We start from the raw sequence: 219910 nt of genomic DNA on the forward strand, positions 1-219910 counted from the left end.
CTGATCCGGTCCAGCTGGTCGGGGAGGACGCAGCGAGCGTTCTTAAAAGTAAATCTTCCTTCGTTCCGTTTCAAAATGTGGAAGATTCCCGACGCATACCGTGAGTAAAATGCTGCGGACGTTTTCAACAAAATTACGTCGTTTGAATTGAACAAGGGACTTCGAATAGTTTCCCTAAATCTGCCGTTTCTATGCTTCGTGTCGTTAGACTGCATTTGCACAGCGACGTGTTCGCACAGCGACGCACCGCTCGAGTAGATGATTCGGTCCCGCAAACGACCGGTTATACAGAATTCCAGGGAAACTTAAGTCACCACCGATGTTTTCCTGTAAATCTCGTGTGACTCGTGTGAGTTTGTTGCGCTCATGATGCGGTGTGAATAAACTAGGGCAAGATTTTCTACCTGCCCACAGATGCATGAACTGAGACCAATTTTTTACGTAGAGAACATAGTGGTTTTTCTTTACATTGGGAAGAGGCCCGAATGTGTCTCTTTTCCCTCTGGCACTGCCCCAAGTTTCAAGTTGCAGTTTCAGTAGACATACCTACTAACAGGTACAAACTGCTCTAAAGCAGGTAAAAGACTGGGAAGCCAGGACGGTGCGGACACCGTGTTTTGCGCTTCTCGCAAGGTGACTGATGCTTTTGCGAGGTATGCGGAATATGCAAACGATTTTGTTATGCCCTTCGTTTCCGTCTCCAGAAAAAAGAATAAGATTATTTACAAATTTAGGCGCAATCACAAGCCAAGATTTACGATAACAGTGCGTTCGCTTCGGTGGTCCGTGTAGTGGTATTATACGCTGCTTTCTGCAACACCGCGTCATGACGAAGAGCTGGAACGGTCACGGTCTGTGCTGGGCTAGCGGTTGACAGAAACCCGCATCGCCCGCATCGGCACCGAGTGCACTTGGGCTGTTGATGCTCGAGCCTTTCATACGCGGCTTGTCGCCAGCTGATCCTGCTGCTCGACGGTGAGGAAGCGGCGAGTGTGACCTCTGAAGTAAATGTAAATCCTCGTTCATCCAGTTATCCAGTGTCAAAGTGTGGAAGATGTCCAACGTGTACTGGGGGCGGGAACTACGAGCGTTTTGCCTTGCTTTTATAACCGAAACCAGAGCAGCGAGATAATTGCCTTGCGTACTCCAAAATGACGCAAGCAATAAGTTTCAAGAGGTCGAGTACGTCACCGCGGATGTAGGCGAGACTGTGCACTGTTTAAACGCTTGCAGCATCCACGAGTGCTACCAGAAAAACGACGTCAACAGAGAAGGAGCTCGCGATTTTAGCATAATGCAGTGCCACGGGCTCGTGAATTTTCAATGTGGCTATATAGAAATATTTAAAAAAAAAAAAAAAAAAAAACGCATCAGCGCCACATTAATGATCACGAATAACACCGGTCACAAACTCCCAAGCCTCACCGCTTCGCTCGACACCAACACGACATACGACAACAATCTGCATCAAAACGCCCCAAAAGTGAAGGCGTCTGCTCCCGTACACGTACAACAACTAGCGGAAGTGAAGTGTTGGGCGGATGTCCTTCGAAATAATATATATAAAAAATGCCTTGCGCAAGTATAATTTCCATTGATTATTGAATACGTACTGATAAAATCCCAATCATTTGTTTTTCTATCTGATTCAAGCGAGTCGGACTGCTCATAACACTGGTCGAGCATGAAAATAACAAAAATTTGAACTTTTTCATGGCCGGTTTAAGATTTATTGTTAGTACATCGTTGTTTTTCGCAAAGGACTAATTTTACAGATTTTGCCACCATACATTTTAAATGCAAACAGTTCTTACATACGGCTGTCCATTTTGCCGTGTTTTGTCTCTTCTATAAATCGGGAACGGTCAGCGACCAAAGAGCTCACCCGTACATGTCAAGCATATATACGCCGCGGGGAGAGTCCGTTGTTAGTAGGAAGTGTCGGGCGTAGTGTCGGTGTTGTGTTTGTGTATGTGTCGCTGCTGTGTCCTATGTGGTGCTCGTGTTGTCTGTGATGTATGTAGTGTAGTAGTCTACTCGTGATAGTTCCCAGCGTATTAACCGACTCCTGCTTTTTTTCATTGGTTGCTAGAAATCGCACTAGGTGGCGCAAGTTACCGCCCGATTACAAGAGTTTGGTTGAGCTATTTATCCATGTAAGTTCAATATTCTTTTTTTTGTTTTTGTTTTTGTCTAGCGGTTTTGTCGTAGCTGCCGACGCCACCGACCGCCGACGATGCACGTAGGTACCTTTGCACGTAGCTACGTCCGCCGCTCGGAGACTGTTTACTGTGCATAAAAGACATCGAACTAGAACGAACGCGTCCTGTATGCTTTCAGTTCGGCTGAAAGGCGCGGCTGGCTGGGCTCGTCCCTCGCCTGTTCTAGGCTGCTGGCCGCCATGTTTCATAAGGAACACGTTGAACCGTGCTTCTCGGAAGGCAAACGCGGTGTAGCGTGTTAACTTTACACAGCACCTCATGTGTAGACGAAAAACACAGATGGCTCCGTGTAAAACGAACACGTTTCGACGTGTCCGCTATGGGACAACGGTTTACACGTCTGGGCGTGTTATTTTTGCTAACAGTGTAGGTACCGCCCAATTCATGTTCTGCAAAAAATATATCTATTTACTCAGGCCAGCATTGCGATTCGGGATCTCCGGGACTTTCGGGAACCTCTACTATACGGACATAAAGACACCTTACGCATAGTACAAGCATACATTGAGCGCATACAGATACATTGCACTCACCAACATCAATACAGCGGCAAACTAACCCTAACACTTCAACCGAACTCTGCGTTTCCGTCTTTTATTAGCGGCGAGATGTTTTGGTGGCGCCCTCCTATGGTTCCCCCTTGTGACGTCATTACCTTACAAACAACAAGTTCGATGGTGTTTGTAAATAGCATGGTGGAAGCTTGAAGTCATTGCGCTCTCAAAGGAACACTGCCTACACCGTCAAAACTAAAGTTCTTTCATTCCTCTTATTTCCGTCGATGATAAATCCTTTTCTGACGTCATAGTCAGCGTTCGGCCAATCGCGGAAGGCCGACCACAGTGACGCTTTCGGTCGCGCACGTCGCCAATACTGGTCGTTTTGAACGTATGGAATTTCTCGGTCACTGTGTAAGCAATAAAAAAAATATTCCCAGCATGTTATTTATTTTTCCAGCAATGTCATACCCCTGAGAATATTTTGAATGGCTCAGGGGATGAATCTATTATTAAAACAAACGCTCGATCATGGCGTAATTACTTGAAAGACAATAAATCAAGCCGCTCCAATGCAGTTCGAAGCCATGAGTTTGTTTCCCCGCACGGCACGTCGTAGCCTGCATTTTTATTGTAGTGTTATTTTTTCTATTTGTGCTGTTCGTGCACGGCTGCAATTGCCGTCTTGAATTAATCTCTGTAGAGCGTATATTCACTTAGCTGGAAGTGATGCTTTACGGGCTGAGAAATCGCTTTTCGATCAACTTAATGCAGTCAAAGCCGCGATTCGCGGCAGGTGTGAAGTGTGAGGAGCTACGGCGTGGTGAGCTCGAAAACTTCTAACGCTCATCCCAGCGCGCCACTTGGAGGGCATTTTCTCCAGGAACCGCAGTATATTTAAACAAAAAAATAAAGGGTAGCTTTCTTTCTTCGATTTTACCTACTATTATTTTTAATGCTAAAATTTCAGGCTGTAAATATACGTACTTTCCGTCATAATTTCGTACTATTCAGTCCTTTCCCCAGAGCGCAATCGCTCTCGGGGAGGAGACAACCGACAGCCATATTGGCCACTGTACGATATGAGCTTACTGTTCAGACCAGCGTTCCACCGTGACTGCCGCAGGTCGATCGATTGCACCTAAACCCTCAAGTGGTCTTAAACGTTTTAATGTAAACCGGAATGTCAACCTGCGACACTCTGCCCCCTCCGATCACGGCCCGACCGGCGGCATCAATGCCCGACAGTTTACGTCACCTCATCTTGTTGTTACACCACTGATGCGCTAACACAAGGTCACATCGGCGATAATTACGGTCTTCTGTTCACAATGCACAACACTGCCATCACAATGTTGCTGCTATGTTGCTGACACGAAGAAATACAGAACCACATTGAACGCCGGTTGGCACTCGGCATCGGAAAACAGAAGCGAACTCAGCCCGCGGAAGGCACCCAGGCAGCCGGCAGCAAAACATGCCTGTCTTCGACGCAGTCCCTGCGATTTCCATAACGCTGAAAACGTCGACACAGTTCCGCGTGGTTCCGCCACTGTAGTTCCGCGGTGAGCGCCTATCCAGAGATCTGCCCGTGCGTAGATCTGGGGACAACGCCAGCGGAGGGAAAACCGCTCGTAGGGAAACCGTTCGCGTAGTGGTAATGATGATGATAATCATGTCAAATAACACCTAAGACTGTGGTGAAGAAATTGGAAACTTTTTAGTAGACGTAACAGACACAGAAAGGGACGTCTCAAACTCAGCTAACTTGTTTATTTCTCCACCATCCCATATCATGATAGCTTCACGTATGATTCTCTGATATGACTCGCCCACTGGCGCCACCCTGGCCTCGCTTTTTTCAACAGTTCTCAGTTTGAAATTCGAATCGTTAGTGGTTGCCCCGTAACTTTTGTGTATGCCAGTGATATAACGCCTTATCACTTCGTACAATCGCCGTCCCTATTTTTCCTTGTGCTCGCATAACCGCGTCGCGTGCCTTAATTTAGGTGCAGTGCGCTACCGGGGGGTGATAACCTAAATTTTAAGAAGTTAGGTCTGTTCGCATTCGTCTTTCCTTCCTATGGCCGAACGTGCGGAACCTGGAGGAAGCGGTGGTGTTTCTTCTAAAACCAACCCAGATAAGTACAAGTGCACGATTTGTGACAGGTGTTTCAAGAAAATCTACAACTTAAAGAGGCATTTAAAGGAGGTCCACAGGGTATCTGACCCGAGCTGGGTCACACTTCCCCTTGACCATTGCAGCCTTGCATGCGATCTGTGTCCAACGGCTTCTTTTGCGTTCCATGGGGGCTTGGTGCGCCACTTTGAAGCGAAACACGGGTTCGTCACGAGGCGTGAGAAGTTAGAGTCCAATCCGTTGAAAGGTAAGTGGCGATCGCTTTTCTCGATATGTTGTCGTATTGGAAATTAATCAAAAGTGTATTGTTGGGCCAGTGTGATCATCTCGAAAACATTGCAAAAATAGGATAAAAATAGAGACGCAACAAGCGTTACTATCGAGTATCGACTGACTATTTAACGCGTCCTTAGAGAAGAACGAGAAGAAAGTCGGTTTGTTAATTTTTTTAGTTCCGTTTCTGGTCTAGGGGGTTTGTTCATCTTTCTAGGGAATGTCATATTTTGACAAAAAATAGTACATCTCCTTACGTGTATTCAGATTAGTACAATGTCTCAATATGACGAGAAATGGTACATCTGCCTACTTGGATTAAAATTAGCACAATGTCTTATTTTGACCAAAAACAGTACATCTCCCTTCTTGGATTAAAATTCGCGCAATGTGTCAATTTTTCGCAAAACTAGTACATCTCCCTTCTTGGAATACAATTAGCTTAATGTTTTATTTTGACGAAAAATGGTACACCTTCCTACTGAAGTAAAATTAGCACAATGTCTCATTATGACGAAAAAAGTACATCTCCCTACTTGGAATAAATTAGCAGAATGTCTTAATTTGACAAAAAATAGTACATCTTCCTACTTGGAATAAAATTAGCGTAATGTATTATTTTGACCGAAAATAGTACATCTCCCTACTAGGATAAAAAATAGCGCAATGCCTTATTTTGACAAAATATAGTACAGCTCCCTCCTTGGATTAATATTAGCGAAATGTCTTTTTTTGGCAAAAAATAGTAAATCTCCCCACTTGGATTAAATTTAGGACAATCTCTTATATTGGCAAAAAATAAGACACCTCCCTACTTGGACTAAAATTAGCACAATATCTCCTTTTGACAAAAATAGTGCATCTCCCTAATTAGATTAACATTAGCATAATGTCTTAATTTGGTAAAAAATAGTATTTCATTCTACTTGTATTAAAATAAGCACAATGTCCTATTTTGACGAAAAATAGTACATCTTCCTACATGGATTCAAATTAGCACAATGTCTTATTTTGACCAAAAATAGTATTTCTTCCCTACTTAGATTAAAATTAGCACAATATCTTTTGTCAAAAAATAGTACATCTCCCTACTTGAATTAAAATTAGCACAATGTCTTAATTTGTTGAAGTTTCGTTCATAACTGATGGGGGACATGGCCTCGGAATTCAAAATTTCCAGAAAAAAAAAACGTTTTTTCGAAAATGATATGTTTATGCTTATTAACTTCCAAGGAATGGTTTCAGAAACTTTCATTTATAAACATGCAGGATTTATCTCAGAATAAAATATTTCCGACATGTTGGCAGCCCTCAGAGTCAGCAGGGAGCAAGTTTTTTGCGTTTTTTATTTACCGCTGCTTCATACTCGTTTAACCTAGCCAGAAGATCTCACCCTCATTGGAAGTGCCATTTACTCTATATTTAGCCCGTAGAAGCTTTCCAAGCTTGCAAATATCAATGGCCAGGAGAACCCAATGCATCCAAATAGAAAAAATTCTGAAAATTTGGTACGAGCAATCTTATTGGGTGAGACCTGAAACAGGGTTTACGATTGGTCCTTCCCGGTGATGTGATATTGTGTCATCTTCAATAACGCCCCTTTACAGTATCTTCCACTTGAGATCCTATTCCTGCTTTGCTGCTCTTCCTCAGTGTGATTTGCCTCTTACTTCTTGCCAGTTTATCTGTCAGTGAATGCCTGCTACAAACGTTAGCGTGCCTACAAACAACAGAAACTGGTAGCTATTGCCAGGGGATCAGGGAAGTCTCAAAGAGGGAGGTGCTAACAATGCGTCGGGTGAATTTTGCCTACCTCGGACTCACAGAAAAAAAAAAGAAACCTAGAGTTGAAACTTCAAATGCATTTTTCTCAGTTTCACTTTTTGGCAGGAAATGTGGTATGAGGAAATGTATCATCGGACATTTTGAAAGTGTAAAGATTTCATTCAGTGGTGTCCTGGACTGAAATTTTTCTGAGTAACAAGTTAACGTACTCATATTCTGAAAAAGCTAAATTTTTCATGACAAAAATTGAATATTTTAGAACGCAGAAATTTGTTAAAATAGTTTGCTCTTTTTGGGTGTGATTGTTTTTCTCTAGAATTGCATTTTCTACAATTAATTTTTACCTTAACTTGCACTATGGGTATTCTACTTCACATTAGACCAAACATTTTGTGGATTGCAATTATTATTTTTCTTTAATACATTTCCTAATAAAGTAACTTTTTTCTGGAGCTTGTTAAGCATAGTATGTTGTAGAATTGGCCTATAAGACTGCAACTTTGGGTGTCATCAATCCTAATGGGGTTCAATTCACCCTGAAAGTTTGAATCAATTTGAGACATTGCTTCAAAAGTTGACCCTCCCAGGCCATGTCCCCCCTTAACGAATATTGGGGCCTTTTTAATGAAATAACTATTCCATATGGCAATATTTAGGCCTCTGTACGTGACCAGCGACAAAACTTAGTAACTTTAGGGTATCCCCGGACAATCCTTTTAAGAGAACTGGGTATTAATTTTTGGCAGTCGCCCGTGAGTTCATTTTTTTCTGTTTTTTTTTTATATTTCAGCCTACCCCCCTCCTTGCTCGCGCTGGAGACGAGAGAGCTGAATGGACTTTCCGGCCGTTCTTGTCCTCTCAGTGAGTAAAGTGGAGGTGCGTTTCACGAATATTGCGCTCAACGTTACTAGATCGAAGTCAGTTGACAGGCCTCGTAGAACGCCTGGCGCCCTTTCGTGACAATTTTGCTCGGTGGCACTCTCTGCGTTCAGTTCCCCTTCCAACCGCCCCCCCCCCCCCCCCCCAGCCCCCTCCTATATAGGCAGAAACAGCGGAACCGGTGGAACGTTCGATGCACTTTGCCTGCCGTGGAAAGTGATTGCGATTTTTACGATAAACATAGAGATTGCTCAAAAGTTGATCAAACAAGCCGTCCTTCATAAAACGGCCCTTCTTCGCTGCTTGTGACGGGGTTGCTGCTGTTGGCGTTATGAACGCTAACCGCCCGCACCTACTCCCGGGAGGTAACATCGAAAAACTTTTTTCGAGCGACGCTCGTCTGTAAAGCTTACCAACTTACATATCTTAAGACGTTGACTACGCCTGAATGGCTGCTTGCAGTATTCGAATGCGCACAATTTTGTGTTGCGAAAGTTTTGAAACTAGCACCGCCCCTGGCATGCGTTTCTTACACCGAAAAAATGCGCCCCACCTCCCCGCCCTGAACGCATTCTTATGAAATAAAGCGCAAGTTTGGCGAGCTGCTGTTACAGCTGTTAAACATCCCGACTTCACACGTAGCCTATAAAGGTCGCGAATCTCCGTCATACGCGAATGGTGTAATATCATCATTCTCCTCTAAAAACAGCCGCGCTTCCTTTATCTGTGATTACTCAGCTTCAGAACTTTTCTCAGAACGTGGATGGGTTGGCCGAGCACTTAGATTGACGCCATAAACCGATGGCATTTTCCACTCATCACTATCGCAAAGAGGCAGGAACTTACGTGATACGTTAAGATAAAGCATTTTTTGAAGACGATTGAATATACCCCTGTTTGTCGCCAGCTCATGCTCAGTAACACTGCAACTGAACAAGAAAACGCAACCACCGCCAGTACGAAGAAACAAAAAGCCTTCTCAACGAAAGCTAGAGTCACAAACTTAGTTCGCAGAGTCTCCAGCAGTCACCTGCAAATCAACGCAAGTCGGAGATTGTGACAAGATCAGCGCGGGCTCGTCTTGTCCCCAGCCATCCCACCTGCACATCTTTTCGCCTCGAGATTTTGTCAAAGACGTCTGAAGCTCCCCGAGACAGTCAAGCAGTGCAATGGGTGCAGTGGTTCACGTGGCTGAGTATGTGGTTTTCGCAGTCCTGATGATTTTGAACCTCGCCGTCGGTTTGATATTCGCGTTCCGAGGTCGCGCCCTAAACTCGAACACAGACGAGACGTTTCTGGGAAGTCGGACTCTGGGCATCCTTCCGCTGTCCATGTCCATCCTCGCATCGTCGGTAACTGCAATCGGCCTAGTGGGCTTGACGGCGCACTTCTACACTCACGGACTGCACTTTCTCTGGGTAACCATACCCGCTTTATTCTTGATCCCGTTCATCTCCAGAGTGATTGTTCCGGTCATCTACAAACTTGGAGTAACTTCCGTATTTGAGGTGAGGCTTCGTCACTCTTTTTGACGCGATGATGTTACGTATCTTTGAGAGAAGGTGCATGATCTCTCGGGATCCCTTGCAATCATTCACTCCAGTTTAGTAGTCAAAGCATGTTTCCACAGTGCCGTGCAGTGAACAGGAGCTTATATTAACTATGGTGAAACGTATTAATTTGTTCATGCTTTAATTGGTGAGGTCAGTGCAAGAGTGAAATACTGAAATTTTCAGAATTCTAAATACAGGCAGCGAGCTTATTGCACGCATTAATACATTGGGCGAAAATTGGGAGTTTGAAAGGATCAGTCAAGCAGCAACTCTGATTTAGGTATAAAGGCTTTCTACATTTTATGTAAGATAGGCTCAGATAACTTTATATTTTAAGTTTTTATCTCATGGTGTCATAAAATTCATAAAATAGCGTAATTATCCATAGCCTCCTTTATACTGAAAATGCCTGCCCAATGGTTTCTTTGTCGTCGTCGCGCCTACTTCAGATATTTGCTACTAGGGGCGCCAAAACCCCATACAGAAAAGCAGACGACGCTTGTCCGCTGTCTGCTACTACAGTTCACTGTAGCTAGCGTAAGCTACGTTATCACGTTAAGCTATGTGATAACGCAAGTTTTCCATGTTAGGTTACGCGGTAACGTGACCTTACGTGTTCAAATAGGTCACGTGATCACGTAATGTTTTTGTGACACGAGTAACTTCTTTCGGTCGTCGTTCGACTCGCAGAGCTCTAGAACTCCTAGCCATAGCCGGCATAGCTCAATAGCACGAGGCTGTCTGCGGCTCCTGGCACGCACACCGTGACGCCACACGGCGTGCGTGTGGCGTCATCTAGTAGTAGGTGGATATTTGGCACGGGTGGTGAAGGAACATGTCAACTGCAGTGACTGCTTCCTACTGGTTATTACACATGCTTCTACGGCTCACAGTGATTCCCTCATCAGGCACCAGGACAGGGGAGGACTATACTATCCATCGGAGAAGCTAGTAGTGCGCTGAAGAACTCCGTAGAGGTTTTACTGAAAAAAACGAAATATGCTGAAAAAGCCTTTGCATGCAGCTGTTGAGACTGCGTTAGATACACTTATGCACCATGGGGCTCTGAAATGCGCAAAGGCAGATAAAGATGTCAACCATTACAAAGATTTCCTGCAAATTCTGTGTACTAAGTATTTCAGGCCAATTTTCACAAACTACTCTGCATCCGTGACTGACAAGCATGACCTAAAGAAGATCTTCAGCGAATCACTATCTAGGAAATCGTTAAAGCTCTAGAACTGCATCCGTGAAAAACAATGCAGACCAGAAGAAACCGGTCAAAAACATAAAAAAAAGCTTTGAGCTTAAAAAAAGTTAAAAAGAAAATTGAAAATGCATTTTAAGGTCCCCGGTCAGAGCGTTGCCGACGGGTGCGCCGGATTTCGATCAGCGAAAGCTCGTTCGCGGTCCTGAGAAAAATCCCTTGACTGCCGCATGTGGTCCGCAGGCCGTATGTTTTCCGGCTCTGCTCCAGAAGCAATAAAAACGCCAAGTGGTTGCTGTTGCAACGTCGTGAACGTTCGCCAGCCTGTCTGTCTCCTTTTTAATTTGGATTGACTATTACTGTAGTCGCTATGACAAGCACCAGAGGTCTGGTAACATTTCAGCATAGAAACAAAATCAAGAAGTGAAAGCTAAAAGAAAGCTTAAGACTCCTTTTATATATGAAAACTATAATGACGGTGCTTTGCGCTAGCTATGTAGCATGGGTTACGAATGTATTCAATTCACAAATGGCGTCACAGTGGACTGTAGCAGCGGGCAGCGGAGAAGCGTCGTCTGCATTTTTGTATGGGGTTTTGGCGCCTCTAGTAGCAAATATGTGAAACAGGCGCAACGACGACGAAGCATGGGGAAGCCAACCATTGGGCAGGCATTATCAGTATAAAGGAGGCTATGAATTATCTTATACATTGCCTTGAAGTTAGTGACACAATCGGCTACGTGTAACTGTTGCATATCAATCAAAATAGCATTAAAAAAAGACTACTATATTATATTCTTCTGACCGGTACATGTCTCTCAGACAAGAGTGGGGTTATTAATGTTTGGCCAAATAATAAATTTAAGAAGTGCGTTTTTACTACCGACTTTAAGTGTTACATAATTGTTTTCAGCAACCAAAGTTTTTTTAAAAAAATGCATACATTTTCCACTAAACTATTAGTTCGGGTCGGATCCCAGGTATATACCCGGCCATGTGCTTAAAATCAGTAACCTGGTTAAGCGAAAGGCAATCAATTACACTTAAAGATTAACTTTTGTTCTTGAATTCGATAGAATTTAGAGCGTCTCCTTTTATTCTTGGATCTATGTCTTGTTCAGCATAATTATTTTCTACTTTATGCAAGGGCGTGTTAAGCATTCTCTCAACGTAAAAAAAAAATATTAAATAAGATTAAATTAGATGATTTGGATTAAAATATGTTGTTTAGATAAAATCAGTCTTGCTTTGCAACCCATGCTCTGAACCAACAGCAAAGTGTGCTTACTGGTTATATATAGTATTTATTTACATTTTTTATAAAAGCAAATCGCTCCCATCATTTCATTTACTCTGCCATTCAATAAACAGTTTGGCTATTCTTTAAAATCTAGCAAAGATTATAGAAATATTTGGAAAGTGATACGACATCGAAAAATTTTAAAAACCTAAAAACACAATATATATCCGCCTGCCCTCATTTATCTACGCTGACGCTATCATTACCAAAGCTGCCTACTAGGGAAGTTCACATTCATAAAACCGTTGATTAGTGTCCCAAATGTGTTTGACTTTTACAAAATGTATGAACCGTAGTAAACAAATGTGTAATACACTTTTGGTCCAATAAACGCATATGATTAATTAATATCATATATTAACATATAAGAACCGTACGAGAGTTATAAGGATTTCCAAGAAACTGGTATGACGTTTCTTATAATTTATTATACACTCTTATTTTGTGCTGATATGTTCTTAAAAGGTTCCTTTAAGGTCCATTATGATCTTATTTTATTATTTACGTTTATTGTACCAGATATGTCTTATGCATTTAAAATATTTTACTAGTGAAATGCTATTGAATATGTATTCCAATGCTTTACAGCATGCGCTGCTGAACGGAATGGGTCAATAATTGCTCAGCTAATTTTAGAGCCTCGTTTATAAAACAGGATCGCTTTATCACATTTTTTATCCCGTGGTATTATTATTCTTTTTTGCTAAGCCCGGAGTGAAATATTCTCGCCAGGTTGCGAACAAGAAAATAATTTAAGGCGCTATTTTAGAAACACACAAGGAACCTCTTCCTTTCCTTTTGTCAATGTTTATTTTTATGACCCCATCCAACAGATATTTATTAATGAGAGTAAAAAAACACTAAACTTTAGCACTATGACGGATAATTTCGTATTGACGCCAATGAAAAAAAAAATAGATTACACTGACAATTGTTCTTGGATGAAAGTATTGAATTATATTGCTTAATTACTTGAAGAGAAAAGTAATTGACCATTGCTTGAAAAAGTTACCGTTACTTTTCGATTAGTTCACATTTTCAAAACGACGTATCTTTGTGCCGGTTTGAAAACAGGTCTTTCTCAATGTCCATTAGGGAGTTTTAAGGAACCATTTTCGTACATACGATACGGGACGACGGGCCCTCCTGCGCGAACTGCGCATACGCGAGTCTTCTGTGGCAGCGCATGCGCAATTCGTTCTGGAGGGCCCACCGTACCGTATCTGATGTGCAAAAACGGTTCCTTAAAACTCTCTATTATCGAATTAGAAAATACTTATCTTGTCAATCCACCATTTTCGGAGTAGTATACTTCTGTAAAAACTTGGTTTGAGAATTCCTTAGTAGGAAATTTGTACAAATAACAAAACGCGCGATTAGAAAGGAAAAAAAACAAGAACGGATACAAGTAATTTTAATAGTTGCAAAGGCAATCAGATTCAACTTGCGATTACTTTCTTATACATTTAATCAAAAGAATACAAAATTACTCCAACAAATTATCGGCTACGAGCAATTTTATTAATTGTAATGAGTATACCGTACAAGTTTGTGCCCAACCGTACTAAAGAAAACTGGGACTGTACAAACATCTCTATTTTGGGGGCTAGCCGAAGCCTTTCTAGTAGAACATTTCCGGAGAGTAGGCTTTACGATTACATTAATGACTGCACATTTCCTCTTAGCTTAATTATACAGGTACTATAAATGAAATGTTGAAAAACGATGCTAATTGGTATATGTTTTAGAATTAATGCATGGGAAAGTTTCAGACGATGTAAGGCGCGAGCGGTTTGTGAAATGTATACGTAGAAAGTCTGGAAAGTTAACGAGCGCCTCGGCTGCACTTGCTTATTTTGGTTTTGGGATTGTTTTTGTCGCTTTTCATAGTAACTTTTTTTTTTTCATTAGGTCTGAGGCTCCTCTCGTCCCCGCTACCAAACCTTAAAGATAAAAGGTATCGAGAGGAATAGCACTATATTTTATACTTGCCCAAGCGCTCAGTTATGGGTCTAAAACCTACACGTGTGTGGGACACTTAATTGTAGGTCTTATCTGTCCTCACTTTTTGCGCTGGAGCGTTTTGGCGTGGAGACGCTTCGTTTGTAGACCGTTTATGTCCTGATTTCATGGGCTAGAAAGTTTTGGGGTGCAGAGTCTTCGTTGTAGATCACTTATGGCTAGATTTTACGTGTTAGAACGGTTCTAGTGTGCGGGCGTTTCGTTGTAGGATATTTATGTACGAATTTTATGTGATAGAGCGTTTCGATGTGCAGACACGTTCCTACACTAGGGTGTAGGAACGTTTTGGTATACGTGTATTTCGATAAACGCGTCAAGCAGTTGTTTGTTACGTATTCCGGTATGTTCCACTGGCCAGCCGTTAAGGCCTGTTCACAAACTTACGACTTCTTAAACTGGGTGCCTTAAAAGCTCTTAAGGTTTGTTACGACCAGAGAACGCTGAAAAGCATAGATTGAAGAGGGGCTCCATCTCAAACCATGGAGAGAGTTTGAAATTTAGTGGCGGACACCTCCTCGCGGCAATCGGTCACAAATGCGCATGCGCTGCGTTTTCGCGTGGCGAGGAGGAAAACAGGAGGGAAGGCGGAGACGTTCGCTGACTATCGACGATTTCGCCACATCCTCCCAGCTCGTATTGCAAACGCGGCCTATAAATCTCCTGACCCCAATCGAGCAGTTGGAAACTCTACGTAACTCTATGAAGTACACTCTGGCATGCTTGCGTTATCTATGCGGTGACCCTGGAATTGCTTTTCACTAGAGCGAACTCTTGCGGTATTTGCGAGGTTAAATCTTTTTTCGTGAGAAACCCAACTTCTAACATTTTCTCATTATTTCTGCGTCGTTCTCGACCGCGGTTCTACGATTGATTGCATATTTCTTATTCTCTCTCTCTCTCTCTCTCAAAAAAAAAAATCTTTTGACAAGGTTTCTTACGTGCTGCTTCTTCATTAACATGGCAACCTCAACATTGATCCAGGCGTTCTCACTTCTCATTAACAAACCGATTACGATGTGTTCATACTAATGGGACTAATTCCTTATCCACACCTGTTAGCTCCCGCGTTGCACAGATTTCGGTGCTCAGTCCACTTCCATTTATTATTTCTTCTTCTTCTATCAGCCTTTTTGCTGACGACTGTGTTATTTACAAAGAAATTGCTATTGACTCCCAAATTTCTGCTCTTCAGGCTGATATCAACTACTTCAATCAATGGTGCGATGTCTACCATACGGAACTTAACACCACTAAATGTAAATCCATGAGAGTGTCTCGTCAAATTAGCACGTGTCCTTCCAACTTCATTAATAACTCTCTCCTCATTACTGTACCCTAGTATAAAAATATCGGTGTTCATATAACCGATGATCACTTCTCGAATATTCATGTCGACTACACTGCTAATAGTGCTAATTAATTGTTGGGTTATTTCAAACGAAATGTTTTGCTTCCCCTAATTTTAATCAACGTTCTTTATAAAACTCTAGTTCACACCGAACTTGAATATGCCACTTCTAACTGGGACCCAGGTATCACCCTCTCATCTGCAGTAGAATCAATTGAAAATCGTTCCACTCGATTTAATGTTCCCAACTATAATCGCACATCTAGCGTCACCAGCATTAAAGCATCCCTGTTGTTGCTTAATCTCTCACTTCGTAGAAAAAATATCTAGTTTAAGTTTGTTCCACAATATTTATCACTGTATCCTAACACTTCGTCATGCGCTATTCTCCGAACCATCCAACAAATCTTCACGTATTGATCACGAACCAAAATTTGAAATCCCCCGCTTTATTACGTCCCCTTGCAATGCTTATTTTTTTGCCGAAAACGTCCGTAGACTCGAATCGCCTTCCCAAAGCCATTGTGGCCATTGCTGACAGTGATGATTTTAGAGTTTCTATTACCAATTGTTTACATGATGTTTACTTACGTCTGCATATATTTTTTGCCCTGTTACTGTTTCTAACGTGTTGCTGTATATTAATCACACTGCTCCCTGCAATTTCCTTGGGCCCTGAGAGAAAAATAAATTAATTTAAAAATGAGATCAGAAAAATATCGTTTGTAACATTGACAAATGCTTTCCAAGCCAAGAAAGAAAATGTGCGAAAGAACTTGTAAATATACGGGACCACCACGTGTTCCACTGCTTTCTGATAGGGGCACTTTAAGAGGTTTCAAGGCAAAGTCATTGTTTCAACGTACTCGGTGCTAAGAAGTCGCAAATTTTTGAACGTGGCTTTAGCGTGACATAACACGTTCCATTGGAATAATTAATTGATTTCACGTTGTTTGCACGTTCCTATTTTTTATAATTACAAAGTAATATAATAGTTAAAAAAACACAGCAAGTGGTTATTCTTTCAGTGCTGAAATACTGAGAGGTAAAAAAAACAAGAAATCTCACTATTTAATACAAGGCGCGTTTGCTCGAAGCCGGTTAACTTTCACCCCGGTAAAAGGTTTACCGCATTTTCCTACGGGGAAAGGGGGGGGGGGGGGGGGGGGATTTAAGGTCACGTGACCGACAGAGAAAGGACGGTGGGGAAATTTGGCGGTCTCCCTACGAGCGAGAGTCACTCGTTTTGGAACTAATATGTCGTAGTAGCTGCAATATTGGGCGTGTTAATCAGTAATGAATGGTGCAGGAGGCTTTCGCTTTGACTTACTTCAGTTAAATCGCGAAGCACGAGCAATGACTTCCCCACATGTTTTAGATAGTATTTCGATTTTGGCCATTATTAAGCCTAAATGAACGTGTTAATTGTCGGCATGTCAACGTCTTTGAAATACTCTTGTGGATTACCTTGACTCAATCGGCCGGGTATTAATAGCACGCAGCAGCAGACAACGTCTCGATAAACATTTTGCTAAATTTCCCAACCACCAAGGTGCACGCTACGAGTCTAGTTACACGCGTTACATGTCTTGGCCTCTGCAGTAGCTTAGCTTTTTGTATATTCCCAAAACCTGGTAGTTCGACGACGGAGCAATAGAGTGCCCGGTCGCAGATGTGGAGCGCGAGGATCTGGCAGCACAGAGCTTTTCTCGAGGAACCTGGACGTCAGCGCGTAGTTTTTGCAGCGGCGAAGACTCGAAACATGGTTTTCAATCCCGACGAGAAAACAAGCGGTAGCGCGAGGAATGCTAGGGGCACGGGCCGAGATTCCACCGCTGTTGAGTTGAGTGTTTCAGCGTCTCGCCGCAGCGGGGTGCCTGTCCCGTGGCTATCCTCTCATGCATTGTCTGCCGCTTTACCTTTTCAATTTCGGCGGCCGCTTCTCATGGAGATCTGCCAGACTTTGTCAGTATTGGTGACGTGCACGATCGAAATTGTCGCTGTAGTCGGCCTCCCCCGATTGGCCGAATGCTGATAATGACGCCAGCAAAGGTTTTCCCAATGACAGAACAAAGAGTAATTTAAGAACTTCGATGTTGGCAGTGTTGGTGTCAGAGCGCAATAATTTCAAGCTTCCACCATGGTAATTACAAACACCATCGAACTTGTTCGCAAGGTAATGACGTCACGAGAGGAAACCATAGGAGGGCTTCACCAAAGCATCTCGCCGCTGATAGAGGAGGCTATGGCAGTAATAACTGTTCTAAAGCAAAATCCTAAAACAAATTTGCCTTGCACGCGCATTCGTGAAAACCTTAAAATGATTATTATTACGAATCTTTTATACGGGGAAGTACAGCGCGTACTGCGCGTAGAATAACACTTTCAGCATTCTACTAGATGCTTGGGTAATTTAGTAATGCCCGTGTCCCACTAGAGCGACAAACAGAGACAAAAGACAGCGACAAGCCTCAAACCCATGCAGCATGCTCGCGATGGTACCTTTGGAAGGCGTTTAGTCGTTAGGTGCTCTTGAAGTAAGCACGAGTGATTGCAAGCCTGCCAAAGCCACCCTCTCTCGTGCATGATGCTCGTGTTCGCGCATTGCCTCTTTTATTTTACAAAGCCTCTTAAATCGCGAAAGACTCTGGTTTGAGGCTTGTCGTTGTCTTTTGTTTCTGTATGTCGCTCTAGTGGGACACGGGCATAATAGGTATATTTTCACTGGAGCCGATTATACGGTTTTCAATTTATGGTGGTAGAATATACAGTTTTTACATGCTGACCAACTATGCTGCCGATGTACCGCCCGCCTTTCACTGGTCACTTGTTTCATCGTATCGAGGACTGAATTTCGTCGTCCTCTTTTGAACTTGAAAAAAATTTAATGAGGCTTGTCTTCACTTCAGACAGCCGACATTTAGAAATTTTTCAAACAAGGGTTAATTCAGTTTCATCTTACCCAAAATCTGTACCACGAGCAACAAGGAGTGTTTTATAGCGCAGCTCTTAGGCGCCCGTTTCCGGCTTGAGCGGCGTCGCCGTCGGCGTCGGCATAGCTGTCGACGTAACCGCGCGTTGCATGAAACGCGCGTTGCATGCAACTCGCATGCAACGCGCACGCAAAGCTTGTATGCAACGTGTAGCATGCAAGCGGCGAAACCGCCCGTTGTATGCAACGGCGTAACCGCGCGTTGCATTATGAGAGTTTCCCGTAATGACGTCACGAGGGTTACCTTCGTGAGGGTTACGAGGGTTACTCTCACGAGGGTCACGAGCGTTACCCTCACATGGGTTGCGAGGCTTAGTTACCCTAAACAGAGTAACCCTCAGCAGGGTTACTCTCACATGAGTCACGAGGGTTATGAGAGTTACCCTGAGATCACGTGACCCCCCTCCCCCCCCCCCCCCCCCCCCCCCCGGCCTGAGGTCACGTACCTCAGGGAGTCACCTATCCCTCAGTGCCTTTCCATCGTCCTCCTCAAGAGCTGCGCTCTAATCCGGCGTTACAGGGTTTTTATTTTTTAAGCTCAAATGTATGCCACGCTGCGTCGTGAAAACCCAGTAGCGCGCGTTGTTGGGTACCCCCGTCTCAGAAACTTTTCTACGAAAGCCACTTACATTCGCTACAAGCAGTAGGTGACGCCAGCTACCACCCTATAATAAAACACGGAGCTATCGCTCATCTAGCCCTCGGCAAACTAGGCTATAGTCGGATGCAGCCTAAGAACAATCTTTTAGCTCCACCCACAAGCGCATTGCGCCCATGTGAAGTGCCTCCGCCGTCGAGAAATTAGTTCGCTAGCAACGTTGCTTTTTCTTCCTCCAGGAAACCTGTCTTAAACTACTACAATATTTATTTAATTCATTCAGGACATTTAAATAAGTTAGAATACGTTTTTGTCAACGAAATAGCTGTTTAGTAAAGAAAGAAAGAAATTCATGTCCAATGTACCGTCTTCCCAATTCATTTTCTGTCCAAGATACTGTCTAACATACCGTCTAACATACCTCTCAGCAGTGCTATGCCTCGCGCCGGCTTCGAAATTTTCGTTGGCGATAGCGTCGCTGGATTCTCACGTTGTGGCGCAAAAACTGCTCCAAACGCAAGCCGATACCATCAAGATTTCGTGGCGTAACCTCGGGCACGTAAAACATGGTGCAAAAAAGCAGAATAATTGTCACGAGAAACTATAGCCTCGCGTTGCTAAGGCCAGCAGCCATGTTGAGCTTTTTTCTTTCAAAAGGATCGCGATTGGTCCACAGAATCGTGACGTCATGAAAACAATTGGCTGGCGTTTCTCGGCGTAGGATTACATTTTCCTCTGAGAGGCATTTCCGGTTTTTTTCTTAGCTTGCAACCGACTATAGGTACTTGTAGGTACCTAGTCGGAGGATCGGTGGCCGAGTGGTCTAGCGCACACCAGCTCGGAGCACGTGGAGCGAAAGCTCGCGCTGCAGAACCCAGGGATCCTGGGTTCGAGCCCCACCCCTGCCCGTTTCGATCTGGATGAGCATCGTACCGGCGTGCGGTCGTGTATAACTACTGCGTGATGCACGTTAAAGACCCCAGGCTAGTGGCTGTACCGCACTGGCTAAATTTCTCATCTACAGCTGGGAGACTCGTCGCCCCTGTGAGGCAGACCAAAGTTCTAGGCTGTATAAACGCACACACAACCCATTTTTTTTTTTAGGTACCTAGTAAGGGGGGTTGGGGGAGGGGAAGGGGCGGTTATCTTTTTACCGCGGTTAAAGTTAACCGAAGTGAAAACTTTCTCAACTCATTTTATGATTAAGCTCATATAGCGTGGTGCAGCCGAGTTAAATCAAGAAGGAACGCCGTCATTGAGATAGGTTTTGCATCTTCTTCGTCTTCTCACACAGGCTACTTCTTCTTTATTCTCTTTCGACACAACATTTCCCGCCCTTTTTTTTTCAAAAGGATATGCATATGTCAGGGGGGGATCGGTGGCCGAGTGGGCTAAAGCGCACACCCAGCTCGACGCGCGTGGAGCGAAAGCTCGCGCTGCAGAACCCAGGGATCCTGGGTTCGAGCCCCACCCCTGCCCGTTTCGATCTGGATGAGCACCGCACCGGCGTGCGGTCGCGTATCACTACTGCGTGGTGCACGTTAAAGACCCCAGGCTAGCGGTTGTACCGCACTGGCTAAATTGCTCATCTACAGCGGGTAACAATGTCGCCATGTTCTGGCAGACTAAACTCCTGCTGTATAAACAACTAACGACTAATTTTTTGCATATGTCATATAAAAAAGGCAAAAAGAAGTAGTAATAAAAGAAATTAAATTAATCACTTAACCAAAATCCTAGTTTGCTAATGGCACTGTTCATGTCACACTGTCGCCAAATCTTCCCGGCTATTGTCGCCGTCGGCAACTCCGACGAAGTGGTTGCAGTTCTTGTCGGTCGGTGTCAGGAACATTTGGCTGCGATGTCAGTCGCTGTTGTTCTCCCGCCGGAAGAGAATCGTGTGGCTGGAGTGCACCTTGTGACGGATTCCACGAGATCGCAGGTGATATCCCGTTGTCCTTCTCTGAGGTAAGCTGTGGCAAGACCTCCCATGGAACTTTAGAAAGCTTGCTTGCGTTCCATACCTTGCCATGGTCGAGTAGGAATGCGTTAGGTCCCCGACGATCTAGTATTTTCCTTGGTTTTGAATAACGCATGTTTCCTTTCGCATGATGTCCCGCAACTTTCACACGGACAAAGTCGCCTGGCTGAAAGGCCGGTACGCGTGCACCCCGCTTGTTGTCCGCGTACTCTTGTGAGGCGCACTGTCGCTTCTTGATTCGCTCTTTCAGCTCACTCATCGCGCTTGTCGGGTCCGTGAAGAAGTTTTCTGATGGCCCTCCGACGATGTTCAGCTTCGTTCTGGGGTGCCGATTGTGCAACAGAAATGCTGGTGACACACCCGTTGCTGAGTGTGGCGTTGCACGGTAAACACCGATGTATTCGGTAAGTGCCTCCTCGAGGTTTCGTTCTTCGAGAACTGCCAGCTGAATAAAACATTTCAAAACTCTGTTGAATCTTTCTATCATTCCGTTAGACTGTGGATAGTAAACCGATGAGAGGTTGTGACGAATGCCACGCTCCCGTAGAAAACCTTCAAACCTTCCGATATAAATTGGCGTTCGGGATCCGAGACAATCTCAGTCGGATAACCTTCACGGCTGAAAAGAGTCAGTAGGAAGCTGGTCACTGAGTTTGATGCTACCGTACTGGCAAAAGCAATTTCAGGCCAGCGACTGTAATAGTCCATGACTGTGATAATGAAGCGATGACGCTGTGAGGCTCTCTCAATTGGGCCCACAATGTCAATACCAAGCTTGTCCCAAGGATGTGCGGGAAGTGGTATTGGATGCGTACTTACCGTGCATCTTTTCCACTCATGAAGGTTATGCTTTCTCGACCTTTGATTGGCTATGTACGTTTGTTCACTTGGTTTTTCCTTTTTTACTGTGTGTACCAAAGTGAAGACCACTGTGGTTATTTTGAGGCATTGAATAAAGAGTTAATATTATATATTGTTATTATTATTGTTGATAAGGATATGGTTCAGGAATGCGCAAGAAAGCTGAGGCCTACCATGTCCTCATGTCACAACGGAAGTTCAGCAAAACTCGTAAAAGCATTTCATGAAATTTTCAAACCCATCATCTATAATATTTTTGACAACTCCTTAAGAGCAGGAGTGTTTTCCAACATTTGGAGGAAGTCAGTCGTTGTCCCAGTCTACAAGTCTGGAGGTCGTACCCTGCGTCAAACTACAGGCGAGTGTTTTTGCTATGTACATTTTTGAAGCTTTTTCAAAATGGCAGTTCACAAAACATTGTCATTTTGTTAAAAAATGTATTACGTTCCAACCAACACGGATTGGTATCAGGACGCTCGACAACAACAAATTTGATTTCATGTGTGTCCATTGCATCCAAAGCTGTGTGCTACAGAGGCCAGCTTGACGTAGTCTACTTTGATCTGAGTAAGGCCTTCGATGCGGTTGACCATGGCATTCTTTTTTCATAACTTCGTGCTACTGGTGTTCGTGGAGGGAAACACGACTGGTTTCAGAATTTTGTGTCTAACAGAACATATGTTGCTCGTGCGAACGGCGGGTATTCATTTACGTACACGGCACCGTCTGGGGTACCTCATGGATCAGTTCTGGGCCCGCTTCTTTTCCATTTTTGTGAATGATGTGTGTAAGCAAATTATAAGTTCTTCATTTTTGCAATATGCTAATGATATTAAGATGTTTAAGGAGATTAAAACTATCTCAGATTGCAAATATCTAAAAGAGGACATAAACTCATTCAACAAATGGTGTTCACTGAACGGTCTTCTACAAAACAGCTCGAAAAGCAAGGTCATGCCCTATAGTCGAAAAACGAATTCAACGTGTTTCCGCTACAGTGTTGGCTCAGACGTATTGCGCCGTGCTAGTGAAATGCGGGACTTGGAAGAACTTTCTGACTTCTCCTTGAAATTTGATAGCCGTGTGGCTCGTATAAGTACCTGCGCCTTGCGCGCGCTCGTTGTTTCTGTTGAACGATTAGAGTATTTGAAACCTTGCAATATTCGTAACCCTGTTCTACTCTTTAACAAGATCTCAACTCGAACGCACATCTCCTGTATGGAAAGGTAGTTGTAAAACTACCCTCCTAAAGCTGGAGCGAGTGCAAAACACATTTTTATATATTTATCGATATCGATATCTGCGCGATGAAAAATCTCTATTACAGAGTAACAGTGTATTGGATGTACTACCTAGATATATGAGCACCTAATACCACCGTCAAGAAAAGGCAGATCGGGTTTTGCTTTTACAGTTCTTTCCTGGCATGGTCGACTGTTCAGGACTACTCTCAAACATTTCGTTACGAGTTTTTCGGACAGCGACCCGTTTGACAACGTCTTTTAACTTTCCTCGGACGTTAAACATCTTAGACCCCATGTTTCGTATGCGTCGGGCATATAATAGCATTGCAAGTCATCTTGATATTTTATGTGACTGAACTTGTCAGATCTCTCAGAGTCTTGTATGAGTCTCGCTGAAACCGTCGTGATTGTGATGTTATTTTATAATATTTTAATAAGGTACATTTGTTTGCGTGCTTGTGTTCTACCCGGTGTTTGGACCCTGTGTTTTCTTTTTTGCTTGTTCTTTAAATCGTATCTTTGTGTCAGCATGCGCTGTATGTATCATGTCTTTTACTCCGTGCTATGAGTTTTTTTTTTTTCTCCCCACTTTTTTGTAGTGTGTAAATTTTGGTGTGCCAGTACCAAAACCGCATGGTTGTTTCTGGGCACCTAATAAAAATTATTTTTGATTCTTGATTATTATTATTATTATTATTATAACGGCCGTGCAAAAAGCAAATGCTTTAGCAGATAAACACTCACATAGAAAGTTTACAGTGGAACGGGTTACAATATTTTCCATTTAATATTTTTTTCTGAGATGCTTCAATTGGAAGCTCGAAATTGTTTTCTTCCCTATGAATTAGGGTAAAACAACAATAACCGGAAATTGAAAAAAAAAACAGGAAAACACGAAATAACTTAAAGTGGGTAACTGTTTTTAAAATAATTTTTCGAATACAATTTTTTTTTATGTCAATAGCTTCAGGTAGTTACTAAAGATAAAGACCAAAAAGTTGCCATAAGAAATGCATAGGATACCGGAGCTGTTTTTTCCTCTTAAGAGTTACAGGATTACACTATATTATAATTATATTACAAATTACATAATATATACTGGGTGTTCCCAAATATTTGCAAGGTTATTTTACCGCAAAAGTTAACTACGCATCCCGGAACGCGCATTCTCCGCCCAGATGTCAGTGTTACAGAAATAAGTATCTTATCCAGAGGATATAAGCCCTTTCTTAACATTTTTAATAGCTAAATGGCGGCCGACGAAACCTCGAATACATTGAGCTGAATGCTGCAAGTTACCGAAAACGGGAGAAAACTGAGCCAGTTTTTCCATTGAGAGTTTTAGGAAAGCACTTATAACGTTTTGAATGTGATAACGGTTAGTTCTGAAGCTTTGGTATCTGGTTCGGACCGCTCGCGCTACATATGGGTGAAGAATGAGCGTTCAACTATGCATTGTTTCTTTTTGGCGGTGATAAAAAAACACAACATTTTTAAGGACACGCTGTATGTTATTACAACTTCCTCCGTCTACCGTTGTTTTGAATATTTTTTATCGGCTAATACTGCAATCTCATTGACTGAGCAGGGATTCTTAGACGCTCGGTATTCTTCATGCCCTTTGTTAATTCGGTTGTCAGTGGAACGCTGAATGAACACCTTCCGCATTTTGCGACAGGCGCCATAGGTTTCGACAAATGTTCCGACTAGCGCCGAAAGCAACATATCAGTTAATTTACAATCGTCACTCGTATGGCTTCTTGAAAGCTTTTTGTTTATTATTTTAAATTTGAAAATAAATTTTCAAGAAACGCCTAGAGAATTCATGTTCGATGTTTTTTAAGTCGTAGGATAAAGTCGCTGGAAACTAGATGACCCTTAGCAGGTTAGAAAACGTAAAGGTCTTTGGCTGTTGTTTTATGAGAAAAAGCGCTATACAAAAGGAACCCAGAGCAACAAAATTCATGTGTGATTTTTTTCTGCCCCGTAAATTGTCAGATTTTAGCATGAATAGAGGTGAAGTTTGAGTGCCTTTACTTCGTGGCTTTCACGTTATTTACGCATCTAAGTGAGAAGTACACCCGTGAGCAATATGAAGGTCAACAGCCTTCTTCTTGTTTTTGGCGCTCCTGCAGGTTTTGGCACAAGCTCTGTTCCAGAAGAGGGCTAGAACGCAAAGTTTAGACCCCAAGCTACGTAGCATTTCAGACGTTGAGGCTTAATATAGCTCTAGGGAGCCGTGAAACAGGCAAAAAGCCAGGTAAGGTGTTCACCTTCATATTGCCGGCGGGTGCACACAGACATCCCGCAAAAGTCATTTTAGCAGACTACCCAAGCTCGCCTTATTTGCATAAAAGATTCGAAGTAAATAAGCAAAATAAGGCGTAAATAAACACGCGTGCAAAGTGCCATTTTGTTTTGGGATTTTGCTTTAGAACAGTCACTGCTTAAGACGCCAGCACGTGCAGCGCTTGTAACTTCACTCTTGCATGGCCCTTGGAGCTTGGGTACTTTAACAAGATGTCTATTAAAAATCACTTGCTCAGTAAAATTAGAAAAAAAAATGTTTATGCCTCATTGTCAATTTACAGCGTTTTACAAACACCGAGGCGCTCTACATTTAAAAAACGCATGCGAACTCGCCTGGACGTTATGAATGCAAGCATAGTCTCAGTTTAAAAATAAAAAAAAACAAGAGATCAATACGAGGAAAGTTTACCCGAAATAATTCAACCCACCGTGATAGCTAGAGATATTGGTGAGTTTTAGCAAGTCTGGTTTTCATAAAGTAATAATTGGATCGCAAACTCTAGCAATGCAATCAAACCTTGCTCTCAAGCTCACGGAAAAAGTGGTATCGAACGTTGTTACTGCTATTGTTGTGGTAATGATTAGAGCTGGAAAGCGAATACTACAGTGCGGGAATATAGTCTATCCGTAACAATGAAAAGTCTTACGCAGTCAAGGGGGAAGCGAAGAAAAAAAAAAGAAATAGGTGATAACAAGAAAAGCTTTACCATGAGATCTTATTAACGTTTCGCAGCCGATCAGATTGCGGCATTGATCCTAAGAACGCCGTAGTACAGTGTAGGTATTTAAGGGTGAGTTTAATTTTCGCAGAAATAAATATTGTGAACTTCTCGCATGTTGTTACTTCGTTCAGCAATATTTGTGATCGCGAACTTGCGCTTGGACTTCGAAGCATGCCCTGAAGAGCGCTCCCAGTCCTATGCGGAGAGCAAGTCGTCTGCTTCTTGCGCAGGGGTTGCAGTGATGTCAGAACGACACAGAGTTCTGATTGTCTTTGATTGTCGGATAGCAGATAGACCTTAGAGCAAGCTACCTTGAAATCTACCCACTATCCTTCAATCAGAGCCAATCAGAGCTCGGCATTCTGACGTCACTTCAACCTCCGCAGAGGAAGCAGACGAACTGGCGGTCCGCATACCAGAGCTTTTAAAAACAAATTTCCTAAGCTTTTCAAACAGGGCGTTTTGCTACACACCACAAGCATATCATACACATATAAAAAGCAGAAATCATGGTTGACTTACACGTTGGCATAGACCCTTTCCGAAGTTCAGTGTTATCTGGTGGCTAAAATAGCGCTTTAACATTTGCCGTACTAATGGCGGCAATAAACCTGTAGCCTGAAGTATTTTTATCGGGCATCGTCACTTTTTCAAGTCACCGGCAAACGAGAATGCGTTCTTCCCTGCACACTTCTTTCTCGATAATCTCTTTGAGTGTCGAAGGCCACAAAGATGCAACCAGTCGGAACGAAGCTCCAACCCAGATAGACGCCTTGATAAAGTTTTATATATCAAGAGGCTTTCAAGTGGATTCTCGGCTGCTAACAGATTGACTGGGCCCAAGTTATAGAGATGAACGCTTTCAAAACTCATGTCTGTAACTTGGACCCAGTCAGATTGACTGGGCCCAAGTTATAGAGATGAACGCTTTGGGGACTCATAGAGATGAACTGCTTCACAACGTACTAACGTCTGAAATGTATAGGCCTCGAATCTTCAACTTAGGAATATCTTGAACTAGTTCCTTCATCAGTAAAACGATGTGCCGCCATTAGTACAACACATATGCCATTTTTCCGATGATGATGAAAGTGATCAAAGTGGCCAGACTAAATTTGGGAAAGGTCTATTATTTGAAACATTAAAGGAGCCATGAAACAAACAGTGGCCTGGGAAAAATGATTTTAAATTGGGACCTGACTAATCGCACATCGTTTGGTTGGACAAAAGGAAGAGGGTAGAAAGTCGAAAGCCAGCTTTTCTGTACGAACATTTGAGAACTTAGCGGACTATGGTTTTCTTTTCACTATGATACATCCGCGGTTCCCAAAGCGCGTCAGCGGTGCCAACCTGACGTCAGCCGAGCCCAGATCACGCATTGGACACGAGAACTGCGTATGCGCTCGTCAACAATCGATCCGTCCACGAATATTTAGACTCGCGTTCGTGACCAATGAGTGCCCTGACGGAACTTATCGTCACTGGCGAACGACAAGTTCTATGGTGTGCATAAAAACACGGTTGAAGCTAGGAGTCATCGCACCGGTGCAGAAGAATGTCACGACGACGTGATTTCACAATTCGCATTTGAGTTCAGGATTAAAGCTAAGGAGGAAGAAGTACGAAAATCGTTTCATGACCCCTTTAACCGCTCATTCACACTGGAAGCGGATCCGCGTTCGCAAAGCAGTTGCGAACGCGGTTGTATAAAGATCTGGTGCAATTGCACGCGCACTTGATGTCATCGAGTGCGCGTGCAATTGTACTGGATCTTTCTAGACGCTTTGCAGCAGCTGTGCATAGGCGCCGTCATAAACGACCTTCAGTTTTTGTTTCCTCTTATTCCGTTCGCTGCACTTCGTCATTAAACTAGCGGGCCGGGTCCTTGCCATTTTAGATTCTACCTTGTCTTTCCCCCATCACTGGTTTTTCTGCAGACTCGTCAACGCCCGACTTTGATAACTCGGTATCTCGGTAAAACAAGAGGTCAGCAATAGCGGATGTAATTTGGCGCGTGTGTAAAGCGTCTATACAACTGCGTTCGTAACCGCTTCACGAACCCGGATCCGCTTCCAGTGTGAATGAGCCGATAAGGTCTGTTGATACATGCAGCTGAGTGCTACAAGCATAGCACTGACCTCGCGCTAAGCGCCTGCTGACGGGAGGGTTCAGCAGCTTTGTATCCACCGTCAAAACTGTTGCTCCTGGCAGACGATAAGTAACTGACGGCACGTGAGCAGCGCTACATCAGCGCTTCGCTGCATGTGAGGACCGGCCTTTAGTCTGGTTCTCACATGCCTAGGCATTTTTCTCAGGTGCTCCGCCAACATTATCCCAACGTGATGAAAGCCGTCATTTGGGCAAGTCATCTGCTGCGCCAGCCTCGCTTCATTCAATCTTTGGAGGTGGCCTTTTATACAGTATACGCTATCTTGGCTTCGTTTTTGTCTGTAATGTATATTTTGAACATTAGGAATAAGTTTATTTTCTTAACGTATGTTGCATGGTTCTCATACTTTTTATATTTTCACATAATTCTGTTCTTAAGCTTGATTACAACAGGATATTAGTATATAGTGCGACGTTTTGTGTCGATACATAATTCAAAATCCAAACAACTGCCTTTTTATTTAACCTCACCCCACACTTTATGAACTTCAATAATGGCGTCAAGAAGAGGACATGAAGGATCGGCGCACTTTTCTCAAACCCATTCCTTGGTTTCTTTTCCTCGTGGCATAAAGCGTTTTCTGACTCACTGATATACATAATGCAGCAAAAATTCCTAGCCTTGCGGTTTTCATCCCTGATACAAAACGATTTGATTCGTTCAGCAGCAGTAATTATGACTTCTGAAAGGTAGCGCTGTACACGCACATAGATCACTAGACGTACCTATATATACGAAAGAATCTTGAAACTTGTATCTTTTGGTCGCAGCCACGCACGAACACATTTGAGGAGGAAAAACATAAGATTGTACTACCATAAAGATCTGCAAGCTTATACCTCGTAGTTCCTTTGCCTGTTCTCTGTGGAGCTCTCTAAAAGAACATGCCGGATTATGGCAGCTCGGAATGAAAGTGGTTAATACAGATACAACTTATTTAATAAAAGCGGAAATAATACAGCGTAAACATCAAATTCAATTTAAGAAACCTTGGCTCCCAAGACCAATATGGTTGGCCGTGCGATAGAAACACTTCTTCGTACTAGCAATATTTTTCTCTATATATCTGCCTCCTCCAAACAATAACCGGCAAAGAAATATTCATAGCTTTTTAAAATAAATATCAAAACTCAAAATAACTAAACAATGAACAGCGAAACTTACTTCTCCAGATCTCCTTGCTCTAAAGTATCTGTCCTGGAGGACCAAATTTTTTTTTAGTAGTCTTTCATATTATGCTATAAATAGAGTGAAAATCAAGCTCAGGTCTTTTCTTTGATCTCCGTTGTTGAACTAGTCTCGGAGCTGCAAATTGAACTTATTCCTTCTGGGAGAATACAAAAATCGCACCTATTTTCTACCGATAGATGTGCATGTTGTACTTTGTACGTGCATTCTAAACCAAAAGCACAGTACCCTATGACGCTGTTATGGTGACGCATGGTTTGAAAGTGCTACACACTACCGCACTTTGCTTATCGGTAGTTGTCATGTTGTTGCTGCAATGTACCCCACGGCATAAAACCAAATTTATGTGTCACGCCTAAATATTAAAAGTATTGCTTATATTAAAGAAGACACGCTGTCATGAGCAGGGTGGTCTTTGTTCAAGCTGACAAAGGTCTCGCTGAATTGCTGAGGTTTGACAACGTCCTAATAGGAATGAAGGAAGACATTTCTTAACACATTTAAATTGAACTCGATGTATTTCAACCGTACGTACCACTTTGTTACTGCTTCCCGGCTTCGCAACCGGCTATCCATTAATTAATCGAGACTGCTTCCAAGCTGGAGGCGGTGGGTAAGAAGAGCCGCTCCTCTTATTTTCCTGGTATCTTCATTTTAACTTCGCAAATTTTACTTTAATTGTTCGAACTTTTCGAGACGCCTCAATTCCTGAAATAACATTACCAGAACAATTACTCTTTCTCATTATATTTATTTCCAAGCACACATCGTGCATATATTCATTCAAAACCTTACCTGATACCCTCAGTTCCCTGCCGATCAGCTCCAACCGATCATTTAACTGCGTGTCTTTGAAACCAGCGTCTCGCATGTCGAATAGAAAGGGTTGAGGTCGTATCAAATCAATTAGTCGCTCAAAATCCATGACTGTGCATCGTCTGCCCGACCGTTTGCCAGGGGAGCGGCTCTTTTAGCTCCTCGTCTCTGTCCACCAGGGAAAAACAACAAGAACGGAATCGCCGTGCACGTGCTATTCCGCAGCGGCAAGCCCGGCACAAGGAGGGTGAGAGCGCTTACGCTGCGCTGCTGAACCGCTAACCAAGCGCTACGTCATGTGCAAGTCGGTCCCACATGAGCGCTGCTTCCAGCCCTCATGAGGCGCTAATTTAGCGCTCCGCTGTACATGTGAAGTTGCATTAAAGGGGCCCTGCAAAGCATGTCTGGCCATTTTTTTTTATTATTTGCATTGCGTTCGCTCGAACTATACACTGTTTAATACTTAGCGTGCAACGCTGTCAAAGCTACTGGCGCGAGCACGTGGCTTCATCTATGGTTTTGTCTGCGTGAGGACGCGTGCAAATGATGAACGAGATCAAGCCCCATGTTCGCGCCAGTAGCTTTGACAATGTTGCTCACTAACTATGAAACAGAGTATACTGCCGGAAGTCTAGCTACAGATTAAAATATAATACAGAATAAATCTTATGTAAATTTAACATTGTAGGTGAAAGAATTGATGATATCATTGATGTGAACCAATAGAGAACCGAAACGATAAGTGTGCGCAACAAACATTCGCGATCTTCATATTTGTTGTAATTAACATCCAGTTATGAACGTGTGAACCGGTGTTCAGAGCAAACTTTTGAGCGAGAATTGCGCGCTTAAAGGGATCAGGGGGGTCAAGTGGACCTATTCAGTCAGTCCTACCTTTAGAATTCTATGTCGTCATTATCCAACGCTCTAGACCAATGTCGTCAATGAACGCTCGTATTTGACACTGATAGGCACGCCCTTCAAAGCAACATTTGGTTTTCTTCGTTCCTTTGCAGTGCCCCTTGAAGGTCAGAGTTTACCAACCTTTTTTTCCCTCCCTCCCTCCCGTTTTAGCGGCAATAGGAACGTAATATTGAACTTCCGCTTGACTGACATCATCTGAAAGTGCCCCCCCCCCCCCCCCCCCCTTCCCCCCACCACCACCACCAAGGACCGCTGCATCATTCGAGCTGACGTTTCACCGGGCCTGGAATAGGTCTTTTGCTAAATTACCCAAGCCCCAAGCAGCATGCTGCGAATGCGGTACACGCGCTGCACGTGCTTGCGTCTGCAGCAGTAACTGTACAAAAGTAAAAACCTAAAAACAGTGGCATCTGGCACGCGCGTTCATCAACGCCTTATTTTTGGTTATTACTTTGAATCCTTTATACGGGGAAGACGAGAGCGCATACGCGTAGATCTATAATCCCGGCATTCTCTTTTAATGCTTGGGTAATTTTGCACTAGGTATATTCCTGCAAACTCCATAACCCTTCGACATGCAACGACGTTCAGAGACTCCAACCTAAACTTCCCGTTCCAGTACTAGTTTTAACTGAAGTTATTAAACAGTTCGAAAAATGGGAAAGGGGGGAGGGGTGCCATTGCGGTTCGTATCACCGATGCAGTGACTTCAGTTTACCTTAAAAAGTTGAAAGTAAAATCTACAGTAGCGTAACGGGCAGCTCATATTCATAATATCTGCAATATTTTTCGTACCTGAGTGTAACACACACAAAAAAAAAACACTTCAGGCGCGTCAAATAAAACAGTTTTTTTTTCAACTTTATTTACGCAGCGTCATGAAGTAAGCATAAAATCCACCCGTTCGAACAAGGTGTATACAACGTGGGATTGCTCGTGTCAGCAGAAAGCTTTTGTTTATTGGTGCGTAAAAATGGGTAATTCCTGAGTTGGGAAAATTACTCTCCGTTGATCTTGAAATTGATGAACTGACCAAAAACGCCATGGCTTGTACCCTAGCCTCGTGTATACTGACAAAGCCTGGCAGATCGCCACGAGACGTGGCCGCCCAAAGTAAAAAGGAAGAGCGGCAGACAAGAGGCATGTAACGGGCGTCCCGCTGCGGCGAGACGCCTAAACACACTTGTCCCGCGCGATGGAATATCCGCTCGTGCTTCTCGCGTTCCTCGGGCTACACCTTCGTTTCTCGTCGGGTTGGAAGACCACGTTTCGGGTCCTCGCCGCTGCAAAAGCTGTGCGCTGACTACAGGCTCCCAAAGAAATGCTGTTTCCTACCAGATCCTCGCGCTCCGAATCTGCGACCGGGCACACTATGGCTCCCTCATCGAACTGCCAGGCTTTGTGGGTATGGAGGAGGCTAAGCTTGTACATATACTTCGTTCACTCTTGAAGGAACTGTGCATCAATTTCTGCGTTTTGCTTAAATAATTTAGGAGTTGGTGTCTCGACCTTTCTGAAATAAAAAAAAATAAAAAAAACAACAAAAAAATTGTTTTTGCCTTCATGTCCCGGTTTTTATTTTAAGAATGAACAAAGCTTGAAGTTTTTGGCACCTCTCAACTCCTTCACCTTCTTCCGAGTCACGTGCGCTGTGACGTCAATGGAAGTCGCGCGGGGTTCCGGTGAAGCTCTCTTTCTACAGCCATCAGTCAGCAGCAATAACTCATCCGCTCGCCACCGCGTGACCACGTGCTGGCGCAGCGCGAACAGTATGGTGAAAGGAGGAAAGTCTCATACGGGTCCGGCCATCCCCGTCCGGCTCTGCCCCCTGTCCCTTCCGGCTTCCGGTGGCTGTTGGCGGTAGCAGATAGAGCTGACGGTTTTGTGGACCTATGACAGATGGCGCCACTAGAACTCCCTCTAATAAAAGTTTTGTCGATGATACAACATTTTTGACGGATATATATTTATGTTTGCACGACAATATTCACAGAAAAAATACCCTTTTCTGGGTGGCCGCCGCTAGCGGCTGCAAGTCGGGGAATATTGTAATTTTTGCCTCGCGATTACGCGCCGGAATCGCGACATTTCGAAGCAAACAGGTGTGTTTTCTGTCCTTGCTGACAATATAAACAACGTCAAAAGTAGAAGATGCCAATCCTTTCAAGGTTTAAATCGTCGCATAGCTCCTTTTAAGCTGAGACTAAAAGCACCGCCTTCATGGCGAGCTCGCTGGCTTCCATAGGGCTTTGGTTGCGCGTGACTGCGCGTTCACACTTTGTTAGCAAGGGGAGAAAGCTCGCGCTGGAAGGCGGAGCTTCCAGCCGCAGCTTAAGGGTGAACGGAGTAGAGCTCTTCACTTTAGATGTTTTTCCTCAATAACTGCTAGAAATGAACGATGTCCTGTAGAACACACATCGTTGCTGTCCAGAGTTAGACTTGTACTTTTTTTCTTTTAGTAGAAAAAAATTGTAGTTATTAAAACATTGCTCTGTAAAAGAGGTAGGGTGTGATGTCGTACCGAGCTGTGACTGATGCCTGGTTCACACAGTAGCGCTGGCTGTGTTTAGAGCATTAGCGACGGAAACATCAGCAGAGGTACCGGGACCACTATTCGAGATGCACAACCTGGCAAGCAATGCACGAAGTAGCTTTGCATAGCAATCATAAGTCAGGGTTGTTCGCGGTGTCCAAGTCATTGTTCTTGTTTTGAATGCTCTGGATGAAACCGGCGCAAATGTATTCTCCAGACGTTACTGTTGTTATATGAGTTCCAGGCTTATTGTCAGAGAGAAAAACTGGAGATTAAGAACAGTTCACTAAGGCACCTCACCACTGAGAAAACTCAAACACTGCATCAGCGTCAGCGCTGAGTCAACACTAGTAGGTGCTGCATTTTGTGTGTAAGCAAGAAAAGGTTGGGTGACATCCGTCGAAGTGTCGTATTTTCCGGATTATAGTATGCACCCCCTGTACAGTCCGCAGAGGCCCACTTTGGTTGGAAAGAAAATTCCTTATATAGTCCGCCCCTGGTGCATATTCCGCACTTAGTGCCTAATCCGAACGAAAATATTATTATACATAGCACACATTGACAAATGAATGCTGTATTAGCTCACAAAGGAGCTTTTAACATACCTAAACTACCATTAATAAAATCTGCTATTCATAAAATTCCTCACGACCTGTCACAGTGAACGATTTAGAAAGGACTCAACTTTGTACAGTCCGCCCCTGTTGATAATCCGCACAGGGTAAAATTTCAAATTTTAAGCATGTACAGTCTGCGGGATATGCACCTAAAGATACGGTAGTAGTTTGGGGATATGGCGTAAATCGTGAGCTTTGTTAATATTGATGAATTGACTCTAAGCTGTACGCGCGACCGAGCCTTCATTGTTCTTTTTCCCGAGTTTAGAAACATCTGTTAGCATTATATAACGGCTGAAATGACATCTGAAGCTCAGTGAGGGTTGTCTCTTCCCAGAAGCAGGCAGATCTTGGAAAAAAAGTAAACATAATTCATAGATAGACAATGGTATCTAGTAGCTCTAAACGCGAGGCAATCCAACAGCTGGGGTCTTGACTTTTTATTTGTCTTTTGACTTCTACGTCTAAAAGTATATTTTCGGTTACGGGGCCGTAGAATAATTTTTGTGCTCTCAGTTAATACCGTTTAGAATGAATTCCTGATATTATACTGCGGTGTCATGTTTTCGATATATATTTATTTCAAATAATAATAATAATAATAATAATCTTTATTTTGGGGTGCCCAAAAACAACCACATTGGTCTTCTTATTGGTGCACCAACACAACAAGCAAAATGAGCATGCAAGTACATAGGCTCTAAACATTTACAAAAAAAAAAATAAAATAAAACATCCAAGACAAACATAATGCTAAGGGGCTAGAATAATATCATTTAAATCGCGACGGTACATAGAAATTGATGCAGATATATCAAGGTGGGGTGGAGCGAAGGTATTATATAATGACTGAATCCGTAAGAGAGGTGAGGTGTCACACGGCGAGCGAATATAAAAACAAAGTGTCTAGTTACTCGGAATGGAATATGAAAGTTCACTTTTGCAAGGAGTTGAGCCGAATCAACAGCACCATTCGCAACCTTGTGCAGAAAAATTAAATCACGAACAGTCCTCCTTTTAGACAATAGAGAAAGAGATAACATTTTCATTATATATTCATACCTATAATAAAAGCGCCGCTCAAAGTATCTATCATAAACGATCCGGACAAGTCTTTTCTGAACATTTTCTATGCTCATAGCCTGTGTGTTAGAAATCGGGTTTCATACGACAGAAGCAAACTCCAGTCGTGACATCAATAAAGAGTTAAAAAGGTTAACCATTGAATGAGGGTTTCTAAAATTACGCGTCAAACGAGAAATTACCCCTAACGCTCTAAAAGCATTGCCCACGATCAATGGCACATGATTTCTAAAAGATAAAGCACTGTCAAAACACACACCAAGGTCCTTTAAGATTGATACACGCTGTATACGCGATCCATCGAGATAATAAGTAGACTCAAAAACAGAATGCCTACGGCAAAAAGAAATCACTTTTGTTTTTTGGGGGTTTAACAGCAGTTGATTATTTTTACACCACTGAAGAACGCTGGTAACGTCACCTTGCAGGACATCGCAATCTTTAAGACTATTAATGCTTTTGAACAACTTAAGGTCATCAGCAAAAAGAAGTAGTTCGGAACTGTTTACGCAAGACATAATATCATTTATGAAGATCAAGAACAAAAGAGGGCCCAGTATTGATCCCTGGAGAACTCCGGACGATGAAAAACAAATTTTCAGAGAAACAGTCACCAATCCGAACAGAGTTTGGGCTCCCCGCAAATGATGCGGGGAGCAGCATGCCCACGCAGGAGGCGGTTAAATCAGGTGTGACAAACGACATGATAAATGTATGACATATACGCTTTCAACATGTAATGTCGTCAAGTAATTCTACTGTTCAATTGTGTTGGCAAAGAACGATTTCTCAAAAATAGTTTAATTCTGGTAAAATATGGTCGAATTAATTTAGAGTGATTTACTCTTGTTCGACCGCGAGCAGCGGGAAATATGTCAAGAATGACAATTGTCACGAATGAAAATTGATGAGGCGACAATAACTGAAGAAACAAAACGTGTAATGGCGTTTAATAAAGAAAGCAGAGCGTCGCGGGCGTCGTAGTCGGCGTGACAGCACAGTTGAACACTGAGGCGAAACCTGACTGCGGCTTGCCACGCGGAGCCTTTTCTGTACACGCGTAGGCTTTTGGAACATTCGACGTAGGAGGTTCGGTGCGGAAAACATTCTAACCTCGAATCAGCCAAGACGGTTCTCGAATTTACCAGAACATTACAGCGTCAACCCAAAAGCATAGACGCGGCCAGAAATCGAACCCCGGCTTTCTGCGTGGAATACAAGCGCGATAACCGTTATGCCACGGGCGCGCTGTCTACGTAGTTAGCTGCGCCCGGGGCAATATGTTGCAATAGATAAGCCAGATCTATTGTGAACGATAATGCCCACCAAAAAGTAACCCTCGAGCTGGTTTTACCAAAATTGGGGAAAACTGAAAAATCTCGAGTAGGAACTGTTCTTGGTTAGTGGAAACCTAAGGTTCACGAAAATATTTTATGTACAGCTTTATTTTGTGTTGTCCTCCCTTCCACATACATACATGCACAAAAGTAGACAAACACACTCACGGGCACACGAACTGTCCGCGAGCCTGCTTCTTTATTCGTGAACCCATTTTGTATCTGGTTTAGTTCTCGATCAAATACTTATATCACGACTACGTTCCCTGGAAGTATGGGAATGTCCCAGAACCCTGTCCTGATTTTTTTTCAGTATAAACTTTGATAAACGTCAATATGTGTACTACCCCTATCGAAAATTCCATCAAGCTACGTAATTTGGGACACTGACTGCCAGTCAGCATCCTTGGTGGAACGTGATGGACCATCAGACGTCATCTGATGGTCCATCAGATGACGTCTGACTGCCACTGCCAAGGGAATTTCATCATCAAGGGCAGCATTTATATAAGAGTAAAGCTATACGCACTCATAAATATCGCCAAATGCCTCGATAAAACAAAATGTTCGAGAAAAAGAAAAAAAATAGCAGGACCACCGCGGATCGAACCCGCGACAGCTTGCGTATAAATCGAACACCTTAACCGCGACGCTACGCCACCGCTGCTGAAACTCGATTTGACTATTCGTTTTATACGAGATGCTTCGGCTGCAAATGCAGTTAAGCCGTCAGCATGTTATGAAAGCACTCGTACATCACTCGCCGTACTTCAGTTCTACTCACCTGCCATGTAGAGTACTTTCGCGTCGTAGAATGATCCTTTTGTTCGCGCGTCATCGGCCCAGTAGACCTGGTACACCTTGTCGTCTTCAACTACACCGCTAAACTCCCTTACATCGTCGGAACTCACAACAGGCTGGGTCTTGTCGAGTAGAAATTCTACTAAAACATAAGACATTGTAGAGCCCGGGCAGGATCGACAGGTTGGAGCAAGCGGGCAAATAAAACGAGTCGAGAGCGATCGTTCATGAAAGCTCGGCGAAGCCTCTATGGGCGAAGCGAAGTGCAAAGTGTCGTGTTCGACACTTCGGCGGCTTCGGCGGGCTTCTGATCAAGGTTGTCGGTCGGTTGCGTGTCACATCTCTAACGTTAGCGGTTTTATGGGCTCACGTCCCGAAATCGTTTTCTCGTGCATAGATTACTTTTCGTATTCATTGATTTGACGAAATAGTGGTATCCGAACGAACTTTACGTCCTTTGACGGTACTTCTGTCTGCACGTCAAAGCTTTCTGACGTACAGTCAGAGACAATCGATGTACAGTCAGAATCACCACCAGGACATCCTGATGGCATTTCGCGGTGGCCGACTGCCACCATGATACCATCAGAAAGCCGACAAGCGGGGTCTGACTGGAGTTTGACTGTTGGTCAGAGTAACTTGTTGGCCAATCAGACATGCTTGACGTACAGTCAGGCACAGTCAGCGGTCCACTAGAAAACATTGACTGGCAAACAGCGTTACATTGATGGATTTTTCCTTCGGGACACAAAAAGTGGACAGCGAAAAATACCACAAACAAAACACCGAACTCCCGAATTCGAGGAAGATTAAATCCCGAAAACACGGATCCCTTTCCGTAACCTAAAAAAGAAGGATTTTTTTTTTTTAAATTTAATTACAGCGATAGCTGGTTGTGAGACATTTCGCGGTTCAGCGCCTTCGACCGCGCTCCATATCGACGCGGATCATTTTCGACATGATAATGTCGAAAATGACAAGATGACAAAATAACAATCAAGCTAGATAACATGCATGGTCACTAAAACAAACCCCACCGTGCGATCTGGCAGTGCAGGTGCCCATGGGACCCAAAATTAGCTTAAGCAGCAATTCTCGGGAAATACGCAGATAAAACTTCAGAATTTCCCGATGCATTCTTTATCAAAAAGCAAGAGAAAACTAGCGCGTTAGTTTCCCGTCAGAGTACCTGAGCGGTTCAGTTTTATTTTCTAATCGAATAGCCAGAAATATGATAGTAATAGTGTGTTTGTTTTACTACCTTCATTTTAGGGTGCACTTCGTCTTGTGCACATCCTTGTCCCTGTTCATTCGGCGTTTTTCGTTTAGCTTGTGTGTCTATTTGTACGGAATTGACGTACGGAAACACGCTTCCCTCTTACGCAGAGAGCTGAAATACTCTCTACTTAATACACCTTCATGGGCTCCAAAACGCTATAGAATTTCCGTCCGGGGTGTTACTCGGTTTAATACGAAACGCATATGCGGACTCTTTGGTGCGCGCTCGCACATTCACCGTCCGTTTGGTCCATCTTCTCCGAAATGACACGTTATCGGCTCCAACGCCGCACCTCAGCTATCGCTGTGTTGCGCCTTACGGGTTCCGTAAGTGTTTACATTATTTTTTTCGCCGTGTAATGGCAGAACTCGTAAATATATTTATGAAAAAAGAAAACTGCCCGAATTAATCTGATAAGCGTTGGAAGCACAAAGCGTGTCGTGCACACATTATGCGAGCGTTACGGCTTGCCGTACTTTGTATGTGTGTGTTCCAACTCAGTTGTAGTCGGAAGCACTCACCAGGAAACGTTTCTTCTGTAACCTCTCGTACGACTTCATTTCTAAAACGTTCTTAATGAAAGTGATATTGCGTTCGTTCAATTGTGTGAAAACATTGCGCATTGTTTTGTAATTTTAGTTGGAATTTGTTAATTTGAAGTTACACTGCCAGATTCATGAAATAGGTATACGGCATGATCCTGAGGACGCCTCGTAAGTAGAAATGACGCGTTAGTGTGACTATGCATACAATAAGCTTCAAATCTTTCAAGTTATTTGTGACACATCTTTTATACAGACAATAGAAACTTTTTCAAAGTACGTCAAACAGCATCGATGGTCGCCATTTCTTCTGCATTGAGGTTATGATTGGGTCCGAGTCCTTACCGAACGGCTACGCAGCCCTCGTGTCCAGTCTATGCCCTGAGTGCAATTTAGCAAGCAATGGCGTATAGGCGATGAAGCGCACTTTTGAAAAGGGTCTATTGTTTGAAGCAAGAAGCGCGTATGTCCGACACTTCGTGTATTTTAATATTTGATTCCGGACACTGGTTAATTCATTCTACGCTTTCCTTGTATCAATATTTAACACAGTGACATCGGAAAAATACTCGCTAGATTATGGACAGCTGTTTTACAATTATACGTCTTTTTCTTTTATTTCAGTATCTGCGAATGCGATTCGGGAACAAAGTCGGTATCACAGCTTGCTCCTTGTATTTCATCCTCAACGTAAGTAGTTCTGAAACAGTCGTAGATTCCTTAGTAATTTTATCGAAACGCCATTTTACAGCATAAAGGAAAAAAGCGATTTGTGATTTCACTACCTTCATAAAGTTTCCGTGGGAACTCATTGGTGTTTTTTAGGCCCATCGGCGTGCCGTTGGGCGCGGCTTCAAAAGTTAATAAAACCGGTTCGCTTCATTAAGCAGTTGATGCTTTCGCTTGAATCCATTTTTATACATAAAAGACTTCGTACGCTGCCGTGGCGGCGGCAGCTAATGCAACCAAAATATTCACCGCGAAAAGCATGCCGGGAGCGCTAGGTGCTTATCATCGTTGGCGCGCACCTTGTCATCCGCCACGTCGTTTTGACACTTTTGTGGTTTTCTTCTTGAAACAATCGTCAAAATTACATGCTAAATGACAAGGCGCACGCGAAAAGTGGTAAGGCGTACGTGATGGTTTTTCTGTCGACGGACATAAAAAAAACGACCTACAAGTCATATGCCGCTTAGCTGCAAACAAATTGAACCTAATAATAAAAACAAAAGCACGTGCTGGTGGTATTTTTCTTACAAAAAAAATAATTAGATCCCTTTTCATGGCAAACGCCGTCAGGTTGGTGCTCCAGTCGTTGACATCCCAGGAAACTTGTGGTTCACAAAAAAAATGAACAAATCCCATCTTAACATCGCTGGTTGAAATGTCGATGAAACATTTTACCACCAAGTCTCCAGGTGAACGCAAAAAGAACGAAGTATTAGATCAGTTAAAAATTTTCAAGTAATCTTTTAAATAAACTTGTCTCCTCCAAAACGTTAAAGGAACCATGGAATGACTTTTCAAGTTCTTCCCCTTAGCTTTCCTCCTCAACTCTAAAACGAAACGATAAATCACGCGGCCGTGAAGTGCTTGGGCACCGGAGGCGATGAGTCCAAGCTTCCACCGTGTTTTTTAAGCCTACTATGGACCTTGTCGGTCGCAAGTGATGGCAAGTGCCGTCACGGCACTCAATGGCCACGAACGCGATTTCAAATATTCGTCAACGGATTGACCGTTGACGAGCGTATACGTCCCTGTGACGCAGTGCTCGTGTCTAACGCGGCTCTATCACTCGGCTGGGAGAACTTCCATTTCCGATAGAGAGGCATACTTTACGTAACGGTCACGTGATTTCACATGTTGGTGGGTAAATCCGGTTGTGTCGAGGAGAAAAGCAGACGTGAGCTTTCATGATTTTTTGTGCAAAACGGGGGGCAATAAAACGAATACGTATTTGTGCTCTGGGTTCTACGTACTATCGAGGGAAAATGAAATGCGAACAGAGGAGCGCGTGGCTCGCGGTACAGGCTGCGTCGCCTGGTAGTGAGACTACGTGCGATGGTGCGTGGTCTACTCCGATGTGTTTACACCCTTCGCTCGGCGCTCCCCAAGCTTCGACGGTGCGCCTCTTAGTGCGCTGAAAGCTATCACCGCTATCTTTGCTCGCTCGGCTCGTGCGGCGCGAGGAAGCTCGCCGCTATATAGCAGCTAAAGCGCGCGCTGGCTGAGCGCGCGCTTTAGCTGCTACTATACTCTGTTTCACCTTATGATGTAACTCAGGAAAGGCTACAAGCGCGAGCTCCCTGCTCTGGCGGCACAAGCTCTCGTGCGTTAAGAGTAGCTCCCAACGCTATGAGCTCGTGCTTCTAGCGTTGTCTGTGGTACAACATAAGGTGAAACGGAGTATAGCGACGAGCATCCTCGCGCCGCACGCGCCGAGCGAGCAAAGATAGCAGCGATAGCTTTGACCGCACTAAAGCCTGGTTTACAAAGACCCGTTTTCTTACGTTACGTTATGTTACGTGACAAAAAGGTTACGGGAAATCTGTGCTTCGTATTAAGCGTGGCTAACAATTGAAAGATAGCCTGGCATGCGACATTCCCGACACGAATGTTTCGGTGACTTAAGGGAAACTCCGCTTCATTCTCGGTTGCTACCAAACACTGCGACTCTCTTTAGTGTCATCTAGAGAGACCGAATGTCAAATATTATAACGTAATACCGCCTAAAAGATCACTAAACAGGCTGACAAAAACTGAGACGCGCGAAGTCACCAAAATCCGCTAATTTAGCGGGCGACGTGCGGCGCAGCCAACGTTGTATTTCCGTTGTGGCTGACGTCTGTTGCATACGCAGTTTTTTTCTTGGTATTTTTTTTTCCAGGGAGAGCTAACCGGGCGGCGCTACGGACGCGCTCCACGTTTGAGCAAGCAAAGAGGCGAGCCTACTACAATAGAGACCAATGGGCGAGACAGGCACAAAAAAAAAAAAAAAAATGAACGAGAACAAGAGAAACAAAAAGAGGAAGAAAGAGTTGTACGGGGATGAGTTTCGCTGACACACCTGCCAACCGGTGCCAACCGACTAGCCGCCTGGGTTGCCGCCTACATAGCCTGCTTCGTTGCTGCTTGCGTTGCCTGTTCGCCGCCGCGGCTAGGCCTGCCCTCCCTCCTCCCTCCTCGCCCTTCCCCTCGCATCCGCGTCTTTCTTGGGTTACCGCTAGTAGATCACGTGACCCCTTGTATTCCACGTGGGTACGTATGCAACTGACGTTGAGAGTACAATGTTGCCCGGCTGTGCCGAAGTTTCAGTTTCGGTTTGCGATTGTGGTAAATAACAAGATCGCTCGAAAAATATTTTGCTTTTAATGAGACAAACGGTCTAGGGTTGTTTTGAAGTACTTTTCACGTTTATATCACCCACTATCTCGAAATTTCCGAAATCAAGCGGAGTTGCCCTTTAAGGTACGTTTATACTCAAACGTAACGTCGACGGGCGCGGCGTACCGCCGCGCGCACGGATACTGATTCGTCGCAGATATCGAGTTCCTGGTTGCCGGCCAATGAAAGGCGCACGTTCTGCGCTACGCTGCGTTCACTGCGTTCAACGTCGGAGTATAAACCGCCATTTAGACATAACGTAAGAAAACGGTGCTCTGTGAAAAGTTGAACCGAGCTCAAGTCCTTATGTTACGTTACAACGAGCCTTGTGTCCCTGGTTACTACGGTAACTCACCGTCCTAGCTCGTCGTCACCGGAACATTTGCGTTTATAATGTCGCGTGCCAGGCAACCTCCTTGAATCGGTAGGCACGCTTAATACGAAGCACAGATTCCCCGGTGACGGTTTGTAACGTAACGAAACAAACCGAGTCTGTGTCAACAAGTCTCAGGAGGCTCAATGCCGAAGCTTGGGGAGCGCCGACCAAAGGGCTTAAACACATCAGAGTAGTCCACCACACCCTCGCCTCTAGATTCACTTCCAGGCAGCGCAGCCTGTATTGCGAGTCTCGGGCTCCTTTGTTCGCATTTCATTTTCGCCCGATAGTACATTCAAAGATTAATTGCAGTCTTCATTCGTAAAAAGCTGGAAAATAATTTCATGATCCCTTCAAATTGTCGAGCACTCGTTAAATATCAAACTTTGTTGTCCGTTGAGCATGTATGCTTTCTAGCACTGCTGCACTGGTGACGTAAGCAAGCCCGACGGGCTTGCGAAGACGGAGCGACCGGAAGTCGCTTGGGACGCAAGCGGCGGTTTATGTTTGTAAACAGCAAAAGGGTCCATTTTCGTCGAGAAACTCGCGAGGGGCGCTTTGTTTTCCTCAGTTTTAGAGTGCCTTCATACACACGCGCGCTTTGAGTGCTGACATCTCAGTCATTTTTCTGCCCAATCGCTTTTTTATGCATTTTGAAGTGCGCGCGATCCGGTGTCACGCAGCTCGAGCGCGTAGCTTTGGCTAATGCATAGACGCCATTTTACCACCCAAGTCACGCACCGAGTGCGCGAGAGCGTCACGCGCTGGCACATTCAGGACAACAATGGATGTCGTCACCCTGAGACAGACAGACGTGTAGGCACCCTACTCACATTGAGTAGTGCACGAGCTACCCAAGCGGCAGCGTTTTAATCTTCATAGTGCACAGAAGCTCGGCACTGCGTGCGCTTGCACAAGCAAAAGATGTCGAAGTATCCTCACTCTGTGTTGGGATACCCAAACATCTCGCCGCGAATACGCTCGTACATATTGCATACAGATTCAGTAAATACCCGAGTTTTGCGAAAATGGCACAAAACAATGTTCATATTGGCGACGTGCGTGACCAAAAAATGTCGCTGTAATCACCTTTCTATGATTGATCTAACACCCGCTAGGACGTCTTGGGTAGGATTACTTTTTCCGCTCATCGACGGAACTAAGCCCAAGGTCGGACCTTTTGACGGTGTTGAGTACCGTCAGAAAGTCCGACCTGACGGTGTTGAGTACGCAACCTAATGAGTACGCAACGTAATGATTCCAGGCTTCCGTTGCGCTTTTTATGCACCACCAAACCTGTCGTTCGCTACTAAGAGTCTTGGTCGTGACGTCAGGCATGCGAAGCATAAAAGGGCGCCACCGTTACATATCATCGACATATTCCGCGCAATGTCTACTGGACTTTATTTTTTCTTTTACAAGCAATTTTGTTTTTTATTGTTCCATTTAACCCCGTGCTACCGAGCAGGGATAAGCATTTAGTGCAACCAATAGGTAGCTTCTTCGCCCGGCAAGTAATGCTATAAAACCCTTAATAATCGCGAGCTCCTAATTTTCGCGAATTGCACAAATTAAAAATTTCGTGCAATTTAAGGGCGCGCGAAAATTTCGGACCTTAAGAGTTTCAATGCAGGCGTCTGGATTTCGGGAAAGTTAGTGGGCACAATTAAGTCCTCTGACATTGATTCGCGAAAAGTAGAGGCCGCACAAATAAAGGGTTGTACATTGGGTCTTAAAGCCTGTTCACAAATACAGCGGCGCGGTAAGTTAGTGCTACGTGAGCGCTCCAATGAGCACTCATGTGGCGCTTCTTAGAACGTGACTTCGTTCTAATATAGCGCGGGATTAGCGCTTTTGTAGCGCCTTGTTAGCGCTCCAATTGGGTTGTGTGGTATGTTTATACAGCCTAGAACTTGGTCTGCCTCACTGGGGCGACGAGTCTCCCAGCTGTAGATGAGCAATTTAGCCAGTGCAGTACAACCGCTAGCCTGGGGTCTTTAACGTGCACCACGCAGTAGTGATACACGACCTCACGCCGGTACGATGCTCATCCAGATCGAAACGGGCAGGGGTGGGGCTTGAACCCAGGATCCCTGGGTTCTGCAGCGCGAGCTTTCGCTCCACGTGCTCCGAGCTGGTGTGCGCTAGCCCACTCGGCCACCGATCCCCCTTGTTAGCGCTCCAGCAGCGCCTTGTTAGCGCTTCAGTAGCGCCGTGCTAGCGCTTCAGTAGCGCCTTGTTAGCGCTTCTTGTGCCGCAGTGCTGCGGATGAGCGCGTGCACTGCGGTTCCGGTTCGTGTGCATCAACAGTACCATGGCGGACATGTGGAATGCTGAAGCAGAAATGCGACAAATGCTCTTACATACGCGATTAGTGCATATGTATGTGGACGGCTTAACAACAAGAAGAGCCTTCTGGGTGCGCGAAATCTTTCGCCACCGAGGTACCAACGGGTACCCGGCGAACCTTGTTCCTAGGCTGAAAGACCGAGACACAGAGCTCTTTCAAAGGCGATTATTTTTTACTGCGTGTCTTTGAAACCAGGTTCACGCATATCAAATAGAAAGTGATGAGGTCATGCCCAATCAGTTAGTCGCTCAAAGTCCATGAGTCTGAACAATTGGTCTGAATCACTGATCTCTATGACAATTGGTGGATCGCGCTTCCCTGCTTGTTCGCTGCAGCGCAAGTGAAGCCACCGGACTTCACTCGCTTGGGATACGATTTGCCGTTTTTGCTAGCCTTTGCTGCGGTTTTCCAGCGTGGTGTAGACACGTTTTCTACTCGTTCGTCGTCATTCGCCGAAGAAGTTTTTTGAAGACTCTGTGTATTGTTGAGACTTGCCGTTGTGAACACGTGGAAAATTTTACGAAAGTGCAGTGTCGCAGGAAAAAGGCACAACGCGTCGAAAGGAAGGGCTGGCGGCGTGTTCAAAGCTTCCTTGGCACGCCGAAGTGCCGTGTCTCTGTGCCGAAGTGCCGTGTCTCTGTGCCTTCGCACGCTTGGATACCGACCAAGAACCGACGCCGTGTGTATGTGTTTAGCGAGTGCAATGTGCGTGAAGCTGTTCGTGCCTCTGGATCAGCGTCTTTTCCCCTCGCGGTTTAGGAACGAGCTTAATCCAGCGTCCACTAGCGACGGAAGATGGGGGGAAGGTACGTCTTTTTTTCGTCCTTAGACGATTTACACAATACCGTGCACAACAGCTCCTCATCACTGATCAGTGCTGGCTTATTATCAACCTACTTAATTGCACTTGACGTTTGAGCGCGGCTCGCCTAATTGTAATTTGTCAACAGATTGCACAAGACCATATCGGCCGCGCTTCAAAGATTTTCATTCTCGCCGTCTTGTACTTTTGCTTTCGAGAACCCCCTGGCTCCACAACGTTGCCCTATTCGTGCTCCCACGGAATCTATTAGAGTAGATTTGGGATATAGCCATGGTTAATATAGTACATAAGAACACGTACAGATCTCCCCCTTTTATTGATAGCAACTCACCGGAACAGCTGGACGATCCAGAACTCCGTGGCCGATATATATAAATGATCTAAAGGCATCTACGCGCGACACACGTTCAGGACTTTGGCGCGGCGTCAATTCTTGACGGTATCCAAGCGTGCGAAGGCACAAAGATGCATCACTCGGCGTGCCAAGGAAGCTTTGATCACGCCGCGACACCGGCGACACGTTTTCGACGAGTTGTACCTTTTGATACGGCTTCACGCACATTGCACTCGCTGAACACATTCACACGGCGTCGGTTCTTGGTCGGTATCCAAGCGCGCGAAGGCACAGAGACACGGCACTTCGGCGTGCCAAGGACGCTTTGAACACGCCGCCAGCCCTTCCTTTCGACGCGTTGTGCCTTTTTCCTGCGACACTGCACTTTCGTAAAATTTTCCACGTGTTCACAACGGCAAGTCTCAACAATACACAGTCTCAAAAAACTTCTTCGGCGAATGACGACGAACGAGTAGAAAATGTGTCTACAGCACGCTGGAAAACCGCAGCAAAGGCTAGCAAAAACGGCAAATCGTATCCCAAGCGAGTGAAGTCCGGTGGCTTCACTTGCGGGAGCGGCAAGCGCGATCCAGCAATTGTCATTGAGATCAGTGGTCTGAATCGCCTTTCCGACCCTTTGCTTGGAGAGCGGCTGTTTTACTTCCTCTTCTTTCAACGCCAAAGGAAAAACAATAACAAATGAATCTCCGCGCACGCGCTATTCCGCAGAAGCAAGCACGGCACAAGGAGCGGGCAGTGCTGACATAGCGCTTCTGAAGCGCTAACAAAGCGCTTCTGGATCGCTAACAGAGCGCCGCTGAAGCGCTAACCGAGCGCTAAATCACGCGCTAAGAAGCGCCACATGAGCGCTCCTTCGAGCGCTCACATAGCGCTAACTTAGCGCTCCGCTGTATGTGTGAACCGGCCTTAACGCATTTTTCTCGCCTACGTTGACGAAGAAGCCTAAGAAATCAGGAGCGTCCTTTTTCTCGTATATCACCTGGAAGAGTCGATCGCTCAAATCCGCGAAGACAGCTCCGCGAATAAGGATGCGGCAGATGCGTGAAAAACCCTAAAATTTGGTCCGCGCCGTCACACAGATCACGACGTTTGATCATCCTCAATGTCCCAGCGTAGACTTTTTTGTGTTTTGGTCAGGTTGGCACTTAATATTAGCAGTGATTTTAACTTAAAACGTTAGAAACCTGCGATAGAAATCCCAATAGGAAACCACCGAAAACGTAAAGCTATAAGTGAAGGGAAAGAATTATTCTTTTTAGCACAATTTCTCTACCCCCCAAAAAACACAGTATAGCTTTTCACTATCTAGGTTATGGAACCGCGTAAATCTATCTGGTACTGTTTCTGCAAACTTTACATCGTGATTGCAGACAAAGAAATCATTTCTGAAAAACCTAAAATCCCAGATAGAATCCAGATAGATTCCCAATACCATAACCCCGATAGCAAAAAGATTTACTTTTTTTTGGTAGGGTTACAGATAGAATTAGTCTAATAGAGAATTCATAAATAAAGTAATTTAAACGAAAACTACGATTATTTGATACAGAATCACATCCATGCACAGAATTATTTCCATACTGCATGATCCTAATGTCACCAGGTGTTACTAGGTCTGTTGTCTTGCCGTACACCTTCATCGTCCCTATCTTTGATGCAAGATTTGAAACTCCATCGACAAAAGTTACACGCTTTTGTGAAGGTATCCAGGGTATCGCAATAGTCTAACGTCTCTTGGTACTTCCAGCAAGCAGTCTCGCTGTTTAGAATCCTATATCCCCCATGCTGCCTGAATTTGTGCGCATAGTTCACTGGGCCCATTTCGTCTTGACGAGTGCGACAAATAATGCATACATCCTCGCATAAATGAACTTAAAGCATTAGTTTTGACGTGTGCCCCTGTAATATCTCAATGGAGTCGCAAGTGTCACTCTTATTGACAAAAATTTGCTAACAGGAAGCAAAGATGACGACTATATGACTCTAACTTACCACAAAAATTTAAGTTATTTATGATTTATAAATAAAAACTCGGAAGCAATTTAAACCGCTAGAAGAAAAACGTTAACATAGTTTGAAAAGCGCACAAAATAACGCCACCCTTAAAACGGCAATTTTGCTAGCTAGTGGATTCAGAAAATCGCTAGATTTAGCGGGAAAACCTCTAAATTGGCAACATTTATTATCAGCCTCGTATTCTTTACTGCGATTGGATCTGCCATGCACTTCGCTGGAAAGTGGGCGCTTCAGATTTCTTTCAGGGAACACTCGGCTTCGGCTTTTTTGGATGCCTGCAAAAGCTCATCCAGATTATTTACACGAGGAACAAAGAGAGCGCACTTCGTCTAACAAAAAAACAGAAAACAATTTGACATTTGACGTAAACAGAGCTGCAGCGCTGCTAAAAGACAATGAACTTCGTCAAAAAAGAAAAAAATTGACATTTTACGTAGGCAGAGCCGCATTGCGGCTCGCCTTTTCTAATTCCAAATGCTATCTGTTGGAGAGCTTGTCAATACATGTACATCGTGTATGGTCTCAGCGAGGAATGCGTGTTGAACTCTGAACTTTAAGACAATATTGTCCCCACGGTATATCGGAGATGCTTTTTCCGATTCTACTGACTTTTTTGTTTGTTTCCTCTTCGTTTCGTTCCCAGTTATTTATACGTCAGATATTGAGAATGCGAAGAAAATATTTGAAAAAAGCTAGGCATTGCAACATTACAAAATAAAAAGCACAGTAAAAATTAGGCGCAGTCGCTGCTAAGATGTGAATACCTTCCAATGACGTGGCGAGAGCAAAACGATCTCTTCCCGCATACTTCAAAATCGGCCATTCGATAAGTGTCGCCCGCGTAGAAAAGGCCTGTACACGTTTACGGGCGGTCGCCTGTGGGAGCTGCTATTTTCCTATGGGCGCGAGAGTATTTAACCTTCTTCAAGTATTCTTAGGGCACAATAGGTGACAGATTGTCGCAGTTCTTTTTTCGCTTACGATGACAAGAGTAGTCCTAGGAGCGCGGTCACTGGCAAACCTGTGTACTTCGTTGATATTACGCGGTGCGCGTTGCAATTAAAAGAATATATCTAAACTGTTTTTTTTACTTCAAAACTCACAGCACGTGCAGACCATGTAGAAAAAAAAAGACAGAAAGAGAAGCGACACAGTTAGCACGAACATGTGATCCCTGATTTTTCTTGTTCTTCAAAAAAGTTAAAAAGTGCTAAAAAAAAACTAGTAGCCTGGAGTAAAGAGCTCACTCGGGAAACAGACCTAACCATTAAAACGTGTAGCCCGCCACTTAAATGCAAAATATTTAACTTCGGTCACCAGCGCTATTTATGAGTAAGGCTGTGCTAGGAACGGCAGCATCTCACAACGTATTATGTCAAAAAATTATGTTGCTTGAAATGTTGTTGTGTGTATTGCGATTTTGAAATCATCTTGTTAAGGAATACGATCCTGTGTTTGGTGCTTTGAAAATCAATTGCAGAAGAAAGACTGTGTCTTATAAAAAAAAAGAGCAAAAAAGTTTACGCTCGAAGTCGTATGGGATCTGAACAAGTGTCTAGAAATGACAATTGTTGTTGAATAAACTAGAATTATGCCTCTGTTTTCTTGACATTACGTACACCCTTCAAACCACACGCATTTAAAGTTAATAAGTGTTGAATTTATGCTGCGAAGCAGTATTTCTCTCTGGCATTTGGGTGATATCAACAAGCAATATGTACTACAACAGACGATGTGTGTAAGGCCCCTTGACAAGGAGTTTTTTTAAAAGTACCGCGAACCATTCTGTGTAAACGTTGAAGAAACGTCCCATGAGCGGGTGCTCCGCCACCATTCGCTTCCAAGGGCAGCTCATTTCAGTGGTACACCACCGTTTATTTTCAAAAGGCCGCTCGATACTCGAGCCTCGTGCACTCGCAATTGACGCTACTTGAAAGAAAAATTCAAACACATTGAGGGAATAAGCTATGCTTAGAGTTCCTCGATATGCTCCCCCGAAGGGAGAGCAGAGTTGTGCACTTCTTTTCTGCGAGCCAACACACCGCTGTTCGCCGAGATCGATCACGTGAGGAGCAAAGCATCCAGCGCCGTGCCGGAAAGCAGCCGCTGCGGTCGCTCCGCCGACGTTGCACGCGCCCCGGCGTATGTTCCCCCGCTTTGGCATCCTCCTCTTTTTCTGTTTCCCATGTGCGGCGACGGGCAAAGTGTCACTATTCACCGAATTCTGTCACGTGACGAGCGAAGCATCCAGGGCCACGCAGGAAAGCCGGCGCTACGGCCACCCACCGAAGATGAATACGCAAGTCTGCTACCGTAGGCCGCTATATATATAGAGAAACTCTGGATATGCGAAATGTAGAGCGCTATCTACTAGTTGGCCGAGAACTAGGTCCGCCGTCTCGGCAGCGACTAGAAAACTAATTTAGTGGTCCAACCGGCCGAAAATCCATATAAACATGCGACCGCGTTTTGTACGAGACATGCGATGCCAACGCGTTGCTGCGTTCTGCTGCGGAAGTAGCGATATACCTTCCACTTGTGCGTGACATGAACGCAAGCGTGAATAAGATTCACATTCTTTAATATCTTTGTTTGTGGTTCTACACGCAGCAGTTTCACCAAAAAATAAATAAACCTTCGGCCACAGCGTGAAAGAATACGCGGACGTTATAGCAGGGCGCGAACCTATTGGACAAATTGTTTTCTGAATTTGTGCCGTTTTTTCTTTTCCTTGTGCATGCTGTAGTGTCGGCCTCCATTTTTTTACGCGAAAGCAGTATAGTGTATGCGGAAGAGACCACATCTATGACTATAAAGCAAGAAAAATCCACTCCACCAACCATCATTGAATATGCGTATTATTAGCAGGGAACAACAAAAGCTGAAAACAGCACAAAGCCCTTCGTTTGAATGCCATGCATTAATAAAAAGGATTACTTTGGACACAGAGGCACAATCTTATTGCCTAACAGCCATTCGTATACGGCGACAAAGTGTGCTTAAATGTGTCTGGCGCATCGGTATGCGAAAAGGGGCACACCAATCAAAGGACACCACAGATAACAGATGACAAACGCGCAATGAAGAGGCAGTCAAGCTTCCGCCGTCATTGGCTAAGGTCGGGGGTAAACAAACGTATGTGGGCGCATTTGAGGGGTAAACGAAGGCACCAGGCACGTAAGGAGCAGATGAACCCACACGCCGCGTACACTTTATCTGGCGTCGAGAAACGAGGATTGTAAAGATCTCTTAAACTAAACTGTTTGCTCCAAAATCTCACAGAGACGGGATTTTCCTATGTTTTCCGTCGATCGCCACGTTCGATTGCATCACATGCTTAGGTTCATTGCTGTGGCTAAAACTTTGATGTCGGCGGCGGCAAAGAGCTTCGCCTTACACGTCGGGTGTAGGAACACCGGCGATGCCGACTTTATTTCATGGACTCTTTTTTTTTTTGCATCCGAGTTTAAAATTTTGTTTTGTACAAAGAAGCTCGGGGGGCGGGGGAGGGGGGGGGGGGAGTAGTTTTGGGAAAGTCCGTGTTGTTATTCTACCGCACTTGAACAAATCTTCACTAACCGGTGAGACATCCTACAACTCTGCTTAAGGTCGATGCTGTCTGAAACCAATGTGGGCGCATTTGAGGAGTGAACGAAAAAGAGAAATCTTGCCAAGGCACAGTTTTCTTCAGAAGGACTCGGAGATTTCCACCAAGTAAATCTTCGTTAAGAACAGTTTAAAAAAATGCGAGCATACTGCCCTGGACTACAGTTCTAGTGAACAAGCGCACCATCCAATGCATCGAGCTTGCTTTTATAGCCTTTTTGGTGCGCTCAAACCTTTAAAAACACAATTATAATCAATTCTATTATTTCAATTATTTTTATTAAGTGCGCCAGTGTGTATGTTTTTGTTGTTGTTGTTGTTGTTGTTTTTTGTCTTTTGCGTTTACGTGCCAGTTTCTTAGTTATATAATATTTTCCAGAAGTCCGACAACTATAGTCTGTTTCATAAGTAAGAACCGCATAATCAAAGATCTACAGAAAAAATGAAAGCCGTTTACAACTCCCTGTAACGCCGAACTAGAGCGCAGCTCTTGAGGAGGAGGAGGGAAGGGTACTGAGGTTCACGTGTTATTGGGGGGGGGAGGGGGGGTTACGTGACCTTGGAGGGGTCACACGACCCCCTCGCCAAGGTCACGTAGGGGTCACGTGACCTGGGGGTGTCACGTGACCTCGGGGGGTCACCTGACCTCAAGAGAAATTATTCCGCTAGATTTAGCGGGGAAATTTTTCCGCTAGATTTAGCGGGGAAATTTTTCCGCTAGATTTAGCGGGGAAATTATTCCGCTAGACAGCGGGGAAATTTTTTCGCTAGATTTAGCGGGGACGCTTTCCGCTAGATTTAGCGGGAAAATTTTTCCGCTAGAATTAGCGGGGAAATTTTTCCGCTAGATTTAGCGGGGAAATTATTCCGCTAGATTTAGCGGGGAAATTATTCCGCTAGATCTAGCGGGGGAAATTTGTCCGCTAGATTTAGCGGAGACATTTGTCCGCTAGATTTAGCGGGGAAATTTTTCCGCTAGATTTAGCGGGGAAATTTACCCATAATGCACCGCGCGGTTACGCCGACGGTGACTGCGACGGCGACGGCGACGCCGACGCCGCTCAAGCCGGAAACGGGCGCCTAAGAGCTGCGCTCTAAAAAGTGAAAGCCGTTCACAACTCCCTGTAAGCGCAGCTCTTGAGGAGGAGGAGGGAAGGGTACTAGGAGGGTAGACCCTCTCCCTCCTCCTCCTTCTCTCCTCCTCCTCCCCTCATTCTTTAATATGCTCCGGGGGGGGTCACGTGACCTCGGGGAGTGTCGCATGATTTCGGGGGGGGGGGGAGGGGGGTCACGTGACCTTTGGGGGTCACGTGACCTCGGGAGGGATCACGTGACCTGGGGGGTCGCGTGACCTTGGGGGGGTCATGTGACCTTGGGGGTTACGTGACCTTGGGGTGACCTTGTGAGGGGTCACGTGACCTTGGAGCCTGCGATTCTAGGAGCCTGCGAAGCCCTGCTCTGCTCAGTAAAGCCCGACAATAAAAGTTGCCAACTTTCAGATCTCAAAGAAATGTTTCAACGGGCGAGGTTGCTCGTGTGTATGTCAATAAGAAAAGTCTACTTCACACTAGCCCTTGGTCATATTCATTTATTAAATCATAACTGTAATTAACCTATACCTTTCCCCTCTCGTCAGCACGAGCGGGGCACTCCATAATCTCTGCCAATCAACAAGGGGTCCGCGAAACATCGATGTTTGAGAACCACTGCTCTAGCTGATACCTCGTACGTCGGCGGCGGCAGGCAAAATGCGAATTGGCAGCTTTCAAGTCACAGCAGAACGAACGGGAAGCTCGCAAGTCTGCTGTGTAATTATTCTAGCTTGAACTGCCCGTTTGCCCGAGTCTACGCCCCAACTTCATCTATGCCGCGAAAAATTCGCCATCTTCTGCTCATCAAACTTGGTCATCCGGGTCTTCCAGAGCAGTTGTGTACTGAAAAGAGAAACTAAAGGGGGGGGGGGGGGGGGGAGGGGCTGGTTTTCAAATGGTAAAAAGTTGGGGAAATGTCATTGTGAGAAAATGGCTGTGTTGATATTTAGCTACACCCACCCAGCTCTGTACAAAATATTATATTTTTTGTCTAATTCTCAAAAATGAAAAAAATGAAGTATTTTGTTTTTTATGAACATTCAGTAGAAATGCCCATACTTCAAGTGTTTTTAGAGCGAAGCTCTTAGGGGCCTGTTTCCAGCCTGAGCGGCGTCGGCGTCGGCATAACCGGGGGGGGGGGGGGGGGGGGGGGGTCACGTGACCCCCCCCCCCCCCCGAGGTCACGTGATCACCCCCCGAGGTCACGTGCCCCCTCCCCCCCCCCGAGGTCACGTGACCCCCCCCTCCCCCCAGATCACGTGACCCCCCGGGGTCACGTGACTACCCGCAGGTGACGTGACCCCCCTCAGTACCCTTCCCTGCTCCTCCTCAAGAGCTGCGCTCCGATTCGGCGTTACAGGGATTTGTAAACTGCTTTCATTTTTTCCCTCTTCACACTTCTTTCACTAGTACCAATGTCTTACCAGCGTTTTCTGAAGTTTGTCTTCGACAATATAAACACGTTTGGTGCCATTTTATTTGAGAAGAATGGAGGTGTCTTCGAACTTAAGAGTTCTATTCAATTAATTACTTTATCAACGACAAAGCATGTTTTTTACACTATAATTACAATCGTTTTTTTTTAGTAACATAAACCTCTCAGATGAGATCTAAGATAGAATCGCCGCACAAATTACACCTTTGTGAATGAAGGTGCATAAAATTGTTTGATAATTTACGAATAATTTTTTAACGACCCGTAACAAATTACCTAATAAAATTAAACAGATATCCCATAACTCGGGTTTTAGTGAAGGTATTCAGTAGAGAGTTTTAGGATAGGGGGGCCCCAACGTTTGAATTCCCCTAAGAAATCGGGGGACCCAAACGTAACAAGATTGGCCGCGACGGCTTATAGAAAAGGGATTTCGCAACGCAGCACAGAGCGCTTACGTTTCCCGCTTGCGGCGCCAATGCGGCTAACGAGCGTAATAATGAAAAAAAAAAGAAAAATATAAAAAAACACCTAAAACATGTGCGCTTAGCAAGTACTTTTTTTTCTTTTTTTTTACACAAATAATCGTTAAGGTGGAGCCGGCTAAAACAAGAGACAATCTAAAATCAGTATAAATGTTGTTGGCTTTATTCACAAAACAATCCAATCCGTAACGCGTTCTAATTTGGCGCTCTTTCCCAGATTTTCTGGGCGTTCGTGTGCGCTTTGACCTTCTGTCGCCATAGATTTAGGCCTTCAGCTATGCCGAAGCTGATATGAACGCAAGCTAGCATACTCTGCGAGCAGCTGCTCTACTTAGATCTGATCTTGCGCGACTTTGAAGCCTTGAAATGCTTGTTTTCAAGCTGCAGGTATCGTGCCACGAACGAAATCCACTCGGAGCCATGGAGTAGCAATACGCTGCCATGTCAGCGGTTACCGCGTCTCTTTAGGCTTAGGAACGACCTGAATCAGGGACGATCATTAAAATGGGGTGAGCCCACCGCTCATTCTTTGTTGTTTAAGCGAGATAAAGCAAAGCGAAAGCCGGTTGCACCGTTCATTGGCAATGAAATTGGCTAATACTGCAGCGACCATGACGAATTTGTTCCGAAGCGAGCGGAAAGGGCACCGCCATGTTTGCCGACGCAACCCGACCCCAAGCAAATGCGCGCCCCACGCTATTTCTCGAATTTTGCGTTGGAGGCGAGCGCCAACCTAAAACCCCAAACGGAGTTCGGGTTCTGGGCCTGCGCACTGGTGAGCCCCTATTAATTTGGGGCTCCCAAGCTTTGGAGCTCTCTGCTCTAAAAGTCTAATATCTGATTGCATATTTAGAATAGGTGGGGATTGTCTGATATGAATGTATAATATGATAAGTATTCTTCCATCAATAAGAAAATTGCTCTAAAGCCACACATCCCCTCTTAAGGCATGTTTGACAGCCAGAGGCCTGGTAATTCACCTTTAGGGTTCTTCGCGCGCTATGTCTATTGTTATTTATCTCACAAAAAGTCCTTAAATATGCAATTAAACTTTATATTGGCGGGAATACTTATTTTTTGCAAGAGATATTATGTGTTATTCCTTCATGTACTCGATACACGTAAATTAGAAACAAATGGTTTTCGAAAGAGCTGACAAAGTTTCGCAAACATCTTTAAAAGTAAATTTTATGTGGCGTGGATGCCATTTGCAATTGTTGCGTGAGAGGATGTAAAGCAATTTAACGCAATTTAAATTAACTGTTAAAAAAAAGTATGACGCTCACGACATATGTTTTTTTTCTCTTTTAATTTGAAGAACTGAATGGATTTGTCTTAATGTATTACCCATTTTCTCTCACAGCAAGTACAGGGAGCAGTGAGCATCTTTGCTGCGGGAGTTGCGATTGCGACATGTGAGTGATCAATCGGTAACCTCTCGCGTATTTTTTTAACACAAAACTGATTTTAAGCTCGTCACCAAGCCGTGCGAGATAGGTAATGCTGTAACAAACACTCTGCTAACATGGCCAGTTGTACTAACAAAACGCTGTGTTCATGGAAGGGAATTGAACTAAATTCCCTTGATACTTCTTTAACAAGTAAGGGCAACCAATCCAAATGACAAAGCACATTCGGCTGGCACAAAATGGCGGCATTCAGTTCCAACCTCTGCTGTGCGCCACCATTCGATTCCTAAAACCAGCACCGTAACGCAGTGGGCGCTTCAAAAACTGTCGCTACTTCTAGGAGGCTCTTACTTAGGGACTTTAAGTCGAACCACAAACATCTGGCTCATTTCTCTGAAACCCGATAGACCTTTCCAGCGCTTATCACTCCGGTGGAAAATGACGAGTTGCTGTGCTGGTCGACGCACGTACAGCGTCTGAACGCGATGATAATCTTATCATCCGCCTTCCGCACTGCTAGCCTTTCGCCTGCTTCATGAGTGGTAACTTTGGCGCGCCTTCGAGTTTCCCACGAGCTTCAAGTCGTCCTAAAAAGAGTTGAATTAGTGGTTTTCCATGCGGATCAGAAACTTTCTAATTGGAACCATATGTCAATTTTCACTGATTAAAAGTGAATCAACGAATTATAATTAATTAGCCAACTATCGCAAAAAATTAGCCATGCAGATAATGTCCCCTTGGCCGTATAACTTACCTGCACAAACCGCATAAGTGTGACTTTCACGGCATTTTTAAAACAAATCTGTAAATCTTTAAGAAAAAAAAAAACTGTCTAAGAAACAAAAAAAACCTTTGCGTTGGGTGATATAAGCATTTTTGTAAACGTTTAAAACATTTAGTACTGAACTGTCACAAAACGCCGACCATAAATTGGAAGTGGAGAACGTTTTTCCATTAACGCTTGACACAAATGTTTCTTTCAAACGCTAAACAACTATTGAGAAAAAACTTTAAAAAATACGCATCCGCAAGGAACTCCCGAAAGCAGAAACCTGCATGGATCAACGCCCATAGCTGTAATTGTCGTAAGTGGTCAATGTGACACGAGTCTTGTTTCGTCAAGTAGTAACAGAGACTGATGTCTCCTGTTTCCAAAAAAAAACAGGCTTGTAACAAGTTGTCGTAGAAATAATCAAGTCAGTCCTATTTTTCAAGAGTCAAGAAGGAAAAACATTATCCTGACATCCGTCCTCCCCCCCAAGAGGAACTACTCATTAAAAATGGCTAACATGCGTTAAAATTCCTGTATTCGTCGATGAACGCAATTTCGAACTTGATAACTTTCGATGCAAAAAAATACAGCACAGGCATTGTAGCCTTGGACAAGATAGAAAACTCTCGCCCTTTCCATGCATGGGCCTTACGTTTCAGAGCAAATAAGAGCCAGCACTCCCGTATTCCTAGAATGATGAAGAGACAGATCTGGCCAAATTACTTTAATTTTGAAATTAAATTACGTCACCAATTACTTTGCTTGAAACGGTTAAAAAGTAATAACATTACAAGTTACCACGGCACAAAAGTAAATATTTGAAATTACACAAAGTTCCTTTAAAAGTAAAAATATTAACTTCAGATTACTTTTTTATTTCTCTATACAAAAAGGAGTGATAGTTTCTTTCTATCAATAGTTTTATTTCCTTTATATACAGATAACAAAGGCAACCGGTATTCAAAACGTTTCCCTGCTTTCCGACATAGATCCAAGAAGATTACAAGAAAAAGAAATGGCAAACATCTCCCTCACCCTTCCCTTGGAAATAAAAATATAACGATCCTTCTAGCAAACTTTTGGCAGTAATTCCACAATTATGAATTGCTTCAGTTTTTTCTTAGAACTTGTTCTGCCCTCAGTTGATCCTTTCTTGAACATTCTGATCAGGGAAGATAATTTCGGGTGCTGTGCGTATATGTATAGTATCCCGAAAAATAACCCGCCCCAGGGCTAGTTAGTGCAAAGCTCTGGCAAAGCTTCTTCGATTTTTTGACGCCCTTCCACAACCAGAGATGCCTTCTAATTCTAGCTTTATTTTGTCGGCGTTTGACTCCGGAATTCTTCGCTTGTTTGCAACTTTTGATCACAAAGGGTCAATCACCTTGTTTTTATCGACACGACGCCTTTTCTGGAAACCCCGGCACGGCCGAAACGTGTGGGCTTGGTATAGGGTATCATCTGCAGAGGGGTGCTTTTATCTCGAGCCTTTACAAGACGCATGACTACGCAGAGCCTTGCCGCGAGTCTCATAACCATAATAATCTCAGAAGAAAAATTGAAAAAAAAATATCTAGAACCTTATTTTGTGCATGAATTTCGCGTTCACTTTTTTTTTAATATTTTTCATTTTAGAAGTACACTATCACAGTGTGTCGGAGTGCTCGCGCTCGATATATTGTACACTTCTCAAAATGTTCGTGGTCTTCGAGATGTGCCCCTTCATGAATCACCTAACGCATTTTTTCATCTTTCTTTTACTTTTTTTTAAACCCTTTGCCCGGAACTGTATTTTTTTAAAGGAGCCCCTCAGTTCTGCATATGTATAAAATATGCTTCAAGCTAAAAAGTAATTAAAAATGTATTTAAAAATAATAAACCAGAGTAATTTCTTACATTACCAAATTATGTAACAAAAAAGTGATTAGTTACATTATTAAACAGTGTCAAAGGTAATGAATTACTGTCATTACATTACATTAATTGAATTTGAGACACTTCTGGGTGATCGGTGACCGCGTGGGATAGCGCACACCAGCTCGGAGTACGTGGAGCAAAAACTCGCGCTGCAGAACCCTGGGATCCTGGGCTCAATCGCCACTCCTGCCCGTTTCGATCTGGATGAGCACCGTACCGGCGTGCGGCCCTGTATCACCACGGCGTGGTGCACGTTAGCGGTTGTACCGCACTGGCTAAATTGCTCATCTGTCGCAAGTGACTCGTGGCAACTTTGAAATGGCTGACCAACTACACGCCCTATAAATATCCACACAACCCCAATTATTCTATTTTTTACAGCCACCTCCGCCAAGAGGTGCACGGAAATGGAAAATTGGTGGTTGATTGCACTTTATTCCTGTAAATTTTTGTGGCGCTGTTCCTTACACGCCCAACCATAGCGGTTCAAGCCATCAGTATTGTTTTGGGCGCCCGTGAACGTGCAAAATCTTCTTGTTACACGAATTGCCTGTTCGATGCTTTCCTTGTTAGAACTTAGAACAAACAGACAAAGAAGGGCAACCTGGTGTTTTTTTTTTCGCTTGACGTGTTTATTTTTATTTTTTTTTTTGCATCGAAAATCTTAGTGATGATAATACGTTTCCCTTTGAGAATTCTTTTTTGTGTTTGTTACTGGAGCTTAATATGCTCTTAGGCAAGTTAATCATGACAGTTTCAAATACTGTTTAAAAATATATGGTGCAGGGGTTCTTGAATATTACAGGTGAATGGATGCGAAATTCAGGTACGTATTCAGGCGAGGTTAAAAACAAAACAAAAACCTTTCCTTATTTTACATGGCAGGGAGAGTCAACAAAGAGCCGTCAGGACAGGCAATGTACAGTGTGTCCCCCCCCCCCCCCCCCCCTCATCCCCAACCCAATAAAAGAACTAAAACAAAAAAAAACACAATTTGCATGTTTTTTTTACTGCTAAAATGAACTATGCATCGCCGTACGCTCGTCCTCCGTCAAAATGTACAGCTAGTGGTGTGAAACAATTGCTAAAGTCTTAGAACTTACCGTTTTCTTATTAAAAAGTTGCGTTGTTGTTTTTTTATCGATTGTTTCTTGTTTGTTTGTTTTTAATTATGGAACGAGTTCTTGTGATAAGTTTTTATGATTGAAAAGGAACGAATTTCTGTAGCACTTCTAAAAGTGGAACGTGTCGTTATGTTACCGCAGTTTTTTGGGTAGTTGAATAAAATATTCTGCCGAATAATCCGCGGATAACATAAGGCAAGAAAGCGAAAATACCCACATCCAACTACGTGTCGTGCCCACCATGATCACGTGTCTTCTAGTTCTTTTTTTCACAGCGCGGAGCTGTTTATGGCTGGGGCTCCGTGGATTTTCCGTGCGCAGTGACTGAAAATTCTATACTTGCACCGCCGCACGGGGACGCCTTCCCCGCATAAAAGATTCAAATCAAGTAACCGAAATAAGGCGCTGATGAACGCACGTGCAAGACGCAATTTACTTGTTTTGGGCTTTTGCTTTAGAACAGCTACTTCTGCAGACGCCGGCACGTATGGCGCGTGGAACGCCAGTCCGTGAATTCCCCTTGATGCTTGGATAAGTTAGCAATAGGTCTATTCAGTAGATAGTAGATTACTTAGTTATCAATAGGCAGCATTTTCAAGATCAGTGGACTCTCAGGTAGATCATAAAGGTTTCTCACAGATTTCCCGCTGTACAACGCACGGCCATGTCTACACTCGCACCGCCCTCTCTTTGTCGTCGTTTCAAGCGCTTGCGTGCCTAGTTTCCTTTCCTTCAAAGGGACCGCCGCCCCGCTCTTCAGGGGTGGCGGTCCCTTCGCGCGTTTCTACTTTCCGCCGGGTGACGGACCAGTCGCGCGTGTCCAGTCTCCTGCGGCTCTTCGGGGCGGGTCTGTGTCCTGTGCTAAACAGCTTCGCTGGTTACCCACCTCCACAGAGTGGAATGGCTTATGATTTTTTTACTGTCTTTCAGACAGTTTTCCTTCCCATGAAATCGGAAGTTGAAATAGTAGATAATCAAAAAACCTACATGCCTACAAAATTCGGGTAACAGTTCAGAAATATAGTAGACACAGAAAAAGGAACGCCGTTCCTTCTGCCGTTCTCTCGAAGACGTTCCACGTTCCCGTTTTAGTTTTGCACCCACACAAGATGGAAAGGCGTTCAGCCGTTCCTCCTAAGAAAGGAACGCGCTCCGGTGACGTCGTTCGTGTGATCGCTGTACCGTACAACGCGGGTTCTTGGTATAGCTGGCGCCATTCAGCTCCATGGCATTCGAGGGCCCCGTCGGCGGCTATTTTCTCATTGAAAATCTAAAAAAAATCACTTTTAACTTTTGATTAAAAGAACAGTTAGTACTGAAACTTGGGCATCTGGTTTGTACCGCTAGGGATTCATTTTGGGCGGCGAATGAGTGTGGGGCGATGGGTGGTTTATGTTTGCGATGAAGATAGAAAAGGAAAATGAAAGGCCGTTGACAACTCCCTGTAACGCCGAATTAGAGCGCAGCTCTTGAGGAGGAGGAGGGGAAGGGTACTGAGGGGAAAGTATATCCTTCCTCCCTCCTCCTCACCTCTTCATCCTCTCTGCTACTCCTCCCTCCGAGCGGTGCCGCCGTTGCCTCGCGAGGGTCACGTGACCTCAAGGGGGTCACGTGACCTCAGGCGGGTCACGTGACCTCACGGGGGTCAGGGACCCCTATGCAGTGTTGTACACGTTCCTCAAAAAAAAGGAACGAAAGCTCGTTCCACGTTCCTTCTGATTTTTGGAACGCGTTCCCGTTACAAGTTACATCTTTGAAAAAGGAACTCGTTCCCTTTACAGTTTAAAAAATGGAACGTATCGTTACATATGCGTTACATTTGTATTTCGCTAACTACTATATTTAGTTTAATCAAGCACAGTTTTTTTATCTATACATTAGTAGTCAACATACGAGTTTGTATGTCGTTATGGAAGGGCAACAGGAGAAGAAAACAAGCGGAAGCAGGGTTTCATTTGTTGATATATTCAAGTTAAAAACCTCAGCTTTCAGCCATATTCATGTTTGTAGTGGACATTTCAGACGAACCGAATGTACTTTTACCCAACATTGTACGAGCGTTTTACAGCAACCTCACACGTTTCAATTGAGCAAAGTCCCCTGTTCGAACTTAACAACACTTGCTTCTCGATGTTGCTGTCCGCAAGACGAGCAAGTCGAGGAGAGTGCAGGGCCTTTAGAAGGTCAGTCTTAAAAAAACTACAAATATTTCTTTGTAAGGTTGGCTTTGTTGTTCATTTTGAAGGTGTGTGTGTGTGTGTGGGGGGGGGGGGGGGACAAGAGAAGAAATAATGGTTATTTTTTGTGTGTATCTTTTAAGTGAACAATGTTCGGGATACAAGAGTGCGTTCGATGTCTGGCAGTCTGTGACCTTGTTGTAACTGTAGGTCTCGTTATGTAAGTTCACAAGTGGCTGTAGTCGGCCTTTGATTTCTGGGAGGATTCGTGGAAGCAAAGAAAGTAGCTGAGCTTGAAACAACCCTCTTTCTTTGTCTTTTCATACGACTGAAAGCCTTGCTTTTAGTACGCAATTTCGGGCACTCAAAAACGAATCAATGTCCACCACCTCTCCTGCACCCGAAACTGTTAGCAAGCGAGGACCACACAGAATAATTTACAAGATTAATAGCCCAAAAAGGTAACAAGATCCAGCACTTTGTAAAGATATTGTTTCTGTGCTGTCAAAATTTCCCTGTTATAAATAAAATAAAAATTGCCCCACTGGACGAAAAAAGGAACGCCGTTACTCTTTCCGTTCCAGTAAAAATGTAACGCGTTCCCGTTCCAGTTCCAGCGATGCAAAATGGAACGGCGGCGTTCCTTCGTTCCTCCTAAAAGGAACGCGTTCCAGGAACGCCGTTCCTTGGAACGCCGTTCCGTACAACACTGCCCCTATGCGACAACGTGACGATGACGATGACGTCATCAGTGACGATGACGTTGGCGATGCGGATACCGATGACGTCATCAGTGACGATGACGATGCCGATGCCGATGATGTCATTAGTGAAGATGACAATGTGGATGTCGAGTACGTCATCAGTGACGTCACTCATAACATCATCAGTGACGTCACGCGTGCCACAATGCACCGTGCGGTTACGCCGACGGCGACGGCGACGCCGACGCCGACGCCGCTCAAACCGGAAACGGGCCCCTAAGAGCTGCGCTCTAAAACCAAACTAATTTGTAAATCATTTTTGGGACTGCCTGTATAATGTGCCTTTTGGCAGAGTCCAGCACAGCTAGTCCACGAACGAGAAAACGCAAGCCAGAAAAGGTCTTGATAAATAAAAATCAAAACTACTTTTGTATGTCTTGGCAGCGAAAGCTAATGTTTCGCGGCGAATAACTAAATGATGCCGGTACTTCATCTAGCTGGAGTTACTAGTATCGCCCCTAAAGGTTACAAAACCACACACACAACCAACGCACAATCGCAATCAAAGATTACTGGAGCGCGCGGGCCCGGGTTGTATTTTTACTTTTTTTTGCATGGTGAGAGCCGGTAGTCAATCGGTGTAAATATATTTTGACGTGAAATAACTTCATTTGATGATGTGCGATTGTTCACCATATCTGTTGAAAAGAGATCAAACTGGTCGAGTACCAGCGAAGCAGTGTTGAGCAGCACAATGGCAAGCTTGCGCACGAGATCGGGGCCTGCGCTCGTGGACGGCGAGCGTGGAGCTCGTTCACTTTTTTTCTACTACCATTTCTTTTTTCGCATCGAACGCACTTCGGAATTAAAGCTCTTCATTTTTGTGAAGCTGTCGCTGTTCCTGGGTCTTCATATCAACAATTTGTGGTGCCGAAACCCGGGAGTCAAGGTCCGGGACATCACACGAAAAGACTCGGCAGCGCAGTGGATCCCCATGGAAAGGCTGAAGACTAAAAAAACGACCCGACGCGCGCAAAACACAAGTCTCATCAACGACGCAAGTGCTCTCTTACAAAATCAAGATTCAACGATTAGCCAGATTACCACCGTGCCCGAAAGATTGCGCGCCAGTAAAGATGAGCTCAGGAGGTTGAACGAAGAGTTTGAGGGACACATACCAGATGGTTCGTTCGAAACCGAATTTCAGGCAGTCGTCCAATACGAAGATGAAGCGACTGCTACCATCAGTGCCCTCCAATGCAGAAAAGATCTCCTAGATCAGATATCGTCTCGAGGGGCCTCTAGGGAACCTAGTCGTCACCCGAACGACACCCAAGGCAGCAGACAAGCTGGAACTAGGTTACCGAAGCTCACCATTACGCCATTCAAGGGTGAAATATCAAAGTGGTCAGCGTTCTGGGAACAGTTCGATGAAACAATTCACAAGAACGCCAGTCTGTCCACCAGCGAAAAGTTCGGCTACCTTCGAATGTACTTGGGCGGAGAAGCGGAAGCAGCTGTGGCTGGATTACCAAGGACAGAGACTTGCTACGCGGATGCAATTGAGATCCTCAATCGCCGTTTTGGAGACAAGAAACGATTGGAGCAGGAATATTTCTCCAGTCTGAGGCTGATTTCACCTGTCAAGTCAGCCAACGATACCTCAGGTCTACGAACTATGTTCGACCAGGTGCAAATCAATATACGAGGCCTCCAGACATTGGGTGTGAATAAGTCAAGTTTTTCATCGATGCTCTGCGATATTTTGATGCGAGCTCTTCCACGTGACATCGTCGTGAACTACCACAGAACCGCTCATTTGTCTGCGGCAACTGCCATGCCTGGCCCAAGCAGCCAGCCTGACCGCTCAGAACTGGATCGACTACTTGATTTTCTAGCTATCGAAGTCGAAAGTCGGGAGAAAAGCGAGTTTAAGATCACAGAAACGAAGAACACAAAGACCACAAGATATGAGGACAACATAGCTCGACGTGAATCGTCTAGACCGACCTCATCGGTGCTCTACAACAGACCCTCACCACATAAAACGAGATGCTGTTTCTGCAACGGAACAAGCCATAGTTCTGCAGACTGTTCTTCCTCTCTTCCCCTGGACCAGAAGAAACAGCGTTTGACAAAAGAGATGAGATGCTTCAGATGCACTTTCAGTGGCCATCGAGCAAGAGACTGCAGACGAAAGATCAGCTGTGCCACATGTGGCGGAAGACACGCTAAGTCCATGTGTGACCCGACACGGATCAAAGCTAAAGAAGGTAAATCGGACACACAAAACAGCATGACGGTTTGTACTACATAAATTCACCGAGAATTCAGAGAGTCCGGAGCGGTACTTCTGCAAACCTTCCGGGCATGGGCTGTCAGCGGTACATCATGTAGGTATGTTAGAGGTGTTATCGACGGAGGCAGCCAACAGACGTTTGTCACCGAGGATCTGTCAAGACACCTTCAGCTTAAGTGCGTTGGCTACACCAAGATGGCGCTCAACACGTTTGCTTAATTGTGCTTCAACTCAACAGTGCAAGAAGCGTCGTGTAGTGGAGCTTGAACTTAGAAGCCAATTCAACATGGACGGATGCAAGATCGAAGCGATCGAAATCCCAGTGATATGTCAAGACATAGCTACCTTAACGACGGATTCAGTCTTCGTAGCTGACATGGAGAAAAATGGAAAGTTTATTGCCGATCGCCTCATGTTTCCAGCGGTTGCCGCACAACCAGGCATCAGTATGTTGATTGGCTCTGACCAAATGTGGGGCTTTATGACTGGTGAAGTCACTCGGAGTAAGACCTGCAGCACCCTTGTTGCATTAAACACCAAGCTTGGTTGGACCTTCCAAGGACGGACATCCATCCTGAAGTCGCAAAAAACCCACTCGAACTTGGTCGTCTGTGTCCTGCAGATCACCGGTACAGAACAGGTTGAAGGCGCTCTCCGATCATTTTGGGAGTTAGAAAGCCTGGGAATCACAGATTCAGAAGACCAGATGTCCGAAACAGGCCAAGTGATGCGCCATTTCGAGCAGAACATTCGCCGGTCTGGCACACAGTACGAAGTGGCACTACCGTGGAAGGACAATATAGGTGTCCTTAAGGACAACAAGCAAGTAGCGATGACGAGACTGAGGAAACTAGTAGGTCGACTCTACAGCACTGACACTCTAGTACTTCATTACGACGAAGCAATCAGAGAGTATCTGATAGCGGGTCACGCTGAAGTGGTACCGAACGAGACAACTGGTGAAGAAGGCAGACTATTTTACATGCCACATCGCGAAGTCATCCGAGAAAATGCGCTGACGACACGACTTCGAGTTGTTTTCGATGCCTCCTCGCACGCAGCTGGGTGCAAGTCTCTAAACGAATGTTTAGAGAAAGGAGACAACCTGTATCAAGACCTTCTTGGAATATTGCTGCGATTTCGGGTGAGCCGCTTCGCCATAACCTCCGACATCCAGAAGGCATTTCTGCAAATATCTGTAGCAGAAAAGGACAGAGATGCATTGCGTTTTCTCTGGTTTCAAGATCTACCATCTTCGACCTTTAAAGATGAAGAGGTACAGACATGGAGGATGAAGAGGGTTCCTTTTGGTGCAACCTGTAGTCCATTTCTTCTTACGGCTACGATCCTCCAACACCTGACAAATCTGCCGACTGAAAAGGAGGAAGTGGCTGACGTACTTCGTAACTCCTTCTACGTGGACGACTTGGTTACTGGCACAGCTACCGAGGAGGAAGCCATCAAGTTGTACCATGACGCCAAATCTATTATGCAGAACTCAGGAATGACTCTCCGAAAGTGGACGACGATTTCACAAGCGCTGAGAGATGTGCTACTTCAAGAGGAGGCAAATCCAGAAAACACTACGCCTATCCTTGAACAAAGAACAATGAAGGTTTTGGGAATTGTCTGGGATCCAGAGAAGGATGTCTTGAAGTTTGCGTTGCCAATTTTACGAAAAATCCTAGAGCTGCATGATGGCACTAAGCGATTTGTTTTACAAGCAGCGTCTAGGATTTTCGATGCCCTTGGAGTCTTGTCGCCCTTCACAATCCGTGTGAAGACACTGTTTCAGAAACTATGGGCGAGAGGAATCACTTGGGACAGTGCTCTACCCGAGGATCTGAACAACGAATGGCACGAATGGTGTGGTGACCTGCCAAAGATGGATGCACTCGTCATCCCTAGATTCGTATTCCAAGCAGGACAGGGCAAGGACACCCGGATTCATATTTTTTGCGACGCAAGCCCAACTGCCTATGGAGCTACAGTGTACGTAACAACGAAGTCCTCGCCACCTGAACAACCTACACTTTTATTGGCAAAAGCACGGGTTGCTCCAATCAAGAAACAAGCTCTTCCTCGCCTGAAACTTATGGGAGCCGTCATCGCGTCGAGACTTCACAAATATCTTGAGAAGACCATGCATTCCGTATGACTATACGTTGTGGACGGATTCTCTCGTTACACTTGCATGGATCAAGAGCGACCCCAGCAAGTGGAAGACTTTCGTGTCCAACCGAGTTGCAGAAATACAAAGGGACACCGATCCTTCTCATTGGAGGTACTGTCCGGGAAGTGACAATCCAGTGGATTTGCTTACCCGTGGCATCACAGGTTCTCGACGGGGTCGAGTGATTTATGGTGGTCAGGACCAAAATGGTTGACTGAAAACGAAAATGAATGGCCTGATTTGAGGTCGAGTAACGAACCAGAGACTGACTTGTTGAAAAAAGAGAGAAAAGCAGTTCATGTGATATTGCAAACAACAGCACCTGAACCGCTATTGGATCTGACAAAGTACAGCGAACTCCATTGGGCTTTAAGAGTGACGGCGTGGTGCCTTCGATTTCTGAGGAACTGCCGAAATGGCAAACCGTCAAATGGACCACTGAGTGCCGAGGAAACCACTGTGGCCGAACTATACTGGATCAACAACGTTCAGAACAGTACTTAATCAGACGAGATAAAATGTCTCTCGAAGAAAGAAAATGTTCACAAACAATGGTCTCTAGCAGAGATGAGTCCATTTTTGGATAAAGACAATATCATCCGGGTTGGAGGCCGGCTTCAGATGCTGCCAGCATCGGACAATGTGGAACACCCAATCATATTGCCGAGTGAGCACTACTTCACAACCCTGGTCGTACAGAACGCCCACTCCAAGGTACTTCACGGAGGAGCACGAGACACGTTGGTGCAACTCCGAGAACGATTTTGGATTATAGGAGGGAGAAGATTGGTGAAGAAAGTGATCTTCAGCTGCTGTTTATGCAAGAGGTTCCGCCTCACGGCTGACACTGCCCCAACGGCTCCACTTCCCCTTGACCGACTGAAACAAGGCGCGCCCTTTGATGTTGTAGGCGTAGATTTTGCAGGTCCTTTGTATGTCAAGGCAGCAAGCGGCAGTGTGAAGTCCTACGTTGCACTTCTCACTTGTGCAGTGTCTCGCGCCGTTCATCTCGAACTTGTTTCTGCAATGTCTGCAGAAGCTTTTCTAATGGCCTTTCGACGTTTCACGGCACGGAGAGGGTTGCCAACAACGATCTATTCTGACAACGCACCAACATTCAAGAAGGCATCAAAGGACCTATATGCGTTGTTTAGAGCGATGCAAGAAGAAGATTTTACGTCTCATCTTGCCAAGAACCGAGTAACATGGAACTTCATTGTTCCCAGTGCCCCATGGTGGGGAGGCTGGTGGGAGAGGCTCGTGCGAACGGTAAAGACCACCCTACGGAAAGTGCTAGGGAGGGCATGCCTATCCTCTGAAGAATTATCCACTGTTTTGACCGAGGTTGAAGGAATAGTCAACTCAACTCCCGTCCTCTAACAATGGACAGCACAGGCGCCACGGAGCCCAGGCCGATAACCCCAGGAGATATATTGCTTGGGAAAAGATTGGCGTGCTTGCCCGCCCCAACAACGGAGACGGAGCACCAATCCAAAAGAACAGACCTACTCAAGAAGATCAAGTACCGACGGTGCTTAACGGACAACTTTTGGAAACGCTGGCAGCACGAATACTTGTTGCAGCTTCGATCGGCGCACCATATGCAACCAGCTTCTGCGTCAACCCTAAGTGTAGACGACGTTGTTCTCGTGCACGATAGTAATGCACCGAGACAATTTTGGCAATATACGGTCCTGTCAGGTAAAACTGCGAAATGGATCGATTACCGACCGACCAGTTCAACGCCTTTATCCCCTGGAGGTCAGCGCGTGACTCATTTCGCGGTCGGGATTGTGTTGAAAATAGATCAAACTGGTCGATTACCAGCGAAGCAGTGTTGAGCAGCACAATGGCAAGCTTGCACACGAGATCGGGGCCTGCGCTCCTGGGCGGCGAGCGTGGAGCTCGTTCACTTTTATTCTACTACCATTTCTTTTTTCGCATCGAACGCACGTCGGAATTAAAGCTCTTCATTTTCGTGAAGCTGTCGCTGTTCCTGGGTCTTCGTATCAACAATATCTATCTCATCATAATATCAATAATTAGCATAAATAATACAAACTCTTCATTACACCACTTGCTGGTTCACGCTAATCTGGTTTAAATTGCCTTCTGGTGCATAATAATATATATATATATATATATATATATTTTTTTTTAATTTATGCATAATTGTATTTTTTCAGTGTGTGTAAGTGCGTCAGAAACCAAAGTTCAAAGCTCAGTTGTTTTTGTTTTGTATATTTTAGAGACACTTCAAATAATTGCTGCAGTAATCTGAAGCTTTATCGACAATAACTGAACATATTAAATAGATAGAAGCAGCAATCAATTGAGAACAAAATGCAAAAAAAAAGTGTTCTCTTCAGTAAAAATGAGCATGGAATTAAAAAAAAATGCTGATGGACGTTCTTTTGTTGGAAATAATTAATACAAAATATCGTTTTTTTTCAATATGTTTTTACAGACGTGTACGGCTTTGTTTAACCGTAATAGCACTTACATGGTCGTTCTGTTGTGGTGATTAGTTGTTCAACGGTTCTTGTTTTTGTTTTGCTTTTTTTTTCTCGAAAAGAGCAATTCCGAGACAGCACATGAAGACTCTCAGTATTGCAAATAATCAAATGAATAATGAATTCTTCATGTTTCAGCCTTCCACGTGCCCTTGATATGGAGCAGCGTGGCAATTGGTCTGACTGGTACTTTCTACACCGCGCTGGTGAGTTTCAGCCTTGATTTGCACCGGACACCATCGCTGTATCGTGCATCCCCTGTGGTGGGGCTGCATCCAACTTTTGTCGAACCTTAGGTTCAACAAAGAGCTCCCGTTCGAAGGTCCGCCAAACATTTGTCGAATTTAATGATTGACTGGTGCGCCGAATATTAAAAGTTTTGGTATAGTTTGAAAAAAAAAGTGTTCGACTTTTCAACAATGTTGCCCTACACAAAGTAAAATTCAACCTTTCGGGATACAATAGCTTATGCGGCAGTCGCTTTATACTTTTACGCACTATAAAGAAAAACGCATTGCAGTTCTTTGTTGTTGTTTTTTTTATTCTGTTTTTTCGTTTATGTGAGACAATAACCGTTGTGAATTTAGGCGCGTTCGGACTTTGTTGAATGAATTCGATCAAACCTTCGTCAAACATAGCGCTGAAAGTTTGATGACGTCAAACCTGGCTCGAAGTGGAACTTCGGCTGGTCCGCGGCATCCTTATAGACCTTTTCCAGCTATATATCTCAAGGGTCAAAAATGCCGAGTCACAGAGCCATGGACGCACGCCACAGCGTCTGATCCATCGCATAACAGAGCTACGGCGCATGTTCAGAACGCCTTCCCCAGCCCAGTATATAAAGATGGCTGCCCAAAGAAGGCGGCTATATTGGAAAGGTCCGTAGTCACTGCCAGCGTAAGAATAGGCAGGACGAGGCGAGTCCCAGTTACCCTTTTACCGCTCCGTACCCAATGAGAAAGGAGTACTAGCCGACAAAAGAGAGCCGAATAACCAATCACGAAGCTGAAATCGTAAGCATAATGAGCTTTGTCCCCGAGTTCCTTAAGCCGCGTTCATACCGCTACACTCTAAGCAATACCTGCGCGTGTACTTACCCGCAAAACACTCGAAGAGCCAATATCTGCGATCTACGAAATCAGCTCGGTGAATGATGAGGCGGAAAATCCGTTTAGACCTAAAAATAAAGTCTGCGCTTTGGCATTACGCAATGCAAGCATGACGTTTTGCTCTGCTCTACGTAACGGCACAGCGCAGACTTCATTTTTAGGTCTAAACGGATGTTCCGCCTCATCATTCGCCAACCTGATTTCGTAGATCGCAGAGATTGGCCCTTCGAGTGTTTTGTGGGTAAGTAGACACGCAGGCATTTCTTGAAGCGTATAATACATTGTACAAAAGGCAGTCTGCTCACACTGTCTGAGGCGTGTTTCTTCCCTTTTTGGAAAGTCAAGTCATATCTGTCCTGCAAACACTGAATACGGACATGTCCGAAGCGCACCGTACGCGCTTGAACCTTGCCCTCAGAGATACCTGCAGTGAACGCCACGTCTTTTGTTCATGCGCGGCACAAGTTCGTCGACTTCTTGCAAAGGGTTTGCGATGATGTCAGAACGCCAATCACTTCTTGGCTGATTGATAAAAAAATAGTGCGTAGGCCCTAAGGCATCTAGTCATTGAGGTCTACCCGCCATCCTTCCAATCAGAGCCAATCGCAGCTTGGAGTCTTTCTGATGTAACTGCAACCCCTGCGCGAGAAGCAGACGAACTTCTGTTCCGCATAGTCACTGGTTCAGTCAATGACTGAAACAGAGTTGTGATCCACTATCTTCCAGGGCGGCCTCCGAGGCGTTGTCTGGACGGACACGCTGCAAGGCGTCACCATCCTCGTCTGTCCACTGACGATCCTCATCAAGATCGCCTACGATTCGACGTTCCAAGAAGGCCTCTATCTTCGTCCGATCGCCGACATCAACTTAAATCCGTACCTCTTTGAGTAGGTTAAAAAAGGAAAAGAGACCTAACGCGGGCCGAAAATAATAATCAAATTTGGTTAAGTAACCCGGTTTTCTGCTTCGAGACCTACCAATATGATGAGAGATTATTCTGTCAATGCTACGAGTAACAATAGATGTTCTTAATTTAGCTCACGAGTGTCTCTCTTTTGCACTCCAGAGTAGCCCAGACATTAAGTGATATTGGGTGATTTCAGATAAGATCGACCAAAGGGTGGCTGGTCGACATTTTTAAATCAACTGATGTTTTTATATGACATTGTCTAGTGTCTGGTATAAACGAATCCACACTTAGTTTTGATCAGAAAAAAAATTTGGAGACAACAAAAATCGTAAGGCAGGGAGAGGTGGACAGTTGCAATAACGCGCACTGATGGAGGGGGCAAGTTTGAAAGTGAATAATTAAAACAATAAAATTAGGAGAATTTTAAAACTTTTTAAAAACAAACTTGCTTGTAATATAAAGTAATAATATTTATTAAAAATTTATTTAGTTTTCTAAAAATTGCCAAACATGCCTGCTCGAACGACAAATGGCAAATTTTGGAAATCTGTATCTCATGAAATAATTTAATCATTATTACATAACTTGCAGACATTATTTTACTAATATATGGCTATTATTGAAAAAATAAATTAGGTATCTGAGTGACACAATAGTTACAATATATTTAGGCAAACATGGGAAAAAAATCAAACAAAGAAAAATTCCAATGCGAATAAAAAAAAAACACCACCTTCGATTTTTTTTAAATTTGGGTACCCTGTTATACTCTATTTCGGCATTCATTTCTATTAAAAACATGTTGCATCATTGCACTGTGAAAGAAGAAACTAGGGTCCTTTTTCAAAGCCTACACTTAGCAGTGTCCTATACAAGAAGTGACTCTGAGTTCCAGTTTCATGAAACTTGCACAAATCTTTTATATACATTTATTCAGATGAGGTCATTGATAAAAAGAGCGATCGGTCACACAGTAAAAGGGAGGAGAAACTATATACAGCATTTTACATAAGCGTACAAAGTGGTATCATATTAGAGACTAATGATTTGAGAAAAGATGATGCAGTGTGAAGTTGTACCTTCTGGTATATTTTACATCTAGAGTAAAATAAATAACTTTACTTCCACACACAAAAACAAAGATATAATAGTAAGATATTTAGGTTGGCTGTGTATTTACGATTACAAACAATTTCAGGTGACGGATGCCATAGTGCCTAACTGGAGCAGCTTCGATGCTCTCGGTGTATGAATGAATCGTGGCAAGCCGATATATTTTATCCTGCTCGAGGATAACATTTTGGGATTTTTTTTATAGTGATCAGATAAAAATTATTAGTAACCACCAACAAAAACAGTAGGTTAAATACCCCGTGAAGAAAAATGTGATAAATAAGATGTCCCTGCATTCAAAATGAGCAGTCCTTGGGAAATCAAATTCGGCACTTTACGCTAAGGTTTTCCTCGCTGTACCCATTTAATAAAGTTGCTTCCAAGCAGATCCGACTGTCCGTGCTACATATACGTCACAGGTCCCTTCTGTTGATGACTTGCTGAGCCGCCACGCGTGCCAAGACTGAATGCCAGGGAAGGCGCGCACCGTCAGCCACTTTCCTTTTTTTTGTTCACGATACCGAACAACCTCATTTTCGTCCAGATATACAAGATGCACGCCTTTCAGTTTCTTTGATAGAACGCTCACCATTGTCCTGGCCGTCTGAATTGCGCTTACTGAACGTTCTCTCAGGTTGTTCAGCGTGGCCTGGTGCTTCACGAGTCCGCCAACTCCGTCACATGCATTTTTCCCATGTCCAGATGCAGAAAATAACCACTGGGCTTGTGGGCAATCGTCCTTTGCAAATTGGTGAAGCTGGTAGCGATTCTTGAAATGACTGGCGTCGCCGTCACTTACGTACGTCACGTACGAGTATACCGCAACGTTGTCTTCAACCCACTCCTTCACTTTTTCTAGAGCCAAGCAAGCATGAGCGGCGTCGTGACACAGGTCCTCACTGATGATGGCAAAGCTGTTTGTAGATTTTCTTGTCGTCACTACACATGTAAATATCGAAACTTGTTTTTTTTTTTCCAGTGATATGCTTGCACTTCGTCAGGAAGCACGATGGTCCAGTTTTCAGCAAAGTCAAAATGAAAGACAATGCTCCCGCGTTGCATGCACTGTTTTTCATCGTAGATCGCTTTACCTTGCGTTTGCCGGATATGGTTGTGAAGTACCCAACTTCCAACCGTCACTTGGATGACTTTTAGGAAAGTCTCAGGTTCCAAAGTTTTTTTCACAAGGTCGCCGGACTCCCATGTTGCAAGCACAATCTCTTCATCCTCCGGGATATCAAGTTCCTGGAGTGTAAGAAACTGGCCTTTTGGGCAGTGATCACAGTCTCCTTGAAGGCACAGTTCTGTTGCTGGGTCGCACAGAAATGCCGAGTTCATTTCACCAGTGTTGAATGTTGAGCTTGTAACGTTCTCTAGATCGGCCATACAAAGATAATAATTGGCGCAGCGCACACAAACGCACACTTCCTGGTGTGGAATACATTGGACCCATCTAGGGCGCAACGAATAAAATTTCGTTAGCCCAACGCCGGAATCGGGATGCTTGTCTTTGTATATACGGAAGGCCTCTCGTATTGAGCGTGTCATGAAGCGCTTTGGCACGAACGTTTTCTCTCCGTTGAGCATGACAGAGATGACGTCCTTCTGGTTGGGACTTTGGCGCGAACATTGTAGCTCGTCTTTCGTGAAGTACTCTAGGGCAGCAGACAGGTTCTCAGGGCTCACCTTGCACCTCGTGTAAGGATCCGGCTCATACCACACGCCATGCTTTTCCTTGAGTTTTCGGGATTTACTGATGAGGTACATTGAGGCCTGTGGAATCATCTTTTGAACCTCATTCTTCGTCAGTGTTGACGGCAGGAGTGTAAGCAGTTGACAACGTTCCCGGAGAGAGGTGGCGGTTTCGAAGGCCTGCCGAAAGTTGTCCACCCACTCAGTGCATGTGGAGCATGTTGGTTCGGACGACCCCGATGGTGCGTCCCTGTCGTACGCAATACGTAGCCTTGAGCGTATATTCTTGACAGCAACCTGCTCCAGGTCTGTCTGCTTTCTCTTGACATAGGCAGGCCTGTCCCGACTTCTTACGACGCTTGGTTGTCTCAGCGGCGACACATCTGTAGCCTGTAGGTAGTATGCTGCGATTTAGATCTTCAATTGCTTCTTCAGCTGGCACAAATATGTCAGGGCACTGCTCTGAGCTTCGCATCGAGATCTCCTTAGTGATGTGCATGAAGCAATGGTAGCACAGGTAGTCCGTCGCACTCACTTTGGTGGAACAGTCAGGTGGAAGAATTTGCTTCAACGAGTTTATGTCCAACTCGCCAACACTTCGAAAATTCCGCTGCTTTGGTATAGTCTTTTTGTGTTTGCAAAAGTAATCTGCACAAAACACTCGTTCGGAGCTCCAGGACGTCTTCATAATGTATACATAAATAATAGAAATTAAACCCCAACTGATGGCATATAATTGCCAAGTGAAAGAACTACTGGGTGCACAAGTGACAAGTCCGAGGCTGAGGAGCTCACTCACTGCAAACGTACATTTGAAAAGAGAGGTCACAACTGAGGCTGTCGGCAAAGCTTGATCCACGTCAAAGGAAGAAAGAGGGAAAGTCTCCAGACAAAAAATTGTGGTCAGCGGCCTTCGAAAAAGACTTTCCGGAATCGCACTGTCGTCCCTCCACGCGCTGATATGAAAGCACCCGAGCTTCTACCACGTGGTTCATGACACAGCCTGAGCCATGTCGGCGACCGGTTCGCGAGGGGTTGGCAGTGGGGTTACGTTGATGGTCACTCGGATTAGCCCTTGCTGTACTGAGCTACCGCCTGCAGTGCCTTATCGCCGGCTGGTGTCAACAACGAGAACACACACACCCTGTCTACACCAAAACTACAAGCGTTCACCGCACACGCGTCGCCGCCGCTTTTAAGCTTTTGTGAAATTGCATTCTTTTGCCGCGGAGAACCGCCTTATCTTAACTACGCGCCTGAAATCCTTCCAGGCGGGCGTACACAATATCAAGCGTTTCGAGAAATGCCCGTGGAGTAGAACTATGGGAAAATTCGGAGCCCGCGATGTCGATATCGTCGCCGTTGTGTTAGTACGCCGTCGCGTACTGCAGTCCCCCGTTGGGGGAGGGGGGGGGGGGGGGCGGTCTTACTACGATAACATGGCGACAGCGTTTACACTCTATGTATTTACGCGAGGCTCGAGTATTTGGGGATAATGCTGCCGGTTGGTGTGCCCCTTTGTGCCTGATATTATCGCCCGTGACGCCAGCGAGTGAGATGGCGACAGGCATGACTGCTCAGTAAACAGGCGTCGGCGGACATGTTTTGCTGGTTGAAGCGAACCCCCTTGTCCTTGACAGCGAGCGGGGAAATGCGACAAAAAGATTGTATCGGCCGTTTTGCCAGAACTAGCGACGAGTGTCGTCTGCGGTTTCCGGCCACTATTTTGCCATAATCGTGAGCTTAGCGAGGAAATGATTTTTGCTAGCCACAGAACACTACCACGCAGAAAGGGAATGCTTGAACATGTTTTTGTTCTGGATATATATCAGGGATATATATGAGAGAGAGAGAGAGAGATGAAGGTAGAGCGGAAGAGGGAATAGCATATAGTGTCGCAGGAGAATAAAGTAAACAAAGTTCCTAGTGGCCGATGGCTGCATGATCTTTTCTCGGATCACTAGTCCGTAATATGATACCTCTTTGTACACAGTAGTTTCTCCTTAATTTAAGTGTGTGAACGATTTCTTTAGTTATCATTGGCCTCATCTGAATAAAAATATATAAAAGATGTGTGTTGGTTTCATGAAACTGGAACTCAGAGTCAGTTCTTGTATAAAACACTGCTAAGTGTAGGCTTTGAAAAAGGACCCTACTTTGGGGAGTTGTATTTTCTTTCTCAATAAAATGATGCAACATGTTTTTAATGGAAATGAATGCCGAAATAGAGTATAACAGGTTACCTAGATTTAAAAAAAATCAAGGGTGGTGTTTTTTTTTATTCGCATCGGAATTTTTCTTTGTTTGATTTTTTTTCCATGTTTGACTAAATATATCCTAACTATTGTATCACACAGATACATTAGTTATTTTTGAAATATTAGCTATATATTAGTAGAATAATATCTGCAAATTATATCATAATGATTAAATTATTTCATGAGATACAGACCTCCAAATTTTGCCATTTGTCGTTCGAGCAGGCATGTTTGTCAATTTTTAGAAAACTAAATAAATTTTAAATAAATATGATTACTTTATATTACAAGCAAGCTATACCCATAGTTTGCGTCTAAAACGTATTAGAGTTCTCCTAATGTTATCGCTTTAGTTATTCACTCTCAAACGGGCCCCCTCCATCAGTGCGCGTTAATGCAACTGTCCACCACTTCATGCCTTACGATTTTTCCTGTCCCCAAGTATTTTTTCTAGTCAAAACTAAGTTTGGATTCGTTCATACCAGACACTAGACAATAACATATAAAAACATCAGTTGATTTGAAAATGTCGACTAGCCATCCTTTGGTCGATCTTATCTGAAATCACCCTATTGCATTTTACACGGTGTCTAAGCCAGACAAATTTTTATTGTTTGTTTTGTAGTTTCGCTCAGTCTGTGTAGTGGATTTAGTTTTAATGAGCCAGGTCTCAGACTGTACTTTCGCGTAACGGACCTTACTCCCACGAAAAAACAAAACAAGAAAAGAACGCACTTATTTTATCAGGGTTATTTTAAAGTCTAAAAGTTAATGGAAGTGGAGACTTTGATTGAAAAGAGCAGACATAACTTAAGCCCCGACCAGGGCGCGTCTAGCGGGAAACATATAATTTTTTATCGGTAGGTCCTTTTTAGGCCACTGCACTCATATTGCGTTCGCTGAAGCTTCGCGCCAATGAAAAAGCTTGCGGAATTCGTGAGAACCTTAAATCGCGTCATTATAATGGCAGACACACTAGGCCTGCGCAATTCGTCACAATTACTTCCCGGTAAGTTGGCGGCGACAACCGCTAGGTGGCAGCGAACAATTAGAAAGCCTGTACTACAGAGAAGTTCCATTGCTTGATTGGTGTCACGGGATTTATTGACCGCGTTTGCAATACGAGCTACAGGTGACGAACGCGTTGGTCGTGCGTTAGCGTCTCCGCCCTTCCGCCTGCTTTCCTCCGGTAGATACGCGATAACGCAGCGCGTGCGCACTGGCGACTAATCTCTAATGGAGGCGTCCGCCATTAAAACTAAACACTTCCATGGTTTGCATTGGACCCTCTCTACAATACAGGCTATTTACAAACAATAGGCGACGGAGGCGACGCCGCCGGGGTGCTCCTTCAGTGTGTCGAACCGAAATTTTTATCGGTTCGATTCCTGTTCGGATTCACGGCTTTTGCTTCAGTTCCGGTTCAGTTCCGGGGAGCAAAAATAACCGGCTCGTACCGGTTCGAACCGGTTTGAACTGCTAATTTTAGAATATATTTTCCACGTTGTTTTGGCATTAGGCACTATTTCAAGCGTGAGACGAATAACCCTATAGCCTTTTCTAACTCGTATGATCCATTTTTATTTTCAAGTACTGAAAAAAAGATATTGCGTTATTTAATTTCAACGAAACAGTCAAAAAGCTAGATCAACATAAAAAAAAAACATCGTGTTTATACGAATCAATATCTATTTGTATACCTCAGTGGCATAAATTTTACCCGAATCGAAATGTTATCCATTTTGTAGGTTGCCTAAAAGAGCCGTGATTGGTACAACTTTGCGTTACAGTATTAGAAGTTGAATATTAGTTGCGCTCTTGACCTTAGGAAATAATTACAGTTCACTAGATCAATGAAGGGCATCTCCTCGCCATTTATATTGTGAAATCTTTTTTATAAAATACATTTCACAGTGTATATGATGAGTACGCAACTCATCCAAAAGCGGTATTTGCAAAAAAAATGTCCCAAATGTTTAAGGACGGGCCCCTTCGCCCTTTTTCGCTTGGCAACAAACTCAGTGGCGCCATCTACAGGGCAGCCCCGGCACACTCCCGATTCACGTATTTTTCCAAATATTCGACTCAGAATTCTTTCATCGTAAAGGTGAATTAAGTCTGACAGTGGTGTAACTGGTTATTTCCAGAAGATAACGTGTATACTTGATTTCGAACATGCTTTGAAACCCGCCGTCTAGTTCAAAACCGGAAGTGGTTGGGGGCTATTTGCACACTGACGCCAACGCGTTTCAATTCATGCGAGAATGAACTAATCGAAACTCTGTTCGGCAATCACAAGGCTCGCTTTCCTGACTAGCATTGTTTACACTCGGCACCGTGATGCAGGCGAATAATCATGCAGAAACGAGTGATGAAAATTACACACTCAAATCTATACGCACCTTCGTACTCTGACAAAATCTGGCCTAAAACAGCGCGTACGCAAGTGAACGTTTTCGAAATAGCTTGGCGTTTGGGTTTTGCTCTTGACAAGATGCCGGTCAATTCAATTTGCAACTACGCATCACCTTTTCGATATCGGGATTTCTTGATAAATAAAACAAAGCGGTATTTTATACTCCACCCGACATTGCCAATACTTGTCTGGTCACTTTCTCACGGTGTGCGTGCGTAATCTTCATAGTTCGCCACGCGCCCCTGTGTACTTTATTTTTGTCCAGGCCACAAACACATAAAATTATAGTTAATCACATAAAACAGGCAACATACCTCTAACATTTTTATACGTTAAATATCTGTAAGAAATCCATAGTTATTTAGATCGACTTCAATTGAAAAAAAAATGTTTATGGATCTCCCAAATCACTTATAAAAACGCCGGTCACTTTCCGGCGTTTTTATCGAGGATAAAAACGTAAGAAATGATTCGCAGAGCATATTTCAGATGATATGGGGGAGCATTTACTTATAGTGTAAATCTTTAAGATGATGTACCTTTATTTATGTTGTCAAATCTTCAGGCAGTAATTTAATTTATTTTCATTATCCTCAATAAATTTGACTGTGTGAAGTTTACGTAACCACTTGAGACTGACACGGAAGGACGATACTCCGAAATAATCCAGCTGCTGAGTCTCCGGAAATGTACTTTTTCTTCGCTGTTTGGCAGTGTGAAACACCGGGTCGGAGGGTATGCCAAAAAAAAAAAAAAGTGTGTCCTGACATAACAAATCTGAAGGCAAATACACGAAATGTGCAGAGAGATAATCAGTGGTATACTTCTAAATAATCTCATAAACAACGCCTTACTGCAAAAACAAATAGATGGAGATGCATATAGTGATATTCCTAATTACGTATAAATAGAGCGAAGGACAGACAATATATTTCTAATCGAAATCACGTTTGGACATCTGCTAGCACGGTTTCGAAACTGCGCAAAATACCGTCTTGGGAGGCTAATGTTTTGTTCGGTTATACGTGCACTTGTTTTGGGCTCTCAATTTAGTACTCCGTGCTTTATCAGTCATGCGCGTTCTAACATTGTATTAAGCTGCCGCGTATTATCGGGAGACTGCTTTATATGCTGCACACCTTTACAATTTGAACATCCCTTCTGGCTAGTGTTGAGAACATCGCATTTCCTATCTGTTCAACGTGATTCACACGTGGCATCTTCGCACTGTATGCTGGTAGTCATTGCAATTTGTTCTTGCTGAGAAAATCAAATCCGGTGGTGCGAAATCCACGCTGCAAGAGGTTCGCGCTCAGTGCAAGTCATATATTCGAGAGACAAAGATTTTTCTTGCTTGGTGCAGCGTTGTGAGGAAAGCACAACAAAAACCCGTCTTGCACAACAAAAACGCGTTTTCTGACAGAAGTGTTTTTGCAAACAAAGCAGTTTCATGGACCACGCTTTCTGGGCTGTGCCGAAGATGCGGAGCAGAGGAACCTTTACAACACAGTATGATTTACCCCCCCCCCCCCCCCCCCACCAACCCCCCCCTTTTCCCGTTTTCTTTTTTTGATGCTCCTCCAGAGAACAGTTTTTATTCCTGAGAAACTCCCACCTACATTTGGGGGTATTACTTTGAAAATTATATTTGTGACTTTTGTTGACACTAATCCTCAATTTCTTTCATTTTACACCCCGAAACTGTGAAGTTTGAACAAAAACGGAGGTGGTCAAAACTTGGGGGGAAATTGAGAACGACACTCCTGTGAGACTACAAGCGGCTGTCAACGTTCGGCTGTCCGTCTGAGACCACTAGGAGTTTTCTTTCTCGTATTCCTCTCGTACACACTTGTACATCGATTTATCGTGGGATGAACATGTCACATTTAGTCCTTTCAATGATTTTATTCTCGGGGACAACTTTCTGGGACAGTTCAGCAAGAACGAAAACATGTTTGAATGCCTCAATAATGTGTATATCTAAAATAGGTAGTGAAAAAAGTTTTGTATTTCCAGTAAATACCGTTGAGAGCTAATCCCCGACTTTGATAACTTCTATATACGCCCAATAGTTTTTCTCTCCGCTCAATGGAGGACGCCGGAAAGATAAAAGAAAGGTTTTCCCCTCCTCAACTCGGTATTAGAACGAGCGACCACGTGATCTGACACTAGTTAGTGTATACCGTCAGTGTTCATCACAGTCAGCGCTGGGGTAGGAAAAAAAGTAAGGATGGGTTAAGCTTTAGGCATGGATAGAGTTCAGCTATTCTCATATTTGATTGAGCACGAGCCATTACCCGAATGTTCGAAGATGTTGATTTTCATGAACCCGAGTACTGGACTCGCGCTAATGACAATTGAGTATGTCACGTTGTCATGTGACTCGCGGTGAGAATTCGTGATGCTTTGTGACGTCACGGTGTCAACATCTCAAATAAATCTAGTGATGTTCTCAATTTAAGTAGACCTGAAGCAGTGAGTCACGCAACTACGTCACAGGGCCACGTGGCGTGAGATTACTTGACAACATGCCTTGACACAATGACGTCAAGTGAGCACGTGACAGATGATTGATAATGGTGTAAATACAAAAGCGCCACGAAAACCTACAATTTCTCGCACATTACAATTTGATATGTGAAAATTTGATCCCTACGCAGGAATACTGCTGTCAATTTTTTTCTCAAAAATTTATTTTGTATTTATTTTGTAATACAAAAGAAAATGCAATGAACAGTTGTGAACCGGTTACCGTTAAATATTTTCCCGTTCAATTCCGGTTCAGTTTCAAGATGGTGGTGACAATTTCGGTTCGGTTCAGTTCCGATTCGACACTCTGTGCTCCTTTCCCATAGTCGCTGCCAGGATGAGAAAGACAGGGCGCATGTTTCAAATGCCCGGACCCAAGCACGCGCTCGTTGTCTTTCAAAATACCTTGCCTGCTGCTATCATCCCCTGAGCGACTGTATAGTCACTTAATATTATGACGAAAAAAGAAATTATCATAAACCTGATGATCCCTCCAAATTGGTGGAATACTTTGTACATGTTTGCAGAGATCAGCAGTTTGAAGGGTATTTGAAATGCTGCTCATCCCTGTATTTTAGTATTTGCGAGAACAGAGCAGTAAAGGATTTGTTTTGCAGGGCTAGCTTCGACCTGACCAATGACGAGAACGTCTGGGCCAACATGATTGGCCTGATCGCTACCCACATCTATCGCGTGGGCATGGATCAGATGGTCATTCAGCGCTACGCGGCAGCTAGGTCCCTCGCTGACGCCCAGAGGTAAGCCACGTGACTCTGCTGTGCTTTCTCTTATCCTCTGTTCATAGGAAAAAGGTGAATCGCTCCCCAAGTGTGTTAACGAACGTCAGCTTGGAGTACGTGGAGCGAAAGCTCGCGCTGCAAGATCCAGGGATCTGGAACTCGATTCCCAGCCCCACCCGTTTTAGTCTGGTTAGGCATCGTACCGATGCATGTTCGTGTGACCACTATTACGTTATGTACGTGCACGGCTACTCCTACTGCGTTACGCACCACTACTGTGTTATGCACGTGCACGGCGCTGTTATCCACGGCTAGCACTGGCGCTGCACTGGCAAAATTTCTCGCCGACAGCGTAGACACCTGCCCACGGTGGAACAACAAAGAACAAAGGGGCATCCAAACGAGGCCAGCCAACGAGGTAAAGGTTTAACTTCACGCATCTCCCGGCACCGGCACTATCAGTTTAGGACACCTCACGCAGGTGCAGTCGTGCACCTTGAGACACTGAAAACGTGTGCCAGAATAAAGAATGCCCCTCGATTGGCGCTCGTATAGGTCTCCTACTACGCTATACGTGCAGCGCCGTCTCACGGCGTTGGTCAGATATTTAAACGAAACTTCAACTCCAGTGTTCGATGGCGGGAAGCGCCGTTCAGGCACATCTTTATTCTTTTACCCTGCAAGCGACTCACATTGGGGCTGACCAAGCTACCGTTGTCTAAACGCACACATAACATAAATACACTTTCTGCTGTGAAGACCATTCAGTATTTCGTAAACCGAGTATTTGTCCAAACACAAGCAAACAAAGAATGGTTAGTTAGTAAGTATGCGTTTCACTATAACAGGTTAAATCAAATAAATATGTGAAACACCAAATAATAAAATATTTCGCCGAAATGAACAATCATAATATTGGCCGCAACTTAAAGAAAAAAAGTGACAACACAGCGTGCTCTAAAGAATCACGTTTATTTATTATATCAGCTGAGACGCGGACGACAACGAAAGTGAAGGCGGCCTGAATAGGTGTAAACTTAGGAACGATTCTTTCTTGACAACGTTTTCAAGTGCTTCATCTAGTGACTAAAAATACTACATAAAAAAAAAAAAAATACGTACAAAGTTGGCGTAGCTTAGAGTCAATGTGGCTTGATTATTTTTCCCAACACGGAGTTCGCCATAACTCACTGGTTTTGTTTCGCTTTAACAGAAATTGATCCAGTTTAACCAAGTTGGTTTTTGATAAAACAAGATACGTATGCGAAGACGTCTCTTAAAGGGGCATTGCAACGATTTTCAGACTTTGGCCAATTAACTGCGGAAATTGGTCTGCGTCACCTATGAAACGAAAAACCGAAAGCCGCATTTTTTTGCGAGCGCTAGTTCTTATTTAAAAAAAAAAAAAATGAAACAAATCGAAGGTCGAAGTGCCTCTCAACTCTCCACGCCGACTTTCGAGTGGTGTCTCTGGGGGTACACGTGGTTTCCCATTGGGCCCTCTCTTTAGAGACCCCAGCCGCTTCCTCCGCGATTGTCGACTTTCAAAGGATTAGCCTCGTCGAAGGTCGCGGCGAGCAATGGACACAAAGGACGGTTCGCCAAGGGGCTGACGGCGAGTGTAGCAGCGGAGGGGGACAGGGTTTGTTGTCTTCCGCGTATCCCCCAGAGACGCCGTCATTTTAGTTCCCGTAGCCGCCACCGGCGGCTGCAGATCGGCAAATAATTCGTTTTTTGCCCTGCGATTACGCAGCAGAAGAGTCGATGTTCGGGGAAAGGTGACGCGTGTTTGGTCGCTTGGGCTTGTATAAACAATACAAAAAATGCAAACTGGCGAATCTTTCAACATTAAAACCGTTGCACTGCCCCTTTAAAGGGGTACTCCGCCGATTTCTTCATGGTCCCCGATTTGCTTGAAATTTTGCTAAACTCGCCAGACAACATCGCCAAAATAGTATCCCAAATATTAGGTCAAAATAATTTTTTTTCACGAAGTTATTGAATTTACAATTTTAGTCTTCACCGTGTTTTTCAAACTGAAAGTCTCTACTGGCAACAATGAAAAAGTGACGTCATTGGAAGTGCAGCGGTTCACTCTTTGGACTGTAGAATTTGTTCCCAACTGATTCGAAGCAGTTTCATGGTGTCAAATGAATGCTTTGGAAGCTCGTTCCAGTCCCCGCGCTCCAGCATGGAACAAACGAGTGGCATATTCTATTTTTTAGACTGCTCGCCCGACTGGCAAGCTAAACTTCCAGTGACGTCACGGCCCTGAAAAGGGCGGGTATATTTGAATGTTTGTTTTTGCATCATTTTCATTTGCCGATTTCGCAATAACTATTATGAATTTCACGATACCAAATAGCATACCAGAAAGGGCAAAGGCCGGGGAGTCAGAAAATATAGTTAGTTGAGGTAGCTCAAAAATCGGCGGAGTACCCCTTTAACAAACCGGGATTCGTTGGAGCCTAGAAATTGTTAACGTCCTTCAACCGTACAAGTGCAAGTCGAGGAACATTACCAACAACCACAAGCATCAAGAAGAAACCTTGAAATTTCACGGTGTTAAATATATGAGACTTTTACGAATTTCCGTATTGCAAATTAGAGCGCGGCTCTTGAGGAGGAGGATGGGAGGGTACGAAGGGCGTGTATGCCCCTCCGTACCCTCACCTCTTCCTCCTTAACCCGCTAAACTTAGCGGGGAAATTTCCTGGCTAATTTTAGCCGGTTAGGTTTCCCCGCTAAATTCACCGGGGAAATTTACGGCACGTGACTTTGTCTCACGTCTCCCCTGAACAAATTCAGTTTCTCCTGTAGATTTAGCGGGAAAATTGATGTCACGTGACCTCTGTACCAATTCAATCTCCCGCTCGGGGCGGTTACGCCGACGGCAACGTCGACACGGACGGCGACGCCGCGAAACGCGGAAATGTGCGCGTAAGAGCAGTGCTCTAAAAATAAACAGCCGTGCCTACTCTTTCAGTGACGTGCCAGTTCCACCAACGTTCCCACGTTCTAAACTTGTAACGTCATATTATCATTCTTCCTAATCCAACAAGTCCCTTTTCTTTTAAATTGTGAAATGTTTTTTGGCTAGTTGCTCCGAATTTCGTAAAGCTGCGTTTTGTGAAGCCGTCGCCTGTCATTTCAGGATTGAAAGCGATAAAAAACGAGGACCACTAAAAGAAGACACACACAGTAGAACGCACTTGCAACAGAGGTTTAACCCCCACCCCCCATGTCATTCACAACGCTTACACACACACTGAGGTTTAATCTGACTTGAACCAAAGAAGAAACATATATGCCTTGTCAACAACCATTCACGTCATGCAAACACATTGTTCAATAATCTACATATAATCTTTCTAGCTTGAGCTAACAAAGGACTGGAGATATGCCACCTCCGAATCGTACAATGCTATCGATGGGGCGCTGATGCACGTGTCGCCGTCGCACTTCCTTATAGGAAATGCCTCCGAAATTTCCCTAGTCATTTTGTTACGATTCCTGCTCAGGATAACAGTTTCCTGAAGCTTTGTGCCACAATCGCGTCGGTTTCAGTGTATCGCAAGATTAACCGAGGGCGAAGATCTTACTGCGAGTGCGTGTTCCTTTAGTCTGTCGTTGATGCACCTTCCGGTTTGTGCTATGTAAACCCTCCCACACGTTAAGGGTATTCTATACGCCACCCCTTCCTTGCACTTCACATATTTAGTTCCATGCTTCTTACATATACCTACCCTCAAATCTCGTTTCATTCTTGCACACTGTTTACCCGATTTCTGAGGCGCAGAGGATAGTACCGGTACTCCATGTTTTCCGCCTACTTTCTTCAGACTATGGCTAAATTTGTGCACATATGGTATCACGGTCGTTCTAACCTTCCGCCTGACATTTCCACTACCACTTTCCCCTCCCCGAAGTTTTGTAACAATCCTTTTGCCACATGTTTAATACGCGTAAGAGGGTACCCTCCGTCTTCTAGTTTCTTCACTTGTATACCAAAGCCGTCCACCATTTTGTGTGAGCAGGACTTGGTCAGCGAGGCTCCAAGCACGTAGTGGCAATACCTGTTTTAATAATTTTAGAGTGGTTTGAATCGTAGGGTAACACCGCTTTCCTTGCCCTGCCGGAGTATATCCGACATACACATGGGACGGCATAAATATCAGTTTCAGGTCCAAAAATTCTATAATGCGCTGTAGAGGATCTTCTGTAATGAAACTGAGACCGGCGGCGCAGTTCTTAACAACATCCAACGTTTTTTTTTTTTTTGTTTTTTTTTAATAAATTCGATCTGCTCTTGTACTTCCTTCCCCCGAGAGAAGTGAAAAAGAAAGTTTATTTTAAAAAACGCTGAAGGCTTTGAAGAACTGCGCCGCCGGTCTGAGTTTCACTGCAAAAGATCCTGTACAGCGCATTTTACCATTTTTGGACTTGAAACTGATATTTATGCCGTCCCATGTATGGTGGATGTACTCCGCCAGAGCAAGGAAAGCGGTGTTGCCCTACGACTCAAACCACTCTAAAATTATTAAGAGAGGTATTGCTACTACGTGCTTGGGAACCTCGCTGACTAAGTCATGCTCACACAAAATGGTGGACGGCTTTGGTATACGAGTGAAAAACTAGAAGATGGATGGTGCCCTCTTACGCTCCTTAAACATGTAGCAGAAGGATTGTTACAAAAGCTTCAGGGAGGGAGAATTGAAAAGGTCAGGCGGAATGTTAGAACGACCGTGATACCATATTATCACGAATGACAAGTGATGAGGCGACGAAAACTGAAGTAAACTAAACGTTTTATGGGGTGAACTTGTGCCCGAAACGAAAAGGGAACAGAAGATAACAGCAGAGCGTCGTGGACGTCGTGTCGGCGAAACCGCAGGATCGAGCGCTTGGGCGAGACTGAGTGCGGCTCGCTACGCGGAGTTTCTTATGTACACGCGTGGGGTTCTGGAAGAATCGGCGTAGAGGGTTCTGCGTGTAGAACATTCTGACCTTGAACAAGCAACACGGTTCTCGAATTTACCAGAACATTAAGTCAGAGTACACAAACATGCGTCCCCGCGGCCAGGACTCGAACCCTGGCTTTCTGCGTCGAAGGCACGCAAGATAACCGTTAGGCCGCCACGAGCGCGCTGCCTTCTTGGTCAGCTACGCTCGCGGAATTACTCCCCCCCTTTAAAGAGTGCATCACCCCGATGCAAAACAAAACAAAACAAATAAAATGGACGGTAAACTAAAGAGTCATTTGGAACACATAAGGTCCACAGTCCTATCGAGCGTTGTACGGCTTCAGGCGCACGACGTGGACGACTTCAGGCCGTGGTGGGCGGCGTGATGACTTTCTTGTTCCGTCAGGCATCACCTCTTAGTTCAGATCTCCAAGTCGACGAAGTACCTTGTAGGGTCCAAAGTAGCGTTTTAGGAGTTTCTCGCTGAGACCACGGCGGCAAATCGGTGTCCAGACCCACACCCTGTCTCCGGGCTGGAAGTGGGCGTCCCAACGACGAAAGTTGTACCGGGTAGCGTCGAAACGCTGTTGATCTTGAATTCCGAGTCGGGCGACCTGGCGAACTTCTTCGGCTGGTTGAACAACCACCTGGGCGTCGGGGCTGCAATCGCCGGCTGGTTCATGGGGTAGCATCGCGTCGAGCAGGGTCGTTATTTTCCTGCCATGCACCAGCTGGAACGGGGTTACTCCTGTGACCTCTTGCACCGCTGTGTTGTCGACAAATGTAACGTAAGGCAACACCTCGTCCCACGTCTTGTGCTCCACGTCGACGTACGTGGAGGTGATGTCGGCGATGGCTATTGTTGAGTCTTTCTGTTAGTAGAGTCAGTAGAGTCTTTCTACCGTGGTGCGCCGATGACTGGTGTGGCTGAGACGAAGGATTTCTTGCGTCATCTGGGCTGTGAACGATGATCCACGGTCTGAGATCAGAACTTCGGGAGCCCCGTGCCGGAGGACGATGGACTCAATTAAAAACTTGGCGACTTTCACAGCAGTCCCTGATGGAAGGGCTTTTGATTCGGCGTACCGCGTGAGATAATTTGTGCCGGCGATTATGCACCTCTTTCCTTTTGTTGATGGTGGGAAAGGACCGAGTAGATCCATTCCGATTTGCTGGAACGCCGCGGTCGGGGGAAAAATCGGCTGCAAGAGACCTGCCGGGTTCGTCAACGGTTTCTTGCGTCGATAGCACTCGTGGCACAATCGTGTCTAGAGGTGAACGGTCTTTGGCAGCTTGGGCCAGTAATACCTTTCACGAATTCGGGCCAGAGTACGGCTGTAACCAAGGTGTCCGGACGTCGGGTCGTCGTGGCAGGCTTGAAAGATCTCCGCTCTAAGTACGGTAGGGATTACCAGCAGCAATGGCGAGCTGCTGTCTCCGAAGTTCTCCTTGTAAAGTACACCTTGTCAGAGGACGAAGGTCGGCAGGGCTCTTGAGAAGACACGGGGGATAGTAGCTCCGCGTCCTTCGAAGTGCTCAATCAGCACGCGCAACTCAGGATCGTCTCTTTGACGTCGTGCCATGACGTCGGTGCTTACTGCGCCAATCAAGTACTCGTCGTCATGGTCGTCGTTGCTAAAGGGAGATATCTCGAGAGGGGCTCTGAACAGGCAGTCGGCGTCGCTTTGCTTGCGGCCTGACTTGTAGACCAAAGTCATGTCGAACTCCTGTAGTTGGAGGCTCCATCAAGCGAGGCGCTCTGAAGGGTCCTTTAGGTTCGCAAGCCAGCAGAGTCAGTGGTGGTTCGTGACAACACGGAACGGGCTCCCGTACAGGTACGGGCGAAACTTAGTGATGGCCCAGACGACCGCAAGACATTTCTTTTCAGTCGTGGAATAATTTATCTCCGCTTTGGACAGTGTGCGACTTGCGTAGGCGATGACTCGCTCGGTGCCTTCTTGCACTGGAGCCACACTCTAAGAAAAATATGAGGAGAAAGGTAGCAACAGCGACTGTTGCTCCTTGTTGCGGGCAAGTTGCCCAGAGAAGGAAGGAACGGCAGTTCAGATCAATAGAGGAAGACAAGTTCTTTCTTGTTGAGTTGGCGCAGGGGTAAAACATCGCGCTATTGACCAAGTGGTCAAAGGTTCGATCCCCCGAGAAGTGGGTTTTTTTTTTTTTTTTTCGTCATGTTTTTTTTTTTAATTTTTATTTACCAAAACACACATAAACAAACCCAGACCGATAAGAGGAAAACTAAAGTCCTTATTATTCACCGAGACGTTTTCCTTCTTCTCCAAGCAGACCGGAGAAAGCTTTCGCCCTCCCGACTCATCTTCTTTCGGTTTCGTTTTTCGAGCACATCGCGCACGTTGTTTAATAAATTAATGTTGAGTTGATTGAGTTTCAGCGGCAGCGAAGGCCGCCTGTAATTCCGTCTTCTAGTCCAAACGTGCAGAACATTTTGGTTGCATTGACGTTTTTACCACTAATTTTATCAAACCAGCTAACGAAGCCGCTAGAAACAGCGAAGTTCCGGAGCAGTGCCAGCAGCGCTACATACACTGGGTAAGACGGCCGTCTCCGATTTGCGGGACACACGGAACTACAGCAGTGAAACCACGAGGAACTGTGTCGACGTTTTCGACGTTATGGAAATCGAGGGAACTGCGTCCAAGCCTCAGGCAGGTTTTCCTGCCGGCTGCCTGGGCGCCTTCCGTGCTGAGTTCGGTTCTGTTGTCCCGTGCCGAGTGTCAACTGGCGTTCAACGTGATTCTGTATTTCTGCGTGTCAGCAACATCGTCAACGTGGTTCTGTATTTCTGCGTGTCAGCGACATTGTGATGGCAGTGTTGTGAACAGAAGACTGGAATTATCGCCGATGTGACCATGTGTTCGCGTATCAGTGGTGTAACAACAAGATGAGATGACGTAAACTGTCGGGCATTGATGTCATGCCGCTGGTCGGGCCGTGATCGGAGGGGGCGGGGGGTCGCAGGATGACATTCCGCTTTACATTAAAGAGTTTAAAACCAATTGAGGGATTAGGTGCAGTCGATCGACGTGTGGATATTCATGTTGGAACGCTGGTCTGAACGGTAAGCTCCTATCGTACAGTGGCCAATGTGACTGTCGGTCTCCGAGAGCTATTGCGCTCTGGGGAAAAGACTGAACAGTACGAAAGTATGACGGAAAGTACGTATACTCCACAAGAATAAAGCTATACGCACTCCGGAGTGCATTTCCGACGGAAATGGCTATACGCACTCCGCTTTTCTCGTATAAAAAGAGTGGACACAACGAGTTCTCTAAGCGGTGGCATGGCATAGGGAAATAAAGAAAAACAAAAAAGGCATGGCAGAGGGGTCAACGTGTCCGTTTCATACGCCAGTGGACGCGGGTTCGATCCGCGCTGGGCCTATTTTTTCTTTTTTTTTTTTCTCGAACATTTTGTTTTGTCGAGGCATTTAGCGATATTTGCGACATTTCTTTTTTTTTCCAATGCACAGTAAAAAAAAAATCGAATGTTGTCGAGAAACTTTGCAGAACTAAACGGTATGGGACTCCCTTTCCGGAGGTGCGATCGGGGACAGCGGGGCTTGGATTGCCGGCTGGACGCCACGAAGCGGCGTGTACTGGTTACGTTTTGTAATTAGCAGCCGATACTGTCGCCGCGAAGTAGCGTGAACGCAGGCGGGGGGCTGTGTTAACGAGCTCCCCAGTGATACACGCGCCGTTCGAAAAGCGTGGCCCGAGCGGCATGATCTCTCGGAGTAGTGCGTATAGCCATTTCCGCCCGAAGTGCACTCCGGAGTGCGTATAGCTTTACTCTATTTACAATGGAAGTTTAGCATTAAAAAAAACAAGAAAAAAAACAGGTGAAATCGAAAAAAAAAAACCCGCTGTCCTTTATTTTACTGTTTAAATATATTACGGTTCCTGTAGAAACTGCCCTCCAAGTGGCGCGCTGGGATGAGCGCTAGAAGTTTTTGAGCTCGCAACGGCGTAGCTCCGTACACTTAACAGTTGCCGCAAGTCGCGGCTTTGACTGCATTCAAGTTGATCGGAAAGCGATTTCTCTGCCCGTGAAGCATCACTTCCAGCTGAGTGAATATCCGCTCTACAAAGATTAATTCAAGACGGCAATTGCAGCCGTGCGCGAACAGCACAAATAGAAAAACAAACACTACAATATAAATACTGGCTACGAAGGGCCGTGCGGGAAAACAAACTCATGGCTTGGAACCACGTTGGAGCGGCTCGATTTATTGGCTTTCAAATAATTACGGCATGATCGAGCGTTTTCTTTTTAATAAGAGATTCATCCCCTGAGCCATTAAAAATAGTCTCAGATGTATGACATTGCTGGAAAAAAATGAACATGTTCGGAATATTTTTTATTGCTTAGGAAGTCACCGAAAAGTTCCGTACGTTCAAAACGACCAGTATAAAAGACGGAAACGCAGAGCACGGGAGTACTGATCGGGGTAGTGTGCTGTTGTATTGATGTTTGTATGTGCGATGCCTGTATATGCGCTCAATATGTGTTCACCTGATACTTGTAGTGTGCGTAACGTGTCTACGTGTGTTAGAGATTCCCGAACAAAAGGAAATGCAATTGTGGCGTAAGAAAATTAAAATATTTTTTTGGAAAACATGAATTGGGCGGTACCTAGCGCCGCCACCTAGCCTAGCTACTTGCGATTACTCTGCTTGACCCTGCCATCTGGTGGCAAGCGATTTAACATCCTTTTACGCTACGCGGCTTCGCCATAATTTCGTGTTACCGTGTTCAGATAAGCCAAGAGGTTGCTTCGGATTTGCTTTTTTTTTTGAGAGCGGCTTTTGGTTTTGCGGGCGAATGATTTTCACTCGTCCGTGATGTGCGGTTGACGCAACGGTTGACGAAGGAATTGTGGCTCGAGGAATAGCAAAGGTAAGACATATAGTGCGCGAACTGGGTGCCGGTTGTCTCCGTTGAATATCGCACTGCTGACGATGAGAAGACTGAGCGACTGCATGCTTTCGAAACGTAAGTTTCTTTACCTGCAGGGGTAAAGAAACTTCGGAAATAAATACAGTTCGCGGAAAGCTCGTGTTACGTACTTATTTGCTGCTCCTCTCGCTTTGTACAATAAACTTAGTGTTCTCGTTAAGCCTTATCGAGCTCGATTTGCTCGATTCGTGGCCGCCATAATGAGATGCAGTCGACGGAGGAACTTCTGCTCCCCTGCTTAAGGGACGAAAGTTTCTCCCTTTCTGAAGGAACATATGTGTCAAGATCGTTCCTCCCTTTAGGGAGGACTATACTGACCCTTTTTTCTAAGAGTGCAGTACCGCACCAAGTCCGGCGTTTTTCGCGTCCGTATGAATCTCGGTTTCCGCATTGTGATCGAAGTGTTAAAGAGCTGGAGGGGTCTGGAGTTGTCGCTTCAGCTCGTCAAATGCCTGATGTTGCTCCTCCGCCCATTCGAACTTCTGAGCGTCGTTTGTGAGGTTTGTGAGTGGTGCGGAAATCCTTGCGAAATCGCGAACGACGCGCCGATAATACGCACATAGTGCAAGGAATCTTCGTACGGCCTTCGTCTTTGTCGGCGCTGGGAATGCCGCGACGTCGCGAGTCTTCTCTGGCCTGGGCGAACACCATCGTTGCTTACCACATGGCCTAGGAACTTCAGTTCGTCATAGGCGAACTAACACTTCGATGGCTTGAGAATGAGGCCGGCGGTTTGGATTGCTTGGAGAACAGCTCGGAGTCGCCGCAAGTGCTCGTCGAAGTTGCTTGAAAACACTACGAGGTCGTCAAGGTAGTCGAGACAGCCCTGCCATTTCAGCCTAGCCAGTACGGTGTCCATGACAAATGGAAAGTTGTTGTTGCCGTGCATAGTCCAAAGGGCATCACCTTGAACTCGTACAGTCTATCTGGCGTGATGAAAGCTGTCTTCTCTCGGTCCCGTTCGTCGACTTTGATCTGCCAGTAGCCGCTCTTCAGGACCATTGATGAAAAATATCGAGAATGGCGCAGCCGGTCTAGCCTGTCGTCGATGCGGCGGAGTGGATAGACGTCTTCCTTCGTCACAGCGTTCAGCTGCCGGTAGTCCACGCAGAACCTAAGCGTCCCGTCTTTTTTAACCAGTACGTCTGGATCGAGAGGGCCACGGACTGCTTGAAGGTTGGATTATGTCGTCGTTCAGCATCTTTTGAACTTGCTCCTAGATTGCCTCTCTTTCTTTTACGGAGACTCTGTACGGCGATCGATGAACAGGGCGCGCGTCGTCTTCGGTGACGATGCGGTGCTTCGCAACGGCGGTTTGGCGCACCTTCGACGACATCGCAAAGCACTCGCGGTATTCGGTGAGAAGGGTAATCAGCTGTCGTCGTTTCGAGCCCGGAAGCCTAGGGTCAATGTCGAGCTGCGCTGGCAACCTACTGTCTTGCTGAGGTGGCGAGGATTCGCCAGTAATGGCAGTGATTTCGGCGGAGTTTCGGAGTTTCTCGGCCTGGCCCACGGCCTCACCTTTTGTGAGGTGTTGGGTTTCATTTCGGAATTTCGTCACGAGGACCACAGTACGGCCATCCTGAAGTTCAGCTACTCCTCTAGCGACGCTAATTCCTCTTCCAACAAGCAACTACAGGCTTCCTTCGAGCAAAACTTCGCCGCAGAATGTTTCGGTGATCCTCACGGGTACGAAAACACTCGAGCGCTGCGCTAGGTTCACGTGGCTTGTGAGGACTCAGACCGCAGATAACGTCGCTTTGGGCTTCTCTGGTGGTGAAACAGGTTTTCGTAGCGTCAATCGGTTTGCTGCGAGGTCGATGACGGCGGCATACTCGCAGAGGAAGTCCATTCCGAGGATAACGTCCTTCGCACAGTCTTGCAGGACCACGAACTTCACAGGGCAGGTTTCACCGTGGATCTGAACGCGAGCTGTGCACCTACCAACAGGTGTGATAAGATGTCCGCCGGCGGCCTGTATCTGCAGTCCATCCCACGACGTCGTAAATTTCCGAAGGTGACGAGAAAGCCTCCCACTCAAAACAGAGTAGTCTGCTCCGGCGTCGACAAGTGCCATCGCGTCGTGGCCGTCGATGATAGCGTTGAGGTTATTCGACACTGTTGCAGAAACGTCGTTTCGGGGCGTGGCGGTGTTAGAGTGGGAGAGCTCCGACGACCTTGGAGGATCTTGGCATCGTTCCTCTTCGGCAACACCATCTCCCAGCATTGCCGTGCCTAGTTTCCCTGGCGAGGAGCAAGGGACGACAGGCTTTCACGTCGGGGTCGGTGCATCGGCGAAGCTGGACGTCGTGCTGATGACGAACGGTATCCTCGAGAGGGAGCGGGCGCTGGAGACGGTGCACGTTGCAGGTATTTTTCGATGTCTCGCGGTCGTTCTCCGCTCCTTCGGCGTGGGGCGTCCGGCGCGAACCCGCGAAGCCCGATCTGCCGGTAGGGGCATCGCCGGTACACATGGTCAGCTTGACCGCAGTGGTAGCAGAGCGGTCGCCTGTCGACCGTCCGCCACACGTCGGTCTTCCTTGCCACAGCTTGTTCTGGGCGGACGTGCGCCCTAACATTCTGGTGTTGGGGATTCTGCGGCACTGGAGGTTCACGGGGGGGGGGGAGGCGCTGTGTACGGACGCGGGGCTGGTGGTGCTCGTCGGACCATTTCGGCGTAGCTTAGGGCTGGCTCCTTCTGCGCTGCTGCGGTAACGGCAACCTCGGGATGGAAGACTCGGTGAACTTCCTCTCGGACGACCTCGGGGACTGAGAGGGAGGCTGGGCGATCTGCAGCAGGTAGGATCTTGCGGAGCTCTTCCCGGACGATATCCCGGACAATCTCCCGAAGGTTGTCGACACCGGTGGTGCTCAAGTCCAGACGGGTAGCTGCGACGGTTAGAGCAGTAGGCGCGCCGGCGAGTCAGTGGTAGTGGCTGGCTCGGGACGTCAGTGCACGCTCGGTATTGCTGGCTTCAGTTACAAAACCTTCGACAGTCGTTGGGGGATTGCGTACTAGGCCTCTTAACGTGAGGCATGAGGACGCGAAGTTTCTTTTCCTCGGCGGCCTCCGGATTGGCTCGGGCGCTTAGCCGCAGAACATCTTCAACAAAGCTTGTCATGCTTTCGTTAGGGCCCTGCACCCTTGATTGAAGAAGATCCTCTGCTCGCTGCCGACGGTGGTGGTTGATAAACGTCCTCTTCGATTCGGCGACGCATGACTTCCCCGAAATAAAGGAGGCTTCGTGCTTCTCAAACCAGTACCTCGAGGTGCCCTCAAGCGAGAAGTAGGGGTTCTCGAGGCACTGCACGGCCGTCCATCCGGTGTGGCGAGGTGCACATACGTAATGCTGCAGCCAATCTTCGACGTTCTCGTGGGCTTCACCGTGAAAGGACGTCGGAGAGCGGGGAGTGACGGGCAGGATGACGACGGGTGCAGTGGTCATGGTCGGTATTTTCTTCCTCCGGTTCTCGGGCAAGAGACCCGATTCGAGGCACTGACCTCTGGTCCGATGGCTTCTTTGGGGTTCGGAGTCTTCGGCGAAGGGTAGCCTTCCGGAGCTGAGCACCTCACTCGGGCGGCGTAGGGAGCCTTCATGTGTACTTTGCTATAGCACAAGTTGCATTACAAAGAATGGCATCACCCTATAGGGTGATGCCATTTTTTGTAATACCACTCGCCGACAGACCAGCAGCCATCTTAGTTCTCGGCGATGATCCGTGGGGCTGATAACCCTCCCTGAAACAAGCACCTGATTTCACAAGTTCGGAGCAACGTCACAACCGTTGTGGAACCCACAGAGGCAGGATTTGCGTTTTTCCCCTTGAATGGAACGACCGATGGACACAAAGGCCACTTTCCAGCGCACGGCAAAACAATGGAGAACCAAAACAGCGGTGGGAGAGCCTGAGAGGGACCGGAAAAGGGAAACGGGCAGTTGACATCTTCCTATGCGAAGCGCACATGAAGGCGCCCTAGATCGGGGTATCTTCGTACGGGTACGCTTTACGGGCATAGGATGGTAACCGCACCCCCACCAAAATGTCATGACTGACAGGTGATGAGGCAACGAAAAATGAAGTAAACTAAACGTTCGATGGGGCGAACTTGAGGCCAAAACGAAAAGGGAACCGAAGAAAACAGCAGAGCGTCGTGGGCGTCGATGTCGGCGAAACCGCAGGATCGAGCGCTGGGGCGAGATTGACTGCGGCTCGCCACGCGGAGCCCCGTATGTACACGCGTGGGGTTCTTGAATAATCGGCGTAAAAGGTTCTGCGTCTAGAACATTCTCACCTCGAACAAGCAACACGGTTCTTGAATCTACCATAACATTACGTCAGAGCCCACAAAAATGCGTCCGCGCGGCCAGGAATCGAACCGTGGCTTTCTGCGTGGAAGGCACGAGTGATAACCGTTAGGCGCTGCCTGCTTGGTCAGCTGCGCTCGCGGCAATATGCGCGATAACCGTTAGGCCACGAGCGCGCTGCCTGCTTGGTCAGCTGCGGTCCCGGCAATATGTGCACAAATTTAGCCATAGTCTGAAGAAAGTAGGCGAAAAACATGGAGTACCGGTACTACTCTCAACGCCTCCGAAATTGGGTAAACTCTGTGCAAGACTAAAAAGGGGAGATTCGAGGGTGGGTATATGTAAGAAGAAGCATGGAACTAAATACGTGAAGCGCAAGGAAGGGGTGGTGTATAGAATACCTTTAACGTGTGGGGGGGTTTACATAGGGCGAACCTGAAGGTGCATCAACGACAGACTAAGGGAACACGCACTCGCAGTAAGATCTTCGCCCTCCAATAATCTTGCGATACACTGAAACCGACACGATTCTGGCACGAAGCTTCAGGAAACTTATCCTGAACAGGAATCGTAACCGTGACTAGGGAAATTTCAGGCGCATTTTTTATAAGGAAGTGCGACGGCGACACGTGCATCGGCGCACCATTGATAGCAGGGTCATTCCATGTCAAACGAAACAAGGTGTGCGCTCGACAATCTCGGATTAAATCGAAAAAAATTTTAGCTTTTACTTGTAACCTGAATAGGTCACTTGCTCAAGTAGTTTTGGGAAAAAAATTTTTTTGCCGACATGAGCGCAACTTTATTTTGGCAGTTGTGTGTAAAAATGAGTAGTACAAGAAAAATCATAAAAAATCGAGATCTTCTTAGATTTTCACAGTTTTTCGTTTGTTTGATTCTAGAATGGTTGGGCAATATTATTTAGTTACTTTGGTTATGTATTTAAATGTTTTTGTTTTCGGTATCATTTGCATAAAAGGCCCAAAAATTGAATGATTTGCGATTTTTCGTAAAAAAGAGTAACATGATTTTGACCATTCTAGAATTATTTATGCACGGTCGGCGAGCTGTACTTCCGAAATAAAAAAGTTTGAATGACAAAACATTTTGCAGTGTGCCAATAAAAAATATCAAATTTATGCAAAACGTGCTTTTAGCTCATGTTCGGCCATCAATGGCACCTTGAAGCGGTCCAAGGAAAAATACACGGTATATCTCATATAATAGAACGCTTTATTTAAATTCAATTCTGATAATTTAACAATGCACATTTTGTCGGTGTTTTCGGCAGAAAGGAGTACCGGCTGCCTAATACGTGTGATAACAGCGCACCGGAACTTGTGACCGGCCAATCATGCGATGCTGCCTTAACGAGGTGCCGTAAACAGGGAGATGCCGCGATCTATGCTGCACACTTCTTCGGGTGCTGCCAAACTGTGTAAACTAACGGCAATTTGGAGAGGTAATTCTGCCGTTTACCACGAGCGAAAGCGGCTTTCTTTGCATACGCGGTTGTTATCGTTCAAGTCGTTTAAGACCAATCGCAAGTTTTATTACAACAATACATGCTTATTACTCGAAGTCTACAACCCATACTTTATTAAACAGACAGAAGAGTTATTGACTGGTAAAAGAAAGAATAAAACAAACTCGGGACGAAGGACGACGGACATTTATTTCAACTAGCAACATGAATGAGCTTAAAAGCACTCTTTGCAGTTCAGGACCGTCATGGAAAAAGGAAAGAAAGCGTGTGTAATGTGCAAGTGCTACAAGGATCCGTCCACGAGTTCTACTCTTGCACCATCTGAGGGACCTGACGACTGCTTGGAACAAATTGATCTAGGAAACCCAGCAGATGAAATAATCATAACGCCTGAAGCTGTTAATGAGGCCGTTGCAGTGATTGGAGAGAGCTCTCTCAGAAAGAAACTCGGGAGAAAAAGCCGGGAACCGTACGCGAGGAAAAAAGTGAGAAAGGTTCAGAAGAGCGTTGAACAAACTGTCTACTCGTCTCTTGGGATATCTCATCCTGGAACATCGCGATCAGACGAAGAGGAAGATTTTGAGCTGATTTTTCTTGTACTCCTCATTTTTACACACAACTGCCAAAAATAAGTTGCGCTCATGTCGGCACAAAAAAATTTTTTTGCCAAAAATGCTTGGGCAAGTGACTATTCAGGTTACAAGTAAAAGCTAAGATTTTTTTCGATTTAATCTGAGATTGTTGACCTTGTTACGTTTGAGATGAAATGACCCAGCACTGTACGATTCGGAGTTTGCGCATCTTCAGTCCTTTGTTAGCTCAAGCTAGAAAGATTATATGTAGATTATTGAACAATGTGTGAACATGGCGTGGTTGGTTGTTGACAAGGCATATATGTTTCTTCCCTGGTTTAAATCAGATTAAACCTCAGTTGCAAGTGCGCTCTACTGTATGTGCGTCTTGTTTTACTGGTCCTCGTTTTTAGCGCTTTTAATCTTCAAATGTACCACCAACTATCCGAAGTGAATAGCCTTTTAACGTGGCCTGTCACAAAACATGACTTCAGTTTTACCGCTAGATCTAGCAAGAAAATTGACCTCACATGACTTTAACACCAATTAAGTTTTCCCACGAAATTTGGCGCGAAAAATGGCGGCAAAGAACTTCATGTCGCGAGACAAACACAAAAATATAGTTTTCTCGCTAGATTTAGCGGGAAAATTGACGCCACGTGACTTCAACGCCAATTCCGCTTTCCCGCTCCCGCTGAATTTAGTTTAGAAAATGATGTCACGCGACTGTATCACATGACCTATACGCAAGTTAAGTTTCTCTGTAAATATAGTTGTGAGACTGACGAGAAAAATCCAATGGGGTGGTGTCAATTGAGTGGAGAGGAGTGGGGACACTTGCTGGAGGCACAGCTCGTCATGGAAATGGCTGGAGGTTACTAGAGCTAAACCAAGAACGTTTCAAGTGGCAACACAATCACAGTTCGCGTTGCCCTACAATGTTTTTTTTGTTTGTTTTTTCTGATCAGTTGCATGTTTTTTTTTTACACTACTCGCAGGACCGTGCTCATAAGCACCCTCCTCCTGGTGACCACCGGCTTCTTCTTGGCCTCAGTGGCAATGGCGCTGGTCTTCTGGTACCGAGACTGCGACCCCTTGCTTTCCGGGGCCATACGCAAGATCGAACAGGTGTGCCCTACTTGGCTTCAGTGTTGTACACGTTCCTCAAAAAGAGGAATCTCGTTCCTCGTTCTTTTTGATTTTTCGAACGCGTTCCCGTTACAAGTTCCATCTGCGTGAAAGAAACTCGTCCCGTTGCAATTTAAAAAAAAATGGAACGTATTGTTACATATACGTCACATTTGTATTTTGCTAATTACCATATTTAATAACATGAAACGAAGTTTTCTATCTATCCTATCAAATGGCAACATACGAATTTGAATGCCGTGATGGAAGGACACCAGGAGCAAATGAACAAGCGAAAGCAAGGTTCCACTTGTTGATATATTAACTTTTAGAAATCTCAGCGCTTTGCCATATACATGTTTGAGGTGGGCTATGCAGAGGAGCCAAGTGTATACTGTTACCCCACATTGTACGAGCGTTTTATAACAACGTCACCTGCTTCAATTTAACAAAGTTCCTTCTTCGAACTTAACAACAGTTGCTTCTGGATGTTGCTGCCCGCGGTATGAGCAAGTCAAAAAGAGGGTAGGACTTTTGAACTTGGTAGGTCGGTCTAGAAAACTACCAGTTCTTCTTCGTGAAGGTTAAATTCGGTGTTCAATTTGAAAGTTAAAAAAAAATTAGTTTTTTGTGTTTTTTTGTTTTCACCTGGTCAATGTTTGGGATACAAGGGTGTGTTCGATGTTTAGTCACCTGTTCTTTGGTGTAACTGTAGGTCTTTTTGTAGAAGTTCAGTGATGGTTGTAGTTGGCCTTAGATTTTATTAGTGTATGAGGATTCGTGGAAGCAAAGCAAGCAGCCGAGTTTGACACGTCTGTTTTTCTGTCTTTTCCTTCGACTAAATTTTTTTAAATTTCTGTGTTACAGTCTTGGACACTGAAAGGAGAATCAATATCCATTATTTTTCCTGCAGCCGACTGTTAGCAAGCGAGGACCCCCCAAAATAAACCCAATGTAACAAAAACGTTAAAGAACCTGCTCGTTATAAATATATTGTTTTATACTTTTTTAGAATTCACCTTTTAGAAACAAAATAAAAACTACCCCCCTCGAAGAAGAAAAAAAAACGCCGTTCCTTCTTCCGTTCCAGTGAAAATGTAACGACGTTCCAGTTCCACCGATGCAAAATGGAACGGTGGCGTTCCTTCGTTCCTCCTAAAAGGAACGCGTTCCAGGAACGTCGTTCCTGGGAACGACGTTCCGTACAACACTGCTTGCCTTTATATTCCCTGACATTCATACTGCTTTAAACAAAACACACGGAGGCGTAATAAGCAGCGAAGTCTGCTAATTGGAAACGATTTGGAGGGTATAGTTACTTGCAACTTAAAACAAGTATGGCGGGGCTTCTGACGTTACGCTTCTTGCTTTGTGATTTGCTCTCCTGCGTTTTTATCGGTCAGTGTTGCACTCTCATTGGCTCTCGAGCGATAACAGTACGATCGGGATCTTGTCACGCCTGAGTTCACCGCAACTCTCAGAGACTATGCACGACTCCAGCGAACTAGGGGAGGCGCGCTGGTACGGCAAAATGGCGGATGGCTGGAGGTCGTTTTCGTCGTTCAGCGCGCTGACCACCATAAACTTATTGCACTGCAGCGTAAAATCAATGTTACATTTGAACGCAAAGCGATTTTTCTACGCTAGAAACCTTCTTCTAGTCCTTGCGTAGGAATGACATGGCGGAAGTATAAAAATAATTACTGGAAACGATGTGTGTTTCTATGCTGCCTACGAGAACCAAGCAGCGATAGCAGACGACAGAGTCGAAACGGCCTCCTCCCTTGAGCTTCTCGGTGTTGCCGCTACGAGGTGTCGATTTCGCTGGAGTCGCCAGTAAGCGAGAAGCACCCTTTTCGAGAACCGATGAGCGTACAGCGATTTATATCCGGCAGACGTTGGCGGACCATCTCCGCAACAAATGTGTTCGATCCTTGGGCCCTCAACGATTACCCGAGTAGTCGGCCGCTGGTCTGTACGGCCTGTGTTCGGATATTGAGATAGCTCCAGCTTGTTACTATATACATTTGACGTTAAGAAGTTCCTTGTGTTGCCGAAACGCCTACTGGCAAGTTTCCGAAGACAGTAGTTCATGGGGATTGACATTCACGTTTCGTATTCTTTGGAGTGAGTTGTCCCCCAACAATACAGAAGGTTGGTTTTATGTTACGCGTACATTTACTTCATTGTGACCGGTTCGGTCCTTTGGATAGCGCAGCGTGGATAACTTTCGCGCCCTAAACATAATCAAGTTGTCCTGATGTACGCCCATCCCCTAACTTTCTTTATTAAAAAAGGAAATATTGAAGAGCACTTGCCCCGGATGTCTATACAGTTCAGTTCAGTTTATTATACCTCAAAGGCATTTCACATGAAATGCATTACATGAGGGGGGAGGAAATCACATATACAGATAGCAGAAGAGTGGCGACAAGGTAAATAATAGGAAAACGCAAAAACAACCGACTAATAGGACATATATTAAAACACAGCACGTAGAAAAAGTAATTAACAGATAAACTTGTTAAAGATCTACACTTTTCAGGTGTGCCTTGCAGAGTTCACGGAATGTCTTCGGGTTAGATTCATGTACTATGGTTTCAGGAAGGGAATTCCTGTTAGTATTAGCGAGAGAAAGTGGGGAATTTGGAAATTTATTAGTTCTTGCGAATAGAGGTTTAATTTTTAGGCTGTCGTGATGAAGCAAGGAGATGTGAGGTGGTCGGTGACAGTGGGTGTTTCGAAAATCAGAAGAGGAATTGTGAGTTTCGTGTAAAAAGACAGCACGAGCAAGTTGAGGTCTTTGAGATAGAGGGTCGAGGTTGAATTTTAGTGCAGTTACGCTTGAGGTTCGTGCGCAGTCATGTGTTATAAAACGTGATGCCTTGTTTTGCGCCAATTCGATTTAGTAATAAGATATGATTGATGAGGCCACCAAATCAAGTTGGCGTAGTCCAATTTTGATCGGAAGAGAGTCTGATGGGCAGTTAGGTTAACACTACGGGGAGTTTGGTATAGGTTACGTTTTATGTATCCTAAGGATCTGCATGCACTAGCCACTATATTGTCAATATGAGTATTCCAAGTTAGGTCTTCAGAAAATGTTACGCCTAAATATTTGTAAGTTGGTACTTTTTCGAGAGGCAGTGTTAGTAAGGTGCAGTTACGTACAATGGGAGATCGCTGACCGGTGAATGTTAAAAGTTTGCTCCTGGCTAAATTGACCGTTATCTGCCACATGTTACACCAATGAGACAGAACATTTAGATCCTGCTGTAGTAGTATTGAATCTTCAGGGTTAGTGATGCGACGGTAAATTACGCATTCATCCGCGAAAAGCCCAATAGATGATGTTATGGGATGAAGATCGTTATATATATAAGAAATAAAAGCGGACCGAAAACGCTACCCTGAGGGACGCCCGACAGTACAGGCAGTCTTGGTGAACTGGCATGCCCAACGTGAAGAGCTTGCTTACGGTTAGTTAAGAATTCAGCTGCCCAGTGTGTAATGATGGATGGATGTTAAGTTCAGAAAGTTTGTATAGAAGTCGCTGGTGAGGAACCGTGTCAAATGCCCTAGAGAAATTGATGAAGATGGCATCAGTGGGTTTAGACGAATGAAAGTTGTTATGCAAATCGGTTACGAACTCAAAAAGCTGGGTTTTGCATGAATATGCCGACCTGAAACCATGTTGGTTGTTACATATTGATTTATTTTCCGACAAATAGTTCATAATGTAGGAGAAGAGAATATTCAAAAACTTTGCATGGCACACTTGTCAGCGATATAGGTGTGTAATTCGAGTAGTCCTGCTTGTTTCCGTATCTAAAAATAGGCAAAACTCTCCCGAATCTCCAGTCCTCTGGGAGGGCAGCCGAGTGGAGAGATTGTTGAGATAGTCGACCAAAAATGTACGATATGTGCTTCGTTATTCTTGAAGTTTATGGCAAATATTGTCGTCGCCCGGGGCTGAGCTGCGGGAGAGTTTTTCGATTGCATTCAGGATACCATTTTGGTCAAAGACAATATGTTCGCAAGAAGTGTTAAGTAATCTACAGATGGGATCACAGGGTACTGCTAAGACTTCTACGCTGAACACGGACGAAACATAGATGTTAAAGAAGGTAGCTGAATCAAAGTGTGTTAATACTTCGTTAAGATCATTGCTCAGCTTAGGGAGAGAGTAATTTTTCTTTGGACATATTGTTTTCCGGAATTTCCGAGGATTGGTTAACAATAAATTTAGCAGGTCTTGCTTGAAGTATTTGTTTTTCGCGTTTTTCGTGCTATTTTTGAATTCCTTAAAAAAGTTCAAGTACTTCGACATATCAAATACACGTATGGTTTTTCTAGCTTTGGCAAAGAGACGCTTTTTTATTATTTATTTTTCTGAGTGTATTCGTAAACCAGGGTTAATCAGCATTCGTTTTTAACACAATTTGATGTACAAATCAAGGCTTCAACAGCTTAAACTCGTCTTTTAGGAATTTCCAGTTTGTCTCCACAGATCTTTCATAAAAAAGGTGTTCACATTCTGAAGCAAACTGCTCAAAAGCCTCGTTTAGGGCACATTCATTAACCTTGCTGTATCCATTGATGAGTTTTGGACTTATCTTACTAGTTACTAATGGCAGAGACATTTCAACTAAAAGCGTGTTATGATCGTTTATCTTCTCAAGACTACGAACTTACCGCACATCATTCGCACTCGAGGTGAAAACAACGTTCAAAACAGAATTTAACCGTATGGGTTCGTTTACAATTTGAGTGAGACCAAAGCTATGTATCAGGTTAATAAAATTTGAAACTTCTCCACCAACCGCACAGGAGGTAACACCAATGCGGTCCTTCCAATTTACACCTGGGTAATTCAAATCTCCGGCAAGAATAATGGTACTACTGGAAAATAAAGACAAAACGTGCTCCATACATACGTATAGTTTATCAGAGAAAGTATTGTCAAGGCCAGGAGGGCAATAACAGGCGCCAACGAAACTGGCAAAGAAGGGTGATCTAAGCGTACCCACAAAATTTCAAGGTCACAATCTAGAGAAATTAGCGATGCATCCATGACTTACTGAGAGTAATAAGTACTCCGCCACCGCGGGAGCGTGTGCGGTCGTTACGAAACAAATGAAATGATTGACTGAGAAGAACCTCGCCATCGCTTATCTCCGACTTTAACCACGTTTCACTTCCTAGCATAACCTGAGCACCTCAATCATGCACAGTTGACAAAAAATATTTTGTTCAGGCAGAAGACTGCGAAAGTTCGCTACAAGCACACAGATATCAACACAATCATGCCTAGTTATTTTTCTAGACTGTCGCGTCATCGCTTGATTCACAGCTTGAAATTTTTGAACTAAAAAAATCTCTTCAGACTCGGGACAATAAATGTACTGCTTTCAACGGACATATAGTTTGTTGTACAGAAGTTTAACTTATGTTTTGATTTCTGAACTAAGCACTGAACTGCCACAGCTTGTTCCGGTGGTGACAAACCCCAGCGCAAAAGTCTTCTGAGATTGAGAACTTAAGTGACGGCGAGTGTTTCAGTTTGATTGCATTATTCAACACGTTCTGCTTTCTCTGAAGTCAAGAAAACGCACCACAATCGGTCGGGCTGTCACCCCCGGCTTCCAGCCAACGCGGTGAGCACGTTCTATATCTCCCGGTTCTGGATGAAGCCTCTTAAACAGTTAGCCGTATCTTCCCACGTTTCATATGTTTTTTGTGGGAAAGCTCCGACTAATAAGTTATTGCGTCTCATTCTATTATTTACATCATCAATGCTAGAGTCAAGGGTACAGATTTTAACATGCGAGTAATGGACTTCTCTTTGAACTCCACTCATGGTATTCTCAACCACGACATGCCTGTTCTTAATGACGCTAATCTACTGCATTTGTTACTGTAGAGTATATACATTCTGTTTTAGTTCATTAATCCCTCAACTGATACAGTCCAGTCTCTTTCGGGTTGCGTTTTGGTGTTTTTCAGCAGTATATGCTAGGTTTTCGATTAGATTGCCCAGTCTTTCGATTCCGAAGGGACCGGGATTAAGTTTGACGTCTCCAGAGAACATGAGTAATACGTCTAATAAAAGAAGGCCACTGTCACGGGGTAGCGAGAGCAAGCAGTTAAACACAACGGAGACAACGCATCTATAGAGTGTTAGTAGACTCTTTTTTCCGACGGGGGACAACACATTTAAGAGGATTACGTTGTTAGAGCGATAACATTTCGTGTAATTCAAGTAACGAACCTGAGTTACGAAGCGTTTTAGCGTCGGCATCGCTGTGTTGTGCCCCAAGGCTTGCGCCGGTGGTAGGTATTTTTGTACGCAGCCTGAAGACGGAAACGGAAGCGTTCCTCGGTGCGCCATCAGGCGGTGGTCTTGAAGGCGGAGCCCCGGCTGAGATGAGACGGCAGCTTCCGCTTGCGTTGTAGGATCTAAGTCAAAAACGTGCTCCAGGGGCCATGACGATAGAACGGCCACACCCCAACCTAACGCACTTGGCGAAACCGTGAAGAGCAGCAGCAGCACATGAGTTACGGAGCGTGTTAGCGTCGGCATCGCAGTGTTGTGCCCCGAGGCTTCCGCCGGTGGTAGGTCTTTTTGTGGGCAGAATGAAGGCGGAAACGGAAGCGTTCCTTGGTGCGCCATCAGGCGGTGGTCTTGAAGGCGGAGCGGCGGCTGAGATGAGACGGCAGTTTCCCCTTGCGTTGTAGAATCTAAGTCAAAAACGTGCTCCAGCGGCCATGACGATGGACAGACCACGCCCCATCCAACGCACTTGGTGACACCGTGAAGAGCAGCAGCAGCACATGAGTTACGAAGAGTGTTAGCGTCGGCATCGCTGCGTTGTGCCCCGAGGCTTCCGCCGGTAGTAGGTCTTTTTGCAGGCAGCCTGAAGGCAGAAACGGACGCGTTCCTCGGTGCGCCATCAGGCGGTGGTCCTGAAGGCGGAGCCGCGGCTGAGATGAGACGGCAGTTTCCCCTTGCGTTGTAGAATCTAAGTCAAAAACGTGCTCCAGCGGCCATGACGATAGACAGACCACGCCCCATCCAACGCACTTGGTGACACCGTGAAGAGCAGCAGCAGCACATGAGTTACGAAGAGTGTTAGCGTTGGCATCGCTGCGTTGTGCCCCGAGGCTTCCGCCGGTGGTAGGTATTTTTGTAGGCGGCCTGGAGGCGGAAACGGAAGCGTTCCTTGGTGCGCCAACAGGCGGTGGTCTTGAAGGCGGAGCCGCGGCTGAGATGAGACGGTAGTTTCCCCTTGCGTTGTACAATCTAAGTCAAAAACGTGCTCCAGCGGCTATGACGATAGACAGGCCACGCCCCATCCAACGCACTTGGTGACACCGTGGAGAGCAACAGCAGCAGATGAGTTACGAAGAGTGTTAGCGTCGGCATCGCTGTGTTCTGCCCCGAGGCTTCCGCCGGTGGTAGGTCTTTTTGTAGGCAGCCTGAAGGCGGAAACGGAAGCGTTCTTTGGTGCGCCACCAGGTGGTGGTCTTGACGGTGGAGCCGCGGCTGAGATGAGGCGGCAGTTTCGCCTTGCGTTCTAGAATCTAAGTCAAAAACGTGCTCCAGCGGCCATGACGATAGACAGGCCACGCCCCATCCAACGCACTTGGTGACACCGTGGAGAGCAACAGCAGCACATGAGTTACGAAGAGTGTTAGCGTCGGCATCGCTCTGTTCTGCCCCGAGGCTTCCGCCGGTGGGAGGTTTTTTGTAGGCAGCCTGAAGGCGGAAACGGAAGCGTTCCTTGGTGCGCCATCAGGCGGTGGTCTTGACGGCGGAGCCGCGGCTGAGATGAGGCGGCAGTTTCCCCTTGCGTTGTAGAATCTAAGTCAAAAACGTGCTCCAGCGGCCATGACGATAGACAGGCCACGCCCCATCCAACGCACTTGGTGACACCGTGGAGAGCAACAGCAGCACATGAGTTACGAAGAGTGTTAGCGTCGGCATCGCTGTGTTCTGCCCCGAGGCTTCCGCCGGTGGTAGGTCTTTTTGTAGGCAGCCTGAAGGCGGGAACGGAAGCGTTCCTCGGTGCGCCATCAGGCGGTGGTCTTGACGGCGGAACCGCGGCTGAGATGAGGCGGCAGTTTCCCCTTGCGTTGTAGAATCTAAGTCAAAAACGTGCTCCAGCGGCCATGACGATAGACAGGCCACGCCCCATCCAACGCACTTGGTGACAGCGTGGAGAGCAAAAGCAGCACATGAGTTACGAAGAGTGTTAGCGTCGGCATCGCTGTGTTCTGCCCCGAGGCTTCCGCCGGTGGTAGGTCTTTTTGTAGGCAGCCTGAAGGCGGAAACGGAAGCGTTCCTTGGTGCGCCATCAGGTGGCGCACCGAGGAGCAGCAGCAGCACATGAGTTACGAAGAGTGTTAGCGTCGGCATCGCTGTGTTGTGCCCCGAGGCTTCCGCCGGTGGTAGGTCTTTTTGTAGGCAGCCTGAAGGCGGAAACGGAAGCGTTCCTCGGTGCGCCATCAGGCGGTGGTCTTGAAGGCGGAGCCGCGGCTGAGATGAGGCGGCAGTTTCCCCTTACGTTGTAGAATCTAAGTCTAAAACGTGCTCCAGCGGCCATGACGATAGACAGGCCACGCCCCATCCAACGCACTTGGTGACACAGTGAAGAGCAGCAGCAGCACATGAGTTACGAAGGGTGTTAGCGTCGGCATCGCTGTGTTGTGCCCCGAGGCTTCCGCCGGTGGTAGGTCTTTTTGTAGGCAGCCTGGAGGCGGAAACGGAAGCGTTCCTTGGTGCGCCATCAGGTGGTGGTCTTGAAGGCGGAGCCGCGGCTGAGATGAGACGGCAGTTTCCCTTTCCGTTGTAGAATCTAAGTCAAAAACGTGCTCCAGCGGCCATGACGATAGACAGGCCACGCCCCATCCAACGCACTTGGTGACACCGTGGAGAGCAACAGCAGCACATCAGTTACGAAGAGTGTTAGCGTCGGCATCGCTGTGTTCTGCCCCGAGGCTTCCGCCGGTGGTAGGTCTTTTTGTAGGCAGCCTGAAGGCGGAAACGGAAGCGTTCCTTGGTGCGCAATCAGGCGGTAATCTTGACGGCGGAGCCGCGGCTGAGATGAGACGGAAGTTTCGCCTTACGTTGTAGAATCTAAGTCAAAAACGTGCTCCAGCGGCCATGACGATAGACAGGCCACGCCCCATCCAACGCACTTGGTGACACAGTGAAGAGCAGCAGCAGCACATGAGTTACGAAGAGTGTTAGCGTCGGCATCGCTGTGTTGTGCCCCGAGGCTTCCGCCGGTGGTAGGTCTTTTTGTAGGCAGCCTGAAGGCGGAAACGGAAGCGTTCCTCGGTGCGCCATCAGGCGGTGGTCTTGAAGGCGGAGCCGCGGCTAAGATGAGACGGCAGTTTCCCTTTCCGTTGTAGAATCTAAGTCAAAAACGTGCTCCAGCGGCCATGACGATAGACAGGCCACGCCCCATCCAACGCACTTGGTGACACCGTGGAGAGCAACAGCAGCACATCAGTTACGAAGAGTGTTAGCGTCGGCATCGCTGTGTTGTGCCCCGAGGCTTCCGCCGGTGGTAGGTCTTTTTGTAGGCAGCCTGAAGGCGGAAACGGAAGCGTTCCTCGGTGCGCCATCAGGCGGTGGTCTTGAAGGCGGAGCCGCGGCTAAGATGAGACGGCAGTTTCCCTTTCCGTTGTAGAATCTAAGTCAAAAACGTGCTCCAGCGGCCATGACGATAGACAGGCCACGCCCCATCCAACGCACTTGGTGACACCGTGGAGAGCAACAGCAGCACATCAGTTACGAAGAGTGTTAGCGTCGGCATCGCTGTGTTGTGCCCCGAGGCTTCCGCCGGTGGTAGGTCTTTTTGTAGGCAGCCTGGAGGCGGAAACGGAAGCGTTCCTTGGTGCGCCATCAGGCGGTGGTCTTGAAGGCGGAGCCGCGGCTGAGATGAGACGGCAGTTTCCCCTTGCGCTGTAGAATGTAAGTCAAAAACGTGCTCCAGCGGCCATGACGATAGACAGGCCACGCCCCATCCAACGCACTTGGTGACACAGTGAAGAGCAGCAGCAGCACATGAGTTACGAAGAGTGTTAGCGTCGGCATCGCTGTGTTCTGCCCCGAGGCTTCCGCCGGTGGTAGGTCTTTTTGTAGGCACCCTGAAGGCGGAAACGGAAGCGTTCCTTGGTGCGCCATCAGGCGGTGGTCTTGACGGCGGAGCCGCGGCTGAGATGAGACGGCAGTTTCCCCTTGCGTTGTACAATCTAAGTCAAAAACGTGCTCCAGGGGCCATGACGATAGACAGGCCACGCCCCATCCAACGCACTTGGTGACACCGTGAAGAGCAGCAGCAGCACATGAGTTACGAAGACAGTTAGCGTCGGCATCGCTTTGTTGTGCCCCGAGGCTTCCGCCGGTAGTAGGTATTTTTGCAGACAGCCTGAAGGCGGAAACGGAAGCGTTCCTCGGTGCGCCATCAGGCGGTGGTCTTGAAGGCGGAGCCGCGGCTGAGATGAGACGGTAGTTTCCCCCAGCGTTGTAGAATCTAAGTCAGAAACGTGCTCCAGCGGCCATGACGATAGACAGGCCACGCCCCATCCAACGCACTTGGCGACACCGTGAAGAGCAGCAGCACATGAGTTACAGAGCGTGTTAGCGTCGGCATCGCTGTGTTCTGAACCAATGTTATACCATTAGTTCTATAAGGACAGGAGCTACCTATAGGCCAGGGATCTTGCGATTAATTGGTGCTGAGAGCTTTATGAGCGACAAAGCTCTGTGCTCCAGGTGGAGGAACTGCATAAGACCGTAATCCTTTATAATATGTTGTAAATGCCTCTGTCTATTCGACAATAACTACTCATGAAAACATCGTGCATAGCCTTTAAATATCATCAATTTATGGTTTCTGTTCAGCTCAAGAAACCCTATTTTGGTGGCGGCGAAGGTCAACAAATGGTTGGCAGGAAAACACGCGTCAATATTATGGTTTAAATTATAATAACATTGTGCGCAATACACAAATACGTTTCGTCAGCATTCTTTTCCTGAAAATGAAATCTAATGCAAGGAAGAGTTCCAAATGAACCAGGTCTTTCACACTGCGGATTAAGTCAATATTGTTTAGGCAAATCATATTTATTTTTGATTAGCGAACATAGACAGTCGTGTAAAAACAATCAACGAGAGAGAGAGGTGTGTATTTGTGGTTGCTGAGCAAAAAACTAAATCTCTCTTCAGCGTTATACACGCACGCAGTTCTTTCCTCTTTCTTTTTTTGCTGGAGTTATGTTACTGTTTAAAAACAAAAAGTAAATTATAAGAGTAGACGAACAAGCTACGAAAAATACGAAAAACAAATTTTCTCATTACGGATTTCTCAGTTGGTCCCATACTACGTGGACACAAGCCTGTCTGGTTTCCCTGGATTTTCTGGATTCTTTCTGACTGGTGTCGTCAGTGCCACTCTAAGGTATATGTCCCCATCCCTCTTGTTTTTCTGTATACATAATGCTACACTAAAGAGGGTTTTAAATCCGCATTGTTATGGCGTAATTACAATCAACGTGCACAGTACGCCCTAATAAGTGAGAAATAATTTTCGTTCACGACACTTGTATCATAAAAGTTTCGTTTACCATTTATGCCGCACTGATTGTGAAAGTCGCACATTTAAGCAGCCAGACAGCAGTGAAAGCTGCCTTGAAAAATCTGCCTGAATATTCTTTTACTGTGTTCTAGATTTTCGGATACAGTTTACAAGAAATATACATCAGTCGGGATTCATCGATACACCATAAACTCTGCCCCCGAATGCAGTCTTTATCGAGAAACGCTCTTCACAAATACCCTAGCGGATATATATTTTTCCGCAGTGCATTTAAGGAGGGAGATCGGCGAATGAAGAGTCCCGGAGTGCATCAAGATTAGAGATAAAATCTCTGTCTTCCATTCCGAGACCTCCTCTTTTATATATCTAAACGTACTAACTCATTATGCGTCATTCACCGTCTTTCCTCGTATACATTGCGGCGATTCACTTTTCGAATGGTCCGTGAGAGATCAGACGAACGGACATTGTTGTAGAGTGATGCAAGCAGGACCCGTAGACTCGAGCCAGAAGGCGTGAAACATCTTATGATTAAGCGTGAATTTTTTTAAAGCCACGGTTACACCGTTAAAAATGCGTCAGACAAAAGAGAGTCTGCAGACACTGTCTGGTGCGTGTACCATCCTCGTGTATGCAGGCCCTGTGACATGAATAAACGAATGGATGGATGTTAATGACTATACCTTTTGTAACGGGCGGTAGCTTGCGCCACCTAGACTAAGTATAAAACGACGTTAGTGACACAGTAGACTGTCTGCAGACATGTTGAAAGCAGAGATGTTTGTGAAGCCAACGTGATTCCAAAATGACTCGAGGCGTGTTTGCACATAACTTTCTCGTCGTGTCTGCAGGCTCTGTCTTTTGCACGACGCTTGAGCGGCGTAACTCCGCGCCCTAAGGGACGCCGACGTCTGAAGCAGCCGTTTCGAATAATACGGACAATCGCGCCCTATCGAACCCTTCAAAGTGCTGGGGGGACCATGAACGTCTTCGGATGTCCGTAAGGGAATACCGCACGTTGTTGACGACTTTCTTTTAAAAACTAAAACTGCAAAGAAAAAAAAAATCTACCAAGTGTGTATTATTGTGACTGTTATGCCTCTGTATCTATGTATAAGATTGGGTAATAATAGAGGCAACAAGCGTTGTCACAGTTGTCCATGACCAGCGTTGCTCGAGTCGTCATTAAGTAGGATGCAACTGTAGCGTAAAAGATATGTGTGGCGCTTGTTTTTCTTTGTGATTTTATGACTTGTTCGATTTCAGGATATCTCACTTAACGATAAAAACCTACTCAATCGCCCACTTTATTTTTGTTATAAAGAAGTATACCTTCATCGCCGCAGTGGGTTAGGCGTTGTCGGTTACCCGCAAGTTTTCTTTTAGGTAGTTTTGATTGCCGATAGAAGCGAACTATTTGCAAGACTGTTTTTTGCTTTACCAGTACCAAGGACACCACTCCTGAGGGTGCGCTTAACTGTTTCTACACTTACAGCACTGTGTCCTCTGTTATTAACTCGCTGGCTGCAACTTGCTATGTCGACATCTTGACGCCGTACATTCACATCAATGAAAGATACGCTATCATTACCACAAAAGCCTTAGGTAAGAGCACCAATCCTTCAATGTGCGAGTCGCACTACACTCACCTTAATATGCCATGTCCTTGGCAATGTACTTCAATTTTTTTTTCAGCATTTGCATTTGGCAGTTTGATGACAATTTTGGCGGTTCTTGTTCCGTACCTGGGTTCTGCAATGAGAGTAAGTTTTGGTTTCAGAGTTTGATCACTTAGCGCGTGAAAAAAAATTAAGTTGTTTTGTTTTTAGATTGGTATTAAAACAGTAAATAGATTTACATAGAGAGCCTAAGGCACCTAAAAAACGGTAAAGCTGTGTGATCATTTAATCATTGATCTTAATGGCACAAGGGCGTATTACAGTGTGGAATAAAAAGTATATAGGGTGCCCCAGGTCACAAGGCGCGATCTAAATTGGATGTAAAAATCGACGTCAGCGCGCAGCAATATAAACGTTTTGCCAAAAGGTATATTTCCAGCTCAGTTATTTCTTGTAAAATTACAAAGCGTAGTTCCCTTTCTGTATAAGATAGGGCCAAGAAACTTGCCAGGGTCAACGGCGGGCGTCGACGAAGACGACCAAGTCGAGTTGCGGAATGTGTTTGGCGCTCGTATTGATAGATGGTGCTACGTCTTTATCAAGACTGCTCGCGACCACCGTGGTTTATTAAAATGAACATAATTGCTTTGTAATGTACCTCTGGTTTAAAAATAAATGCAAACAATAAAATCAAAGCTTACAAAAAAGCGTTTGCATAACGGTGGCGTTTTTGCTGCCAACATGTTTCGTCAGCCTGTCGTCTGCTTTCTTTCGCTGGTCGGCTACACCTTAGGACCGCCGTTGACTCTTGCGAATTCTCTGGCCCTATTCTTTTTTAGAGGAGGGAAGCTACGTTTTGTAATTTTACAGATAAAAAGCCGATCTGTGAAATACACTTTTGGCGGAAAATTTGAGATAGCTACGCGCAGGCGTCGTTGTTTACGGTCCAGTTTAGATCAAGGCTCGAGACTTGGGACGCAATATTTGTGAGACAATAAAGAAAGGTGTTGTAAATAGTAAGAACTTTACACCAATCTCAGGCACTGTTAACAGCAAGGCTAGAAGGATATCTCTAATAATTCAGTATTCACGTATCAACGATCAAAACATTAAATGTCGTCCTTGCCACATCTGACAATATCATCGTCATACGGTTTTGTTCCTTGAAGGCGTGTGTTATACTAGACAGTGGGCACACAGGTCTGAAACAATTGTGCCCTTTTCAGCCACCATGGTGAAGGGATAATTGTGATGTTTCGGGGCTTGCAAGTTTCAGTGGTACTTGCACCACCTACCTTTTTTTACACAATTTTTTTATCTACTTGACGAGAACCCAACCTCGAACAAATATTGCTTTTCACTATCATCAGTTGTAATTTAGCAGTGGACTAGTTACCACTATTGCAAGTTTTTCAGAGCTCCCTTTTCTAAAGTGCGCTCTGCCTGAAAGCTGCTGCGCCAAATATTCGTTCGTCATAGTTTAGACAAGCACTCCGAGCAGGTATCAGACACAATGGAAGCGTCAGCGTGCGACGTGAACTCGGGTAAACTCGTATCAAGGACTAGTTCTGCGTCAGTAGTTGCCAATCTCTGGGATACAATTAAACGCTTCGTTCCCCCCCAAAAATATAAGTTGTCAATTTTTTTTGATGGGGCTTTAAAAATCGTCTATTTAGGATTCACAAACGTAAACCTATAAGCACAGCAAGCAACTGCCGTTTCTGGCTTCGATTCCCCGCCACTGAAAAATAGGGTTGCTGGGTTATTTCGTTTGTAATAAAGTCAGTAGTTTTTCATGTGATAGTTACCTTAAATTTTTCATGGAAATAATATTAACTTGTCTCGCATTCTCTCGCAGATTATTATGGTTATGCTCACCAGCACTTCAGGGCCATTTATCGGTCTTTTTCTCCTTGCATTGGCGTTCCCCTGGGTTAACGCTAAGGTAAGTTAACACGAACCCTTGTCAAAGTCTTTTTTACTTCGTTTACCTAAAATGCTCTCTGAAGGGGTTCGTATTTTTTGTGCGATCAATATATGCAACTAAAACCTTAGGTGTTTTTTTTTTACTGAGCAGAGATTTTTGTACATACAGCGTGAGTCAAGGAGATGTTTGGATGTATGAAGGGATCGCATACATTGGTTTCTTAACGGACCGAGCTAAGACTTTGTACAGAGAGGTCCGTAGAACCTGCTTTAAGTGTACCAAACGTCCTCTGAACATGCTTACCTGAGTATAAGATACAAATAAAAAACATGAAATTACTACTAACGCTGTTCTTCTTCTATTAAAAGACGTCTGATTGGCGCTACAAGCGACTGAGGTCGGCAGTGCTATCCGCTTCAACAGCTGGGGGCCGGCGGCGAGGGCACCAAGTACCGCATTTTGCAGTGTCAGCTTCGGGTATGACACAATCGATGTCGGTATAATGTTTCGAAGACCTACCTCATTGTTGAGGTGCCTCACCCATTGTAGGATTGTCGGAAACCTCGGAGGTCGCCGCCAAAACTCCGCCCGAAAACTTCGGTTAAGATATTTTGTCCTCTGGCACTCCTCGTACTAGGGAAACAAACTTCACTCGCTATTTGGGCACCTTAAAGATGTCTTGCAACCCAAAACAGCACAAATGAAAGTTGCAGACAAGAAAATCGACGCGGTAAGAACCAGTGACTGCAAAGAAGACGACGGCGTGTCGCCGAAAATAATAATCGATAAAACAAGGCCACAGGTATGTTTATATTTATTTCTCTTGTTCTATGTTCTTTTTTTTGTGTTTTATTGTTAATGATAAAAAAATCCCGCACTGAAAACTGGCACAGAAAAAAATCGCATCATATCTGGTTCAGAAACGTCGTCTGGTATTGCCGAGATCGAGGAAAGCGCTCGTTGTGCCGCTTGCTATCTTGCGTTGCTAACTGTTTGTTGTAGCGCCTATTAGTCGATTTCGTTAAGGGACGAAAGCCTTATGTAGGGATTTCTAGTTTTTGATTTCTAACATTTCATCCAAGTAAACTTGTTCATTGAAGTTTACATACACTTGATGCCCGTTGTTCGGTCACCTCTTTACGAAATCTTAGCTTGATACGCCCAGAGACCAATTTATGCGGTCCCCTTAAAAAGAAAGACCAGCGAAGCTGTACTCTGGTGAAAATGAAATATTGGCCGTCCGCAAGTCCGCAAGCCAAATTGGAAAGGCTGGAAAGGTGGCCGCCATCTATGAGCGACGGCGGCAACCAGAGTATTGTGTCGAACTTTTTTGGTACGGGGCACGATCCTGGGGAGCCAAGCCCTTAACAGCACAGGTGTAATAGCCAACGACCCGTTTTGACTCACGCTATAGGCAAGCGCTTTTACTGCTATCTATTGGTAATGCTAAACTAAAATGCCCAAATGTCCATCACATTTGGCACTGTGACTGCTGAAAGAGTTAAACAGACTAAATACCAGTTTCGCTGGAACCATTTCTACCGGCTTTGCAATGAAAAGAGAAAAATATGAAACCCTTCATTTACTAAAAGCATAATGTTAAAACGCAGTGTTTCTGCGAGTGTTCTTTCCATACCTTTTTATAGTTAGTGTAGAACCTTGTCAAAGCCGCGGTAGCATGAAAGGGATTTGGCCTCGCAGATCATTTGCACGCGTTCTCGCGCAAACGAAAACACGTATGAAGCCACGCGCTCGCTCCAGTAGCTTTGACAGCGTTGTATATGGTGTATAGGGTGCCTTCATGTGCGCTTTGCTTGGTGTACAGTGTACTTTGCGTGATGACATCTGGCCATTTTGTTTCGAACGCTTTTTGTTTTGTTCTGAAGCGCGTGAAAGAGCGTGTCCCTGCACGCGCTCGTGGTGCTGACTGTGCTAAAGCGACGTTTTGTTTCCTGCGATTTGTTTGTATTTTTTTCCCTGTAAGCGCGTGCTGTCGGCATCGGGTACTACAAACGATGGCATCATGCTAAACAGACGGACATTGAGGCACTCTAGAGCATTCACTGGCGGACATATCTGTGTGAGCGACTAATGAGCGCGTGCTGACGGCGAGCTTCCACAGCACTTTTGGCAACGTGCATACTGCACCATAAAGATTACCGCTCTTAGCAGCATAGTAATCTGAGCATGCGCTCTAAACTATGCCCTCAAATATGGCGCCGAGTAAATACGCTCTATCTACACTTTTCTTTGGTAAACGCTACCAGGCAGTACTCCAGTCCTTGTGATCCCAGCGAATTTCCGGTTCATAAAAAGTATAAACAAAGTCTAGCTTAGAACCGCTGCTTGAAACGTGAATTACACATTTAACCCCCAATTCTTCAGGTGAACGGCAAAGGTGCAAAGAAGCGCGAGACGTGGGAGAGAGAAAGAGAGAGAGTGAAAAGCGAACTTTATCTTCACGTCGCGAGGAGCGCGCTGTCCTCACCTGAAGAGTATTATCTTACACCGTGGTTCACAGGAGACAAACGGCAGTGCACGAGAGGACTCGTGCCATCTCGGGCTGCACTCGCTCAGAGCTCCAGCGAGGTGGTCGCACCTGCAGAAAGACTAAAGTTCCCTCGATGCAATGCGCCACCGGTGACGTAGTCAAACTGGCTGGTGAGATCGGTCTGCTGAAAAGGCTGGGGTGCATTCATGCGCGCTTTGCTCAGGGAGATAACATCTGGCCATTTTCTTCCAAACGTTTACTTTTTTTTCCTGAGGCGCGTGAGAGAGCTTGTCCCTTCACGCTCTCATGGCACGGACTGTGCTGCGGCGAAACTTTGCTTTCGACGATTTCTTTGTATTTCTTCGAGTGAGCGCGGGCTGTTGGCATCCGGTACTACAAACTGTGGCATCACTCTAAATAGAAGGACATTGAGGCACCCTAGCACAGGCTTGCTCGCACGAGTAGGCGCATGGCGGCGGCCAGTTGCCCCGCTTGCTATCGTGTATAGTTGAATTTATTATAAAAAAGAAACTTCTTTGTTTTCGCCACCCAGCCGAGCACGCGCTTCCTTACTTTTATGTCAGGTGCATGAGCATCATACCGGCGTGTGGTGGTGTATCACGACTGCGTGGTGCACGTTAATGACCAAAGGTTAGCGGTTTTACAGCACTAGCTATATTGCTCATCTACAGCTGAGAGACAAGTTGATTGTTGAGGCAGAGTAAGTTCAGGCCGTGTAAACATACAAACACCAATTTACATTAATAAGCCCAACAACATAGCAATTCATACAAAAAAGAGTTAATAAATCGCGTACCCCTTTCGCACTTGTATGAAACAAAAATTACACGTAGAGTATTTATAGAGTTTCAGTAAAGGTGAAATATAGGGGATTATTTGAATCCACTTTTAGTGCATGATTTGTTTAGTTGCATTGAGCGCATACATTAATCTTGTATAGGCCCTCATCTGTAGGAGCTATAATATCGGGCTTGAACTTGTTTCTAATTTTTGTTTTCGCACAAAGCTAGAAAAAAAAAAAACAGTTTCGTCGTTATGGCGCATCCACTAATTATATTTTAATTCATATACAATCACGTAAACTATAAATTTAAGTTTGTATTCCGATGTGGATTTCTCTTTCAGAAATGTTAAGTATCTGTGCGTTCATTGTATTTAATTTTAGCAATGCACACAGAAACAAAAAGAAGGAATAAGACATTAACGATATCACCGGATTTGTTTGCGTGCTTCAGCAAGCAAAAGAGAGGTGCAGCGATATTCAGTTGGAATGTTTTTAACGTTACGCAAGCTTAGTGGCACTAGTGGGACTCGAGAATACCCGCACGCAACGGCACTGGCCAAGAAGCTTCTTTGTTGCGTTGTAATTTCAAGGTGCAACGATATTCAATTGGAATGATTTTAACGTTACGCGAGCTTGCTGGCACTAGTGGGACTCGAGTATACTCGCACGCAACGGCACTAACCAAGAAGCTTTTTTGTTGCGTTGTAATTTCAAGGTGCAACGATATTCAATTGGAATGATTTTAACGTTACGCGAGCTTGCTGGCACTAGTGGCACTCGAGAATACCCGCACGCAACGGCACTGGCCAAGAAGCTTCTTTGTTGCGTTGTAATTTCAAGGTGCAACGATATTCAATTGGAATGTTTTTAACGTTACACGAGCTTATTGGCACTAGTGGGACTCGAGAATACTCGCACGCGACGGCACTGGCGAAGAAGCTTTTTGTTGCGTTGTAATTTCAAGGTGCAGCGATATTCAATTGGAATGTTTTTAACGTTACACGAGCTTACTGGCACTAGGGGGACTCGAGAATACTCGCACGCAACGGCACTAACCAAGAAGCTTTTTTGTTGCGTTGTAATTTCAAGGTGCAACGATATTCAATTGGAATGATTTTAACGTTACGCGAGCTTGCTGGCACTAGTGGGACTCGAGTATACTCGCACGCAACGGCACTAACCAAGAAGCTTTTTTGTTGCGTTGTAATTTCAAGGTGCAACGATATTCAATTGGAATGATTTTAACGTTACGCGAGCTTGCTGGCACTAGTGGGACTCGAGTATACTCGCACGCAACGGCACTAACCAAGAAGCTTTTTTGTTGCGTTGTAATTTCAAGGTGCAACGATATTCAATTGGAATGATTTTAACGTTACGCGAGCTTGCTGGCACTAGTGGCACTCGAGAATACTCGCACGCAACGGCACTGGCCAAGAAGCTTCTTTGTTGCGTTGTAATTTCAAGGTGCAACGATATTCAATTGGAATGTTTTTAACGTTACACGAGCTTATTGGCACTAGTGGGACTCGAGAATACTCGCACGCGACGGCACTGGCGAAGAAGCTTTTTGTTGCGTTGTAATTTCAAGGTGCAGCGATATTCAATTGGAATGTTTTTAACGTTACACGAGCTTACTGGCACTAGGGGGACTCGAGAATACTCGCACGCAACGGCACTAACCAAGAAGCTTTTTTGTTGCGTTGTAATTTCAAGGTGCAACGATATTCAATTGGAATGATTTTAACGTTACGCGAGCTTGCTGGCACTAGTGGCACTCGAGAATATTCGCACGCAACGGCACTGGCCAAGAAGCTTCTTTGTTGCGTTGTAATTTCAAGGTGCAACGATATTCAATTGGAATGTGTTTAACGTTACACGAGCTTATTGGCACTAGTGGGACTCGAGAATACTCGCATGCGACGGCACTGGCGAAGAAGCTTTTTGTTGCGTTGTAATTTCAAGGTGCAGCGATATTCAATTGGAATGTTTTTAACGTTACACGAGCTTACTGGCACTAGGGGGACTCGAGAATACTCGCACGCAACGGCACTAACCAAGAAGCTTTTTTGTTGCGTTGTAATTTCAAGGTGCAACGATATTCAATTGGAATGATTTTAACGTTACGCGAGCTTGCTGGCACTAGTGGCACTCGAGAATACTCGCACGCAACGGCACTGGCCAAGAAGCTTCTTTGTTGCGTTGTAATTTCAAGGTGCAACGATATTCAATTGGAATGATTTTAACGTTACGCGAGCTTATTGGCACTAGTGGGACTCGAGAATACTCGCACGCGACGGCACTGGCGAAGAAGCTTTTTGTTGCGTTGTAATTTCAAGGTGCAGCGATATTCAATTGGAATGTTTTTAACGTTACACGAGCTTACTGGCACTAGGGGGACTCGAGAATACTCGCACGCAACGGCACTAACCAAGAAGCTTTTTTGTTGCGTTGTAATTTCAAGGTGCAGCGATATTCAATTGGAATGTTTTTAACGTTACACGAGCTTACTGGCACTAGGGGGACTCGAGAATACTCGCACGCAACGGCACTAACCAAGAAGCTTTTTTGTTGCGTTGTAATTTCAAGGTGCAACGATATTCAATTGGAATGATTTTAACGTTACGCGAGCTTGCTGGCACTAGTGGGACTCGAGTATACTCGCACGCAACGGCACTAACCAAGAAGCTTTTTTGTTGCGTTGTAATTTCAAGGTGCAACGATATTCAATTGGAATGATTTTAACGTTACGCGAGCTTGCTGGCACTAGTGGCACTCGAGAATACTCGCACGCAACGGCACTGGCCAAGAAGCTTCTTTGTTGCGTTGTAATTTCAAGGTGCAACGATATTCAATTGGAATGTTTTTAACGTTACACGAGCTTATTGGCACTAGTGGGACTCGAGAATACTCGCACGCGACGGCACTGGCGAAGAAGCTTTTTGTTGCGTTGTAATTTCAAGGTGCAGCGATATTCAATTGGAATGTTTTTAACGTTACACGAGCTTACTGGCACTAGGGGGACTCGAGAATACTCGCACGCAACGGCACTAACCAAGAAGCTTTTTTGTTGCGTTGTAATTTCAAGGTGCAATTTTATTCAATTCGAATGATTTTAACGTTACGCGAGCTTGCTGGCACTAGTGGCACTCGAGAATATTCGCACGCAACGGCACTGGCCAAGAAGCTTCTTTGTTGCGTTGTAATTTCAAGGTGCAACGATATTCAATTGGAATGTTTTTAACGTTACACGAGCTTATTGGCACTAGTGGGACTCGAGAATACTCGCATGCGACGGCACTGGCGAAGAAGCTTTTTGTTGCGTTGTAATTTCAAGGTGCAGCGATATTCAATTGGAATGTTTTTAACGTTACACGAGCTTACTGGCACTAGGGGGACTCGAGAATACTCGCACGCAACGGCACTAACCAAGAAGCTTTTTTATTGCGTTGTAATTTCAAGGTGCAACGATATTCAATTGGAATGATTTTAACGTTACGCGAGCTTGCTGGCACTAGTGGCACTCGAGAATACTCGCACGCAACGGCACTGGCCAAGAAGCTTCTTTGTTGCGTTGTAATTTCAAGGTGCAACGATATTCAATTGGAATGTTTTTAACGTTACACGAGCTTATTGGCACTAGTGGGACTCGAGAATACTCGCAGCGACGGCACTGGCGAAGAAGCTTTTTGTTGCGTTGTAATTTCAAGGTGCAGCGATATTCAATTGGAATGTTTTTAACGTTACACGAGCTTATTGGCACTAGTGGGACTCGAGAATACTCGCACGCGACGGCACTGGCGAAGAAGCTTTTTGTTGCGTTGTAATTTCAAGGTGCAGCGATATTCAATTGGAATGTTTTTAATGTTACACGGGCTTACTGGCACTAGGGGGACTCGAGAATACTCGCACGCAACGGCACTAACCAAGAAGCTTTTTTGTTGCGTTGTAATTTCAAGGTGCAACTATATTCAATTGGAATGATTTTAACGTTACGCGAGCTTGCTGGCACTAGTGGCACTCGAGAATACTCGCACGCAACGGCACTGGCCAAGAAGCTTCTTTGTTGGGTTGTAATTTCAACGTGCAACGATATTCAATTGGAATGTTTTTAACGTTACACGAGCTTATTGGCACTAGTGGGACTCGAGAATACTCGCAGCGACGGCACTGGCGAAGAAGCTTTTTGTTGCGTTGTAATTTCAAGGTGCAGCGATATTCAATTGGAATGTTTTTAACGTTACACGAGCTTATTGGCACTAGTGGGACTCGAGAATACTCGCACGCGACGGCACTGGCGAAGAAGCTTTTTGTTGCGTTGTAATTTCAAGGTGCAGCGATATTCAATTGGAATGTTTTTAACGTTACACGAGCTTACTGGCACTAGGGGGACTCGAGAATACTCGCACGCAACGGCACTAACCAAGAAGCTTTTTTGTTGCGTTGTAATTTCAAGGTGCAACGATATTCAATTGGAATGATTTTAACGTTACGCGAGCTTGCTGGCACTAGTGGCACTCGAGAATACTCGCACGCAACGGCACTGGCCAAGAAGCTTCTTTGTTGCGTTGTAATTTCAAGGTGCAACGATATTCAATTGGAATGTTTTTAACGTTACACGAGCTTATTGGCACTAGTGGGACTCGAGAATACTCGCACGCGACGGCACTGGCGAAGAAGCTTTTTGTTGCGTTGTAATTTCAAGGTGCAGCGATATTCAATTTGAATGTTTTTAACGTTACACGAGCTTATTGGCACTAGTGGGACTCGAGAATACTCGCACGCGACGGCACTGGCGAAGAAGCTTTTTGTTGCGTTGTAATTTCAAGGTGCAACGATAATCAATTGGAATGGTTTTAACGTTACGCGAGCTTGCTGGCACTAGTGGCACTCCAGAATACTCGCACGCAACGGCACTGGCCAAGAAGCTTCTTTGTTGCGTTGTAATTTCAAGGTGCAACGATATTCAATTGGAATGTTTTTAACGTTACACGAGCTTATTGGCACTAGTGGGACTCGAGAATACTCGCACGCAACGGCACTGGCCAAGAAGCTTCTTTGTTGCGTTGTAATTTCAAGGTGCAGCGATATTCAATTGGAATGTTTTTAACGTTACACGAGCTTATTGGCACTAGTGGGACTCGAGAATACTCGCACGCGACGGCACTGGCGAAGAAGCTTTTTGTTGCGTTGTAATTTCAAGGTGCAGCGATATTCAATTGGAATGTTTTTAACGTTACACGAGCTTACTGGCACTAGGGGGACTCGAGAATACTCGCACGCGACGGCACTGGCGAAGAAGCTTTTTGTTGCGTTGTAATTTCAAGGTGCAGCGATATTCAATTGGAATGTTTTTAACGTTACACGAGCTTACTGGCACTAGGGGGACTCGAGAATACTCGCACGCAACGGCACTAACCAAGAAGCTTTTTTGTTGCGTTGTAATTTCAAGGTGCAACGATATTCAATTCGAATGATTTTAACGTTACACGAGCTTGCTGGCACTAGTGGCACTCGAGAATACTCGCACGCAACGGCACTGGCCAAGAAGCTTCTTTGTTGCGTTGTAATTTCAAGGTGCAACGATATTCAATTGGAATGTTTTAACGTTACACGAGCTTATTGGCACTAGTGGGACTCGAGAATACTCGCACGCAACGGCACTGGCCAAGAAGCTTCTTTGTTGCGTTGTAATTTCAAGGTGCAACGATATTCAATTGGAATGTTTTTAACGTTACACGAGCTTATTGGCACTAGTGGGACTCGAGAATACTCGCACGCGACGGCACTGGCGAAGAAGCTTTTTGTTGCGTTGTAATATCAAGGTGCAGCGATATTCAATTGGAATGTTTTTAACGTTACACGAGCTTACTGGCACTAGGGGGACTCGAGAATACTCGCACGCAACGGCACTAACCAAGAAGCTTTTTTGTTGCGTTGTAATTTCAAGGTGCAACGATATTCAATTGGAATGTTTTTAACGTTACACGAGCTTGCTGGCACTAGTGGCACTCGAGAATACTCGCACGCAACGGCACTGGCCAAGAAGCTTCTTTGTTGCGTTGTAATTTCAAGGTGCAACGATATTCAATTGGAATGTTTTTAACGTTACACGAGCTTATTGGCACTAGTGGGACTCGAGAATACTCGCACGCAACGGCACTGGCCAAGAAGCTTCTTTGTTGCGTTGTAATTTCAAGGTGCAACGATATTCAATTGGAATGTTTTTAACGTTACACGAGCTTATTGGCACTAGTGGGACTCGAGAATACTCGCACGCAACGGCACTGGCCAAGAAGCTTCTTTGTTGCGTTGTAATTTCAAGGTGCAACGATATTCAATTGGAATGTTTTTAACGTTACACGAGCTTATTGGCACTAGTGGGACTCGAGAATACTCGCACGCGACGGCACTGGCGAAGAAGCTTTTTGTTGCGTTGTAATTTCAAGGTGCAACGATATTCAATTGGAATGTTTTTAACGTTACACGAGCTTACTGGCACTAGGGGGACTCGAGAATACTCGCACGCAACGGCACTGGCCAAGAAGCTTCTTTGTTGCGTTGTAATTTCAAGGTGCAACGATATTCAATTGGAATGTTTTTAACGTTACACGAGCTTATTGGCACTAGTGGGACTCGAGAATACTCGCACGCAACGGCACTGGCCAAGAAGCTTCTTTGTTGCGTTGTAATTTCAAGGTGCAACGATATTCAATTGGAATGTTTTTAACGTTACACGAGCTTATTGGCACTAGTGGGACTCGAGAATACTCGCACGCAACGGCACTGGCCAAGAAGCTTCTTTGTTGCGTTGTAATTTCAAGGTGCAACGATATTCAATTGGAATGTTTTTAACGTTACACGAGCTTATTGGCACTAGTGGGACTCGAGAATACTCGCACGCAACGGCACTGGCCAAGAAGCTTCTTTGTTGCGTTGTAATTTCAAGGTGCAACGATATTCAATTGGAATGTTTTTAACGTTACACGAGCTTATTGGCACTAGTGGGACTCGAGAATCTCGCACGCGACGGCACTGGCGAAGAAGCTTTTTGTTGCGTTGTAATTTCAAGGTGCAACGATATTCAATTGGAATGTTTTTAACGTTACACGAGCTTATTGGCACTAGTGGGACTCGAGAATACTCGCACGCGACGGCACTGGCCAAGAAGCTTCTTTGTTGCGTTGTAATTTCAAGGTGCAACGATATTCAATTGGAATGTTTTTAACGTTACACGAGCTTACTGGCACTAGGGGGACTCGAGAATACTCGCACGCAACGGCACTAACCAAGAAGCTTTTTTGTTGCGTTGTAATTTCAAGGTGCAACTATATTCAATTGGAATGATTTTAACGTTACGCGAGCTTGCTGGCACTAGTGGCACTCGAGAATACTCGCACGCAACGGCACTGGCCAAGAAGCTTCTTTGTTGGGTTGTAATTTCAAGTTGCAACGATATTCAATTGGAATGTTTTTAACGTTACACGAGCTTATTGGCACTAGTGGGACTCGAGAATACTCGCAGCGACGGCACTGGCGAAGAAGCTTTTTGTTGCGTTGTAATTTCAAGGTGCAGCGATATTCAATTGGAATGTTTTTAACGTTACACGAGCTTATTGGCACTAGTGGGACTCGAGAATACTCGCACGCGACGGCACTGGCGAAGAAGCTTTTTGTTGCGTTGTAATTTCAAGGTGCAGCGATATTCAATTGGAATGTTTTTAATGTTACACGGGCTTACTGGCACTAGGGGGACTCGAGAATACTCGCACGCAACGGCACTAACCAAGAAGCTTTTTTGTTGCGTTGTAATTTCAAGGTGCAACTATATTCAATTGGAATGATTTTAACGTTACGCGAGCTTGCTGGCACTAGTGGCACTCGAGAATACTCGCACGCAACGGCACTGGCCAAGAAGCTTCTTTGTTGGGTTGTAATTTCAAGGTGCAACGATATTCAATTGGAATGTTTTTAACGTTACACGAGCTTATTGGCACTAGTGGGACTCGAGAATACTCGCAGCGACGGCACTGGCGAAGAAGCTTTTTGTTGCGTTGTAATTTCAAGGTGCAGCGATATTCAATTGGAATGTTTTTAACGTTACACGAGCTTATTGGCACTAGTGGGACTCGAGAATACTCGCACGCGACGGCACTGGCGAAGAAGCTTTTTGTTGCGTTGTAATTTCAAGGTGCAGCGATATTCAATTGGAATGTTTTTAACGTTACACGAGCTTACTGGCACTAGGGGGACTCGAGAATACTCGCACGCAACGGCACTAACCAAGAAGCTTTTTTGTTGCGTTGTAATTTCAAGGTGCAACGATATTCATTTGGAATGATTTTAACGTTACGCGAGCTTGCTGGCACTAGTGGCACTCGAGAATACTCGCACGCAACGGCACTGGCCAAGAAGCTTCTTTGTTGCGTTGTAATTTCAAGGTGCAACGATATTCAATTGGAATGTTTTTAACGTTACACGAGCTTATTGGCACTAGTGGGACTCGAGAATACTCGCACGCGACGGCACTGGCGAAGAAGCTTTTTGTTGCGTTGTAATTTCAAGGTGCAGCGATATTCAATTTGAATGTTTTTAACGTTACACGAGCTTATTGGCACTAGTGGGACTCGAGAATACTCGCACGCGACGGCACTGGCGAAGAAGCTTTTTGTTGCGTTGTAATTTCAAGGTGCAACGATAATCAATTGGAATGGTTTTAACGTTACGCGAGCTTGCTGGCACTAGTGGCACTCCAGAATACTCGCACGCAACGGCACTGGCCAAGAAGCTTCTTTGTTGCGTTGTAATTTCAAGGTGCAACGATATTCAATTGGAATGTTTTTAACGTTACACGAGCTTATTGGCACTAGTGGGACTCGAGAATACTCGCACGCAACGGCACTGGCCAAGAAGCTTCTTTGTTGCGTTGTAATTTCAAGGTGCAACGATATTCAATTGGAATGTTTTTAACGTTACACGAGCTTATTGGCACTAGTGGGACTCGAGAATACTCGCACGCGACGGCACTGGCGAAGAAGCTTTTTGTTGCGTTGTAATTTCAAGGTGCAGCGATATTCAATTGGAATGTTTTTAACGTTACACGAGCTTACTGGCACTAGGGGGACTCGAGAATACTCGCACGCAACGGCACTAACCAAAAAGCTTTTTTGTTGCGTTGTAATTTCAAGGTGCAACGATATTCAATTGGAATGATTTTAACGTTACGCGAGCTTGCTGGCACTAGTGGCACTCGAGAATACTCGCACGCAACGGCACTGGCCAAGAAGCTTCTTTGTTGCGTTGTAATTTCAAGGTGCAACGATATTCAATTGGAATGTTTTTAACGTTACACGAGCTTATTGGCACTAGTGGGACTCGAGAATACTCGCACGCGACGGCACTGGCGAAGAAGCTTTTTGTTGCGTTGTAATTTCAAGGTGCAGCGATATTCAATTGGAATGTTTTTAACGTTACACGAGCTTACTGGCACTAGGGGGACTCGAGAATACTCGCACGCAACGGCACTAACCAAGAAGCTTTTTTGTTGCGTTGTAATTTCAAGGTGCAACGATATTCAATTGGAATGATTTTAACGTTACGCGAGCTTGCTGGCACTAGTGGCACTCGAGAATACTCGCACGCAACGGCACTGGCCAAGAAACGTTTTGTTGCGTCGTAATTTCAAGGTGCAGCGATATTCAATCCGCATGTTTTTAACGTTACACGAGCTTACTGGCACTAGTGGGACTCCAGAATACTGGCACGCAACGGCACTGGCAAAGAAACTTCTTTGTTGCGTGTTAATTTCAAGGTGCAACGATATTCAATTGGAATGTTTTTAACGTTAAACAAGCTTACTGGCACTAGTGGGACTCGGGAATACTCGCACGCACGGCACTGGCCAAGAAGTTTCTTTGTTGCGTGTTAATTTTAAGGTTCAAAGATAATCAATTGGAATGCTTTTAATGTTACACGACCTTACTGGTACTAGTGGGACTCGAGAATACTCACACGCAGCGGTACTGGCCAAGAAGCTTTGCTGCGTGTTAATTTTAAGGTGCAACGATATTCAATTGGAATTTTTTTAACGTTACACAAGCTTACTGGCACTAGTGGGACTCACGGATACTCGCACGCAACAGCACTGGCCAAGAAGCTTCTTTGTGGCGTTGCAATTTCGAGGTGCAACGATAATCAATTGGAATGTTTTAACGTTACACGAGCTCACTGTTACAATAGTGGAACTTGAGGATACTTGCACGCAACTCCACTGGCCAAGAAGTTTCTTTGTTGCATTGTAATTTCAAGGTGCAACGACATTCATTTGTAATGTTTTTAACGTTATACGAGCTTACTGGTACAATAGTGGGAGTCGAGGATACTTGCACGCAACTCCACTGGCCAAGAAGTTGTTTTGTTGCGTGTTAATATCAAAGTGCAAGTATGTTCCACTGGAATGTTTTTGACGTTATACCAGCTTACTGGTACAATAGTGGGACTCGAGGATAGTTGCACGCAACTCCATTGGGCGAGAAGTTTCTTTGTTGCGTTTTAATATCAAGGTGCAACGATATTCAACTGGAAAGTTTTTACGTTATACCAGCTTACAAGTACAATAGTGGGACTCGAGGATACTTGCACGCAACTCCACTGGCCAAGAAGTTTCTTTGTTGCGTTGTAATTTCAAGGTGCAACGATATTAAATTCGAATGTTTTTAACGTTATACGAGCTTACTGGTACAATAGTGGGACTCGACGATACTTGCACGCAACTCCACTGGCCAAGAAGTTCCTTTGTTGCGTTTTAATATCAAGGTGCAACGATATTCAACAGGAACGTTTTTAACGTTATACCAGCTTACAAGTACAATAGTGGGACTCGAGGATACTTGCATGCAACTCCACTGGCCAAGAAGTTTCTTTGTTGCGTTGTAATTTCAAGGTACAACGATACTCAATTGGAATGTTTTAACGTTATACGAGCTTACTGGTACAATAGTGCAACTCGAGGATACTTGGACGCAACTCCTCTGGCCAAGAAGTTTCTCGGTTGCGTTGTAATTTCAGGGTGCAACGATATTCAATTGGAAAGTTTTTAACGTTATACGAGCTTAATGGTACAATAGTTGGACTCGAGGCCACTTGCACGCAAGTCCACTGGCCAAGAAGTTTCTTTGTTGCGTTGTAATTTAAAGGTGCAACAATATTCACTTGGAATGTTTTAACGTTGCACGAGCTTACTGGCACTAGTCGGACTCGCAGATACTCGCACGCAACGCCACTGGCCAATAGACTTCTTTGTTGCGTGTTAGTTTCAAGGTGCAAAGATATTCATTTAGAATGTTTTTAACGTTACACGAGCTTACTGGTACTAGTGGGACCCCAGAATACTCGCACGCAACGGCGCTGGACAAGAAGCTTCTTTGTTGCGTGTTAATTTCAAGGTGCAACGATATTCAATTGGAATGTTTTTAATGTTACACGAGCTTACTGGCACTAGTGGGACTCGCGAATACTCGCACGCAATGCCAGTGGCCAAGAAACCTCTTTGTTGCGTGTTAATTTCAAGGTGCAGAGATATTAAATTGGAATGTTTTTAATGTTACACGAGCTTACTGGTACTAGTAGGACTCGAGAATACTCGCACGCAACGGCACTGGCAAAGAAGCTTCTTCGGTGCGTGTTAATTTCAACGGCACTTGCCAAAAAGCTTCTTTGTTGCGTTGTAATTTCAACGTTCAACTATATTCAATATGAATGTTTTTAACGTTACACGAGCTTACTGGCACTAGTGGGACTCGAGAATACTCGCACGCAACGCCACAGGCCAAGAAGCTTCTTTGCTGCGTTCTAATTTCAAGGTGCAACGATGTTCAATTGGGATGTTTTTTAACGTTACACGAGCTTACTGGCACTAGTGGGACTGGAGCATACTCGCACGCAACGCCAGAGGCCAAGAAGCTTCTTTGTTGCATTGTAATTTCAAGGTGCAACGATATTAAATTGGAATGTTTTTAACGTTATACGAGCTTACTGGTACAATAGTGGGACTCGAGGATAATTGCACGCAACTCCACTGGCCAAGAAGTTTCTTTGTTGTATTGTAATTTCAAGGTGCAACGATATTAAATTGGAATGTTTTTAACGTTATACGAGCTTATTGGTACAATAGTGGGACTTGAGGATACTTGCACGCAACTCCTCTGGCCACAAAGTTTCTTTGTTGCGTTTTAATATCAAGGTGCAACGATATTCAACTGGAATGTTTTTAACGTTATACCAGCTTAGAAGTACAATAGTGGGACTCGAGGATACTTGCACGCAACTCCACTGGCCAAGAAGTTCTTTTGTTGCGTTGTAATTTCAAGGTGCAAGGACACTCAATTGGAATGTTTTTAACGTTATACGAGCTTACTGGTACAATAGTGCAACTCGAGGATACTTGCACGCAACTCCTCTGGCCAAGAAGTTTCTCAGTTGCGTTGTAATTTCAGGGTGCAACGATATTTAATTGGAAAGTTCTTAACGTTATACGAGCTTACTGGTACAATAGTTGTACTCGAAGATACTTGCACGCAACTCCACTGGCCAAGAAGTGTCTTTGTTGCGTTGTAATTTTAAGGCACAACGATATTCAATCGGAATGTTTTAACGTTATACGAGCTTACTGGCACAAGTTGGACTCGAGGATACTTGCACGCAACTCCACTGGCCAAGAAGTTTCTTTGTTGCGTTGTAATTTCAAGGCGCAACGATATTCAATCGGAATGTTTTTAACGTTATACGAGCTTACTGGCGCTAGTGGGACTCGAGGATACTCGGACGCAACTCTACTGGCCAAGAAGTTTCTTTGTTGCGTTGGAATTTCAAGGTGCAACGATATTCAATCGGAATGCTTTTAACGTTACACGAGCTTACTGGCACAATAGCTGGACTCGAGGATACTTGCACGCAACTGCACTGGCCAAGAAGTTTCTTCGTTGCGTTGTAATTTCAAGGCGCAACGATATTCAATCGGAATGTTTTTAACGTTATACGAGCTTACTGGCGCTAGTGGGACTCGAGGATACTCGGACGTAACTCTACTGGCCAAGAAGTTTCTTTGTTGCGTTGGAATTTCAAGGTGCAACGATATTCAATCGGAATGCTTTTAACGTTACACGAGCTTACTGGTACAATAGCTGGACTCGAGGATACTTGCACGCAACTGCACTGGCCAAGAAGTTTCTTCGTTGCGTTGTAATTTCAAGGCGCAACGATATTCAATCGGAATGTTTTTAACGTTATACGAGCTTACTGGCGCTAGTGGGACTCGAGGATACTCGGACGCAACTCTACTGGCCAAGAAGCTTCTTTGTTGCGTTGGAATTTCAAGGTGCAACGATATTCAATCGGAATGCTTTTAACGTTACACGAGCTTACTGGTACAATAGCTGGACTCGAGGATGCTTGCACGCAACTGCACTGGCCAAGAAGTTTCTTCGTTGCGTTGTAATTTAAAGGCGCAACGATATTCATTCGGAATGTTTTTAACGTTATACGAGCTTACTGGCGCTAGTGGGACTCGAGGATACTCGGACGCAACTCTACTGGCCAAGAAGTTTCATTGTTGCGTTGGAATTTCAAGGTGCAACGATATTCAATCGGAATGCTTTTAACGTTACACGAGCTTACTGGTACAATAGCTGGACTCGAGGATACTTGCACGCAACTGCACTGGCCAAGAAGTTTCTTCGTTGCGTTGTAATTTCAAGGCGCAACGATATTCCATCGGAACGTTTTTAACGTTATACGAGCTTACTGGCGCTAGTGGGACTCGAGGATACTCGGGCGCAACTCTACTGGCCAAGAAGTTTCTTTGTTGCATTGGAATTTCAAGGTGCAACGATATTCAATCGGAATGCTTTTAACGTTACACGAGCTTACTGGTACAATAGCTGGACTCGAGGATACTTGCACGCAACTGCACTGGCCAAGAAATTTCTTCGTTGCGTTGTAATTTCAAGGCGCAACGATATTCAATCGGAATGTTTTTAACGTTATACGAGCTTACTGGCGCTAGTGGGACTCGAGGATACTCGGACGCAACTCTACTGGCCAAGAAGTTTCTTTGTTGCGTTGGAATTTCAAGGTGCAACGATATTCAATCGGAATGCTTTTAACGTTACACGAGCTTACTGGTACAATAGCTGGACTCGAGGATACTTGCACGCAACTGCACTGGGCAAGAAGTTTCTTCGTTGCGTTGTAATTTCAAGGCGCAACGATATTCAATCGGAATGTTTTTAACGTTATACAAGCTTACTGGCGCTAGTGGGACTCGAGGATACTCGGACGCAACTCTACTGGCCAAAAAGTTTCTTTGTTGCGTTGGAATTTCAAGGTGCAACGATATTCAATCGGAATGCTTTTAACGTTACACGAGCTTACTGGTACAATAGCTGGACTCGAGGATACTTGCACGCAACTGCACTGGCCAAGAAGTTTCTTCGTTGCGTTGTAATTTCAAGGCGCAACGATATTCAATAGGAATGTTTTTAACGTTATACGAGCTTACTGGCGCTAGTGGGACTCGAGGATACTCGGACGCAACTCTACTGGCCAAGAAGTTTCTTTGTTGCGTTGGAATTTCAAGGTGCAACGATATTCAATCGGAATGCTTTTAACGTTACACGAGCTTACTGGTACAATAGCTGGACTCGAGGATACTTGCACGCAACTGCACTGGCCAAGAAGTTTCTTCGTTGCGTTGTAATTTCAAGGCGCAACGATATTCAATCGGAATGTTTTTAACGTTATACGAGCTTACTGGCGCTAGTGGGATTCGAGGATATTCGGACGCAACTCTACTGGCCAAGAAGTTTCTTTGTTGCGTTGGAATTTCAAGGTGCAACGATATTCAATGGGAATGCTTTTAACGTTACACGAGCTTACTGGTACAATAGCTGAACTCGAGGATACTTGCACGCAACTGCACTGGCCAAGAAGTTTCTTCGTTGCGTTGTAATTTCAAGGCGCAACGATATTCAATCGGAATGTTTTTAACGTTATACGAGCTTACTGGCGCTAATGGGACTCGAGGATACTCGGACGCAACTCTACTGGCCAAGAAGTTTCTTTGTTGCGTTGGAATTTCAAGGTGCAACGATATTCAATCGGAATGCTTTTAACGTTACACGAGCTTACTGGTAGAATAGCTGGACTCGAGGATACTTGCACGCAACTGCACTGGCCAAGAAGTTTCTTCGTTGCGTTGTAATTTCAAGGTGCAACGATAATCAATTGGAATGTTTTAACGTTACACGAGCTCACTGTTACAATAGTGGGACTTGAGGATACTTGCACGCAACTCCACTGGCCAAGAAGTTTCTCTGTTGCATTGTAATTTCAAGGTGCAACGACATTCATTTGTAATGTTTTTAACGTTATACGAGCTTACTGGTACAATAGTGGGAGTCGAGGATACTTGCACGCAACTCCACTGGCCAAGAAGTTGTTTTGTTGCGTGTTAATATCAAAGTGCAAGTATGTTCCACTGGAATGTTTTTGACGTTATACCAGCTTACTGGTACAATAGTGGGACTCGAGGATAGTTGCACGCAACTCCATTGGGCGAGAAGTTTCTTTGTTGCGTTTTAATATCAAGGTGCAACGATATTCAACTGGAAAGTTTTTACGTTATACCAGCTTACAAGTACAATAGTGGGACTCGAGGATACTTGCACGCAACTCCACTGGCCAAGAAGTTTCTTTGTTGCGTTGTAATTTCAAGGTGCAACGATATTAAATTCGAATGTTTTTAACGTTATACGAGCTTACTGGTACAATAGTGGGACTCGACGATACTTGCACGCAACTCCACTGGCCAAGAAGTTCCTTTGTTGCGTTTTAATATCAAGGTGCAACGATATTCAACAGGAACGTTTTTAACGTTATACCAGCTTACAAGTACAATAGTGGGACTCGAGGATACTTGCATGCAACTCCACTGGCCAAGGAGTTTCTTTGTTGCGTTGTAATTTCAAGGTACAACGATACTCAATTGGAATGTTTTAACGTTATACGAGCTTACTGGTACAATAGTGCAACTCGAGGATACTTGGACGCAACTCCTCTGGCCAAGAAGTTTCTCGGTTGCGTTGTAATTTCAGGATGCAACGATATTCAATTGGAAAGTTTTTAACGTTATACGAGCTTACTGGTACAATAGTTGGACTCGAGGCCACTTGCACGCAAGTCCACTGGCCAAGAAGTTTCTTTGTTGCGTTGTAATTTAAAGGTGCAACAATATTCACTTGGAATGTTTTAACGTTGCACGAGCTTACTGGCACTAGTCGGACTCGCAGATACTCGCACGCAACGCCACTGGCCAATAGACTTCTTTGTTGTGTGTTAGTTTCAAGGTGCAAAGATATTCATTTAGAATGTTTTTAACGTTACACGAGCTTACTGGTACTAGTGGGACCCCAGAATACTCGCACGCAACGGCGCTGGACAAGAAGCTTCTTTGTTGCGTGTTAATTTCAAGGTGCAACGATATTCAATTGGAATGTTTTTAATGTTACACGAGCTTACTGGCACTAGTGGGACTCGCGAATACTCGCACGCAATGCCAGTGGCCAAGAAACCTCTTTGTTGCGTGTTAATTTCAAGGTGCAGAGATATTAAATTGGAATGTTTTTAATGTTACACGAGCTTACTGGTACTAGTAGGAGTCGAGAATACTCGCACGCAACGGCACTGGCAAAGAAGCTTCTTCGTTGCGTGTTAATTTCAACGGCACTTGCCAAAAAGCTTCTTTGTTGCGTTGTAATTTCAACGTTCAACTATATTCAATATGAATGTTTTTAACGTTACACGAGCTTACTGGCACTAGTGGGACTCGAGAATACTCGCACGCAACGCCACAGGCCAAGAAGCTTCTTTGCTGCGTTCTAATTTCAAGGTGCAACGATGTTCAATTGGGATGTTTTTTAACGTTACACGAGCTTACTGGCACTAGTGGGACTGGAGCATACTTGCACGCAACGCCAGAGGCCAAGAAGCTTCTTTGTTGCATTGTAATTTCAAGGTGCAACGATATTAAATTGGAATGTTTTTAACGTTATACGAGCTTACTGGTACAATAGTGGGACTCGAGGATAATTGCACGCAACTCCACTGGCCAAGAAGTTTCTTTGTTGTATTGTAATTTCAAGGTGCAACGATATTAAATTGGAATGTTTTTAACGTTATACGAGCTTATTGGTACAATAGTGGGACTTGAGGATACTTGCACGCAACTCCTCTGGCCACAAAGTTTCTTTGTTGCGTTTTAATATCAAGGTGCAACGATATTCAACTGGAATGTTTTTAACGTTATACCAGCTTAGAAGTACAATAGTGGGACTCGAGGATACTTGCACGCAATTCCACTGGCCAAGAAGTTCTTTTGTTGCGTTGTAATTTCAAGGTGCAAGGACACTCAATTGGAATGTTTTTAACGTTATACGAGCTTACTGGTACAATAGTGCAACTCGAGGATACTTGCACGCAACTCCTCTGGCCAAGAAGTTTCTCAGTTGCGTTGTAATTTCAGGGTGCAACGATATTTAATTGGAAAGTTCTTAACGTTATACGAGCTTACTGGTACAATAGTTGTACTCGAAGATACTTGCACGCAACTCCACTGGCCAAGAAGTGTCTTTGTTGCGTTGTAATTTTAAGGCACAACGATATTCAATCGGAATGTTTTAACGTTATACGAGCTTACTGGCACAAGTTGGACTCGAGGATACTTGCACGCAACTCCACTGGCCAAGAAGTTTCTTTGTTGCGTTGTAATTTCAAGGCGCAACGATATTCAATCGGAATGTTTTTAACGTTATACGAGCTTACTGGCGCTAGTGGGACTCGAGGATACTCGGACGCAACTCTACTGGCCAAGAAGTTTCTTTGTTGCGTTGGAATTTCAAGGTGCAACGATATTCAATCGGAATGCTTTTAACGTTACACGAGCTTACTGGCACAATAGCTGGACTCGAGGATACTTGCACGCAACTGCACTGGCCAAGAAGTTTCTTCGTTGCGTTGTAATTTCAAGGCGCAACGATATTCAATCGGAATGTTTTTAACGTTATACGAGCTTACTGGCGCTAGTGGGACTCGAGGATACTCGGACGTAACTCTACTGGCCAAGAAGTTTCTTTGTTGCGTTGGAATTTCAAGGTGCAACGATATTCAATCGGAATGCTTTTAACGTTACACGAGCTTACTGGTACAATAGCTGGACTCGAGGATACTTGCACGCAACTGCACTGGCCAAGAAGTTTCTTCGTTGCGTTGTAATTTCAAGGCGCAACGATATTCAATCGGAATGTTTTTAACGTTATACGAGCTTACTGGCGCTAGTGGGACTCGAGGATACTCGGACGCAACTCTACTGGCCAAGAAGCTTCTTTGTTGCGTTGAAATTTCAAGGTGCAACGATATTCAATCGGAATGCTTTTAACGTTACACGAGCTTACTGGTACAATAGCTGGACTCGAGGATACTTGCACGCAACTGCACTGGCCAAGAAGTTTCTTCGTTGCGTTGTAATTTAAAGGCGCAACGATATTCAATCGGAATGTTTTTAACGTTATACGAGCTTACTGGCGCTAGTGGGACTCGAGGATACTCGGACGCAACTCTACTGGCCAAGAAGTTTCATTGTTGCGTTGGAATTTCAAGGTGCAACGATATTCAATCGGAATGCTTTTAACGTTACACGAGCTTACTGGTACAATAGCTGGACTCGAGGATACTTGCACGCAACTGCACTGGCCAAGAAGTTTCTTCGTTGCGTTGTAATTTCAAGGCGCAACGATATTCCATCGGAACGTTTTTAACGTTATACGAGCTTACTGGCGCTAGTGGGACTCGAGGATACTCGGGCGCAACTCTACTGGCCAAGAAGTTTCTTTGTTGCATTGGAATTTCAAGGTGCAACGATATTCAATCGGAATGCTTTTAACGTTACACGAGCTTACTGGTACAATAGCTGGACTCGAGGATACTTGCACGCAACTGCACTGGCCAAGAAATTTCTTCGTTGCGTTGTAATTTCAAGGCGCAACGATATTCAATCGGAATGTTTTGAACGTTATACGAGCTTACTGGCGCTAGTGGGACTCGAGGATACTCGGACGCAACTCTACTGGCCAAGAAGTTTCTTTGTTGCGTTGGAATTTCAAGGTGCAACGATATTCAATCGGAATGCTTTTAACGTTACACGAGCTTACTGGTACAATAGCTGGACTCGAGGATACTTGCACGCAACTGCACTGGCCAAGAAGTTTCTTCGTTGCGTTGTAATTTCAAGGCGCAACGATATTCAATCGGAATGTTTTTAACGTTATACAAGCTTACTGGCGCTAGTGGGACTCGAGGATACTCGGACGCAACTCTACTGGCCAAAAAGTTTCTTTGTTGCGTTGGAATTTCAAGGTGCAACGATATTCAATCGGAATGCTTTTAACGTTACACGAGCTTACTGGTACAATAGCTGGACTCGAGGATACTTGCACGCAACTGCACTGGCCAAGAAGTTTCTTCGTTGCGTTGTAATTTCAAGGCGCAACGATATTCAATAGGAATGTTTTTAACGTTATACGAGCTTACTGGCGCTAGTGGGACTCGAGGATACTCGGACGCAACTCTACTGGCCAAGAAGTTTCTTTGTTGCGTTGGAATTTCAAGGTGCAACGATATTCAATCGGAATGCTTTTAACGTTACACGAGCTTACTGGTACAATAGCTGGACTCGAGGATACTTGCACGCAACTGCACTGGCGAAGAAGTTTCTTCGTTGCGTTGTAATTTCAAGGCGCAACGATATTCAATCGGAATGTTTTTAACGTTATACGAGCTTACTGGCGCTAGTGGGATTCGAGGATATTCGGACGCAACTCTACTGGCCAAGAAGTTTCTTTGTTGCGTTGGAATTTCAAGGTGCAACGATATTCAATGGGAATGCTTTTAACGTTACACGAGCTTACTGGTACAATAGCTGAACTCGAGGATACTTGGACGCAACTGCACTGGCCAAGAAGTTTCTTCGTTGCGTTGTAATTTCAAGGCGCAACGATATTCAATCGGAATGTTTTTAACGTTATACGAGCTTACTGGCGCTAATGGGACTCGAGGATACTCGGACGCAACTCTACTGGCCAAGAAGTTTCTTTGTTGCGTTGGAATTTCAAGGTGCAACGATATTCAATCGGAATGCTTTTAACGTTACACGAGCTTACTGGTATAATAGCTGGACTCGAGGATACTTGCACGCAACTGCACTGGCCAAGAAGTTTCTTCGTTGCGTTGTAATTTCAAGGCGCAACGATATTCAATCGGAATGTTTTTAACGTTATACGAGCTTACTGGCGCTAGTGGGACTCGAGGATACTCGGACGCAACTCTACTGGCCAAGAAGTTTCTTTGTTGCGTTGGAATTTCAAGGTGCAACGATATTCAATCGGAATGCTTTTAACGTTACACGAGCTTACTGGTACAATAGCTGGACTCGAGGATACTTGCACGCAACTGCACTGGCCAAGAAGTTTCTTCGTTGCGTTGTAATTTCAAGGCGCAACGATATTCAATCGGAATGTTTTTAACGTTATACGAGCTTACTGGCGCTAGTGGGACTCGAGGATACTCGGACGCAACTCTACTGGCCAAGAAGTTTCTTTGTTGCGTTGGAATTTCAAGGTGCAACGATATTCAATCGGAATGTTTTTAACGTTACACGAGCTTACTGGTACAATAGCTGGACTCGAGGATACTTGCACGCAACTGCACTGGCCAAGAAGTTTCTTCGTTGCGTTGTAATTTCAAGGCGCAACGATATTCAATCGGAATGTTTTTAACGTTATACAAGCTTACTGGCGCTAGTGGGACTCGAGGATATTCGGACGCAACTCTACTGGCCAAGAAGTTTCTTTGTTGCGTTGGAATTTCAAGGTGCAACGATATTCAATCGGAATGCTTTTAACGTTACACGAGCTTACTGGTACAATAGCTGGACTCGAGGATACTTGCACGCAACTGCACTGGCCAAGAAGTTTCTTCGTTGCGTTGTAATTTCAAGGCGCAACGATATTCAATCGGAATGTTTTTAACGTTACACGAGCTTACTGGTAGAATAGTGGGACTCGAGGATACTTGCACGCAACTCCACTGTCCAAGAAGTTTCTTTTTTGCGTTGCAATTTCAAGGTGCGACGATGTTCAATTGGGATATTTTTAACGTCACGCGAGCTTACTGGCACTAGTGGGACTCGAGGATACTCTCACCCAACGCCACTGGCCAAGAAGCTTCTTTGTTGTGTTGTAATTTCAAGGAGCAACGATATTCATTTGAAATGTTTTTAACGTTACACTAGCTTACTGGCACTAGTGGGATTTGAGGATAGTCGCACGCAACGCCACAGGCCAAGAAGCTTTTTTCCTGCGTTCTAATTTCAAGGTGCAACGATATTCAATTGGAATGTTTTAACGTTACACGTGTTCACTTGCACTAGTGGGACTCGAGGATAGTCGCACGGAACACCACTTGCCCAGAAGCTTCTTTGTTGTGTTGTAACTTCAAGGTGCAACGATATTCCATTGGAATGTTTTAACGTTACACGAGCTTACTGGCACTAGTGGGACTCGACGATACCCGCCCGCAACGCCACTGGCCAAGATGCCTCTATTTTGCGGTGTAATTTCAAGGGCAAGTGCTAGCAATTTCGTTCTATCTTTCCTTCGGGAAACCTGATGATGTAAGTGAGGGATCGCAGTATCCTGTAGTGATGATATTTGAATGCGGCTCAAAGATTGGGCCCTAGCATGGTGTGGGCACTGGATTTGGGCTCGTGATAATCAATCCCTCTTGAAGTATTCGGGTAGTAGCCCGTGTCCAATCCATGCAATGACGACAACAGCCGAACCATAACGATGTCTGGAACTCAGCGCGTGTCCTGTGCCTTCCCAACCCCAGCGCGGGGCTATGATTAACTTTGGCGGCAGTCATCGGCTCCATTTCATGTGGCCGCTTGTTCTGTCTGCGAGTTGAAGGGGTAAACGCTGCTAGTTTTTTTTAATTTTTTCTGTGTCTTCGATTGGGTGTGGTGAAAAACGAACGAGAGTTTCTTAGCTCATTAACATCAGGAATCCGTTCTAAGTTTCATTCGCGCTAAGTACAAAAACCATTGCATCGCCCCTTTCAGATCAAAGATACTCCCAAAATGTTGCTTTATATTGACTGTCATTTATATTAATATCAATTGTTCAGCATTTACAAAGAATAGAAGTAAAAAAAAATACGTGATATAATCTAATAGACTATCGGTGCCTATTTATTTCCTGTATAGAACATAGCTCTATCGGTAGCACGATATATTTTGGTGAAAACAAACCACGGTTAAGTTCACCCCAATACCCATTTAAACAACTGTCATACGAATGCAGGGCGCCGCAGTGTCGGTCATCATAACGATGGTTCTTCAAACTTGGGCCGTGCTGGGAAAACTCCTGGTCGGCGTCCACCCGCCGCGGATGCCTGTGACGCTAGACAACTGTCCCGGAAACTTCACCTTCGTCGGCGCAAACGTCACTCATGCCTGGCTATCCCAGGAAGAGAGGTAATGAGAGTGGACGTGCCAAGTTGGAAACCGCAGAATCGGTGTCGATTTCGGGTTCTGGTGGTGGCGGGAACAGAACCGCTGCAATATGCTGTACAAGGTTAATTCATAGCTTCATGAAGCATAAAAGAAGGCGGGATTGATGCTCGATAGGCTACAATATTGGCCGGGTTCACACCATGCACTAGACTGACATATCAATAAAAGAGCATTTTTATTTCTTTCTAAATTTGCTTTTGCGTACAATACACCGGGTGCCGGCTACTAGAGTCTAAAGGATACTGCAGTTTGTTAAGTTATAAGTTTTATTTAGATCGCAATGAAAGGCTACAAGACACACTACCACCGAGGCAAAGAGTAAAAGTGCAAGTTCCCGTCCCTTTTCAGCACTCCCGACTTGTAACATCATCTGAAAGAATACAACAATCTCATAACAAAGACACCATAAATCACACCAGTTGGATACACGTTCTAAGCATCGCAGATCATAGTTCGATCATCGCGCACTCAAAACGGCGGCGAGACAGGAAAGTATTGTGCAAGAGGCACAAATGCAGCAATGAACACGCCCTGAGATGTTTTTACGAAAGGGTACTTACTGCACCTATCAGCCCCGTGCGCGACCAAAAGCGTCGCTGTGGTCGGCCTTTCACGATTGGCCGAACGCTGACTATGACGTCGGAAAGGGGATTTATCATCGACGGAAGTAAGAGGAATGAAAGAACTTTAATTTTGACGGTGTTGGCAGTGTTGCTTTAAGAGCTCAGTGATTTCAAGCTTCCACCATGTTATTTACAAACACCATCGAACTTATTGTTGGCAAGGTAATGACGTCACAAGGGGGAACCATAGGAGGGCGCCACCAAAACATCTCGCCGCTAATACTTCAAGCTGTCAAACGTAGTCATATTTTTGTTTAGGCGTATTTAGTGATAGACTGAATAGCGATACACTAAACACTCCACGCCGGCGCAACGCAAGCCTAGCAGCAAATCGTGCTTCAAGTCATGTTGAAATCTCTGATGGACAGGTTTGTTTGGCTAAATCTTACTATCGCGAGGATACATCTATACTTCTCTCTAAAAGAACACTACCAGCATCTCGGTGACTCCAACAACAAATATCGTGATAATTTTTGCTCTCAAATACGTTGTTCGCCGGCCAGCTACGAGGAAAATTATTCAAGCACAGTCCCTACATCGTTCCAGATGCCCACTTTCCATGACCCGTGAAAGGTTCAGTATGCTTAACGAAATCGCACCTGATTATTCTACTAAAGTCGTAGAGCATTATGTGCTCCACCATAGCCTCCTCTATACGGAGAAAGCCTGGCGCGTCGCGTGAAAAGACGGCCGCCGTAAATGGGAAAGGAGGGGCGGAGAAACGGGAGCGGAGAGAACCTTGTCTGCTAGCGCCACAAAAGAGCGAGCGGCCAAACGCAGAAACAATCTTTTTTTTTTTCTCTCTCTCTCTTCTTGTCGCTATCGTGGAGAGGAGAAACTCAACGTCCACCCTTTCCCGTTTCTCCCTGTGCCCTTTCGAATCGCCGCGCCCGTTTCTCCCGGAGTGCAAAAACGATGGCGACGAAAACACAAAAACAAGCGTGTTTCGGGGAGCGGCCGCTCATGACCCAAGCGCTCGCTGTCTAGGTCTGCCCTTTCTGCTCTGCGCTACCATATTGGTCACCGTTCGGCGCGCTCCTCCTCTCTTTTTTCCTGCGACCGCGCGCTCTGTGGCTCCGTCGTCGATGTGCCAGGCTTTCTCCGTATAGAGGAGGCTATGGCTCCACATATCTTCGATTTTAACTTTCTCTTGTGCAGAAAGAAAGATATTTTCCTGCTCTACCGGCTGTCCGCCTACTGGAGTGGAGTTCTGACGGCTGTTTTGACTATCTTTATTGGCCTCGTCGTTAGTGCGGTAACTGGTAAGGTTTTCGTGTTTTGTTTCTGTATTAAAACTGTTTTAATGTTCTGTTGTGTGTTTGTCTAACTTTTCACTATCTTTTTTTTTTTCTAATCTGTGCAGGAAAACAATTTTTTGCGTAACACATAAGCTTTGAGACGCAATTTAAGTCGAGGTCACGCCACGCTCTAAATCCAACCCAGATATTAGTAGCCCCACCCATTACTAGTGGATTGGCTTGACTGCTCGGCCGAACACGCTTGGAAGCCTAGTGTCTCCCTTGCGCGACATCTGGTGCGTCTAGTCTGGTGTCTGGCACCGCCTGCTAGTCATTCGAGCAGACGCGTAGCAGCCCCGGGCGTCGTCTGCTATTCCGCTGCCGTCTGTGGTCGTCTGCAATGCCCGCGAGGCACGGTCATGAAAGTTGCGCAATGGCGCCCGTTTTCTCCTTCGTCCGCCGGCTATTCCGTCCCCGTGTAAAACATTCTGAGGCGCTCGCCAGACGCGACCATGAAGACGGCATTTTAGCTTTGCATCATGAACGAGCGACGTTCCAATAAAAGCGTCTGTCAGCGTCGGTCGAAATGTTTGGTAAACAGCGACCCCGTGGACTAAAAAATATGCAGTCCTTCCTCGTTCTGTTCTCGTTATGTCCTTTTTTTCGCACGGTATCTGACAGAAAAGTGGGTGAGCGTCATGACGCACAATTAAAACGTAACCTAAAAATATTCGCTTTGGCAAGGGAAGTACACTGCGGAACTTGAAAGCTACTTGTCTTTCGAAGCGAAATGACGGAAACATACCTGGACAAACTTGATGCTACGCGAACGCCCGATGGCCTCTAGCCAAACGGCTCGCAAATCTTTACATGTGCAGGCCCCTTCTCCCTATCGAAAACATTGCTGGAATCACGATGACTGCACAGTTCATAGAGCAGCGGGACCGCTTTTACGGGAACCAACCTCCTTCTTTAGCATCAACACGCGCAAACGAGCAAATTAAGCCAGATCAAGCAACATAGTTGGCGTAGGACGCTAGGCCTAGGCCAGTCATGGCTACGAAAACAAGAACCCGCACAGCGCTTCCGAAGGTGTGTACTTGCGACAGTTGTCTGCTGCAAAATATATCGTTTGAGGATATCTTCCAATAAACACGTGGGTGAAGGCGAAACGACTCGCACTCATAAAAAAAAAGCGAGCTCGACAAGCCTCGGGGTGCGAAAAACGTTGGCCGCGAACGCCAACAGCCTTGTTTGTTATCGTTTGAACTCGAATAAAAAAAAATGCGTTCTCGTGATCTTCTTTTTTTAAACAATGACTCTATCAATATAGATTGTTTCTCAAACATAAAATGTATCGAATAAAAAATTACCGCGGCACAAAGAAGCAATTTTACAACGAATATTCCACACGTCAATCATATCTCCAATCAATGAGAGCCAAGAAATAGAGCGTAGTTAACTACGTTCCTGACCGGGACCTAGGGTCATCTATCTCCCCCTAAATTGCGCCTGACGGCGTAAATATTGCGCAATTTTTTAATTGAAAGAAAATACGTTTTTAGATAAACCAGTTAAAAATTTTTTCTTTATTTCTGTGTCTTTCAAATAAACCTATCCATTAGTTTGTGGCTGCCATTTTAGTGGTCATAAAATATAGGGTGACTCAAAGAGCCAGGCTCGACCTAATATGGGCCGTAAAAATCGACGCCTGAATGTAGCAATCTAATATATTCGTCGAAATTGTATTTCACAGGTCGGTTTTATCTTCTAAAAATACAGTGTATCTTCCGTTGTGTAAGAAATAGACCCAAAAAACCAGCAAGGGTGAACGGCAGACAGCGACGGAAACGACGGAGTGAAGTAGTGGAGCGCGCATGGCACACATATTCATAGATGGCGCTACCTCCTTATCGAGACTGCTCCAGAGAACCGTGGTAAATTAAAATTACCAAAATTGTGTATGTTGTGCACCTTGTGTTTAAAAATAAATGCAAACAATAAATATCAAACTTAAAGTAAAAATTAAAAAAAAATGAGAGCCGTTTACAACTCCCTGTAACACCGAATTAGAGCGCAGCTCTTGAGGAGGAGGAGGGAAGGGTACTTAGGGTTACCTGTTCTCGGGGCGGGGGGGGGGGGGGGGGTCATGTGACCTTGGGGGGTCACGTGACCCCCCAGAAAAAGTTTTCCGCTAGATTAAGCGGGGATTTTTTTCCGCTAGAGTTAGCGGGGAAATTTTTCTGCTAGACTTATCGGGGAAATTTTTCCGCTAAATCTAGCGGGAAAATTTTTACGCTAGATTTAGCGGAGAAATTTTTCCGCTAAATCTAGCGGGGAAATTTTTCCACTAGATTTAGCGGGGAAATTTACCCATAATGCACCGCGCGGTTACGCCGACGGCGACGGCGACGGCGACGCTGACGGAAACGGCGACGCCGACGCCGCTCAAGCCGGAAACTGGCCCTTAAGCGCTGCGCTCTAAAAACACGGTTGCATAACGACGGTGCTCTGGCTGACCGACGGATTTCGTCTGCGTGTCGTCTGTTTCTTTCGCTTTCAGCTACACCCACTGATCTCTATGAAGGTGCAGCTGCTGTAGCCACTATCATCCAACCGTGGCAGACAGCGTTGTGACAGTTGTGGTGGCAGGCTGCCATCAAAATGCCGTGGGTAATATTTAGGGTTCGGAGTTCTCGGTTTAAACCGATAAAAGCCGATAAAAGTACGCCGAATTCACTTTCGGAAATTCGGTTTTAACCGAAGAAGGTCAGCTTGTAGGTTCGGCATGTCTCGTCGTTATGATGGGAAAGAAAAAGAAGCGTGCTGAAAATTATGCCCGCGAATTCCGCGATTTTGAGGTGTGTCTTGACGGAAGTTGTAGCGAAGACCACGTATGTATATGTGCCGTTATTCTTTGAGTACTCACAAATATCACAGCTACAAGAATCATCTGATCCGGTGTCCGATAGTGTTTCTTTCATATTCACCGAAAAAAAAAACGGTAAACCTTTTTGGGAATAAATAAGTGCTCCCGAAGGCGGAGATTTTGAGCGAAATTATGTAGGTCGAGGTGCACCTCGACCTACGTAATGCAGCTCTGCCTACATAATTTCGCTCGAAATCTCCGCCTTTGGGAGCACTTTCACAAAAATATTTCTCTCCCCCTATCCATCCCTTTAGACAATCCAGCAAGTTTACACCATTCGCTAGCAAAGATCTGAATCTAGACCTATACGTAAGGGGAATTCAAAAAGATGTTTTGATGCATTGTAGACGCAAAGACTCGTACGGTAAAAAAAAGTAACCTAAAACCCGACGAGAAAAAAAGTCTGGAGAACCTTCAACAAAGGAATGACATTGTGATCAGGCCGGCGGACAAGGGAGGGGCCAGAGTTGTAATGAATACCGCCATGTATAAAACAGAAGCCCCGCGTCAACTCAGTGACCAACACTTTTATACCGCCCTAACTTCTAATCCGACTGCTAACTATGCAGCTACCATCGCCCGGGTCCTAAGGCGCTTGCATAAAGAGAACAAAATAGATGACCACCTCTTAAGCTTTCTCACTCCCACCACTGCAAAGCAGGACGCTTTTATCTCCTACCCGAAATTCACAAACCAGGAAACCCAGGCCGACCTATTGTCTCGTCGAATAGCACTGTGACTGAAAACTTATCAAATTTTGTAGACTACCTCCTTAAAGATCTCCCCGAAACTTTTAACTCATACATCAAAGAGACGACACACTTTCTAAATCTCAATTCTAATGTCGACTTTCCCCCAAACGCGCTATTGGTAACCTTAGATGTATCCTCACTGTACACCAACATACCACATGCCAATGGCATTCAGGCCACCGCTTCCGCCTACAACCGCAAAAAAGACAACCTTGTCAACTCCGAGACTCTCTCAAAACTTTTGGATTTAATACTAAACTAATAATTTCGAATTAGAGGACAACCATTATTTTCAAACTAATGGCACAACACTGGGTACAAAAATGGCACCAAACTACGGGAACGTATTCATGGGAGTTTTAAAGGACAGTTTCTTGGGACAATGCGCGCTAACCCCTCTCTTGTACAAACGATATATTGACGACCTATTTATAATTTGGCAGCACGGCCTTAGCGATCTACTTTCTTTCATTGAAAATTTTAACCAGTTTCAACCTACTATAAAATTCACAAGCTCTTATTCCCTCACAAGTAACAACTTCTTGAATGTCTCTGTGAAACTCGTAGATGGTGTATTAAGCACCACACTCTTCCGAAAATCAACCGATTCACAGCAATATCTCTCGTTCAAAAGCTCGCACCCCCGACATTCCAAAACAGCCATCCCTTATAGTCAACCCCTCCGATGCCGCCGAATCTGTTCAAACGATGACGATCTAGACGGAGATTTAGAACAACTCAGGGAGGCGTTCCGGGGACGTGAATACCCAACGGCCTTAGTTGATAACGCGATAGACAAGGCACGTGCAAAAGATCGTAATTTAATACTCTCTCCGGGCACCACGCGAAATGCACCCCAAAAATCCTGTGAACCTCACACTTACCTACAGAAATAACCTCCCAGCCATCCGCTCGATCTTAAGGAAACATCAGTGCTTGATAGAGCAATCGACTAAACTTAAAGAAATATTCCCCGACGCGCCCAGAGCGGTTTTCAAACGACCTCGAAACATTCGTGACAATCTCGTGCGTGCAAAACTAAATGAAGAAAGTCATTCAAAACCAACGGGATGTAGACCATGTGGAACATCTCCTTGCAAGATATGCCGTCAAACGCTTTCCACTAACATTGTATCTAGCACAAATTCGCACTTCCGTCAAACGATTAGCAGCGATGTCGACTGTGACTCAGACAATGTAATATACCTTATTGAATGTCAAAATGTAAAGAGCAGTACATTGGACAAACTAAATCCACGTTTCGTCAAAGATACAAAGGCCATAAGTCCAACGTTAGGTGCAAACCCGACCATCCAGTATCCAAACATTTCAGCCAGAATGGACATATAATAACGGAGGAAAAATTAGTCATCATACAGAGTGGCTTCAAGACTCAAACAAATAAAGAAATCCGCGAGTCGTTCCTAATTCATAAATTCCAGTGCAAAATTATCAAAGATTCGGGTACTCTGTCAACAATAGCAGCTTAAACAACCATCTGCCGCGACATCCCCGCCCTACTTAATTCTTTTTTTTTTCTTTTTTTTCTTCCTTCTTGGGTCTGGACGTACCAGCCCTCGGGGACAAGGAGGAAGAGGGCGCCACGACTCACTCACTGCACCGTAATTACCCAGGAATGCAGCTCCCGAACAAAATCCGCAACCTTAATCCCTCACCGCGACATCAGTGGACTCATCCCCCCTAGCGCTTCCCTCTCCCTGAAAGCCCCTTCTGCTACCAATGCACCGGCGAACGGAACCTACAATCGTCATGCCTCATCGCGCCAAGATTGGACTTTGCCCTCTGTGTTCCCCTTCCCTATAAGCTCCTTCATACCACCAGCGCACCTGTGAACAAAACCCAGAACCGCCTCCCTCATCACGACAAAATTGGACTCGTCTCCCCCGTGCTTCCCTTTCCCGTCAAACCCCTTCGAACTTTCGCGTTAACTAACCCTCTCCCTAGATATTTTATAAAACTAACCTACCGCGCCATATGGGCTCCCGTCCTGAAGAAGGCAGTGCCACTGCCGAAACGTCGACGGACGTCAGGCCCCTTTCTAATTTTTATTAATTTTTTTTTATTTTTAATTCTGTATTTTATTTTTCATTTAAAAATTTATTTTTGTAAGTTCTTGTGTGTTAACTTTGACCTTTACTCGGTCCTGCTTAAAAGTTTCTTTCCCGCGTAATTAGCGTTCTTGTGCCTAGTCTTCATTATTCCCGTAAATTAATACAACTTTTTTTCGGCACTTCACCGTTTTTTCTTGAATGACGTTTTTCGCCATTAAATTAGAATTTTATTTTTATCATCCTACGGCTGCTGTGTCTGCGCTCATTACTTTTGCCCATATATCACCGGAAGCATTTTTCAACATTCGTCACTCTTTACATTGGAGTAAAGTATAGGCACCAGGCACCATACCTGTGTCTTCACAACTGCTTTTTCCCTGCAGGTGGCGGACGGTACGCAAGCAGCCAACTGCGGTTTACAAGCGACGCCTTCATCCGGCTCTGGAAGAAATTTAATCTTCTACCGGACTCCGATTTAGTAAGATCTCTTTGTTTGTGCTTCTGCTGTATTCTTTTTTAGGGACGTTTTTTTTTTTGCTCCCATTGGTGACGTGCACGACTAAGAGCGTCGCTTTAGTTGCCATTCTTGATTGGTGAACGCCTTCAGATTAACGTTGTGTTTCTTAAAACGTACATTTATAATTTGAAAGATTACATCGAAACCTCTTGAGGAAAGTTATCCAAGTGCGATCGGTGTACAGCAGACGAGTATAAGGGGAAGAGGGAGGGGACTAAATGGAGCTTAGCGACCCCTGACTGGCAAAAACAGCCAACAAATGGAGGCAGCACGGACCCGGCGGTTAACAGCAGCTCAGAACCCGCCACCGCGCCAGAGCGAGCTCGCTGACTTTCGTAGTGCTTTCGTTGCGCATGCCTGCGCGTTCACACTTATGTTAGCGATGATAGAAAGCTCGTGGTGATGGCGGAGCTTCTAGTAGTATCGTAGCCTCCTCTATACTTACAAAGCCTGGCAGTTGGATGACGGAACCATAGAGTGCCCCGTCGCAGACTTGGAGCGGGAGGATCTGGTGGCACAGAGCATTTCTCGGGAGTCTGGTATTCAGCGCACAACTTTTGCAGCGGCGAAGACCCAAAACATGGTTTTCAAACCCGACGAGAAAAGAAGCGCTAGCCCGAGGAACACGAGAAGCACGAGAGGACATTCCATCGCTCGGGACAAGTGTGTTTCGGCGTCTCGTCGCAGCGGGGCGCCCATTACATGAGTCTTGTTCTGACACACTATCTTTTCACTTTTGGCGGCCGCGTCTCGTGGCAATCCGCGAGCCTTTTTTCAGTAGAGATGATGCTATATGGTAGTCTGGAGAACCTCTCCGAATTATAACCGACGCAAGCTTTTTAAGTGCTATATTGGTGAGTGCATAATTTTTTTTCTCGTTCTGAATAGAAGAGATTAAATGGAGATATAACAAATACAACCCATGTTTCTTCGAGTAATTTCAGCTAGATGTCGTCTACTTTTGGAGCGACCGTCCAGTTCCTGAGCAGTGTAGGCGGTAGCGCGTTACTTTTTTCGGTAACGTAGTAATTACGCACTGGTTACTTTTTAAGAGAATAACGGGTAACGTACTTACGTCACTTGTATTGAATAACAGGTAACGATGTTAGGTTGCTCATTACATCTTCCCAAAACATGAAAAGAGTACACCTAAATTTTTTTCGTGTTTTTACATCTCGTTTTACCTTAAGTCCAGACGCAGCCGATGCTACGAGCTGATAAACGAATCAGACAGCGTCCAAAGGGCACCGGTTTTGTTTCGGTACGTGTTCTGTATTCGTTGAACTAATCATAAACAAAGAAAAGGCCCAGTGAAATGCGCTTTTGAGGCTGCTTGAATTATCCCCTTAGCTCGTAGCGACGGCTGCTTCTGGACTTGTGCTGAACCGAAGTATAGGCGCCAAGGAATTAATTATTGCGCTGATTCTACATACCATAAACGTTTTGCCTCTCTTTTCCGCTCGCAAAATGTCACACTTTAGAAAAGAACCCTCCCCCCACACTCTTTTATCCAGGTTCAAAAAAACACTTTGGCCAGACAAACGCTCTTATCGTCAGTTCATAAATAAAAAGTAACGTAAACGTAACGTACGTTACTCTTCATTGGTAACTGTAACGCGTTTCTCTTATTTTAAAGTAACCTAGGTTGGTAACGCGTTTCTTTATTTCGCGAGTAGCGAATAACGTATTTTGTTACTTTTTTTCGGTAATGCCTGAAACACTGAAAGTCCCCTTAAGACAGCACCGCTGGGATCCCCCGAAGCAAAAGGGTTAGCCGCATATCCAAATACAAATGCAAAATGCCAGGGCCGCGCTGCCGCCATCTGTTGGTTCTTGCGCCAGCCTGAAGGTGCGCGGTTAGAAGAGGGGTGCAAGGCAGAGAAAACCAGATATCGTTGGTTTATTTTTTGTGACCTTTTGCTTAGCTGAGTTTGTTTTCTGAGAATATGATGGGGGGGGGGGGGGGGGTGTTTCACCCCCTTCAGGCACCTCTGAATCGTGGAGAAAAGTTACCAAGCGGAATTATGACGTTATCTTAAAAGCTCCAACCAGATTTGGGACCCGGCGTTGTTTCTAGTAAAACACAAGGTAACTCGCAACAATGCTTACAGCTCGCATTTAAGAAGGCTCAAGCGTCGCTACTCAAAGGACCAGTCTGTTTATGCAGGAAAAAGCGGCGGAGAAACTGCATCGTGACGTCGCCGGTGGGAGGAGACTAACCTCCATCGCCAACAAACTCCATCGAAAAAGAACTGCACCGTGACGTGTCCGGTGACGTCGCCGAACAGTGGCGATTCAGTTGAAACTACATAGTTTTTTTTTCTCCTACAGAGAATTTCCGAGAATCGCCGAGTGGGTTAGTGCACACCAGTTCGGAGCACGTGGAGCGAAAGCTCGCGCTGCAGAACCCAGGGATCCTGGGTTCAATCCCCACCCCTGCTGGTTTCGATCTGGATGAGCATCGTACCAGCGTGTGGTCGTTTATCACTACTGCGTGACGCACGTTAAAGACCCCGGGCTAGCAGTCGTACTGCACTGGCTAAATTGCTTATCTACAGTGGGTAACAATGCCGCCATGTTCAGGCAGACTAACCTCCTGCTGTATAAGCAACTAACGACAAATTTTACTTTTTGACTTTGTTTGACTGCGTTAGTGCAACTTCCCTCGTGCTGCACGAGAAAGAAAGACTTTCCTTCGGGGGTTATATTTTTGGAGAAGGAGGAAGCAAAAAAGAAGAAAAGAGAATATTTCTCATATCAAAGCTGGTTACAAGCTGTCCCACAAAACCTCATCTACGGCTGCTGAACTGGTGGCCGATTTATCATTCCAGTGCGTACCCAGTCACTGTGGTGTCATGGGTAACGAAATGGCTGACTCTATGGCTGCAAAGGGTCACGAATCTGCCCAAAAAGTCCTAGCACCATTTACAAAATCGGACGTCTGTTCAAGAGTGGCGATATTGGGGAAATCGGCCGCAACGAGCCTCCGGAAAGAGGATGTTAACCAAAGCTCCTCTCTAAAACATATTGACCCGCACTTACGGTTTCGAGTGCCTGGAGGCCTGAAGAGAAGACGGGAAGCGGTTCTCCATAGGATTCGGCTCAAGGTCGCCTACACTAACTATTACCTTCATCTTATGGGGAAATTAAAGTCCCCAAACTGCTCCGTATGTGGAACTATCGAAGATACTCAACACATTTTACTTCAATGTACAGGTTATGATGGTCAGCGAAAACTATTTTCACAAGACATTAGGAAGCCTCCGGGACCAGCCCTTACAATACAGCACTTCCTGGGGCCATGGAACAACGAAAACTGTGCTTTAAACACCACAAAGGCCCTCCTCCGTTTTCTTTCAGCAACAGGCCTGGATAAGAGACTCTAATGCTATGCACTGAACTCCCTTGTCCAAATGGTTGTGTGTGTGTTATGCGTGATTGTGTCTCTTTCGTTCTCTATGTTTCTTTTCCTCTTTCTTAACTCTGTGATATCCCTTACCCCTTTCCCACCAGAGTAGCCAATCAGGAGATTGTACTCCCGGCTAACATCTCTGATTTCCTCTTATTGCATCAATAAACCTCAAGTTGGGTTTGTAGTGGACGAGGAGGAAAAAGAAACTCAGTTGTTAGTCCCACGGTGTGTATGGTCTTTTTTTTTATGTGTATGTTTATTCTGGTTCAGCTCGCCTTACCTGAACTAGTTGCTTTAAAATAAAGTATATATCTCTCTCCCTCTAACTGAAGTTTGAAAGAACTGGCTTGCCTTTTCGCACAGCCAAATCGCCTATATGGCATCACGGTGTATGGGTGCACTCAATTGAAAACGCAATCGTGTTTAATCGTTTAAGAGTATTTAGAATATTTATCGATCACGCCGCTGAATGTGCATCACTCGAAGAACTTCCTTTTTGTGAGCGCCTTCTCTGCTTGAGTTTGCTGGAAACAGAGCCACTTCGATCCGAGGCAATGGATGATAGAGTTGGTGACATCAACAAGTACGCGACTCACAGAGCACTGGTGAACACCAATGTTTTCGTCGCTCCTGACGGTTCCCTGGAAGCCGCCAGCGGCGTCAAAGTGCAGAGCTGCGAGGACTTGTTGTTCGACCGCCAGCACACGGGGCCCTTCGCGACGCCGCTGGAGCTTTCCGCGAAGCTGGTCACACAGCCAGCGAGTCACCCCTTTGATCAGCCGGTATTCGCCCACAAACCTTGTGTCGCTCGTCTCAAAAGCACCCCGGTATCTCTAAAAACTCGATTTGCTGGCAAACCCAACAGTAGAGATGCATATGTTAGGTCGTTATCTTTTACGATGCAGAACGATCTCCGGCGTCGTCTTGATCTTTCACCTGCATCGTCAAAATGGTTAACTGCATCGTTAAAGTGCATCGTGACGACATTTTGGCCTCACAGCCAACTGCATCTTTTACGAGCATAGCTCGTACTGCATAGGGAAAAACTACATTTCAACGTCATGTCACGTGACCCGAGAGAATAGCCAATCAGTGCCCAATGCAGTTTTCTACATCATTAAGTTTGCGTTCCAGCATAGATAGACTGCTTGCTTAGAGGCTTTAACTTCAACATTCAGAAAGAGAAAAGGGGGGGGGGGGGGGGGGGGGGGAGGGCCAGTGCTAATCGGCGGGGGAAGGGGGGTCTCAGACTCCCCGCCGATTTTGAAGGGTGATCTGAGACACCCTACGTAGCTCAGGCCCCATCGGTAAAAACTCAATCATAGCGACACCATCTTGAAATCAGAAAATTTAGGATTTTCCTTATTTTTTGTTGAGTAGCCATCTCTGAAAGAGAAAAACTATGTTGTGAGTAACGATGTCGATTTTGTGTCGAGCAAAAAGCTGGATGTTTCAGGGACACTACGAAATGGGAGGGGGGGGGGGGGTGCAACGATTTTCAGACTTCGGTCAAAAATGTGTGGAAGTTGCCTTCTGACACTTCTGAATTAAAGAACAGAAAACCGATTTCGCCTGCGTGTCTTAGTGGTTGTGAATTAAAAAAAAAAAAAAATAGTGGCATTTCTGGCACCCCTCAACTCACTCCTAGTCTTCAGGGTCGCACCTGGTCCCCCTCCTATACTCCGCGACAACTTTTCTTGGCAATGTAGTGAAAGGTAAAGGCCCACGTCACCTCTCCCATTTTGAGTGTGCGCGGGTTCTCCTCCTCTCCCCGGAAATAGGGGAGGAGGAGAGCCTGCGTACACTCAAAATGGGAGAGGGGACGCGGTCCTCTACCTTCCACTGCATTGCCAAGAAAAGTTGTCGCGGAGTATAGTGATGTAATTGGGGGTGCCGTGTAGCTTCCCGTGTGCTGTCTCGGCAGACGCTTCCACTCCCTCTCTGTGCTGAAATTAGTGGGCGTTATGCTGGAGCATAGAGCCGAGCGATGTTACGTAAGCTTCTCGCCATAGTTCCTTCGGCTGCCACTCGCGCATGCAGGTGGGAGAAAAAGATCGACATTTGCTTTGCGAGTATGCAGCGGAATCGCGACAATTTTAATGAAGGAGATATTTTCTCTATCCTCGGGGACACGGTACACAACGTAAAAATGACGAGATGCAAATTCTTTTTATCTTAAAGTCATTGCACCCCCCCCCCCCCCCCCCCCCATCCTTTCAATTTTTCAATTTTTGACAAGAAAAATGACGGAAGTCTTCGTTGTTGGTCGGTTTTCTTTTCTGAGAAACATGCCGGGTTACGCATACGTTTTAATCAGGTCGGTTTTGGGGGCATCTAACTCGAGCCCCCTCCCCCCGCACATACACACACACACACACACACACAAACCCTCCCTCCTTTACCATAGTATAAAGAGGCCCTCCGGAACTTATGGGAGACTTTGAGCAAGGATGGAAGCTAAGGAAGCATGATAAGCAGATACATTTATTTCTGATCTCGAAAGTTGGTCGGCACTGGGCCGCTGTACCTTTTGACGTCCGCGTTCAGAGCATCACCCGGGTCACCTGTTCATTATTACAACTTAATCAGAGTCACATCATTCGCGCGGAGTGAATAAGGTACATTCCGAAATAACCACCCTTCAGCCGTCTTGTTGGTCAGAATTGTTGTTGACAATTGTCTAAAGATATATTTTACTGCTCTTGATAGGTAGAAAAAGTTTTTTTTTTTGTTGTTGTTGATGCCTAGAAGCGTTAAAACAATCCATATTAGGGCTAAAATATATCGCCTGAGCCTTCTGAAACATCTAAAGCACAGGTGGTCGCTATTTTAATTCCTAACTATCGCCTAATTCGCACGCTCTGCACTGAAAAACAAAATGGCATCACCCACACGGTAAACAGAGAATGTAATGTTCATACCCTGAAGCGCAGATTGCTGAGAGAAGCTGCAGGGTATCCCTTAAAACATTTGCAGTTTTTTTTGTTTGTTTTTTTGCTGCAAAAATAAATTACGCATTGCCGAACGCTCAGTTTACGTCCAAGGGTAGCGCCAGAGGTCCCAGATGCCAAAGTTGCAGCGCGAACCGATATCTTGTTTAAAAGTAATAAGTTATTTTTCTGAAAATTTCAATGGGAAAATAGAGCTCATTTTTGCCCGTTTTCGGTTACTGGTTCCACAGAGCTCCGGCGGCCACCATCTTCCCAGTGACATTTTTAGAAAATCGCTTATAACTTATGAATAAGATATCAGCTTGGGTTGACACTTTAGCATCTGGTTTGTACTTTTAGCACTACCTTTAAGTGGAGAATGAGCGTTGGGGGATGCGTAGTTTGTTTTGGCGGTTAAAATAAAACCCTGTCCATTTATTTTGGGGACACCCAGTAGAGCGGACGTTTTCATTGGTCGCAATGATTGGATCGCCGTTTTTCCAACGGGGAGGCATATGGAAGGCAATTATTGATATGGTCATACTGATCAATATACACCAAAATATTGGGTGATGTAATTTTTGCAGGTGCGAGGTCACTTTTTTTTCTAATGTTATTCACGTGAAGATAGGTCATAGCGTGGACTCGATCGAGACGTTCATTTGTTGTGGAAGGTTAATTGCCATTTTCCCGCAGAAAGTAATATGATTCCCGGACAATACAGATTCCCAAATTTTGACACCATATTAAAACTTAGGCCAAATTACCGTTACGAAACTTCAAAACAAATGTTTAGAAACCAAGGACCTTTGAATACAAGTGTTCACGTCCAAAATAGTTTACCTAGAAGAAAGCAACACGGACGATATATTGAACCTTTTGAGGCGATACAGCTTGGCGTGAAGAAATAAAAAGGAGTAAAAATAAAGATATGGAGAGTGGAGGCAAGCTGGTGGCAGATGATTTTAAGTCGCCTGAGGCGATTATGTTAAGTACTCACAAAGTTCTCTGCCTAACGTTTTTGGCCTTTTGCATTCGAGTGTCTTTGATTTTCATAACACGGTCTGATGCGATTGAACACCGTGTTGAAGTGTGGACCTTAACCGGATGATAATAGAGAGTTTTAGAATAGCGTAAAGACCCTTCCGTCAGCACTGCGTATAACGCACGCTAGCTGTCGACGTAACGTTACGGAGCGCATTGAACGCGCACTTTTAGTATAGCGGGAGGCAAACGCATACGTAACGATACTTAGACTTACAGCGGCATCTAGATGTGCTCCTACGAACTGCCCCTAAACAATCCAAGGCGGGTATTGGGTAACGGCAAATTAGCACTGCGAATATCTTCGCTTTGCTACGAAGTGCCTGAATCTCTTCCAAGTTGCCTGTTGTGAACGTGTTTTGTCTTTTTCTTTAGGGCTGTGCGACCAGCAGTTTGATGTATAGTTCGTTCCAGTGTGTTGCGGGATCCCTACTCTCTTATGTTGGTCTCGTCATTTACTTGGAAGTAGGCAAGCAATACGTCGGACCACCCGCGTACCGACTGCAGAAAAAACACCTTTTTGGGTTCGACGGCGCTGCCAACGTTCTTGGCTACCGACATTCATCTTTGAGGGCGCTCGAAAGGGTTGGTCGCGTTGATTTCTTTGAGGAGGTTGTGGGGCGCCTGTCAATACCACCCAATCAGACCAGGTTCCACTCGCTCCGAGGAAGTCACACGGGGAAGCGCTACCACTGGGAGAAGGTTTTGTCTGTACTTAAGTTCAGAGTCCGATGAAGAGGAGGCCAAGGCTGTCTAGTGGTCCGGGTCTTCAGTTGGAGGCCTTGCTCGGCATCGGCTCTTTCGTCTGTTTCCAGCTCCGAACTCCACGTGTCCTCGACAGCCACGAGCCTCGCCCTTTTCCTCTTCTACTTTCTCTTTTTTGCCTCAAGGTTGAGGTCATCTTCAATGGTGAAGCGAACCCGCACAACGCGCGTAGCACTTCCACTGGTTTGCCTCCCCGTCGCCATTTTCCAAACAGGAGTAGTCTCGCGCTTTCCCGTGAGCGACGTGAGCAACGAGAATGGCATGCAGGGGACCGCCACGTACGCTCCCAAAAAGCGATAGCGAGCGTACGTACGCATAGCTCGCCGCAGTACGTAAGTATGGCTCATGCGCAGTATGGAGGACGCAGCCTTAACGCTAACGTAGGGGGCTTACGTTTGCTGCTATACGTATTACTAAACCTCTCTAGTGTCAACTCCAGTTCCAATGTCGTTGTTCTTTCTTTTTTTATAAGGTGCGGTATCAACGTTTTCTTGGGAAAACCTTTATTCCATGAATGAAATAAAATTATTACAAACACCTTAGTCAGACATCTGTTGACCAAAAAAAAATCTGGAAAAGATATAACTTACAGTTAAAATTCAAGTCATGTAAAATTCTAAAAATCGGAAGAATTAAACATTAGCAAGTCAATGGTATAAATGTTGTAATACTAACGGTTCCAAACTGAGCTAACGTCTTAAAGGGGCCATGAAACGAATTTTGGGTTGGGATGAATGATTTTAAATTGGGACTTTACTAATTGCATATCGTTTTGTTGGCCAAAAGAAAGAGGCTAGAAACTCAAAAGCCAGCTTTTCGGTACGAACGTTTGAAAATATAGTGGACTATTTTGTACCTTCCTGCCTTCGAAAGGTCTCCGCCTTTTCACTATGATACATCCGCGGTTCCAAAAGCGCGTCACCGGCGCCAAACTGACGCCAGCAGAGCCCAGCTCACGCACTGGACACGAGAAATGCGTCACTCGGATGTATGCGCTCGTCAACATATCAACCCGTCGACGAATATTTGGATTCGCGTTCGTGACCAATGAGTGCCCTGACGGAACTTATTGTCACTGGGGAATGACGAGTTCTATTGTGTGCATAAAAAGCACGGTGGAACCTAGGAGTCATCGCACCGGTGCCGAAGGAATGTCACGACCACGTGATTTCAGAATTCGCATTTGAGTTGAGGATTAAAGCTAAGGAGGAAGAAGTAGGAAAATTGTTTCATGACCCTTTTAACTTAGTTGAACGTCGACCACTCATTTTGTATTAATTTTTAATCTTACACATTTGGAAGGAAATAAATAAAAAAGAAGAGCATAGAGTTTTACTACAAAAACATCGGTTCACGGTTTTTGTGTTGCCAATTAAAATTGCAATAAAAATTCAGTGTTTATGTTTTGCTTGCTTATGACGAATCCGCGTTAGGAACTCGGCCTGTCTTTAGATATTGACAATCCTTGAAATATGCTTTTTTATAAGCTAAAGTATTTAATTGATATTTACGTACCATCAAAAATACTGTGGTCAAGGCAGAATAAATATAAGCCCTGGGTAAATTGCAAACTAAGGGCCGTCGTAAAAAAAAAAAAAAAGGCGTGCTTATTTAAGATATTGTAAACCCTAACTAACCCTCGAGCATCTCAGACAACTAAAACAATTAAATAATACATAAAAACACCAGTTAGAAACGGAGAAAGAAAGCTTCGATAATTCTCTGGAACACCGCCTGAACAAATCCTAAAGCTGTTTGTAAATATATCAGGAAATACAGGAAGAAAGTGGCTGGTATACCGCTATTTGGTAGTAATTGCAGATTGTGTTTTGATGACATTTAGAAAGCAGTGTACTTCAATAATTACTTCCAATCAATTTTCTCCGAACTAATGCCGAACGGGCAACAGTAGTACCTGGCTGAGCCCTTATCTCCAATGGCGAACATTGAAACAAATGCTGACCAAATCCGGGGCCTCCTTAACGTGAGCCCAGATTAGGCTGCTGGTCCTAACGAAATTCCGAATCGCGTCTTAAAGGAATGCGACGACGTTGCTTCTTGTTTTCTTTTCATTTTGTTCACAAAGTCCTTGTCATTTTCAAATCTACCTGCAGAATGGAAGGTACGCAGCGTTGTGCATGCCTGTGTATAAGAGCGGTTCTAAGAGTAAAGTTGAAAACTACCGACCTATATCCCTTTTATCTGCCTGTTCAAAACAGTTAAAGCATATAATATATAACTTTAATCAATCATTTGAACGCAAACATGTATTTTTCTCCCGTCCAGCATGGTATTCGAAGCGGCGTTTCGCGCGAAACACAATTATTAGAATGATTTCCTGATCTAGTGTCCTCATACGATACACGTTCCGAGGTGGATTGCGCCTTTCTTGATGTTAGAAAAGCGTTCGACTCAGTTTCAGTCGAATTAATCTTACTTAAATTATCCTCAATAAATATTCCAGGTAATGTATTATTATGGTTTAAACAGAACTTTGCTGAGGGAAAATAGACCTTTGTAGTACAAAGTAAAAACTCAACGTACGTGAACGTCACTTCAAGATTTCCGGAGGGATCATTTCTAGGTCCCCTTTTATGCTCTGATTACATTAACAATATCACCGAGGGCATAAATGCAGAAATTCAAATATTTGTCTTTATGCCAACGATTCTGTGGCTTATCGATCTGTCGGTGATTCTTATAATAGACTGCATTTCAGGGCGGTGTCAAATGGAGCACATAAAACTAATTAACTAAACATTAATGAATGCCATCATGAGTGCTTTACAAAACAGAAAATGAACGGCTGCTTCATTCGTACAAGTTACCACCTCACTGAAACTAAGCTCACTGTTACCCCAGAGGTAAATTATGTTGGGGTACATTTTACAGAACAGTTATTTTGGCAGTCTAATATTATTCAAATCACCGCTAAGCCATTGTATATGTTGCATTTTTTTAGGACGCAAGTTTCGAAACTGCCTTCCCAAAGTTAATTAGACACTATATATGACGAATATAGGGCCCAGTCTTGAATACACTAGTGTACACTGGGATCCAGAAACACAATACCTTTGTAATGACCTCAAAGGAGTAAACAACAGGACCGCAGGATTCGTGTTCGGAATTTATGACCAGACTGTATATCATCTCGAGTTGCTCAAAAGACTCTCTCAGATGCAAACTGCTAAAATGCCTTAGGTTCGCGTTATGTCTAAGACGCTTTTCAAATATATGTAACAACAGTACGGGCATAGAAAAGGAAGATTTCTTCAACCTCCGCACTTCATCTCCCCGCAGGGTAGACCATCACATAAAGGTTCACGAATATTCATATTCGAATAGTCCTTTTTCTTTTTACCACTCATCAATGGAGCTGCCTAACCGAGTCGCGAGTCACGTTATCATCAAACACTGTTTTTTTTTCAGATTTATTGACGAGTGCTTGAATCTGGTCACCTGATTGTGTCAACTTTATTATTCAATGTATAATTATTTTTATTTGTATTGTTCCTAACATTTGTACATTTTTCTGAATAAACCTAGATTTTTTACTCTTTGTTTTTCACTTCATTTACCCCCCCCCCTCTTTCCTCTTTTTCTGTGATGCCTTTGGGCGCAGAAGGATATATTGAATAAATATACAAGTGAATAAACACTGGGTAGGTGTGTTCTACTTTATTCTCATTTCGTTTCCCCATGTCTTCCCTCGTTATTTGAACATTTAGAAATTTAAAGTAACAGCCTCATCTCCACTATAACGAAAAAGATTACATAATATGAATGCCCCTCAGAAAGGATTTTTACATCTTAGAGCTTCAACCCTCTGAATTTAGTTGTTCAGATTCAACGAACCAACCACGCGATGTCCCAATAAGACTAAAATAAAAGCTTCCTTTTTTTTTTTCTTTTTTTGCAGGTGCCAGAAGTTGCAAAGGAGAAGGATGACTGTCTGGAGCTCTGCGACTTAACGAAGGCGGGCAACAGCGTCACCTTGTAGTCCTCTAGATCATGAGTACTGCCTAGGTTGGCTCAATGTCCCTCTGTTGAGGGTGATGCCACCAATTTTAGTACCCGATGCCGACAGCACGCGCTCAAAGGGAAAACACAAAAAAAAAACAAGAAAGAAATCTAAAAAAAACAAAATGTCGCCGTAGCACAGTCAGTTCCACGAGCGCGTGCAGGGGCACGATATTTCACGTACTTCTGAACACAAAGAAAAATAAACGTTCGGAACAAATTGGCAAGATTTCCCCACCCTAAGCAAAGCACACATGAAGGCACTCTAGTCCTGCCTATGCCACGGTGGCAGAAACATGTGTTTCTTCCACTGTCTTCTATGCTCTCCCTCAGAGCCGTGTATAGAGAGAGTTTGGTCAATGGGAGGGCCGGGCAGAGCGAGGGCGTGCATGGGTATATGGTTTTAATAGGCGCGTAAGAGTTAAATGTAGTAGCCCTTCAGGTTGAAAATAAGGTGCACGTGATGTTTCGATCATGTTCATGCAGAAAGATGCAAGATGTGTTTTGCTCTGACTAAGTGTGATCGCTCGGACGGAACATTCGCGGTCCCCGGCGCCTGGCGTACGGGCTATCTCAATCGTTCCGCTAGTCGCACTCTTCCACCATGATTTTGGATGCCCTTGATTGCAACATCACGTGTACCATAACCATATTTTCAATCACAGAGATTTGTTCCTATGCACTTATTAAGTTTGTTTCTCGTGACCGCCGCCAGGATATTATTTCAGGCTTCCGGTTGGCCACATCCGAATTTTTGAAGACACCCCGGAACACACCCAGCCCTCTTTCGGCCAATGGCGCCCTCTAATTTGTCTCCTGTAATTCCCAATGAATGGCCAAACTCTCTACATATACGGCTCTGCTCTCCCTCACAACCATCCACAGTGCAGACAAGGGCTCAGGCGCATGAGCCTAGCTCCCTGGTATACCTTTGTTTGTAGCAGAATTCACGCATTGAACCATAGCCTCCTATATACGTTTTCTGTTTCCTGTCGTTCACAGTCACGTGGGTTCCGTATCTGGTTCGCAGGACGAAAAAATAATAAGGCATTTTAACCTGGAATATGTGAGGAAATATAGGCCATACAAAACAAAAATCTGTGACAATCACGCATTTTTTTGTGAACACCTTCAGTGGCGTCGAGAGATCAGAACAATGTTTTACCGCATGACAGAGGTGACGACATTCAAGATGGCTGCGCCCTTGTGGAAAAGGTGTATATTCTGACAAAGCCAGGCAGATCGCCACGAGAAGTGGCTGCCGAAATAGAGAAGGTGGAGCGACAGACAATTGATGAGAGGATGATGATGATAATGATGATGATGCTTGTGACTGTCCCCTTTGAAATGGGTTGTCACGGATGTCGTGTCCAAGCCATGTACCTTTCACTTTTAACGCGTTTCTCTACTTTTCCACTAATTTTCTAGTCGTCGCTTTGTGGCGTCGACAATCCATCCATCTGTGGTGTTCCCGTGATCTGTTCATGAATGGAAGCCCAGTGCCTGCGGTAGTAAGGGAAGCACTGGGGCCGATGCCGCTGGTGGACCGAGTGCCGCCTGTGTGACTGCCGCAGTCTGTCTGGCCCGGCGTGAGTTGTTTTGGCTAGGCACCTTGTTGTGTACGCGCAGCGCCTCATCCCATCATGGCGTCATGGCGGTGCAATGCAGGACTAGGAGAGCAACGTGACTGGCACCCTGCTGCGGCGAGACGCCGAAACACTCTTCTCTTGAGCGAACAAAAGTGTTTCGGGTCCTCGGTGCTGCAAGAGTTGTGCGCTGACGTCCAGGTTTTCCGAGATTTGGCTTTTTGATTCCCTGTGCTACCAGATCCTCGCGGTCAAAATCTGCGACTGGGCACTCTATGGCTCCCTCGTCGAACTGCCAAACTTTGTGAGTATAGTGCAGGCTGTGATAGAACTCAAATTCCAAAACCACATGCTCGAGTCTTTGTCAGCATTGCAGCAGATGTTTGTAGATGATCTACAGAATGGCTTAATGTGAATTCACAAAAAAATGTTTTGTATGTGATAGTTACAGATATTAAAGAAAGTATGATTATTTACACAATTAGCAAAAAAATCAACTCTATCCCAGAGTTGGGAAACGTCACTTTGTCGTAACCCATAACTTCCCCAAACGACGATTTGCGACGAGAAAGTTGAGTAGTGCCACTAAATAAACTCGGCTTCAGAGTAACGACACTTGCCCATATTGTTTCTTAAAATTATGGTTGCCAGTTATCTTAATGTTTATCTGAAAGTGCAGAAAACGATTTTCTGTCCTCCACAAATGCTTAAACAGCTCGCGAGAAACCAAAGCAAAATCACATGAGCTTCCGAACACCGAATGAAATGCTGAGAAAGTCGAACTTTTGAGTCATCATGATCGGCAGTTGCGTCTTCTCCGTACAAGCCCGAAAGTGGCGGCGCTTACAACAATGTCGGGAAACAGACTGCCGATACTGTAACCGCTCATTCACACTGGAAGCGGATCCGCGTTCGCAAAGCGGTTGCGAACGCGGTTGTATAAAGATTCAGTGCAATTGCACGCGCACTCCATGACATCAAGTGCGCGTGCAATTGTTCTGGATATTTATACAACCGCGTTCGCAACCGCTTTGCGAACGCGGATCCGTTTCCAGTGTGAATGAGCGGTAAGCGCGGCTCATTTAGAGGCTCTAGTTAAGAGCATTCATTGCCCTCCTAGGAACAATCTGGACAGCATTGACTCTTAAGCGGGTTTCACATGCAGCGATTTTGGCCCTAGAGCGGCGCGATTTCTGCCGTCGCGGCGCTCTGACAAGCCGCAGCGGCTGCGTGGCCCGGTTCCACCAGGTTGGAAATTTTTAGCTGCGGCAGAGCGGCAGCTTTCGCGCTGGCCACTCACAGCGCAGCGGGAAATCACATGGCAGGAGGAGAAACATTGCGGGAAATCTGGAGCATAGGACGACGGCGTTTTGACGTCCTTGAAGCAGACGACAAGTAGAGAAAGTAAGCAAGCGACTGGTTTGCGGTTTCTTTTTTTTTTTTTTTTCTGGCGGGTGGAGCTTCTTTGCTTCAACAGTCGCGTCGGCGCTGTTCAAGAGATTATGGACCAGGGGGATTGCTGTCGCCTTTCTCAAAATTTGTTTTCTGAATAAAATACGCGGCTATCTTTTACTTTCCTCGCCTGAGTACCAACTGTGGCGAGCGCAATAGACCCTAATCTGAAGCTGCTTGTGCGAGCGCTAGTGAGAAAAACAAAAGAACTGAGCGACATTGACGTGTCTTTTCCAACACAGATAGTTACACTAAGTAAGACAAAATGGGGGGGGGGGGGGGGGGGGGGGTATCACGCCAGCTCAGTGAACTTCTTATCAGTCTCGAACCGTCACGTTCTTTGGGATGCGCAGCTCAAAGAATCTAGGAACAATGGGACCAAAAGGAAACTCTGAGAAGAGGCGACTGAGGCCGTGAAAGTGATCAACAAGACCGGTATGAAACCACCGCAGTACTACGGGAGGTTCGGGTCCAGGAGGCTCGGGTCGGACATATCAGTTGGAGCTTGAAAAAGTTTGTAAAAAACAAAAACAAAACAAACAAATAAGACCAAGGTTTATTTAGTATTTTAGCGCTTTTTTTTTTTTATTAAGGTAAAATTAAAAGGGAAACTGAAAACTTAGGCATTAAAAATGATGTTAGAAGCCGCTGTAAACGACTGTGCGCTAAAGCCCCTCGATATGCTCGCGTTTTAATAAGGGACTGTGCGCATCTGCTTGCTGCAAGCAATATTAGCCATTGCGACGGCAGAAAACACTCATGTGAAATGAAGCGGGTTTCACATGCAGCGATTCCACAGCCGAAATCGCTGCCGCTAGCGGCGCGGCGGCACGGATCGCGAGGTTTCATTTCACATGAGCCTTGTCTGCCGTTGCGATGGCCAATGTTGCTTGCAGCAAGCAGATGCGATCACCTTTCGAAGCCTCAGTCTCCTCTTTCAGAGTTTCTCTTTGGTCCCATTGTTTCTAAATGTTTTGAGCTGCGCGTCCCAAAGAACCCGACGCATTGACACTCCACTTATAAGCAGTTCATTGAACTGGGCGCGATACATTTTCTTACTTGGTGGACGATCTGTGTTAAAAGAGACACGTCAATGTCGTTCAGTTCTTCATCGTCTTTTAATTTTCTCGCTAGCGCTCGCACGAGCCGCTTCCGATTAGCGTCTCTTGCGCTCGCTACACTTGGTACTCAGACGAGGAGAGTTAAAAAGAGCCGCGTGTTTCATTGAGAGAACAAATTCCGAGGAAGGCGACTGCAATCTCCCTCCTCCATAATCACCTTAACAGTCCCGACGCCACTGCTGAAGCAAATAACCTCGACCCGCCGGAAAAAAAGAAACCGCCAACCAGTCGCTTGCGTACTTTCTCTGCTTGTCGTTTGCTTCAAGAACGTGAAAATGCTGCTGTTCTATGCGCAAGCTTGACCTTCTGTAACGTGATTTCCCGCCGCGCTGTGAGGGCCAGCAGGGAAGCCGCCGCTCCGCCGAGGGGGAAAAGTTTTTAACCTGGTGGAACCGTGCCGCTCAGCCGCTGCGGCTGGCCAGAGCGCCGCGACGGCAGAAATCGCGCCCCTCTGTAGGGCCAAAATCGCTGCACGTGAAACCCGCTTAAAACCTCGCGATCGGTGCCGCCGCGCCGCTAGCGGCAGCGATTTAGGCCGCGGAATCGCTGCATGTGAAACCCGTTTTACGAGGCGTGGGAATGTAGAGACAAGCGAGCGCGACGTGATCAGTGCAGCAGTTCAATCGTCTGACCCCACGGTGTTGCTCGCGCGCGCTGCTATGAGCCTCGCTACGACCATTCTGTTTTGTAATCTCGCTTAAATTTGAGCACCGGGTGTGTTTGGATGCTTCACATCTCGCCCGCGAGATGCCATCCTCGCGAGAGTCCAATCAGCACGCTTTGCGGACTTGGGCCCCAACTTTGTATTTCACGAGTTTAGCGACCCAGGATTCCAAAGACGTTGCCATGTCGACCACCACCATGTTCCTTTTGGGCTTTCGTATGGCCAGAATCGAAAGGCGATCTAAAATGGGGTGGAAATGTTGCTGATACTTTGCGATATAAGTGAGGTAAGGCAAAGATAGAGCATCCTGCGCCATTCATTGCTGACCAACGTGTCCGATATTGCAGCGACTAAGACATATTAGTTCCAAAGCGAGCGACGCACGCTGGCAGGGTCATGGCCATGTTTGCCCGTTGTCCCTATTCTGCCCGTCACGTGACCTAATTTTCCCCTTTGTAGGGAAATGTTAACTTTCTGACGCTGCTTCGAGCAAACGGGCCCTGGAGTGCGTTCGTTGTCGGGGGGCATTTGTATACGAATGTCCCTATGATATAACTGTGGGGATAAAAGGATAACGCCATATAGGACGAAAAGTGATTTGAAAAACATCTTGTCATACGCCGGTAAGTTATAGGAAGAAGAAGAAGAAAATTAGGTGTTTAATGGCACAGCGGCAACTAAGGCCATAGTGTGCCAAACGCAGGGTAAGTTAAAGGCTATACTAAAAAGACCTATAGTAGGTAGTTCCATTTTAAAACAATGGGGAATGAATGTTTAAAGCTTTACAAGATACAGGCCAATTAAGGCCTCCAGAAATTTTTAACCGATGCTCTACTAACCAGAGGCACTCTAAAGGAATTTCATTCAAACTGGGACGTATGAGAAGATGTGCCGACGATACAAGATCGCTGGCTCTCTGCCACCGCTAATTTTCAGGCAAACGTAGAAGAAATGAAAACAAACTAAAATTCATAGCTGATGTAGAATGCCAATGCTATCTAAAAACTTAAAAACTTGACGGTGCGGCACAAGAGGTTCGTCACCCAATAATAATGCCGGGTGGAACGGGACGCGATTCCGGAAAAAGGTAGAGAAAAAAGTGCTGCGTTCGTGATGGTACTTAGGACATACGATAAGAATATGCAAGACACTCAACGACTCGTCACAGGGTTCACATTTCGAAGCTGCCTCTGCCCGTAGGAGGTACCCATGCGTGAGATGGGTGTGTCCCAGTCTCAGACGACAGAGCACAACCTCAAAGAAGCGCTCCCTGTGTCGGCAACTTGCCCATTCCCGCAGGATAGGTTTCACGCAATGAAGCTTGTTGTGTATTTCCGTGTTCCATTCTAACTGCCAGTTTTTCTGGATTGCTCTTTTAAGACTGTGTTTGTAATCAGTGTACGGAATGTCCTTGATATTCACTTGCCTCTCAATGCACGTACTGGCAGCTCTATCAGCATCCTGATTCCCCTGAATACCGACGTGACAAGGCACCCAACAGAAATTAATGTGTAGGTGTGATTTGGCTGCAGTGTGCACAATGTTCCGGAGCCCAGTAACGAAGGTATTCTTTGGTACTTCTAAAGAAGCAAGTGCCTTTAATCTGCTGAGAGAGTCAGAGTAAATAACAGACTACTGGATAGAGTTTCATATAATGAATTCAACAGCCAAAATTAAAGCATATAATTCTGCAGTAAAGATTGAGGCTCTGGCATCAAGACGTCTAAAAACCTTCCATGTCGCGCTTATAACAGCAGAACCAACAACAGAGTCACTCTTAGTACCATCTGTGAAGAAGCTCCTACGGTTGCTGTACGTATAAGTAACCTGGGGAATCTCCTGCAGCAGGACAGCATCAGGAGTTTACCGCTTATTATATTTAATCCGAGTAAAATTGATTATGGGTGCTATGCACTCCCAAGGAGCTACGGCAGGTGGGAGTTGAGCAACTAAGCTGCAACTGTCAAGGTTGTACGCCCGTGAATACGCTTTAATTCTCTGCGTAAAAGGGGGTACGACAAATGGCTTGTTCTGGATTGTGGTTTCGTAGCGAGAATCCTGGATTGCTTCTTTGATTGGATGAGAAGGGATAGAGTAAATTCTTAATGCATACTGGAACCCTAAATAAAGTCTTCTTTTTTCATGTGAATATTCATTACACTCAGCATACAGGCTCGGCATAGGGGTCCTCCAAGAAGCACCAGTGGAAAGCCTCAGGCCTTGATGGTGGATCGGGTCCAACACCTGAAGGGTAGATTGGCGTGCGGATCCATACACTACGCATCCGTAATCTAATTTCGAGCAAACCAAGCAGTGATAGAGACGAAGGAGGCATTCCCGATCGCTACCCCAAGACATATGTGAAAGCACCTTTGGGGGGTTCATTGACCTTGAGCACTTCTGTTTCAGGTAAATTACATGACTACGGAAATTGAACTTTTTGTCAAATATCACTCCTAGAAACTTGTGTTCATTACAAACAGGAATTGCCTGCCCCCTTAAGGTCAGACAAGGTTCTAGGATCATGCCCCTACGTAATGAAAAGTTGACACACACTGACTTCTCTGGTGAAAAACTGAACCCATTGGCATCAGCCCACCTCATCAGACTTATAATTCCCATCTGTAGTCTTTCGCAGACTGAAATGTTACACGAACAGCAAGAGATCTGCAAGTCGTCCACGTAAAGAGAATAGGAAAGTGATTGTGGGATAGACTTTGCAATAGAGTTCATCTTTATTAAAATATTGTTACGCTAAGGACACCACCTTGTGGAACTCCATTCTCTTGGACAAAACTACGAGAGAAGATTGTTCCAAGCTTGACATGAAAGTATCTGTCTTCCAAGAAGCTTTTGATAAGTGAGAGCACTCGGCCACGAATTCCATACGAGACAAGATCATTCTCGATTCCATACCTCCATGTTGTGTCGTAAGCCTTCTCTATATCAAAAAAGACAGAAACACAATGCTCTCTATTAACAAAAGCCTCACGAATAGTTTTCTCGAGTCTGACTAGGTGATATACCGTTGATCTCTGGGCACGAAAACCGCACTGAAACTTATCGAGGAGATTATTTTCCTCTAGAAAATAGACCAATCTTGAGTTTACCATCCGTTCAAAGGTTTTCCCCAAGGAACTGGTGAGGGCTATGGGCCGGTAACTTGAGGGTAATGATGGATCTTTTCCTTGCTTGAGGAGCGGGACAACCTCGGCTCTTTTCCAAGACTCTGGCAAGACACCTTCTCGCCAGATTTGGTTAAAAAAGTTTAAAAGCGCTTGCAGGGTATTAGAATGCAAATGCTTGAGCATACAGTATTGAATCCGGACTGGTCCTGGGGAGGTATTTTTACTTTTATTTAAAGCTGCCTGTAACTTTCGAAAAGTAAATGGTCTATTAGAGGGTTCTCGTAATCCTCCAGAGGTATTTAGTCTCTTCTTCTCTATAACCATTTTATGCTTTAAAAATGAAGCCGAGTAATGTGATGAACCCGATACAGATGCAAAGTGCTCTCCTAGAATATTGGCCTGCTGCTCAAGACTAGGCTGTACACCACCTGGCAGAACAAAAAGCGGTATAGGGAAGGCTCGATAATCCCCATTGATCTTATGCACTTTTTCACAGACAACATTTACACTGGTGTGACTATTAAGGGAGGAGGTGTATTTTTTCCATGTCGTCCTTTTGGATTGATGACGAACATATCGAGCCTTCGCCCGAGCCTGTTTGAAGGCTAAGACATTTAGAGGCGTCGGGTACCGGCGTAGCACATCCCATGAAAAATTTTGTTTTTTCCGAGTCTCGCTGCACTCCTTAGTCCACCAAGGTTTCGGTTTAACAGGAAAGCCTGTAGAAGTCTGCGGGATAGCTTTATGAGCCGCCTCAACTATAGACGCAGTAAGGAACTTGCAGGCATCATTCACATCCAAGTCAACTAAGGTTTCAGGGTTAACCTCACATAAACTTTCAAACATGGTCTGCCTGGTCTACTTTCCAGCGTGGTGAACGTGTCATGAGAGAGGATGAAGGAGCAGTGCACTTTAAAATAATGGGAAAATGGTCGCTATCATATGGGTTAGGATCAACATGCCATGAAAAGTTAGGAAAAAGTGTGGCAATCCCAATGGAAAGATCAATGCGTGATGAAGAAAGGTGTTGACAGCTAAAAAAGGTAGGCTCACCAGTATTAAAAAGACAAAGTGCTCGCGAGAATAAGACAGTCTTAATGATTTCCCCTCGGATGTCACGACGTCTGCTCCCCCATAGAGGGTTGTGAGAATTAAAATCGCCCATGAAAAGGAATGGCTCAGGAAGCTAGTCTAAAAACGAATTAAAATCTGATGATTTCAAAGTAAAGGATGGTGGTAAGCACAAAGAGCACACTGTCAGAGCTGTGTGAAGCATAAACCGTACAGCCACTTCTTCCAGTGAGGTAGACAGTGGAACCTGTACACAGGGCACTTCTCTCGGGAGAACCACCGCAACTCCTCCAGAAGAACTGACTGAGCACAGACGATCCTTCCGGAATACCTGGTACCGTCCGAGGAAGTTGGTATGGCTGGTGTTTAAATGAATTTCCAGCAAACATAGCACACGTGGCTTGTGTTCCTCCAGCAAAAACTCGACATCATCCAGGTTACTTAAGAGCCCTCGACAGTTCCATTGCATTAGCACTGAAACCATTATTAAGAAATGAAATTACGAGCACACGGGTGAAGAGTGAAAGAAATGTGATCACTTCTGAGGGATCACGGGTTTTTTAGTTTTTTGTTTGGTCTTCGGATATTGCCACTCCATCTCCTCGTGGTCAGACCCAGGGGTAGATGGGGAGGTGGACGGGGCAGGAGCACCGCTCTCCAGAGCTCCGCAAGCAGGCTTGCTTGCCGGCTTGGGAGGGTCGGAGCTGCGAGATCCTAACCTGCGGCCGCGACCAGAATCTGAGGGGAGGGTGGCAGATGTACTTGGGAGAGATTCCACCCCGTCCATCTGCTCCGCCTCCATTTGTGTTGCAGAAGCTGTGTGAGGACCATGCAGCTCCTTGGTTGCTGGCGGTCTCTCCAGGGAGTGAGGCCGAGAGCCTCGCTTTTTTTCCCTGGTAAGAGATCGTGCGGACTGTACAGGCGCAGCAGGCGCTGGCCTGTCTTGAGACGTGGGAGCAGCTGGCGAACGCTCTCAGCAAGAGAGGGAGCCTGCTGCCCCTGGGTAGGCTTTGGGGTCCTGAGCGCGGCAGCCAGGTTTTGGAGCAAGACCTGGGTCGCCCTCGACTTTATACGCGGCGCAGGACCCCGGCGCGCCACGTCGGCGTACGAGCCTCGTGCAAAAAAGGACCAGCGTTTCTTGGCCTCAAGATATGAAATGTTCTCTTTAGCCTTCAAACTCAAGATCTCTTTCTCCTGCTTCCACAGGGACAAACACGGGAATACGCTGCATGGGTGCCCTTGCAGTTGGAGCAGCACACAGTGTTTTCACAGATGTCTGCGACATGTTCGTTGCTGCCACACTTGGCGCAGATCTCTCTTCCACGGCAGCTCCTAGACCCATGCCCGAAACGTTGGCACCTCAAACACCTTTGGGGGTTCGGCACATAAGGGCGGACACGGCACCTCAGATAGCCTGCCTTCACTGTTGCTGGAAGACTATGCCGTTCAAAAGAAAGAATAAAATGTTTTGAGGGTATCTCCTGACCCTCGCGGCGAAGTATAATCCGCTTTACTGCAGTGACACCCGAGTTTTGTAGGCCTTCAAGGATCTCATCCTCACTTACACCTAGGAGGTCTTCTTCAGAGATGACACCACGCACCGTGTTCAACGCCCTGTGCGGCGTTACCATGACGGAGGTATCGACGATACTTTTCATCTTTTGAATGGCCTCACTTTGCACTTGTGTGGTGACCTCTACAAGAAGGTCCCCAGAATGCAGCGTTTTTGCTTGGTAGGAGTGTCTGATCAAGTGCTCAAGAACTTTTGCAACAATGAACGGAAACAGCTTGGCGACAGGACGTTGATCGTCTTCAGAATGAACTACAAAAGACTTGACAAAGTGTTCCACTTCTGCTGCTTTGGCAGTGACTTGGTCCGGGCAGTGCCGTTTCGATGGCTGCCTGGAACCGGCTTTAGACAGGGAGGGAGCCATAAGATTCGGAAAGTGTTCAGAATCCCCGGTGCACCGCCCACCACCGAGCCCAATAAGGGGTTAGGTAACGCACCATAACAATAACGGCTTGGCTGGAGACGTTACGCTAACAGTGCTGCCGGGAAAATATAACCAAGTGTGGATCTGGACGAGGGTATTTGTCACCACGCAAGGTTAGCTCTTGCTGCCAAAGAAGGTGAAATAAGAAGGAAGAGGAGAAGAAGAAGAAAGGTATAGAAAGGAGAGGTGGAGAAAGGCGACTGGGACTGAATCATCCTGGTCGGGCCAAGCCAGGACACCCGTCTACGAGAAGCGGGGGCCGAAGCAGTGTATTGCCTTTCCCGGGGGGCCCCGAAGGGTCCAAACGTACCCCGGGTTCAGCTCAACCGCAAGGATCCCCTTTTCGCCGGACACGGGTACGCCACGCACAGCCAGACGTGGTTGGGCGAACCCACATGGCTCGGGGTTCGTAGTGACGCCACTCACCAAGCACCTACTAAAGTAGGTGCTCCCTGCGTGCGGGTATGGTGGCCCACGTCACTGGGGGTTCGTGGTGACGCTACTCACCAAGCACCTAGCACCTAAGGTGCAGGCGCCCCCTGCGTGGCTCGGGGTCCGTGGAGACGCCACTCTCCAAGCACCTGCTTTCACAGGTGCCCCCCCAATAAAATGAAAGCAACATATGGGACTAACACAGGACAAACCATATCTGTTAAAGAAAGGAAAAGGTTTAAGAGTTTATTGCCTTGCAAGCATTATTTTTTTTGTTTTTTGCTACTAGCTGAACCTCTCACAAATGTCACGACTTCAAGACCTGTACAAAAATCTCTCAGCCTTTTATTGTCTTCAGAGCGATAGTATTTCTGCAGAGCGCGTCTGTGGTTGTGCTTAACATTCCTCCTTGTCTAGGCCAACTCAAGACATGTCTTTTTACAAAGCCCACAGCTTACATACATCTCACCTATGATGCAAACAAACATAAGTTATCGTGTGTTATAATGGATATCAATGTATCTCAACATATGATTTGTTGACGAGTGTGTATGTAACATGTTACCAAGGTCATAATTTATTTTCGACGTGTGTTGAACTACGAGGAACACATCGGATCACGCTGTCGTTTCGGAGTCCCTTTTCTTTAAAGTCAAGAAGTATACTGCTTTGCTTTGCGGAAAGACTATTTGTTCACGAAACTAATGAAACGTTGCAACACACACACACAAAAAATTATTTCATGAGATTAAGTAAAGAAAACTTCTTTCTCTTCCGCTCTAACACGGATGTATTTATGGGCTGTATTTCATGCGAAAAAAAATACACTCAAGAGTAATTCAAAGCCACTACACACAGACCGAGGCAACATAATGCATACATCGCCGATAGATAGACACAAGCATACGAAGCATATCGAATCATACTTAAAGGGCAACCCCACTCCATTTTTAGGATTTTGGGGTTATGATTTCTTTATTTCAGGTCGGAGACCCAGAAATCACGAGTTATAATTTGTTTTTTGCTAGTGTATATAGTTTTGTAGATATCGCGTATTCAAGTTTCATTCCGGGGGCATGGCGAAACCAAAACCGGCTTGAGCAGCTTGGCAACACTGATATTCAGCTGCTCGTCGACGGCGTGACGTAGATTTCGGCCCGCGCTGCCGCGCTCCTGAGCCGACGCACCGGCACTGCCTGCTCAGTCGCACGTGGAGTTCCAAAAGAGAAGGTAAATTGCAATTTTTTTCTTTTTTTCCGCTGCTTTTTGTAAATATATCACAAATGTAGTAAGTGCTAGTATGTATTTCTTAATTTGCCGGTCGAAAAGCGAATCCAACCGCTATAGATAATATGACGCTGTCAGTGACGGCGCAGCGTGACTGTATTCGTTTCTTGTTCGCGGGCCAAGAGAAAAATAAAGGATGGGAGACATAATGGAATCATCAAGCGGCCCAAATTGTTGAAGCAAAGGTGTTTTTATGTGTACGCGAATTAGAGCTGCGGTGCTGCGACCTGCGACCGAGCGTCGACCGTTTAATATCATCCGCGTTTCTTTTACTTCAAGACCTCTTCGTAGCTGTTCCGGACTTATGTATACTACGCTAAAAAATGTTGCAAATATGTCGCCCCGACTGGCGCCCCATGCATGCAAGCCCGTGCATTATGCACGTGAAGGTAACTTTGCCAGGCTCACGATTTCACGTGATTGCCACCAGGAGTGGCGCTTAGAAGCCCTGTTTCCAAACCTGTATTGGCGCCGAGATGTTTCGGTGGCGCTCTCTTATGGTTTACCTCCGTGACGTCACGACTGGGATTTGCTTCGCCTTGACGTCACCGGTTGTTTTTCTGGCTACTTACCATCGGGGTGACGCCGAGTTCGACGGTGTGTTTAAGAAGCGCAGTACAAGCTGGGAGCCATCGCAATCCGAAACTAACACCATCAAAGTTGACAATCTGACAATTCTCATATGCCCATGAATTAACCAATAGTGGAAAGGTGACAACAGCTACGCTTTTGGCCGCGCACATCCCTGATAGCGCGGACGGCTTGAGTGTCATGCAGCTTAAATCCTCATTCCCATCTCTGGCGAAAAAATAATATGTGCACCGGATTCTTGAAGCAACCCACAGCACTCCGGCTCCACGACTCGCGCGAGCGAGCAGCAGCGCTTCGCTCTATTCCGCGCAGTCGACGAAGCCATGCTGGAGTCAAATGAACTGACAGGGCGCGAATAAAAATAGGCGAACACAAGAAAACGCCGTAAGCACCTCTTGCCGTCAGCGAAATCGCAGAATGCCACAGGCAACAAAACGTCTGCGGCGTCAGTACGAGAGCATAGGACTAATCCTACGTGTTACCCAGTGTTGCGTCACCACCTCACCCGCTGCCAGCGTTGCTCCCTCGCTATGGGGCCGGTAACCCAGCTGGTAGAACATTTTTAATATCGGTTTTAATCACGAATGCGGCGCCGGCTTGACGTGATATTTTGGGTATAGCCGTATTTTGACTCCCTAAAGAGATATCAGCCATTTCTATAGGCTCAATATTTTGAGTGGAGTTTCCCCTTATTTATAATTTTCCTGCTTAATCCTAGCTAGATTTTCCAAGCAGGAAGTGAACCCCGGACCGTGAGATCTGCAACCCGACGGCTTTGCTCGGCGTTGCTGGGAGCACGCGGACCCAGTATGACTTCAAAAATGCTGCGGCAATAGGTGACTCTGGGCACTCGCAGCTGGCTCCCGAATGACAGAGCAGAGCTCTTCATGTGACCTCATGACGTCACGAGTCAGTAATTTATTTAACCCGTCTTTATTATGTTGATAAACCCGGGGAACACATTAGTGTGTCGTGCGTGCAACAGGCTCAAATCCACCCAAATAATTCCATTCCGTAATTAATCATATCAAATCATAACAAGCGCCTAACACATACGCGATGCATTTTGTGCTCTCCGGGTTTATCAGAAGGATAAATATATTAAGCTTTTTAAATGCCAAGGTTTCTTCGCGTTTTCCTTCTTTCATAATTTGTGGGACGTTAAACATTTTAGTCCCTTTCAAAATGACGGTTATTTCAGAAACTACCGAAACAGTATTTAATTGAGCACACTTTCATGAAGGTATGGAAGCAAGAAACGGAGAACCTTCATAACAAACGAAAAACACGACTGGCCAAATTACTCTCTACAAAGACTGAACATATGAGTATGACGTTGTATCTTGAGGCACCCTGACCTGGCGCGGAGTAAGACGTTCAGATATTTTGTCTGGTTTCCTCTCACCGAAAGGCACATTTTGTCCTCAGTGTTCGTCCCATTAGGCTACGAACTACAAATATCGCTCTGCGAGAATACAAATCAACCTTGTCAGAAACCACTTTAAAGTAGGGAGATCGCGAATTTTTTGCGAACCGAAGGTTCGATGATCGATTCAAGCGTTCGAAAGGTTCGAAAAATTCTTGAATTTTTGAACTTTCATGATCAACAAATTTGACAGAAATCGAATTTTCAAACTTGCTAAACTAGGAAGTTCGACGCTTCTTGAAATTTCGAACTCATTAAACTGCAAAATTCGATGCTTGTCGAACTTTCGAATTTGACAGACTAAAAACTTCGATCATTTTCGAACAGTCGAACTTCTTGCACTAAAAGTCGTATCATTTGGAACGTTCGAAGTTCCTACGCTAAAAAATTCGTCATGCTTGGTTTTAAAGAAATATGTTCCCGAAGGAGCGAGGAAGGACAACAGGTTTTTACAATTGTCGTTTGTGCCTTATATAAAGCGCGCTATAGCCGAAGCTATTTATGGTAGAGTTGTTAAACATTTTAAGAATTATCTATGTATAGCCCAGGTAAGTGTCGACTTAAGATATGGTTATTGTTGTTCAAGACGAGTTTCGAAGAAATATTCAAACGTGTATCTACGTGGAATTGTGCCCTAAACTTAGTAAGTTTTTTCGTCTAAATTGTTTGAGGTATCGTATTTGAATTAACACCACAGACAGTACATATCATCATCATTTGCAGAATACAAAATATTGTATTCATTGTTTTCTTCACGTTGACGAATAAATTAACTCATGGGGGAAGATTTCTAAAACTGTTCAAATTCAGCACGTCATAAAAAAAAATTTAGTTGTTTTTTTCTGATTTCGCGTTCCTGGTACGTGTTTCTTTTAGCCTGTACACATTTTGGTAGGAGAAACTTGTTTCGTAGTTCTGGGCCTCTGAAAAAGCAAGAATACGACACTTCCGGCGGGTTCTTGATATTTTTTTGTCTCCGGCTTTTTATCTCTGTATATATTGTTGTGTTTATTTATTTATTATTTTTTTACCAATTGCACAGGTATTTGGGTCGAAAGGCATAGCTTTGAACTTGCGAACCACCGAGCATGTGACGAGTAGTGCCTTCTGACAACGAGTTTCTTACAATGACCATCTGCGCAATCTTTTATGCAGTGAAGAGCGACAGTACCTATACATATGCATATATAATTTCAGAATAAAATAAGCTCGACCATGCCCTCTTTCCCCGTATTGTTTTCTTTAGCAGTCCGAAATATCGGGGTGGGAAGGGGGGGGGGGGGGGCAGAGACTGGAGCCCCCACCCCCCCTTTACCTCCCGGTTTTCCTCTTTCCGACGCCACTGGTATGATAGAACGCTTCTCGACCTCAAGTTGTGTCAGCTTCTGTGATTTTTGATCGGCGTTTCTTCCGTCCCGGAAAATAAACCTGCAAAGCAATAACAAACTAAAAACTTGTCAAGGTGGAGGCGAGCTGTTGTATGTTGATCATGATGCACAATCCCGAGACTGGGAATGAAATTCACAAGAAATAGTGTAAGAAAAGAAGAAAAAAAAAGAGACAAGACGACGTCTCAAACTAAGCTGAGTTGAGTTGGAGACTTTGTCTTGAGCTGAGTTTTTAGCTGAGTTGAGATTGAGACGTTGTCCTGAGCTGAGTTTGAGACGTTGTCCTGTCCCCTTCTTTCTGTCTTACACTTTTCTTTTTTCAAATTTCATTCCCAGAGCTCAGTTTGAGGCGTTATCCTGTCCATTTTTTCTGCCCTTTTACATTATTTCTTTCAAATTTCATTCCCGGTCTCAGGATTGTGCATCATGTACAAACTAAACTTACGATGCCAGCATCACTCGGGCGGCGTTCGATCGGATCACTACCAGCGTGCAAGAAGGTAGGGAGGCAGTTTGCCAAATCGCTTCAAGGTTTTTCTGAGCCTCAACCAACTGCCTGCCCCTGGCCGTTTCGAACTGGATGAGTATCGTTAAACAGTGTGTTCGTGTGATCCCTACCTCGTGAAGCACGTTAATGACCCCCCCCCCCCCCCGGGCTGGCCGTCACAATTACTGATCTATGGTCGCACGTCACTCTGCACTGGCAAATATTCCAGCACATCCGCACACTCGTCATCTCATTTAATTGCCTGACCAACTTCGCGCAGTCTAAATATCCTCACCCGAGCGTTTCTAAACCTGATTTCGTGAAAACCCGTGAGGCGTGCAAACGATATTTGAAACGGAAACTGTGGCGGAACATGAAAACCAAACTTCAAACTTTGCGCACTTGGACTTGAAAGAAATCCGAAACATTCGAAGCTTTTTTTCTTCTAATTTATCCCTAAAAGGGAATCGAAATCTTCGAACTTTTGGAACTTTATTTTGAAAGAAATTCGATATATTCGGATTTATCGAACTTTATGTCTATAACAGTTCGAAATGTTCGAATTTTTCGAATTTCAGATCTAAGGAAATTCTAAACATTCGAATCTCTCGAATTTCAAGTTAGGAAAGTTCGAAATGTTCGAATTGATCCTCGGATAAAAAGATATTCGAAATAATCAAACCCGAACTTCTAGAAACCGTGAAAGCTTCGAACTTTTCGATTTCAATATTCCACAGTTTTTGAAAGTTGCGAATTTTTCGAATCCGAACCTCTGTACGGTCGAAAATATTGAAATCTTTCGAATTTGAACCTAGGGTGGTTCGCGGCGTTTTTACCTTTAAGCCTGAGTGTCACCCCCAGGGAAGCTTGTGTGTCGACTCCCAGGAGCGGCACTGCAGAAATGCTAAAATACCCGAGTTGCCAGAAAACAACTAACTCAGTTTCTACACCGAAGCTATATGGCTAGGTTCTGTCAGATTGTCTCGTGGGTCAGACCAAGCGTTGACTAAAAGTATTGTATAGTTAAGGCTGCAGACACCGGCGCCGCACGCGCGCCTTCCCCGTATAAAAGATTCGAAGTAAATAACAAAAAATAAAGCGTTGACGAACGCGAGTGGAAGGTGCCATTTGCTTTAGGATTTGCTTTAGAGCAGATACTGCTGCAGACGCCGGCGCATCATTCGCACGCCTCCCCCGTATAAAAGATTCGAAGTGAATACCTAAAATAAAGTGTTGACGACCGTACGTGGAAGATGCCATTTGTTTTAGGCTTTTGCTTTAAAACACTTAATGCTGCAGACGCCGGCGCCGCACGTGCGCGCTTTCCACACGCGTGGCGTCTCTCTCCCCCTGACATTGCGCAATGCCGCGCGCTCTTCGGCGCCTACCTGCCGAAGATCGCACCACTGTTCCTATCAGTTGGACTTCCGAGTTAACATGGGTGGCACCCGTGTTGTACGTTCCGAAGATGGGCAGTGGGAGTACGAGGAGCGTCGGCGTCCCCAGAAGTGAGGATGGGCAAGCCGCCAACGTGAAACCGCTGTTGCCGCTGGTCCCAGCCCGACATACCGAATCCCACAATAGCACCCTTCGCTGGACTTTCCTCTTCACGGGGTGGAAGGGCTCTCAATTTTTTATTTTTTTTTTTGCGAATATTAAATATGTGTTTGTCCCTCAGATGAAAATCCACCATCAAGACATTTGCAATACTCAAAGCCGAGAACTAAAGCAAATAGAATGTTATGAACCTTTATGCTGGTAGAGGATCGATCTGCATATCAGATTCCGCGCGCCAGAGCAGCGCCACAGAGGCGCCAGTTAACCATTCCATGAAGTACGACTGGAGCTTACTAGACAAATAGAGTATTGCTCACATACCTAAAACAGCGCACACACACGAGGAAGAGAATAGACACAGGAAAGAGCGCTGACTCCCAACTTATATATTGTGAAAGGAGAAAGATGAAGCTTCAGGTTTGAAACCTACGCGCACCCACAGGGTAAAACAAAGAAAAAAAAGAGAGAGAAAAACAGTTGCGGTAAGAAAAGAAGAAAACAACTACAATAAAAGCACGACACAAAAATGGAGTAAAAAAGGAAGAAGAAGCATTAAGAAAAAACAAAACACATTTGCAAAACGTACAGTCCGGCCAAGATCACTCGTATGCCCTGGCTAGGAAGTCTACCTCCCTGTCACTCAAAGATAGTGAAGGTTGACTCACACACAGCTGGCCTGCTTTTTGGATGTGGTAGGCTTCTAAGATTTCTCTGGTTTGCCGATCTATATATCGTCCTAATGTTGTTGTCTCCGAAAAAGACAACAAGAGTTGCTTGGCCTGGCGGGATTTTTGCCTCCCTCCTGTGGTCACTCGAAGAGGATTTGCAAAATCCTTCGGTCGGAATACTACCGACAGGCTAGATTCTTCAGGGATTGCCTGTGGACGGTATATGCCGCGCAAAGGGATGTTCCACGGAGACAGCGTTATTCCTTCTTCGAACTGAATAAGTCCGTGACAGATGTAACAGAGTTTTTATGGCAGCAGATCCGGTGGAGGTTACCGAAAAGGAAGAAGGTTCTTCCCCCGACGTGTGGCTTCTCCACCTTGGGGGATGTACAAGTACCACCATCAGTAGGGAAGGTTCTAAGCCTTGGTCCTAAGTTCTGCCTGCAACCAAAACTCCAACCTCCTCAGCTCCTGACGATAGCTCGAAGTTTGTCGAACAAGGTCAATGAAGACTTCCGACCACGCTGTGTTTCGGAATGTGTGGATGCTCTTTACAACATGCCCGCTCGTCGTATGCCTTCCTATGATCTCCGTCCAGTGGTCAAGTTTACAGTGGACAATCAGCTCCGTATTTTAGAAGCTGACAAGGAAGGTTCGTTTGTTCTTATGCCAGAAGAGATGTACTTGGACAGAGCCAATGCAGCTGTGATCAAGAACTTCCGATCGGAGCGTGTTAATTTAAAGGAAGCAAAGCGCCGGGCAATGGACCTCTGTAACAACATGACACTGACCCAACTGGCTGGCTCCATCAAAAAAGCAGAAGGGTTACATCTTCATGTGTTCTTCAGTGCCAAAACTCACAAGGACGCTTGCCCGTTTCGCGCCATCGTTACTGAGCGAGGGACCTGGCAGCGCCAAGTGGCGGCCTACCTTCAAAGGCACCTGTCTGGTTTGAACCTCACCGATCCTTTTCTTGTCCGCAGCTCTGAGGCGGTGGTTGAATCGTTGATTTCTGACAGGTACAGTAATCATGGCGTTTTCAGTGTGGATGTTGAAGACCTTTTCTATTCCCTTCCACACCATTCCTTGCTTGCCTGGGTTCAGTCATGTATTGAGATTAACGGTGAGCTCCCCTTCCGAAACGCTACCGGCATACCCTTGGAAAGCTTTCTAGAGCTTTTAATGTTGTATCTCAATTCAATGTTCATTGGATGGAAGGATGCTATGTTTTTGCAAAAATCTGGCATTTGTATAGGGTCTTGTGTGGCCCCTATTCTTAGTGACATTTTTCTGTCCACTGTAGATCATGCTATTCACATCGCGCTTAGCCCTCTTCCGGTACGGGAAGTTTTTAGATATGTCGATGATTTTTTGTTTGTGTATGAGAAAGATGTAGAGAGTGACATTGTAAACCAGGTGCTGCAAACCTTCGTTAGGTGTGGCTTAGGCCTCAAGTTCACCTTCGAACAACCCAAGGCTGGCACGTTGCAATTTTTGGCCCTTTCATTACCCGTCCAGCCCAATCACCTCTGCTGGTCCTTTTCCCCCCGATCAAAGAAAGGCATTCTTCCGTACACGTCTTCCCATTCAAAGGTCGTAAAAAGAGGAATAGCCGTCTCCATTTTAGGATCGGCCCTGTTTAAGTCCTGTTACCATGCGGTCAAGGAGAGTTGTGGGTCTCAGCTTGAACGCAGTGTGTGGGTTCCCACCGCAGGTGCTTGTTGAGGTTTTGGGGTCCCTGTTACGGAAGGTGAAGGGGGTTCACAAGGACAGACCTCATTTACAGAGAAAGCGCCCGGTAGTGGTTCCCTACCTTCATAAATTATCCCACAATTTAAAACAAGTTGCCAGCAGGTACCAGGTCCCGGTGGTGTTTTCTGCTCCCTACAAGATAGCCAAAATCTGTTCTAAAGTGGGTTCTGTTATTGACAACCACTCAACACCAGGGTGCCTGAAGCGTCACAAGCACAAGTTTGTTCCCTGCTCAGAGGGTGTTGTGTACAGGATCCCCCTAACGTGTGGTGGTTTTTATATAGGACAGACTGGACGTTGTCTTAATGACCGACTCCGTGAACATTTCTATTCACTTCACGCCACAGTGGGTGGCCTCCTGCCCTTACACTGCCGCACCTGTCAGTGCTCGCCAACTTTTTCGGAGACAACAATATTAGGACGATATATAGATCGGCAAACCAGAGAAATCTTAGAAGCCTACCACATCCAAAAAGCAGGCCAGCTGTGTGTGAGTCAACCTTCACTATCTTTGAGTGACAGGGAGGCAGACTCCCTAGCCAGGGCATACGAGTGATCTTGGCCGGACTGTACGTTTTGCAAATGTGTTTTGTTTTTTCTTAATGCTTCTTCTTCCTTTTTTACTCCATTTTTGTGTCGTGCTTTTATTGTACTTGTTTTCTTCTTTTCTTACCGCAACTGTTTTTCTCTCTCTTTTTTCTTTGTTTTACCCTGTGGGTGCGCGTAGGTTTCAAACCTGAAGCTTCATCTTTCTTCTTCTTTCACAATATATAAGTTGGGAGTCAGCGCTCTTTCCTGTGTCTATTCTCTTCCTCTTGTGTGTGTGCGCTGTTTTAGGTATGTGTTCAAAATACCAGCTAGCTCAACTCTCTACATTACTACAGAGTATTGCTCTATTGCTATTGCTGAATAAAGCCGTAAATTACAAATACCTCGACAAGAGCAAAGCACAGGGCAAGCCGAGGTTTCTACTCGAGGTGTCGAAGCTGTGTGCATGAGGCTATATTCTATTTCGTCATTGGGGAGGTGCGTTTTCGAGAGCAAATTTTCAAAAGAATCAGGTATGAGAACTAATGATGGACCAAATCTTCCGAACTTCAGATTCGGCAAAGTTGGGCACATACTGAACTTTTGAAGGAAAGTTCGGCAAAGATTCGGCGAAAATTCGGCAAACGTCTGGGCACGCGCGAGACCGCGATGGGGTTATGGATAGCAAACGGACGCCGTCAGGTCGTGCGGTTACGATCGTACGGTGTGGTACTACCAGCGGTTACGGCAAGGTGCGGGGTAGGCGATGGTGACATCGTGTTTGTCAGCATTTGCGAGTGTAAGGTATTCTTCAATAATGTCTGCCTCAAAAACAGAAGATTGTCCAGACATTGACGGAAAAACGACGGTGTCCACTGCGCAAGTGACAAATGACGCGGTACATTCAGGATAACGTCATTTTCATTTGATCTTTCCAGTGATGCAACGATGTAGTTTCAACATTGACTGACAAGTACTCTAAAGCACTCCCGCCATTATAGCAATCCTGTTTTCGGCTTACAAGTAGTTTGGATCGCAACAAAATAATATATTGCTTTTGAATTACCATTATTTCACGGTTTCCATCAACCCGCCTAAAACTAAACATAGAACTACCATTCTTAATGTTGCGCATCCGACATTGCTACCTCCTCTTATCTCCTTAAACGTCCGGTGTGTGCTAACATCAGAAACCGGCATTTTAAAAGTTGAAAACGAGACGTTGTGAATATGGGACGCACTTTATGCAAAGCTGAAGTGACTCAAATAGAAAAACATGCATATTTACAATAACATTGTTATTTCTTCAGGTGAAGGCTAAGCAGCCGTTGGATTCTTTTTTTTTTTTTTTGCGCATGAAACGATGACTTGCAGGTAAAGTATAGAACAGAGTGTCACCGCCTTTATTTCAACAATACACACTGATGAGAACTCAAAACCGAAACTCGAGTATCGTGACTGCGGCAGCTACTACCCAACCCCAGTGTCACACGACTTTTGAAGGAGGTCACTTCAAAATTACCTGTAAACACACAAAAATAACACCGATACGATTACCTTTTAGAATATCGCCTTAATTAGTAGGAACACTCTCAGAACGTATTATTAAAAAAATATTTTTTCCCATAAAAAAATATACATCAACTTTTAGGTCTGGTAACAATGTATTTTTGCCAAATCTGCGGCGAATCCTTAGAGAAGTCCGGCGAGAATTCGGCTGTGGCGAATCGCTAGATTCGGCGTCGAATTTTCGATTCGGAAAAAGTTCGGCCCACCACTAGAGAGAATACGGCTTTGCGCGATGACAGTATGGTTTGTTCTATATATTATGCTACATCAAAGCCGACGGCACCCAGTGAGGGGCTTGTCGTTCACCCTTTGCCAAGTTACAAAACGACAGTGTATAACCGTAGGCTGTCACTCTTCTGGAGCCGCCTGGCTGTTGCCAGCTGCTAGTTGAGCCCCGGAATTCTTTGGCTCTGCCACGCCAAGGCCCCATGGCTTGACCTCCCCCGCGCTCTCAGCCGCGGTGCTCAAACATGTGCACTCGACAACCGGTCCTCATACCAGAGTTCAGCTTTTGCGTTTGAAAGTATGCGTTTCCGGTTGACTTTTCACAAGTGTACGCTTTATTATATCGGGAGCTTTCCATCAAACTGGCACATGCAAGCAGTCTCGTCGAATTCCGGTCGGGTTGGAGCAGCTGCGGTTTTTCTCCAAATAGAAAAACATGCATATTTTTGCATACGAAGCTCCGTATACTAGAGAACGTTTTAGAAAACCAAACGAGAATTAAAATGTTATATTGATAAGACGAGAATTGAGAGCCCTTTACCTTGTGAAGAGCGAATTCCAGCGAAGTTGACGCTGTGATGAGATTCGCTATGTCGGGCTGGGAGCAGTGGCAACGGCTGTTGCACGTTTCCGGCGTGCCTCGCCTCTGGGCGCGCCGGAGTCCTCCTTGTACTTCCGCTGTTCTTCTTCGAAAAGTAAACCATGGGTGCGACCAATGAGATCTCTGAAGTCCAACTGAGAAGCACAGTGGACTGTGCCCGCCGAAAGCTCGCGGCATTGCGCAATGTCAGGGGGGAGAGACACACCGCGCGTGGAGAAGGCGCGCGCGTGCGGTCCCGGCGTTTGTTTGTTTGTTTCTTTCTTTCTTTATTTAGGCCAGACGTCTGAGAAACTGGAGCAAAAGGCGACCAAAGCCGCCTGACAAGGCTCCAGTCCCCGTCACAGCGCAACTGTAGCGGGGCAACAATAGACATAATTACAGACATGCAACGGATCGGGCACTTGAAACATTGTCTTCATGTCAACATAATATATATATATATATATATATATATATATATTGTCACAAATGACGATTGATGAGGTGATGATAGCTTAAGAAACTAAACGTTTGATAGGGCGAACTTGTGACCAAACCAATAATGGAACAGAAGAAAACAGCAGAGCGTCGCAGGCGTCGATGGCGGCGTAACAGCAGGATTGTACGCTGGGGCAAGACTGACCGCAGATCGCCACGCGGAGCCCCTTATGTACGCGCTTTGGCTTCTGGAACAATCGGCCTAGAACGCTCGGCGGCTAGAACATTCGGAACCCGATCAGTCGAGAATGTTCTGGAACTCACAAGAACGCAATGTTGAAAAAATAAATAAAAGAGCATTCCACCGACTGGAATCAAACCGAGACTTTCCGCGCGAGAGTCAAGCACGGTAACCACTCGGCCACGCACGCTTTTGTTTTTTCTTTATTGCCTGTTTAGCATACCAACACAAGACTGGGTTAAAAACACGAAGCTATTTGATGAGTTAGTTGACATTAACTCATCAAATAGCGGCATCCAATCAGGAGGCACAGGCAGTGTCCGGTATACCTGTTGCAAGTAGGCTACACTTTCAATAACATTCTCTCTGACTGAGCGCACGTTCGCATCCGCATGGCGGACGGCCATTCTTGTCGTCCATATGCTGTGTAGGCCCAGGACCATGAACATGTCATACGGGATACCGTCATCATTTTCAACCGACAAAAAGCGAATGCGTTGTGCAGTAATGGCGAGATTTTTCTTTAGGGTCCGTTGAAGGATGTCCCAGCAAAAAACGGCATCCCAACACTCGATAAAAACATGTTCAACTGTTTCAGGTTTCTTACAGAGGAGACAGTTGACTGTCCATGGCACTTATATACCTTTCTCCTCAAGCCACGCTTTAACAGGTAGAATGCCACAATGCAATGTAAAAAAATGATTTTACTGTAGGCTTTATTGGCATTCTTTTAGCCCGTTTAAGAACGTCTAGTCCTGGGCCATCAGCGTATGCAGACCTGTACATAGGGATGAGTAATAACACATCAACTAAATCTTTATACAGCCTTTTGCGTGAAACAACACTGAGATATTCCAAAGAGAAACGCACCTTCAGCAACTGAAAAGAAAGTACTACTTCCCGCGTGTAACCTTGAACAGTCCGACATATTTTGTCACTTGAAGACACGATAAACTCAGGCAGAACATTTTTCAATCGCACTTGCAGCACTGTACGTAAAAATGCTTCGCTTTGATTACCAAGGAAAATGAAACGAGAAACAATTTGTCGGATAAACAAGTGATACAAACCAAGTCCCCCACTCTGAGCTGGTCGGAACAAATTGGTACGGCTAGAACACTCCCAGCTTGAGCCCAAATAAAACCGCGAACACGCGGTGCATCTTCTGAACATTTATGCGCGACATGGACAATGCCTGAAGAACGTACCAAACGTTTGCTATCAAAAAAAGATTACAAACAGTGGCCCGCGCGAACATGGACAAACCACGGCCTTTCCACCCTTCTGCCTTCGAGCTAGATTTTTCCGTTTCTTCACTCCAATACTGCGTTGTATCCCGGTAGTGCTGAAGCGGTACACCGAGATACTTCGCGGGCAGCGCTGTCCATTGAACGTTCATAAAAAACGTCAGGCGTGGTAGCCCAGCTACCATGCCAAAAACCTGCGGATTTTCCCCAGTTGTTCACACTACCCGATTTCTTGCAAAAAGATGAAGCATCATTTACTACCTCACGCACGCTCTCCTGGTCCCCATAAAAAAACGGCCACATCATCCGCATACGCAAGAACCTTAACCTCACAAGACTGAAGCTTGAAACCGCGGAAATTTTCATATTGAATTAATTTTAAACAGAAGGGTTCTAAGTCGATGGCAAAAAGCAAAGGTGACAATGAACAGCCTTGCCTTACAGAAGTTCGAACTCTGGCAATCTTGCTAACGCGCTTATTCACAATAATGCGTGTCGTACAGTCGTCATAAGCCATTTTTAGACCGTTCAGAATGAGAAAACATTTACATATTCCAAGTTGCTGAAAAGAACCTTATGTGATACACGATCAAATGCCATTTCAAGGTCCAGCTGCCAAATGGCGACTCGCCCATCAAAGGCGTCACAATATTCGAGAATGCTTCTGGCGACATGAATATTAGAACAAATGGTGCGACATTTAATGCCACAGGTCTGATGCGGCCCAACCGTACACTTAATAACACTTTTAAGTCGTCGGGCCATTACCTTCATATAAATTTTGTAGCCCACGTTTGTTAAGCTTATTGGCCTGTAAGAAGAGACTGATAAACATTTGACTGGATTATCATACTTGGGGATCAGGACAATATGGCTCTTCACAAACGACGGCGGCAGCCTATTTTTTTCGTACGCTTCAACCAGCACTTCCTACAGAGCGGTAGCTGTCTCCGTTTTGAACATTTTATAAAAGTCAGCACCTAGACCGTCAGGCCCCGGTGTTTTTCCCGGGCTTAACTCATCGATAACCTTTTCGAGTTCGCCAACGCATATCGACGCTTCTAAACTTTCACGCGTGTCATCCTCACGCTTAGGCATCCCAGAGACAAAAATGCATTATAAAAACCATATAAAATAGCGCAACAGAAAGACAAGGGCAAGAAGTATACAGGACAGGCGCTATTTTATATGTTGCGCTATTTTATATGATTTACTAAGATGAACCAACTAGCCCAACAGCGTACCCTACTAAATTATAAAAACCATCCTCCGTTGGAGCACTCCGCCCTAAAAGATCGCTATAGTCTTCGACGAACGCCTGCTCAATGATTTTCTTATCACGAGTGACGGTGCTTTTGTATAGGATTTCTTTTATTTCATTTCGACGCGCGTACCTTTTTTCATCACCCAGAGCTTGTTTCGTCAGCGTTTCGCCTAGCCAAAGCTTTTCTGCTCGCGCACGAACGACAGCCCTCCTATATCTCTCTGCCTCGATTGCTTCTATTTGGTTCTTAACATTTCTTATCTCCTGCGCTAACTCACCCGGCTTCGCGCTCTTTTCGATTAGAAGCATGTGCAAGTTTCGACGCAGTTCTTTCTCTTTTATTCTCTTTTGGTAACTAAGACTGCTACTTCTTTCGATTGCATCAAGTTAGACCCCTTCTATAAGAAGCTCCCACTTTGCGCACCGTACCATCCCTTCATTTTGAAACAATTTTCTAAACAATTCACGAACTTTCTTGGTAAACACCTCATCTTTAAGAAGAGTGATATTAAGTTTCTAAAACGCCCAATCCCACCGCGCAGTTTTCAGCCGGTTTCCTATGCTGACCATAACCAGAGTATGATCACTGAACGATACAGGCTGGACAACATAATTGTCACATGAAGGCGCTAAGTCGAGCGAAATGTTAGCCCTGTCGAGACGCGCATGGCTTTGACCTTGGAAATGCGTGAAATGAACCTTGCCCGGAGATGTACATCTCGCCACATCTTCCAAGCCGTTTTCTGCAACAACAGAATTTAGATAAGAAGCACTTGCATCCCGATGGTTCATCGATGTCGCGCGATCCTCTGGCGTGCATACACAATTAAAATCACCAATGAAAATAATAGCCCTTTCGCATTTAAGGTACCTACACAGACTTTCAGAAAACTCTTTACGCTCGCGCTCGCGATTCGGTGCGTAGGTACAAATAACGCGCCAGTTCACATTTGATAAAGAAATATTACACAACACAAAGCGGCCGCCTTCGTGCGCAACAACAGCGTGCTCAACGATACTTACTGAGCGGCGAATAAATAGACAGAAACCTCCCGAAAATTCGTCCGCATGTGATATATAAACATTGAACAGCGATCTAAAGGGCTGCATTATGAGGTCCGCGTTTTCCTGACCTTAAACTTTTAATGAAAAAACCGTTAGGGCGCAGGCGAGCTGGTTTAAGTTTACCATTTTTTAGACCACCTGAGATTGGGTGGAAGAAACACACAACGTCTCAAACACAGTTAACCACTTTATTCAGTTCTCCCTCCTTTTATACAACCTGGACCCAAAATCGTCACCATAAGAACACTCCAAACAAAGGCACCAAGGGGACACGTCTTGACTTCGCAACCACGGTAGCCTTAAAAAAAAATAACGAACCATTTTGAACTAACAAACGCTACACACACATCAAAACAACGGCCGAAGGGAACAATTCTTTGACCTCGCAGCCACTCTTATCTTTAAAAAAACCAAGAAGCAAATCACCGGAACCGACTGCAGTTCGAACCCATCAACCTGTTACACATTTTTTTTTCTACGTACGCATACAAACGGAACAAGATCAGGACAAAGGTGGTACCTCTGGCGAAAAACACAAGGCCCGTTCAAATCATACTCGCAGAAATGCTTTTGCCCTTTCACTAAGAAGCATAGACGCTTGGCTTATGCAATTTCCGATCGACCTAATTTTTACTGTCTCTTTTACAACCCTTTCGACGTCATTGACCTCTTTGCATACTACAGTTGTACCTGACCACTCGGCTGCGCAGTTTCTGCATTCTTGTACATGTGTCGCAATTTCGGAATTAGTCGATTTTATTTTTACGTTTCGTTTGTGCTCTGTCAGACGATCGTTCAAGCATCTTGAGGTCTGCCCTATATACCTAAAACCGCAAGTCATCGGTATGTCGTAAACGACACCAGTTTCACAAGGCACAGACTTTTCCCTGTGGCCCTTTTGGCACCCTTTTTCTCTCTTTGGACCGGGGTGAGATTGCCCAACTTAAAGTCCGAGCTGAAAACTACATTAACGTCAAATTTTTTTGCACACGCTTTTATATTGTGTAACACGGTGTGAAAATACGGCATCACTGCGATCCTGCTCCTGGATTTTTCCACCTTCTTTTCCTTTTCCCGGTTCATTAAGGTCACTTCACTTGCCTCCCAATGAAATCTCCCTCGTAGCCTGCGTTCATCAATCGTTGCCACTGCCCCCTCACTGCCTTAGAAACAAAATGAACACATGACCTGTTCAAAGTATTGGTGAACAGCGATCTAACGACACTCGCCTTTACCGTCTTAAGGGCAGGTCTTCTTTGGGAGTACCGGTTTCGGGGCATCTTTTCCATACTCCCAGCATAGGGTTTTACCCACATGAAGTTTTAGGTCCAAAAACTGTAACATATTATTCGTTGGTTTTTCCACTGTGAACTTCAGTTCAAGAGCTGATGACATTCTTAGTGACTCTAGGTTTTCCGCAATTCCACTCTGAAAGGTGCATATCATAATGTCGTCGACATATCTCCTGACTATACAGCTACCCGACGGCATTTTTCCTAGTCCTTCTACCACGGCAGAATCAAGTGAGTTCAAGTATATCTCCGCCAAAGCTGGTGCCACCGATGAACCTATGCACCCTCCATCTTTCTGCAAAAAGCCTATTTATTTAACTGATATTGTCCGCGCCTCGCTGCCAGCCCTCGGACATTAATTGTGGCAACACGAAAGGCTGATTCTATACTTATTGCGATTTGGAAGAGAAAATAAGGAAAGGCCCTATGGTGCCTCCCTTCGCGAGTCAGAGTTCACGGTAGCTTGCCGGGACGGTACCATGAACAGCCTCCGGGTTAGACAGTCACGAAGGCGGCTTGGCCGCTCCTCTGTCGTCCGCGAGTCTGCTAGGCTTGACAGGCAGTCTCTTCCGAAGTGGCGCTGTCTTGGGAGGCGGCTCCTCCTGGCTTGGCGTGTTAGGGTTTACGCCTGGTTCGTCCCGTGGTCGCTTCATGGCGCCGACGCTTGCCAAGGCGTCCACGTCCGTGAGGCCATCACCGGCTGACTCGGCGTTGTCGATCTCGCTAGCTTTCACTTCCGCAGTCCTCGGTACATTTTTCTCAGCAGCGGGACCGCAAAGCCTCTCGGCAAGGTGTCCGTCGTCTTCTCCTCGAGCCGCGTCATTCTTGCTTGGCGTCTCGTCGCTCCCTGTTCTAGACGCAATATCTTCCCGTGTAGTTCACTTGGGTGCCGAATCCGCAGTGGCTTCCTCAGAGTCGGCCTCATCCATGAGAAGCTCCGATTTCTCGTCGCTCCCCACGGGGGCTGTGGCCGCCGCATACGTCCGGACGCACTCGGTTCCCTCGTGACCAACCTTCCGGCAAACGCTGCACTTAGGAGCGGGACACTCTTTCCGGATGTGGCCCGTTTTTTGAAACCTCAGACAGAGAGGCGCCCTGCCAGGCACCACGACGAGGCCCATTTCACCTGCGACGCGCAGCTGGTGCGGAATGGTATCCGGGGTGACTCCCCTCTTCAGCCTCAGGACCGCCGTTCGCGTCATGGTGCTCAAGCTGGCACAACCGTCGACGCGCCACTTTTCTCGGGTCACTTCGACAACGGTCCCATGTGGCGCCAGGCCCACTTTCACCTCGTTGTCAGCGACATTAAAGAGGAGCTAGTGTAGCTTTACCCTTACGTCTTGATTGTTGGGGTCGACCACGATGCACCTCCGCCCCTTGACGACAAGCTCGGGCGTCGCGAGCATTTTCTTCATTGCCTCCGCGTTTCTGAAGGTCACCGCCCATACATGATTCATTTGATACGCCCCTAGGGCGATAACTTCGGGGAGCAAGAAAAGCCGACGCAATTCATCTCGAAAATCTTCGACCCGATACGGCGCCCCATTATATCTGCATGCAGAAAAACAGAATTAAGAACTACTGACCCTGTAGGCAATAGTGGCAGAATGACGACGTAATCCTGTGACTTTTCCTCGGTCCTGTTCCCACGGCCCTTCTGAGCCGCTAATGCCGCTCCTGCGGAGCCAGACATTCTGCGTCCGTTCAACACGGTGACCGGAAGTCACTCGGCCACGCACGCGGTCGCTCGCCGACGCGCGTGGCTTTACTCCTCCCTTTAAAAGGGCATCGTCTCGATGCCACGTGAAAGGCAACAAATCAGAGCAAGACAAACGAAAGAATTGGAAAATACGGAGGCTGGCCAACACAATTATATCAAGTGTTTCACAAGATCACATTTCACAATCTTTTCGCGCGTAGTACGGCTTGAGGCACACGACATGGACGACTTCCGGTCGTGGACGGAGGAGTGATGAAGTCCGTGTTTTGTCGGGCACCACCTCGTACTTGAGATTCCCGAGAAGACGAAGTAATTTGTAGGGTCCAAAGTAGCGCTTTAGGAGTTCCTCGCTTAGACCGCGTCGTCGTATCAGGGTCCAAACCCACACACGGTCTCCGGGATTGAAGCGAACGTCGATCCGGCGAAGGTTGTACCGCGTAGCGTCGACACGTTGTCGATCTTGAATTCAGAGTCCGGCGAGCCGGCGAACTCCTTAGGCTCGTTGAGCACCAACCATGGCATCGGAAATCCCATCATGAACTGGTTCGTGGGGTAGCATCGCGTCGAGCATGGTCGTTACTTTTCTGCCATGCACCAGTTGAAACGGGGTTACTCCTGTGGTCTCTTGCACCGCCGTGTTGTAAGCAAAAGTGACATAGGGTGATACCACATCCCCAGTTTTGTGCTCTACGTCGACATACATGGATATCATGTCGGCAGTAGTTTTGTTTGGACGTTCTGTCAGTCCCTTTGTCTGCGGATGGTATGCATTGGTTCCACGGTGGCCGGTGCCACTGAGACGAAGGATATCTTGCGTGACCCGTACCATGACCGATGATCCGCGGTTGGTAATTAGGACTTCGGGGGCGCCGTGTCGGAGGACAATGAAATCGATGAACAACTTGGCGACTTCAACAGCAGTACCTGATGGAAGGGCTTTCTTCTTCGGCGCACCGTGTGAGATAATTTGTGACGACGATAATCCAGCGGTTTCCCAACGTTGACGGCGGGAAAAGGGAAAAGTAAACTTATTACAATATGCTGGAACGGCGTGTACGGGGGAGAAATCGGATGCTGAAGTCCCGATGGCTTGGTCGGCGGTTTCTTGCGTCGCTGACACTCGTGGCATGATCGAGTGCAGAGGTGAACTGCCTTCGGTAGCCTCGGCCAGTAGTGCTGTTCTCAAATCCTGGCGAGCGTACTGCTGTAGCCAAGGGGTCCAGCCGTTGGGTCGTGGTGACATCCTTGGAAAATTTCTTTTTGAAGACTGGAAGGAATAACCAACCGCAATGCTGTGTTGTTGTTGACGAAGTTCTCTTTGTACAGAACCTCTGGCCGTATGCAGAAGGTAGGCAGGATTCGTAAGGAAGCACGTGGAACCGCATTCGCTTGACCCTCTAGGTGCTAGATGAGCGCTCGCAGTTCAGGGTCGTCTCGTGTGAGTGCTGCAATGTCACTGATGTCCAGAGCGCCGAGGAAACACTCATCGAAGTCGAAGCAGGCAGGACCGGCCTCGACTGGGGCCCTTGACAGGCAGTCGGCGTCGTTGTGCTTCCGGCGGGACTTGTACACCACGGTCATGTCGAACTCTTGCAGTCGTAGGCTCCACCGCGTGAGGCATCGAGAGGGGTCCTTCAGGTCTGCCAGCCAGCAGAGTGAGTGGTGGTCCGTGACCACGCGAAAAGGACTTCCGTACGAATATGGGCGGAACTTTGTTATTTCCCAGACGACAGCAAGGCACTCCTTTTCTGTCGTTGAGTAATTCGTCTCCGCCTTAGACAGCATCCGACTCGCGTAAGCGATGACTCGCTCTGCCCCGTCTTGCATTTGGACTAGTACCGCGCCAAGCCCCGTGTTACTGGCGTCTGTTTCAGCGAACTGGTCGAAATGGCCAGGAATCGCGGGCGTCTTGAATCTTCGTTTGAGCTCATCGAATGACCGCTGGTGTTCTTCTTTCCATTCAAACTTTACGGCGTCCTTCGTGAGGTACGTCAGCGGTGCAGACAGCTTGGCGAAGTCCCAAATAAACCGTCTGTAGTAGGCACAGAGTCCGAGGAATCTTCTCACGGCCTTCTTGTCGGACAGCGACATAAATGCAGCTACGGCGCGGGTCTTTTTGGGGTCAGAGAAAACACCTTTGCTGTTCACGGCGTGGCCAAGGAACTTTAGTTCACAGTAACCGACACTTTGCTGGTTTGAGTGGCAGGCCGTTGGTATTGATGGCTTGAAAAACGGTTCAAAGTCGTCTCAGGTGTTCGTCGAAATCCTGTGGAAATACCACGACATCATCCAGGTAGACGAGGAAGCTCTGCCATTTCAGATTTGCCAGCACGGTGGCCATGACACGCCGAAAGGTGGCTGGTGCTGTACAAAGTCCGAACGGCATCTCTTTGAATTCGTACAGTCCGTCGGGACTAACGAAGGTAGTTTTCTCGCGGTCGCATTCGTCGACTTCAGTCCGCCAGTAACCACTCTTCAGGTCCTTCGACGAAAAATATCGGGAGTGGCGCAGTCGGTCTAACGTATTGTCGATGCGGAGGGGTAGATTGACGTCCTTCTTCGTCACAGCGTTCAGTCGACGATAGTCCACGCAGAACCTCAGGGTTCCGTCCTTCTTCTTTACAAGGACGACTGGTGAAGCCCACGGACTTTTTGATGGTTGAATAATGTCGTCGTCGAGCATTTTCTGGACTTGCTCGTGAATCACATTCCTTTCCTTTAAACCTCGTCCTCGTCCCCGAGCAACTTTGGCAATAAAGATTGAGGCCGGGCGCTCAGCAGTCGGCAGATGTCGCGAATAAGTTCACGAATCCCCGGGGTGTCGTGGGCAAGGTCGCAAGGGGATTGCGAAACCGCGCTGACGCCGGGATGTCTCTGGTAGTGGCTGGCTCGGGCTTGCAGAGCACGCTCGATATTCGTGGCTTCCGTGACGAATCCTCGAACGGACGTCGGTGGGTTGCGTACGAGTGTACTGAAGATGTCGTCCCTCAAGCCACGCATCAGAGAACGCAGCTTCTTTTCCTCTGCGGCCTGAGGGTCGGCGGGGGAGCTCAGCCGTAGGGCATCATCCACGAAACTCGTGATGCTCCCACTGAGGCCCTGGGTTCTGGATTGCAGCAGATCTTCGGCCCTCTCTCTTCGGTGTTGATTGGCAAATGTACAGGTCAGCTTGTTCTTGCAACGCTTTCATGAAGTAAGGGATCGAAGCTTCGTGGTTTTCGAACCAGCGCCGTGCAGTTCCTTTAAGTGAGAAATAGAGCTTCTGCAGGCACTGTTCGTCACTCCACCCGTTATGGGGAGCCACGCGTTCGCACTGGTTGATCCAGTCTTCGACGTCCTCATAGATCTCGCCGAGGAAGGGAGTAGGCGTTCGCAGATCGATGGGCAGGACGACGAAGGGCTGGGTGGCCATCTCCGGCATCTTCTTTTTTGGCTTCTGTGACAGGGGTCTGGATTCTGAGGGTTGGATTTTGGTACGGCGGCTTGCTCAGGCGTCGGCGTCTTCTGCGAAGGGTAGCTTCCCGGGGCTGTGCACCTCACTTGATCGGGATGTCTTCGGAGGGGTACGCCCTACGGTGTTGGGAACGCGTGGTGGTCCGGGGACTGTGGGGACGGCAAAGTCGGCTCGATGACACTGGCGTGGGTCAACCCGATGATCCCTCGGAGAAGGTCACGTCGTCCCCGCAAACCAAGGTGTGTTGGCGACTCGAAAGCGCCTCTCGCTCTGTCTCCGGGCGCAGCTGACCTTAGCCACCTGGCGACGATGCTCCAGGGCGTTCACCCGTGCCGGTCGGTATGGAACGCCAAGGTCGTCTCCCGGGGCCTTTCGCAACAGCTCCTCCGCCACCAGGAAGAGTGTCTTGAGGGGGAGCAGTCCACACCGGTCCCTTGAAAGACGCGGTCTCACGGCTGGGCCGAGGACTGAGGTCTAGGCTGGAGTCCACACTGGCAAGTGGCAGTAACAAAACCCACAACACCGAACCACACTCCGCGCAGGCAAGCGCCCAGCACCCAATTTCTCCAATCCGCCAGACCAAAACAAAACAGAACAAAAAAAAAAAACGTCGTCAAAGTTCCGTGCTATTCTATCAAGAAAAGACACGCAGAAAGAAACTTGTTTCCTCCGACAGGTTGCTTTAGCGAAAGAAACTTTTGCAGACTAATAAAAGCCCTCTTACGCTCAACCCAAAATAAAACGGACTTCCGTGAAAACAAAACCGCATTACAAACCGTAACGTAACTCGCATAGGGCATATCCCTATTAAATTCTAGCACGTCCTCCAGAACGCAAACTTTACTGAGGAGAAAACCGCTTTAAAGGAACCACGCCAACACAACAAGCTAAAGCCGAACGAAACGCAAAACTCGGACTCCCGAAAAAAAGAAAAGCTAATAAACTTGCCGAATAACCTAGTCGACTCAATAACACTAAAGAAACCACGTTTAGCCTCGAAAGTCCTTTTTTGCATCTAACCCACGCCCTGTCTGTTCTTGGCATCACTCGGACTGTTCAAGTTCTTCTCCTTGGACTTGCGTGCAGGCACGACGTTGCCGTCCCGGAGACCTCCCTTGGTTTCCCCGTCCGACGTGATGCCTGGCTGAACCACGGGCGATGAGCCGTGACTCCGTCTGGAACCTCCAGGATTCTTGCTCGTACTTGAGCTGTGGGTCCGTGGCTCGTTGGGATGAGGGTCCTGGAGTTTCCCCCCCCCCCCCCCCCGGCCTCGAGGACCGCTTCTTCTCGAAGTGCCACTCGTCGCGCTTCCCGGGACGCTTTTGACATGAAGCGTCGCCGCCAGATCCTACAACGTTGATCCGGCGTTGTCTTTTCCTCTTCGGTCTCGGTCGCTTGCTCCTGGCGGCATCCAAGTTCTCGGTCTCGGATCCCCCATGCCGCGAGCACGACGACGTCCTTAGATGCACCTGCGACGGGTCTGCTCTGTCCCGCCCGGGCTCCATCGTGTGCCCGGTGGATCCCTTGCTCGCGCAGCCGCCTCCGGTTGCAGGTCCCCTGGGATGGCCGGCTTGGGGACTCCCGTCCTCCAACCTCGACGACTCGCTGCGGGACGCGTACTCGTCGACGTTCTCCTTGTACCTTGACTTCGTGAGCGGTCTGGAATCGGGGTTCTGCAAGCGCACCAGGCAGGACTGATCGATCTCGTCGAAGGAAATCTCAATCACCTCCCTCCTGGTGGGCCGCTTGGACTCCTGTGACGGCGCCGTGGGCTTGTCCTCAAAGCCGCACGGGTGCCGATCAGAGCGGTCAGGATCCTGGCTTGTTTGCTGAACCGCTGTTTGTTGCATCTCGGCGCCACTCTCCATGAGCTGGCTGGACTCCCCCGGCGTCGTCTCTGTCTTGGCGTCGCCTTCGTCCTCCGGGAAGTCGCAGCTGGACGCCCGAAGAGCCTTCTCTTCATTTTCCCGCCGCTCGGGCGTTCGGCAGGTCTTGCGCGGAACGGCGTCGGTCTCGCGTGGAACAGCGTCGGTCGCGTCGGAAGAAACTCGGTGGTTTCTGGTCACCTCGATGTCCCCAGCTTCAGTTTTCGTCTTTTCCTGACACACCAATTCTGTCGCTGCCTCCACGTCACTTTCGCCGCTCCGCCGCTCGGGGTGTGGGTCGGTCTTGCGAAGAACGGTGACGGCCGTGTCGGGAGAAAGACGCTGGTCTCCGGTCATCTCTGTGTCCCCAGCTCCCACTTTCTCCTTTCCCTGACACGCCTTTTCTGTCACCCCTTCAACGCCTGTTGCCGCCCGACAAAGAGCCTCCAACTCCCGCGCTGTCTTCGCGAGCTCGAGCTTCTCGAACTCGTAGTCGAGCGGCCCCATTTCGCGCTTATAGAGAGTATTGACTGGACGCCATATTTGTGGGTGCTGTTTAGAGCGCATGCTCAGAACGAGTGCACATCAATAGGCTGCTAAGTCCGGCAATACTGAGGGTGCAGAATGCAGGTTAAAAAAGAACTGTGGAAGCTCGCCATCAGCACGCGGTCAGCAGTCGCGCACACAGCTATGGCCGCCAGTGAATACTTCCTATATTCGCGCTTTTCGAGCTCCCATCTCGCCGTCTCCAGAGCCCTCTCGTCGGCCCACTTTCTGCGTTCCTCCCGCTCCTTTCCGCGCACCTCCTCCAGAGCCTCTGTAAACCCCTCAATGCTGACGTCTTCGGCCTGAAGGAGTTTTATAATATGCGGTTTGCGTTTGGTCTGCCCCAAATCGATTCCTAATTCGGTACAAACCTGTACCAACTCGTGCCAACGAAATGCCTCTAGACTCATGATCTAGCTTGCGTTGGCTCTCTTTCTCACAAAAAGCTCGCGTCAGAACGGTCACACAGTCCTTCTGACAACGACTATCTCCAACCCCCACAGGCAAAACTTAGAGCTAAAGGGTCTGGCAGATTGAGAAAGAAAGGGCCGGGCACTCACCCACACAAGAAATCATGGTCCGGCGAAGTCGATCCCGCCGCTGCCATCCAGCTGTTGAGAACGCGTGGTTGTCCGGGACTTTGGGGACGGCAGGTAACCGAGCCAGGGCAGGAACTCATGTGGAGGCCGGAATCGCGAAAAACCAGGGAGCAGGAAAAGTGTCTATTAAATAATATAACTCTTTATATGTACATATGGACAGGTTACATCAACTCAAGAACACTTGAGAACACTGCCGAGAACAACACAGAACACTGCAGAGAACACAAGCGAGCAGCCGCCTGCTGCTGCTTTTATAACCTCACTTGTCCCCACATCCCTAGCAGGGAATCCCCAGGGTTCATTGTTCCTAATGGCCAGGCACGCCATTTCCCTCTCCCCCACACTGCCACACGCGTCGCGCACACACCGAAGTGCAGGCGACCTTGGTCACAGGGTGGCCTGTCGATCTCGTTGGTCACCGGTGCCATCGCGGTCCGGACGGGGCAAGGATCCCTAATTGCAGGCGTCTTGGCCTCCGTGCGTAAAGGGGATAATCCCATCGAAGCTCGAAGCTGGGAGAGGACGCAAAGCCCCCTCCTTTGTCGAGGGCGTCCCACGGCTGCCGAGGTGCCGCGCGTCGAGGCCAGACCGAAGCCGGAACGAGAGGGCCCGGAAGGTAAAGCCCGATGACGTTGGCGTCCGTCAACTTAATAATCCTTCGTTAGAGTCCATGTCATCCCTTCGCAACAGGCATGTTGGCGACGCCAGGGCGCCTCCTGCCCTGACCCCCTGCACCGCTGAGCGCAGCCACCTGGTGACGATGCTCCAGGACGTTCACCCGTGCCGGTCGGTTTGGAAGGGCAAGGTCGCCTCCTGGGCCCTTTCGCAACAAAGGGCACAGAACGCGATACCCCGCACCTCCGCCAAAATGTCACGAATGACGGTTGATGAGGCGATGATAACTGAAGAAACTAAACGTTTGATGGGACGAACTTGTGCCCAAAACAAAAAGGAAACAGAAGAAAACAGCAGAGCGTCGCCGGCGTCGATGGCGGCGTAACAGCAGGATCGTACGCTGGGGCAAAGCTGAGCGCAGATCGCCACGTGGAGCCCCGTATGTACGCGCTTTGGCTCCTGGAACAATCGGCCTAGAACGCTGGGCGACTAGAACATTCCGAACTTGATCAGCCGAGAATGTTCTCCAACTCACGAGAACGCAATGTTGAAAGAATAAATAAAACAACATTCCATCGACTCGAATCGAACCTAGACTTATGCGCCACAGTCAAGCACGGTAACCACTCGGCCACCCAAGCGGTCGCTCGCCGACGCACGGGGCAAATAATATATATATATATATATATAAAGATAAAGTGGGGATGACATATGTGCTATAAATCATGCAAAACAAAGGAAAAACGAAATGAAAATAAGACAAAGGGTGAGAATGATGAAGATGCGAGACGTAGTACTGCTGTGGAAATATTGCCGCGGGCGCAGCTGACCAAGTGGGCATCGCGCCCGTGGAATAACGGTTATCGCGCTTGTATTCCACGCAGAAGCCCAGGGTTCGATTCCTGACGCGTCTATGCATTTTTGTTGACGCTGTAATGTTCTAGTAAATTCGAGAACCGTCCTGCTGACTCCAGGTTAAAGGGACCATGAAATGATTTTAAAATCGAGTTTCATCCACCGCACGTCGTAAGAGGTGTGAAAAGAAACACAAAAACACAAAAATAGGGAGCCAAAAAAAATTATTTGCTATAGAACTTTTAAAAGAAAACTGGACTCTTTTGCGCCTTCCTTCCTTCGCCTGTTTACTACGATGCATCCGCGGAAATGGAACACGTCAGCCAAATCCAGGTCGCCTATTGGGTAAGAGCCTACCTCACCAGCACCGCGATCGTAAACAATAAATAGCCGGCGAATGTTTCCTAAAAGTTTTGTTAAATAATATTCAGATCCACATTTTGTAGCATAATTAGAGATGTGTGGCGAAAATTGCCAAATTTGATAAGGCTGAGAGCCAAGCGCCATCTATCGTGTGGTAAACGAAGCAACTACTGGGCGTGCGCAGTAGGGCAGGGCCGACAGTTGCTTGGGTGGCGGCGACCGTCGAGCGTTTATTTTCTCTGTTTTCCTTCCTCTCAAAACTCTGACTGACTGAACGTTTATTTTTCTACGTGTTCTTCCCGCGCGTGCCGACTTCAAGCAGCAAGAAAGCAGTACTTAAAACAGACCACGACGAACAAGAACGCTGGATCCACCGACTTCGACGAAGCGAACTGCTCAGAATATAGGCCTAGCAGGCATTCCGACTCGGCGCTGCGTTGCTTCGTCGCAAGACCGTCTGCCTCCGACCGGCTGGCGTGCTAAATGGAATATGCCCGCGCGACCCTAGTTTGATCGCTGACCTCAATTCTAGATTAAGAGGTGAGGTCAATCTCTTCCCCTTGTTTTCCGAGGCAGTGTTGACGAACACTCGTCGATTCTATCTTCTTGTTTTGTGTGATATAGAGCTGAAATAAACGCCGTATGGATTACCTTCGTAACACGGTATGTACACTTTGTTATTGGTATGCCATTTTTATTCTGACAGACTGCACGTCACTGTCGAGCTATAACAGTTCGTGGGAGGTATACGTACAAACCCGGTCCAACCTTTCTTTGCCAAGTGTCGCGTCAGTATCGAGTTGCAATCGTAAAAGAACGGTCCCGAAGCGCTTACAAACAGCGCGAATACAGCACTTCCATCAAGCGCGCGCGTCCGCTCCAAGTGTAAACAGGTATTTACGTGGCTCTTGCTGACACTCGTAGTTCAAACGTATCTTTTTTAACGTCGGCTCGCTCCTGCATCTCCGAGGCCGCGAAAAACGCCATCTACGTCGCTTTGCAAACGACTGACACGGGCCGGCCCTTCTGCCAACAATGACAGGGTGGTTGACTTCTGGAGTCTTCATCGGAAGACTCGCTGCACTTCCCAACAGGCATACCGGCGTATGGGACTAGTGCCATGCTGTCGCTGTAGCGCAACATATCTCATTGAATTTCGCTCAGCTGCGATGCGGCGATGAGAGGCGCCGATTCAGGAAATACGTCGGTGACATCAGCGCAGTAAAACCTACCGGCGCACCCCAACTCGTTGCCGCTAACACTCCCATTCTCCTACTGCCGAGAGAACTTCCGGTTCCGGAAACGGCCTACGTCACGGCTTGTTTTGCGGTCAGTTGGAGAGAATGAAAAAGTCGATATTTCAATAATTTTTTGTGCAGAAGTTAATAAACCGAGACGAAAACGGATGCCTGTTCGGCATTCAGTGAACATTGACGGTTTAATGTAAAAGTTATCTGGAAAAAGTAAAAAGGTCATTTCATGGTCCCTTTAAGAATTTTATCCGCACCGAACTTTCTACGCCGGATGTTCGAGAAGCCCACGCGTGTACAAAGAAGGTTCCGCGTAGCAAGCTGCAGTCAGTTTCGGCTCAGCCTTTGACTCTGCTGTCACGCCGACTTCGACGCCCTCGACGCTCTGTTTTCTTCTGTCCCTTCTTGTCGCTGAACGAGTACTCCACCGAGGCCGGTATTGCTGGCGTCCCTGTAGATTTCTGTCTCCGCAGACTGATCAAAATGCCCGAGGATAGGGGGCGACTGGAGCCTTCGATTAAGTTCATCGAACGCTTGTTCTTGTTCCTTTCCCCACTGGAACTGAACGTTGTCCTTCGTCAGATTCATCAGCGGTGCAGAAATTTGTGCAAAGTCACGAACGAAACGTCTGTAGTAGGTGCACAGACCAAGGAACCTTCGAACGGCCTTCTTGTCTGATGGTATCGGGAATTCGGCGACAGCGGACGTCTTTGCAGGATCAGGGCTTACACCCTGAGCGCTCACAACGTGTCCCAAGAATTTTAGCTCACCATAGGCGAACCGACACTTGGAAGGCTTGAGTGTCAGCGCAGCAGTCTTGATAGCCTGTAGCACGGATCGCAATCGTCTCAGGTGCTCGTCTAATTCCCTTGCGAACACCACAACGTCGTCGAGGTACACGAGACAGCTCTGCCATTTAGAGCCGGAAAGGACGGTGTCCATAACGCGCTGGAAGGCTGCCGGCGCTGTACACAGTCCGAACGGCATTACTTTAAATTCATACAGTCCGTCCGGCGTGACGAATGCCGTCGTCTCGAGATCTCGTTCGTCGACCTCTATCTGCAGTACCCACTCTCAAGTTCATTGACGAAAATTAACGGGCGTGGCACAGCCGATTCAAGCTGTCGTCAATGCGGGGCAGCGGATAGACGTCCTTTTTTAGAGCGCAGCTCTTAGGCGCCTGTTTCCGGCTTGAGCGGCATCGGCGTCGCCGTCGCCGTCGGCGTAACCGCGCGGTGTATTATGGGTAAATTTTCCCGAAGAAACCCGAGGTCCTCCCGAGGTCCTCCCGAAGGAACCCGAGGTCCTTCGGGAGGACCTCGGGTTCCTTCGGGAGGACCTCGGAAGGACCTCGGGTTCCTTCGGGAGGGCCTCGGGAGGACCTCGGGTTCCTTCGGGAGGACCTAGGGGGGGTCACGTGACTATGACGTCATCGGTGACGATGACGATGACGATGCGGATGCCGATGACGTCATCAGTGACGTCACTGATGACGTCATAAGTGACGATGACGATGGCGATGCGGATGCCAATGACTTCATCGGCATCCGCATCGTCATCGTCATCATCACTGATGACGTCACCGTCACGTGACCCCCCCAGGACCTCGGGTTCCTTCGGGAGGACCTCGGAAGCACCTCGGGTTTCTTTGGCAGGACCTCGGAAGGACCTCGGGTTCCTTCGGGAGGACCTCGGAAGGACCTGGGGTTCCTTCGGGAGGACCTCGGGAGGACCTCGGGCTCCTCCGGGAGGACCTCGGGTTCCTTCGGGAGGACCTAGGGGGGGTCACGTGACCTGAGGGGGTCACGTGACGATGACGTCATCAGTGATGATGACGATGACGATGCCGATGACGTCATCAGTGACGTCACTGATGACGTTATCAGTCATGATGACGATGGCGATGCGGATGCCAATGACGTAATCGGCATCCGCATCGTCATCGTCATCATCACTGATGACGTCATCGTCACGTGACCCCCCAGGTCACGTGACCCCTCCCCCCGAGGTCACGTGATCTCCCAGGTCACGTGACCCCCCCACCCCTTCCGAGGTCAACTGATCCCCCCAGTACCCTTCCCTCCTCCTCCTCAAGAGCTGCGCTCAAACTCGGCGTTACAGGGAGTTGTAAACGGCTTTCATTTTTGTTACTGCGTTGAGCCGGCGATAGTCCACGCAGACATTGTCTCCATGTACGTCGACGTAGAGCACAAGACGTGGGATGAGGTATTACCATACATCACGTTCGCCTACAACACCGCAGCTCAAGAAACAACCGGGTTTACACCATTTCAGCTGGTGCATGGAAGAAAAGTGACGACCATGCTGGACGCGATGCTGCTTCCATGAGCCCGTGGCTGACGGATGCGACGATGCCCATGCGGTCAGTCAGAGAGCAGAAGCGAGCCAGCTAGTCCGCCTTCGAATCCAAAATCAACAGCGTGTCGACGCTCGCCGGTACAATCTTCGTAGCCGCGCCGTTCACTTCCAACCCGGAGACAGAGTGTGGGTGTGGACGCCTATTCGTCGTCGCGGTCTCAGCGAGAAAATGCTGAAGCGCTACTTTTGTCCTTACAAGGTCATCCGACGCCTCGGAGATCTGAACTACGAAGTTCTTCGCGACGGAACACGCCAACCAACCAGACGTCAGCCACGACCCGAGGTGGTGCACGTCGTCCGGTTGAAGCCGTATTACGAACGATAGCACTTTCCACCGTCCTCGACGAGTGAACTGTTAACTGTGGCTCACGATTCTGCTGTCCTTTAGTTGTGGATCTTTTTTTTCTCGTTTTGTGCTGCATTGGGACGATGCGCTTTTTTAACGGGGGGAATAATGCCGCGGGCGCAACTGACCAATTAGGCAGCGCGCCCGTGGCATAACGGTTATCGCGCTTGTATTTCACGCAGAAGGCCAGGGTTCGATTCCTGGCCTTCTGGCATTTTTGTTGACACTGTAATGTTCTAGTAAATTTGATAACCGTCTTGCTGATTCGGGGTAGCAATGTTTTCCGCACCTAACCTTCTACGACGAATGTTCCTGGAGCCTACGCGTGTACAAAAGACTCCCCGTGGCAAGCCGCAGTCAGTTTCGCCCCAGCGTTCGACTCTGCTGTCAAGGCGACTTCAACGCCCGCGACGCTCTGCTTTCTTCTGTTCCCTTTTTATTTTTGGGCACAGGTTAACCTTAATAAACATTTTGTTTCTTCAGTTATTATCCCCTCAACAATTGTCATTCATGACAACATTATGAAAAACCTTTTTTTTTTCTTTTTTTTTTTTAATTTCGAAGCGATTGGCAGTGAGTAATCTGTACCGTTTCTGGGAATCTATTTAAAAATTCGGGAATCATATAACTCAAAAGTTGAGACCCATAATTTGTGCGAATATTTTCTTGAACAATTTCTATTGACGTAGGATATAGGTTGTTGTTTTCTGCGGGTAATTTTCTAGAACTAGATATAAATAAATAGATATAAATAACCAACAATGTGCGATACCCATTTAAAACACACTTATCCTTGTTTTTTGTTTTTGTTTTTTTTAACTTAGAAGACCATTTACGGGTGCTGACTGAAAACTTTATTGCATGTCTAACCAGGGTGGAGTGGAGTCCGAGGAACTAAAATGGCGGTGAAACATTTACCACAATACATATCTAGAACATCCAGAGTATACTCATCAAGGTAGCATAATATAGAAAAAAACAAGAGCGTTCAGCAACGGAAAAAAAAAAAACTGTCACATGACAGTGCTTAGCTAATTCCAAGAACATAATGCAAGAACATAATTATCTGAATATCAAAAATTGAAGTTTGGGATTGTGTTCTTTCTAACGGCACATTCGCCTATGTTTTTGTTCTACCAAACAGCATTATTAGATACATGACTTCTGAGAAACCTAATAATCCACAAATTTCATTTTTGAGCCTGTGTCCTATTCAACTCGGCTCTTCTATTTGTTATGGGCTAAGTTTTGTTATATATTTAATCAGTTCGTCTAATGGTACCACTCGGCTGCTATAATTACTGTAATAAAAAGCTCGAGTTACACCTAAGCATTTTTTATGAGTTAGTTGTGAATGCGAAAGCATGAAAGTCGCTCGTCGGCCCCTTTGTCGTCTGTTGCGTACTAGCGCGCGCGCGCTTAGGGATCTCGGAGACCATGGTGCAGCGACCAATGGGAGCCCCGTCGACGCGCACCAGACTATGGAACCGTGGGCGAAGCGCGCCCATTGGGACCGCGGAAACTAGGAGCCGTTTCGCGCTTCAAACTGATGACGCCAGCTTGCTCCATAAAACAGTTAATGCTTTCGCATAAAAACAAATTGAGAGCCCTTCCACCCCGTGAAGAGAGAACTCCAACGAAGCTGGCGCTTTGGTGGGATTTGCTACGTCGGGCTGGGAGCATCGCCAACGGCGGTTTCACGTTGGCGGCGTGTCCATTCTCGCTTCTCGGCGCGCCGACGCTCCTGGTACTACCGCTGCTCCTCTTTGGAACGTGCAACGCGGGTGCGGTCTATGGTCTGAAGTCCAACTGATAAGGACAGTGGCGCGATCTTCTGCAGGTGGCCGCCGAAGGGTGCGCGGCATTGCGCAATGTCAGGGGGGACAGAGAATCCGTGCGTGGGGAAGGCGCGTCCCTGCGGCGCCGGCGTCTGCAGCTTTAGCGGTTCTAAAGCAAAAGCCTAAAACTACTGGCATCTTGCAGGCGCGTTCGTCGACGCTTTATTTTGGTTATTTACTTCGAATCTTTTATATGGGAAGGTTTGCGCGTGAGGCGCAGGGGACTTCAGCTGTAACTGTTCTAAAACAAAAACCTAAAACAAATCGCAGCTTGCACGCGCATTCGTCAACGCTTTATGTTTGTTCTTTGCGACGAATATTTCATACGGGAAAGGCGCGCGAGTGCGGCGCCGGCGTCCGCAGCATAAATTGTGCAAAATTGTTGGTCTACGCTTTTTCCGACCACGGAGATAATCTGCCAGAACCTAGCCATAGACAGCTTCGCTGCAGAAACCTCGCTCGGCAGTCGAGCGGACAATTTGTGGCGTGTAGGATGATAACGTAGTATGAGTTTTACATTTCAATTTTCCAGCACAGTACTTATCTACATGAGATATTTTAGCTCGCCAGCAGACTAAGGTGCAGCTGTGTGACCTTTATGTGCGGCAAAAGCAAAAAGCGGAGCTGGCTGTAGTTGCAATTTTTTATCACGTGACTGGAGCCTTAGTCCACTAGTTATAAAGCAGAATATGATCAGTGTACGCACTACGACCTGAAAGGTTTGTACACGTTAGTATTCTGAATTTAAACAGCGTCTCCAAAAATTTCCTTTGCAGGTACGGGCGCCGTCATGTCAACGGACAGCAATACAGCACTTTCCACACTCAATCCGGAGCTCTACAACGACGCCACCGCAAAAGCATGGTTCTCGTTTGGCGTGGATGGGCTGGAAGCAATGAATGGGGCCTACGGCATGGACGCCAAAGATGATAAGCAGTTTATTGATTTGGGTTGCGGTCCAGGAGATATCGCGCGTGACGGTCTGCTTCCACGCTGTCTGCTATGCCGGAGGATTGTCGCAGTAGACTTGTCCAGGGACATGGTGGAGTTCGCCAACACGCACTATGGCCATCCTAAGATCATATACGACGTCCTGGATATCGTAGCTGATGAAGTGGCAGACTTTGCGGTTCGGTACGGCCGGTTTGATCGCGTCTACTCATTCTTTTGTTTCAACTGGGTGAAAGATCAAGAGAAAGCGTTCAAGAACATGGCTGAGCTGATGAAGCCCGGAGCCGAACGTCTGTTGTGGTTCTTTGCATCCAGTCCACACATTCGATTTCGCCAAATGTTGGTTGAGATGGAGCCCTGGAAGAAGTACGCGAAGGTGAGGTGCTGCAGAATAGATCCTCTGACTATGGTCAAGAAAATCCCAAATTCTATGTCATATGCCATTTGATGTAAAATTTCAGAACGTTAATCGACGTCGTGGAACAAATAAAATTAAGTACTGTGAATCGTACACGTCCTAGAAAGATAATTCCAGAAAGACCTGTGAGACAGAATTGTCTGCATAGACCAGAATAAGTATTCTAAGTCTATACTTAGATGGTTTGTCCTAGAAACCTTGTGAACATTTTTTGGGTACAATGGTAAATCTACAGGTATTTTGGAAAAGCCGATGATCAGTTCGACTTCTGGAGCCGGAGACCAGATCTATGAAGAGGCGACAACGGTTCGAAAGGTTTTGCATAAATTCTAAAGAGAGAAGCAACGGAATGATGCTGGGCAGAATCATATATCAGGACTCATACCCTCGGGAATTAATCACACATTATTTTGTTAAACTTTATTTATTGTAACGTTCAAAGGTACCAGGCTTGCTGATCATCTGGTTTAACCTCACTGTGTATTTATGTGCTTATTAAAATTGTGTTGCTTTTAAAAAATTGTAATCTCACCATTTCAATATCTTTTTCTAGTATTTTGTGTTTATGTCTTTTACGCAGGTCGCTGAAAGGTGCATTCCTCCGACCATCAATATGAATGGGAAAGACGAAATAGCTTCCTACATCTCCAGTCTACTGAAATCTGCTAACCTCACACCATCTATATGCAACGTAACCCAAGAAGCACTTGTGAACTACGACAGCGCCGAAACCATAACCTGCAAGCATTTTTTTCACACTGTCGCGACCTCTGAAGCGCAAGTCTAGAGGGTCAATAGATTATTTGCACAAATTGGAGCTCGGATTTCGGGGTGATGACTGGAAGCTTCTATTTCTTCTTGTCACCCAGTCTGGGCAATCAGGGAGGTTAAAATAACTGTAAGACATATAGGAATCATTACGGAGTAAAGCAATTAAACTTGTTCGATTATCTTTGCTAGTAACAGATGCGATCATGTGTACATCCCTGACGGAATAGTGCCGCGCGCCAAGTAGGCAGCGCGGCCGTACCTCGAAGGTCGGTCGGGATTACCAGCAGCCACGGCGAGTTGTTGTCCCCGAAGTTCTCTTTGTAGAGTACACCTTGTCGAATGGTGAAGGTCGACACGGCTCGTGAGAAAACACGGGGTACGGTACCGCCGCGCCCTTCTAGGTGCTCGATTAAGGCTCGCAGCTACGGATCGTCTCGTTGACGTCGTGCCATGTCATCGGTGTTCACTGCCCCTAGAAAGCACTCGTCATCATCGTCGTCGCTGCTGCCGGAAGGTGTTTCGACAGGGGCCCTGGACAGGCAGTCAGCGTCGCTGTGCTTGCGTCCTGATTTGTAAACCACAGTCATGTTGAACTCTTGTAGCCGGAGGCTCCATCGAGCGAGGCGTCCTGACGGGTCCTTGAAGTTCGCAAGCCAGCAGAGCGAGTGGTGGTCCGTGACTACGCGGAACGGGCTTCCGTACAAGTGCGGACGAAACTTCGTGATTGCCCAGACGACCGTAAGGCATTCTTTCTCAGTCGTGGAGTAATTTCTCTCTGCCTTGGACAGTGTCCAACTCGCGTAGGCGATGACTCGTTCGGTGCCTTCTTGTACTTGAACTAGTACCGCGCCAAGTCCTGCGTTACTTGCGTCAGTGTGAATCTCGGTGTCCGCATCCTGATCGAAATGTCCAAGAACCGGAGGCGTCTGGAGTCGTCGCTTCAACTCGTCGAATGCCTGCTGCTGTTCCTCGGCCCATTCGAACCTCTCGGCGTCCTTCGTGAGGTTTGTGAGCGGTGCGGAAATCCGTGCGAAATCCCGAACGAACCGACGATAGTAGGCGCAAAGTCCAAGGAATCTTCGCACGGCCTTTTTGTCTGTCGGCGCTGGAAATGACGCGACGGCGCGAGTCTTCTAAAGGTCTGGGCGCACGCCTTCGTTGCTAACTACGTGACCTAGAAACTTCAGTTCGTCATAGGCGAACCGACACTTTGACGGTTTGAGGATGAGTCCAGCGGTCCGTATGGCTTGAAGAACAGCTCGGAGTCGTCGCAAGTGCTCGTCGAAGTCGCTGGAAAACACCACGACGTCATCGAGGTAGACCAGACAGCTCTGCCACTTCAGTCCTGCCAGTACGGTGTCCATAACACGCTGGAAAGTTGCTGGAGCCGTGCACAGTCCGAAGGGCATCACCTTGAATTCGTACAGCCCATCTGGCGTGACGAAAGCTGTCTTCTCTCGGTCCCGTTCGTCGACTTCGATCTGCCAGTAGCCGCTCTTCAGGTCCATCGATGAGAAGTATCGAGAGTGGCGCAGCCGGTCTAACGTGTCGTCGATTCGGGGGAGTGGGTAGACGTCTTTCTTCGTCACCGCGTTCAGCTGCCGGTAGTCCACGCAGAACCGAAGCGTTCCGTCCTTGTTCTTAACCAGTACGACTGGAGAGGCCCACGGACTGCTTGATGGCTGGATTATGTCGTCGTTCAGCATCTCTTGAACTTGCTCCTGGATCACCTCCCTTTCTTTAACTGAGACTCTGTACGGTGGTGTATGCACAGGGCGCGCGTCGTCCTCGGTAATGATGCGGTGCTTCGCAACGGCTGTTTGGCGTACCTTCGACGACGTCGCAAAGCAGTCACGGTATTCGGCGAGGAGGTTAATCAGCTGCCGTCGTTTCGGGTCCGGAAGCTTAGGGTCGATGTCAAGTTGCGCTGGTGACGTACCGTCTTGCTGAGGTGGCGAGGATTCATCAGTAATGGCGGCGATTTCGGCGGAGTTTCGGAGATCCTCGACGTGGCCAACGGCTGCACCTTTTGTGAGGTGTTGCGTTTCATTCCGGAAGTTCGTCACGAGGACCACAGTGCGGCCATCCTGAAGTTCAGCTACTCCTCGTGCGACGCCTATTCCTCTTCCCAGGCGCAACTGGAGGTTACCTTCCAGAAGAACTTCGCTACGGGTAGCTGCATCGGTCACGACGGGTACGACAACACTTGATCGCGGCGGCAGATTCACGTGGTCGACAGCGACTCGGACGGCGGCTGACGCAGTTTGGAGTTTCTCTGAAGGCGGAACAGGTGTCCGCAGCGTCAATCTGTTTTCTCCAAGGTCGATGACGGCGCCGTATTCACACAAAAAGTCCATGCCGAGAATGACGTCTCTGGAACAGTCTTTGTAGAATGACGAATTTCACAGGACACGTCTCGCCGTGAATTTCGACGCGAGCGGTGCACCTTCCAACAGGCGTGATGAGGTGCCCTCCGGCGGTTCGTATCTGCGGTCCATCCCACGGCGTCGTGACTTTTCGAAGGTGGCGGAAGAGCCTTCCACTCAAGACCGAGTAGTCTGCTCCGGTGTCCACGAGTGCTGATGCGTCGTGGCCGTCAATGACGACATTTAGGTTATTGGACACCGCTGCAGAGGCGTCGTTTTGGTCTCTGGTAGCGTTCGAGTGGGGGCCCTCCGACGTTCGTGGAGGATCTTGGCGTCGGTCGTCTTCGGCAACTCCACCTCCAGGGGTGGCCGCGCCTAGTTTCCCCGGCGTGGAGCGAGGGGCGACAGGCTTTCACGTCGGGGTCGGTGCATCGGCGAAGCTGGAATTCGTGGTGAAGGCGATCTGAACTCTCGGCGGGACGCAGGCTCGGGGGACTGGGGTCGTCGCAGATACTCGTCGATCTCCCGGGGGCGTTCACCATACCGTGGGCGCGGGTCGCTTGGGTGGAATCCGCGCAGCCCGAGTCGTCGGTATGGGCATCGGCGGTACACATGGTCAGCTTCCCCGCAGTGGTAACACAGCGGGCGTCGGTCAGCCGTCCTCCAGACGTCTGTCTTCCTCGGCGCCTGATCTTCCATTCGTCGGGGGTACTGCGGCGTTGGGGCGTCTCTTCGGGGTGGCGACGTGGGTTGGCGGGGAGCTTGCGGCGGTCGTCGGGCCATCGCAGCGTAGCTCAACGTCGGTTCCTCCGGTGCCACCGTGGTGACGGGAACCTCTGGTTGGAACGCCCGATGCACTTCTTCTCGGACAGCCTCGGCGATGGAAAGGGTTGGCGGACAGCTGGTAGTTGGCAGCAACCTTCGCAGTTCCTCCCGGACAACCTCTCGGATAATTTCCCGGATGTCCGGTGTACCCAGAGTGTTTTCGCCGTTAAGCAGTGTGGGTGCAGCGACGCCTGGATGTCGCTGGTAGCGGGAAGTATGTGCCTGAAGCGCGCGCTCGATGTTGGTTGCTTCGGCGATGAAAGCTTCGACGGTGGTAGGCGGGCTCCGCACAAGGCCACCGAAGATGTTTTCCATGTCGAACGCTGGGGCGAGACTGACTCCGCTCGCCTTGCGGAATCCCTTATGTACCCTCGTGGGTTTCTGGATCGTTCGGCGTAGAAGGTTCGGCGCGTGGAACATTCTAACCTCGAATCAGCTAGACGGTTCTCGATTTTACCAGAACATCACATTACAGTGTTAACAAAAATGCATAGTCGCGGCCAGGAATCGAACCCTGGCCCCTCGCGTGGGAGGCAAGCGCGATAACCATTAGGGTACGGCCGCGCTGCCTACTTGGCGCGCGGCAATAGTCAGCATGGCATACCAACACACTTGGAAATATTGTCTTTTCTGTCTTCTTGTTCCCGAGCTCCGACATCTCACAACCACGGTTTTTCTTACAAATAAAAAACACAAAAAAGGTTGGCTCAATGCCGTGCCGGACAAAAATTATAATTTTTCTTTTTTTTTTACATATTACAGGGTAATTCGGTTCTTTCTATATTTTTACATAAATCTCCTAGCTTTATTCTTGAACTAACTGAGAGTGTCATTGCATATAGAAAAGGGAGTTTAATTTAATTAAGGTGAACTCGATTATTCGTTGGCCGCACTCTGTACAAAAAAAAAACATGGGGCATGAAATACAGTTAATTTCATTGGAAGCCTTTCTCCGGATTACTGTTCCACTGGCCAGTAACTAGCGCTCTTTTTGCGCGCAAACTTACAAGCATTACAAGACGTTTGGGCAATGTGAACGTCGGCTGTTGTCGTTAATCATGTTAAAATCAAACACAACAAAAAAAAAGCGCTATTGACCGGCGTGCAAGCACAGTTTGAAAGTTTTTGTCCCTTTCGGCGTGACTCATCAGAATGTTATGACTCGGGCAGGTACATTGTAACGCTCTAAACGTGGATATGCCATATTGATCGAATATCTAAGTTTTGTATTACAACTAGTTTTTCAGTATAGATTTATGAGATATTCACAGTAGGAAGGGTGTACGTTCATCGTATTAATTTGTTCTATTGTTTTCTTCAGCCCCTGACAAACTATTTCCCTTAAAAGAAAAATGATGTGAAGTCCTTGTTTACGGCAGCAAGAATTTTAAACGGGCGTAATAAAGTAGTGAGCGGTCCCTCCCTGAACTGGCTTGAATGCTTCGCTTTTGGCAATGATGAGATGTTTGGCAGTTTTTTGTAAAATATCTGATTACAAATCAAAAACGGGCGTTCTCACTTGCCCTTTTGTATTCACTTCTTGTGTGCGTCTGTTACCTCTCATTTTCTTTACTATATGTGAATCCCGAAGAAAATGTTTCCACTCCTTTTGCAGCTTCAGAAACTCAATACGAAGCTTTGCTCGTGTTCAGAAATCTCACTCTTAACAATTAGCTATAGATGTTTATTGCTATTTATTTTTCAGTGGAGTTGATGGCCATGAACCCCTTGACGAACTTGATGACTGAAGAGGAAAAATCAGATCTTCTCAAGGAAGCGACCAAAGAAGCTAGCAAACTGTGGCATGAGCAAGAAACAAAGGGACCTCCAATAATGTTTGACGTCGTCGCAGTGTGTGCATTCAAGCCTGAACCATAGCGCCAGTTCAATGAAATGTTATATTGCAATTTTGTGTGCCATTTCGGGGTATTTGGGATGCACGAAGAAAAAAAAATATATAAACCAGAGCAGAAAATGGGTGCACTGCGAGATATTTTGACCGAATAGCACGAAATGTATGTTGGCTGTTTTTTCTTTTTGCAAACAAATAAAATGTAATCAAGAATTTTAATGTGGTTTTCAAGACATTGATGATATCGCAAGAAATAATATAGCGTGCCTTACTATTGTGCACATTTTTTAATTTTTTTTTAGATGCGTATAAATAAACCTACATTATATTCCGTTCACATCAAGTAACACTTAAATGAAAGAACAAAAGTTTTATTTATTCGCCTGAATAGAACACACATTTTTTTCTACGATTTTTACGCAATATTTACGCTCTTAGTCGCAAAGGTGGAGGTCACGGCCAGCCCTAAGCCTCGTCTACAGGCTGTTCGGCGGAGCAAGCTCGTAAACCTACTTACTCAGTCGCGACTTCCGGAGCATCTGGTTTGGCGTCTGACACCGCCTGCAAGTCGTGCAAGCAGACGCGCGCCATCGTCGGGCATCTTACGCTAATCCCGTTTATCGTCGTCTGCAAGACTCAGACTACGGTTCATAGAACGCGTCTGCCACTGCTGTATTTAGTGTCCTATCTCGCCAATATAACAAAACAGGTCCCGAACTGGCAAGAAATGACGTCTCAGAAGCCGGAGTGTCATGTTCGATCACCAGTCACTGGTCAATCGTTATAACGTGGTTCATGGACGCCATGTGGAGTCCACTATTTGCTGGGGGTCTGTGCAGATACGCAGGTCTTTTTTTTTTTTTTTGCCCTACTCTGACTTTAGACAGGCCTGGAAACAATTTTATATTTTATGAAACGCATAAGAGAGAATCTTTCATTTCTCCCCAGTTTTAGTTTGACACGCTAAGTAATTTTTACACGTGAATATCTGTGAAAATCACTGATCTTTATGTCTATTTGCTGGATCCCGTTTGACCAGCTCCGCCTATGGACGGGAATGCGGCCACGGTCGGCCATCTTATTAATAGAGTTATATTATCTCTAGCCATCATAGTAATATGGCGGCAGGCTGCCATAAAATAGCCGCAGATCTAGTACAGTGTACCATGGGTGATATTGCGTGCTTGATTGACGTTGTTTAACGAAGCAGATTCTGGACACCCGGCGTGAACGGTAGCCTCATCTTTGAGGACCCGGCGAAAGTTCTACGAAAGCGCAGCACTGGAGAAAGCAGCGCAGCGCCATTGAAAGCACACTCCTTACCGGCGTCTGCTCTCGATGCGACTTTCGATGCGTGCTGTGCTGCTTTCCCCCGATGCTGCGATTTCGTGAAACTTTCACCGGGTCCTCAAATATCGGGCTACCGTTTACGCCGGGTCTCAAAAATATGTTTCGTCAAACAATTTCAAAACAGCACGAAATATCACCCACGTTCTTTTGATGGCAGCCCACCACCACAACTGCCACAACGCTGTCTGCCATGGATGGATGATAGTGGCTGCAGCAGCTGTACCTTAGCTAGAGGTGATATAACTCTACCAAAAATATGGCCGCCAGTGACCGCATTCGCGGAGCTGGCAAACACGATCCAGCAATTGTCAGAGAGATCAGTGGTAAAAATCGTCATCCTGACTTTCGCCGCGTATCTGGCAACAGTGGTTGCTGCTCGGCTTTGGCCTCAAACAGTGGCAAACAACAGAAACAGGGGTGAGCACGGTGCTTGAGGTCAAATTGGACGTGCGGGCCCGTTAGTCACAGTCTTAGTCCTCCCCCCCCCCCCCCCCCAACTAGTCTATTTACTATTTTTTTTTAATCGGCCAATAAGATCTGGACATTGTTACATGGTCGCAACCCATGTGTAAGAAGCAGACGAACATACGCTCCGTTTTTATAAACACTTCCACGGCTCACAAGCAGCGATGACCGCATGGACTGTGTAAGTCCCAGCGGAGCAGCCGCCACACAAGGAGTGCTCGCGTTCTATCGGAGTATAAATCAATTACTTACCGCCCTGCACCGCTTGCACACTGCAGTCGGTGCGGCGCCCATGTGAAGTGGCGGGACCAAATCGTCGCTCAGGTGCTTCGGTTTTCGCCGAAAGCCGTATTTCTTGGAGAACTTCCACGATGAGCACGATTCTGCCCAGAAATGCTTGGAGCACATACGTTCGGGTTCCGGTATGCGGCTGCCGCTGCTCATTCCAAGTGCCTTCAGCCACTGACTTCGCTGTGGCTTCTCGGCAGGCACGCGATGAAATGTGACGCTGGCATCACGATTACAGAGCGTCCGCCCGCAGCCATTTACGAAGCACTACATCGTTAGGGCGCCAGAACCAAAAGTGCTGCTGTCATATTTTTGCAGAAAACACGGTCCCTCTAAATTACAAGGACATCTACAGCAAGCAGTAAAGTTTTCTTTGAGCACTGCAACGCTTACCACACTTTTCCTGAGTGTATTAGGAATTTGAAACTTGCCGCAGAGCGCGAGACCACAGGAGCCGAATTCGTACTTTCGCGTCTTACAAAATCTGCCGCCGGCGTCGTGCGTCGTCTTCTAGTATCCGAGGGGGCGCCTGCGCCGCCTCTCCCCCCGTTGGTGGTGGGTATGTTGACGGGCCATTTCTTGTTTCCGTACTTTCTAAACTGCACTTGTTTTTTTTTCTTCTCTAAAATACTGAACAAACATTAATTTCATAAATATTTGAGACATTTCGCGCCACTTCTATTTTGTATTTCGACTAAAACAAAAAGCTTTTGGTGGCTCTGACCAGTCGTAAGGCAGGAGCAGTCTGTGTAGGCACTAAGATGGTGAAAGTATTCCCTCGTTCTTGCTCTCAGGAACTCCGATTTTTCTTGAAATGCGGTCCTCAACTTTCTTGCCAGCTCCACTTCGGAGGACTCATCAAATCTATTCAGCTTAGGAAACGATCCTAAAAACTAGTTTTCCATACGGTCTGCAAACAACACGGCGCCGTTTCGCACGGGAGACAAGAGAGGGCGCAAGCGGTCGCGACGCCAACTGCCGCCAACGAACGAGCAGACGACGCCGAGAGCCGGCTTATTTAGCAGACAAGGGACTGCAGTTCCTTGTTCTTACCGCGCCTGTTTCTGTTTCTGTGACTGCCGCCACCTGCCGAACGCGCCGCTTTTGAGTCGAAAAGATTGTTTGCTAAAGACGCTGGCTCTCGGCGCTGTATGCTTGTTCGTTGGCGGCGTTTGTTGCGCCATCTCTTGTCTCCCGTGCGAAACGGCGCCGCGTTGTTTGCAGACCGGTGGCGTCGCTGCGTTTCCATAGGAGCTAAGCCTTTTTATTTTTTTACTTTTTCCTCAGGTAAGTTCGTTCCTTGCAAATTTTACAAAAACAAATGCACCATCTGTGGGCAACGCTGCACAAAGTCGTAGCGCGATAGGTTAAGAAACCGAATTTTCCGATCGATTTAAAGAGCCTGCCGTCTCCTTGAATCACCCGGTACTTTTTTTTTTTAATGTCCACAAAAAAGAGGCTATGCAGCATCGATTGTACCGTTTTTTCTCGCACATTATGTGATGTTTTCTAAAACAAAAGTACCGACGTAAAAACGCTGTGGAGACGACATGAAAAAGCAATATTTTTGGAGTGAACCCAGTCTTGTAGTGGAACGGAAAACATAAATGTTTAACGATTGTTTACAGTAAACACTTCACCTCTAAGTAGAACTTCAACCAAGTGATGGTTACGCGCTTTCATGCCCATTTCAACGAAGTTGAGAGAACGATGTATTGCATCTTGTGAACACACATGTGGAGCAGCATGTTTATGTTCGAGGCATTGTGTGCAATCGCTGCGCAGTACCTACCAAAAGAAGATATTCTTTGGGCAGTCTCAACCGTTTTCGTCTACGTGTGCTACGAATACAGCAACTCCGTTCGTAGAAGAAGTGACGAGGAAATGGCGTGGGCCCTTGATAGTACGATTGGGATTATGAAAGAAAATTTTTAATTAACCAATAATGGTGACCTGTCCGGTCGCCTGGAACCCCGACAACTACTATCGTTCTCTGGAAAGTTCATTCTAATATTTAAAAGTTTTGTGAAATTCCTCGAACGAATAAGGATGTTCCAACAATGAGCGAACCCCCACACGAGTTCCCGAATCTAACACAGCGCTTTTGAATTTTAGCGCTGTAGATAGTTCTGCGAATATTCGTCTAACAATCTTGCAACGTTGGAAAGCATCGGAATGACTCAGAATCACTGCGGAGTTGATACTCGGGAAGATAAGACGGCTACGAGGGGGAAACGGACCGTGGCATTTGAGACAAGGGAACTGCCGCAGGACAAACCTGCTACAATCGCATACCCTTCCAAGCTAATTGCTTGGGCGACCAAAAAACCTTTATTTTCTTCTTTTTTTTAAGGGGGGGGGGGGGGGTGTAGGCGCTGATTGTCTTCCTCCTTTGTGGCTTTTGACAGACGCACAACGACACTGTCAGAACAAGCGCGGGATTCATTTCTCTGGATCGATGCTTTCTGTGTATGTATGCGAACATGATTTTTTCTTCTTTATAGTAGTTAGTTGTACTTGCCTTGACTCGGATCCCAGTGGGTGCGTTGTCGTTGTATGCCCACTATTCTATTTAGTTTATGGTATTATATTGCTGATGGGGACGAAAAAAAAAGAAGAAAAAAAGGAAGAAACTGTTGCATTAAAAAACAAACAAAAAAAAAAAACATTGCCGTTTTTGCGATTAGGAGCGTTTTCAAAGCCCAGAGCACCTCGCCTTCATTCCCGTGATATGTCGCTCGCTTTCGCGTGGCACTCCTCTATTCTGAAGGCCACCGTGTTTTTCAGGGAAGGAGGCGATTTTAGGTGCGCGCAGTGTTACCAAAGGTGCAGGATTGAGAGCGTAACCCAAGCACTTGAAGAGAAGGGCAAGGGGGAGCTCTCTTCTTATCAGGATATTCTTTCATGGGTCTCCACGTCGTGATTGTCCTACAAAATCAACTTTCGTTTATTTTTTGCTCGTGGCTTCCAATTACTGGGCAGCATGTCGTATAGGGTATAGTTATAGCTGATTAACACGGTGCATATTCTAACACACAATAGTATTGCGAAATCAAGGTTTCGCTGAAATGGATAACTCACACGTACAGTTCAACACGCAATACCTTTGACGTATTGACTCGCGAGAGATGGTCCCAACACGGCTGAGTCTGGCGGTGTTCCAGACCTAACATCTCAATTTTGTTGCCTCACCTGTTACTATTTTGCGCGCAATTTGCGCCATATCAAAATGAAAGCGCATGATGAAAGTGACGCTCGTTTTCCGAAATTTCACGCCAGCTCGTTGTCTTTGCTGGTACCTTGAGCGTTTCCCAGCGATGCGGAGCGTTCAACAAGAAGAAATGCGTACGATGGCATCATTCGTACACTCATTACTTCTATAAAACGGGGCTCTTCGTATCTTTTTGTTTTTCTTTCACGGTACTAATTTCTTTCTGAGCATTACGGCTGTTACGGCGCTAAGTCTGGCTGCACCTTCGAATTTGAACTTAGCTTAGATCAGGGACGGACCAGTTTGAATCGGGAAAATATAATTAACACTGTCGCAAAGTAAATCCATCATATCGATCGGAAATACAATTTGACACATTCCATCTGAGCACATACTGTGCGCAGCGAATGCAATGCAGAGTCAGCGTGCGAAACGCCGCAACACTACGCTACCATAACATCTAAGCGATTTTCGCATAGCACCGAGCACAGAAAAGAGAAAACAATTATTCAATCACATAAACCAAGCAAATATTTGATGGCCTGGACACTCCGTGCGTCCAATCTAGCTAAGGTTATCAATAGACTCGACCATGCCATTTGTCGAAACAGATAAAAGACGTTGACAAAAATGATTTGACTGAA

General features: G+C 46.0%; 2 protein-coding genes across 2 annotated transcripts; both read left to right on the forward strand.

Moving 5' to 3' along the window:
- Window positions 1–8959: 8959 nt before the first annotated feature.
- On the forward strand, window positions 8960–161863 carry LOC115326133 (sodium-coupled monocarboxylate transporter 2). The gene is made up of 15 exons (XM_040215995.1): window positions 8960–9304; window positions 39849–39914; window positions 56509–56560; window positions 70372–70439; window positions 72069–72229; window positions 82878–83018; window positions 100323–100452; window positions 111835–111923; window positions 113557–113666; window positions 113757–113824; window positions 115539–115625; window positions 141370–141542; window positions 143363–143466; window positions 149579–149673; window positions 161783–161863. The coding sequence occupies exons 1-15, from the start codon at window positions 8966–8968 to the stop codon at window positions 161861–161863; spliced, it is 1764 nt and encodes a 587-aa protein (XP_040071929.1). The 5' UTR covers window positions 8960–8965.
- A 45696-nt stretch (window positions 161864–207559) lies between these two features.
- On the forward strand, window positions 207560–213978 carry LOC120844285 (juvenile hormone acid O-methyltransferase-like). The gene is made up of 3 exons (XM_040215986.1): window positions 207560–208096; window positions 208719–208878; window positions 213806–213978. The coding sequence occupies exons 1-3, from the start codon at window positions 207560–207562 to the stop codon at window positions 213976–213978; spliced, it is 870 nt and encodes a 289-aa protein (XP_040071920.1).
- Window positions 213979–219910: the final 5932 nt, after the last annotated feature.

Source organism: Ixodes scapularis, unplaced genomic scaffold (genome assembly GCF_016920785.2).
Source record: "Ixodes scapularis isolate PalLabHiFi unplaced genomic scaffold, ASM1692078v2 ptg002869l_1__unscaffolded, whole genome shotgun sequence".
In the NCBI taxonomy this organism is placed as follows: Eukaryota; Metazoa; Arthropoda; class Arachnida; order Ixodida; family Ixodidae; genus Ixodes; species Ixodes scapularis.

Bases quoted from the DNA above. Each gene is read 5' to 3' on its own strand.
- LOC115326133 (XM_040215995.1), top strand. From the start codon at position 8,966: ATGGGTGCAGTGGTTCACGTGGCTGAGTATGTGGTTTTCGCAGTCCTG. The intron at 9,305-39,848 runs GTGAGGCTTCGT...CTTTTATTTCAG, and splicing joins GAGTAACTTCCGTATTTGAG to TATCTGCGAATGCGATTCGG. The intron at 141,543-143,362 runs GTAATGAGAGTG...TCTCTTGTGCAG, and splicing joins TGGCTATCCCAGGAAGAGAG to AAAGAAAGATATTTTCCTGC.
- LOC120844285 (XM_040215986.1), top strand. From the start codon at position 207,560: ATGTCAACGGACAGCAATACAGCACTTTCCACACTCAATCCGGAGCTC. The intron at 208,097-208,718 runs GTGAGGTGCTGC...TCTTTTACGCAG, and splicing joins CCTGGAAGAAGTACGCGAAG to GTCGCTGAAAGGTGCATTCC. The intron at 208,879-213,805 runs GCAAGCATTTTT...TTTATTTTTCAG, and splicing joins CAGCGCCGAAACCATAACCT to TGGAGTTGATGGCCATGAAC.